The 288,358-nt window shown below is 45.2% G+C and overlaps 10 protein-coding genes and 1 pseudogene across 37 annotated transcripts; 7 read left to right on the forward strand and 4 right to left on the reverse strand.

Moving 5' to 3' along the window:
• The first annotated feature begins 3,886 nt into the window (after positions 1–3,886).
• On the forward strand, positions 3,887–37,740 carry LOC123999312 (leucine-rich repeat-containing protein 4B-like). 2 transcript variants are annotated; one of them, XM_046304933.1, is made up of 4 exons: positions 3,887–3,995; positions 13,868–14,024; positions 30,322–30,823; positions 32,951–37,740. In XM_046304933.1, the coding sequence occupies exons 3-4, from the start codon at positions 30,578–30,580 to the stop codon at positions 34,898–34,900; spliced, it is 2,196 nt and encodes a 731-aa protein (XP_046160889.1). In that variant the 5' UTR covers positions 3,887–3,995; positions 13,868–14,024; positions 30,322–30,577; the 3' UTR covers positions 34,901–37,740. The 2 variants fall into 2 exon arrangements, with proteins under 2 accessions (XP_046160889.1, XP_046160890.1); XM_046304934.1 differs by lacking the exons at positions 3,887–3,995; positions 13,868–14,024 and adding an exon at positions 25,652–25,709.
• On the reverse strand, positions 11,261–11,962 carry LOC123998996 (proline-rich protein 2-like). The gene has a single exon (XM_046304300.1). It carries the CDS (start codon positions 11,960–11,962, stop codon positions 11,261–11,263), a length of 702 nt encoding a protein of 233 aa, XP_046160256.1.
• Positions 37,741–67,225: 29,485 nt separating the features above from the next.
• Positions 67,226–114,306, reverse strand: LOC123998958 (myosin-binding protein C, fast-type-like). Of its 22 annotated transcripts, none has more exons than XM_046304222.1 (34): positions 114,160–114,196; positions 96,713–96,733; positions 96,207–96,242; positions 96,059–96,064; positions 93,656–93,673; positions 89,587–89,607; positions 88,066–88,080; positions 87,301–87,375; positions 86,998–87,146; positions 86,740–86,857; positions 86,452–86,500; positions 84,090–84,113; positions 83,583–83,639; positions 83,329–83,501; positions 82,971–83,103; positions 82,558–82,682; positions 81,343–81,448; positions 81,036–81,196; positions 80,732–80,897; positions 80,309–80,415; positions 80,147–80,176; positions 79,886–80,025; positions 79,534–79,693; positions 79,153–79,257; positions 78,759–78,947; positions 78,504–78,638; positions 78,170–78,337; positions 77,828–77,916; positions 77,358–77,553; positions 74,390–74,529; positions 74,012–74,171; positions 71,369–71,505; positions 68,399–68,586; positions 67,226–67,727 (listed from the first exon to the last, which is right to left on the reverse strand). In XM_046304222.1, exons 1-34 carry the CDS (start codon positions 114,179–114,181, stop codon positions 67,670–67,672), a joined length of 3,477 nt encoding a protein of 1,158 aa, XP_046160178.1. In that variant the 5' UTR covers positions 114,182–114,196; the 3' UTR covers positions 67,226–67,669. The 22 variants fall into 22 exon arrangements, with proteins under 22 accessions (XP_046160178.1, XP_046160177.1, XP_046160180.1 ...); XM_046304221.1 differs by having other exon boundaries at positions 93,656–93,676; XM_046304224.1 differs by lacking the exon at positions 93,656–93,673 and having other exon boundaries at positions 114,160–114,298.
• Positions 114,307–119,026: 4,720 nt separating this feature from the next.
• On the forward strand, positions 119,027–129,018 carry LOC123998960 (ER membrane protein complex subunit 10-like). 3 transcript variants are annotated; one of them, XM_046304246.1, is made up of 8 exons: positions 119,027–119,163; positions 122,016–122,082; positions 122,204–122,316; positions 122,414–122,524; positions 122,633–122,817; positions 122,965–123,055; positions 127,295–127,430; positions 127,742–129,018. In XM_046304246.1, exons 1-7 carry the CDS (start codon positions 119,068–119,070, stop codon positions 127,385–127,387), a joined length of 756 nt encoding a protein of 251 aa, XP_046160202.1. In that variant the 5' UTR covers positions 119,027–119,067; the 3' UTR covers positions 127,388–127,430; positions 127,742–129,018. The 3 variants fall into 3 exon arrangements, with proteins under 3 accessions (XP_046160202.1, XP_046160203.1, XP_046160201.1); XM_046304247.1 differs by lacking the exon at positions 127,742–129,018 and adding an exon at positions 126,548–126,648 and having other exon boundaries at positions 127,295–127,582; XM_046304245.1 differs by lacking the exon at positions 127,742–129,018 and having other exon boundaries at positions 127,295–127,582.
• Positions 129,019–136,727: 7,709 nt separating this feature from the next.
• Positions 136,728–151,455, forward strand: LOC123998657 (tripartite motif-containing protein 16-like). Its single transcript, XM_046303733.1, has 5 exons — positions 136,728–136,862; positions 149,672–149,698; positions 149,866–149,928; positions 150,220–150,359; positions 150,512–151,455. The coding sequence occupies exons 1-5, from the start codon at positions 136,802–136,804 to the stop codon at positions 150,917–150,919; spliced, it is 699 nt and encodes a 232-aa protein (XP_046159689.1). The 5' UTR covers positions 136,728–136,801; the 3' UTR covers positions 150,920–151,455.
• A 3,707-nt stretch (positions 151,456–155,162) lies between these two features.
• On the reverse strand, positions 155,163–161,572 carry LOC123998982. 3 transcript variants are annotated; one of them, XM_046304288.1, is made up of 8 exons: positions 161,087–161,570; positions 158,590–158,954; positions 157,643–157,880; positions 157,044–157,458; positions 156,682–156,946; positions 156,513–156,596; positions 156,266–156,438; positions 155,163–156,180 (listed from the first exon to the last, which is right to left on the reverse strand). In XM_046304288.1, the coding sequence occupies exons 4-8, from the start codon at positions 157,431–157,433 to the stop codon at positions 156,043–156,045; spliced, it is 1,050 nt and encodes a 349-aa protein (XP_046160244.1). In that variant the 5' UTR covers positions 157,434–157,458; positions 157,643–157,880; positions 158,590–158,954; positions 161,087–161,570; the 3' UTR covers positions 155,163–156,042. The 3 variants fall into 3 exon arrangements, with proteins under 3 accessions (XP_046160244.1, XP_046160242.1, XP_046160243.1); XM_046304286.1 differs by lacking the exons at positions 157,643–157,880; positions 158,590–158,954 and having other exon boundaries at positions 161,087–161,572; XM_046304287.1 differs by lacking the exon at positions 158,590–158,954 and having other exon boundaries at positions 157,044–157,880; positions 161,087–161,568.
• On the forward strand, positions 161,435–170,570 carry LOC123998979 (TBC1 domain family member 17-like). The gene is made up of 17 exons (XM_046304285.1): positions 161,435–161,779; positions 162,922–163,017; positions 164,777–164,854; positions 164,937–165,054; positions 165,180–165,363; positions 165,632–165,743; positions 165,827–165,997; positions 166,712–166,837; positions 166,963–167,066; positions 167,187–167,281; positions 167,381–167,497; positions 167,638–167,738; positions 167,850–167,949; positions 168,174–168,271; positions 168,401–168,517; positions 168,616–168,702; positions 168,808–170,570. The coding sequence occupies exons 1-17, from the start codon at positions 161,750–161,752 to the stop codon at positions 169,000–169,002; spliced, it is 1,929 nt and encodes a 642-aa protein (XP_046160241.1). The 5' UTR covers positions 161,435–161,749; the 3' UTR covers positions 169,003–170,570.
• Positions 170,571–173,764: 3,194 nt separating this feature from the next.
• On the forward strand, positions 173,765–175,413 carry LOC123998998 (G1/S-specific cyclin-D2-like). The gene is made up of 5 exons (XM_046304302.1): positions 173,765–173,800; positions 173,831–174,010; positions 174,120–174,335; positions 174,528–174,848; positions 175,109–175,413. Exons 1-5 carry the CDS (start codon positions 173,765–173,767, stop codon positions 175,256–175,258), a joined length of 903 nt encoding a protein of 300 aa, XP_046160258.1. The 3' UTR covers positions 175,259–175,413.
• A 636-nt stretch (positions 175,414–176,049) lies between these two features.
• LOC124000079 (nucleobindin-2-like) lies at positions 176,050–187,796 on the forward strand. 2 transcript variants are annotated; one of them, XM_046306194.1, is made up of 13 exons: positions 176,050–176,243; positions 177,021–177,153; positions 177,514–177,630; positions 178,721–178,853; positions 178,935–179,038; positions 184,595–184,780; positions 184,898–184,988; positions 185,068–185,126; positions 185,288–185,380; positions 185,595–185,684; positions 185,764–185,937; positions 186,102–186,216; positions 186,334–187,796. In XM_046306194.1, exons 1-13 carry the CDS (start codon positions 176,230–176,232, stop codon positions 186,420–186,422), a joined length of 1,398 nt encoding a protein of 465 aa, XP_046162150.1. In that variant the 5' UTR covers positions 176,050–176,229; the 3' UTR covers positions 186,423–187,796. The 2 variants fall into 2 exon arrangements, with proteins under 2 accessions (XP_046162150.1, XP_046162151.1); XM_046306195.1 differs by lacking the exon at positions 176,050–176,243 and adding an exon at positions 176,251–176,527.
• A 4,769-nt stretch (positions 187,797–192,565) lies between these two features.
• Positions 192,566–262,536, forward strand: LOC124000197 (annotated as a pseudogene).
• A 220-nt stretch (positions 262,537–262,756) lies between these two features.
• On the reverse strand, positions 262,757–264,793 carry LOC124000487 (neurotrophin-4-like). Its single transcript, XM_046306870.1, has one exon. The coding sequence runs from the start codon at positions 264,774–264,776 to the stop codon at positions 264,000–264,002; it is 777 nt and encodes a 258-aa protein (XP_046162826.1). The 5' UTR covers positions 264,777–264,793; the 3' UTR covers positions 262,757–263,999.
• Positions 264,794–288,358: the final 23,565 nt, after the last annotated feature.

Consider the following 288,358-nt stretch of genomic DNA (forward strand, 5'->3'; position numbering starts at 1 on the left):
CGTTCCCTAATAAAAGCACATGTGCATCTCTACCTTCCCCCTCTCACACACACACTCTCTCTATCCATCTCTCTCTCTCACACACACTCGTTCTCTCTCTCCCAATCTCTCTATCCCCTCCTTTCTCTCACACATACATACACCCAAACACTATTTATCTCTCTATCCCCCTCAGTTTCTCTCTCTCTCATACACACACTCATATGCTCTCTCTATATATATATCCTATATATCCCTTTCACTCTATCTCCCTCTCCCCCTCCCTCTCCCACCTTCTCTTCCCCCTCTCTCTCTCTCTCTCCTCTCTCCCTCTCTCTCTCTCCCCCCTCTCTCTATCTCTACCTACTCAACTTCAAACCCTGAGTATAACCTGTAGAGTAACAACTAAAAACACACAGATGCACATTTATCTTCATCAGCTTTCTGGCAGGATTATATGTATTTCACTGGAGGCTGCTGAGGGGAGGACGGCTCATAATAATGGCTGGAATGGAGTCAATGAAGTGGTATCAACCACATGGAAACCATGCGTTGGATACCATTCCATTGACTCCATTCCAGCCATTACTATAAGCCTTCCTCCCCTTAGCAGCCTCCACCGTTCACAACAGCACACGCTTTTCGATCTAAATCAAAGTAAATTGTATTTGTCACATGCGCACAATACAACAGGTGTAGTAGACCTTACAGTGAAATGCTTACTTACAAGCCCTTAACCAACAATGCAGTTTTAAGAAAATACAAAAAGAAAGTGAGAGATAAGAATAACAAATGATTAAAGAGCAGCAGTAAATAACAATAACAGGGCTATATACAGGGGGTACTGGTACAGAGTCAATGTGTGGGTTCACTGGTATCAAGGTAATTGAGGTAATATGTTGTACATGTAGGTAGAGTTATTAAAGTGACTATGCATAGATATAACAGACAGTAGCAGCAGCATTCCAGTGGGGAGGGCAATGCAAATAGTCTGGGTAGCCATTTGATTAGATGTTCAGGAGTCTCATGGCTTGGGGGTAGAAGCTATTTAGGAGCCTCTTGGACCTAGACTTGGCGCTCCGGTACCGCTTGCGATGCGGTAGCAGAGAGAACAGTCTATAACTAGGGTGGCTGGAGTCATTGACAATTTTTATGGTCTTCCTCTGACACCGCCTGGTATAGAGGTCTTGGATGGCAGGAAGCTTGACCCCGGTGATGTACTAGGAGGTACGCACTACCCACTGTAGTGCCTTGCGGTCGAAGGCGAAGCAGTTGCCATACCAGGCAGTGATGCAACCCATCAGGATGCTCTCGATGGTGCAGGTGTAAAACCTTTTGAGGATCGGAGGACCCATGCCAAATCTTTTCAGTCTCCTGAGGGGGATAGGTTTTGTCGTGCCCTCTTCACGGCTGTCTTGGTGTGCTTGGACCATGTTAGTTTGTTGGTGATGTGGACGCCAAGGAACTTGAAGCTCTCGTCCTGCTCCACTACAACCCCGTTGATGAGAATGGGGGACTGCTCAGTTCTCCTTTTCCTGTAGTCCACAATCATCTCCTTTGTCTTGATCATGTTGATGGAGAGGTTGTTGTCCTTGCACCACACAGTCAGGTCTCTGACCTCCTCCCTATAGACTGTTTCATCGTTGTCTGTGATTAGGCCTACCACTGTTGTGTCATCAGCAAACTTAATGATGGTGTTGTGCCTGGCCGTGCAGTCATGAGTGAACAGGGAGTACAGGAGGGGACTGAGCACGGACCCCTGAGGGGCCCCCGTGTTGAGGATCAGCGTGGCGGATGTGTTGTTACCTACCCTTACCACCTGCGGGTGGCCCATCAGGAAGTCCAAGATCCAGTTTCAGAGGTGTTTAGTTCCAGGGACCTTAGCTTAGTGAAGAGCTTTGAGGGCACTATGATGTTGAACGCTGAGCTGTAATCAATGAATAGGTGTTCCTTTTGTCCAAAGGGCAGTGTGGAAAACAATAGTGATTGCACAGTCCTCAGGAACAGCTGATGCTCTTATGCATGTTTCAGTGTTACTTGCCTGGAAGCAAGCATAGAAGTTATTTGGCTTGTCTGGTAGGCTCTGTCACTGGGCAGCTCTTGGTTGTGCTTCCCTTAGAACCGGTCTCCATTAAACCCAGTGAAGCAGTGAGAATATGTGTCTAGCATGATCTGCTATTTGTGACATGTGACAAATGTGTGCTCACCTTCACACACCTGCACCCTAAAGCTTGGGTAATATGGCCACCTTTTCAAATACTCAATTTGTTGCGTCTTGGAGTGTGTGACATTCATTTGCGCAACAACCTTGGCATTAATTTAATTATGGTGATTGATATTGTTGCCCCAACTTTGAGAAACTAAACTATTTAGTACAATAACAACGTGTTTAGGACGCTGCTGGTGTATGAATATATATAGCAAAAGTCATTGCGTCCTCGTTACATCGCAATGAGAGGAGTGGGATGTGCACCACCCAAGCGCAATTACGGACAATAGTAAACACCTACGCGTTGGATACAGGGAATGTCAAGGTGCATCTACACAAGAGAGGTGCAGTACTTAATTGTATAAGACATCTATCTATATATATATATATATATATATAGATAGATAGATAGATAGATAGATAGATAGATAGATAGATAGATAGATAGATAGATAGATATATCTATAGATAGATAGATAGATATATCTATAGATAGATAGATAGATATATCTATAGATAGATAGATAGATATATCTATAGATAGATAGATAGATATATCTATAGATAGATAGATAGATATATCTATAGATAGATAGATAGATATATCTATAGATAGATAGATAGATATATCTATAGATAGATAGATAGATATATCTATAGATAGATAGATAGATATATCTATAGATAGATAGATAGATATATCTATAGATAGATAGATAGATATATCTATAGATAGATAGATAGATATATCTATAGATAGATAGATAGATAGATAGATAGATAGATAGATAGATAGATAGATAGATAGATAGATAGATAGATATATCTATAGATAGATAGATATATCTATAGATAGATAGATAGATAGATAGATAGATAGATAGATAGATAGATATATAATAATAATAACAAATAATATATGCCATTTAGCAGACGCTTTTATCCAAAGCGACTTACAGTCATGTGTGCATACATTCTACGTATGGGTGGTCCCGGGGATCGAACCCACTACCCTGGCGTTACAAGCGCCATGCTCTACCAACTGAGCTACAGAACCCACCATATATCTATAGATATAGATAGATAGATAGATATATCTATAGATATAGATAGATAGATAGATAGATATCTATGGATATAGATATATATATAGATATATATCTATATATATCTATCTATAGATATATATAGATATATAATAAGAAAGACTAGCCTACATATTTAATAAAGTTATTTAAGTTAATAATCGTCCTGCCTGTCCTGACTCCGAGACCAGGGAAAATGATCCTATTCAACCAGTCTGGTCTCAATCAATGGGAGAAGGTTCATTTTCTGTTGTCGTTTGTTGTAAATTCTCATCCCTTCCAGCCGTGCGCGCGTGTTTATTAGTGGCCTACGCATGCCTGGAGAAACGGACATGTTTCTATTAGATGTCTATATTTATCCTCAACGATTCGTATTTACACGAAATAGTTTACTAGGCCTATGTTTCGTCATGATTTTTCCATCACCCACTTTTGGTGGTTGTATTTTTCCATCTGGCCATGTAAGATGAACGGGCTCTGCTTTCTTAGGTCGGGAAAACACGGCACTGTGGTACAAGCGCCGAAAAAGGGTGAATCAATTTGAGAGAGAGAGAGAGAGAGAGAGAGAGAGAGAGAGAGAGAGAGAGAGAGAGAGAGAGAGAGAGGGCGGGCGGGCGGGCGGGCGAGTTGGAGAGCGAGAGAAAGGACGAGAGGGAGAGGGGAGAGAAGACGTTGACTATATCCTACGCATCTGCAGTTTAAGGAATATATTAAAAGGAAAGGTAAGATTCATTAAATGGTATCAGAGTATAAGGGACGTTGTTCGTGTATCGCATGTTAAACAAATCCCGTGGTTTGACTTTGGATTCTTAGCTTCCATAAGGCGGCGTTGGGGTATGACCAGCCTATTCTTTATCTGCTGAATAGTTGTCGCTGTTCCAATATATTTCATTTGCGGTTGTCGTTAACGAAATGAATGCGGTGGTGTCTATGTGTGGGTTTGTGCGCTCGTTCATTTGAGCGTGCACAGTAAACTGATAAATGTTAAGGCTATTGCTTTAATAAGGACCGCGTTTCAGAGTTGATAGGACGGAATATCAACAATGTTTCTGGAAAGAAACAAGCGGATAGCCTACATTCTCGTCCTGAAATGTGAGGGGTTTCGGCTCCTTTAACCATGAATGGTGGCGAGACGATACATTTAATTTTGTGAGAGTGCGTACGAATGAAACAGGAAAGTCAAGTGATTCGTGTACTTCATACTTAATTCATAAGAAAACATATGCGCGTCTCGTTAAATTGCCTGTTTCTGACATTGGTGTCGTGTCTTTGGCAAATGGCATTGATAACAATTGATAAATGCACAGGACAGTAGCCTAATTAAAATAAAATTGCCTATAATTAAAATAATTGTATTGTTATGGCTCGTATTTCACAGTTCTGCTGAGTAGCCGAATGCGTGGCTTATTAAATATGTCCTATTCAATAGGCAAATAGTTCTGAGAAAAAGTTATTAGGCTATACCCACTGGGTACAGACGTCTATTCCACGTTGGTTCAACGTAATTTCACTGAAGTAACGTGGAAGCAACGTTGAGTCAACCAGTGTGTGCACAGTGGGTACTATTAAGCCACATTATTTGCGGTCATCTGTTTCGTTTGGTTATTTTCTCTTGACAATGATTAGTGTCCCCAAATAGTGTGAATAATGCGGAGGCACCGTGCGCGGCACATGACTGAGGCATGCAGGTTAAGACACTATAACTGTGGCCCACAGAGGAGCCCCTCTAATTGAGAACAAGGAGCAGATAGATTAGGGTTGATGAATGAAGATCTACCGCCTCTATCTGCAACACAACGATACGGTTACGAGCGGATTGAAATGCTGATGTGCAGCAGTGTGTTTTGGGTGGGCAGTCTGGCAGAATGAGATTGCTGCCTGGCACAGCAGTCAGTGGGCACAGTTTGATTTCGTGAGTTTATGATAGGGGCTAAGTTATTAATGGGGCGTTAGGGGGCAAAGTGGAGCACTGGGCAGGATTACATTGGGGGTGAAGTGTGTTGTGCGATAGGTGGTTAGGCTAGAATGGGGAGAGGAGAGTGCTTTAAAAGAGGCCCTTCAAGCACTGGTCCTGGGCCAGTTCTGCCTCAGCTGGTGGTGGATGGCTGAAGTTGGATTTCAGCCCCAAGCTAATGTTGGAGCAGTGCTGAGGCATTTCTGTTTGAGATATGACTGGGGGAAAGCTGCCATTCTGAGAATGAAAAGTTATTTCATTGTGGAGTTGGACTTAAGGGTTAAATAGATGAAATAGAGAGCAACGGACAGAACAAGTTAATAAACCAATAAATACACAACTTTAGAGAGAATATTTTCCCCAAGAAACCACAAGTAGTGAGCAAAACGAACATTTAAAAAAACAAATCTACATGTGTCTGACTTTACACTCATCTCTGGTCCACTCAATCGACCAAACCTCATCCACTGCTGGTCTTAAACATAGACCCAGTCCCATAAACCAGTTTCACTGCTCTTACATCTGTGGAGATAGTGGAAATTGTTTTCATTAAACATTGGCACCATGTCAGATGTGATGCTTGCTAGTACCTAGTGTATCACTGCTTCACTCTTAATTGCTCAGTGAATGACTGTGATGTATGCCATTATAACTACAAGCCTCGGTGCTTATTCTTAACCATTTGGCTTGTAACTACAGATGTAAACATTTAAGATGACGTTAAGTTTTTAATGTTTCTCTTATAGCAGATGTTTAAAGTGCTCAGATCAAACAGGGCCTGTTAGTACATGTGAGGTGGAGCTGTGTGGGTAATCGAAGTGCACATCCCTCTCCTCTCCACTCATAGGACCAGTACAAGTCACAGAGTGGCCCTGGGAGGAGGAGAAGAATGTCACTTTAAATATCACATTAGAGACAAGTCCTTTTAGCCAAGGGCAGGGTTTTAAAAAGATCAAGGCATCTCGTAGCTGTAAAGACAAGGATAAATCTAGCTCTTCAAACACACACAAGTGGTTCTTTCCCTTCCTTCATTCATTCCTTCCCTCCCTCCCATCCCCCTACCAAAGATATTCCCTAAAAATGTCCCTGAGATGAATTGAAATGAATTCAAACCAGACTGGGTCAAAAGGTGACCGATAGCAAGTGGTGGACAGTCAGAGGAAAACAAGAACATTATTTATTAAGCATTGTCCTCTATGGATTTGAAGGGTTTAGACATAATTTCCTCGGGCTTCACACTCCAAGTAAATCCAGAAGCCTGCTACACTGAATTAGTAAAGGCCTTGGAACTGTTAGGGATCTGTCATGTAGCTGTGGCCCAGGCTGCCCCATAATCCTTTTCAGTCTTGACAGTGCACAGCCATTGTCACCTCTTTACCTAATATGCGTGTTATTAAAATTAAACAATGTCATGATTCACAAGGAAAGGTTAACTCAGATTACATAATAGCGTGCAAGTGGAATATTTTATTCAAGACATAGTTGACCTGCTGTAGGACATCCCATGAATTTGAACTCTTACCCCATTCACCCAAACTGAGTTGTTGTTGTTAAGGAGCACTGCTCAGAATTGACATAATTTTGTTTGTCCCAGTCAGCTAGCTTTTAATATAGATCTCACTAGATTTTAATATAGATCTAACTAGATTTTAATATAGAGATCGCTAGATTTTTATATAGAGCTCACTAGATTTTAATATAGAGCTCACTAGATTTTAATGTAGAGCTCACTAGATTTTAATGTAGAGCTCGCTAGATTTTAATATAGATCTCACTAGATTTTAATGTAGAGCTCGCTAGATTTTAATATAGATCTCACTAGATTTTAATGTAGATCTCACTAGATTTTAATGTAGAGCTCGCTAGATTTTAATATAGATCTCACTAGATTTTAATGTAGATCTCACTAGATTTTAATGTAGATCTCACTAGATTTTAATAAGATCTCACTAGATTTTAATATAGAGCTCACTAGATTTTAATATAGAGCTCACTAGATTTTAATGTAGAGCTCGCTAGATTTTAATGTAGAGCTCGCTAAATTTTAATATGGAGCTTGCTAGATTTTGATATAGAGCTTGCTAAGATTTTTATTTAGGGATCAGGTAGATTTCAATATAGATTTGAATATAGAGCTTGCTAGATTTGAATACAGAGTTCACAAGATTTTGATGTAGAGCTCACTAGATTCCAATATAGAGCTCAATAGATTTTAATATAGAACTCACTAGACTTTAATACTAGAGCCATTTCACTAGATTTTGATATAGAACTCGCAATATTTTAATATAGAGCTCACAAGCTTTTAATATAGAGCTCACTAGATTTCAATGTAGAGCACTAGATTTTAATATAGAGCTTGCTAGATTTTAATATAGAGGTCGCTAGATTTTAATATAGAGTTCGCTAGATTTTAATATAGAGGTCACTAGATTTTAATATAGAGCTCACTAGATTTTATTATAGGGCTCAAATAGATTTTACAGTAGAGGTCACTATATTTTAATATACAGATTGCTAGATTTTAATAGGGCTCAGCTAGATTTTAATATATAGTTTGCTAGATTTTAATACAGACTTCAGAAGATTTCATTATAGTGCTCACTAGATTTTGATGTAGAGCTCACTAGACTTCAATATAGAGCTCACTAGACATTAATATAGAGCTCACAAAATTTGTATATAGAGCTCACTAGATTTTAATATTGAACTTGATATATTTTGATATCAAGCTCACTAGATTTTAATATAGAGCTCGGAAGATTTTAACATAGATTTCAGTAGATTTTAATAATATAATAATAATAATATAATATATGCCATTTAGCAGACGCTTTTATCCAAAGCGACTTACAGTCATGTGTGCATACATTCTACGTATGGGTGGTCCCGGGGATCGAACCCACTACCCTGGCGTTACAAGCGCCATGCTCTACCAACTGAGCTACAGAGCTCACTAAATTTGAATATAGAGCTCGCTAGATATTAATATAGAGCTCACTAGATTTTAATATACAGATTGCTAGATTTTAACATGACACTCATCTAGATTTAAAATACATTTAAATATAGAGCTTGCTAGATTGTAATACAGAGCTCACTAGATTTTATTATAGAGCTCACTAGATTTTAATAATAAACTCACTAGACTTTAATTTAGAGCTCACAAGATTTTAATATAGATCTCAGTAGGTTTGAATATAGAGCTCACTCGATTTAAATATGGAGCTCGCTAGATTTTAATATAGAGCTTGCTAGATTTTAATATAGAGTTTACTAGATTTTAATTAAAATCTCACTCGATTTTGATACATAGCTCACTAGATTTTAAAATAGATCTCACTAGATTTTTATATAGATCTCACTAGATTTTAGTATAGAGATCGCTAGATTTTAATATAGAGCTCAGCTAGATTTTACTGCAGAGCTCACTAGATTTTAATATACAGATTGCTAGATTTTAATATAGAGCTCAGCTAGATTTTACTGCAGAGCTCACTAGATTTTAATATACAGATTGCTAGATTTTAATATAGAGCTCAGCTAGATTTTACTGCAGAGCTCACTAGATTTTAAAATAGAGATCGCTAGATTTTAATATAGGGCTCAGCTAGATTTGAATATAGAGCTTGCTAGATTTGAATATAGAGCTTGCTAGATTTTAAAATAGAGATCGCTAGATTTTAATATAGATTTGAAAAAAGAGCTCGCTATATTTTAATATAGAGTTTACTAGATTTTAAAATAGAGATCGCTAGATTTTAATATAGGGCTCAGCTAGATTTTAATATTAAGCTCACTAGATTTTAATATAGATCTCACTAGATTTTAATATAGATCTCACTAGATTTTAATATAGAGATCGCTAGATTTGAATATAGAGATCGCTAGATTTTAATATAGGGCTCAGCTAGATTTTACTATAGAGCTCACTAGATTTTAATATACAGATTGCTATATTTAATATAGGGCTCAGCTAGATTTGAATATAGATTTGAATATAGAGCTCACTTGATTTAAATATGAAACTCGCTAGATTTGAATATGGAGCTCGCTAGATTTTAATATGGAGCTCGCTAGATTTTAATATAGAGCTCAACTAGATTTTAATATTGAACTCGCTAGACTTGAATATTGAACTCGATATATTTTGATATAGAGCTCACTAGATTTTGATATAGAGCTCACTAGATTTTAATATAGAGCTCACTAGATTGTAATATAGATCTCAGTAGATATTAATACAGTGCTCACTAACTTTGAATGTAGCGCTCGCTAGATTTTAAAATAGAGCTCACTAGATTTTAATATACAGATTGCTAGATTTTAATATAGATTTGAATATAGAGCTTGCTAGATTTTAATAGAGTTCACAAGATTTTATTATAGAGCTCACTAGATATGTATATAGAGCTCGCTAGATTTGAATATAGTGCTCTCTAGATTTTAATATATAGCTTGGTAGATTTTAATATACAGCTTGGTAGATTTTAATATACAGCTCGCTAGATTTGAATATAGTGCTCTCTAGATTTTAATATATAGCTTGGTAGATTTTAATATACAGCTTGGTAGATTTTAATATACAGCTCGCTAGATTTTAATGTAGAGCTCAATCGATTTTAATATAGAGATCACTCGATTTTAATATAGATCTCACTAGATTTTGATATGGAGCAAACTAGATTTTAATATATAGCTCGCTAGATTTTAGTTATACAGTAAAGAATAAAGGAACATCACTGTGTTAGCAAGCCCACAGATTCCACACAAGCCCCTGGTTGGCTGTTTGCCCCTATGAAGAGAAGAGCGGACGGGTCAACTATGCCCAGTTGGCAGACTAATTTGAACTGCCAAAACCAAGCTGAGAGTCATAACTTTGTTGTTGTCACAAATTAAGTGTGGGATGGGTGATCTCAGTCATATGAGAAATCAGGCCAGCCTGCACTTTCATTTCAGAGTCATATCACTGCATAACTGATGAGGCAGATGAAAACAAGCAAACAGGAACAGGGGAGATTACACCTGCACACCTTGCCAAGAGCAAAGCTGTCTGGGACTGGGAGATAATGCCTTAACCTCTCAGGGCTCTTGTCACCTGAATCAAGTGCTTTCAGACTTGAGCATTGTCAATCTGCACAGTTCTATTCACCATTTTGGAATGTTATGTTAGAGAGACAATACCACATTAAGATGTGTGTATTTTACTGTATACATTTGGTTGTGTGTATGTGTGTGGGTGGATGTGGTTGTGTGTGTGTGAGAGAGAGGGGGATATAGATGAGACTGGCACTATTCTCAATAGGGCAAGAAGTTGGCTGATCTCTATGTAGGCTGGGATTGTCATTGATTGATAGCAGCCCAACTTGCTGGTGTCGACAGGATGGAGGTTGAAGTTGACTGCTAGCATGCTGGAGAGACTTGCTGATCAGCTATGATAGGCTGAATTTGTGGGAACAACCTAGGGCTGTCCCTGAATAATGCAGTGTGATGAACCGCACGGCATTACAGCCTCTGTTATCATGTCACACATATCAGCGTTTGTCCACACATGTGCCTATACATTGTCCTAACCACAGGAGGGAAGAACAAAGATCTAGGTTTCCTTTTGCATGATCTGGCTTCACTTCAACCTTAATAACCAGAGTCTGGATATTGCATGAGCACTGACTGACCCATTCTCAGCAGAGCTGCTAAGCCGTCTGCCACTGATGACAGAGCAGATATAATTAGCTGTGATTGGTTTGATTGAGTGTCCAGCCTATGCCTGGGTGTCGGCCCTTCTGGGGCCATGATGACTGGCATTAATAATTGAATAATAGTTGGGGAGAATGACAATGGTTAATGATATCAAATGAATACCATAATCCATTGAGTTGACATCATTAGAAATAGTGGAATTTCCCCTGGGGGGGATGTGCTCATGTCTATGTCCCTTACAGCAGGGGAGTCTGGGTAGAGACTGGGAGCCATAGATGGGTTACCTTCTTGTGTTAATGAAAGGTACTGTGGGAGTGACAGTGGACGGCTCTACTAGACCGCTGGGTAGGGACCACTGGGTAGGGACCACTGGGTAGGGACCGCTGGGTAGGGACCGCTGGGTAGGGACCGCTGGGTAGGGACCGCTGGGTAGGGACCACTGGGTAGGGACCGCTGGGTTGGGACTGCTGGGTAGGGACCGCTAGATTGGGACCGCTGGGTAGGGACCGCTAGATTGGGACCGCTGGATAGGGACCGCCGGGTAGGGACCGCTGGGTAGGGACCACTGGGTAGGGACCGCTGGGTAGGGACCGCTGGGTAGGGACCGCTGGGTAGGGAACGCTGGGTAGGGACAGCTGGGTAGGGAACGTTGGGTAGGGACCGCTGGGTAGGGACAGCTGGGTAGGGAACGCTGGGTAGGGACCGCTGGGTAGGGACCGCTGGGTCGGGACCGCTGGGTCGGGACCGCTGGGTAGGGACCGCTGGGTAGGGACCGCTGGGTTGGGACCGCTGGGTCGGGACCGCTGGGTAGGGACCGCTGGGTAGGGACCGCTGGGTAGGGACCGCTGGGTAGGGGCCGCCGGGTAGGGGCCGCCTGGTAGGAACCGCCGGGTAGGGACCGCCGGGTAGGGACAGCTGGGTAGGGAACGCTGGGTAGGGACCGCTGGGTAGGGACCGCTGGGTTGAGACCGCTGGGTCGGGACTGCTGGGTCGGGACTGCTGGGTAGGGATTGCTGGGTAGGAATTGGGGGCCATAGATGGTTTTCCTTCATGTGCTCCATGGGAGTGAGAGTGGTCGGCTATACTATAAGGTTCGACCATGTGTTAGTAAAGCCGGTCGCATAATGGAACGCGATCATGCTGCTGCTCACTCATGTGTCACATGGGTGACTGGAAGCGGGAGGGTTACGGTTGGATCGTGTTATTAAAAATTGGTTGGGTAATGAAAGCGGTCAGTTTTATATGGTTTGGTCGTATATTGGCTAAGCCGGTTGGGTGATGGTAGTGAGGTGGGGGACTTTGGTTAGATCACGTGTTAGTAAATGTGGTGGGTGATGAAAGCGGTCAAGCTTTCAGTGACCTCTCTTCTTTGGAGCCATGGCAGCTTGGCTGCATCAAGGCACAATATCTTGAGGGAGTTTTTTTTCGGGTCAGTGGCAACATAAGAGCTCAATACAGCCATGCAAAGTCAGACAAACTGAGGCTAGGGGCTTTTCCTCTGTCTGCTTGACTGGCTGTGTGTGATCAGAGAGCACTACAGTTAGCGCCTGCATGCCTGTGAGGATGATGTTTATTACAGTGTAATGGTGATTCTGATAATGGTAGTAATGCAGCAACTAGACATTGCAATGATCTTGACATGATTATGATGACCACAAAGCATCATGGAGTGGCAGGTAGCCTAACGGTTAACAGCATTGGGCCAGTAACCGAAAGGTTGCTGGTTCGAATCCCTGAGCCAACTAGTTGAAAAATCTGTTGATGTGCTCTTGAGCAAGGCACTTAACCCTAATTGCTCTGGATAAGAGAATCTGCTAAATGACTAAAATGTGTGGTATTTTACCAAGTGGTATTTTTGGTTGACTGTTTGGTAAGGTCACTGTTTGGTGAGGTCACTCCAACAATGCTCAACATGCTGAGTGGGAACATGACTGAGAAGGATACATAGGCAGAGGGCTACACATCCAGGCTGGTGATGTCACAGGGAGAATGTGACAGTGGGGGAGAGCAGCCCCCAGTGTCTCCTAGTAGAGCTCTCTGAAGGCCAGAGAGGAGCAGGCAGGCTGGTGATGTCACAGGGAGAATGTGACAGTGGGGGAGAGCAGCCCCCAGTGTCTCCTAGTAGAGCTCTCTGAAGGCCAGAGAGGAGCAGGCAGGCTGGTGATGTCACAGGGAGAATGTGACAGTGGGGGAGAGCAGCCCCCAGTGTCTCCTAGTAGAGCTCTCTGAAGGCCAGAGAGGAGCAGGCAGGCTGGTGATGTCACAGGGAGAATGTGACAGTGGGGAGAGCAGCCCCCAGTGTCTCCTAGTAGAGCTCTCTGAAGGCCAGAGAGGAGCAGGCAGGCTGGTGATGTCACAGGGAGAATGTGACAGTGGGGGAGAGCAGCCCCAGTGTCTCCTAGTAGAGCTCTCTGAAGGCCAGAGAGGAGCAGGCAGGCTGGTGATGTCACAGGGAGAATGTGACAGTGGGGAGAGCAGCCCCCAGTGTCTCCTAGTAGAGCTCTCTGAAGGCCAGAGAGGAGCAGGCAGGCTGGTGATGTCACAGGGAGAATGTGACAGTGGGGGAGAGCAGCCCCCAGTGTCTCCTAGTAGAGCTCTCTGAAGGCCAGAGAGGAGCAGGCAGGCTGGTGATGTCACAGGGAGAATGTGACAGTGGGGGAGAGCAGCCCCCAGTGTCTCCTAGTAGAGCTCTCTGAAGTCCAGAGAGGAGCAGGCAGGCTGCAGTTAGTGACGTCATACATGATTACTGCGATAAATCACTGATTCTGCCCTATGGTTAGGAAGGATGATTATTCTGAGTGCCATGGTGAACAACACGCATGCCTTTATTATTTTATCTCTTCTTAGAGGTCTGCTGGATGGGGTTATATGGAGACTGTTGACTCAGTTGTACTCATTTATTTATATATTTTGCTACTCTTGCATTTTTCTCTCTCCTAGTTTTTTACTGGGTGCAGCAGGACCAGTGAGTGAGAGCCCCAGCCCCCAGGCCAGGCCCCAGTCCTCAGTGTGGAGTGATGGAGCTGCCCCGTGTTGGGAACTGCAGAGCCAGGCGACGGACACCCCTGCTGCTGATGTGACGGAGACACGCAAGATGGTGAGTGAGCAGGTTACTATGGTAACCCGAGTCTGCGCGAGTGCTTCTATTTCGCACAGCGTGGGAGAGAGGGGTGGGGAGAGATCGTGGAGAGGGGAATGGTGTAGAAACCAGCGGAGGAGAGAGGAGAGGTGTGGAAAGAGCAGTCGGACTGAAAGGGGTGAGGAGAGAGAGACACCAGCATTATAAGAAGAGAGGATTGAAAGATCAGAGGAAAAGAAGAGGGATGATAGAGGGAGTGGATGGAGTAAAACTAAGTGAGAGGTGAATGATGGGGTGAGACCAATAAGGCATGATAGAACAGTAAAGCAGAAGGAAGGGATGACAGGGACGTGTCCTGTGATAAAGAGGTGCCCTGCTGTCAGGTATTACAAGCTTGTTTCTTTCCTGTTTACTCCTCCATATTCTCAGCCAATACCTTTTTCACTCCATATAAAGTATGTTTTCCATGTTTCTCTCTCTCACCGTCCCTCAATTCATCCATCTATCCCTCCATCTCTCTCTCTCTCTCTCTGTATCTGTCTCTAACTCTCGTAATGATTTGGTTGGCACGGCACTCTGCTGTGATAAAGACTGACATGGTGTCAGTCTTGGTGACTGGTCTCCATGGAGACGTCCATCAGTCAGTCTGTGTCAGTGTTTCCTAGGCGAATCCTTATCGTGTTTGTCAGTGAGGGTGTTTATCTGTCTGTGTATTAGTCAGTGTGTCAGTCATAGAGCATGCTGGGGCAAGGTCTGGATGGATGGAAGAGTGTTACTTATCACACAAAACATATACACACACACACAAATACACACACACACTATGCTTATTCGCCAAAAATGCACACAATCTCACACAGCACTGTAGGATCTTAACGCACACACACATGAAATGTGTTATGACACATACACAAACATTCACATGCCCCACACTCCCAAACACACACACTATGCCGTCACACATAAGGACATACATTTAAAAATGCACATATAGCACTGTAGACACACAGAATGTTACACACACAGAATCTGACACACACAGAACAAGTGAGGATAAATGCACAAACACATTCTATGCATTCTGTAAAACACATCATATTTTAACCCCACAAAACCAATCCTACACGCATGCTCGCGTGCTTTTCCCCTGCAGTGGAAAAGGCAACTTGAAAAACAAGGTTTGACAGAAAAAATGCTGAAGCAAGTTCTCACAAAAATAGCTTGGAGCAACAAGCAGTGCTGAGCTCTGCTGTGTGCGGAGGGGCTTTGAACAGAGCCGGTGAAAGGGTGCCGTTTACATGGCTCTGTAAATGGCTGAGAGACATTGTGATTAACGGCTGACTCCGGCTTCCCCCTCAGTGCACAGGAATTGAGTGTATCAACATGCTTAACACCCTTAAATATGGATTAATTGTTCACAAAATCGGCATCTCGCAACTAAGGCTCCGGAACAGAGGGGACAGTAATCATTTGAAGAGGAACGTTGGTTCACCTACAGAGCCTTCAGAAAGTATTCATAGCTCTTGATTTATTCCACATGTTGTTGTGTTACAGCCTGAATTCTAAATGAATTAAATAGATTTATTTCTCATCCATCTACACACAATACCCCATAATGACAAAATGAAAACATGTTTTTAGAAATGTAAGCAAATTTATTGAAAATGAAATACCGAAATATCTCATTTCAAACATTCACATCCCTTTGCTATGACACTCCAAATTGAGTTCAATGTCCTTTGATCATCCTTGATATGTCACGAAAAGTTGGAGTCCACCTGTTGCCAATTCAATTGATTGGACATGATTTATGAAGAAACACACCTCTCTAAGGTCCCATAGTTGACAGTGCATGTCAGAGCAGAATATATACCATAAAGTCCAAGAAACTGTCTATACATCTCCAAGATTGTGATGAGGCACATATCTGGGGAAGGGTATACCACAGAGTGTTGAAAGTTTCCAAGAGCACAGTGGTCTCCATCATTAGGCGGGTAGGGGGGACTTCTTATAGCTGGCCGTCTGACCAAACTGAGCAACCCGACCAGAAGGACCTCTCTGACAAAACTACAGAGTTCCTTGGCTGAGATGGCAGAACCTGCCAGAAGGACAACAGTCTTTACAGCATTTCACCAATCTGGGCTTTATGGGAGAGTGTCCAGACGGAAGCCACTTCTGAGAGAAAGGCACATGACAGCATGCCTGGATTTGCAAAAAGGCACGTGAAACACTGATAGCATAAGGCAAAAGATTGTGTGGTATAATAAGAGAAAAACGTAACTCTTCGGCCTGAATGCAAAGCGCTATGTCTGGAGAAAGCCAGGCACTGCTCATATAACACCATTCCTACCTTGAAGCATGGTGGTGGCAGCATCATGCTATGGGAATGCTTTTCATCACCAGGGAGACTGGTAAGGAAAGAGGGGGAAATGAATGGAGCCAAATACAGGCCAATCCTTAACACCATGAAGTCCAAGGAACTGTCCATACTTCTCCAAAATAGAATTGTGATGAGGTATGTACAGTGCCCTGCGAAAGTATTCAGCCCCCTTGAACTTTGCGACCTTTTGCCACATTTCAGGCTTCAAACATAAAGATATAAAACTGTATTTTTTTGTGAAGAATCAAATTGCCAAATTTTTCAGAAAAATAAGGTGTATGAATACTTTTTGAAAGCATCTAGTGAATGTTTGTCACGATCGCCGTATGAGTGAGACCAAGGCGCAGCGTAGTATGCGTACATTCTCTTTTAATGAATGAAATACTTAACAAAAAACAATAAAACCAACGAACGAAACGTGAACCTATACAACTTAGTGCAGACAGGCAACTCAACATAGTCAAGATCCCACAACACAAATGAGGAAAATGGCTACCTAAATATGATCCCCAATCAGAGACAACGTTAAACAGCTGTCTCTGATTGGGAAACATATCAGGCCAACAAAGACATACAAAAACCCCTAGACATACAAAAAGTAGAGTACCCACCCTAGTCACACCCTGACCGAACCAAAATATATAGAAAAACAGAGATATCTAAGGTCAGGGCGTGACAATGTTAGAGTTAAGATGTTAACATTGAAAGGTCTTTCATCCCGGCATGCAATGATGAGTCGTATGAAGCTTGCAGTGAGGGATTTGAACATGTGGGGAAGGTAATGTAATGTGTGCTAATGGGAGTGCTTTAGAAGGGTGATGAACACACTGACTTTTAATCTGCTCCTCATGGCCCTCTCTCTGAAGGAGAGGAGGGCTCTCTCTCTCTCTCTCTCTCTCTCTCTCTCTCTCTCTCTCTCTCTCTCTCTCTCTCTCTCTCTCTCTCTTTCTCTTTTCTCTCTTTTCTCTTTTTCTCTTTCTCTCTCTCTCTCTCTCTCTCTTTCTTTGTCCTGTATGAGCAATTCTGAATAGATCAGGCCTTCACTTTGCATCCTGAATTCAAATGAAGCCCACAGACTGTGTGTGCATTGAGAGAGACTGCTTGATGTGTCTACGTATAGAGTGAATGTGTGTGTGTAGAGTCCAGTGAATGTGTAGTGCTAAGTCTCAACAAATAAAGTCTTGCTTTACAATTTATCCCAGCTATTTTTAAGGTGTTAAGGTTTGTCTCATCATTTATAAATGGAGAACTCTGCAATATTTATTCAATGACTTATGATACATTATGTTGTATCATCATTTGCATAAATATGGATTACCAACCATCAAAAACGGATGTTGCCTCTGACATACAAAAATGTTCTTTATAGAAACCTGTGTGTGTAAAAAATGCGGGATGATGGTTGAAATCAATATGCAGCACAATAGTAGTGTTTTCAGCTGAATCTGGTAGCTGACCTCCTGTGCCTTTCGCCCAGGTAGGGTATTGACTGCCACCATTGATTTACATTTACATTACATTTAAGTCATTTAGCAGACGCTCTTATCCAGAGCGACTTACAAATTGGCTACAACACAGTTACTGTTAGCAGGTGGTACTGCAACACAGTTACTGTTAGCAGGTGGTACTACAACACAGTTACTTACTGTTAGCAGGTGGTACTAAAACACATTTACTGTTAGCAGGTGGTGCTACAACACAGTTATTTACTGTTAGCAGGTGGTACTACAACAGTTACTTACTGTTAGCAGGTGGTACTAAAACACAGTTACTTACTGTTAGCAGGTGGTGCTACAACACAGTTACTTACTGTTAGCAGGTGGTACTACAACACAGTTACTGTTAGCAGGTGGTGCTACAACACAGTTACTGTTAGCAGGTGGTGCTACAACACAGTTAATGTTAGCAGGTGGTGCTACAACACAGTTACTTACTGTTAGCAGGTGGTACTACAACATAGTTACTGTTAGCAGGTGGTACTACAACACAGTTACTGTTAGCAGGTGGTGCTACAACACAGTTACTATTAGCAGGTGGTGCTACAACACAGTTACTGTTATCAGGTGGTACTGCAACACAGTTACTGTTAGCAGGTGGTACTACAACACAGTTACTTACTGTTAGCAGGTGGTACTACAACATAGTTACTGTTAGCAGGTGGTACTACAACACAGTTACTGTTAGCAGGTGGTGCTACAACACAGTTACTATTAGCAGGTGGTGCTACAACACAGTTACTGTTATCAGGTGGTACTGCAACACAGTTACTGTTAGCAGGTGGTACTACAACACAGTTACTTACTGTTAGCAGGTGGTACTAAAACACATTTACTGTTAGCAGGTGGTGGTACTACAACAGTTACTTACTGTTAGCAGGTGGTACTAAAACACAGTTACTTACTGTTAGCAGGTGGTGCTACAACACAGTTACTTACTGTTAGCAGGTGGTACTACAACACAGTTACTGTTAGCAGGTGGTACTACAACACAGGTACTGTTAGCAGGTGGTGCTACAACATAGTTACTGTTAGCAGGTGGTACTACAACACAGTTACTTACTGTTAGCAGGTGGTGCTACAACACAGTTACTTACTGTTAGCAGGTGGTACTAAAACACAGTTACTGTTAGCAGGTGGTACTAAAACACAGTTACTTACTGTTAGCAGGTGGTACTAAAACACAGTTACTGTTAGCAGGTGGTACTAAAACACAGTTACTGTTAACAGGTGGTGCTACAATACAGTTACTTACTGTTAGCAGGTGGTACTAAAACACAGTTACTGTTAGCAGGTGGTGCTACAACACAGTTACTTACTGTTAGCAGGTGGTACTACAACAGTTGCTTACTGTTAACAGGTGGTACTATAACACAGTTACTTACTGTTAGCAAGGTGGTACTACAACACAGTTACTATTAGCAGGTGGTACTACAACACAGTTACTGTTAATAGGTGGTACTACAACACAGTTACTGTTAGCAGGTGGTACTACAACACAGTTACTGTTAGCAGGTGGTGCTACAACACAGTTACTGTTAGCAGGTGGTACTACAACACAGTTACTGTTAGCAGGTGGTACAACAACACAGTTACTGTTAATAGGTGGTACTACAACACAGTTTCTTACTGTTAGCAGGTGGTGGTACAACACATTTACTGTTAACAGGTGGTAGTACAACACAGTTACTGTTAGCAGGTGGTACTACAACACAGTTACTGTTAGCAGGTGGTACTACAACACAGTTACTGTTAACAGGTGGTACTACAACACAGTTATTTACTATTAGCAGGTGGTACAACAACACAGTTACTGTTAGCAGGTGGTACTGCAACACAGTTACTGTTAGCAGGTGGTACTACAACACAGTTTCTTACTGTTAGCAGGTGGTGGTACAACACATTTACTGTTAACAGGTGGTAGTACAACACAGTTACTGTTAGCAGGTGGTACTACAACACAGTTACTGTTAGCAGGTGGTACTACAACACAGTTACTGTTAACAGGTGGTAGTACAACACAGATGTACTTGTACTAACATCCCCACTCGAACCCTGTGCACAATATTTCAATAACCTGGGGGCTTCCTCCCCTGAGATCCACATAAATCAGGTATTACTGAGCCAACTCAAAGCAGGAAGTTAGCACACTGTTATTCACGCTGCTTATAGCACACCCTGAATTGTGTGTGTGTGTGTGTGTGTGTGTGTGTGTGTGTGTGTGTGTGTGTGTGTGTGTGTGTGTGTGTGTGTGTGTGTGTGTGTGTGTGTGTGTGTGTGTGTGTGTGTGTGTGTGTGTGTGTGTGCGTGTGTGCGTGCATGTGTGCGTGTGTGGGCATGTGATGTCAGCTGTCATTTAACAACAAGGGTGGAGGTGTATCAGGGTAGGGGTGGAGGTGTATCAGGGTAGGGGTGGAGGTGTATCAGGGTAGGGAGGAGGTGTATCAGGGTAGGGGTGGAGGTGTATCAGGGTAGGGAGGAGGTGTATCAGGGTAGGGGTGGAGATGTATCGGGGTAGGGAGGAGGTGTATTGGGGTAGGGGTGGAGGTCTATCGGGGTAGGGGTGGAGGTGTATCAGGGTAGGGAGGAGGTGTATCAGGGTAGGGAGGAGGTGTATCAGGGTAGGGGTGGAGGTGTATCAGGGTAGGGAGGAGGTGTATCAGGGTAGGGGTGGAGATGTATCGGGGTAGGGAGGAGGTGTATCGGGGTAGGGGTGGAGGTCTATCGGGGTAGGGAGGAGGTGTATCAGGGTAGGGGGGAGGTGTATCAGGGTAGGGGTGGAGGTGTATCAGGGTAGGGGTGGAGGTGTATCAGGGTAGGGGTGGAGGTGTATCAGGGTAGGGAGGAGGTGTATCAGGGTAGGGGTGGAGGTGTATCAGGGTATCAGTCACACAGACTGTGTGTGTGTGTGTGTGTTTTCCGTTGGTTTCCCTCCACTAGTCTGTGCTTGACTGTGTTCCTCCTGCAGATTAAAACCATATTTTTGTTTTCCATTAAATCGGGGACTGTGCCATGATGCAGTATTCTCCTTTTAATTTATGTAAAAGCTCCTGGTCTTTGGTCCAGAGTAAATTTCACTTGGCTGTTATTCAAATGCTTTAAACATTTACAAGTGGCTCTGAATGTGAGAGTAAAATGAAGTAGGATGAGTACATCAACCCACCATTTTAGGCTAGATTGTGTGTAGACTATTGGATTACACAGAAGTTTAATATGTAGAATAACGTGAACCAAGCACCTCTATGGCTGAGAACTACTGTAGAGACAAAACAAGAAGACTGCTGCTGATATCTGCCAACAAATCAGTAGCTTAAAGTTACCACATTTGAAATGTTCTCTACATAGTTGTTTCAAATAAATACTGTATAAAGGGATTTGTTTTTCTTTGGTGGCATGGTTTTATTTTGGGGTTGGCTTCTGAGTATTATCCTGCATGAGCTGCTTTTCCACTAGAAGGGATAAACAGAGAGAGATTGTAGGCTGGGGACTCTTGTAGTGCAGAAAGTTAAAAAACAGCCAATGTTAACCAGCAGACACACGAGGTAATCATATTAGTGCTGATTTATCATATCTCATCTCTGCTGTGAGATATTCAGTGTAGATCACATGATAACAGAGAGCGGGCTCACTGTGGAAGTTAGGTGGGAGGGCGGGGAAATGATAGACCTCACTGCAGTAACTTTCAACAGTTTCATGACACTCGAGCTCTTGAAAATGAGTTTGTAAACATTGTCAATGAACTTATTGTTGGTAACAGGAGAGGTCAAGAAGAAGAGGTCAAGAATAATATCTGGCATCCTCTTGGGTGTTATGTTCTAACCCTGGCCAAGGACTCAATCTATATCGCGGACAGCGTTACAGCGTGATTGAAATGTAAATGCAATGTTCCCGCGTTAACGGAGACTGCATTCATGGTAAACGCTGCATGTGTCAGCTCAATCAAAATGGCCTTAACATTTCTATCGTGCAATCTGTAACGCTTCAGTGATCGGGACTGAACGGAGGCCTAGGTGTCAGTCTGATCAGATAGGTCAGGGGTCTCCTCTCTACATACAGATCGTAGAATAGATAGGAGCTCTGTCTGTCTACTGGGTGCCTGGGCTCTGTCTACTGAGCTGACATCGTGGTGTCTGCACACTCATTATTGATGGCTGGCTCCCAATTACAAACTGTTAGGATGGCAGAGAACCACTGGAGATGTCTGTCTGTCTGCCTGCCTGTCTGCCTGCCTGCCTGCCTGCCTGCCTGCCTGCCTGCCTGTCTGCCTGCCTGCCTGCCTGCCTGCCTGCCTGCCTGCCTGCCTGCCTGCCTGCCTGCCTGCCTGCCTGCCTGCCTGCCTGCAGGAAGATGACACAACCCACAGGGTCTTTAGTTCTCTCTCACTGCATTAGTATCTTTATTTCTTTCTGAATATGTGATTATGGGTGTGCCTGTGTATACCTTCAAAAAATGTTGCTTTTTAATGAGTGGCAGAAGGGAGGGACATGTGGAAAGGGTGGGATACAGCTGAAGAGGGAGAAAGGGGCAGAGTGTGGTGAATAGGTAACCATGGCTACTCTCTTGGCTAAGATTTGAGAGAATTGAGAGAAAGTGAGAAAACAGGGGAACGATTGAAGCGACAGTGATCTCCTGCGAGGCAGACAGAGAACCGAGATCAAAGGGTTAATATGTGTCAGTGTAGCAGGTTAATCTTTCATCTAACTGAGAGGTCAATGCAGTATTTCCACAGCCACTGGACACAGCAGCAACACATGAGGAGAGAAAAATAGGAGGGGAGGAGAGAGAGAGCGAGAGAGAGAGAGAGAGCAGAAATAGAGTGACCTAGAGAGAGATGGAGACAGGCAGAGGCCACTAAAATGTTGATGGTGACAGCGATTCGACGACAGTGAAGCAGACGCCAACTCCAACTACTTCCAGTTCCTCGATGGACTCCACTCCACTCCCCACTAACCAACCAAACTATCTCAGCCTGCATCTCTCTCTCAGCCTCACATCTCATCCCATCTCCCTTGGCTCCCTTTGATTTGGATCAGCTGTCGTCTCCCCAAAATAACTGCCGTACTTACACATCAGTACTAATGGTGGCTAAAATGAAACATAGAGGTGGCTGTCATTTCAAGGGTAATGCCTTCAGTCTGTTGTTATGTTACATATGCTGGGATGCACATAATAGCCACGATAGAGAAGAGAAACACCGGGGATGTCACGCCCTGGTCGAAGTATTTTGTGTTTATCTTTATGTATTGGGTCAGGCCAGGGTGTGGCATGGGGTGTTTGTATTGTGGTGTGTTTTGTCTTGGGGTTTTGGTGTGTCTATATAGGGATTGTAGCTAGTGCGGTGATCTAGCAAAGTCTATGGCTGTCTGGAGTGGTTCTCAATCAGAGGCAGGTATTTATCGTTGTCTCTGATTGGGAACTATATTTAGGCAGCCATATTCTTTGAGTTTGTTGTGGGTGATTGTCCTTAGTGTCTTTGTTCTTGTCGCTGTGTTAGTTGACAAGTATAGGCTGTTTCGGTTTTCGTTACGTTTATTGTTTTGTAGTGTTTGTGTTATTTCGTGTTTATGTTTGTTTGATTAAACATGGATCACAATCTACACGCTGCGTTTTGGTCTGACTCTCCTTCACCACACCTAGAAAACCGTTACAGAATCACCCACCACAAACGGCCCAAGCAGCGTGTCAACAGGCAGGAGCCACAGGAGAGGCAGCAGCAGCAGGAGCAGCAGCAGCTGCAGTAGGAGAGGCTGCACCACCTGGAGAAATGGACATGGGAGGACGAACTGGACGGTAAAGGACCCTGGGCTCAGCCTGGAGAATATCGCCGCCCCAAGGAAGAACTGGAGGCGACGAAAGCTGAGAGGCGCGGTTATGAGGAGGCAGCACGGCGTAGCGGATGGAAGCCCGAGAGCCAGCCCCAAAAATGTATTGGGGGTGGCACACAGGGAGTAGGGCTACGCTAGGTAGGAGACCTACGCTAACTTCCTGTGGTTACCGGGGGGCTAGAGAGACCGGGCAGGCACCATGTTATGCAGTGGTGCGCACGGTTTCCCCAGTGCGGGTGCATAGCCCGGTGCGGTATATTCCAGCCCTGCGTATCGGCCGGGCTAGATTGAGCGTCGAGACAAATGCCATGAAGCCGGCTCTACGCATCTGGTCCCAAGTGCGCCTCATTGGGCCGGCTTACATGGCACCAGCCTTGCGCTCGGTGTCTCCGGTTCGCCTGCATAGCCCAGTGCGGGCTATTCCACCTCGCCGCACTGGCAGGGCGACCGAGAGTATTCAACCAGGTAAGGTTGGGCAGGCTCGGTGCTCAAGAGCTCCAATGCGCCTGCACGGTCCGGTCTATACAGTACCACCTCCACACCCCAGCCCTCCGGTAGCAGCTCCCCGCACCAGGCTTCCTGTGCGTGTCCTCGGTTCAGTACCACCAGTGCCAGCACCACGCATCAGGCCTACAGTGCGCCTCGCCTCTCCAGCGCTGTCGGAGTCTCCCGCCTGTTCAGTTCAGCCAGAGCCTTCCTCCTCTACAGCGCTGCTGGAGTCTCCCGCCTGTTCAGCGCAGCCAGAGCTGTCGGTCTGCATGGAGCAGCCAGAGCTGCCAGTCTACATGGAGCAGCCAGAGCTGTCAGTCTGCAGAGAGCAGCCAGAGCTGCCAGTCTACATGGAGCAGCCAGAGCTGTCAGTCTGCATGGAGCAGCCAGAGCTGTCAGTCTGCATGAGAGGTCAGTCTGCATGAAGCAGCCAGAGCTGCCAGTCTGCAAGGAGCTGCCAGTCTGCAAGGAGCTGCCAGTCTGCAAGGAGCTGCCAGTCTGCAAGGAGCTGTCAGTCTGCAAGGAGCTGCCAGTCTGCACGGAGCCGCCAGAGCTACCAGTCTGCAAAGAGCTGCCAGTCTGCAAGGAGCTGTCAGCCTACATGGAGCAGCCAGAGCCGCCAGTCAGCGTGGGGCAGTCAGAGCCGCCAGTCAGCATGGAGCAGCCAGATCTTTCAGTCTGCCAGGATCCGCCAGTCAGCCAGACTCTTCCAGATCTCTCTGCCAGTCAACCAGACTCTTCCAGATCTCTCTGCCAGTCAACCAGACTCTTCCAGATCTGCCAGTCAACCAGACTCTTCCAGATCTGCCAGTCAACCAGACTCTTCCAGATCTGCCAGTCAACCAGAATCTTCCAGATCTGCCAGTCAACCAGAATCTTCCAGATCTGCCAGTCAACCAGACTCTTCCAGATCTGCCAGAACTGCCAGTCGGCCAGGATCCGCCAGTCGGCCAGGATCCGCCAGTCAGCCAGGATCCGCCAGATCCGCCAGTCAGCCAGGATCTGGCAGATCTATCTACCTGCCTGAGCTTCCTCTCACTCCAGAGTTTCCTCTCAGTCCAGAGCTTCCTCTCAGTCCCGAGCTTCCTCTCACTCCCGAGCTTCCTCTCACTCCCGAGCTTCCTCTCACTCCCGAGCTTCCTCTCACTCCAGAGCTTCCTCTCACTCCAGAGCTTCCTCTCAGTCCTGAGCTTCCTCTCAGTCCTGAGCTTCCTCTCAGTCCTGAGCTTCCTCTCACTCCTGAGCTTCCTCTCACTCCCGAGCTTTCTCTCACTCCCGAGCTTTCTCTCACTCCCGAGCTTCCCCTCAGTCCCAGCTGCCCTACAGTCCCGATCTGCTCCTCAGTCCAGTGGGGTTCTGGGTGAGGACTACAAGGCCATGGTCGGCGGCGAGGGTGGACTATCCAGGGACGCGAGTAGAGGGGACTAAGACATTGACTGAGTGGGGTCCACGTCCCGCGCCGGAGCCGCCACCACGCACAGACGCCCACCCGGATCCTCCCTATTGTTTTGAGGTGCGTTCGGGAGTCTGCACCTTAGGGGGGGGGGGGTTCTGTCACGCCCTGGTCGAAGTATTTTGTGTTTATCTTTATGTATTGGGTCAGGCCAGGGTGTGGCATGGGGTTTTTGTATTGTGGTGTGTTTTGTCTTGGGGTTTTGGTGTGTATATATAGGGATTGTAGCTAGTGGGGTGATCTAGCAATCTAGTCTATGGCTGTCTGGAGTGGTTCTCAATCAGAGGCAGGTGTTTATCGTTGTCTCTGATTAGGAACCATATTTAGGCAGCCATATTCTTTGAGTTTGTTGTGGGTGATTGTCCTTAGTGTCTTTGTTCCTGTCGCTGTGTTAGTTGACAAGTATAGGCTGTTTCGGTTTTCGTTACGTTTATTGTTTTGTAGTGTTTGTGTTATTTCCTGTTTACGTTTGTTTGATTAAACATGGATCACAATCTACACGCTGCGTTTTGGTCCGACTCTCCTTCACCACACCTAGAAAACCGTTACAGGGGATTCGTTTTTCAGAACATTAAATGCAAATTTAAATGATTCTTTCCCCCTGTGAGATTGGCACTGAAAGACAAAATTTAAATGAAACTGTCATGGGGATGATGTATATGATGATGTCACAGCATATAATGTGGAGTTATGCTTCAAAGAGATTTGCCTCAAAGTTTCACGCAAACGCAGGGAGGTACCAAAACTGAGGTAGCCTGGGTATATATCAGTCTGTTTGCGCTAACATCCCACTCCTTGCCATTCCACTCCAAAAATGCTTTTGGCATGACAAGGAGTGTCGTTTTATCTGTATTTAACATTGTGAGAAGCTTGCCGTATAAGGGTCCAGTGTTATGTGCATAGTGACTAATGGTTCTGGTCTAGAGCTGTGACTGTCCCAGTACCCTACTGGTTCTGGTCTAGAACTGTGACTGTCCCGGTGTCCTACTGGTTCTGGTCTAGAACTGTGACTGTCCCAGTACCCTACTGGTTCTGGTCTAGAACTGTGACTGTCCCAGTACCCTACTGGTTCTGGTCTAGAGCTGTGACTGTCCCAGTACCCTACTGGTTCTGGTCTAGAACTGTGACTGTCCCGGTATCCTACTGGTTCTGGTCTAGAGCTGTGATGGTCCCAGTACCCTACTGGTTCTGGTCTAGAGCTGTGACTGTCCCAGTATCCTACTGGTTCTGGTCTAGAGCTGTGACTGTCCCAGTACCCTACTGGTTCTGGTCTAGAACTGTGACTGTCCCGGTATCCTACTGGTTCTGGTCTAGAACTGTCCCAGTACCCTACTGGTTCTGGTCTAGAACTGTGACTGTCCCAGTACCCTACTGGTTCTGGTCTAGAGCTGTGACTGTCCCAGTACCCTACTGGTTCTGGTCTAGAACTGTGACTGTCCCGGTATCCTACTGGTTCTGGAGTAGAGCTGTGATGGTCCCAGTACCCTACTGGTTCTGGTCTAGAGCTGTGACTGTCCCAGTATCCTACTGGTTCTGGTCTAGAGCTGTGACTGTCCCAGTACCTTACTGGTTCTGGTCTAGAGCTGTGACTGTCCCAGTAATAATAATAATAATAATAATAATAATAATAATAATATATGCCATTTAGCAGACGCTTTTATCCAAAGCGACTTACAGTCATGTGTGCATACATTCTACGTATGGGTGGTCCAGGGGATCGAACCCACTACCCTGGCGTTACAAGCGCCATGCTCTACCAACTGAGCTACAGAAGGACCGAGCTGCGACTGTCCCATTATCCTACTGGTTCTGGTCTAGAGTTGTGACTGTCCCAGTACCCTACTGGTTCTGGTCTAGAGCTGTGTGTGACGGTCCCAGTACCCTACTGGTTCTGGTCTAGAGCTGTGATGGTCCCAGTATCCTACTGGTTCTGGTCGAGAACTGTGACTGTCCCGGTATCCTACTGGTTCTGGTCTAGAACTGTGACTGTCCCAGTACCCTACTGGTTCTGGTCTAGAGCTGTGTGTGACGGTCCCAGTACCCTACTGGTGCTGGTCTAGAGCTGTGACTGTCCCGGTATCCTACTGGTTCTGGTCTAGAACTGTGACTGTCCCAGTACCCTACTGGTTCTGGTCTAGAGCTGTAACTGTCCCAGTACCCTACTGGTTCTGGTCTAGAGCTGTGACTGACGGGTCCAGTACACAGTATCTGGTTCTAGAGCTGTGACGGTCCCAGCAGCAACAGGTCAGGACCGGACCTTCTGTATTGTCTTTCCCCTCCATCTCTCCATTACTCTCTCTGTTTTATATGCATCTCTGTGTTGTTGTTCCCCTCCCTCCATCTCTGTCTACTTTATATTCATCTCTCTATTGAGTCTTTTCCCTCCCTCCCTCCCTCCCTCCCTCCCTCCCTCCCTCCCTCCCTCCCTCCCTCCCTCCCTCCCTCCCTCCCTCCCTCCCTCCCTCCCTCCCTCCCTCCCTCCCTCCCTCCCTCTCCTCCTCTCCCTCTCTCTCTCTCTCTCTCTCTCTCTCTCTCTCTCTCTCTCTCTCTCTCTCTCTCTCTCTCTCTCTCTCTCTCTCTCTATCTATCTATCTATCTCCCCCTCTCTCTGAGGTTATTCATATTAATGCCTCTCTCTCTCTCTCTCTATTTTTCCCTCCTACTTTTTAGTCTTTATTTTTTCTTACTCCATCTTTTCCTCTCTCTACGACCATTCTCTTTTTCATTTCCTCAACTATTTCTCTCTCTCCTCTGCTTCTGTCCCTCTATAGCATCCCTCTCACTCCCTCTACTCCATCCATCTATCTTTATCTCCCTCTCTTTCTCCCTCTATCCCCAATCTCTTTCTCTCTCTCTCTCGCTCTTGCTCTCTCTTGTCTTCTCTCCCTCTCTCTCCAATATCTTGTTCTTTCTCTACCCCTCTCTCTCATCTCTCTCTCTGTTTCACTATCTCTATCTCCCACTTTGCCCAACCTCTTGTTCTTTCTTTCTCTCTCTCCCTCTCTCTTCTCTCTCTTTCGCTCTGTCACTCCCCCCCTCCTTCGCTCTCCCATTGCCTCTCTGCAACTGTTCAGTTTTCATCTATTACTGTAGTGTTGATAATTCCCTTCTCTTCCTTCAGCTGTACAGTCATCTATCAGATTAATAATCCCTCTCTCTCCCTTCAGCTGTACAGTCATCTATCAGATTAATAATTCCCCTCTCTCCCTTTCTCTCTCAATCTCTCCTCTTGTTTTTTTCCCTGAGCAAAGTGTGAATGCCAAGTGTGTGAAATGTATTTGAGTGTCAGAGTCCCATCATTACAGCCATCATCATTAATAATAGTGGACTGTATGCCCTTATTTAAGGTTATTTAGGTCTAAATGACCTGCAGAGGGAGGGCAATTCTCCTTCGCTGGCTCCAGGAGCCTGGGTAGAGTTAACCATCTATCAGTGTTAAGGAAGACTGCACCCTTCACTACCATTCTGTGGCCCCTAGAGCATGTAATACAGAGCCAGTATGGAAATAGAATTAGTACTGTCAATCCAATACCCGTGCAATGCTAATAGAGAGAGGATTTGGGTTGAAGTCACAACTCAGTGTTTGGACACTGGGATTTAAAGACATGCTCTGGAACTTTGGCGACTACTAAGTATTTTTTAAATCTCCCGCTTTGGGCTTGATGTGTCAATGTATAGTTCATATATGCATAATATATGAGCAGAATTACTGTCTTACCTCAATTAGCGACGAAATCCCTAGTGAAATCCCTAGTTTGAAGGCTGTACTGCGCCATTTCCCTACATTTTCCCCCTTGTGGGCCAGCCCCCTAGCAATTCGAGTTCTTAAAAAAAAAAATGTTTTAACTAGGCAAGTCAGTTAAGAACAAATTCTTATTTTCAATGACGGCCTAGGAACAGTGGGTTAACTGCCTGTTCAGGGGAAGAACGACAGATTTGTACCTTGTCAGCTCGGGGGTTTGAACTTGCAACCTTCCGGTTACTAGCCCAATGCTCTAACCACTAGGCTACCCTGCCGCCCCTAACCAATGAGCTTCAGCCCCTCGCCATTTGAGTGACAGCTAGCAAGAGGCGCACACACAGAGAGAGAGAGAGAGCGCAATGACATGGTGCACATATCTACTCAAACAGTATGTGACGTAGTACGCAATTTTCGGGGACCACTTTTGGATCGTGAGCTTTACTTTCAGAACTACTGGCTAAAAAGTATACAAAAGTACCAGAGAATCTCTTTAAAAAATATTATTGGTATTGTACTGTCGTCCTGAGAACTGTTGTCTTGAACGCGTGAGTGCATATACTGTAGAACCAATTCATGAATAACATAGTCATTAGTGTTAGGATTGCAATATTACTTTTCATTCCAAGGGCAGACAGTACCCTAAAAAGCATGATCCAGAGTTGCAATATTGTAAATATGTCTATTGTATGATGACATTGCTGTTCACTACAGTGATTTGCTGTAAAACTTGACCTTCACTAATGAGCAATGACACGCACCTTTTAAGGCTTCTCAAGTTATGCACAGGATCCACAGTCCTTTCAGAATAACTCATACCTGGATATTGACTTTTCCATCAGTTCTGCTCCGTGTAAATGTTTCTAAACAATTGGAGGAGCATAATATACTGTACTATTTCTAATGTCTGTGTTCTCTCTCTCTCTCTCACAGTAACTCGTGGATTCTTCTCAAAGGCCCCACTCAAATCCCTAGACGCCAGAAAAAAAGGAGTAACATCTGTTTATGCACATATTTCTGTTAAACCCCCCTGGAAAAAACAGAGATAGACGGAAGATAAAACACCTTTAAAAATGAAACATTAAAAGGAACAAATTGCCACTGGAGAAACTAAGTCAACCTGGTTGAGGAATCCATCATCTTGGGATAAACATCTTCGGAGAAAGGGCAGGGTCATGTCCCAGTTGCCATGCGCATCACCACGGTGACCTGCCTTCCCTGCCCCTCTCCCCTCCTCCTCCTATTGGTCCAGCTGCTACTGCGGCTCCTCCTCTCTGGGCCAGAATTTGTAGAGGCCGCCTCCCCCTGCCCCACCCATTGCAGCTGCTCCAATCAGGCCAGTCGAGTCATCTGTACAAGACAGAGTCTGGATGGGGTGCCTGAGAGCATATCAGTCAACACACGATACCTCAACCTGCAGGAGAATTCAATAGAGGTAAATATGGACTGTGCTGAGCATTATCCGCTATGTTCATTTCTTTTGTTTGACTGTGTGTGTGTGTGTCTGTGTGTTTGTGTGCGTGCATGCCCATGCATGAGTGTGTGCGTGTGCGTGTACTGTATGTTGGTAAGCATTATGTAAATGCCTGTTTTTATATACTTGTTTCAATGTAATTACCTGTCATTCACTTATAATTACCATGGAATAATGCCTGTGTTCTACAAGTGTTCCCCAACCGTTTTGCAATTGAAATGGAGGTCATGTTAATATGTAAATCAAACAGTAACACAGCAAACAGCAAAGAAACAGGAACACATGTGTTAGCAGATTGTATGTCAGAACCCCAAGGTCGTTGTTGTGGTTTTACAGCTGCACTGGGACACTCCATTTAACCCCAGCTTTCCAATGTGAACGTCCTCAGCATGTCAGCCGTGTAATAGAAGACATATTCCCGCTGTTTTCAGTTTATGTATTTAGGAACTTTGCGCTCAGAAATGTGCTGCACTCTAGAAATGTCTAGACAACTTCACAGACACGAGGTTGCTGAATACGCTAATGTGCTGCACTCTAGAAATGTCTAGACAACTTCACAGACACGAGGTTGCTGAATACGCTAAATCCATTTGTGAATTTGGATACAGAGTGTTTTAGGCTAATGCTCATTTAGTTTTGGCAAAGTTTGTGGCAAATCAGTAAAGTGACCGCAGAGAGAGGAAGTGGACAGCCATTCTATCCCACTCAGAAAGTGGACAGCCATTCTATCCCACTCAGAAAGTGGACAGCCATTCTATCCCACTCAGAAAGTGGACAGCCATTCTATCCCACTCAGAAAGTGGACAGCCATTCTATCCCACTCAGAAAGTGGACAGCCATTCTATCCCACTCAGAAAGTGGACAGCCATTCTATCCCACTCAGAAAGTGGACAGCCATTCTATCCCACTCAGAAAGTGGACAGCCATTCTATCCCACTCAGAAAGTGGACAGCCATTCTATCCCACTCAGAAAGTGGACAGCCATTCTATCCCACTCAGAAAGTGGACAGCCATTCTATCCCACTCAGAAAGTGGACAGCCATTCTATCCCACTCAGAAAGTGGACAGCCATTCTATCCCACTCAGAAAGTGGACAGCCATTCTATCCCACTCAGAAAGACATATGATTGAACTGTACATGATGGCTACAGAAGGAAAAGGGAACATCAACTCTCATGGTTTGGTCTTACGAGTTACAGAGATGCAGCTTGTTCAAATATGAAATAAAGAAATAATAACACTATTCATTCCACTTCCCTCTTAGCCAACGGATTCTGATTGGATTTGTTGTATCCCAAAGCCCCACTTGAAATGATTAAAAATCTAAAAATATTGTAACACCTGGAGGCATCCTAGATTCTCTGGTTTATTTTTTCTCTTCTCTCCCCCAAGTACCCTGAGAGTAAAGCTTTGACAGCTCCCACTCCCCTCTTAAACACCCCCACCCTCCCTATCACCCTCCCCCCTCCTGCTCCACATAAGGAGGATGCAGTGGCCTGGCTCCAGGAGCTTCTCACTGCCTCCCTCACTGAGAGCATTGCCCACACATATCTCACACAGCCATAGATGACTTGCCAAGTTAAATAAAGGTTAAATAATTTTTTAAAAATAGATTTAAAGGGATTTAGTCCTGCTCACTAGCTGTGTGTCTGATGCCTGGCCAAATGAGCTCTGTTTGGACAGCCCAGATCCAGGGGCCCACCCAGTCCAAGTGCACCAGAAAACATCTTCTCTATGAGAAAAACAACCATGTCTGTTGTCTGTTCATTTACCAAAACGGATACACCACAATTAATCATTTCAGCCTCTGTGTTCATAATTTTTTTGAAGTGTTGTGAATTTTATTTTGGCTCATAACAGTGATTTTTGAAGTTTTTGTTTTCTCTCGCTGTAAGATTTGAGTTGATGTTCATGTTTATAAAACATTATGGTAATGTTCTGATAGTGTCCCTGCATTCACACCTGTGCTATTGCTTTCACACTCTACCCAGCTGTCACAGCCACTGGAGCTGCACCCTGTTTACACAGTCTAGTCAGTCTTCATGTTGTGAGATATTAACATTCTCCCTCTGCCTCTCTCCCCACCAGGTTATCAAGTCAGACACCTTCAAGCACTTGAGGCACCTTGAGATCCTGCAGCTGTCTAAGAACAAAATCAGTCAGATTGAGGTGGGAGCATTCAATGGCCTGCCCAACCTCAATACGCTGGAGCTGTTTGACAACCGCCTCACCCTGGTCCCCTCACAGGCCTTCGAGTACCTCAGCAAGCTGCGGGAGCTGTGGTTACGGAACAACCCCATCGAGACGCTGCCGGGCTACGCCTTCCACCGCGTGCCCTCGCTGCGCCGGCTGGACCTGGGAGAGCTCAAGAAGCTGGACTACATCTCAGACGCCGCCTTCGTGGGCCTGGTCAACCTGCGCTACCTGAACCTGGGCATGTGTGGTCTGAAGGACATCCCCAACCTGACGGCCCTGGTGCGTCTGGAGGAGCTGGAGCTGTCTGGGAACCGTCTGGAGATCATCCGGCCTGGCTCCTTCCAGGGCCTGGTGTCGCTCCGTAAGCTGTGGCTCATGCACTCGCAAGTGAAGGTCATCGAGCGCAACGCCTTCGACGACCTGAAGAACCTGGAGGAGCTCAACCTTTCCCACAACTCCCTGCACTCGCTGCCCCATGACCTCTTCACCCCACTGCACCAGCTGGAGCGGGTGCACCTCAACCACAACCCCTGGGTGTGCAACTGTGACGTGCTGTGGCTCAGCTGGTGGCTGAAGGAGACGGTGCCCAGTAACACTACGTGCTGCGCCCGCTGCCACGCTCCCCCTGGCCTGAAGGGCAGGTACATCGGGGAGCTGGACCAGAGTCACTTCACCTGCTACGCTCCCGTCATCGTGGAGCCGCCCACCGACCTCAACGTTACCGAGGGCATGGCTGCAGAGCTGAAGTGTCGCACGGGCACCACCATGACCTCGGTCAACTGGCTCACGCCTAACGGCACCCTGATGACCCACGGCTCCTACCGGGTCCGGATCTCCGTGCTGCACGATGGTACGCTCAACTTTACCAACGTCACGCTGAGGGACACGGGTCAGTACACCTGCATGGTGACCAACTCGGCTGGCAACACCACGGCAACCGCCGTGCTTAATGTCACTGCCGCCGATGTTGGCGTCAGCTACTTCACTACTGTCACCGTGGAGACGGTGGAGCCCAACGAGGGCCCGACAGTCTACGCGGGCGTCATGAACAGCCACAACGAGTCATACGTCATTACCCCGTCTGGCCACCAGTGGAGGGGGGGGCTCCCTACCACCGCCTCCTCCCTGTCAGCCTGGTCCTTGTCCTCATCCCGGGCCACCCGGCCCACCTTTACTGTGCCCATCACTGCCGAGACGGGCTATTCTGGCCTTGATGACGTGATGAAGACCACCAAGATCATCATTGGCTGCTTTGTGGCCATTACCTTCATGGCAGCCGTGATGCTGGTGGTCTTCTACAAGCTGAGGAAGCAGCACCAGCTGCACAAGCACCACGGCCCCGCCCGCGCCATCGAGATCATCAATGTGGAGGACGAGATTGGCGCCGGTGCTGGTGGACGTGGGAGCGGCATCTCAGGTGGCGGCACCGTCTCTCGGGATGGAGGCGGAGGGGGAGGAGTAGGAGGAGGGCAGAGCCTGAGGATGCATCACCCGGAGATGGTCAACCTACCCAACCTGGCCAGACAGGAGCACCTCAACCACTACTACAAGGCCCACCACTTCAACAACAACATGATGGGCCTGGGCATGGGCCTCAACAACAACAACAACCCCTCCCTCTCCCCCTGTTCCCAGAGCACCCCCAACTCCTGCGCACAGGGACCCACCTCCACCAGCGGTGGCACCCCCACGGGTGGCTTGCTGCCCTCCCCTGTGCCCCTGCCCCAGCTGGGCATCCACAGCTCTCTGAAGGGGCTCATGGGGAAAGGCCAGAACCCTCAGATCGAGCCTCTGCTCTTCAAGAGTGGCTCCAAGGAGAATGTGCAAGAGACTCAGATCTGAGAGAAAGAGAGAGAGAGAGATGAAGAGACAGAAAACAGGGAGATGGAGGGGAGAGAGAGGAGTCTGATTGTACTATCCCCATGGCCATATTTGGATAGAAAGTGTAGGCAGGTAGAATATGAAATATTACATAGACATTGCTTTGTATGGTTAGTGCATAGAGAGAGAGAGAGAGAGAGAGAGAGAGGAGATATTGTTCTCACACCTCTACTGTGTCTGCTCAACACCCGTCCAAGCATTAACATCTTCTGAGACACTCCAAGACAAATACAGACACATACAGCCCGACACAAGGACAGGAACATTCTATCAGCTAACACATACACAGTGCATTATGAGATTGACAACTATCTGCCAAACTTGCGCATGTCTGTGCCAAAGTAAAAGCCCTCGCAATCTATATATCCATCCGCAGCATTCCCAGACTGAATCAGGTGACCAGGTTCAATACTCAGACACAATAAGAATCACCACGGTTATAACTAAATACAGATCACCTCGTATATTACCAGATACAATCCAAGTCACCATGTATATATAGAGATAAGATCTTCGTCACTATGTTGAAGTAGGCGGATAAGTGTTTGGGACTGTGTCAGAGCAGTACAGGGCTGCCCAGACGCACTCTGTGGAACAGGACAGAAAGTAAACCATTGAGCAGAACACAGTTTAGTGTCGGACAACAAGCAATGTGTAGGAAGAGGAAACAACATCAACAACGGTTGTGTTTTACTTAGTGGCTCAATCTCACTTTCTCCCCTCTTTCACACCTGACTGGCTACTCTCTTTAAAGGAGAGGAAGGTATATGGAGTGAATCGTCGTAAAAAAATAATGTAATAGCAAAAAGGACTACGAAAGATACAAATAAACTGTGAAAGTACATATTATATATAAATATATTTTCATTCGAAGAAATAAATTATGAAGAATCTTTACCAAGTTTCTGACTAAATAGCCACAGCTTCTGAAGAATATATGAACTGCTGTCATAGCGGTCATCACTATGAAAACTTTGTTTGGCTAGAATCAAGATAGCCGACATTCTGTGCTGAGAAGGACATATTGTAGTGGAGGCTGTGGATGAGCAAGAGCTAAAATTGGAAACGGGCACAGTGTTTGATTGAATTTATTTTGGCTTCAATTTTTGTAGCATCACAAAGCGTTCCCTCTCATGCAACATAAACAGGGTCATTGGAGAAGGGGGATCTTTACTCTCCATTTAATGAGAACATATGAAATATGATTACAAAACTTCACCCTTTGATACAAACCATACGGATATTGTAATGATGATAATGATGATAATTATAATAATTCAGTAAATGCTTATCAACCGTATACTATAGATAGCTCTTAAAAGCAGATATAGGATTAGCATGCTCTGATTCAAGTGGTAATATCTAAAATTGCAATGTGATCGGTTTGAACTTCATGCATTCAGTATATCTGTATGCAATATATCATGATATTGAGAACAAATTATTATTATAATTATCATCATTATTACTATTATTATTACTATTGATTATTGTTGTTATTATTATCATACACTGAGTGCACAAAACATTAGGAACACCTTCCTAATATTGTGTTGAACCCAATTTTGCCCTCAGAACAGCCTCAATTGGTTGGGGAATGGACTGCAAGGTGTTAAAAGCGTTCCACAGGGATGCTGGCCCATGTTGACTCCAATGCATCCCACAGTTGTCAAGTTGGCTGGATATCCTTTGGGTGGTGGACCATTCTTGATACACACAGGGAACTGTTGAGCTTGAAAAACCCGGCAGTGTTGCAGCTATTGACACACTCCAACCTGTGCGCCTGGCACCTACTACCATACCCCGTTCAAATTCACCCTCTGAATGGCACACATACTCAATCCATGCCTCAATTGTCTCGATGCTTAAAAACCTGTCTTTAACCTGTCTCCTCCTCTTCATCTACACTGATTGAAGTGGATTTAACAGGTGACATCAATAAGGGATCATAGTCTTCACATGGTCAGTCTATGTCATGGAAAGAGCAGGTGTTCCTAATGTTTTGTACAGTCAGTGTATAGGTGGCAGAGCAGTCTAGTACATCCTTATGAAAGTTATGTTTATAATTGATTCAGTGGGGAATGATTTGATTACACATGGAACGATGACGATCCTTTCAACCACCATATTGACTCCAACAACAGGGGATGGACTGTGTTCCACCAAACACCAACCTGCAGAAACAGGAAATACATGGTCCTCAAAATGGCTGCTCCCACGTGGCATCCTCACAGCCCATGCCTCCTCAGAAACTCCTCTGTTTTGTACAACAACACCAGTCTCAGCCGATCAGGACCCCTCGTTTTATTCTGTTGTGTAAAAGACAGGACATGAACCTTTGACGAAGACTGCTCGTTTGCAGAGGATTATATCAGAACTCAGTGTTCTCCTGTGTGAATGGAATTCATGGCAGCAGGGAACTAAAGGAGGACACCATTTTGAAGCATTTGAAAGGTAAGAGAAACCTATTCAATGAAAGAGACAGAAAGCCTAGATGAATCATGTGGTGATGGGTGATTTTTGTTTTTTAAGGAAAAGGACAAATAAATGAAAAATATAGAAACGTATAGATCTCTTTAAAAAAAGCTATTATAAGTGTTTTTTCATTTTGTTTTTTTTAATCTAGTTTGATTATTTCCTTTTTATCTTTTTTTAAATTCAAGTGTTATCTCAATTGTAATATTGTTATTGTTATTATAATTTGCTAATTACACTGGTTATAATTCTGAAATATGTTCTGTCAGCAGAAGTCACATTGAAAAATTAAAATATCTGGCACACAAAATGGCAGTTGAACTCTGTGAAACTTGGTGGCATTATTTTTTTTGTGTTTTAATTGAAACATCACTGTTTGTGTGTATCCCTTTGGCTAATACAGCTGTGCTTGAGATGAGACACACAGAATGTGAAATAGCCGGCGAGGGGTCTTTTCCTGCACAAGGAGGACAGGATAGATCCTGCTTTGATTTACAAGCTTGCTCACGCTCTCTCTCACTCTGTGATTTTCAGAATGTCATAGCTATCAGTGCTCCGAGTGTGATTTCGCTAAGTCAACACCCTGTTTCCATGACTACCTACCCTCAGAATAATGCGCCAAACAGCGTCACAGCTTGCACCTCATATGGTGCCCGATGCCCCCTGTCAATCATGTTCCTTGAAGACAACATATCCCTCTACAAGCCGGCCAGTGTTCTTCCAACAGTAGCACATCACCTTTCACAGTGTGCCCATATCCTAACACAATGTCCCTACAGGTTCCTGCCACCAGGTTTCCCTGGCAACTGTTGCAGCTGCGACAGTCCTCATCATAGCATCTTGATTTGGGTTTCTGATGCAAATAGGAGGGAGCAGACAGTATAGAAGGCTATTAACATATCCATGGTCCTCACAATAGATATTTATATTTTTTCACGGCGCTTACGCAAGTGATTTACACATTCATGTTGCTCATGGAAATAATGAACATATTCCATTGGCTTATTCCAGTGACTTACATCCTCTATCTATATCATCTACACACACTTTTGATTTACTAATGCAGTGATTTACATCGTCTATATCACTTCTACAAGTCAGTTGCATATTCCTACACCAGTGCTGAACGTATTCATGTACCTTGCACTTGTGATTAACACTCATAGCCCATGCACCAGTTATTAACATATTTATTTTCCCAACACCAGGGATGTTTAATCCCCTCACTAGTTATTTACATATTCGTGTGTGTGTGTGTGTGTGTGTGCGTGTGTGCGTGTGTGTGTTCAGTGGTTCTGACAACAACTATTCCCCCAGTAGTCTGGATGTGACTCCCTGCCTGTCTTGTCACCTCAGAAAGCATTATGAAGCCTTATGAAGCTCGTATGAAGTGTCACAGAGAAGAGCCAAGCTAGAAAGGCTTAGTGGCAGAACAAGTTAGGCCAGTGCCCCACAGTCCCAGTAACATCACTGCAGTGACTGAGTCACACAGCACTGAACACACACTTAACACTAATGGAAACGCTGTGTTTACTGTGCAGGAAGAGACCCGCTCGCTCAACCATTCAGGGAATAAGTCAAGTATGTATGTGTGTGTGCGCGTTCAGTTACAGTACCTACAGTAGTATTTTCAATTACTATGGCAACTTGATACTGTTTCCATTATTTAGAATGCAGCTATATCAGTGTGTGTGTACATGTGTATGTAATGTGTGGGTTGTATAAGGAGGATGCAGAGTGAGAGAGAGAGGGAGGGAGGGGGCCAGTCAGACCTCCATTTTAAATCCCCAGTTTAAAGCAGTTCTCTGTCTGTTTCCCTCTGCTCCAGGCTGGTTTATGATCCTCTCACTGACACTTTTAGTAAAAACAGGATATCTAGTTAAGCAGGGTTTTCCCCCCCTCTCCCCTCTGCCTATTGGGATAAGCCCAAGAGATCAAAGGTCTGCTCTATCACGGCCAGTCTCTTCAGCATTCCACTGGCCTCTGCCTCTCTCAACTCGTAGTCAATCTGAGGTTACGAGCTTGTGGTCAAGTCGCGTGTCACACTGCCTTAGTTATCCTCACTGTTAAACCAGCCAATCAAGGCTATAGTGTTTCCTAATTGGACAGGGGCCGATGGCCTCGGTTATCTTGACATGTTTGGCTGTTCTAGCTCAGGTCCTGGTCTAATGAGACAATATTAATCAGGCTTTTGATATATTTAGGATGTGATCTTAATTATCTTAATTGGTAGAACCTGCTGTGTTCTGATCAGAGCAGCTTTTTTTATTTCACCTTTATTTAACCAGGTAGGCCAGTTGAGAACAAGTTCTCACTGACAACTGTGACCTGGCCAAGATAAAGCAAAACAGTGCGACACAAAGAGCTAAAGAGTTGGGTGGGGATCTTTGTGTTTTTAGAAAGTCATGTTTCAGGGGCCTTATTTGAGCTTGAGGTGAGTGTAGCCGATGTGAAATGGCTAGCTAGTTAGCGGTGGTGCGCGCTAGTGGCGTTTCAATTGGTGACGTCACTTACTGTTACATGAGCATAGCCTTGTTCAGGTGAGACAACACCTTTAGGGAACCAGCCAGGTCCACCATTGGAGCTGGTCCCATATGTGGGTGGTGAACAGATGTAAGCCATAGAATTAGTAAGTTGTTATCTTCCCTCGTAGAGTTTCATTTAATTCTGTCACCCAACCATTTAAAACTAGTTGTGAAACGACAGTGGAGCCGCTACATTATTGATACTCATAGTGTCAATGATGCATACGCTCCAGCGCCAAATGCAAATGCTCCTCCCAGTTGTCAAGGCCAGAAGTGTCAAACCGCTGTAATTTATAAGCATTATTATTGCTATCATATTTTTTAACGGCCGTCAGATGGCCTATGAATACAGACCCAGAGAAACCGTGCGGCTTCTATTGTCACACATCATGATGATGATGATGAGGATGATGGCGACTGAGACGGTGGATCTGTGTGTCTGTAGTCTCTAGTCTCCTAGTTTAACTTTACGTCATTGTCAGACTAGTCATCAGTGGGTGATTTTATTACTATGACGCCAGTCGGCCTTTAGATGGGTTTTAAGCACGTCTACTTCTACGAGGATGGTGTTTAGATGCTCTCTTGGTTATTCTGCTTGTGCGTGTGGTGCTGGCTCAGTATTTCCTGTCCATATTCTCCCTGTGAGGTTTTGTGGAGGTTGAGATCAGATGCTCATGGACGTCAGTCTGCGCCATCCGTGTGATTTGTACAAGAGCCTGCAGCCACTTATTAAACAGGCCTCCCTGTTGCCTACACACATACGTAGGAGCGCACATACATACGTGTGCACACATACACACGCACAAGCACAAATAGGCATGAGCGCACACACATTTGCGGATTGACTGACATTGACTGACTAATTGATTGTGAATGATTGATTGAATGGGGCTTTCTTAATGATGTGTGTCTTTGTGCGGTGAGCTTAACACAAACCCCTCGCCAGCTCCCAGCAGGGCTGCGGTTCAGAGGCTGGGGCTTTGTGTTCTGTGAAGGTGTCCTTAATTTGAGAACAGAGAGACATTAACATATGGCTTATTTCATTGTTTCCGTGGCAACCGTGTCCTCTGTCACAAGATGTCCGTTTTGGTTGACTTGGGTGGCTGACATGAGTGTTAGCGTGCCGTGACGCCGGGGAGATTAGCGGTGTCTCATCGTGGATGACTTCATCTTCTGTCGATGCCTGTCCTGTGCTAGAGGTCAGGCAACCTCAGGTGGAGAGGTTCATAAGAGGGGAAGTTTTATTTTTACCAACCAAATCTACTATTATTTAGATTTCACTTGTTTTTGAGAAACTTACCCCAACTAGTGATTCACTTCCTCATCCCTGTAAGGGTGCTCTGAAAAAACATGAACAAATTCTCCTAAAACACCCATATACGTTCTTTTAGGAATGGCAAAGCTCTCAGTATATAACATCTAAAGACCTGCATCACTATTTTGAGAGCTTATCCGTTTCCGCAAACTGGACCCTTCTATAACATGCCATTTACATCAAAAATAGAGATTTGCTTGCAAAAAAGCTAAATTCTCCTTTAACATGGAGCAGCCATCACTGTTACTCCACTGAAAAGCCTCTAATTGTGGGGTCCAGCATAATGGATCTTGTCATCAGGCTAGGTCTTCCTGAGCACACCGTAGCTGTGGTATTCAGCTGGGACACTGTGCTTCATGTCTTTGAACACCCTGTTCTGAGAAGGAACATTATGGAACACTTCATTCTGAAGGTTCTAGAACATTAAGATCCTTGTTTTTGGAAGTTCTAGATTAGAGAAATTGACTCCTAATCCAAAGTGTTCCAGACTTGATAATTGATAATTGACTTGATAATAAACCGCTTATGACAGATGTTGTAGAACACTCTGACGTCCCCTACATTGCTCGTGAACCTTCCATGTTTATCAGGGATGTGTTGTGGAGTTGTTGGAATCATATCGGAATGTCCTGAACCATCGGCGACTATTAAAGGATGTGCTGAGCCAGCAGCTGTGCTCCTCTCCTCTCAGAGGACAAGCTCGCAGTCAAGTCTCCCAACAGCAACACACATTCACCCCCTCTGCTACTCTGCTCTCTTCTCCTCCACAGCAACACAGCCTACAGATTTACAGTTTATGGGCGCCTTGGCTCGCCATCATATTCACACTCTACTATGTCTGATGTTTGTTTGAAGCTGGGCGGCCGCCATAGCGCACATTCGAAAGCTTTGAAGTGCAAATGGCGGTCTGCTCTGCTGCACCCTATGGAGGGCCAGTGTAGAATAACCGCGGTGTGAGAGGAATACGCAGCCAGGGGATCATGTGTTGATAGTTGTTTCCTTGTGTGGGGATAGAGCGTCGCCAGCAACCCAGTGTGATGTAGGGTCAAGTTCAATCCAGACGCCAACACTGGTGGCCAGAACCTCCCTAGACAGCCAGGCAGCAGAGTAGAGCTGGAGGAGGAGTCAGGGCTCTGAGGGCTGACCTGACTAAGTTGCTTAAAAGCGTTTGCTAAATGGCACAGAATTGTTCTATTATATTACCTCCAGAATCAATGCAATGAGCCAACTTGAAAGGGAGAAGCAGAGTTGCAGTAAACATTCATCAATATGAAATCAAGTTTAATGGGGCAACCCTCAGTTCAAACAAAGCACCTCCCCGCCATTGTTTCGGTAAAAGGCTGAGGGATTGGGCAATGTAACCACTCTCAAATTCATAGGCAATGTAACCACTCTCAAATTCATAGGCAATGTAACCACTCTCAAATTCATAGGCAATGTAACCACTCTCAAATTCATAGGCAATGTAACCACTCTCAAATTCATAGGCAATGTAACCACTCTCAAATTCATAGGCAATGTAACCACTCTCAAATTCATAGGCAATGTAACCACTCTCAAATTCATAGGCAATGTAACCACTCTCAAATTCATAGGCAATGTAACCACTCTCAAATTCATAGGCAATGTAACCACTCTCAAGTTCATAGACAGAGCTATGGATGCAAGTACTGACCATCCATGATATCAACACTCTAGCTCTATGTTTTAAGGCTATACAGTGTTTGTTTACATTTACTTTGTTTACAAACATTGGAGTAAAACAAGCTAATAGTTTGGAGTTGAACTAAGCCCAAGAGGCATTTAGATTCTTCAAGAATCAATGTGTATATTGAATGAATACATCTATTGATGCTCATGGACACATCATCAGTGATGCAACCTGAGGTCATTTGGTGTTTGGGGCCTTTCAACATGAATTTATAAGGCCCTTTAACTGGAGATATTATATTTGTCTTTTAACTTTTACATTTTTTAAAACCTTATTGTCTCCCCCTGTCAGTTTTGGAGGTGTGCTGCTGTCCTCATTGGTGCTGATGTATTTATTCAGGCGGGTCTCCTTCAACCTCCGTCTCTGACACCCCCCCTTTGATACTTTATTTTTTACCTCACTCCACACCATCAGCCACCAGCTGGCAGAGTGTGGCTTCTAATGCGCTCAAACCCTGGTGTTACTTAACACGTTTCCCTCGTGTTTACCATACATTTACCTCACAGGAGGTTGGTGGCATCTTAAATGGGGAGGACTGGCTCATGGTAATGGCTGGAGAGGAATCAGGGAATTGGTATCAAATACATCAAACATGTGGTTTCCATGTGTTTGATGACATTCCATTTGCTCCGTTCCAGCCATTATTATGAGTCGTCCTCCCCTCAGCAGCCTCCTGTGCTTTATCTCATATATCCAACATGGTCACCCACAGTGTATACCTCACTCACCACAGAACAACCCTTTCCCCTCAGGCAGACAACTCCCTCTCATAGAGAGACAGAGAGACAGAGAAGCAGGAGGAATGAGCGATGAGGTTGACTGTCAGAGGACACTGAGACTTCCTGTCACTCCTTATCCTGTCTGGGTACTGGCCTGGGTATGCTACACTGTATCTGTGTGTATATACACTGTATTTGTGTATATCTGTGTGTGTACGAGTGTGTGTGCCTGTCTATATGTGCTTGTGCACAGTTGTGTGTTTATGAATGTGTGCGGTGTGCTTGGGTATAAATAAGAGCATGTGTGTGCAACGTGTGTAAGAGCATGTAATGTGTGCATCTCTGTGTGTGTGTGAAGAAGAGAGAGGGACATGAGGGGGAACGCTGCGGTGCTTATATGTCAACCAGTGCTGGAGGGGCCGATGACTCCAATCCTCACCCACAGGAAGTGAAGGAGCATGGCTGACTTACCCCCTTTCTCCTTGTCTCCCTTTTCTCACCCTGTCCCTCAGAAATGTAGATAAAGCATCAGTCCCTACCTGTCCCTGCCTCGCTCTGAAAACGCACACGCACGCACGCACGCACGCACGCACGCACGCACACACACACACACACACACACACACACACACACACACACACACACACACACACACACACACACACACACACACACACACACACACACACACACACACACACGCGTTACTTCAACCCTAACCCTCTCTCAGGAAAAAAGGGAAAATGAACACTACAACAAGCCAACACTTGAGATATTTCCTTCCCTCTGTTTAATTAAACATAGACTCCATCTGCTCTTTTGGTTCGCTTCTTCTTTTCTTCTGCAATATTGACTATGGTTGTTCTCGTGATTCTTTCTTATGACTCTGTTCTAGCCTGTTCTAACCATGAGTGTCTGTATTAACACTGGAAACATGGGGTCATTTGGAGGGGTCAGTTGTTCTGCTTAAAGGTTCCGTGCCTAATCTTTTTCAGATCATTCAACCTCTGTTCATGTGCCACACAGACATGTATGGAATAAAAATTATGTTGTTTTTTCACATAATCCCCATTGAGATGCTGGTCGTTATTTTGAGTGACAAGTGAAGTTTGAATGTCTCAGAGAGAGTACAGTCGAAGTCAGAAGTTTACATACACTTAGGTTGGAGTCATTAAAACTCGTTTTTCAACCACTGCACAAATGTCTTGTTAACAAACTATAGTTTTGGCAAGTAGGTTATGACATCTACTTTGTGCATGACACAAGTCATTTGTCCAACAATTGTTGACAGAGATTTTTAAACTTATAATTCACTGTATCACAATTCCAGTGGGTCAAAAGTTTACATACACTAAGTTGACTGTGCCTTTAAACAGCTTGGAAAATTCCAGAAAATTATCTCATGGCTTTAGAAGCTTCTGATAGGCTAAATGACATTATTTGAGTCAATTGGAGGTGTACTTGTGGATGTATTTCAAGGCCTACCTTCAAACTCAGTGCCTCTTTGCTTGACATCATGGGAAAATATAAAATAAATCAGCCAAGACCTCAGAAGAAAATGTAGACCTCTGCAAGTCTGGTTCGTCCTTAGTACGCAAGTATAAACACCATGGGACCACGCAGCCGTCATACCGCTCAGGAAGGAGAAGCGTTCTGTCTCCTAGAGATGAACGTACTTTGCTGCGAAAAGTGCAACTCAATCCCAGAACAACAGCAAAGGACCTTGTGAAGATGCTGGTACAGGTACACAAGTATCTATAGCCACAGTAAAACGAGTTCTATATCGACATAACCTGAAAGGCTGCTCAGCCAGGAAGAAGCCACTGCTCCAAAACCGCCATAAAAAAGCCAGACTACGGTTTTCAACTGCACATGGGGACCAAGATAGTACTTTTTGGAGAAATGTCCTCTGGTCTAATGAAGCACAAATAGAACTGTTTGGCCATAATGACCATCATTATGTTTGGAGGAAAAAGGGGGATGTTTGTAAGCCGAAGAACACCATCCAAACCCTGAAGCACGGGGGTGGCAGTATCATGTTGTGGGGGGTGCTTTGCTGCAGGAGGGACTGGTGCACATCACAAAATAAATGGCATCATGAGGTAAGAAAATGATGTGGATATATTGAAGCAACATCTCAAGACATCAGTCAGGAAGTTAAAGCTTGGTCGCAAATGGGTCTTCCGAATGAACAATGACCCCAAGCATACTTCCAAAGTTGTGGCAAAATGGCTCAAGGACAACAAAGTCAAGGTATTGGAGTGGCCATCACAAAGCCCTGATCTCAGTCCCATAGAAAATTTGTGGGCAGATCTGAAAAAGTGTGTGCGAGCAAGGAAGCCTACAAACCTGACTCAGTTACACCAGCTCTGTCAGGAGGAATGGACCAAAATTCACCCAACTTATTATGGAAAGCTTGTGGAAGGCTACCCAAAACGTTTGACCCAAGTTAAGCAATTTAAAGGCAATGCTACCAAATACTAATTGAGTGTATGTAAACTTGACCCACTGGGAATGTGATGAAAGAAATAAAAGCTGAAATACTATTATTATTATTATTCTGACATTTCACGTTCTTAAAATAAAGTGTTGATCCTAACTGACCTAAGACAGGGAATTTTTACTCTGATTAAATGTCAGGAATTGTAAAAAACTGAGTTTAAATGTACTTGGCTAAAGTGTATGTAAACTTGCGACTTCAGCTGTATCTGTATCTGATTGAGTGTGTATAATCTCAGTGTATACAAATTAGAAATGTAAGATTTAAATATGTGTGGGTTTTTTGTTTGAACTATGTAATTCTTCAATGTATATGTCAAATATTTGTTCTCCTTTTGAGTGCATCTGTTTTTAGTGTGTACCATAGTGTGTGTGTACCATAGTGTGTACCATAGTGTGTGCGTGTACCATAGTGTGTGTGTACCATAGTGCGTATGCGTATGTACCATAGTGTGTGTGTGTGTGTTTAAAAGGCAAGGCGTTATGTCAGTGTGTTAAAGCTGATTTGACACTACAGTATGGCTGTGGACTGGCTGGCTGCGGGGTGTGTATTTTGACCCTGACCATGTCTGCTGACCACTGTCTGTCTGTCTGTCTGTCTGTCTGTCTGTCTGTCTGTCTGTCTGTCTGTCTGTCTGTCTGTCTGTCTGTCTGTCTGTCTGTCTGTCTGTCTGTCTGTCTGTCTGTCTGTCTGTCTGTCTGTCTGTCTGTCTGTCTGTCTGTCTGTCTGTCTGTCTGTCTGTCTGTCTGTCTGTCTGTCTGTCTGTCTGTCTGTCTGTCTGTCTGTCTGTCTGTCTGTCTGTCTGTCTGTCTGTCTGTCTGTCTGTGTGTCTGTCTGTGAGTCTGTGAGTCTGTGAGTCTGTGAGTGTCACAGTTTTCAGCCTGCGGTATACACTGCTCTCGTGCTGGCTGGACTGAAGGTTAGCCAAAGGGTCAACTTCTGAATGCTATGGACTCACAGAGTAATAATACTTGGCTAACCCAAGGGTGCATGTTTGTGTGAGAAGAAATTTAGCTAAAAACCAGTGGCCTGCTTTGCATACCGTATGTGCTGTGCATATCCATATGTGTGTATTTAAACATATAATTTTACATTTGTTTGCGGGTTGCTTCTTGTGCATGCGTCTTCAGTATGCCCTTGTGAGTCTGCATGTATTCCTTGTATCTATCTCTGGATCTGTAGATGTGCAGTAATCCAGGTAAGTAAAAAAACATCAACAAGCAGTTTAATCATGGGAGTCTTGTGTGTGAACATGCCCTTCAAATTACTGATGCTATACATCACTCCCATAGCATACATCTTACCTACTGTATGGTGCAGTACACGGTCACACTGAATAGATTATGCAAAACAATCCTAACAATGATCATTTTCAGCTCTCTGATGGTGGGATCTGCATGACTCAAGGGTACAGCAGCGGCTACTTATTTAAGATTAAAAACAGACTGTGTGAAATCCAGGCTCTTCGTATGTAATAGAACTGAACATTGCAGTAAATGTAACTCATTCCAACCATTAGCTCCTTATTCATTTTGCGGTGAGAATCATTTCTGTCGGGTTTGAAGGAGTTTTAACCGAGTTGACCGCAAAGGAAAATAGAAACTGATGGAAGGATGAGGAGAGAGGAGGAAAGGACACAGAGGAGATGGATAGTGGTCTGAGAGGGAGGAGGGGACAGAGAGAAGCAAACAAGTTTCCTTTTTTGGGGGGCTTTTTAAAAGGTCAATTCTTGCAGTTGGCTGGAATCTAAGCGTTTTCTCTTCCTCTTATTGAGGTCTGTCATATCACCCATTTCTCACCATCCCTCTCCTTCCCATCGTTTCTGTTTGGTTTCTGGTCTGCTGGTCATGGTTAGGGTTAGCCATGTTGAATGTGACGCAGGTACCATGGTGTTTTAGTCTGGAGGTCATGACCAGCGTTAATGTGAAGGTCAGTATCAGAGGAAGGTGCCTTCTTTATTTCAGTCCCCTGTGATGGACTGTCCATGTCACCCCCTCCTCCCTCCCTGCTCGCTCTGCGGTGATACAGTTGTAAAGTGTAACCTTGGAGACAGGAGGTAATCATCCATCCCATAACTACCCTTTCAATGTCCCCCTCTTTCTCACCTCTCCTCCTCTCCTCCCTTCCTCCGGGGTGGCACGGACAGTTGTTTAGCTATTTTATCACGTTTACAGTATTTTTGCTAAATTATTCTCTCTCGCTTTCCTCCCTCTCTTTTCACTTTCCTCCGTTTGTCCTGTGGAAGGACATTTGTTTTCCTGTGGGGGAAGAGGGTAATCGACGTCGAGAGAGGACTTATTGATTAGAAAGCATGGAGCAGGAGAGAGTGAGAGGAGACAGAGAAAGTGAGTGAGAGAGAGAGGGAGAGAGAGGTGACAAGATGACACACCAAGCACATGACACATACAATGTACAAGCACAATATCTGATGACTGGACATAGAGGACAGTATATAAACACACACACCCACCCACACACACACTCCTAGAAAAAAAGGGGCAATCTAGAACTTAAAAGGGCTCTTCGGCTGTCCCCATATGAGAACCCTTTGAATATTTTTTTGTTTGTTCCAGGTAGTACACTTTTGGGTTCCATGTAGAACCCTTTTCACAAAAAGGGTTCTATGTGGAACGGAAACTAGTTCTCCTATGTTGACAGCCGAATAACCCTTTTGGAACCCTTTTTCTAAGAGAGTACAAACACATTCATATATTCAGATCTCAACAAGCTGCATGTTTTCTACCCACATGCAGCTCCGACAGGTTCATATATTATAAATATCATTGTGACAGAACGTATACCAGTAAATGTAGAAAAGAGAACACATGACATGCAATATCTATAGGAGTTTATCAAGGGACCAAATTTCACGCACAGCTATGCATGAAGAGACGTCTTTTATGTGAAGGCAGACATATGTTCACAGTTTGCACTCCACGCCACACAGCCAGAGTCAACATAACACAACACTACCAGCCAACGCGTGTGTGACTGTGACTGTGTGGTAAAGAGCCCTTGAAAGTAGATGGCAGGAAGAGTTGTACGGACTGTTGACTTTCATCACAGTATGACAGAACACACGGCTTCAGCACAGACCCCAGTGACACTGACAGCTACTCATCCACACGTCTGTTTCCATGGCTCCCCAAATCCTGAAGCCGTGTGACAGGCAGGGCTCTGACTGAGGAGACCACGGAGGAGTGTTGCAGACAGAGGATTTGACACTGTTGTTATCTGTGTGATAGGATAATTATCTCTCATATTCAGCATTCCAGACTAGAACAGAGAACAACTGGTAAACATCCGAACACACACACCCGGCTATGAACACATTAATATCTACACTAGACAGGCAATCGACAAACGGCTTGTCGCACGCCCTGTAGAATTATGGGTACCGGCGCACACAGATTTCCTATACATTAGTGATGATTGACATGGATGAGACAACTTATTGGCTAGATCAACGTAGATACAGCACAAACAAACACACAAATGGTGAATTGACAGTGAGTGGATTGCTGCACACAGTGTAATTTACTGTGGTGATTGACATGCAGATACAGTATACAGTGTGGCTGGGCTGCATTATATACTGTATGTACTGAGGGTAGGCAATCTCTCTATACACAGCAGATCAAACGGTTCAATGTCAACTGGTTGAAAGTGTGGCACCAGTGAGTGACTTGGGGCTGTGGAGCCATGGTGAGGTGGAGATGGAGAGGTGAACCTCTAATCAATACCTTCAATCCATTGATTAGCTGCAGAGTAATGACAGGCAGCAGACCCTGGGACCACCCATACGTAGAATGTATGCACACATGACTGTAAGTCGCTTTGGATAAAAGCGTCTGCTAAATGGCATATATTATTATTATTATTATTACAATGTGGTCCTGGAAGACTGTGTGTGTGTGTCCATATGTCCACACATGTGTGCCTGAGTGTGAGAGAACAGCAGGTAGGCTAACTAACTACAGGACGTAAAGCCACTAGTGGAGCCTGCAGCGGTGGACACCTGTGTGAAGCATCCTGAGAGACTGGCTCTTATTTACTTCACTCCACTACCTGGTGTATTGAGTCAGCCTCAGCCCTCTTAGACAGGCTCTGCTGCAGCTGGCTGCCTGTATACCTGCCTTCCTGGCTGTGTGCCTGTAAACCTGTCTGGCTGGCTGCCTGTAAACCTGCCTGCCTGTATTCCTGCCTGCCTGTAAACCTGGCTGTCTGTATACCTGCCTGCCTGCATACATGCCTGCCTGGCTCCCTACCTGTATACCTGCCTGCCTGCTTGGCTGGTTGCCTGTATACCTGCCTGGATGGATGGCTGTATACCTGCCTGCCTGGCTCTCTGCTCCCGCAAGCCCAGGGGCCTCTGCTGCTACTGGTGTGTGATATGCTATGCTTGCCCTGCTAGCATTAACACATTAGCATCACTGTTTATACACCCCCTGAGGTCACACACACACACACCTGTTTACTCCTGGACTGGTGGTGTAATGAGATGGCCTTATGTATAGTGGGATGGGACAGTTTCACCATCAGACTGATAATGACTCCTAGGGATGTTGATGGACTCTGTCTATATTTGTATTAACCAAGGAATCAATGTCACTTCTCCACGTTGCCCTGGATACAGAAGTCTGCTAAATGACCCAATAATGATAACAATGACAGCACTATTTAAAGATTGGCTTTTAAAACCACAGGTAGAGGGACACAGTCAAATGAAGAGAGTAATGAGGATACAAAGAGGTGGAAAGAAGGAATGAGAGAGAGGGAGAGAGAGAGAGAGAGAGAGAGAGAGAGAGAGAGAGAGAGAGAGAGAGGAGAGGGAGAGGGAGAGGGAGAGAGAGAGAGAGAGAGAGAGAGAGAAGGGGGGAATACACAATCAATGATCAGTGAAGTAGCATTAGCATTGTTCACACATCCCCAGCCTCGTCTCCCCTCCCCCTTCCTCTTGCGGCCTCTCTTCTTGCTTGCTGCAGTGTTACCATGGTGACCGAGAAATGTGGGAATACCTCTGTCCTACAGAGAGAAGGAGAGGTAGAGAGACAGTGAGAGAGAGAAAGAAGTGAAAGCAGGGAGAGGTATAGTGAGACAGAGAAAAGAGAGAGAGAGTGAGGGAAGAAGATGCAAAGAGCATGGGGAACGAAAGCAGACGTGCTGACTGACTGAGTAGACATTAAAGGCCTTGTTCTGTACTTAGAGGAGCCGTTAAAGCATGGAACATCATGATTGTACACCCTCACATCACACACACACCTCTGCTGTGAGGCCACTGTTACTATGACAACCTGTGGCCTAAAATAGTCCACTCTAACCCCCTTTGCTTCCATAGCGTGCCTTGTTTTTGTTATTCTCTTCCTTGTTACCTGAAACTCCCACCCCACCTCCGCCCTTTCCCCTACGCCCACACCCTCAACCCGGTGAAGTGACTGTTGTATTCATAGGGGCTCAGTCTGTCTGAGGGTCTGATGTACCCCTCTCTCTTTCCCCCTTGTTGCCATCCTATCCTCTACCCGTCTCTCACCTTCCTGCCATCTCCCTGCAAAGATTCAGTTCAAATTCATTTTATTGGCAGCTTGTGTTTCCATGGAAACATCTTGAAACCATGGCAACTATTTGAATTGAGCCAAACGCTCTTTCAAAACTGCTGCATTCATCCCCCTCTCTCTACCTCCTTTTCTCCCATCCTCCCTCCCCCTCTCTCTCGCTCCCTCCATATCGGCACTGTGTTGCTATTTCATCCAGTCAACTAGTGTGTGTGTGTGTGTGTGTTTGTGTAAGCATGTGCAAGAAATCGGCAAGTGACAGTTGTGTGTTGGTGAGCATGTGCAAATGTCTCCAGAGTGTTAGAGTGAGCATGTAAGCCGGTTTGCATAAGTGTGAGAGTATATGCCTTCTGCTGTCTACCTGCCATGTGAGCTAAGCATGATTATGTTTGTGTTCCCAATCCTCCCCTCCTTTCTCCCTGCACCTTGACTCTTCTCAAGTGTTACGCAAGAACATACTGACCTGTCTGTCTGTCTGTCTGTCTGTCTGTCTGTCTGTCTGTCTGTCTGTCTGTCTGTCTGTCTGTCTGTCTGTCTGTCTGTCTGTCTGTCTGTCTGTCTGTCTGTCTGTCTGTCTGTCTAACTCCTCCCCCTGGGTTCCTGCCTCTCACCCTGGCTTATAGCATGCAGTCTCTCTCTTTATCACGTGAACCGTGAACAGTGCTGCTGCTGCACTTCCTATGTGAAGCTGAGCAACGTGGATCCATCCAGACCTGCCTGCCTGAGCAGCCCTCTCCTGGCTACAGGTGGGATTGGCACAGAGCACACAACGGACCAACACCATGAACCAATGACCAGAGACAAAGAGCGAGAGGGAAAGAGAAAAAAGCCAAATCATACCCATAGTCCATGGTAAACCATATGTGTTGGAGACCGGATGGTTTATGTCAGAGCCAAGTGATGCGCACTTACTATATCCAGATAGCACATAAAGTATACAGGCGTTTTAGGCCAAATGGCTCTCACCACAGGGTTCACCCAGTCAAACATATTTAGTACCTCATTTACTGGGCTTAATAGATGGGAGGTGGGATAGTGTAGCACTGGGAATGGATGGCCAGGGCCAGGATACAGCCAGCACATCATGGTTACATATGGCTAATTGCTTCGAGGAGGCTCTTCAACAGTAATACTTTGGAGTTTCTAAAACCATGCAATCCTGAGTAAGTCTCTGCATAGCTTGATCCCATGACTACCGCTGCAGAGTTAGCGTCTAGCAACCATCAAAGAGATCATTTTTTTCAGTTTGGTTGATGTAAGAGGAGTTTCTTTCATATTAGGGCTTTGATTGTGACGGTGAAACTAGCAATGTAAAAAGATGTCTCCTACAGAAGAAGAACACAGATACAGACAATGCTCTCAGTGACTTGACTTCAAAAGCCCCAAAAAAAGACCAGCTGTCAAAAGTGTGAAATCTAATCTGGCCTACTTCAGATTCGTTGGATATAATGGATATCTTACTGCTGTTAAGACGCTTTCGCAGGCTGTGATTTTATCTCCTGGATCTGATTGTAAGACCCTGATTATACACACATGGGGAACCTAATAACACTACTAATGACATCACTCTCTTTACTCACAGTCTAAAATGTACAGATAAAAAACGTGTAATAATTTGAGAGGAAGAGAAGTGGGGAGAAAGAGAGAAGGGGAGAGAGAAATAGAGGGGGAATATCCCTGTGCTTCCCCCCAACCTTTTCATTTTCAATCGTTTGTTCTTTTCTCTCCCGCTCTGTCTTAAAATAAAAGCATTTCCATTCCCCCACAGCCAGTAAAGTGTAATTAGCGTAATTGTTTTAATGAAAAGGCCTCCGGGCGTTTTCCTTCTGCCAGTCTGTGATAGCAGATGAGTTCACTCACCTAAAACGCAAGTGTCCCCAAGAAAAAGCACCAATCAGAAACAGAATAAAAAGCACATCAGTTTTTACTCTTCATCAAATAACATGAATAGAAATGTAGTGAGAATATGAATCATTAGTAAAGTACCCCAGTAATACTACATATAACATAACACAGTAATAAACATACTGCAGATGAAAGCACTTTATTCACAAGTCAATTCCCCAAAGACCTGCTCAGGATTTATACGGTGAGAGAGAGAAAAAAATAATTACCAAGCCTTGAAATGAATAAAAGGTATATTCAGTTATCTGGGTCTTTGAAGATGGGCAGAGAGTAAGCAAATGGAATTGAGCACACAGTGGTTTTCTAGTGCTGTGGGGCCCATGAGAACAAGCCCTATCTCCCAAAGTGCAGAGATTAGTAGGTGGTTCAACCAGCTCCCTGGACTCTGGGGAAGGGAGTGAGTGGGTTGGGCCGCAGTAATGAGAGAGATGATTGATACAGGCTGAAGCACAACCACGGCCATGAAAAGACTGAGTTTTACATTCAAGGATCTGGAAGTCAGGCAGGGACTTTATGAGGAGCCGTTTTGAGATAGAGAAGAACGGGGGATGATATCATGAGGAAACTCACGCTCACAGAGACACACACAGATGCACAACAAATACACACAGACAGACGGGGACACACACACGCAGTGGCTTCATGCCCATAGGGGGCACAAAGGCATGTGCCCCCTCAGATTTGTCCTGTTTTAAACATTTTCAGGTTGAAAGGGCTCTATTCAGTCAGATCCGCTTTAGCCGACATCCACAGTGGTTGTTTTAGTAGTGTCTGAGGTGGAACTGCGTTAGAACTGTCAAATCCACAAGCGGCTCCTGGAATTATACCTAAAGTGGACATTGCCAGTGGCCGCACAGAGAAATCCCATGCAGCATTGTTTACAAGTTTGAACACTGAAATGTGAGATGTAATTTACACCTTGATTACGATTATTTTGTAGAATTTTTTTCAACTTTCTCATTCAGAACTTCTAATGCTAGTGGGGCGGGTGTGGCTCACTGGCGTAATGCAGTTCCTCTGGACCCCTGCAAGGTCACTGATTTGACGGCTCCAACGTAGTTACGACACCGCCAAACATCCTCTATGTGGGTGTCTGCTATCACTGGTTAACGCTAAATTAATTACTAAATGTAAGTCCACATTTTATCATCATTTCAAGCATAGTGATGGCTGCATCATGTTATACAGTGGGGCAAACAAGTATTTAGTCAGCCACCAATTGTGCAAGTTCTCCAACTTAAAAAGACGAGAGGCCTGTAATTTTCATCATAGGTACACTTCAACTATGACAGACAAAATGAGAAAAAAATCCAGAAAATCACATTGTAGGATTTTTAATTAATTAATTTGCAAAGAAAAAGTTGTGGAAAGGTGTCTTTTATACTGATAACAAGTTCAAACAGGTGCCATTAATACAGGTAACGAGTGGAGGACAAGGAGCCTCTTAAAGAAGAAGTTACAGGTCTGTGAGAGACAGAAATCTTGCTTGTTTGTAGGTGACCAATAACCTAAAATACATTTGCAAACATTTCTAAAAACATGTTTTCACTTTGTCATTATGATGTGTACATTGTGGGAGAAAAAAAAAAGATTTAATCAATTTTGAATTCAGGCTGAAACACAACACAATGTGGAATATATCAGGGGGTATGAATGCATTCTGAAGGCACTGTACCAGTGTGGCAACTCCTAAGGCATGAAAGCATCATTAATTAAAATGACAATTGAATAGGTAAAGAGGTATGTTTAGATAACCTATGCAGAAAAATATTCCTATACCTAAATATACCTATTTTTCTTACATAGAATTAGGCATAATGATTATGGCTCTAGATTGCTGTCAGTTGTTTGAAAAATGCTACATTCTCCAACTTGTCCAAGTATAAACACAAAGTTGTCCTTTCCTTTCCAGTCACACAATTGAATGTAGGAGAAAATAACACAGTAGGTCTGGTGGAAGAAAAGAGAAAGAAAGAGCATACGTTTTCTGTTTTTTATTGTTGTAGTATCATCTTTCACATGTATTATTATTACATGTACTAGAATAGCCACACAGTCAGATAGGATGCTGGAGATCATTTTGATGGATAACACAAGAGGGCAACTGTAGGTGTGCAGAGTTTCAGACTGATAACTTCAGGAATGGGTGAGCTACATGGCATTTAGCATGAAGTCACCCAGGTGTCCCACACAAGTTGCCCAAATGTACCCAAGTGGCTGAATTGGTGAAATGACCTATAACTATATAGCGGGCAGATTTGCACCGGGGCCTGCCAGTCGGAGTCGCTATCACTGTGAAAGAAAACATTAAAAAAATATTTGTATTGTATGAGCCTTTTATCATCACATAAAATAAACAGATATGTATTGATTGTATAGAGCAGAGGGAACAGTCACTAAGGTGTCCCATTCAACTCCGGCCATTGTTATGTATATATATATATCCATAGATACATACACACACACACACACACACCCAAACAAACCAACACACACACACAAAAACAAACTACACATTTCATTGCAAAAAATATATATATATATTTATTTTTTATATATATAATATATATATATATGTTTATATTTCATAAAACGGCATTAGCACTTACCCGTCCAGAAGTACGTCCTGTCCTTGCAGAAACAGCTCCTCAGTTCATTTGAATGATAACACTCCAAGATTCCTCAAACAAAAAAATCTGTCCTTCTGCCCCTGAACAGGCAGTTAACCCACTGTTCCTAGGCCGTCATTGAAAATAAGAATTTGTTCTTAACTGACTTGCCTTAGATGGTCATCTACATTCTCCAAACGTCAAAGTTGCACCAAACATCACATTTCAAAGTGTTTTTGTCGCTCCTGCTTCTCTATGTTCCATTTCCCCAAACATCTCATTTTGAAGTTAAGTTTAGACACTCATTCCTGAACTGTTAAGGTAAGGGTTAAGATTTGGGAAAGGTTAAAACGTCAAATAAAAAGCCAGTGTCCACGACTGGGATCGAACACGCAACCTTCTGACCCAAGATTACTTACATTTACATTTAAGTCATTTAGCAGACGCTCTTATCCAGAGCGACTTACAAATTGGTGCATTCACCTTATGACATACAGTGGAACAGCCACTTTACAATAGTGCATCTAAATATTTTAAGGGGGGGGGGGGTGAGAAGGATTACTTTATCCTATCCTAAGTATTCCTTAAAGAGGTGGGGTTTCAGGTGTCTCCGGAAGGTGGTGATTGACTCCGCTGTCCTGGCGTCGTGAGGGAGTTTGTTCCACCATTGGGGAGCCAGAGCAGCGAACAGTTTTGACTGGGCTGAGCGGGAACTGTACTTCCTCAGTGGTAGGGAGGCGAGCAGGCCAGAGGTGGATGAACGCAGTGCCCTTATTTGGGTGTAGGGCCTGATCAGAGCCTGGAGGTACTGAGGTGCCGTTCCCCTCACAGCTCCGTAGGCAAGCACCATGGTCTTGTAGCGGATGCGAGCTTCAACTGGAAGCCAGTGGAGAGAGCGGAGGAGCGGGGTGACGTTACTTGATGGTAATAGCGCTCACTGTTACCGCTAGTGGCCCGGCTTTGACGGCATTTCCCGATGTCCTCAGGACACGGATAGACCTACAACCTGGCTGTTTATTTTTCAGTCTTGCATCTTGTTTTGAGCTATTGGTTATGAATGTATGCTTGTGTGCTCGTGTGAATGCACATGTACTGTACCAGTCAAACGTTTGGAATCACCTACTCATTCAAGGGATTTTCTTTATTTGTACTATTTTCTACATTGTAGAATAATAGTTAAGACATCAACACTATGAAATAATACATATGGAATCATGTAGTAACCAAAAAAGTGTTAAATAAATCAAAATAGATTTTATATTTGAGATTCTTCAAAGTTGCCTTGATGACAGCTTTGCACACTCTTGGCATTCTCTCAACCAGCTTCCTGAGGTAGTCACCTGTAATGGATTTCAATTAACAGGTGTGCCTTGTTAAAAGTTCATTTGTGGAATTTCTTTCCTTCTTAATGCGTTTGAGCCAATCAGTTGTGTTGTGACAAGGTAGGGGTGGTATACAGAAGATAGCCCTATTTGGTAAAAGACCAAGTCCATATTATGGCAAGAACAGCTTAAATAAGCAAAGAGAAATGACAGTCCATCATTACTTTAAGACATGAAGGTCGGTCAGTCTGGAAAATGTAAAGAACTTGGAAAGTTTCTTCAAATGCAGTCGCACCATCAAACGCTGTGATGAAACTGGCTCTCATGAGGACCGCCACAGGAAAGGAAGACCCAGTGTTACCTCTGCTGCAGAGGATAAGTTTATTAAAGTTAATCACCATCCTCAGAAATTATAGCCCAAATAAATGCTTCACACAGTTCAAGTAACAGACACATCTCAACATCAACTGTTCAGAGGAGACTGTGTGAATCAGGCCTTCATGGTTGAATTGCTGCAAAGAAACCACTACTAAAGGACACCAATAATAAGAAGAGACTTGCTTGGGCCAAGAAACACAAGCAATTGACATTAGACTGGTGGAAATCTGTCCTTTCATCTGATGAGTCCAAATTTGAGATTTGTGGCTCCAACTGCCGTGTCTGTGAGATGCAGAGTAGGTGAACAGATGATCTTCGCATGTGTGGTTCCCACCATGAGGCATGGAAGAGGAGGTGTGATGGTGTGGGGGTGCTTTGCTGGTGACACTGTCTGTGATTTATTTAGAATTCAAGGCAAACTTAACCAGCATGGCTACCATAGCATTCTGCAGCGATATGCCATCCCATCTGGTTTGCGCTCAGTGGGACTATCATTTGTTTTTCAACAGGACAATGACCTAACACACCTCCAGGCTACTTGGCCAAGAAGGAGAGTGATGGAGTGCTGCATCAGATGACCTGGACTCCACAATCACCCGACCTCAACCCAATTGAGATAGTTTGGGATGAGTTGGGCCGCAGAGCAAAGAAAAAGGCGCCAACAAGTGCTCAGCATATGGGGTAACTCCTTGAAGACGGTTGGAAAAGCATTACAGGTGAAGCTGGTTGAGAGAATGCCAAGAGTGTGTAAAGCTGTCATCAAGGCAAAGGGTGGCTACCTTGAAGAATCTCAGATATAAAATATATTTTGATTTATTTGAACACTTTTGGTTAATAAATGATTCCCTGTGTGTTATTTCATAGTGTTGATGTCTTCACTATTATTCTACAATGTAGAAAATAGTAAAAATAAAGAAAACCCCTTGAATGAGTAGGTGTGTCCAAACTTTTGACCGGTACTGTATGTGCACGTGTGTGTGTGTGTGTGTGTGTGTGTGTTTTAGCAACTGAACATGGATTGTGTTAGAGTATCTATGCTGTAATTGGTAAGAGAGAGTGGACTATGTATAGGTGGATGAGCTGTACTGTATGATGTTCCTGTGTTTCCTCCTCTGTGACTCATTTGGTTCTTATACTGTAATTACACGGTGGAGACTCGCTCCCTCCCCTGCTTCTTCTCCCCCTCCCCTCTCCCTCTCTCTCTCTTTCCCCCTCCAACTCTGTGATTGCATGTATAATTAGTGGCATAATTATAGTTCTCTCCATCTCACTGTTTCAGGAGCTCTGTCTCTTCTGAACACCTCTCTGTTTCAACCCCCCCCCCATCTCGCTCTCTCTCTCTCCCTGGGTTAGTCTGTCTGTCACTCTCTCTGAAGATGTCTCTCTGTCTCTAGCTGTGTGAGAAGGAGCTATGCTAATATTGGGATGATGATAGAGATTCTGGTCTACTCCTGGGCTGCAGTGGCCTGGTTTCATCATTAATTATTCATTATTAATTCAGGAATCTCAAACTTTAAAAGCCTTGAGGTGTGTCACTGTGAGAAGCAAAACAAAATGCATTATTTCTCTTCAAAGCCACTTTTTTCCCCCGAACTCACAAAAAAACACAATGTGTGTGTGTGTGAGAGAGAGAGAAAGAGAGAGGGGGGATGGGGGTGTAGGTTCCCCATGTATTAAAATTATTTTATTTTTTAAATATTGAAAATATGTGAAAGCTTGCAAATGTTGTCCCAGTAGGTACAATTAGTTTGATTGCTTAGCAACAGAAAGTGACATCAGAGAGTGTGAAATGGTGAGAAAGCTCAGATGAAGCATTGGTTCCATGTTACATCTCCTTTGTTTGTAGTGTTCACAAGGAGTTGTTTACCTACACTTTTTAGATCACATTATCATAGCTGCTCTGTGCTTTAAATCAGAAACACTTAAAACGCTGATTTCATAAATAGAAACATTTAAAAAACAAAGGAGAGCTATTTAGAATCACACATGCACTTCGATGGAGCATACAGTGGAGCTAGTTCTAAAGTTAAATGTTTTTTGCTCTACTGTAAACCAAGCTACTACAAAACAACCATGTCCTACTTAACAAAGCCACAGGGTTTCCCTCTGCCTTTACAAGTTCAACTAATGACGTGTGCAAACTTCATTATTTTCACTTTTGACCAACATGAAACCAATGGCAAAAGATTTGAGTTCTTTCACTTTCAATATGGACCCTTATGTCGGCCATACCTAAGTACAGCGGTCTATATAAAGTGTAGGCCGTCAATAATGTACTGTATCTTCTTCAGAAAAAATACATTGCTATAAGGAGTCTATGGAAGCTTGGCCTGATGCTATGGTTGATGTAGTTGTAGTTAATGACCTGTCAATCTAAGGATCCTGTATGGGCTGGTCAGTGTTAGGGTCCCTCAGTGGTTGAGCCACTATACTCTCACTCCCTCTAGAGGTAACTCATGGCTACAGTCAGTCAGTCCGATGGCCAACTAAGCCCTGAAGTCTCAGTGAAAGCATATTAAACATAAGGAGGCCCAGAGACATGGATAGTCCTAGTCCTCACAACTCAGCCCACTTGATAAACTCTCTCAGTGCTCTCTCCACTTTAATCTATTGTAACTCTTGTGTTGTCAGACCGATGAATAGCGGGCTCCACCAGGGGCCTGGTTGGTTGGGGCTGCAGCGCACCGTGCAAGGCTTTCATTTAGTGTGCAAGGCGCGCGGCGGTCTTTCCCAACGGAGACGGTGCTGTGTTTGTTTTGCGGGTGTTTAAATTAGCGGTAATTCGTTTGCTCAGTAATGACGTGGGAGAGCTAATTAGGGCAGTGTTGATGGGTGCTTTAATTAGTCTCAAGTGTGTTATGCTAATGAGACCCTAATTTGTGTGTGTATGCGTGAGTGTCTATATGTGTGAGTATGAGTTTGGTTGTAAGTAAGTAGTAATTCTTAAGATATATGATGCTGGACACGCATGGTTGACTAGTGATCTCCTTTACGCAGCCTGTGTATCCAGCTAAGTGCTAAGAGGCTTTGGTCTGAGAGCCTCTTCCCTCCACTCCCCATACCTATTACCTACCCTCCACACACCTACACTACCCTCCACTCCCAATCCCCATACCTATTACCTACCCTCCACATACCTATTACCTACCCTCCACTCCCCATACCTATTACCTTCCCTCCACACACCTACACTACCCTCTACTCCCCATACCTATTACCTACCCTCCACACACCTACACTACCCTCCACTCCCAATCCCCATACCGAATACCTACCCTTCACATACCCTCCACTCCCCATGCCTATTACCTACCCTCCACATACCTATTATCTACCCTACCCCCCAATTGACATACCTACCCTCCACTCCGCATACCTATTACCTACCGCACTCCCCACACCTATTATCTACCCTACCCCCCAATTGACATACCTACCCTCTACTCCGCATACCTATTACCTACCGCACTCCCCACACCTATTATCTACCCTACCCCCCAATTGACATACCTACCCTCCACTCCGCATACCTATTACCTATCCTACCCTCCACTCCCCATACCTATTACCTACCTAACCTACCCTCCACTCACAATACCTATTACCAACTCTACCCTCCACTCCCCATACCAATTACCTACCCTACTATCCCAATACATATGACCTACCCTCTACTCCCCATACCTATTACCTACCCTCCATTCCCCATACCTATTACCCACACCCCAAACCTATCCTATCCTACCCTCTCCATACCTATTACCTACCCTATGCTACTCTCCACTCACCATACCTACCCTACCCTCCACTCCACTTACCATGCCTGTTACCTACTCTACCCTCCATTCACCATACCCATTACCTACCATACCCTTCACTCCCAATACCTATTACCTACCCTCCACTCTCCATACCTATCACTTACCCTCCACCCCACTCCACATAACTATTACCTACCCTACACTCCACTCCCCATACAATTTACCTACTCTACCCTCCACTCCCCATATCAATTACCTACCCTCCACTCCCCATACCTACCCTCCACTCCACATTCCCTCCACTCCCCATAACCTACCCTCCACTCCACATTCCCTCCACTCCCCATATCTATTACCTAACCTCCACTCCCCATACACAATACCTACCCACACCTCCACTCCACTCCCCTCCCCATAGCCTACCCTACCTGCCACTCCCACACCTGTTACCTACCCTCCACTCCCCATACCTATTACTTACCCTACCCTCCACTCCACATACCCATTACCTACTCTCCCCTCCCCATACCCATTACCTACCCCCCACTCCCCATACCCATTACATACTCTCCACTCCCCATACCTATTTCCCACCCTCCACTCCCCATACCTATTACCCACCCTCCACTCCCCATACCCATTACCTACCGCACTCCCCACACCTATTATCTACCCTACCCCCCAATTGACATACCTACCCTCCACTCCCCATACCTATTATCTACCCTACCCCCCAATTGACATACCTACCCTCCACTCCCCATACCTATTATCTACCCTACCCCCAATTGACATACCTACCCTCCACTCCCCATACCTATTACCTATCCTACCCTCCACTCCCCATACCTATTACCTACCTAACCTACCCTCCACTCACAATACCTATTACCAACTCTACCCTCCACTCCCCATACCAATTACCTACCCTACTATCCCAATACATGACCTACCCTCTACTCCCCATACCTATTACCTACCCTCCATTCCCCATTCCTATTACCCACCCCCAAATCTATCCTATCCTCTCCATACCTATTACCTACCCTATGCTACTCTCCACTCACCATACCCATTACCTACTCTCCACTCCCATACCCATTACCTACCCTCCACTCCCATACCCATTACCTACCCTCCACTCCACTCCACTTACCATGCCTGTTACCTACTCTACCCTCCACTCACCATGCCCATTACCTACTCTACCCTCCACTCACCATACCCATTACCTACCATACCCTTCACTCCCAATACCTATTACCTACCCTCCACTCTCCATACCTATCACTTACCCTCCACCCCACTCCCCATAACTATTACCTACCCTACACTCCACTCCCCATACCATTTACCTACTCTACCCTCCACTCCCCATATCAATTACCTACCCTCCACTCCCCATACCTACCCTCCACTCCACATTCCCTCCACTCCCCATAACCTACCCTCCACTCCACATTCCCTCCACTCCCCATATCTATTACCTAACCTCCACTCCCCATACCTATTACCCACCCTCCACTCCCCATACCCATTACCTCCCCATACCCATTACCTACCCTCTGCATACCCATTACCTACCCTCTGCATACCCATTACCTACCCTACCCTCCACTCCACTCCCCATACCTATTACCTCCCCTCACCTACCCTCCACATACCCATTACCTACCCTCCACATACCCATTACCTATTACCTCCCCATACCCTCCATTCCCCATACCCATTACCTACCCTACCCTCCACTCCACTCCCATACCCATTACCTACCCTCCACTCCCCATACTCATTAACTACCCTACCCTTACATTCCCCATACCTATTACATACCCTCCACTCCCCATACCCATTACCTACCCTCCACTCCCCATACCCATTACCTACCCTCCACTCCCCATACCTATTGCATACCCTCCACTCCCCATACCCATTACCTACTCTCCACTCCCCATACCCATTACCTACTCTCCACTCCCATACCCATTACCTACTCTCCACTCCCCATACCCATTACCTACCCTCCACTCCCATACGCATTACCTACTCTCCACTCCCCATACCCATTACCTACTCTCCACTCCCCATACCCATTACCTACTCTCCACTCCCCATACCCATTACCTACTCTCCACTCCCCATACCCATTACCTACTCTCCACTCCCCATACCCATTACCTACCCTCCACTCCCAATACCCATTACCTACTCCCCACTCCCCATACCCATTACCTACTCTCCACTCCCCATACCCATTACCTACTCTCCACTCCCATACCCATTACCTACCCTCCACTCCCATACCCATTACCTACTCTCCACTCCCCACACCCATTACCTACTCTCCACTCCCATACCCATTACCTACCCTCCACCCCCATACCCATTACCTACCCTCCACCCCCATACCCATTACCTACCCTCCACCCCATACCCATTACCTACCCTCCACTCCCCATACACATGACCTACCCACACCTCCACTCCACATACCTATTACCTCCTCTCCCCATAACCTACCCTACCTGCCACTCCCACACCTATTACCTACCCACCACTCCCCATACAGGGGACAGGGTGCACCTCAGCCACACTCAAGGTACTAAACGATATCATAACCGCCATCGATAAAAGACAGTACTGTGCAGCCGTCTTCATCGACCTCGCCAAGGCTTTCGACTCTGTCAATCACCATATTCTTATCGGCAGACTCAACAGCCTCGGTTTTTCGGATGACTGCCTTGCCTGGTTCACCAATTACTTTGCAGACAGAGTTCAGTGTGTCAAATTGGAGGGCATGCTGTCCGGTCCTCTGGCAGTCTCTATGGGGGTGCCACAGGGTTCAATTATCGGGCCGACTCTTTTCTCTGTATATATCAATGATGTTGCTCTTGCTGCGGGCGATTCCCTGATCCACCTCTACGCAGACGACACCATTCTATATACTTTCGGCCCGTCATTGGACACTGTGCTATCTAACCTCCAAACGAGCTTCAATGCCATACAGCACTCCTTCCGTGGCCTCCAACTGCTCTTAAACGCGAGTAAAACCAAATGCATGCTTTTCAACCGATCGCTGCCTGCACCCGCATGCCCGACTAGCATCACCACCCTGGATGGTTCAGACCTTGAATATGTGGACATCTATAAGTACCTAGGTGTCTGGCTAGACTGCAAACTCTCCTTCCAGACCCACATCAAACATCTCCAATCGAAAATCAAATCAAGAGTCGGCTTTCTATTCCGCAACAAAGCCTCCTTCACTCACGCTGCCAAGCTTACCCTAGTAAAACTATCCTACCGATCCTCGACTTCGGCGATGTCATCTACAAAATGGCTTCCAACACTCTACTCAGCAAACTGGATGCAGTCTATCACAGTGCCATCCGTTTTGTCACTAAAGCACCTTATACCACCCACCACTGCGACTTGTATGCTCTAGTCGGCTGGCCCTCACTACATATTCGTCGCCAGACCCACTGGCTCCAGGTCATCTACAAGTCCATGCTAGGTAAAGCTCCGCCTTATCTCAGTTCACTGGTCACGATGGCAACACCCATCCGTAGCACGCGCTCCAGCAGGTGTATCTCACTGATCATCCCTAAAGCCAACACATCATTTGGCCGCCTTTCGTTCCAGTACTCTGCTGCCTGTGACTGGAACGAATTGCAAAAATCGCTGAAGTTGGAGACTTTTATCTCCCTTACCAACTTCAAACATCAGCTATCCGAGCAGCTAACCGATCGCTGCAGCTGTACATAGTCTATAGGAAAATAGCCCACCCATTTTCACCTACCTCATTCCCATACTGTTTATACTGTTTTTATTTATTTATTTTTCTGCTCTTTTGCACACCAATATCTCTACCTGTACATGACCATCTGATCATTTATCACTCCAGTGTTAATCTGCAAAATTGTATTATTCGCCTACCTCCTCATGCCTTTTGCACACATTGTATATAGACTGCCCATTTTTTCTACTGTGTTATTGACTTGTTAATTGTTTATTCCATGTGTAACTCTGTGTTGTCTGTTCACACTGATATGCTTTATCTTGGCCAGGTCGCAGTTGTAAATGAGAACTTGTTCTCAACTAGCCTACCTGGTTAAATAAAGGTGAAAAAAAAAATAATAATTAAAAAAAAAAAATACCTACCCTCCACTCCCACTCCCAATACCTATTACTTACCCTACCCTCCACTCCACTCCCCATTCCCATTACCTACCCTCCACTCCCAATTCCTATCCTACCCACCACTCCCCATACCTATAACCTACCCCCCACACCTATTACCTACCCTCCAATCCCACCCCCCATACCCATTACCTACTCTCCACTCCCCATACCTATTACCTACCCTCCACTCTACTCCCCATACCCACTACCTACCCTCCACATGCCGATTACCTACCATCCACATTCCAATTACCTACCCTCCACAGGCCAATTACCTACCCTCCACAGGCCAATTACCTACCCTCTACATGCCCATTACATTCCCTCCACATACCCAATACCTACCCTCCACTCCCCATACCTATTACCTAGCCTCCCCTCCCCATACCCATTACCTCCTCTCCACTCCCCATACCCATTACCTACTCTACTCTCCACTCCACATACCCATTACCTCCTCTCCACTCCCCATACCCATTACCTACTCTCCACTCCACATACCCATTACCTACTCTCCACTCCACATACCCATTACCTACCCTCCACTCCACATACCCATTACCTACCCTCCACTCCACATACCCATTACCTACTCTCCACTCCACATACCCATTACCTACTCTCCACTCCCCATACCCATTACCTACTCTACTCTTCACTCCACATACCCATTACCTACTCTACTCTCCACTCCACATACCTATTACCTACTCTCCACTCCACATACCTATTACCTACTCTCCACTCCCCATACCCATTACCTACTCTCCACTCCACTCCACTCCACATACCCATTACCTACTCTCCACTCCCCATACCCATTACCTACTCTCCACTCCACTCCACATACCCATTACCTACTCTCCACTCCACTCCCCATACCCATTACCTACTCTCCACTCCACTCCCCATACCCATTACCTACCCTCCACTCCCCATACCCATTACCCACCCTCCACTCCCCATACCTATTACCCACCCTCCACTCCCCATACCTATTACTTCCCCTTCCCATTCCCTACCCTTACACTCCCCATACCTATTACCTACCCTACACTCCCCATACCTAATGCAACCAATATGATGGAAGGTAGGTGCACACACACACACACACACACACACACACACACACACACACACACACACACACACACACACACACACACACACACACACACACACACACACACACACACACACACACACACACACACACACACACACACACACACACACACACACACACACACACACTTTCACTAGCAGAATTACAATCATAAATTCCACCAGCCGTGATAAACCCGCTCGGGACCTTACACACAACACTGACAATGCTTTGGTAAATGACTGTTTTATGTGTGTTGCACTGACAGGTTCATGTCACAGATAAGAAGAATCCATCTCTGAGCTGTAATGTTCCGCTATTATTAAGGTACTCTATTACTACTCTCAATTAGCTTGTCTCAATGCAGTGGTCTGTTATTATCATAATTCATTCAGTTATTACCGATATGGTATTTGACATGCCACTGGTGATGATGTGAGAACGAGAGGGATAGAGAGAGGAAGAAAGAGAGAGAGAGGGATAGAGAGAGGAAGAGAGAGAGAGAGAGAGAGAGAGAGAGAGAGGGATAGAGAGAGGAAGAAAGAAAAAGAGGGAGATAGAGAGAGCATATTTAGAAAACATCACCAGTTTTTTATTCTAATCATATTTATTCACGTCTATCCTGTTATACATAATCCATTATGATTCCTGCAGAACTGTATCCTCTGGTGTTTCTATCGGTCACTGTAACTCATTTCTTCTCCTCGTCTCCTTCTTTCTTCTCCTTTAAGACTGGGGAGGGCAGAGAGAGAAACTCACCATGAAAGAGAGGCTAGAGGGGGAATTTATCCTACTTTAATCTCCAAAGTGTTGGTCCCATTTCTGTTATTACTCTTAAATGTTGTGCACAAATTTGTTTACATCCCTGTTAGTGAGCATTTCTGTAACAGGCCCTTTTGTGGGGAAACACCTGGCTCCCAAGTGGGTGGGCCTATGCCCTTCCAGTCCCACCCATGGCTGTGCCCTGCCCAATCATGTGATATCCATAGATTAGGGCCTTATGAATTTATTTAAATTGACTGATTTCCTTCTATGAAGTGTAACTTTGTAAATGGTTGTGTTTATATTTTTGTTCAGTATAATATGATGATTTGTATTCTGTACAACTGCCTGAATCATACACTCACAATCTCTACATGTAATCTTGTTAGGGAAAATGACACACTATCAGAGTGTTCCCAACAAGCGATAATCATAAGTCATAGATTGTGAATCCATGACCAGCTTTGTAATAATGGGTTTAACGGATGATAACTGATGATTAGTTAGACAACTATTGACTGCCAATAAAAGTCTGTCTCATGCTGAGTATGATAGGAGTTGTAGTGTGTGTGTGTGTGTGTGTGTGTGTTTGTGCATGTCTATGTGTGAATGCATGACACTGTGTGTGTGTGTGCCAGTACCTCGGACTTCCAGCCTGCACTCCACCTCGTCCTCCCCCCAGGTCGTTGATGGCCTTACAGGAGTACTTGCCCCCGTCAAACTGGCCGGGCTTCCTGATGTTCAGGGTCAACACCCCCTGGTTGTTCTGCATCAAGAATTTAGGATCCTCCCCAATGATCATCTTGTTCTTCATCCACACTATCTTAGCCTGAGGAGAGGACGGGAGAGGGGGGGTTAAGAGAGGAGGGGGGGGGGGGTTAAGAGAGGAGGGGGGGGGACTTTAATTTTAATTGGGGAAACATTTGGCCTTGAAATATACATCACCAACTCACTAGGCAATTTTACATTGACCCCGGTTTATTCGACAAAAGCAATATCAAAGTAACATGTGTAATGGAAAGGCAGATATAGGAGACATTTTCTGAAGTATGATAACAGTTTTATCGATTCAACAGGGGTGGATTTTAGTAATTTTTCTTTATTTGTGAAAAAAAGATGGAAATAATGTTTTTCAGGATAAATAATGATTGCCTAATAATTTAAGGTACCCGGGGCACGTGATGTCACCGAGTAACTATAAAGCTCCACTCCACATTTAATTCTATGCTTACAATATACATTTTTCCAACTACACTGAACAAAAATATAAACACAACATGTACAGTGTTGGTCCCATATTTCATGATCTGAAATAAAAGATACCATACGCACAAAAAGGTTATTCCGCTCCAATTTTGTGCACAGATTTGTTTACATCCCTGTTAGTGAGCATTTCTGCCAAGATAATCCATCCACCTGACAGGTGTGGCATATCAAGAAGCTAATTAAACAGCATGATCAATACACAGGTGCACCTTTTGCTTAGGACAATAAAAGGCCACTCTAAAATTTGAAGTTTTGTCGCAACACAATGGCCACAGATGTGTCAAGTTTTGAGGGAGTGTGCAATTGGCATGCTGACTGCAGGAGTGTCCACCAGAGCTGTTGCCAGAGAATTGAATGTTCATTTCTCTACCAAAGTTGTTTTAGACTAGCCCAGGACCTCCATATCAGCCACCCGGACAGCTGATGAAACTGTGGGTTTGCACAATCAAATTTTTCCACAACCTGTCAGAAACCGTCTCAGGGAAACTCATCTGCGTGCTCGTCGTCTTCACCAGGGTCTTGACTTGACTGCAGTTCGGCATCGTAACCGATATCAGTGGGCAAATGCTCACCTTCGATGGCCACTGGCACGCTAAAGAAGTGTGCTCTTCACGGATTATTCCCGGTTCCAACTGTACTGGCCAGATGGCAGACAGCGTGTATGGTGTCATGTTGGCGAGCGGTTTGCTGATGTCATCGTTGTGAACAGACGCTCAGCCCAGTCAAAACTGTTCGCTGCTCTGGCTCCCCAATGGTGGAACAAACTCCCTCACGACGCCAGGACAGCGGAGTCAATCACCACCTTCCGGAGACACCTGAAACCCCACCTCTTTAAGGAATACTTAGGATAGGATAAAGTAATCCTTCTCACCCCCCCTTCCCCCCTTAAAATATTTAAATGCACTATTGTAAAGTGGCTGTTCCACTGGATGTCATAAGGTGAATGCACCAATTTGTAAGTCGCTCTGGATAAGAGCGTCTGCTAAATGACTTAAATGTAAATGTAAACAGAGTGCCCAGTGGTGGCGGTTGGGGGGGAGAGTACATTGTGTGTCAGTGAGAAAGAGATACTCCAGACAGCCTAACTGACCGCTCAGAGACGTCCGCAAGGTCCTAAAGCAGTTTCCTCGTTTTGTATCACATTCCAATGATAAAACTGTGGGGGACAAAAATGCAATTTCAGAGTGTGGGGGGGACATGTCCCAAATTAAAGTTGCGCCCCTGTGGGCATGCATAAGCTACGGGCAACAAACACAACTGCATTTCATCGACGGCAATTTGAATGCACATTGATACCGTGACGAGATCCTGAGGCCCATTGCCGTGCCATTCATCTGCCGCCATCACCTCATGTTTCAGCATGATAATGCACAGCCCCATGTCGTAAGGAACTGTACACAATTCCTGGAAGTTATTCCATTGCCTGCATACTCACCAGACATGTCACACATTGAGCATATTTGGGATGCTCTGGATCGACGTGTACAACAGTGTGTTCCAGTTCCCGACAATAACCAGCAACTTCACACAGCCATTGAAGAGGATTGGGACAACATTCCACAAGCCACAATCAACAGCCGGATCAACTGTATGTGAAGGAGATGTGTTGCGCTGCATGAGGCAAATGGTGGTCACACCAGATAGTGACTGGTTTTCTGATCCACGCCCCTATTTTCTTTTTTAAAGGTATCTGTGACCAACAGATGCCTATCTGTATTCCTGTGAAATACATAGATTAGGGCCTAATGAATTCATTTCAATTTGACTGATTTCCTTATATGAACTAACTCAGTAAAATCTTGAAAATTGTTGCATGTTGAGTTTATATTTTTGTACAGTGTACAAAAATAAAGTTTCTTTGCAGTACATGGATTGTCCTGACTTCGGGATCTCGAGTGGCACTGCATCGCAGTGCTAGAGGCGTCACTACAGACCCTGGTTCAATTCCAGGCTGTATCACAACCGGCTGTGTATCACAACCGGCCTGAAACATGAAACAGATAGGTGGGAAGGGATACAGGTTGTTGCCAATTTATTAATGTAAAATGTGACTAAATGGTAATGGAAACACTTCAACCACTACATTTGTATTTTAGGTGTAACATCATTACGTCCAGCTGTTTGTATCGACACAAGATCGTTAAATGGAAACGCACCCAAGCAGGCAATTGTCGCATCTATTTTCTATGCCAACTTTCTAAATGTTGAAAAGTCATCGGACAAGTTAATGGAACCACAGCTTGTGACACAAACGCACCGTCAAACAGCTTCTTGTTCTCGCTCTCTCAACACACACTCACACTTAATTAAAGTACTGCCCCCCCCACACACACACACACCCTCACCTTAGGGTAGGCCCGGACAGCACAGCTGATGGCAGTACTGTAGCCTGCAACAACAACCCTGTCCACTAGGGGAGCTGTAAACTTGGGGGAGCTGCTCATGTCCTTCTCTTTGAAGGCTGGTTTGTTGTACTCCAGATCTGAGGGAGGGATATAGATGGGGACTGTGATAGCTGTGTTTATTAGGCTATATAATAATAATATTAATAAATGCCATTTAGCAGGTGCTTCTATCCAAAGGGACTGACAGTCATGCGTGCATACATTTTACGTATGTCTTGTCCCGGGAATCAAACCCACTATCCTGGCATTACAAGCCGCATGCTTTAGCTTTACCAACTGAGCTACAGAGGACCACATGTTGTCTATTATATCTACATACTACATTTGGTTTAGTACAGTATTGTGTAGTGTAGTGGTTCTCAAACTGAGGTTCGCAAGAAGGTTTTGTGGAGGGGAGTCGCAAGTTGGAAACAATCTTTTCACACATTTTAAATCAGCTACATAAAGTTTAGCAATCTGCTACGAACACATCTTTGCCAGTACAATAGGCTACCTGGCAATTTCATTGATTATTTTCACATTTTAGAAGGTTTGGGTGGCTAGTACTGGCTATATTTCTAAAGATATCTGTAACACTGTAACAGTCTTTTTTTACTTATGGGGTGAAGATGTGTAACATATTCTGGTGAATTTATTATAAGATTTGTGAGGAAGAAATAGACTACAGACAGACCATGGTTAGGCTGTTACGGTGACTGTATTACAGCCACGCCGGCGGTCACGAGTCATGACCGCAGTCAAATTCCATGTGACCGTTTAGTCACAGTAACTAGACTTCTCCAAGTTCTTATGCTGCTGATGGTCATTAGCAGCCTACCAAACTTGCTAACTGCCTGGTACTGAGCAGGCAGTTAGCAAATCAAAACCCTTCAAGAGAGCCCATGAGAAAAGCCCATGCATGTGTTATCACTTGTGAGTGATGCGTTATCACTTATGAATAATGCATTATCACTTGTGAGTGGTGCATTATCACTTGTGAATAGTGCATTATCACTTGTGAATGGTGCGTTATCACTTGTGAATGGTGCGTTATCACTTGTGAGTGATGTGTTATCACTTGTGAGTGATGCGTTATCACTGGTGAATGATGCGTTATCACTGGTGAATGATGCGTTATCACTTGTGAGTGGTGCATTATCACTTGTGAATGGTGCATTATCACTTGTGAATGGTGTTATCACTTGTGAATGGTGCGTTATCACTGTTATCACTTGTGAGTGATGACTGGTGAATGATGTTATCACTGGTGAATGATGCGTTATCTTGTGAATGATGCGTTATCACTTGTGAGTGACGTTATCACTGGTGAATGATGTTATCACTTGTGAATGATGTTATCACTTGTGAGTGATGCGTTATCACTGGTGAATGATGCGTTATCACTGGTGAATGATGCGTTATCACTTGTGAATGATGTTATCACTTGTGAGTGATGCGTTATCACTTGTGAGTGATGCGTTATCATGAGTGATGCGTTATCACTTGTGAGTGATGTTATCACTGGTGAATGATGCGTTATCACTGGTGAATGATGCGTTATCACTTGTGAGTGATGAATGATGCGTTATCACTGAGTGATGCGTTATCAATGATGCGTTGTGAATATCACTTGTGAATGATGCGTTATCACTTGTGAATGATGCGTTATCACTTGTGAGTGATGCGTTATCACTTGTGAATGATGCGTTATCACTTGTGAATGATGCGTTATCACTTGTGAGTGATGTGTTATCACTTGTGAGTGATGTGTTATCACTTGTGAATGATGCCCAGCTTGTGTGCAGTAAGAAAAGAAACAGAACATGCCTTTTTTTTGCAACTTTTCCATAATCGCACACCTCTTGTAGCCTAGCCCAAAGCCCTAAATGTTTTGATAAGGTTTGGTAAGGTTTGTATCACAAAAATAAAGTGGCCAAATAACTTCTTAAAATGAAGCACATTAATCCGCTTTACAACCAGTGTAGAGCCTAACTGGTATACATAGGCAGCGTGTGAGTTTCAAATTTGGGGAAGATATTTTTCACACTGTCGTGCGCGCATTGCTGCGCTTATAATGTGAAGAAATAGCCTAATAGTTTATCAACATTTTAAGAGAAACGTTCTGAACTGTTGCATCAGCCTCAATGCCTTTGTTGATGCTAGTGGTTGTATTGATTTTGAATCTATCGCATCCCACAACTGTCCCAGACTATGTTTGGAATATTTATTTCTCACACAGAAGACCAAGTTGACCAATACAATAGGTCAACTTTTGTACTATGGGGGATAGTAGATTGACATACTGTAGGCTAGTGCTTACCCTAACCATGGTTTCCATTCTCCGATACATATAGGTAGACCATATGACCCGGCTTGCTCTGAACTCCAGAGAAGTGACATGATATCCCTAGTTGATATTGGCTGCTAATAGCTATGAATGACTTTAATCTCAAAATGCTGGTGTAAAACTCAGTTTATTTCTCGATCTTGCCTTTTGAAAATGCATCACTGTTTATGGCTGTAATGACAGGCTACATTTGCACAGCGATGGTGTGTGCGTGTTTGCGTGAGTGTGCAGAGGGGTGTAGTATTGTAGTGTGTTACCTGTTTTGCCTATGATGGCAGTGTTCTTGCTGAAGGCCACCTCATCGCTCAAGCCACAGATGTTCTCACTGAACACACGGAAGGAGTACTCGTTCCCCATGACCAGGTCAGACGCTGTGCAGTTGGGCCGGCGGTTGTGCTCGTACACTGTGAACCAACCCTGACCAGAGAGAAGAGGAGAGGGAGAGAGAGAAATATGTTTACAGAGAACTAGAGAGGTTGAAAGAAAAGGGGATGATATGTGGATATATAGAGGCAGATGTTTGAGAACAGAGGACGAGGGTAGAGAGGGCAGAGAAGGAGAGGTAAGGTGGATACACAGTAAAGAAAGAGAGAGCTATAGAGAGATGAGGAAAGACAGAGGAGGGAGTTGGAGACCTGGGTCTTCTTGTCAGCCTTCTGGATGGTGTAGCCGATGATATCAGTGTTGCCTGTGTCTTTGGGGGGCTTCCACTCCAGAGCAGCATTGAAGCCCCACACATCTGTTACCATCACATTTATAGGAGGACCTGGCTTGTCTGTGAGGGGGGGGAGTACATTTTGTGTCAGTGAGAAAGAGATCTCTTTTAACAGACAGACAGCGGAAATGGAGCATGTGGAGTGTGTCTCATGTACGTCAGTACTCCAGTATGTTTGTCATTAATCCTGGTCTCTGCCGTGCTGCTGCTGCTGTGACTAAACATGTGTGGGGGCTGATCTGAGGAGGCTGGGCCCTCTCATTAGCTCACCTCCCAGCAGGGGAAAGGAGACAAAGGCTCCTAATCCCACCCTAATCCCAGTCTACACACCAATAATGCCAATGGAACCCCACTGCATAATCCACCCACCCAGCCATACAGCACCCTGACCCTCACACGGGTGCTAAAGGGAGCAGGAAGGAGGGAAAGAGGGGAGGGAAGGAGCCAAGCGGTGGTACGGTGGCAGTCAGGGCAGGAGGGAAGGATTAAGAAGAGAGGAGAGGAAGACTGGAATCAGCCTCTTTGATGATTCCCTCCGAGGATTAAATGAGGAATTATCATCACATTAAACTCTGGGGTGTCATCCTAGATTTAAGTCATTGCATCATGGTGGCTCCATATTTGACTGTAATAAGTAATAAAACATACTAGCTATAGTGACTGAAGGGTGAGTGGGGACATACATGGTGGCTCCATATTTGACTGTAATAAGTAATAAAACATACTAGCTATAGTGACTGAAGGGTGAGTGGGGACATACATGGTGGCTCCATATTTGACTGTAATAAGTAATAAAACATACTAGCTATAGTGACTGAAGGGTGAGTGGGGACATACATGGTGGCTCCATATTTGACTGTAATAAGTAATAAAACATACTAGGTAGTGACTGAAGGGTGAGTGGGGACATACATGGTGGCTCCATATTTGACTGTAATAAGTAATAAAACATACTAGGTAGTGACTGAAGGGTGAGTGGGGACATACATGGTGGCTCCATATTTGACTGTAATAAGTAATAAAACATACTAGCTATAGTGACTGAAGGGTGAGTGGGGACATACATGGTGGCTCCATATTTGACTGTAATAAGTAATAAAACATACTCGGTATAGTGACTGAAGGGTGAGTGGGGACATACATGGTGGCTCCATATTTGACTGTAATAAGTAATAAAACATACTCGGTATAGTGACTGAAGGGTGAGTGGGGACATACAGTCACAGTGGCAAGGAAAAGGAGATGAACCCTTTGGAATTACCTGGACTTCTGCTTAAACTGGTCATACAATTTGATCTGATCTTCATCTAAGTCACAACAACACACAAACAGTCTGCTTAAACTAATAACACACAAACAATTATACGTTTTCATGTCTTTATTGACACACTGTAAACATTCACAGTGCAGGGTGGGAAAAGTATGTGAACACTTGGATTTAACAACTGGTTGACCCTCCTTTGGCAGCAATAACCTCAACCAAACGTTTTCTGTAGTTGCAGATCAGACCTGCACAACGGTCAGGATGAATTTTGGACCATTCATCTTTACAAATCTATTTCAGTTCAGCAATATTTTTGGGATGCCTGGTGTGAACCCCTCTCTTGAGGTCATGCCACAGCATCTCAATTGGGTTGAGGTCAGCACTCTGACTGGGCCACTCCAGAAGGCGTATTTACTTCTGTGTTTTGGGTCGTTGTCCTGTGGCATCCCCCAACTTCTGTTTAGCTTCAATTGGCGGATAGATAGCCTTACATTCTCCTGCAAAATGTCTTGATAAACTTGGGAATTCATTTTTCCGTCGATGATAGCAAGCTGTCCAGGCCCTGAGGCAACAAAACAGCTCCAAACCATGATGCTTCCTCCACCATACTTTACAGATGGGATGAGGTTTTGATGTTGGTGTGCGGTGCCTTTTTTCTCCACACAGTGTTGTGTGTTCCTTCAAACAACTCCACTGTAGTTTCATCTGTCCCCAGAATATTTTGCCAGTACCACTGTGGAACATCCAGATGCTCTTTTGCGAACTTCAGATGTGCAGCAATGTTTTTTTTGGACAGCAGTTGCTTCTTCTGTGGTGTCCTCCCATGAACAGTGTTTTACATATCGTAGACTCGTCAACAGAGATGTTAGCATGTTCCAGAGATATCTGTAAGTCTTTAGCTGACACTCTAGGATTCTTCTTAACCTCATTGAGCATTCTGAGCTGTGCTCTTGCAGTCATCTTTGCAGGACGGCCACTCCTAGGGAGAGTATCAGCAGTGATGAACTTTCTCCATTTATAGACAATTTGTCTTACCGTGGACTGATGAACATCAAGGCTTTTAGAGATACTTTTGTAACCCTTTCCAGCTTTATACAAGTCACCAATTCTTAATCTTGGGTCTTCTGAGATCTCCTTTGTTCAAGGCATGGTTCACATCAGGCAATGTTTCTTGTGAATAGCAAACTCAAATTTTGTGAATGTTTTTTATAGGTCAGGCCAGCTCTTACCAACATCTCCAATCTCATCTCAATGATTGTATTCCAGGTTAGCTGACTCCTGACTCCAATTAGTGTTTGGACAAGTCATTAGCCTAGGGGTTCATGTACCTTTCCCAACCTACAAGGCGAATGTTTAAATTATGTACTCAATATAGACAAGAAAAATACAATACTTTGTGTGTTATTAGTTAAAGCAGACTGTGTTTGTCTATTGTTGTGACTTGGATGAAGATCAGATCTAATTGTATGACCAACTGATGCAGAAATCCAGATACATCCGAAGGGTTCAAATACTTTTTCTTGCCACTGTACATATGGCCTCCATCCCAAATGGAAACCCTATTGCCTATATAGTGCACTACTTTTCACCAGAGCCCCTATTGATGTTGGTGCCAGTGACTGACCTACGATCTGGATGTGTATGTCAGCCTTGTCCTGCATGTTGTCTATCTGGACAGACAGGGTGTACGTCCCAGAGTGGTCCCTTTCTGCCGAGCGGATGAACAGGATGGTGTCAAAGTCACTGGTGCGGATGCCCACCGACTTATTCTCCAGGGGCTCACCATCTTTCAGCCAGTTGACCACGGGGCGAGGCTTCCCCTGGGGAAACAGAGGGGTGATATGGTCAGTGAATGAAAATGACATTTACTGAATTAAAGAGTGAGATGCTGCTACAGGAGAAGTGCAGAAGGAACACCCTAAAGTGAGAAAGGTGTAGACTGGCAAGAATATCCCATTTTCTGATTGGTTTATTTTTGCATTACAGGACAATGATTGCTCCTCTTTTCACACAATGAGACCCAGATAACATGAAGTCAGCCCTGCCTCTAGCCTGGGGAAGATTACTACTGTGTGGTGCTAGGTGTTCTCAGACCTGGAAGGGGATGACCAGGTTGATCTTCTCGCCCACTTTCCTGATGAACTTGGTTCTTAGCTGGCGAGGCAGGCGGATCTTTGGGTACTCTGAGACATGGAGGGAGACAGAAAGGAATGTCAACACAGAAGTAATGGAGGTGGCTGTGTATACCGTGTGTGTCAGAGGTCTATGGAGAAGTGTGTGTGTGTGTGTGTGTGTGTGTGTGTGTGTGTGTGTGTGTGTGTGTGTGTGTGTGTGTGTGTGTGTGTGTGTGTGTGTGTGTGTGTGTGTGTGTGTGTGTGTGTGTGTGTGTGTGTGTGTGTGTGTGTGCGTGCGTCCATGCATGCGTGTGAGTCTGACCCATGATCTCTCTGATGATGACAGACTGTTTCATGGTGCAGGGGGGGCTGCGTCCAGCGATGTTCATAGCCACCACCCTGAACAAGAGCTTCTCTCCTGTTGGCAGCCCCTTCACACGGTACGTGTTCTTGTCCACTGGCTCCTTATTGGCTTCTACCCAGTTATCCTCTGAGGGATGGACCAATAGCAGAAGAGTATTCATTGTCATCCACTTGGAAATGAGATTGTTCATCTGTAGGGTTTTATAGGAATTCTATATAGGAATTCTATAGGAGCGATTAGTGAATTAGAAGGAATAATAATGTTATTGAACAATCCCCAAATCCTCCTTCACCTCCTTCTTTGCACCACTCGATTATGTACCCGTCAACGCCCCCTGCTCCAACCCTCTCTGGAGGACGCCACTTCAGGGCACAGGTGCTGTCTGTTACATCCTCCACCGTCAGACGAGTGGGCTCACTGGTAGGGGCTGACAGAGAGAGAGAGAGAATAGTTAAGAGGAGAGGAAGACCGAGGTAAGCTGTATAAGTAGAGTATCAGGAGATTGAAAGGCTTCTCTCCACTGCTCTAGTAATAAGTGTCTACCCACCTATGGGCATGAAGGGCTTTGAGTTGCCGCTGGGCTGGGAGATCCCGATCCCGTTGACAGCAAACACTCTCATCTCATAAAAAACACCCTCAATCATCTTCTTAGCCTCGTACGTGGTTGACTCAAACACCTCAAAGTTCAGCTTGGTCCACCTGGAGGAACCCTGCTTCTTCCTCTCCATCAGGTAGCCTGCGAGTGACATCATCACATAGCGACATTACATCATCACAAAGCGACATCATCACAGAGAGACATCTTCACAGAGCGACATCATCACAGAGAGACATCATTAGATCTTACCAATGTAATGAGAGAGGTTAACAGATGCCTGTTAACCCAGAGGAAAGAGAGTCTGATAGCTCAACAGATAGATGTAAAAATAGGAAAGGTGCACCTTTGATGGGCGCACCCCCGTCAAATTTGGGGGGATCCCATGTAATGGTGGCTGTGTCCTCGCCAACTCCCATACATCTGACGTTCTCTGGAGGGTTCGGCACATCTGGAGTGGACAGGGGGAACAGTCAGGACAGAGGTGTTCTTACCAGCTCAGAATGGGTTCTAACTTAATGTCACATCTATTATTGAATCTCTCTTAGTGAATTGTTTTTACATATCTGTTTACATATATATTGCATAAGAGGGGAGAACAAGACACAGAGAGAGAAAAGGGAGAGAGCAGGGAGATGTGGGGGAAAGAGGAGAGGAGTGTAGAGAGAGAGTAGACGACTGGAAAGAGAGAGGAGAGTGAGAGAAGGAGAGAGAGAGTACCACTGACCAACAATCTTGACATTGAGCTCAGCCCTGTCCTCTCCAGCTGGGTTGGTCACTATGATGGAGTACTGGCCTTCGTCTGGCCTCTCCGCCCCCTCAATGACAAAGCTGCTCAGAGTGGTCCTGGTTTCCACCCTCACTCTGCCCTCCGCCTCCGATATCACCTAGAGACAGGAACAGGGAGGGCACTTAGACAACTGGACTGACACTGTCTGGTGATTCAGCTACTGGGTGTAACTTGGATGGCCTAATGGTTGATTAATGTGAGTGACACCCTGCCTTCCTTAGAGAAGCATGCTGGGGCAGGGGTTTGATGTGTGTGTGAGGAGGATGTAACAGAAAGACTAGATCCTCACAGTGTCTCCTTTCATCCAGCACACAGTGGGGACAGGCTCTCCTGTGATCTCCACATCAAGGCGGAGCTTGTTGCCAGCCACCACAACAATGGTGTTCTTGCTGCCCGTGCCACTAGTGTCCAGGTGGATTTTGGGAGGGTCTGTGAGGAGCGGAGGAATGTCAGAGAGGGACAGGTGGTCCTGGGTGATTATCACAGTATTAAATACACTGTAATAAATAGGTAATGCCAACAGATGATAGGTGACAATAGCCACACCTACCTTGGCGTGGAACATATTCGATCTTTATTTCTGAGATTAACAGGGAAAACACATGAATCAGTATTGTTTAAAATGCAGGCTCTGCTTCATTGTACTCAGTAAAACTTAGAGGAGTCTCTCTCTCTTTCTTGCTCTCTCTCTCTCACTCACTCTCTCACTCACCAATGAAGTTGAGTTTAGCGGAGAGGGAGAGTGCGTATCCTTCAGGGACAAAGGTGTAGTTTCCTTCATCCTGCGGCTTCACATCATCAATCGTCAGCTTGTGGATCCTGGAGAACCAAAGGCAACCCAACATTACCAAGGAGACAACAGACACTTGCAGTGACCCACAATTATGCAAAGCACAGTTACCCTGGCAACATGCTTCATTATGCAATATCAAGTAAAAAGACGTAAAAAGCTCCTTCCCTGCATGACCAGTGTTGCCATGGCAAAAAACAACTGCCATAGGTGGGTCTAGCTAGTGAGAATATGTACTGTACTGACAAGATCCCATGGAGAAGGAGAATTTGAGGATGTTCAGGCCTGTCTGAAGTTACTGCAACTCAATGAGGACCCCCCCCCCCCAGTAATGTGATGCCATACCTTCCGATGTGTGACATCTTGATGCGGTTGCCGGGTTTGACCTCCACACCGTCCTTGAACCACTTGCCCACCACCTTCTCATCAGACACCTCACACTTGAACATGGCCTGTTCACACGCCTTCACCGACAGGTCAGCTATACTCTGCAGAACCTCCAGCTCCTTGGCTGAGCACCAGGGATAGAGATGAAGGGAAGGAGAGAGAAAGAGAAAACAGAAAGAGACAGCATTTCAGACTCTTCCAAAAATGAAGTTAATAAAACATTTCCTTATTTAGTGTACTGTATGATATCCGGAAGTGGTACCTTCCACTTCCAGTTCTCCTTTGGATTCTCCCCCGTTAGTGTAAACATAGTACATTCCGATGTCCTCTATGGTTGCTTCATTGATGACCAGAGTGTGTTTCTTCCCATCCTTCTTTATCCTGTACTTCCCATCCTTGGTCAGCTCAACTCCATCTTTCATCCTGAGCACGGATGAGACACACACAGACATAGAAATAGCATTTAACAGCGGAGTCACATATACACACAAATGCCACAGCTGTAACAGAGATTGATTGATTGATTTAGTTACTTAGTCATTTGATTAAAAAGGGTATGAGTCCCTCACCATTTGACGTTGGCTCCTTCCTCTGAGACCTCACACTCAAACTCCACCTTCTCTCCCACCACTACATGCACATCGTCCAGCAGCTTGGTGATGGTGACCGGGGGCTCTGTGGATAGACACAGCCGTCAACACAACTCATACACCTCATACAAACACCGTGGGGAAGTTACACACATACACAACCACACTTACAGGAAAACTCACCAACAAAGACTTGACCGCTCAACACCAAAGTAAGCAGAAGAATAAGGAGGACAAAGGGGAAGAATGATGAAGCTATAGATTTCATGGCACAGCACTGTATAATGTGCTAACACAAAGACAAAAACACCTAACATGTACCAGACCGTACCAGGATTCGATACCATGTTTCACAACAACACAATGTTCTCCATAGTCTCCGTTAATACTGCTATAGAAACAGAGAACTGAGCTGTTGTGGTACGGGGGAGACAGTACCTCAGGTCTCCGGGAAGGTGACATCAACATCACTGAGTCAATGCGTGATGCTAAGCTAACATCCGTTAGCTGCCGTCCTCTACATCCACCTCCCTCTGACCTCCTTTTGCTCAGCAACCTCAGCAGATGATAGATACAGTACCATGCTCACAACAACAGCACAACAACGTACTCCGAAGGAGGGGGGGGACAGTACTTCAGGTCTCCAGAAGGTGACTGAACTGTGTGATCGATGCTAAGCTAGCTTCCATCCGCTAAACACACGTACACCTTCTCTCACGTTAGACACATCAACACGTATGGCATTGATATAAACACTGACAGAAGCAATAGGGACGTCTAAATATACACACAACATACTGTGGTTGTCACACTGGAATGGCGTCTGTGTGGGGAAAGCTTACCCGTTGCTGTACGGTCTGATAAATGCAAAAACAGGATGAAATGAATGGGCACAGAGAGAGAGCAAAGCATGTAATGATTGAGGAGCAAATGCATCTTTGTCCCTCTACCCAAAATCAACATGACACACAGAACACGCATAAAACACGCTACAAACCGGACAACAAATATAGGACGACAACGTTGTGCAAACTTACTGTTCATAAACAGTAATACACACATACATATAAACATTGAGACATGTACTGCATACACAGTAAATGTTGACAGACCCTACACACTCAAAGACACTGAACTAAGCAGGGAACAACTCCCTCCCCTCAAACACCCTATGTAAAGATGCTGAGTGTTTACCTTTGACAAAGACTTCAGTGAAGCTCTTCTCCTCTCCCACCACACACTCATAGGCTGCATCGTCAGACAGGTTGCTCTTGTTGATGGTGAGTGTCCGTTTGTTGCCCACGCACTCAAACACATACCTGACATGACAGACAGACAGGGGCAGAGAGAGACACTGGCAGAAAACAGTGAGGACAGACAGACACTAGTGACCGAGTGTCACTCACTCAACTCATCGACAAATGAATGACTCACACGCTCATATAGTCAAATATACTGACAAGCACACACACACACACACACACACACACACACACACACACACACACACACACACACACACACACACACACACACACACACACACACACACACACACACACACACACACACACACACACACACACACACACACCAGCCAGTCTCACTTGGCAGAGGGTTTGATCTCCACTCCGTTCTTCAGCCATTTGACCTGAACGTTGGGGTCATGGAGCTCAACATGCATCTGGGTCCTCTTGCCCTTGTCCACAGAGTAACATTGCTCTAGCTTCTTCAGGAAGGCTGAGGGAGGGAAATAACCACTGTTATGTCTCCAGCCTTTACACACCAGACACAACAACCAGAATAACCCAAGCAACACTACACCAGACTACCTCCCTTTCAGAGCCCCTCAGGCATCCACTATAATAAAACATTCCCTATCCCAAACACTCTCAAGTAGAAATGCCCACAGCTTGCCTACTTCCTCCTCCAGTATCCCCCCCCCCCTTTTTTCTCTCCCCTCACCATCACTCTTCTTGGGTTCCACCTTCTTCATCTTCTTCAGTCTCTTGAGCAGGCCCCTGAGGTCTGTGATGCCATAGTCAAAGGCAATCTTCTCATAGTCACATGGCTTAGCATCCTTCAGGATCTCCCACACATCCACATCCTCTTTGGGCTCGTCCCTCGCCTTTTTTTCCCTGAAAGAGAGGGGGAGAGGAGATTGATTGCGTGTGTGAGAGTATGTGTGATTGCTCATAATGGAGTTAACTCCACCCTACCTTTTTTTGAGGAGGGCACTGAAGTCCAGGTCACCTGCATCCTCTCCTGCATCTCCCCTGGGGACAAGAAAGGGTACGAGTGGGAGAATTAGGTTTCCTACAGTGTTAGGTCAGGTTAGAGGAGTCGGTCATTTCAAACATAACATACAGTATACTGTACATACAAATATACTTGTTGTATATTAAGGTTTCACATAAGATCAATCAACAATGAATAGCTGTGCTATTTCAATGCTATAGTAGTGAATCATTGTTAGTTTACAAAAAATATGGAAGTGAACGAATGGTACTGGACATACAGTAGATGGTACTACACTGTACCCTGCTAAGACGAACACACACACACACACAAACATCCACACCCACATTCACTTTCCCTGACATCAACGATACTGTATTGATATAAAAGTTATAACAGCTCGGAATTCTCATATACTGTACACACAAATATACAGACAGTACACTGTGGTTGCACAGTATCGCACAGTGTCTGTAGCCATGTCTTACCCTTTTTTGGCGCCTTTTATGCCTCTGATAACACAAAACAGGATGGTAATGAGTGAGCATATAGAGCAGAGCATAAGGCGCATACTGACACTTTGCCCGCCTAAATTCAATGGGACATAAAAAACAGCATACTAGTGCACACACACACACACACACACACACACACACACACACACACACACACACACACACACACACACACACACACACACACACACACACACACACACACACACACACACACACACACACACACACACACACACACACACACACACACACACACACACACACACACAGTATTGACCTCTATTTGTTACTGTATGTAACGCAAACACAGATACACTGTACTTGTACAAGGCTGTACATTGACACATATATACAAGGTAAATACTGTGTAAATGTACACGCACAGGTACTGCTGATACACACCCACACAGAGCTTTTCTTACACTCACATAAAGATCCACACATATGACACCTCATGATTGCATCTCTAATGTATGTAATCCATGGGAAATATACACTAGTTCCACTTGAGGCCTTGTCAATGGACCAGACGTACAGCACCAGAAATAGCCTCACATGACAAAGAACACATGAGGGGAAGCACGGGCTATTTCACATCTGAACACACAGTGGACAGATGAAGAATTACAAAGGTGGGAATATGGAAGCACACGGAAGGGAATCGCAAATAATATATTCTGAACACACACAATGGATTCAGGTTCTGGAAGAAGCATAGGACAAGGCTGCCTTATAACAGAGAGGCGGAAAGGCCAGACACAGAATCGCTGAGGAGGTAGATGGGGGTACACACGGATGAATCGCAATGACTGGATTCTCCATACTTACTGACAGTGGGAGAGGGAATGCAAAGACCACCACATACTCTGGCAAGGTCAACACTAACCCATCCAGCAACCTTTGGGGTGTTGAAGGTTTTTTGGCATCTTGAGTCTTCACACTTTAATTCACACTTGTAACGCATCTATTTTTTCATATCTTTTCATTCTCTTTTTCTTTTCTTCATACCAAAATTCACAAAATAAACAAAAACACAATCTGTGCAATGGTCCTTTGCACATTGTGCTTCATGTTTTACCCTTGCCTTTTTGTCTTTTTGTCTGATTAGGAGAGGAAATCATATTTGAAACAGTAACTAGAGTGAACTGACTGGCGGCAGCACTATGCCAACAAACAGGGATTTTCTACAGCTTCACAGTGAGAGACAGAGCTGCTGCACACATATTGAAACAAGTCTTTGGAGACAGGGAAGAGAAGACACACGAATACAGAGATACAGAGATATACATAGTGAACAGACACAGAAATAGAAACATATGGACACATCATACAACTGAAACATAAAAACACACAAACAAACATACAGGTAAGTCACAGAGACACACCAGTAAGTCACAGAGACACCTTAGTAAGTCACAGAGACACATTAGTAAGTCACAGAGACACATTAGTAAGTCACAGAGACACACCAGTAAGTCAGAGACCACATTAGTAAGTCACAAAGACACACCAGTAAGTCACAGAGACACACTAGTAAGTCACAGAGACACCTTAGTAAGTCACAGAGACACAATTGTAAGTCACAGAGACACATTAGTAAGTCACAGAGACACAACAGTAAGTCACAGAGACACACTAGTAAGTCACAGAGACACCTTAGTAAGTCACAGAGACACAATTGTAAGTCACAGAGACACACCAGTAAGTCACAGAGACACACCAGTAAGTCACAGAGACACACCAGTAAGTCACAGAGACACATTAGTAAGTCACAGAGACACATTAGTAAGTCACAGAGAGACATTAGTAAGTCACAGAGACACATTAGTAAGTCACAGAGACACCTTAGTAAGTCACAGAGACACATTAGTAAGAGAGACATTAGTAAGTCACAGAGACACATTAGTAAGTCACAGAGACACATTAGTAAGTCACAGAGACACATTAGTAAGTCACAGAGACACATTAGTAAGTCACAGAGACACATTAGTAACTCACAGAGAAACATTAGTAAGTCACAGACACACCAGTAAGTCACAGAGACATAAATAGACATGAATGCACAGATAAAGACATAGAAAAGGCAGATGTATAGTACAATGACAGACATACAGTGAAGCCAAAACGCACACAGACAACGTGACTGACACAGATATACCAAAGACACCTACAAACACAGATATGGGAGCCAGAAAGACAGTCAGGGGAAGATATACTCACAGAGTGGGACAGATGCCCGGAGGCAAAGATAGAGAGAATAACCAACATATGTGAGGTGGGAGAGAAAGACAGATGATATGTTGAATGGAACCACCCTGACAGTCACACTCACGATCGCTTGAAGGCATCCAGGATGTTGGCGGGCTGCTCCTCTTGTACGGCTGAAACATGACAGAGGGAGGGAACGGTGAGAGGAACACTGGACTAACTGACAGACAGTTGAAAAATCAGGATGAATAATGGACTGAGTACTGACACTGAAACACATATACACTACCTGCTTTATCATTAAACATTCTGTATCAACTATTGAATTACTTACTGACAAACTCACTGACCACAGGTTAAGTGACAGATACATGACTAAATGGCTGACGATGATGGCCTGGGAGGGACTCACCTTCCACTATGACTTCAAATGTACAGCTGTCACACTTGTCTTTGGAGGTGACCTCACAACGGTAGCCACCTGCGTCTCCTTCCACTACTTTGATGATGCTCATCTCATATGTGTAGACCTGGTGGAGATGGCGAGAGAGGAAGACATACACCCTTACAATATATACATGCACACACACAAAAGAGTAACACAGATGTACAGTAGACTTTCACTTGTGCAGATTTGAGAGAATGTGAAAACAGTGACACACACACACACCTTGGAGTTCCGGTCATAGGCCTCTTTAAACTGCACGTGCTTGCCAGCCTTGCTGCCCAGGTCCAGCCACTTCCCTTTCAGCCATTTCATGTTGGGCTTCCTCAGCAGGTCAGATGAGTCCACTTTAGCCACAAAGGTGACGTTCTTCCCTGACACCCACAATTTACATCAGCAATCAGAAATTCTGACCTCTGGATAATGGTGTTTTTAGGGTTGTTATGCATGATCCGTATGTGAGTGTCAATCCAAACTTCAGAGTGCTACAGTATGTCTCAGAGAGGGGCAAGAGGGCAGGGGTCTCACCTTTGATTACTGTAGTGCTCTCTGGCCTCTCTACAAATAGTCCGGTCAGCTCGGACTGTCCCCCTGGGACAGTTTCTAAAAGTAGGGAGAGGTCACAGAGGTCAGGGGTTAGAATAAGGTCATGGATAACTGCTCATCAGACATCATAGACACAACAACATCAGTGAACAGACAAGTAGAGACAGAAAACCAAACATTAGACCAAAGCACCTAACCTTTGTTTATAAATACCATTAATTTATTCATATTTTGTCTACTAGGCAGCAAGATCAAAGGTCAGAGGTGAAGCTAGTCTTTGTTCACCCTGTGACTTGAGACTTCTTACATCCACATTTAGCAACAGCTTTTCTCAAAGACAGAGAAAAGTTCTGCGGGCATGCGTTTCCACTCCCTGAAATGTCTCCATTATTCTAATGGATGATCATGAGAAATCATGACAATGACATCAGTCTTGTATTTAACTGAGGGTCAGTATCCAAGCGTCTAGTCAACGCCAGAAGAGGGCTTCTAACAGCAGTAAGGTAAGCCCACCTGGGAATGAACAAGGAACTAAAAACACATCTGAAGACGTGTTTATCCATCCCTTTCCACTAGTCTTCTCCCACTGTGACAAAAGTAAATATAGCTCTTTAATGTTGTGATATTATCAAAGCATGACTGCTTGCTCCTGTTTCTTTGCGTGCTCCCTCCTTTTCAAAAAAAGGATTGCATTGTTTTGTGTCAGCAGATAGACAAATACCAGCTTAAGTATTTGTTTTGTCTTACCATCATCGGGCAATTCTGTATCAGGGAGAAAGAGAGAGAGAGAAACACAGCGGGGGAACACATTAGCTGCAGTATCTTTACTGTAATCTGAAGGATGAGCGTTTACTGAGCAGCTATGAAAACCTGACCTGCAGGTGCTCTCTCTCACACACACTTAACGTCTCTCTCTTCCCTCTCTGACTTGGATGAACATTTCCTTTCTTTTCAAAATGGAGGTAAAAACTAGACGGTTAATGAGTTATTTCCTCACTCGTCAAATTCAAACCAGTTGGTGACACTGTACTCATCATTACTATTATTATTATTGAGAATTTAGGGGAATTATTAGCTGTGCAAACGGAACACAATTGATTTGTTCCCTCACCTTCTGAATCTGACAAGAGCTCTATGGAAAAAGAGAGTTTATAAGCATAGAGAAGCAGGTAAAAAGCCATATTGATTGACCAATCGATTGGGTGAAAAGGTTGTCGAGAGAATGGAACAAGGGTCAAGAATCAAGTGAGGCCATGCACCTCCATAAACTCAGAGTCACACCGCATATGCCCCTCTCTCTGCTTTTATGGGCTCAGTTAATTTGATTGGAATCAAGTGACCCTTGTGCACAGATCCAGGCTCAGTTCTCTAGTGTGATTTAAATCATTTCATATCAACATCTTTTGCAATACAGTGATCAATGATAAGGGATATGGTATTGTGCAGGTACAGTATTTGAACCAACGCAACAAAACAGCAAAACGTATCATCAACTTATCCTTCTATTAAACCATTACCGTAGTAAGTGCACACATACACACAGGTCACGATATATACTCAGAGTAAATATATACAGTATATATCATTTGGTCATTTGTAATTTAGATTACGTTTTCACTCTGCATCAATTTCAAGTCAAGGTCATTTGATATTTAATACAATTCCTTCACTTGGATGCTTTGGCGAAACCATGATACTGTATCATGTAATGCCTAATCTCAACAGATCAGGGTTTTCCCCAAAACATGAATATCATATTAAGCACTAAAGATCATCTTAAGTCCATTCATAAGCAATAGAAAAATTATGATTTTATGCCATTTTGCCAATATGATCTTTATGTTTTTGGGAAACTCACCGCTGATCTCTAGTAATTAGTATCAGTCGGCGCTGATATCACAACAACTATCTGTCAGACTGATTCTCTGGGTCTAACTCCTCAACAGATGATTCCTAAAGATCTCTACATAAATGATACAGTATCCATAAACCCATCAAATAGGCCTGCAGGATCTTTTCCATTACTGACTGCCATCTACAATGGTCTGTACTGCTACAGTCAGACTATGAAGGCCTTCGCCAGAGCAATCCCAGGATTCAGTAGTCTCCGTTTGTCAGTCCACCGTGACGGACACTCAGGTCACCGACACACCGTGCCGTGACTGAGACTGACAGACATGCACGTTAACCAGGTGATTGACAGGAAGCAGGGAAGCATACGAACACACAAACACAGAGGGGGAGTTGTGTATTGTTTCCTTTCCTTACCATCTCTGCACTCACTTCCCTCTGAATGAAAAGAAACAATTGGTACATAGACATTAGTACTGCGGACATCGAAGGGTTAAACAACAACCAAATTTCCTGTCCCTGTGTACGGAGTCTGTGACTGGAGAAAAAAGTTGTGGATATATGAATATATGAAATACTAGATCATAAAAACAAGACATACAAAAACACATAGGCTTACCCATGATGACACTGGCATACATGCTGGTTTAAACAAATACACACAAACGCAGAATGCATTGATACATTTGTGCATTCATACAGTCACTGCACTACAATCCTTTTTGTTACAGTACACTTCCTTGTCTCAGGGTGCCTCACCTCTGATAAAAGAGAGTAAAAGGTTTTATGGTTAAGTATGAGGAGAATGCTAATATATACAGTATCAGTCAAAAGTTTGGACACACCTACTCATTCAAGGGCTTTTCCTTACTTTTACTATTTTCTAAATTGCAGAATAATAGCAAAGACATCAAAACTATGAAATAGCACATATGGAATAATGTAGTAAACAAAAAGGTGATATATTATATTTAAGATTCTTCAAAGGATCCACCCTTTGCCTTGATGACAGCTTTGCACACTCTTGGCATTCTCTCAACCAGCTTCATGAGATTTTCACCTGGAATGCATTTAAATTAACAGGTGTGTCATGTTAAAAGTTAATTTGTGGAATTTATTTCCTTCCTAATGTGTTTGATCAGTTGTGTTGTGACAAGGTAGAGGTGGTATACAGAATATAGCCCTATTTGGTAAAATACCAACTCCATATTATGTCAAGAACAGCTCAAATAAGCAAAGAGAAATGACAGTCCATCATTACTTTAAGACATGAAGGTAAGTCAATGCAGAACACGTCAAGAACAGTCGCAAAAACCATCAAGCGCTATGATAAAATTGGCTCTCGTGAGGACTTCCACAGGAAAGGAAGACCCATAGTTACCTCTGCTGCAGAGGAGAAGTTCATTAGAATTAAATTCACCTCAGATTACAGCCCAAATAAATGCTTCACAGAGTTCAAGTAATAGACACATCAACATCAACTGTTCAGAGGAGACTGCGTGAATCAGGCCTTCATGGTCAAATTGCTGCAAAGAAACTACTAAAGGACAACAATAATAAGAAGAGACTTGCTTGGGCCAAAAAACACGAGCAATGGTCATTAGACTGGCGGAAATCTGTCCTTTGGTCTGATGAGTCCACATTTTTGGTTCCAACTGCCATGTCTTTGTGAGACGCAGAGTAGGTGAACGGATGATCTCCGCATGTGTGGTTCCCACCATAAAGCATGGAGGAGGTGGTGTGATGGTGTGGGAGTGCTTTAATGGTGACACAGTCTGTGGTTTATTTAGAATTCAAGGCACACTTAACCAGCATGGCTACCACCGCATTCTGCAGCGATATGCCATCCCATCTTGTTTGTGCTTAGTGGGAATATAATTTGTTTTTCAACAGGACAATGACCCAAAACACACCTCCAGGTTGTGTAAGGGCTATTTTACCAAGAAGGAGAGTGATGATTGCTGCATCAGATGTCCTGGCCTCCACAATCACCCGACTTCAACCCAATTGAGATAGCTTGGGATGAGTTGGACCGCAGAGTGAAGGACTCCTTCAAGACTGTTGGAAAATCATTCCTCATGAAGCTGATTGAGAAAATGCCAAGAGTGTGCAAGCTGTCATCAAGGCAAATGGTGGCTACTTTGAAGAATCTAAAATCTATTTTGATTTGCTTAACACTTTTTTGGTTACTACATGATTCCATGTGTTATTTCATAGTTTTGATGTCTTTACTATTATTCTACAATGTAGAAAATATCTGGTTTGAGTAGATGTGTCTAAACTTTCACTGGTACTATACAGTATATGCAGAAGCCCACACTGAAATACCCACACACACCCACCCAAAAGACACTCCCGCAAATATGTATACAAGATACAAACAAACAAGTAAAAGCTAATATACAGTGCATTCGGAACCTATTCAGACCACTTCACCTTTTCCATATTTTTTTTTATACCTGAAAGCATTATTGTAAAATGGATTCAATATTTTTTTTCAATGGAAACAGGATGCACCTGAGCTCAATACCGAGTCTCATACAAAAGGTCTTAATACTTATGTAAATAAGGAATATGTTTTTTATTTTTAAGAAATTTGCAACAATTTGTAAAAACAAATTGTGTTAATGTTGCAGGATGGGCCTGTGTTAATATTACAGGTTGGGCCTGTGTTAATATTACAGGTTGGGCCTGTGTTAATATTACAGTTTGGGCCTGTGTTAATGTTACAGGATGGGCCTGTGTTAATGTTACAGGATGGGCCTGTGTTAATGTTACAGGATGGGCCTGTGTTAATGTTACAGGATGGGCCTGTGTTAATGTTACAGGATGGGCCTGTGTTAATGTTACAGGATGGGCCTGTGTTAATGTTACAGGATGGGCCTGTGTTAATGTTACAGGTTGGGCCTGTGTTAATATTACAGGCTGGGCCTGTGTTAATATTACAGGATGGGCCTGTGTTAATGTTACAGGATGGGCCTGTGTTAATGTTACAGGATGGGCCTGTGTTAATGTTACGGGATGGGCCTGTGTTAATGTTACAGGATGGGCCTGTGTTAATGTTACAGGATGGGCCTGTGTTAATGTTACAGGATGGGCCTGTGTTAATGTTACAGGATGGGCCTGTGTTAATATTACAGGCTGGGCCTGTGTTAATATTACAGGCTGGGCCTGTGTTAATGTTGCAGGCTGGGCCCTGTGTTAATGTTGCAGGCTGGGCCCTGTGTTAATGTTGCAGGCTGGGCCCTGTGTTAATGTTGCAGGCTGGGCCTGTGTTAATGTTACAGGATGGGCCTGTGTTAATGTTGCAGGCTGGGCCTGTGTTAATGTTGCAGGCTGGGCCTGTGTTAATGTTGCAGGCTGGGCCTGTGTTAATGTTGCAGGCTGGGCCTGTGTTAATGTTGCAGGCTGGGCCTGTGTTAATGTTGCAGGCTGGACTGGTGTTAATGTTGCAGGCTGGACCTGTGTTAATGTTGCAGGCTGGACCTGTGTTAATGTTGCAGGCTGGACCTGTGTTAATGTTGCAGGCTGGACCTGTGTTAATGTTGCAGGCCTGTGTTAATGCTGCAGACCAGAAAACATCTTAGCCTCAGTAGCAGGCTGGGCCTCTGTTAATATAAGATCATAAGGATTTAGGGGATACATTTAACTAACATGAGTTGTTAAGCATGAGGCACGCATTTTAAAATGACAAACACACCACTCACTCACACACACTGTACAAGTGACATGTTAGGCCATCTATAACAGAAAATGATAACATATTAGGCAGGGGGTGAAATAACTTAGTAATGCTAGCATGATGCGCCAGACACTCATACATACAATCACACAGGTACACTTCCACATAATAGTAGGCACACACACACCACACACACACACACTAATATGACTAGTAATGCTAGCATGGTGCACATTGCACACCCACTCTGTACAAGTAACACATCCAGACAGAAAAGCTTATCCTTTGGAGCAGGCTGGGTCACTTACGGTCCCCAAACCCCCCCTAAAAACTCTGTCGGGGTCTCAACCCCCATTGATTTTGTTAGCCAACCAAATCTCGCTCAGGGCCCCCAACAGGCTAAAGCCGGTCCTGCACACAAGCACACACATCACATACACATTTTACAAGTGACACAATAGGCCAGAAAAGCTCTTGCCATCTGTAACACCATCTGCTAATGAAAATGATAAGATATTAGGCAGGGCATTAATTGAGAATGAGTAGAATTAGAAAAACTGTTTTGTCCATTTGTAAAGCTAGCATGATGCACCTTATCCACACATACAGGTACACTTCCACATAACAGTATGCACACACATACAAGTAACACATTCAGCTAGAGATGCACTTACCCTCTGCAGCAGGCTGGTTTTGGAGGATGAACTGAATAAGTAGTATTGCACCTTGTAAGCATTCACACACACACACACGTACACACACACATTCCGTACAAGTGACATGTTAGGCCAGAAAAGCTCTTACCCTCTATAGCAGACCGGTCTTCTGCCAAGAAAATTAAGGGCTTTTAGAAGAGAATCTTATTACTTAGTAAATATGGCATGATTTACACACACACACCTGTTCATACAGAATGCAATCTTCATACATTGCATACACTCACGTAAGTATCACATTCAGCCAGAAAAGCTCTTACCCGTTATAAATAAGAGGGTTTAAGGAACTGGACTTAAATGTTGAGTAGAGCTGCCTTACATGATGTAATATGAACTCACCCATACACATCCACAAACACATAGTGTACACAGACGCAACTAACACATTTAGCCAGAAAAGCTCTGGATAAGAGCGTCTGCTAAATGACGTAAATGTCAATGACTTAAATGTAATGTAAATGTAAGCTCTTACCCTCCGTAACAGGTTCGACCACTGTCAATACAATGACAGAATTTCAGTGATATGAACTAGACTGTACCAAATTATCTGAGTCTTTACCAAAGCTAGCATCAATGCAGTATGTATACAGATGTAGGTCCTTAATTTGACCACTCTTTTGTTGATCAGAATTTCCCTGCAAAGCAGGAAATGCAAACTTTTCGTGCACTCAAGGTTTAAAAAAGCCTCCAAAGTTTATAATTTCCACTTTAAAACGTCAGACTTGATTTCCCTTAGCGTGAAGTGTATCCCTAAAAAAATATCCATGAATTATAATCAACATAATAATTCACATTTCCAGTTACTGCAGGATTATTTTCCTGCTGTAGCAATCTGGCTCAAATTAAAATCTTACATGTACACTCTCACACACACATAAATTACTCGTATACCCACAAGCAAATGCCTCCACCATCTCTCTGATGAACCGTAGATAACACACTGACTTCAACTTAATGCTGTGTGTGTTATACATTGAAGAACCATATTAAGCCAGAACAGCTCTTACCCTCTACAGCAGGTTCGCCTTCTGTCAGTAAAGATAAACAGGGCTATCAGGGAGGACGACTGGACTTCATTGTTGAATAGAGCTGACATGATGCATGGAGTACACATACAGCACTCTCACAATATATGCAAACTTACCGTGTACACACACACACAACAACCCATGTGCTCGTGCTGCATACACTAATTTAAGTAATTCATTCAGCCACAAAAAAGTTTCCCCTCTATAGCAGGCTGGGCCTCTGTTAATACACACAATGGATTTCAGTAGGAGGTACTGGACTTAAGTCCATATTGGAGCTAGCATTATGTACAGACAGTCACACGCACATACACGCCCACACACACAGACATACAAAAACAGATACAAACATACAACACGGACAAAAACCTATACCTGCACACATCCACATGCAATACATCCACAAATGACACAACAGAATAGCTCCAACCCTCTTCAGCAGGCTGGGCCTCTGCCACTAAAACGAGAGGATTTCAGTGTGGAGTAAGTGTGTAATAAAGGTGGTATACTGCAGTAGCAGACACTCACACAAACTCACACACTGAGTACAAGGAAATACACATCCGAAACGTTTCCTGAACAATCCTCCACGTATGTATGTATGTATGTATGTATGTATGTATGTATGTATGTATGTATGTATGTATGTATGTATGTATGTATGTATGTATGTATGTATGTATGTATGTATGTATGTATGTATGTATGTATGTATGTATGTATGTATGTATGTATACACTGTAACAAAAAGATGTTGATTCAACGTACAATTGTTTTTTGTTGTGAGTTTGTTGAGCAAACGGGTTGTTTTACAAATGTACGTTGATCCAACAGATTTGTTTTTTTTTACAGCGTACACACACACACAAAATAAAAAATAATAAACACACACACTCACACAGACCACACCACACACACGCACACCCAGATACATACACGCACCCAGAAACACACTCCAGTGCTTGCCAAAATAACCCACATAACAAACATCACCTCAACCTTAACATAGCTCTTACCAACTGATTGGCGACCTGTTATCTCAGGTAACAAAGAAAACAGAATAAGAAGAATAATGACTAATATATAATTTAGATGAATATAGTCTGCTTTGTCAGGCATAAACCAGTAGGATATTGTGATAGGCGTGGATATAAACATGAAGCCTAAGTTAGTTAAGTGTATAGGTGTTCTATCTGATCAACACTGTCATGGTGCGTGGTGAGAATCATGCATGGCCACTGTCTCATCCCCACAGAAAGCTACTTCTGTGATTGGTCTTAGAAGCCTTACCATGATCCTCCGCTGGCGTTGCTGAGTGAGGGAAAACAGTTAACCGACATTACATTGGAATGATGAGGGGATGGTTATGCCCTACTGACTAACAAACACACACAGGTTAACACACACACACACACACACACCACACACACAAACACACACAAACATGCCCTGTTCTCACCCACCCTTATCTGTAAAAAAGAAAATGTCAAAAAAGAAAAAAAGAAAGAAAAGAGAAATTGAATCAGACATTGATTGTAGTATAGGCCTAACCATTCATCGAAGTATTTCATCTATAAGTATTTGTCATTCATTTGTTATGAGTGGACTCACCAGCAGGTGCTGCTGCAGCCTTATCTGTCTTGGCTGCTACAATTAAAGACAAACATATACAATAATGAATAACTAAAGTGACATATGTTTTCATCGGTAGTATGTAAAGAGGGCAAATGTTAGATTCCAACCATACCATCTCGAAAACATCATGGACCATTAAACTTACAATATAGTTGATATAATATAAAATAATCACCACTGTGAATTACCAATATTTGACTTCACACTGTGCAAACATGCATACATACAAACATTCACAAATGATTTGAATGCACATGTATTATGTAGAAGTCTAGATATGCATAATCCACGCATGCACACAGCACTGTAGTGTAAATTCAGAATGTTTATACATTAATGCATTCCCATGTACATTGTACATACAATATTATACCATAACGAAGACACATAACACATAAGTTCATACGATAAACAAATACATATTCTAATGTAACCACAGAGGAGTTGCACATTCACTCAACCTTGCTTTGTGCAGTTCTTACCAATTTCTTCAGACTTTGCCTCTGGCAAAGAAAGAGTATTGGAATTGGAGTCAATGTAAGTAGTAAGTACACTGTATATAGAAAAAAAGGTTGGCGTTCATTGGGATGACTCATGTACTGGAGGCAGCTCTGCCATGTAGTCACTTGCTGGCACAACCACAAAATCATAAAATAATTAACCCTAGCCTTAACCACACTGCTAACCTTACACCTAACCCTAACCTTAAATTTATTTTTTACAATATATAGCTAATTTTGACTTTGTAGCTGGCCCATCTAGTGGATATCACTCAATTATGCCTCCAGGACAAGATTCATCCCAATAAACATCAACAAGCTATAGAAACAGTGGCTACTGTGTGTATATTCTTAATAGAGATGGGAAGTTTTAAAGAGAAGATCACTTTTATTTTTTATTTCACCAGGTAGGCTATTTGAGAACAAGTTCTCATTTACAACTGCGACCTGGCCAAGATAAATCAAAACAGTGCGACACAAACAACAACACAGAGTTGCACATGGAATAAACAAACACAGTCAATAATACAATAGAAAAAGTCTATATACAGTGTGTGGAAATGAGGTAGGATAAGGGAGGCAAGGCAATATATAGGCCATAGTGGCGAAATAATTATAATATAGCAATTAAACACTGGAGTGATAAATGTGCAGAAGATGAGTGTGCAAGTAGAGACACTGGGGTAGAAAGGAGCAAAGAAATATATAATAATAACAGTATGGGGATGCGGTAGTTGGATGGGCTATTTACAGATGGGCTATGTACAGGTGCAGTGATCTGTGAGCTGCTCTGACAGCTGCTGCTTAAAGTTAGTGAGGGAGATATGAGTCTCCAGCTTCAGTGATTTTTGCAATTCGTTCCAGTCATTGGCAGCAGAGAAATGGAAGGAAAGCCGGCCAAAGGAGGAATTGGCTTTGGGGGTGACCAGTGAAATATACTTGCTGGAGCACGTGCTATGGGTGGGTGCTACTATGGTGACCAGTGAGCTGAGATAAGGCAGGGCTATACCTAGTAAAGACTTATAGATGAACTGGAGCCAGTGGGTTTGGCGATAAATATGAAGCGAGGGCCAGCCAACGAGAGCATACAGGTCGCAGTGGTGGGTAGTATATGGGGCTTCTGTGACAAAACGGATGGCACTGTGATAGACTGCATCCAATTTGCTGAGTAGACTGTTGGAGGCTATTAGGGTTTTGATAGGGTTTATCAAAAGCATCTTAGTCTTGAGGCTGCGTTCTTTGATATTTTTCAGTAACTGACTATCCTACCGATCCTTGACTTTGGCGATGTCATTTACAATGACTGTAGAGATTAAGTCTTAGTTACTGAAAAACAAACTGAACCACACAGTAATGGTAATGATCTCTGGCTCAAACTCTGGCCGGACACACGGATCTGCCATCCAAAGCTATAATTTGTACAGACAGTGTCCTTGTTCAGAGCACCTGTTAAAGTGATAACATAAATAGTCTCAGTGCCTTGGGGTTTGTAGTGAGCTAAATCCATTAAACTACCCAACCACAGAATGTAGAACATGAACCAAGTCTCCCGAACCATCTCCATCTGATCAATCACAACTGACTTTTCAGAACTATTGTCCCATGTGTATACCGAACTGTGATTCTGAGATTTCAGCCTTGGCCTTGACACTCTGGTTGTGCTGAATGACCCTGGCTGTGTTCACAGTGTTGGCATACTGATCAACTGACACATCTATTTTTGAAAAGGTTTGTTTTTCAGGCAGCAATATGTTAGCGTTCTCAGCACATCTAGTTTTATTCCTGGCAACACCCACTGTCTTAGGTCTCAGGGGGTCTTTGACGCCCAGGGCATTAAAAGCCTTCTTTAGCCCAGGTTCTGAGCCTTTTTTAGCAGGCCCAGTCCATAGATGGAGGGTAAGTAAGTAACTTCTCCTTTCCCCCTTCTGATGACCAGGTGGCGAATCGCATCTCTGCATGTCTGGCAGACATATCAGTGTGGATGACGGATCACCACCTCAGGCTGAACCTCGGCAAGACGGAGCTGCTCTTCCTCCCGGGGAAGGACTGCCCGTTCCATGATCTCGCCATCACGGTTGACAACTCCATTGTGTCCTCCTCCCAGAGCGCTAAGAACCTTGGCGTGATCCTGGACAACACCCTGTCGTTCTCAACCAACATCAAGGCGGTGGCCCGTTCCTGTAGGTTCATGCTCTACAACATCCGCAGAGTACGACCCTGCCTCACACAGGAAGCGGCGCAGGTCCTAATCCAGGCACTTGTCATCTCCCGTCTGGATTACTGCAACTCGCTGTTGGCTGGGCTCCCTGCCTGTGCCATTAAACCCCTTCAACTCATCCAGAACGCCGCAGCCCGTCTGGTGTTCAACCTTCCCAAGTTCTCTCACGTCACCCCGCTCCTCCGTTCTCTCCACTGGCTTCCAGTTGAAGCTCGCATCCGCTACAAGACCATGGTGCTTGCCTACGGAGCTGTGAGGGGAACGGCACCTCAGTACCTCCAGGCTCTGATCAGGCCCTACACCCAAACAAGGGCACTGCGTTCATCCACCTCTGGCCTGCTCGCCTCCCTACCACTGAGGAAGTACAGCTCGCGCTCAGCCCAGTCAAAACTGTTCGCTGCTCTGGCCCCCCAATGGTGGAACAAACTCCCTCACGACGCCAGGACAGCGGAGTCAATCACCACCTTCCGGAGACACCTGAAACCCCACCTCTTTAAGGAATACCTAGGATAGGATAAGTATCCCCCCCCCCCCTTAAGATTTAGATGCACTATTGTAAAGTGACTGTTCCACTGGATGTCATAAGGTGAATGCACCAATTTGTAAATCGCTCTGGATAAGAGCGTCTGCTAAATGACTTAAATGTAAATGCAAATGTAAGTGGGTCAGTGAAGTGCTGATGCTCCATTTCCTGCTCAGTCCACTATTGTTGACTGGGATGGGTGTTATGCACCATTGAGCACATGGCATGAGACGGTAAGCCCCGATGACAATGTCTTGTGTACAAAGCTGGCACAAAGCATTTGTTTAACGACCCATCATGACATTGTTAAAGGACACAGGATGAGTGGCTGTTGTAAAGCACGGGAGAAATATGGAACATGTAGTGACTATCACTGCATGGTATCCTCTGTGACAACAGTGTAGAAGTCAGCAATCAAAATGACAAATCCTGTCCCTATACTACAGTATGTTCCAGGATGGTGGTTACCAGTCAAATCCCCTGTTCAGATTCCCATGAAAATGTATGATAGCAGAAATTGATAGATGAGACCATCCCTAGATTCCATTGCTAAATATGATGCCTTAGGATACTATAAAAACAGGCTGGAATTTGACAAGTGATTATCTTTGGTTAGACCAACACACAACCCCTTCTTTCCTTCAGGCCTTCAGCCCAGTTTGGCCAACGCTTCTCTCTGGTTACGACCTGTCAGCACTCTCTCTATCACAGGCCAGCTCAGTGTCTGTCTGTCTGTCTGTCTATCTGCCGTATTCATACCAAAAGTTCTAAGTACAGCGTTAAGTCATAGAGCGCGCGAGAGAGAGACAGACAGAATGACAGACAGACAGAAACGATGAGAGCGAGAGAAAGAGAGCTGAGAAATGAGAGAAAGTGAGAAGGAGCGAGAGGGAGAGGTAAATGAGAAAGGCTGTCAGGGGTCAGATATGGTGAGAAGTGTTCAGTTGAGGGCTTGAGGGTCAGCTCCATCAGATTTAGTCATGGGAGAGATGGATACCATGGTGTATATTTAACAAATATCCTGTGAGATAGTTGATGAACCAGTGTTTGATTTCCTAAATTTCTCTACCCAAGCTGCCCAATCACTGTCAAGCCTTCCTCTAAATGTACACTGAACAAAAATATAAATGCAACATGTAAAGTGTTGGTCCCATGTTTCATGAGTTGGAATAAAAGATCCCAGAAATGTTCCATATGCACAAAAAGGTTATATATCTCAAATGATGTGCACAAATCAGTTTACATGTTAGTGAGCATTTCTCCTTTGCCAAGATGGCATATCAAGAAGCTGATTAAACGGCTTGGTCATTACACAGGTTGTCAGGGACGTCCTCCTCTTCGTCTGAAGAGGAGAGGCGAGAAGGATCGGAGGACCAAAATGCAGCGTGGCATGTGTTCATCATGAATTTTAATAAAGAAAACACTGAACACTGAAACACACTATACAAAAAACAATAAACGAAATAACGACCATGAAGCTAATGAGAACTGTGCTGACAAGCAATCAACATAGACAATCACCCACAAACAAACAGTGAAACCCAGGCTACCTAAGTATGATTCTAAATCAGAGACAACTAATGACACCTGCCTCTGATTGAGAACCATGCTAGGCCGAAACATAGAAATCCCAAAATCATAGAAAAACAAACAGACTGCCCACCCCAACTCACACCCTGACCATACTAAATAATGACAAAACAAAGGAAATAAAGGTCAGAACGTGACACAGGTGCACCTTGTGCTGGGGACAATAAAAAGCCCCTCTAAAATGTGCAGTTTTGTCACACAACACAATGCCACAGCTCTCATTTTGAGGGAGCGTGCAATTGGCATGCAGACTGCAGGAATGTCCACCAGAGCTGTTGCCAGATAATTTAATGTTAATGTCTCTACCATAAGCCACATCCAACGTCATTTAAGAGAATTTGGCAGTACGTCCAACCAGCCTCAAAACCACAGACAGTGGTATGGCGTCGTGGTTCCTGCCAATATCCAGCAACTACACACAGCCATTGAAGAGGATTGGGACAACATTCCACAGGACACAATCAACAGCCTGATCAACTGTATGCGAAGGAGATGTGTTGCGCCGCATGAGGCAAATGGTGGTTACACCAGATAGTGACTGGTTTTCTGATCCATGCCCCTACCTTTTCTTTAAGGTATCTGTGACCAAAATCCATATCTGTTTTCCCAGTCACGTGAAATCCATAGATTAGGGCCTAATTAATTTATTTCAATTGACTGATTTCCTTATATGAACTTCTGAAAAGTGGTGCTTCATCTTTTTGGGAAAAATCCATCATATTATATTATCATCATCATTTGAGATTAACAGATTAAATCAGGGACAAATCAAAATGACAAGTTCTTTACCATTCAATAAGAAATGGAAATGAATGGGAGGGGGGGGCATTTGGCTTTTGAACTATGCTATACAGTAAATTAAACGCACGTCTTCACTCACAGGGTTATATGGATTAAGGATATCATATTCTTTCTCAAAATATACAAAATCTTTCAACATTTGTACCAGGTAGCCTGAGTATTTCTTATATATATATATACACACACACACACTCTCTCAGCACTCTCCCCCTCGACTTCTCCCTCTCCCTCGCTCTCTCTCTCTTTTGAAGGGTAACCTCTGTGGAATGTTCTTAATCTCTCTTGACATTTCCCCCTCTTCCTTCTCTCTGTGTGGTTCTCCTCCCTCAGATACAGTAGTAGTATGCCATAGACAGTCTACTGCCATGTGTGGCCTCATTTTATACGTCACTCTCAAAGGCTTAATCTTTGAAGTGTTCGCTAATTTCATCACTGACCCAGCTCACATTAGCAAGAGTTGTCTTAAAGAGTTGAATCTGTGATACCTTGAAAAGAACATATGTTTGTTTTATACTACCATTAGAGTTATATATTTTAGCCTTGCGGTAATGCATCTACAGTATGCTTGGTGAGGATTCCTTTTCCTAAGCCAATGTTAGAGAGCTTCTGAAATACCTGCCTATAGGCTCTTTAATGTAGGAGCCGACGCTGGAGTAGAGAAGCAGGTACGGGGAGTTGAACATTTAATGAGGAACAGACATGGAACAAGACAGGAACAGCGTCAGCACGGGGGGGGGGGGGGGGGGGGGGGGACAGAGCTTGAGACAGACAGATATAAGGGAGGTAATGACACAGGTGATTGACTCCAGGTGAGACCAATAATTGCTGATGCGCATGACAGGGGAAGGCAGGTGTGCGTGATGCTGGGGAGCCTGGTGCCTTCGAGCACCAGGGAGGGGGAGAGGGAGCAGGCGTGACACTTTAACACGTCTACAACCGTGAGTTAAAGGCAACATGTGTTAATGGCGCTTGGTGACCCTCACAACACCACAGAGATATCTACAACCTATAGACGTGTGACATACGTCTGACATACAGTGCATTCAGAAAGTATTCAGACCCCTTCCCTTCTTCCAGAAATGTTTAGGTTACAGCCTTATTCTAAACCTTTTTCAATTGTTATTTTCTCCAATCAATGTACACACAATACCCAATAAAGCAAAGCAAAAACAGGTTTTAGAAATGTTTGCAAATGTATATAAAAAAATATGACATTTACATAAGAATTCAGACCCTTTACTCAGTATTTTGTTGAAGTACCTTTGGCAGCGATTAGTCTCAAGTCTTCTTGGGTATGACGCCACAAGCTTGGCACACCTGTATTTGGAGAGTTTCTCCCATTCTTCTCTGCAGATCCTCTCAAGCTCTGTCAGGTTGGATGGGGAGCATCGCTGCACAGCTATTTTAAGGTCTCTCCAGAGATGTTCGATCAGGTTGAAGTCCAGGCTCTGGCTGGGCCACTCAAGGACACTCAGAGACTTGTCCCGAAGCCACTCCTGCGTTGTCTTGGCTGCTTAGGGTCGTTGTCCTGTTGGAAGGTAAACCTTCGCCCCAGTTTGAAGCCTGAGCGCTCCGTTCATCTTTCCCTCGATCCGGACTAGTCTCTCAGTCCCCTCCGCTGAAAAACATCCTCACAGCATGCTTCACTGTATTCAAGGTGCCAGGTTTCCTCCAGACGTGAAGCTTGGCATTCAGGCCAAAGAGTTCAATCTTGGTTTCATCAGACCAATCTTGTTTCTCATGGTTTGACAATCCTTTAGGTGCCTTTTGGCAGGCTGTCGTGCCTTTTACTGAGGAGTGGATTACGTCTGGCAACTCTACCATAAAGGCCTGATTAGTGGAGTACTGCAGAGATGGTTGTCCTTCTGGAAGGTTCTCCCATCTCCACAGAGGAACTCTGGAGCTCTGTCAGAGTGACCATCGGGTTCTTAGTCACCTCCCTGACAAAGGTTCTTCTCCCTTGATTGCTCAGTTTGGCCAGGCGGCCAGCTCTAGGAAGAGTCTCGGTGGTTCCAAACTTCTTCCATTTAAGAATGATGGAGGCCACTGTGTTTTTGGGGACCTTCAATGCTGCAGAAATGTTTTGGTACCCTTCCCTAGATCTGTGCCTCGACACAATCCTGTCTCAGAGCTCTACAGACAATTCCTTCGACCTCATGACTTGGTTTTTGCTCTGACATGCACTGTCAACTGTGGGACCTTATATAGACAGGCTTTTCCAAATCATCTCCAATCAATTGAATTGACCACTGGTGGACTCCAATCAAGTTGAAGAAACATCTCAAGGATGATCAATAGAAACAGGATGCACCTGAACTCAATTTCGAGTCTCATAGCAAAGGGTCTGAACACTTATGTAAATAAGGTATCTCTTTTTTATTTGTAATACATTTGCCAACATTTCTAAAAAACAGTTTTTGCTTTGTCATTATGGGCTATTGTGTGTAGATTTATTAGGAAAACAATTAATTTAATCAATTTTAGAATAAAGCTGTAACGTAACAAAATGTGGAAAAAGTCAAAGGGTCTGAATACTTCCCGAATGCACCGTACATGTCTCATTACTCATAACATTACTCACATGTGATGCTGCACACCCCAAAAAATCATGCATATCAGTATGGGAGAGTGGGTTAAGTTGAGCCAAAGGTTTTTTTTCCATCATTTCATGGAAGAAACCACATGGAAAAAGAAGTAAGCAAGTTAGGTCCAAACAGGTGATTTTCACCAAATCAAATGAATTTATTGTTTAGAGGTTTCATGATGCTTATTTCTAAACCAAAGTAGATCATTTTAAGATTGTTCTATACATCAGTTGTGGTCTTCAATATGAGGACCTAAACCTAAACCTAAACCTAACCTGTGTGGGCTAATAAAGTCCAAATGTTCAGTGTTAGTAGTTGTATCTAGTATTGTACTTCAATTAGTAATTATATTTCTAAGTGCATAACCTACAGTATGTGATACAAATTAACATGTTTATCTAGACATCAGCATGTGCTTGTTTATCTATAAAAGTCACCATGGTATAATACGCAGGTTGGAATTTATTGTCATGAATCTTACCCTGGATGAAGTTCTGAAGTGTGGTCACTAGCTGGCACAGTCACAAAGTCATCAAAACCTAAACCTAACCACATTGCTAACCCGAATGCCTAACCCTAACCTTAAATTATGACCAAAAAGCTCATTATTTTCATTCATTTTTAGGATACAGACGATTTTGACTTTGCAGCTGGCCCATCTACTGGAAAAAGCTCAGTTCTGCATACGGGGCAAGATTCATGAAAATCAACGTCAACCTGCGTATAATGCAGGCATTTTCACATTTCATAAATATATATATAACTATAGCACCAAGCGGGCATATTCACATTAGGACTCCAAGGGGAGATTTATATTCAAAGGGTCTATTTATACCGCTGAGCGTGTGGTGGAGTATCAATGGTTTTATTGGCATTTGGCGGGCATCTATGCTGGGGGCAGAGTGTGACTGATGGAGTTTCATCGTTTTATGATGAGGATGAAGAGAGTGATGCTTTTGGCAGCATGGGGGTACACTTAAGCCTCTGCTCTCTATATCACTCCATCATTTGGCGGTTTTATTTGACAGTTCCGATGATATGAGTTGGGGCGGCAGGGTTCAAATCCCCGAGCTGACAAGGTACAAAATCTGTCGTTCTGCCCCTGAACAGGCAGTTAACCCACTGTTCCTAGACCGTCATTGAAAATAAGAATTTGTTCTTAACTGACTTGCCTAGTAAAATAAAGTAGAGGTATATATGTCATAGTGTTTTCTGGACAAAGGCAGAAGGAGGGGGAGTAGGCATGGTGGGAGAGTAATGTAAGTTTAATGAATACCATAACATGTGTGCAGGCCTATATTGCTGGCATCATAGTATTTATTTAACTTGGCGGAGGTTATGGTGGGTCCCAGCCAGGTGTATTTGTTTCCACTGTGCAGTAGTTGTGCTGTGTAATTGCTTCAGCTGTCTTTTAACACAGCATGTGTGGGCTATAGAAGTCACTGGGCTGGCAACTATAACTTCACCTGTTTAACCTGTTTCACCATGTTTTCCAACATGGCAACAGGAAGAGGTGGGAGGACATTTACTAGGGTAATACAGTACTGAGGTAAGCCTGTAAGGGAACATAGGAAGGGAAGGGAGAGAACCTGGGAGGGAACCTGGGAGGGTAGTATATCAAACTGTATTTTATTAGACAGTAATGATGATAAGAATTATAGCCTGTATGCATTCCTCAAGTGATGTCTCTCTCCGCTACCCCTCCCCCATCTGCAGGCACGCGTCTGGGGTGAAGGTCTATAGTGGAACAGTGGAGGAGAGAGGATGAGACATGGTAATAGGAGTGGTAGAGAAGTAAATGGAGAGAGAGGACAATACCAAATACTATTTGGTATTGTCGTAAATATGTATTTTAGAACGTCTTGTAAATAGAAAGCTTTCAACAAAAACCACTTTGGCACAGAGGAAAATGACACCTCTTTAGGGAAGTAGAATCTGCAGAATGGAATAAACAAGACCCCATAAATATCATCCCAAAATGTCTTCTATCTCCATTCATTACCATTCCCTCCGCATCTCTCGCCATGCCTTACCAGAGGGCGCTTAAAATAGGTCTGGCTCAAAGCGCAGAAAAACACTTTTACATTAGAGGACATTACCAAATACTACTGCCAGTGTTCCTATCCGCCACACAATGCTTACAGAGTGTTTATAAAGTCTTAGTTAATGACATATTGGGGCTTAACGGTTCACACTGATTGTGAACTCCTCTGGCTCTCTGTTGACTCTGCATCTGTCTGTAATCCATCAAGCCAGAGCTGCATACCTGGGGGGGTATGGTGACGGCCCTGGTATGAGGTAATGCTATACTCACTGCCTCGGTTTCATGAGGGCAGGGTGTGGAAGAGGAGGCTCAGGAGAAGCCAGTCTTTCCCTGCCACTCTGTCCAAGCAGCAGGGCCCAGTCCAGAAGGGGTGGAAAGGGGTGTGGGGAGGGGTGTGGGTAGAGCGGGTCAGTGGCAGTCGGTGCCATTTAAGATTAGGGAGGACGGTTCATTTTAAGGGCCTTAATTCTATTACAGTATATTGGTTGACTGTCATTCATATTCCTTTCACCAAGCTCCGTTCCGTGTAACAGCGATAGGGTTAGACTACGGCGTGATATTTGAATTTGTCCTATACCCATCATGAGGTTGCTACATCCTAGCCTACGAATTAAAGTTTAACGTAGGTGCACAGGTCAAGAGACCAATTGGTGTAATCAACGTGACAGACAGTGACACATTCAATATAGCATTGCACACTCTTGCCTGCACCTAACTGATCTAGGGTGTAATCATTAGTCCAAACAGTTTAAAAACATTGTTTTGCAACTAAAACAAGTTTTTATTGGACAAATACAGGTAGGTCCATCCCGTTTAGTTCTATTTGCTTCTGTTTAAGAAACATTTTGCAACAGAATTGGTGGAATGAATACACCCCTGGTCACACAGTTCACTTTCATAGCAGCCATACAAACAGCATCATCACATCTACACACTCTCCTCCTTTCACATTTTCCCTTCACTTGAGGACTTCAGTGCACAACACAACAGCTGTCTGTGACCAGGCGACAAAAACCTTTCCAAGTCGAACCTTCATACCATAAGGGCTACACACAGCCTGCATCATTGTCACCATATTAGCTAACGTCAACATATGCGACATGACCAAAGGTATGTGGACACCTGCTCGTCGAACATCTCATTCCAAAATCATCGGCATTAATATGGAGTTGGTCACCCCTTTGCTGCTATAACAGCCTCCACTCTTCTGGGAAGGCTTTCCACTAGATGTTTAAACATTGTTGCGGGGACTTGCTTCCATTCAGCCACAAGAGCATTAATGAGGTCGGGCACTGATGTTGGGCGATTAGGTCATGCTGAAACAGGAAAAGCCCCCCCCCCTCCAAACTGTTGCCACACAGTTGGAAGCACATAATCATCTAGAATGTCATTGCATGCTGTAGCATTAAGATTTCCCTTCACTGGATCTAAGGAGCCAAGCCCGAACCATGAAAAACAGACCATTATTTCTCCTCCAACAAACTTTATAGTTGGCACTATGCATACGGGCAGGTAGCGTTCTCCTGGCATCCACCAAACCCAGATTCATCCATTCGATTGCCAGATGGTGAAGTGTGATTCATTATTCCAGACAACGTGTTTCCACTGTTCCTTAATTTCCTTAGTTCCTTAGTTTCAACCAAATTAATTTGTTCAAAACTGTTCAACTATTGTCTTTCTCTTTGAGTCAATTACTCACATGTCATGCACTGCAGTGCTATAGCTAGCTGTAGCTTATACTTTCAGTTTTAGATTAATTCTCTGATCCATGGACAACATGTCAGTTCATGCTGCAAGAACTCTGATAGGTGGGAGGACGTCCTCCGGAAGTTGTCATAATTACTGTATAAGTCTATGGAAGGGGGTGAGATCCATGAGCCTCCTAAGCTTTGTATTGAAGTCAATGTATCCAGAGGAGGACGGAAAATAGCTGTCCTTTGGCTACACCATGGTGCTACCCTACAGAGTGCTGTTAAGACTACTGTAGACCTTCATAGAGTGATTTCATCAGTTATTTAGTTATTATTTATTTAACCGCGTGGCCGCTGCCACCCTAATCTGGTGGTCCCAGCGCGCACGACCCACGTTGAGTTCCAGGTCTCCGGTAGCCTCTGGAACTGCCGATCTGCAGCCAACAAGGCAGAGTTCATCTCAGCCTATGCCTCCCTCCAGTCCCTCGACTTCTTGGCACTGACAGAAACATGGATCACCACAGATAACACTGCTACTCCTACTGCTCTCTCTTCGTCCGCCCACGTGTTCTCGCACACCCCGAGAGCTTCTGGTCAGCGGGGTGGTGGCATCGGGATCCTCATCTCTCCCAAGTGGTCATTCTCTCTTTCTCCCCTTACCCATCTGTCTATCACCTCCTTTGAATTTCATGCTGTCACAGTTACCAGCCCTTTCAAGCTTAACATCCTTATCATTTATCGCCCTCCAGGTCCCCTCAGAGAGTTCATCAATGAGCTTGATGCCTTGATAAGCTCCTTTCCTGAGGACGGCTCACCTCTCACAGTTCTGGGCGACTTTAACCTCCCCACGTCTACCTTTGACTCATTCCTCTCTGCCTCCTTCTTTCCACTCCTCTCCTCTTTTGACCTCACCCTCTCACCTTCCCCCTACTCACAAGGCAGGCAATACGCTCGACCTCATCTTTACTAGATGCTGTTCTTCCACTAACCTCATTGCAACTCCCCTCCAAGTCTCCGACCACTACCTTGTATCCTTTTCCCTCTCGCTCTCATCCAACACTTCCCACACTGCCCCTACTCGGATGGTATCGCGCCGTCCCAACCTTCGCTCTCTCTCCCCCGCTACTCTCTCCTCTTCCATCCTATCATCTCTTCCCTCTGCTCAAACCTTCTCCAACCTATCTCCTGATTCTGCCTCCTCAACCCTCCTCTCCTCCCTTTCTGCATCCTTTGACTCTCTATGCCCCTATCTTCCAGGCCGGCTCGGTCCTCCCCTCCCGCTCCGTGGCTTGACGACTCATTGCGAGCTCACAGAACAGGGCTCCGGGCAGCCGAGCGGAAATGGAGGAAAACTCGCCTCCCTGCGGACCTGGCATCCTTTCACTCCCTCCTCTCTACATTTTCCTCCTCTGTCTCTGCTGCTAAAGCCACTTTCTACCACTCTAAATTCCAAGCATCTGCCTCTAACCCTAGGAAGCTCTTTGCCACCTTCTCCTTCCTCCTGAATCCTCCTCCCTCTCTGCAGATGACTTCGTCAACCATTTTGAAAAGAAGGTCGACGACATCCGATCCTCGTTTGCTAAGTCAAACGACACCGCTGGTTCTGCTCACACTGCCCTACCCTGTGCTCTGACCTCTTTCTCCCCTCTCTCTCCAGATGAAATCTCGCGTCTTGTGACGGCCGGCCGCCCAACAACCTGCCCGCTCGACCCTATCCCCTCCTCTCTTCTCCAGACCATTTCCGGAGACCTTCTCCCTTACCTCACCTCGCTCATCAACTTATCCCTGACCGCTGGCTACGTCCCTTCCGTCTTCAAGAGAGCGAGAGTTGCACCCCTTCTGAAAAAACCTACACTCGATCCCTCCGATGTCAACAACTACAGACCAGTATCCCTTGTTTCTTTCCTCTCCAAAACTCTTGAACGTGCCGTCCTTGGTCAGCTCTCCCACTATCTCTCTCAGAATGACCTTCTTGATCCAAATCAGTCAGGTTTCAAGACTAGTCATTCAGCTGAGACTGCTCTTCTCTGTATCACGGAGGCGCTCCGCACCGCTAAAGCTAACTCTCTCTCCTCTGCTCTCATTCTTCTAGACCTATCGGCTGCCTTCGATACTGTGAACCATCAGATCCTCCTCTCCACCCTCTCCGAGTTGGGCATCTCCGGCGCGGCCCACGCTTGGATTGCGTCCTACCTGACAGGTCGCTCCTACCAGGTGGCGTGGCGAGAATCTGTCTCCTCACCACGCGCTCTCACCACTGGTGTCCCCCAGGGCTCTGTTCTAGGCCCTCTCCTATTCTCGCTATACACCAAGTCACTTGGCTCTGTCATAACCTCACATGGTCTCTCCTATCATTGCTATGCAGACGACACACAATTAATCTTCTCCTTTCCCCCTTCTGATGACCAGGTGGCGAATCGCATCTCTGCATGTCTGGCAGACATATCAGTGTGGATGACGGATCACCACCTCAAGCTGAACTTCGGCAAGACGGAGCTGCTCTTCCTCCCGGGGAAGGACTGCCCGTTCCATGATCTCGCCATCACGGTTGACAACTCCATTGTGTCCTCCTCCCAGAGCGCTAAGAACCTTGGCGTGATCCTGGACAACACCCTGTCGTTCTCAACTAACATCAAGGCGGTGGCCCGTTCCTGTAGGTTCATGCTCTACAACATCCGCAGAGTACGACCCTGCCTCACACAGGAAGCGGTCCTAATCCAGGCACTTGTCATCTCCCGTCTGGATTACTGCAACTCACTGTTGGCTGGGCTCCCTGCCTGTGCCATTAAACCCCTACAACTCATCCAGAACGCCGCAGCCCGTCTAGTGTTCAACCTTCCCAAGTTCTCTCACGTCACCCTGCTCCTCCGCTCTCTCCACTGGCTTCCAGTTGAAGCTCGCATCCGCTACAAGACCATGGTGCTTGCCTACGGAGCTGTGAGGGGAACGGCACCTCAGTACCTCCAGGCTCTGATCAGGCCCTACACCCAAGTAAGGGCACTGCGTTCATCCACCTCTGGCCTGCTCGCTTCCCTACCACTGAGGAAGTACAGTTCCCGCTCAGCCCAGTCAAAACTGTTCGCTGCTCTGGCTCCCCAATGGTGGAACAAACTCCCTCACGACGCCAGGACAGCGGAGTCAATCACCACCTTCCGGAGACACCTGAAACCCCACCTCTTTAAGGAATACCTAGGATAGGATAAAGTAATCCTTCTCACCCCCCTTAAAATATTTAGATGCACTATTGTAAAGTGGCTGTTCCACTGGATGTCATAAGGTGAATGCACCAATTTGTAAGTCGCTCTGGATAAGAGCGTCTGCTAAATGACTTAAATGTAAATGTTATTTGGTGACGTGAATATCTTCAGTAGAGTTTTATCTAAAAAAGATCACTTTTAAATGTTTCACTATTTGTTTTATTATTTATTTTTCACTAAGTTTTATTCACTGATTAGGATGGTTCTACCCTTCTGAAGAGCCTCCACTTGAAGGAATCATGAAACCCTAAACTTTCACTAATCAAATGGCGCCACCGCAAAACACGTTGGTGGGATATCATAACACTCTATTAGGGACATTTCCCTGCACCGGTCTACTGCTCCAGACCCCCAGGGAGGGGGGTGTAAAGATGCTGATCTTTCACTGCATTACAGCGAATAATTAATTGTGTTATTTTCGCTCCCCTGATGAAGGGAAGCAGCGTCAACAAACAACTCTTCACCTGTTATCACCCCTCATATTGCCTGAGTGTAATTGATACCATGATGTATCTCACAATCATATACTGTATGTCCAAAACACAAGACATTCATGGCTAATCATTAATATCTCTGATAAAATATTCATATTTTCCACCAAGCTTTGGTATTCCCTCTCTGGTATGCTCAATCCCCTTCCTCAGGCTAAGCACACAGGCTGCAGAACTATTCTTAATGCTGTTTATCGGGAAGCGTGCTTTCTCCATGTCCCCGTGGCTTCTTGAGTACCAGACAGTCATCATGGGGGAGGGGAAGGATCCGGGGCTGAGTTGAAGTTCAAAGGGGGGGGCAAGGATTGGGGTTGGTGGAAAAGTAAGGGAGTGCAGTCTAAAGGATGGAATTAATGTGGTGACGGGAACACGATCTACATGATGTCATGATGCTTGATTGGCAACACATGGCTGAGACATAAAGAAATTGGTGTGGGATTACTCCGAGCCGGCCAGGCAGGCAGTATAAACAGGAATAACAGTGCTGAAACGAAGGGTGTGTCAGGTAAGATGACAGAGTACAGTAAAAAATTTAAAAAATTAAAACATATAGTAAATACAGTACAAGATATTGTATGTCCTTTGAATGCATTTACTGTATATAGTTAATAATCTATGGTAAGGATCCAAACAGGCCACATTAATCGGTTAGCCCAATGAAAGAGTTCAGTAGAGGTGTAAGTGAAGTAGACAGGCAATCAGGGTCAGATAGATTGAGCCTCTGAGGTGCAGAGAAGTGATGTGAAGAGGTCACACCTGACATGGCATAACCTCCTCCGACACTTCATCTCGTTCATCTTTCTCCCCTCATCTTATCGGTATGCTTTACTATGCTACTGCTCTACTCTGTTCTTCCACACTACACTCTTAGAAAAAAGAGTTTCAAAAGGGGTTTTCAGCTTTCCCCATAGGAGAACCCTTTTTGGTTCCAGGTAGAACCCTCTGTAGAAAGGCTTATACATGGAACCCAAAAGGGTTCTACAAAGGGTTCTCCTATGGGGAAAGCCCAAGAACCCTTTAAGGTTCTAGATAGCACCTTTCTTTCTAAGAATGATTCTTCTCCCTCCCTCCCTGTTTGAGTCTCTCAAATGTCATGTTGCCATGTGATTTACAGTGGTCACTGTTGAAAAGAGACCATGACATATTTTAGATCCCCTCAGATAGACAAACATTACTACATACGGGCAATACATTTCACTGACACTTATGGCAATGTTTTGTCAACAGATGCCGGAGCTGCAATGTCTAGGTCTTCACAACAATTAATTCCATGCATAAAAGACGTATTGCTGGTGTTAATGCTGTCTGAATATAGGCCAACAATGTATAAGTCCTCACACTTGAACCACTTTTCCCCCATATCAACAGTGTGGGTCTATTACAGACATGGGAAGACTTTGTGGTGTAAAAGAGCACAGATCTGTGCGAATAACCAGATATGTGCTATTTTCGATAGTGCCAAATCAATGGTTTGTAGATTATTATTATTTTTATTTTTTTTAACCTTTATTTAACCAGGCAAGTCAGTTAAGAACACATTCTTATTTTCAATGACGGCCTGGTTCTGCCCCTGAACTGCCTGTTCAGGGGCAGAACGACAGATTTGTACCTTGTCAGCTCGGGGGTTTGAACTCGCAACCTTCCGGTTACTAGTCCAACGCTCTAACCACTAGGCTACCCTGCCGCCCCAGATGTTCACTAGATCAATTATCTATCAACAACATTTTAACTAACTATCCACTCACATAGACCTAACTTAACCCTTATCATAATGCATATAATAATAAAAGTTCCAAACTAACCATTGAGACGCCTCTACCTTGCCACTGCCTGGACTCTCCACCATCACAAAAACATGCAGATTCTCACTATCTTTCCTGCCATCCACTTTTCTCTTTACCTCACTCTACCTTCATAATGAATGCAACCTGTGTTAATTCAGATGATTTCATCACTTTGTCATGCTTATCGTAACATTTCCCAACAGATATGCCAATAAACTTCATATTACTACTTTGAACGCTATGGGGGTATAAAGTGCAAAAACAACAACGTATCCCATTATCAACAACATACTATCTTACGTAGGGAACCAGCCTATGGGAGTACTAGAGAGTCTGTCTCGGTCGATGACAGGAAGAACACTGACCAATATAGATACACAGAAGTCCAAAGAGGACACTAGCTGTACAACTGTACTGAAGCTTATGATATGTAGGACCTGCTTACCTGGCTTCTTGGCTTCGGGCATAGCTGCGATAGTGTGTCTCTCTCTTCCTTCGACTGTGTCTCCCTCACTCCTTGTCTGTTAGTGTCTGCTTTTCCTCCTTCATCCCTTTTTATTCCCTCCTCCCTCTCCACTTCAGTCCCCCTCCCCAGGAAAAGGCTGTCAGATGACACCTAGAGGGGATCCAGGAGCTCTGAGGAAAGAAGGAAGGGGTAGAGGGTGAGAAGGAAAGGAAGACAACATAGAGGTGAATGGGGGTTGGATGCAGTAACGAAGAGGACGACCGGGCTGGAAACTGTTAATTGGTTAACACGGTAGGGCAGGAGCCAGCCCATAACCTAATTGATTTACACACCGATTAGCATTGATTGACAGGTTGATTGTCTGACTGTTCTCTATATCACTTTTGACTGTCTAACAAAAGACACCTTAGGCAAGTTTCCATTGACCCATGTTTATCCAACAAAATCAGTGGTGCCCCACCTGTTTAGTGAAGATATATCAGGACAGCGATCACTCACCTCGGATTAGACTAAGATTTTTTTTTCAACAAGCAGGACACACAGGATGTACTTCAGACACCCGACAAGGCCAAAATCTCCGTTACTGGCAAAAGAAAGAAATGCAGGAACAGAGGACACAGAGCAGGGTGCCTCGTAAGGATCCGTCAACGGCGAGTGGGAAATCTGCCTTTACCGTCAGTATTACTTGCCAACTCACGATCATTGGACAATAAATTAGACGAGGTACGATCACAAATATCCTATCAAGGGAACATCAAAAACTGTAACATCTTATGTTTCACCGAAACGTGGGTGAATGATGCCATGGATATTCAGCTTGCGGGATATACGCTGCACCGGCTAGAAAGAACAGCACAGTCCGGTAAGACGAGACGGGGCGGTCTGTGCATATTTCTAAAGAACAGCTGGTGCCCAAAATCTAAGGAAGTCTCTAGATTTTGCTCGCCTGAAGTAGAGTATCTCATGATAAGCTGTAGACCACACTATTTGCCAAGAGAGTTTTCATCTATATTTTTTTGTGGCTGTTTATTTACCACCACAGACGGATGCTGGCACTAAGACCGCACTCAGTCAGCTGTATAAGGAAATAAGCAAACAGGAAACCTCACACCCAGAGGCGGCGCTCCTAGTGGCCGGGGACTTTAATGCAGGGAAACTTAAATCAGTTTTACCTCATTTCTATCAGCATGTTAAATGCGCAACCAGAGGGAAAAAATTCTAGATCACCTGTACTCCACACACAGAGACGCATACAAAGCTCTCCCTTGCCCTCCATTTGGCAAATCTGACCACAATTCTATAATAATAATAATAATAATATGCCATTTAGCAGACACTTTTATCCAAAGCGACTTACAGTCATGTGTGCATACATTCTACGTATGGGTGGTCCCGGGAATCGAACCCACTACCCTGGCGTTACAAGCGCCATGCCCTACCAACTGAGCTACAGAAGAAATTCTATCCTCCTGAATCCTGTGTATAAGCAAAAATTAAAGCAGGAAGCACCAGTGACTTGGTCATAAAAAAGCGGTCAGATGAAGCAGATGCTAAACTACAGGACTGTTTTGCTAGTACAGACTGGAATATGTTCCGGGATTCTTTTGATGGCATTGAGGAGTACACCACATCAGTCACTGCCTTTATCAATAAGTGGATCGAGGACGTTATCTCCATTGTGACTGTACACACATACCCCAACCAGAAGCCATTGATGACAGGCAACATTCGCACTGAGCTAAAGGGTAGAGCCGCCGCTTTCAAGGTGTGGGACTTATAAGCTTATAAGAAATCCTGCTATGCCTTCCGACAAACCATCAAACAGGCAAAGCGGCAATACAGGACTAAGATCGAATCGTACAACACCGGCTCTGATGCTTGTCTTATGTGGCAGGGCCTGCAAACTAATACAGACTACAAAGGGAAGCACAGCCGCGAGCTGCCCAGTGACACGAGCCTACCAGATGAGCTAAATCACTTCTATGCTTGCTTCAAGGCAAGCAACACTGAGGCATGCATGACAGCTTCAGCTGTTCCGGACGACTGTGTGATCACACTCTCCGTTGCCGACGTGAGTAAGACCTTTAAACAGGTCAGCATTCACAAGGCCGTGGGGCCAGACGGATTACCAGGACGTGTGCTCCTGGCATTTGCTAACCAACTGGCATGTCTCTTCACTGACATTTTCAACATGTTCCTAACTGAGTCTGTAATACCAACATGTTTCAAGCAGACCACCATAGTCCCTGTGCCCAAGAACACTAAGGTAACCTGCCTAAATGACCACAGACCCGTAGCACTCACATCCGTAGCCATGAAGTGCTTTGAAAGGCTGGCATTGGCTCATATTATCACCATTATCTCAGAAACCCTAGACACACACCAATTTACATACCGCCCAAACAGATCCACAGATGATGCAATCTCTATTGCACTCCACACTGCCCTTTCCCGACTGGACTACAGCTCAGTGTTCAACACCATAGTGCCCTCAAAGCTCATCACTAAGCTAAGGATTCTGGGACTAAACGCCTCCCTCTGCAACTGGATCCTGGACTTCCTGACGGGCCGCCCCCAGGTGGTGAGGGTAGGTAGCAGCACATCCGCCACGCTGATTCTGAACACTGGAGTCCCTCAAGGGTATGTGCTCAGTCCCCTTCTGTACTCCCTGTTCACCCACGACTGTGTGGCCAGGCACGACTCAAACACCATCATTAAGTTTGCAGACGACACAACAGTGGTAGGCCTGATCACCGACAACGACGAGACAGCCTAAAGGGAGGAGGTCAGAGACCTGGCCGAGTGGTGCCAGAATAACAACGTACAGTGTCTTGCAAAAGTATTCATCCCTCTTAGCATTTTTTCTATTTTGTTGAATTACAACCTGTAATTTAAATGGATTTTTTATTTGGATTTCATAGAATGGACCTGAATTGCTACTATAGATCTGACCCGAGTGGACTGAATGATCCATAGTAGAGGTTGACACTTGATACTTTTAACACTAAAATTCTAATTTGGGATACAAGTTAAGGACCATACACCAACTGGTGCACCCACTCTGATCTTCCAAGGTTCTTAACTTCTCAGTAGGGGCTCATAAGATATTAATGGGTGATTCCTCACAAACTACAACAAAAGAAGGTGATTTCAGAGATTTCCACAAAATGTAATCCATAGAAGGGTCTTTTGGAAGGATTGTTGACACCAATTGTTGCTTTGTAGCAGCTACAGATTAAACATTATGGAGTCTTAAAGGAGGCCTGGGTAAGGCCAAAATGTCAAAAATATTCCAAATTCAATTAATTATTTCTCAATTATGCTTTAAGATAAAAATGTCAAATATATGTCAACAATCCTTACTCTGTGGATTAAATTACATGAAAATCTTATTTCGCTCTAGTTTCGTGATCTATCCAGATTATTATTTTTGAAGGTCATTCTACAGTTTCACATGAAGGGACATGCTGTGTACATGGTGCTGATTGTCCTAAGAATAGTATGGAGGGGTGTACAGAGGCAGTACCATTGTCTGAGAGTGGTGACAGAGAGTGATGGGCAGCCCCAGCGAGAGGGAATGCATTCAAATCAAGAATTTGAGAGAATCACATTGCAGGGGAGTTGCCATGTCTCATTTCACTCACACATTCAGACAGAAACAGGAATCCTGGGAAGGAAGGTAAAATATACAGGTTTCAAGTGAAACAGGATGGTACATGACTACACTCCTGGGCCTTTTGCTTGTATTGAATGTGTGACAATGTGAGTATCTGTGTAGCCGATTTACTATTATGCTCGCACTCACTCTCTATGTCACAGCAAATAATACATTTGAAGTCCATAACATACATAATTAGTCTCACGGATAACCCTAGGCCTATCAATTATTTAGTAAAAGACAGTGAAATTAAAACGCAAAGAATGGGAGCTCAACACATTATGTTTTGAACAAGACTAATCACGTGTTCTTCAATAAGTCACAAGAACACTTCGTTTTTTATATTCGTTTGATGTTCTGCTTTTAGCGTCTGTGCGTCCTTTGTTGTGTTTTATTGTTTTATCAAATTTCCCCGTTGGGAGATTAATAAAGTACTATCTTATTCGACTTTTTTAAACAAAATAAAACATGTATTCAAATTCAAATACACGCAAACCACATGTTTCCAAAATGCTTGCATCCTACATTGAGGAACTGTAATGTATTTGTTTTTTTTAAATGACCTGACTACATCATAGAGGAACAATTGTCCAGACAGAAGATTGAGTTTACGAGTTATTAACCTAACTTCACACAGGTTACTGTTTGGCCGTAGCCCACGCCAAATAAATGAATGACAATCTATAAAACAACCGTGACCTTCTCTTGTGAAAGCCAGACGTAAGAGAAAGAACAATGGCTAAACCTTGTCTTAACTTCCAATGCTCCATCCCCCTGCCCAACCCCCCTCCACGCCACTCCGCCAACCACCAGGAAGCCCGGCATCAGAACATTACAGGCATTCCCGTGATTGGCATATAGCAGCTTAATTGGCATGTTGGACCTCGCGAACACTGGGTACTGGTAGATTCAAAACAACCAGCTAATAGCCTAACACACACATGACACGTCTGTGTGTTTCGCTACAATACATAATTTCTGACATTTAGGCCTAAGCATTATTGAATTGTGAGGGTTGGCGTTTCACACCTGAGTCACCAAAGAGTTGGCCTTCCTTTCGTTTTTCAATCTTCTGTTTTAGACATTTCAACAGTCCTGTATGAAGTTTGCTGTCAACGCTACTCTATAGCCACCTGCAGTTTACTATAGGTCGGTGCTCGTTCTCCAGTGTATTACGTCATCGCGTAACATTGTAGTTTCATGCTTACTTTGACGCACGGTCCGACAAAATGGCTTCAGTTCCACGGTCGTTTTTGTTACTGTCAATTATTCCCATAATACTTATATTGTGTGCTGATTTTGCGTGTTGCAACACTGGCAGAAAGGTATGTAAAAACCACTTTTTTTCTTTGCCAATATCTAATTCCATTAATTTAGACAACTAGTGTGCTTGCTGTTAGCTCTTGCTAACCGTCCGACCTTAGCTAACTAGCCAAATGAGTTAATGAAGACAACACATGAATGCAAAACAGCTGTTCAATATGCATCAAATACAGCGTTACTTACTGTGCAGATAGACGTTGGTGAAAACATTATCAAACACGCAACGTTGGCTAAGTAGGCAGCAAAATTAGCGTTATAGTAACGCTAGCTAGATTGATATTGTGTTGTTTAGCTAGCCGTAGTTAGTTAGCTAACTAACGTTATCTAGGTAGGTGGTTTTGACAGCCTTGGTGGTGGTGCTCAATTTCTGTCACGCCATGGTAGTCATTTGTAATATTGCGCGGATGTGTTCAACACATACGCACTGTAAATCAAGCCAATAATAATTCGGATCAATACCACAATCTTACATCTTACATCACAATCTTACATCATCTTACATCTGAACTGCTCATTGTAATGTGTTCCCAGGGTATATATCTATATTACAGCATCCAATGGGGCCCTATCTAACGTTAGCCTACTGCACTTTTTGTTCATTCTTGCTGCAGCACTTCTATTGAAAAATGTTCTACCCACAACTTTCAAATGCCAATCAAATTAGTTCTGCAGCCCATAGTGCAGATCTGCCCTGGGAACTGCCAATGCAGTAAGTAAAACTACTAGCCAGAATAGATTCCGATCCTACGCTTGTTTACATCTGCGTTGGGGTCGGATAGTTTCGATTCTTGCTTAGGTTAATACACCACGGTGGATGAGAAAATGCGTTACACTTCAAAATGTCCCATTATCCCAACTGTTACACCGAGAAGAATGAAGGACTGCAAACCAAGTAAACTATCATATTGGTGTTGAGAACAATGCGGCTGAGGCAGCAGCTAGTTAGAGGAGAAAACAGCCCTTGCCTTAATTGTCTAAGAAAAATGAGGAGAGAGGAAACGCCAAATTAATTAGGTCTATAATCAATAGCCTCAGTGTTAAATGTAAGACAGATCCTGCTTCTGTTGCCTATTTGAGTGTTTAGTTGATAGCCTACTGATTCTGTGAGCACCAACAATTTCACAAATCCTGCTGTTTTTAATCTTTGCTATGCTGTAATAAAGGCTTTACACTTTAAAAAAAATATTAGACCAGCCTGCCTCTCTGGCATTATTTATAATTTATTTAGTGTTTGCCCTGTTCCAAATTGACCGGAAAAATATATTTATGATAATAATAACCCCTTTTCCTTGATCTCCTTCATATTGTTATTATTACTATTATTATTATGATCGTCCTTATAATAATAAGTCATGTCATTATCATGAGTAGGCATAGTATAGCAACCTCGTATAACCACCATCAAGCTTTAGGCCAAAGAGTGCATCCTGTTTAGTCTTAATACCATTACTTATTTAGGCCTATATACTTATATAGGCTACTGCATCACTCAATCATTTATCCGTTCATGTCATCACACAGCAATGGAATCAAGCATTTTAGTTTTAAAATAACAAGCAATGATTTCATTAGCGTAAACAAAAAATTGGCCTAAACCGTTTCATTTCGGAAATGCATTCACAAATTATTACAGTCTTTGCTGTAATAAAGGCTTTACAAAAAAACATTACAACAGACTAATTTATTTAGTGTTGTTTACATTGTTCGAAACGGTCAGGAAAATTATATTGTAGTCTAATGGCACCTGTTTGGCACACACAGGACTAATATGCACGCAGCGCTTGCGCCATACCATCTTTTTCTTGATGTCCAGTATTTTCCACAACTAGTGAAATTTATTCCACCCATCTGGCTTCCCCTTTACCTCCTGCGCAACCAGTAAACGTTCCCCTGCTTCAAGATTATTTGTCACGTCCTCTGCATTCATTTTGCTGTCATATGTGTTAAGGTGTACAGAGTTTGTTATAACCAATTTATTGATGTGATTATGATATGCTATAGGTCAGTCCCTATTGGTCACGTGATTGCGAAGCATACATATGTCACATAAAGAGAGCACAGGTTGAGGGAATAGGGATAGTTTTTCCTAAACAAATGAGGAATTTCGGTAACAACTTTTCAGTCAGAAATGGCTGTAATTATGTTGCCGCTTCAGCAACACAGACAGTGATATACACACTGATGTTCTGTGGTGGTCTCTGCAGCAGGAGGGAGGAAGAGACAACACTATACACACTGATGTTCTGTGGTGGTCTCTGCAGCAGGAAGGAGGAAGAGACAACACTATACACACTGATGTTCTGTGGTGGTCTCTGCAGCAGGGAGGAGAGAGAGACAACGGTGCTAGTCACACAGTCATTCGCTGTCTCTTTTTTTTTTTTTTTTGTAACACAGAGCAGCAAATCTGAGCCAGGCAGCACAATCAAATCAATTGCAGTCGGACTCCCTCTACTCATTTGTGTCTTAACTATTTCATCAAACAGTTCGCTTAAAGCATCAGACAGGCTCTGTGCATATAGTTGAAACACATAGGATGTGTCAATCGATTGGTCGAAAGAACAGACAACTCTTGGTCGACCAATATTTTATTTTAGTAGGGGGGACAACAAAGGAGCTGATTGGCTGACAGACACTACCATTAAAAAATACATTCTCGGTCTAACATTTGGGATAATTTGACAATTCCTAGTACAACACAATTCTGTGGATTGAGGTACGTTTTCCAAGCCATATCTCGCTCCAGCTCCGCAGTGTCTTAATCTAAACAGGAAGCTTGTCCAACCACAGTGTACCTGTAAGCAAGAGTCGGAATCTATTCTTTCTAGTAAAACTGCATCTATTTCCTTCTCTGCAGACTGGTGATGGGCTGGACACAGACTTCAGTGGATTCTCTGTCCCTCTTGAGCATTCCTTTGAAGTTGGTGAGTATGTATTGTCTAACTGATACGTTATTCTTCAAGGTTCCATTTCCCAAATGAAGGAGATATCAAGGTCACGATTTTGGTGATCATCATGTGTTGTTATACCATTTCTTTCTTTCAGATGATGTGTCTCGGTTCCGTATGCGTGGAGCTCTGCAGTTAAGGGGTGGGAGGGAGACTAGTGTGTCCCTCTCCCAGAGCCAGCTATCAGAGGAGGACAGGAACACTCTGAAGGTGGGAGAGGAAGGTAGAGGCAGATGTGGTTTGGAGTTTACTGTCAGCAGTCAGGATTTTGTTCTGAATCTGTATCCCTCCTGTCCCTCTGACACAGGAAGTGGCTGCTGTGGATGGTCTGTACAAAATCCGAGTGCCCAGAGTGTCTTTGACAGACAGGCAGACAGAGCGCCAGATGGATGGCTACCTGACGGCATTCATCAGAGCGGTATGTGTGTCTCACCCTCATAGCAAGCTGAAATTTAAAAAAAAAAGACAACACACCTCATTGGCATTTTCTTTTGTAAACATATCTGTTTCTTCTCTGTCTCCTCAGTGCTCTTTAGTTGAGTCCCACCTCAGCGATGTCATCACCCTCCACACGGATGTCTCAGGCTACCTCATCGGCGTTTCCATAGTGACCATTCCAGGCGCGTGTCGGGGGACAGAGGTGGAGGACGAAGTTGATCTGGAGGCCTTTAACACTACGCTGACCATCATAGCACCTACCAATGCACCCCAGTGAGTCATCAGTCCTTATTGATGTTCTGGTCACAGAAATATGGTTCTGGCTCTATCAAATCTTAATTTGATTTGATTTTCTAACTATTTTGGGTCGACTTCAACCTTTCTCTGTCTAACAATACCCTTCATCATCCTCTCCCCCAGGCCGGAGACGGCTCTGTTTATTGAGCGCATGGACATAGAACATGAAAAGAGAGGCAAGCCACAGGAGCAGAAATCCTTCTTTGCCAAATATGTAAGTGTGCATAGACATCTGTGGTTTGTGTCCTGCACTGTGGGCTCTTCAAGTCTTTTAAATTCTGCTCTGCTGTTCAGTCTTGAGCTGCTCTGTTCCATTATATATATATACACTAAGTGTACGAAACATTAGGAACACCTGCTCTTTCCATGACAGACTGACCAGGCGAATCCAGGTGAAAGCTTTGATCCCTTATTGTCACTTGTTAAATCCACTTCAATCAGTGTAGATGAAGGGGAGGAGACAGGTTAAAGAAGGATTTTTAAGCCTCGAGACAATTGAGACATGGATTGTGTATGTGTGCCGTTCAGTGGGTATATGGGCAAGACAAAATATTGAAGTGCCTTTGAACATGGTATGTAGGTGCCAGGCGCACCGGTTTGTGTCAAGAAATGCAACGCTGCTGGATTTGTCCGCTCTCAACACTTTCCCGTGTGTATCAAGAATGGTCCACCACCCAAAGGACATCAACGCTCTCAACACTTTCCCGTGTGTATCAAGAATGGTCCACCACCCAAAGGACATCAACGCTTTCAACACTTTGTAGATAGGGCTGTGGCGGTAATGACATTTCATAAGCCGGTGATTGTCAAGCAAATAACTGCCGGTCTCACGGTAATTTACCGTTAATTAACAGAAACAAATTTAGCATCTCCTGTCTTCCACGCACAGCCTACAAGCAACTGATGGAGATCTTTGGAACATCTACATTTTAAATTGTAATAAATCCATGTAATATAGCCTACACCTTCACAATAAATCCATTATTTATTTTAGACAGGTCTAAAGAAACATGACATGAAGAAAATGTGGTCTATTTCAGAACAGGGTAGCATACTCTGAGTGTTAGGCCCTGATCTGGCTATGCCATGTGGCTGTGGCCTGCACTAGTTGATTTAGCAGACAAGATTTGCTAGAATTCCGTGGCATTATTTGATATTATTTTATAATATGAAGAATACAATTGGTTGAATAAAATAGAAAGGATGTTTTGATTTGAGGGAGTGCGCACATGCGGCTATTCTGTGTTGAGAAATTAACAAAGAAACAGGTGCTCCTTAATTTAGAGATTTATGTAACTTTAGTTGTGATACAAATGTTGGGCTATATGTTTTGATTTTTAATACATTCTAAGGCTGCATGATGCGACTAATGATGTTTTGAAAAAAGTCGCAGGAAAGGCATGAGCTCTGCTTTGTTTCTTGCGTAGGTTGTACACATCAGTCTTTCATTCACAATTTGACAAGCACTTGATAATGCCTCGAATCTCCTGGTGGCATCCCCTTTGTGTGGCCATACTGCTCCTTAAAAAGTCCATGCCATTGCCACCAGTGGTCGTTGTGCCCTTGGGCTGAATATAATAATTATAATTCCCTTCTCCCGGCTGCATGATCCAAAGCACCTCTCACTCAAATGGCTCTCCGTCACGTGATCATGTCTTTCTCACAGGCTACAAGTGAAGACAGACACTTTGGGGACGCCACTGCGCACGTCCTTATCCAATTTCCCGAGGCGCATATTGAAGATATTGGAAGAACTGTCCACATTTACTTTTCGTCAGTCAACAAGATGAGAAGGCCTAACGAATAGCAAAAGCACTAGACTATGTCAATCCCCCATAGTACAAAAATGGACCTATTCTGTGCGAGAAATAAATATTGCCAAAAATAGTCTGGGACAGTTGTAGGATGGGATAGATCCCAAATGAATACCACCACTAGCATCAAAAAACATATTTTAAGCAATGAAGCTGACACAACAGATCAGAACGTTTAGTTTAAAATGTTGCTAAACTATTAGGCATTTCTTCACATTATAACCGCAGCAATGCGCCCCTGGCAGTAGGCTAAAAGTGCGGCTGTCCATTAGTGGGAAAATATCATTCTCAAAGGTGACCGCAAATGCGATTATGCATGTAATGCTTTTATTTATTTATAAGGTGTATTTTTATGGTGAAAATTGTCTTCCCCCAAACTTGACTCACATGCTGCGTATGTATGCCAGTTAGGCTCTGAACCCGTTGTAAAAGCTGATTTAATATGCATCATTTTCAGAAGTTATTTGGTCACTTTTGATATGGTTTGTATCACAACTAGGCTACATGAGGTGTGCGACTATGATTTGAAAAAGTCGCAAAAAAAGGCATGCGCTGTTTCTTTCCTTACTGCACACAAGCTGGGCATCATTCACAAGTAATAACACATCATTCACAAGTGATAGACTAATATTATCACCCATCAGACTATTCTTGATTTATTCTTGATTTATCACATAACTCAATTTCACACACATTATTTAGTATTTGATTTAGAATGTACCATTATCCACATGTCGGAACGGGTAGGGGGAAGAAATACATGTCATCTATGCACTTAAATAGCGAATAGAGGACTATTTTCACATGGTTCATTTTCTTACCAGCCAGGTCAGCCAATCTCCTGTTGTAAAGAGAAGCAATGTGCTTAATATTATGAAAGTTGAGAAATAAATATAGTAGGCCTAGCCCATAGAAAGCTGACAGGATCCTCCTCTGTTTAAGAGGCCATCACACGCATGGGCTCTCATTACGTGTTTTGATATTTGATTACATTTGCATTGATGTCAAAGTGATTAGAGGGACAGTAGAGAGCTGAGTACCAGGCAGTTAGCATGTTTTGTAGGCTACTAATGATCAGCAGCAGTATAAGAGCTTGGAGAAGCCTAATTACATGACTAAACGGTCACGTGGAATTTGACTGTAATCATGACTCGGGATCGCCGGTGTGGCAGTAATACGGTCACTGTAACTGCCCTACTTGTAGAGTCCATGTCCCAATGCATTGAGGCTGTTCTGGGGTCAAAGAGGGGGGTGCAACTGAATATTAGGAAGGTGTTCCTAAGTTTGTTATGCTCAGTGTATATGTGCATGTTAGGTGTCTTTGTTTTGTCTAACCCTAGCCAATCCGGATATGTCCTGTCCTGAGGGGTATGCTACGATTTGAAGCTACTCAGGGTTTTCTAAAGCTAGCTAACTTCAGTTAGCTTCACATTCCAGCTCAGGCTTTATCCGTACTACAACGGTTGATATTGGTTGTCCGCCTGCCGCTAACTCTACGTATTTTAACACACAAAGTCGTCTTCCTCAAATGAAGGGGATGGTGACGCAACCTTTGCGAGAGGGAGGGAATCTGATTGCGTTGGTCCTCGACTCGCAGCTCAGACACTTCATTCAGGATAAATGGAGTTAGCCCTGAGTTAACCCGAATGGGAGCAGGGTAGTATCCCGAGTTTAACTCCGTTGACCAACGTTACCTCACTAACTGCTCAAACCGCATTCACAGTATAGGGCTCTGTGCTGTGTTGTTTTATGTGCTGTGCTTCCATTGCTGTGTTTGATTTAATCAGTGCTGTTGTCTGAGTTTGTGTTGCTGATTGTGACTGTGTCATTTGTTGACTCAGTGCTGTGCTGTGCCGTTTGTTGACTTAGTGCTATGCTGTGCTGTGTTCCAGTGGTATTTGATTCTGGGAGGTGCAATCTTCCTCATGGCCAGCAGTTCGGCACAACCCTCAGCAGGGGGAGCCGACGAGCAGCAGAGCTGATTCCCACTCAAGTACTGTTCTCACTTTGGCTCATTCAGCAACTCACTCTGGGCTGTCAGCCTATGTCTGTGCCGCGCTCCGTGTCTCTTCTGCTTCTTGCAAGCTTATGTATATATGTGTTATACTGTTCACTGATTTGATTAACGCTAACATTTTTCACTAATCATTTTTCCTGTTTGTCTCTCCCTTCCTGTCCTTGTCATTCAAGGTCAATGCTAATGATCCAGTGCTAATGATCTGTTTTTTTTTGTCACTGCAGACCTTTAATTAATCCAGGTGTGTCCCATTGATTAGTAATAAGCTGAAGCACTCTGGTAGAATAGGATTGGACAACATACACACCTTAATTGCTAAAGTGGATTAGATTATCACAGTTTAAGTAGCCAAAGTCACCACAGTCATTTTATGCCTCCCTCTATTACACACTTGTCATTGGCATTGACCCTGAGTTGTCTCACTTCACTGTTCACCTCACTCTCTCAGCCACTCTTTGTCCTTCTCTCGTTTGCTGAGTGAGGTGGACATTGAACGGGATGAAACTGTGGGACTGTTGTGCAGGAGAAGCATCACTAATCACAGCTTGTAGTCTTACCCTGAGTTAGATTAACATCTTGTATCATTTGATAATAACATGAACTTCTGCCTCCCTCTCTCCAGTGGATGTACATTGTTCCCCTCGTTCTCTTCCTGATGATGTCAGGAGCTCAGGATCAGTCCGGGGGTGGAGCAGCTAATGGAGGAGGCCGATGATCGCCATGCCAACATGATTTATGTGGAGCAGTTTCTTCTACTGGTAAATAATTATGTAGAGAAATGCACACCATTCAACACACTGTTACACATAAACTAATATGGACAGATGAGCTAACCTTGAGAACGTATGTCATGAACTTCATTTTTAATATTGAATTGATGGGAAAAAATAAAATATTTATTACTACCTGATAACTGTGTCTGTCTGACTATGGTATTGATAGTCAGTATGATGCCGCTGGATACATATTCAAGAGTGGGGTGGGTGGGGGACGCTGAGTAAAGAGGGAAATGGGAGTTGTTTTCAGTCTTCTCTACTCCACTAGATGTCCTCTTTCTCTGCCCATCCAGAACGATGCCTTATTGAAGATTCGTTCAACGTTAACGCAATTCAATGGAGGATGACAAAGGGAAATGATTGCTTTTGTGAACATGTCACCATGGATAATCTTTGCAGCATTTAGTTTGTGGTAATTCTTAAAAGTACTTTGTGTAATAGCTGTAGACAGTGTAATAAGGTGTATTTATTATGTGTTTAGCTATTGCAGTGTCAGAGAACTGTCATTCAGATCTCATACCCTGTCCTGCCATTAATCTCTATTTTATTGCACGGCTTGACTGGCACGCATATTCAAGCGGGCACATAAAACCACATCAAAGCAGTCATGCTTCACAGTCCAATAATACAGTGTTGCCAGGACACTATTGAGTCACTGGTTAAGTCCAACCCCTCTCCTCAAATTTCTTCTCTTGATCTGTTACTCTGTCCCTCCTTGTGAAAATCCTTCTGCTGTCCATCTTCTATTCAATTCTCTGCCTGGCTCTCTGGTACTGCCTTCTATTTCTTGCTGAATTCTAAGCCACAGTTTCACTCTCAGTGTCTTTACCACCCTTCTCTCTGTCTCTCTACCACCCTTATCCCACTGTCTCTCTACAACCCTTCTCCCTCTGACTCTACCCTTCTCCTTCTGTCTCTACCACCCTTCCCCCTCTCAGTCTCTACCCATCTCCCAATTGGTCTCTATCCTTCTCACTCTCTGTCTGTCTCCCAATTACACTTCTCTCCCTCATATTTATAAGAATGAGTCAGGTTTGTGGGATTGTAGAATGCCAGCAGTATAGCTTTAGAGACAGAATGTTCTGGAACCCCTGTGTCAACATGGCCACCCCTCGTCAGTCAGACTCAACGTTCATTTGTCTGTTTTTAGTCTATGTACAAAGCTGTGAGGTGTAGTCCCTTATTCTCAGAGGCTCAGTGTTGAGCTTTAGTGTCCTCTGCCCCCCACATCACCAGCTACCACTTTGGTCCTACAAACACAGCATTATGTTAGGCTCTGCCTTGAAACCTTTAACCTCAACCTTATCCCTATGTTCCTCCCACCTCGCTCTGTTAACCTGAGAAAGGAAGGGATGGGGTGACGAGGACAGCTGAAGGAAAAAGGAGAGCTTGAATGGAAGAAGGGAGAGAGCGACAAAGTAGTTTGTTAGTTAAAAAATATGCCACTGTCAGGTGGGAAGGCATATGACAGTAGAAAACACTCAAGCAATGTGGGGAAAGTTATATCAGAAAAATGTCTGTCTGCTTTCTAGTGGCAGCCCACAGGTACATGGAAGTATGAAATACAAATATAACAATGTGTGAATATATCTCAAAACATATGATTTTGAATGTTATACCTGTACCTTTGAATGATACACCCGACCTATATCTACGTCATTGCAGCTCTCCAATCTCTCTCAAACTAACCACGGATGTTTTGTTCAGCCCGTCCATCAGCATTAGGTAGTTGGTCACCTTTTTCTTTCTCCACAAATAGCTCTCATCCAGCAACCTGGTCTCATAGACCAGATGTAACATAGTAAAAGTAAATTCAGGACACTCAAATTAGTATGATATGTTATGTTCGGCATGGTTACATAAGACAGAGGATTACTTAAGGCAAAAACGAAAGTCGGGCGTATACTGTGAACGTCTAGCAACCCAAAGGTTTCATGTTCGATTCTCATCAAGGACAACTTGAGCATTTTAGCTAATTAGAAACTTTGCAACTGCTTAGCATGTTAGCTAACCCTTCCCCTAACCTTAACAATTTACCCTAACTCCTAACCCTAATTTCTAGACTAGCTAACATTAGGTTAGCGTTAGCCACAACATATTGGAATTCATAACATGTCATAAGTTTAGCAAATGCTTTACATATTGTACGAATTGCAATTTGTAACATATGAATTGTAATTCATAACATATAATACGAAATGGATGTTGGACATCCACAAATGAATACATATCATAGGAACCATAACATATGATACTAACTGGAGTGTCAGGATTTACATTTACTATGTTACATCTACCCATGAGTCCAGTTTGCATCCAGAGGAGCCTATCAGCACCAGGTCTGATGAATGCCTGTCTACCAGGAAGCTGGGGGAAGATGACACTAGTGCACATGAGTTGGAATCTTCAAGAATGGAATCTTATGAGTTTGTTGCTGAGCTTTAAAAAGGGATTTAAGAAAATGCATAAACAAGTCCATACTGTAGTTTCTAAATGAAACACATTCTAGAAGAACAAATTCTTATTTACAATGATGGCCTACCAATATATAACTATATACCAACATATAAGGCTCTGCATAGCATTATGGAGTGATGTATGGTGTCAAGGACAGAGCATATATCACAGGCCACAGATAGCTAAGCAAGAGAAAACAAAATACATTTGGAAAAGTGAGGATGGCCACATGGGATAGAGGAAAGGGGATAATAGACACGTCGAAGGATAAGAAATGAACGGGTGAGAAAGAAGGTAGAGGATAGAGTGAGTGAAGGGTGAAGAGAGTAAGAGAAATCTTACAGACCAATTGGGCTGCTGGCTGCATGCCGGTGGTGCCACATAAATCTCTGGGTTCCCTGTCGCTAAGAAACCAACAATGACACCGTGCGTGGGCAAGGACCCCCGGCTTGGGATATCCTGTGATTAAGGAGTATTATGGGGTTTATGTTGCTCTGGCACAGCTAATGGGAAAATCATATTTAGTACAAACATCTTTAATATCTTTAATGCTGGTTAATGTTTACCTTGTCTGTACCCCTGCTCTGTAAGCACAATGTAGGTTACCAAGTCATATTCCTTCGAGGGCCTACTTAGTAAACTGTTTGTAACTCATGTTTACATGGTACACCATGGTGCGGTTTCCCAGACAGTGAATCTCCATTGAAAGTGCTTTTTAGTCCAGGACTTAACCTATGCCGCGAAAACCGCCTCCGTGTATTTATGAGAACACGTTATCATATATAAGTCATGAACAACAATTCTTATACATTACATTAGTACATGTAGCAAACTATGTAATCATTTTTACAAGAAGTGTATTAGCCATGGCTTAAATTCAGCATTAACAAGCTTGGTAAAGTTTACGAGAACACGTTATCATATATAAGTCATGAACAACAATTCTTATACATTACATTAGTACATGTAGCAAACTATGTAATCATTTTTACAAGAAGTGCATTAGCCATTGCTTAAATTCAGCATTAACAAGCTTGGTAAAGTTCACGTACGAGCTTCATTGCATTTGCGGATCCTGGGTTGCCAGTGTAAGCAGATTTGCTGGAAAGGTTGCGAAGTTCGTACTGACCCAAAAGCACACATAGAAAAACAGCCACCATGAGAAACGTGAGAGGAGGAAAGCACATGGCTTTTCAATCAGCTGGTAACAGGCTCCTAACAGGGCGTCAAAAAAGGGAAATGATCGCAAGGGCATATAAAGCATTACAGTCCCACATACAATTATGCTTCTAAATCTATATGGTACAGTATGCGTAGTGTGCCATTATTTTAGTCATTTCACCATACCACTATAACATTATCATAACTCGTAACAAATGGAATAAAACACTAGCTATCAGATAACTCAGTGAGTGGACATGTTCCTGTATGGAATATACCGTGGTGGTATTAGTCTGTTGCTTAGCTTTAAAATATGTAGACATATAATAATGATGCTTAGCAACCCTGGAGGTGCTAAAATATCGTAGTGAAATACACTTTAAATCCACACACTGACAGCCCTACGATGTGGGTGTTGAATGCTGATGTTTATTAGCATACCACACACTCCACATATCTGGTATTCTGGTGGGCAGCACGAAGCAGGCACTTTCACTTCATTAAAATGCCTTTTCTAATAGCTGGATGTCCCCGAACACAGTGACCCATTGAAACACTGTGTCCTATCAGGAAGTTATTTTGTTACAGAAATCCTGCTGTTTGAAATGATTTGGATAGGAGGAAGGTAAGGTGCACCTTCCCAGGCAGTATCTGAGGATGCCGACAGCATGGCTTTTGACATTACAAGCTAGAACACTTCAACACAAGCCCGCAGCCCAAGAATCATACAGTATCTGCAAGGGCAATGTAAACGTCATTCAATAGCTCCGCGTTTTGATCCACACCTCACATTCACAATATTCCATCACCTTTCTATAGGCTAGGCCTACTATATTTATTTCTCAACTTTCCTAATATTAAGCACATTGCTTATCTTTACAGCAGGAGATTAGCCTACCTGGCTGGCATAAAAATGAACCACAGTTTGGAGAGGTGTCCATGATATTGGTCCATTCTAAATCAAAACAAATTTCACACATATACACTACCGGTCAAAACGTTTAGAACACCTACTCATTCAACGTTGTTTTTTAGTTTAAAAATAACTATTTTCTACATTGTAGAATAATAGTGAAGAAATCAAAACTATGAAATAACACATGTGAAATAACACATAATCATGTAGTAACCAAAAAAGTGTTTAAAAAATCCAAATATATTTGAGATTTGAAATTATTCAATGTAGCCACCCTTTGCCTTGATGCCAGCTTTGCACACTCTTGGCATTCTCTCAACCAGCTTCATGAGGTATACACCTGGAATGCATTTCAATTCACATGTGTGCCCTGTTAAAAGTTCATTTGTGGAATTTCTTTATTTAATGCATTTGAGCCAATCAGTTGTGTTGTGACAGGGTAGGGGTGGTAAACTGTCACGTTCTTTCAAAATCGAACCCAGAAGCAGACCAGGACAAGGAGAGTAGGAAAAAGGTGAGTATTTATTTACAAGTGAATGTGAATGGGTAGATATATCCAGGTGGCGTAGCGGGCAGCGGTGGTGAGTTGATGGGAGTAAATAGGTGGATCCAATGGGGTAGCGGAATCCTCCGACGACCAGGCGGGAATGGGGTAAATGATCCGGGTGAGTAACTGAAGACAGAACAAACGGAGGTAAGTTTAAGGCAAGCAATACGTAAAAAACAACAAAACAAATTCTATCCAACTTGAGGCTGATACTATGGCACAACATACTGTTCATGGCTAACGATCCGGCAGGGAATGGATGTCAGGTCCGGGCTTATGAAGAGGAGAGATGATGATCAGGACCAGGTGTGCAGATAGCTGATGGGATACAGGTGCGGGTCATCAGAACTCCCAACTGGCTACATTGCCCGGCAACCAGACAGGGTGCGTTCCAGGACAGAACACAGGCAAAAAAACAGACTCAGAAAACGGGATTCGTGACATAAACAGAAGATAGTCCTATTTGGTAAAAGACAGAGTCCATATTATGGCAAGAACAGCTCAAATAAGCAGAGAGAAATGACAGTCCATCATTATCAAATTTATTTATATAGCCCTTCATACATCAGCTGATATCTCAAAGTGCTGTACAGAAACCCAGCCTAAAACCCCAAACAGCAAGCAATGCAGGTGTAGAAGCACGGTGGCTAGGAAAAACTCCCTAGAAAGGCCAAAACCTAGGAAGAAACCTAGAGAGGAACCAGGCTATGTGGGGTGGCCAGTCCTCTTCTGGCTGTGCCGGGTGGAGATTATAACAGAACATGGCCAAGATGTTCAAATGTTCATAAATGACCAGCATGGTCGAATAATAATAATGCAGAACAGTTGAAACTGGAGCAGCAGCACAGTCAGGTGGACAGGGGACAGCAAGGAGTCATAATGTCAGGTCGTCCTGGGGCACGGTCCTTGGGCTCAGGTCCTCCGAGAGAGAGAAAGAGAGAATTAGAGAGAGCATATGTGGGGTGGCCAGTCCTCTTCTGGCTGTGCCGGGTGGAGATTATAACAGAACATGGCCAAGATGTTCAGTCCTCATAGTAATCCGTGCCAGACTACTGCTGTTCAGAGTGGTTGCTTCAATGGCTTCCGGCAATTGCTCCTTGGAAAGCCCCAGCTGTTCCACCAAGTCGGCATCGATAAAGCTGCCATCAGCACCTGAATCGATAAAAGCGTTCATCTCTAAGCTCTGATCCTTATTCATAAGGGTCGCAGGAAAACAGGGTCTGACAGGATCTTTGAGAGGTTGAAACTGGCTCGCTAAAATTCCTCCCAAAACTAGCGAGCCGGGCAGTTTAACGGGCGCTGTGGACAAGCGGAGATGTAATGTCCCGAGCTACCACAGTAGAGACAGCTGTTGGTCTCACGTCTACGTTGGTGCTCCTCCTTAGTTAGCCCGTGTCGCCCCACTTGCATTGGTTCAGGATCTGGTGGCAAGACCCCTCCACTAATCCCGTGTGGGGAATAACGATCAATACGTTCTGGTTCACTTCCTGAACCGAATGGTAACCGAGTTGCTGATTGATTGGATGGGCCCCACTGCTTCTCCCTCCTTCTCTCTCGGACTCTATTATCTACCCGAATAGATAAAGTGACCAAGCTGTCTAGGTCACTAGGCTCTGGATAGGATATCAGCTCGTCCTTGAGTTGCTCCGACAACCCCTGGTAAAAAGCCGCTTGTAGTGACTCCTCATTCCAACCACTCTCCACAGCCAATGTCCTGAACTCGATCATAAAGTCTGCCACACTGCGAGCACCTTGGCGAAGAGTGAACAAACGTTTAGCTGCATCCTTACCTCGGACTGGATGGTCAAAAATCTTTCTCATCTCTCCCGTGAACTCCTGGTATGAAGCCATGCAGGTCTCCTGTCTCCTGTCGTTCCCGAATGGCTGAAGCCCATTCCAGAGCTCTTCCACGCAGCAGTTCAATAACAAAGGCTATCCTAGCCTTGTCAGTGGCATAAGAATGGGGCTGCAGATCAAACACTAACCCACACTGCATAAGAAACGAACGGCATCTTCCCAAATCCCCTTCATATTTATCAGGCGTCGGTACCTTGGGTTCACGGAAGGAAACCGCACCAGACACCACAGGTGAGATGGGTGGATGTCATAAGGTGAACGCACCAATTTGTAAGTCGCTCTGGATAAGAGCGTCTGCTAAATGACTTAAATGTAATGTAATGTAAATGATGAATGAATCGCCGGCAAACTGAGCTGATCCTGGATTTGTGTCAAGCGGGCAGATAAGTTCTGGATTGAACCCGCTATCTCCTGTAGCGCCGTCTTGTGTTGTCCCAATGTCTTCCCCTGCTGGGTAATGGCATGGCAAACGGAGTCCAGGTCCGCTGGGTTCATCCTTGGCCGGATCGTCTCTAGAAACCTAGAGAGGAACCAGGCTATGTGGGGTGGCCAGTCCTCTTCTGGCTGTGCCGGGTGGAGATTATAACAGAACATGGCCAAGATGTTCAAATGTTCATAAATGACCAGCATGGTCAAATAATAGTAAGGCAGAACAGTTGAAACTGGAGCAGCAGCATGGCCAGGTGGACTGGGGACAGCAAGGAGTCATCATGTCAGGTAGTCCTGGGGCATGGTCCTAGGGCTCAGGTCAGATGAAACTGGAGCAGCAGCATGGCCAGGTGGACTGGGGACAGCAAGGAGTCATCATGTCAGGTAGTCCTGGGGCATGGTCCTAGGGCTAAGGTCCTCCGAGAGAGAGAGAAAGAAAGAAGGAGAGAATTAGAGAACGCACACTTAGATTCACACAGGACACAGAATAGGACAGGAGAAGTACTCCAGATATAACAAACTGACCCTAGCCCCACGACACAAACTACTGCAGCATAAATACTGGAGGCTAAGACAGGAGGGGTCAGGAGACACTGTGGCCCCATCTGAGGACACCCCCGGACAGGGCCAAACAGGAAGGATATAACCCCACCCACTTTGCCAAAGCACAGCCCCCACACCACTAGAGTTACCAGCCACAGATTGCAGCCCAAATAAATAAGTAACAGACACATCTCAACATCAACTGTTCAGAGGAGACTGTGTGAATCAGGCCTTCATGGTCGAATTGCTGCAAAGAAACCACGACTAAAGGACACCAATAATAAGAAGAGACTTACTTGGGCCAAGAAACATGAGCAATGGACATTAGACCAGTGGAAATCTGTCCTTTGGTCTGATGAGTCCAAATTTGAGATTTGTGGCTCCAACCGCTGTGTCTTTGTGAGACGCAGAGTAGGTGAACAGATGATATCCATGTGTGGTTCCCACCATGAAGCATGGAGGAGGAGGTGTGATGGTGCTTTAATGTTGACACTGTCTGTGATTTATTTGGAATTCAAGGCACACTTAACCAGCATGGCTACCACAGTTTTCTGCAGCGATACGCCATCCCATTTGGGTCATTGACTAAGAAGGATCAGATGACCTGGCCTCCACAATCACCCGACCTCCACCCAATTGGGATGGTTTGGGTTGGACTGTAGAGTGAAGGAACAGCAGCCAACAAGTGCTCAACATATGTGGGAACTCCTTAAAGACTGTTTGAAAAGCATTCCAAGTGAAGCTGGTTGAGATAATTTTATTTTTCTAGGCAAGTAATTTAAGAACAAATTCTTATTTTCATTGATGGCCTAGGAACAGTGGGTTAACTACCTGTTCAGGGGCAGAACGACAGATTTGTACCATGTCAGCTCGGGGATATGAACTTGCAACCTTTCGGTTATTAGTTCAACGCTCTAACCACTAGGCTACCCTGCCGCCCCAGAATGCCAAGAGTGTGCAAAGCTGTCATCAAGGCAAAGGGTGGCTACTTTGAAGAGTCTAAAATCTCAAATATATTTGGATTTTTTGGGTTACTACATGATTCAATATGTGTTATTTTATAGTTTTGATGTCTTCACTATTATTATACAATGTAGAAAATAGTACAAATTAAGAATAACCCTTCGATGAGTAGGTGTGTCCAAACCTTTGACTGGTACTGTATGTAAAAGGAGGATAGTGTTTGTGACATACTGTACAGTGTGTGTTTGCTTGTGTTTTTTTGCGCTCTAGAAAGGTTCACTAGGTTTGCAGAAGTTTCAGATGACAGGACCAACCCTTCGGTAACCCCTTACATCCAACTAAACTTCACCAGACACCCCTCATCTCCCAACCTGGGCACCTCCTGCCCTGACCCGCCACCCCCCCCATTCTCCCTGAGGAAATAAAAGTGTTCATGGAGAGAGGATCAGCCACTATCTCTGCTGAAGACCATAGGGTACCATGCCATTGCCAAACTACGCTCCAAGCAGTAACGAAATCATGCCTGTGCCAAAGAAAGCAGGTAAGGGTTCATGATCTACTCTATAAGCTTGCATGTGTTAATACATTGTGTAATTGAAAAGGGACCAAAACCCTATCCTCCTCAGTTGAACAGATTTTTAAAGCAAATGTAATAATCATTCAATCAGTATTACATGAATATAACATTTTATTGGATTCCACAATAAATGATAGAAATGACCATTTTTAACATATATTTCACATTATCAGAAATTAGCATTCATATTTAATAATCACATTCTCATGAATACATGTTTTGTGTTTTGTTGTGTTATAAATTGTTTTACTTTATCAAACACCAGGCAAATAATGAATCATTTTGGATTGTTTTACTTTATTGACCTTGTATTGTTTTGTCTCAAATGATTCATTGTAGTTTGTCAGTAACTCAACTAAATAATAAATAGGAAAACATTTAATTACCATTGAGTCATTTTTATAATAGTGAATAGGGAAATTAGGATTGTTGTGGCTGATATATTTCTGAAAATCAAGTTATTCGTGTTCCTATGCCTTCCTCTCACTGAAAACTACATGTGAAAACTACAAACTTACATGTGGAGTAAGTCCAGTGTCGTATTGTGCAATGATGCCAGTGCTGTTTTTCCGGACAACCTCAGTTGCAAAAGGCCAGTGCCTCCAGGCTTTTCTGGTCCGCAGGATTAAGAAACGAGTCGTTTCTTAATTTAATTTAATAATTTAATTGAATTTAATAATAATAATAATAATAATAATAAATTTAATAATTTAATTGTTTTAAGTTAACAAAGGAACCAACAGCCATTTCACTGTGTCATACTCAAACACACATTTTAGCACTGGTGTATGGGGCATGCGGGAGTCTATATGTAGGCTATGGGGCATGCTGGAGTCTATATGTAGGCTATGGGGCATGCTGGAGTCTATATGTAGGCTATGGGGCATGGTGGAGTCTATATGTAGGCTATGGGGCATGGTGGAGTCTATATGTAGGCTATGGGGCATGGTGGAGTCTATATGTAGGCTATGGGGCATGGTGGAGTCTATATGTAGGCTATGGGGCATGGTGGAGTCTATATGTAGGCTATGGGGCATGGTGGAGTCTATATGTAGGCTATGGGGCATGGTGGAGTCTATATGTAGGCTATGGGGCATGGTGGAGTCTATATGTAGGCTATGGGGCATGGTGGAGTCTATATGTAGGCTACTGTGTGTGCTCTGATATTCACACCCTACTTCTCACAGTAGCATTTCTGTGCAGGTTCACTTTTATAAGAGTGTTGTTCAGTTACGGTTAAGCTACATGGAATCTTAAGTGTTAACTACTGTTTTGGCATATGGACTTTATTATAAGGCTAGCTAAGGAGAGAGACAGACAGACAAAAATGTACAGACAGACAGACAGACAGACAGACAGACAGACAGACAGACAGACAGACAGACAGACAGACAGACAGACAGACAGACAGACAGACAGACAGACAGACAGACAGACAGACAGACAGACAGACAGACAGACAGACAGACAGACAGACAGACAGACAGACAGACAGACAGACAGACAGACAGACAGACAGACAGACAGACAGACAGACAGACAGACAGACAGACAGACAGACAGACAGACAGACAGACAGACAGACAGTGCTCATCACTGGGTGTTTATTATTATTATTTATTATGTATGATGTTGATAACATGTTGTTTATTGACCACCAGTTAGTTACACGCTCTATCATGTTCCTTTGACAGGCCCACTTTGCCAAGTACCTCTCTCCGCCTGTCTTGCTTCCAAATCTCTCCCCCATCTCATCAATCAGCTCATCAAACTGTTTCCCCCTCTTCTGACATCACCTCTCCAGACTACAATGTTCCCACAGGATCAAATCCATTCTTCAGCAGTCAGCTCTCACACAGCCTCATTGGCCCGTTGGCCATGTCAGGTCTCACATCTCATCTCTGTCTGTCACTTTGCTCCATGAAACTAACCTCTCTGAATACTGCCAAGGATTCCGTCCACTTCTTTTTCTATATTTCTCATCCTCTTTCTCCCTCTCCAGTTTCCACTCTGTGCTTCTCCATATATCCCTCTGTCCATCCAACCCTGCTATGGACCCTTCACATGTAGCATTTTGCTACACTCGCATTAACATCATTAACATCTTCTAACCATGTGTATGTGACAAATACATTTGATTTGATTTGATGTATCCAGCCCAGTGTGGCCTCAATGTCCCATCACTCCATATCACTGCCATCCTCTGGCTCCCATGGTAATGAAGTGTGAAGTCATGGACAGTAACTCAAGTACCTGGCTGTGAGACACTACGTTTTATTCATGGCTGTTTGATTCTGTGAAAGTTGCTTCACTTCTGACTCATGAAGAATTCTATTTCTTCAGATTGCCAGATTTAAATTTAGACAGTTGCATTGCTTTTCATGACAATGTACTGCTAAACATTGATTATTACAAAGTCAATTGGAGCTAGGTCTTCATGGGTCCAGGTGGACCCGATATACCCGATTTCGGACCAGGGCCTGATATTCTAACTTGTCCCTCAGGTCCAGGTTGGGTCCTGTTTGATCGGACCCAGCCACGGCTCTGCATAGCCTCTAGCATATTTATTTCACGCTAATAAGGATAATTTATTGACTTATAGAAGGCCTAGCCAACATATACTGTAAAGACCTATTTGTTAACCAGAAGAACAACTTGGCTGACAAACAGATTTTTTTGTCACTCATAACAGTTAGGGTACGGGTTGGGTCTAGGTCGAGTTGTCCTTGGGTCCATTCTGGTCCTGGTCCAACTTTTTAGACCAGTGAAGACCTCTAATTGGAGTCCATCACATTTCATCTCATGTTGAGAACCTCCCAATGACTTTCTCCTTTTTCTTCAAGAATGCTGTCATGTATCATCCTGTTGGTTTGCACATATTTCTGTCCATGCTTTTTCCATCCATCTCCATTTCATTATCAGCATGGAACACAGCAAGTTTTTTTTAGACACTTCATAACAGAGGGCAAAGGGATGGTTCTGAGCTTTGGCCAGCTCCCTTCACCTCTCTCCGTCACATCTCGTGATCTCCCTATCAGTGGAGATCCCGCTGTTCCCGAACCCGATCCGGGCAGAGAGCTCCATCTCTTCCAGGGGGGTTGCGCAGACCACCGACGAGCACCCACATAAGCAGCTTCTTTTCTACCATGTCAGAGGGTCATCGTCCTGCCCTCTGAAAGGCATCTACAGATGTCCTCAACATGGCCGACTGGCTTTCCTCCAATTACCAGGGAGGAGTCTTCATTTCATTCTGCGATCAGCTTCTGTCCATCCGCAGCACACCTATCATATGTCCTGAATGTCGTTGTTACTGTGAATAAAAATCATACTCATCTTCAAAAACATCTCTACAAATTGACAAATGTTGGTTAAATGGACAAACTTTTCCAAGATCAGAAGAAATCTATTCAAATGTTGTTTCCAATACTGTTGGACTTCCATTCCAATCCTTCCCCTGCCAATTCAATCCTATGATTTCACAATTAGATTTATGGTTCAATGGACTCCAATGCATTTGACCCGTATGTTTGACCTGAGGTAGCAACCTCCCTTGTTTGTCATTTTCTGCCACTGTCTCTATGTGCCTGAACATTCATCCACCTGTTTCCTCTTTCTTTAAATGTCTCTATCTCTGTGTCAACTCATCAATCTCTCTGAGTATCTGTTTATCCATCTGTCAATCTGACCCCACTGAGAGCAGCAGGGTATCTGGCTGGGCTTATCCTCCACAGGGGAGCCAGAGCCCACTCATATTCCCCCCGCTAGACTAATTTGCCAATATACAAATGTTTTGCTGATTGAGTGACTATCAGTGTCTGACATAACAAGAGACAAACTGCTGATGCACAACCAAATTTCAAAATTGCACCTTGTGTATTCTGCTATTCTAACTTGCAACAGTAAGGCTTATTACATTTTGGGGGGGAGCCACCAATTGCCCATCCCCTCTTTAAAATGTATATTTAAATCTCTCTACCCTCGCAATGATTCTCCTAAATACCTTGGTGATACCCTCCATCAATGTCTTACTTTTGCCATCTACTAACTATCCTTGGTTATCCCATTAGCCGACTCTTGCTATCTTTCTCTGTGTCCCTCCCTCTCCCATCGCTCTGTCCCTATAAGGGAGGATTCCGGGAGAGTATGGGGAGGGATGACGGATTAAGTGACCTGTCATCAACCCCTTTCCTTCCTGCTGCCCACGTCCCGACTCCAGAGATCAGATGTCCTTCTCTCTTTCTGTCCTCCCTGATCATTACTTCTACTTGTTGTTCAGCAGAGTATACATTATATGCATGCCTTTCTGTCAAAGTCATTTAAATCTCTTTGGGGCAGTGTGCAGCTGTTCAGTCTTCAGGACACATACAGTGGAGTGTAAGTCACAAACATGGAAGCTTTATTGGAAAGACCAGTGGATCAGAGTTCAGCCAACCACGATGGGAAATTGTTGAAATACATCATAACCTCTAAACTGGGCATACAGTAATGTGGCAGCTTCTGTGGTACACATGCTTCAAGCAAGGAAGACAGTGAGGTTCTCAGCCTTATTCTTCCTTTGCTCATCCTCCCAGTTTCGCTTGGCCTCTGCTGATGTTGTAACAAGCTCACATTTTTCTCATCATCCTGTCGGCTCCCTCTCCGCCACTGGGCAGACACATCGCGAAAGCTGGAGAGTTAGGTTTCCCTCAGACAGGTGCCAGCATGGACTGTCCTGCGCAAAAGAGCTGGGCTAAAAGGACAGACTGGCCAATCATTCCAGGAATGTGTTGGCAGGGCCACCGTGATCAATGACCAGTAGACCACCTGTCCTCTACAAAGTAATCCATTGGTGTTAACAAAGGCCCTGGCTTCCTGCAATGGTGCAGACTGTCAGGAAGAACCATTAACATTTACATTTACATTTAAGTCATTTAGCAGACGCTCTTATCCAGAGCGACTTACAAATTGGTGCATTCACCTTATGACATCCAGTGGAACAGCCACTTTACAATAGTGCATCTACATATTTTAAGGGGGGTGAGAAGGATTACTTTATCCTATCCTAGGTATTCCTTAAAGAGGTGGGGTTTCAGGTGTCTCCGGAAGGTGGTGATTGACTCCGCTGTCCTGGCGTCGTGAGGGAGTTTGTTCCACCATTGGGGAGCCAGAGCAGCGAACAGTTTTGACTGGGCTGAGCGGGAACTGTACTTCCTCAGTGGTAGGGAGGCGAGCAGGCCAGAGGTGGATGAACGCAGTGCCCTTATTTGGGTGTAGGGCCTGATCAGAGCCTGGAGGTACTGAGGTGCCGTTCCCCTCACAGCTCCGTAGGCAAGCACCATGGTCTTGTAGCGGATGCGAGCTTCAACTGGAAGCCAGTGGAGAGAGCGGAGGAGCGGGGTGACGTGAGAGAACTTGGGAAGGTTGAACACTAGACGGGCTGCGGCGTTCTGGATGAGTTGTAGGGGTTTAATGGCACAGGCAGGGAGCCCAGCCAACAGCGAGTTGCAGTAATCCAGACGGGAGATGACAAGTGCCTGGATTAGGACCTGCGCCGCTTCCTGTGTGAGGCAGGGTCGTACTCTGCGGATGTTGTAGAGCATGAACCTACAGGAACGGGCCACCGCCTTGATGTTAGTTGAGAACGACAGGGTGTTGTCCAGGATCACGCCAAGGTTCTTAGCGCTCTGGGAGGAGGACACAATGGAGTTGTCAACCGTGATGGCGAGATCATGGAACGGGCAGTCCTTCCCGGGAGGAAGAGCAGCTCCGTCTTGCCGAAGTTCAGCTTGAGGTGGTGATCCGTCATCCACACTGATATGTCTGCCAGACATGCAGAGATGCGATTCACCACCTGGTCATCAGAAGGGGAAAGGAGAAGATTAATTGTGTGTCGTCTGCATAGCAATGATAGGAGAGACCATGTGAGGTTATGACAGAGCCAAGTGACTTGGTGTATAGCGAGAATAGGAGAGGGCCTAGAACAGAGCCCTGGGGGACACCAGTGGTGAGAGCGCATGGTGAGGAGACAGATTCTCGCCACGCCACCTGGTAGGAGCGACCTGTCAGGTAGGACGCAATCCAAGCGTGGGCCACGCCGGAGATGCCCAACTCGGAGAGGGTGGAGAGGAGGATCTGATGGTTCACAGTATCGAAGGCAGCCGATAGGTCTAGAAGGATGAGAGCAGAGGAGAGAGAGTTAGCTTTAGCGGTGCGGAGCGCCTCCGTGATACAGAGAAGAGCAGTCTCAGTTGAATGACTAGTCTTGAAACCTGACTGATTTGGATCAAGAAGGTCATTCTGAGAGAGATAGCGGGAGAGCTGACCAAGGACGGCACGTTCAAGAGTTTTGGAGAGAAAAGAAAGAAGGGATACTGGTCTGTAGTTGTTGACATCGGAGGGATCGAGTGTAGGTTTTTTCAGAAGGGGTGCAACTCTCGCTCTCTTGAAGACGGAAGGGACGTAGCCAGCGGTCAGGGATAAGTTGATGAGCGAGGTGAGGTAAGGGAGAAGGTCTCCGGAAATGGTCTGGAGAAGAGAGGAGGGGATAGGGTCAAGCGGGCAGGTTGTTGGGCGGCCGGCCGTCACAAGACGCGAGATTTCATCTGGAGAGAGAGGGAGAAAGAGGTCAGAGCACAGGGTAGGGCACTGTGAGCAGAACCAGCGGTGTCGTTTGACTTAGCAAACGAGGATCGGATGTCGTCAACCTTCTTTTCAAAATGGTTGACGAAGTCATCTGCAGAGAGGGAGGATGGGGGGAGGGGAGGAGGATTCAGGAGGGAGGAGAAGGTGGCAAAGAGCTTCCTAGGGTTAGAGGCAGATGCTTGGAATTTAGAGTGGTAGAAAGTGGCTTTAGCAGCAGAGACAGAGGAGGAAAATGTAGAGAGGAGGGAGTGAAAGGATGCCAAGTTTTCCTCCATTTCCGCTCGGCTGCTCGGAGCCCTGTTCTGTGAGCTCGCAATGAGTCGTCAAGCCACGGAGCGGGAGGGGAGGACCGAGCCGGCCTGGAAGATAGGGGACATAGAGAGTCAAAGGATGCAGAAAGGGAGGAGAGGAGGGTTGAGGAGGCAGAATCAGGAGATAGGTTGGAGAAGGTTTGAGCAGAGGGAAGAGATGATAGGATGGAAGAGGAGAGAGTAGCGGGGGAGAGAGAGCGAAGGTTGGGACGGCGCGATACCATCCGAGTAGGGGCAGTGTGGGAAGTGTTGGATGAGAGCGAGAGGGAAAAGGATACAAGGTAGTGGTCGGAGACTTGGAGGGGAGTTGCAATGAGGTTAGTGGAAAAACAGCATCTAGTAAAGATGAGGTCGAGCGTATTGCCTGCCTTTTGAGTAGGGGGGGAAGGTGAGAGGGTGAGGTCAAAAGAGGAGAGGAGTGGAAAGAAGGAGGCAGAGAGGAATGAGTCAAAGGTAGACGTGGGGAGGTTAAAGTCGCCCAGAACTGTGAGAGGTGAGCCGTCCTCAAGTCATTAAGACATATCACACACCCTCTCTGCTATCCCCTCCATCACTGAAAGCTTGCTATCTAGCGACATCCTCAAACACGTGTTTAGGGCATTTGAGAGCACTTTGGCATCGCAATGGATGTAGAAAATAAATGGAAACGCTCACTTTGTACCTAGTTCTCACGTGGGTGGGTGTGTAGGGGTACACGTGCGTATCGGTATCCTATGTGTGCACGTGTGTGTTATGTAAAGGAGAAAATACCCATATCAGTCCCTCCAGGATTTTGGAATTCTGCGATTCTGCATATTATACGAGGGGTTGCAAATTTGACCAATCACCACACTATTACTGTATAAAACAGTCAAATCACAGCAATATTACTGCATAAAACTGTTCAATGACCACACTACAAAAAGAAGGCTCGAAATTCTTACCAATCCCAACACTTTTACCACAAACAATGGTTCAATCAAGCCACTTAACAAATCCGCCTATGCCCTCAGACGGATCATCAAACAGGCAAAGTGTCAATACAGGACTTTTATGCTCGCTTCGAGGCAAGCAACACTGAAGCATGCATGAGAGCGCTGTTCCAGACGACTGTAATCACGCTCTCCGTAGCCGATGTGAGCAAGACTTTTAAACAGGTCAACATTCACAAACCTCAGGGCCAGATGGATTACCAGGACGTGTACTCAGAGCATGCGCGGACCAACTGGCAAGTGTCTTCACTGACATTTTAAACCTCTCCCTGACGGAGTCTGTAATACCTACAAGTTTCAAACAGACCACCATAGTCCCTGTACCCAAGAAAGCGAAGGTAACCTGCCTAAATGATTACCGCCACGTAGCACTCACGTTGGTAGCACTCACGCCACGTAGCACTCACATCAACACCATCATGTCTGAAACCCTAGACCCACTCCAATCCACATACCACCCCAACAGATCCACAGATGACGCAAGCTCAATCGCACTCCACACTGCCCTTTCTCACCTGGACAAATGGAACACCTATGTGAGAATGTTGTTCATTGACAACAGCTCAGCATTCAACACCATAGTGCCCACAAAGTTCATCACTAAGCTGAGGACCCTGGGACTAAACACCTCCTTCTGCAACTGGATCCTGGACTTCCTGACGGGCCGCCCCCAACAATGAGACAGTCTATAGGGAGGAGGAGACCTGGCAGTGTGGTGTCAGGACAACACCCTCTCCCTCAATGTGAGCAAGACAAAGGAGCTGATCGTGGACTATAGGAAAAGGAGGGCCGAACAGGCCCCCGTTAACATCGACGGGCTGAAGTGGAGCAGATCGAGAGTTTCAAGTTCCTGGTCATGGTCTAAACACATCAAGGCAGTTGTGAAGAGGGCATGACAACACCGTTTCCCCCTCAGGAGAATGAAAAATTTGTCATGGGATCCCAGATCCTAAAAAAAAAGTTCTACAGCTGCATCATCGAGAGCATCCTGATGGGTTGCATCACCGCCTGGTATGGCAACTGCTCGGCATCTGACCGTAAGGCGCTACAGAAGGTAGGGGGCCAAGCTTCCTGACATCCAGGAAATATATACATGGCGGTGTCAGAGGAAGGCCATAAAATTGTCAAAGACTCCAGTCACCCAAGTCATAAACTGATTTCTCTGCTACCGCACAGCAAGTGGTATCGGAGCGCCAAGTCTAGGACCAAAAAGCTTCTTAACAGCTTTTACACTTTTACACCTAAGCTATAACACTGCTGAACAATTAATCAAATGGCCACCCGGACAATTTACATTGACACCATCCCTTTGTTTTATACTGCTGCTACTCGCTGTTTATTATCTATGCACAGTCACTTTACAAATTACCTCGACCAACCTGTACCCCCCACATTGACTCGTTACCAGTACCCCCTGTATATAGCCCTGTTATTGTTATGTAAGTTTCGTGTTACTTTTTGATTCAAATTATTATATATTTTTTTAACTATAGTTTTTTTAGTAAATATTTTCTTAACTCTATTTCTTGAACTGCATTGTTGGTTAAGGGCTTGTAATTAAGCATTTCACGGTAAGGTCTACTACACCTGCAGTATTCGGCGCATGTTACAAATAAAATTTGATTTGATTTGACATGTCAACAAACCTTTACCCCAGTCGGTGCATTTTCAAACCTATGGTTGACTTCTTCTGAGCCCTGGTACAGATAACATGAATTTGTGTGTGAATGGATCCCTTGAGAGATACTGATAGATGAAAAGTAAGAGTCAACAAAACCCAGGGAACTTGAAATAAATGAAGAACAGGACTCAAGTATCTGAGAACACCCTTGAATTGTAAGCCACCACAAGGTATCACAAGAAAAGCCACATTTAGCATAACTTTGGACCACATTTGCAACAACTTCTGCTTTCCTGTTTCATTGACATTTTGCAATGAGTTATCTAAGAAAACAAACCATTTACCGCAAATCAAGCATATACCTGATGACCAAACTGTCAACCGCTGGCATGTCAAAGAGGTACAGTGCCTTGCAAGTGTATTCACCCCCCTTGGTGTTTTTCCTATTTTGTTGCATTACAACCTGTAATTTAAATGGATTTTTATTTGGATTTCACGTAATGGACATACACAAAATAGTCCAAATTGGTGAAGTGAAATGAAAAAAATAACTGGTTTGAATTTTTTTTTTTAACGGAAAAGTGGTGTTTGCATATGTATTCACCCCCTTTGCTATGGAGCCACTAAATAAGATCTAGTGCAACCAATTACCTTCAGAAGTCACATATTTAATTAAATAAAGTCCACATGTGGGCAATCTAAGTGTCACATGATCTCAGAATATATACACCTGTTCCGAAAAGCCCCAGAGTCTGCAACATCACTAAGCAAGGGACACCACCAAGCAAGTGGCACCATGAAGAACAAGGAGCTCTCCAAACAGTTCAGGGACAAAGTTGTGGAAAAGTACAGATCAGGGTTGGATTATAAAAAAATATCTGAAACTTTGAACATCCCACAGAGCACCATTAAATCCATTATTAAAAAATTGAAGGAATATGGCACCACAACAAACCTACCAAGAGAGGGCCGCCCACCAAAACTCACAGACCAGACAAGGAGGGCATTAATCAGAGAGGCAACAAAGAGACCAAAGATAACCCTCAAGGAGCTGCAAAGCTCCACAGCGGATATTGAAGTATCTGTCTATACGACCACTTTAAGCCGTACACTACACAAAGCTGGGCTTTACGGAAGAGTGTCCAGAAAAATGTCATTGCTTAAAGAAATAAATAAGCCAAAAGGCAAGTGGGAGACTCCCCAAACATATGGAAGAAGGTACGCTGGTCAGATGAGACTAAAATGTAGCTTTTTGGCCATCAAGGAAAATGCTATGTCTGGCGCAAACTCAACACCTCCCATCACCCCAAGAATACCATCCCCACAGTGAAGCATGGTGGTGGCAGCATCATGTTTTTCATCGGCAGGGACTGGGAAACTGGTCAGAATTGAAGGATGGTTCTAAATACAGGGAAATTCTTGAGGGAAACCTGTTTCAGTCTTCCAGAGACTTGAGATTGGGATGGAGATTCACCTTCCAGCAGGACAATGACCCCAAGCATACTGCTAAAGCAACACTCAAGTGGTTTAAGGGGAACCATTTAATGTCTTGGAATGGCCTAGTCAAAGCCCAGACCTCAATCCAATTGAGAATCTGTGGTATGGGCCTCCCTGGTGGCGCAGTGGTGAAGAGCGCTGTACTGCAGCGCCAGCTGTGCCAGAAGAGACTCTGGGTTCGCGCCCAGGCTCTGTCGTAACCGGCCGCGACCGGGAGGTCCGTGGGGCGACGCACAATTGGCCTCTGGGTTAGGGAGGGTTTGGCCGGTAGGGATATCCTTGTCTGATCTCGCACCAGCGACTCCTGTGGCGGGCCGGGCGCAGTGCGCGCTAACCAAGGTTGCCAGGTGCACGGTGTTTCCTCCGACACATTGGTGCGGCTGGCTTCCGGGTTGGATGCGTGCTGTATTAAGAAGCAGTGCGGCTTGGTTGGGTTGTGTAACGCATGACTTTCAACCTTCGTCTCTCCCGAGCCCGTACGGGAGTTGTAGCGATGAGACAAGATAGTAGCTACTAACAATTGGATACCACGAAATTGGGGAGAAAAAGGGGTAAAAAATTCACAAAAAAAAAAAAAAAAGAGAGAATCTGTGGTATGATTTAAAGATTGCTGTACACCAGCAGAACCCATCCAACTTGAAGGAGTTGGAGCAGTTCATTCTTGAAGAATGGGCAAAAATCCCAGTGACTAGATGTGCCAAGCTTATAGAGACATACCCAAGAGACATGCAGCTGTAATTGCTGCAAAAGGTGGCTCTACAAAGTATTGACTTGGGGGAGGGCGAATAGTTAGGCACGCTCAAGTTTTCAGTTTTTTTGTGTTATTTCTTGTTTGTTTCACAAGAAAAAATATTTTGCATCTTCAAAGTAGTATGTTATGTAAATCAAATGATACAAACCCCGTAAAAATCTATTTTTATTCCAGGTTGTAAGGCAACAAAATAGGAAAAATACAAAGGGGGGGGTATTCGCAAGCCCCTGTATATCAAGGGACTTTAATGTGAACCTTGTTGAGGCAATTAAAACAGATTAAGTCTGATAGGTGAGAATGAGAGATGAGCTGAAATGAGATGGATGACCCTGTAAAAAACAAATAATTTGAGCTAATTTCACCCATAGACGAAAGGAGACTGACGGACGGTGACAGTCTGAGTGGAAACAGCAATAGCACCCAGTTTTCTGAGAAAGTGGGATGACAAATGAATGGACAGGAGGGAGAACCAGAGATTAAACAACATCTAGAGTACTTCAGCAGCAGAGACAAACATGCTGTCAGTGGCGTGAAATAATGTCCATCACACACAACTTGTAATCTTATAACGGCCTGACCCCTGGTGTCAGTGGCTGTGATGTGTGTCCTTAGAGGATGTAGAGCCGTAACCCAAACCTGGGCTGGTTGGGTAAACTACATTAATCAGTGCTAAGAAAAAAGACTCCGAATAGCACACACTCTCCAAAGTGATATATGGCATAAAGGCAAATAGTGGGAGGGAGGGGGATGAAGGCAGAGAGTGACAGGAGCAGGGAGATAGAAGCAAGGAAAGGAGAGATGAAGAGAAGGAAGGGAGAGAAGGAATCATGGTCAGTAGCTGCAACTAGCACAACCTCTACAAACTGCACATAGCACAACCTCTACAAACTGCAACTAGCACAACCTCTGCAAATGCACAGTGAATAAATACATAACAACAATCTGACACAAGATAATGTTCTACTTGGAAAAGATAATTCATTTTTGCATTTTTTCTGTAGGAAGAAAATCCCAGGCAGCTCCTGCAGGTATGATTTCTGTAATACTGCATGTATAAGTACTGAAAAGCCTTTGTAAATCCTGACTAACAATGGCATCCCAGGAATTACATTAGACCGGTGGTGTAATTCAAACTGGATTATCTCATCAGTATACCTTTAATGGATTTCACACTTTATCTCTCTCCACATAACAGAGGTGCCGCCGGTGTACGAGCCCAATATTCATGATCCCACCACCAGGGCTGACCTCATGAAATGTAAGGCCATGTAATTGGCTCTTTATCACTTTGGGCCTCACTCTCTGTAATGCATTTGATGCCAAATCCTGCTTTCCCACAGCCTATACAATGTTGAAATGCACAATTATGACCTGGCTTACAGTATATCCGCTTCACGGCCTACACACAAGAGATTGTACATATCTTAATAATATCACAGTACTCATCTGACCTTATCTGTTCTCCGACCCCTTCTTCTCATCCATATTCATCCAACCACTCAACTCAATTCCTCTCTCTTTACCCCATCGTTTCTCTTTCTCCCCTCAGACTGGATCCCCCTCTCCCTGGATGACAAAACGGCCCAGAAGCTGCTGTGGATATCCGAGAGCAACCTCAAGGTGTCGCGTATGTCAGAGGAGGTGTGTCCATACCCCATGAGACCGGAGAGATATGAGCATTCGCCACAGGTTGGTCTGCCATCCTCAGTTACAGTGCACACATCATAGTGCCATTGTGTAACTAAAGTGTGCCCACCATTTTGGACATGCCATCAGTGCATGCCTGGCTCTAAGACATCTCTAATCTACCCTTTCTACTATCCACTCTCTACTCTGTGCAGGTGCTATGTAAGGAGGGTCTGTTGGGGCAGAGAGGGTACTGGGAGGTGGACTATGGCGGCTGGGTGGTGATTGGGGCAGTGTACGAGAGCATGGGCCGGAAGGAAGGGCCATGTGGGCTGGGGGAGAACGAAATCTCATGGGGTGCGGGCTGGGCCGGCTCCTGCTACCAAGTCTGGCACAACGGGGAGAACGTGGAGGTCGGGCTCCCTTTGTGCAACACCATGAGCATATACCTGGACCAGCCCGCTGGCATCATCAAGTTCTTCATCGTGGAAGGAGAAGGGGAGGCGGAGAAGGCGGTGCGACTGATACACAAGTTCAAAACTGACCTCAAAGAGAAGATTCTGCCTTGTTTCTGGGTTGGCAGTAAATCCTTCTGTTGGATCCGGAAGAAAGAGGGACAGTAACAAGAAGGGTGTAGGAAAGGAGAGAGGGAATAACAGGTCAGGGAATTTGTAAGAGAGGGAGGTAAAGTGAACGAGAAGATATATGTTTCTAATATTTGGAGAACAAGCACTGGTGTCAGAATGCAGAATTGAAGCAGAGAATAATCGAATAATCTGTTCACATCATGTCTATGGTTTTAAGTGTTGCTGTTATCCCTCTGTTGCATGAGGACAACATACATATGAATTACTAGGTTATATTATATTTAGAATGACAATTTGTATTATATTGACTATTACTATTTATTAGTACTGTCAGTCGTTTTTGTTACAGCACTAGTGTTAAAGTAGGGTGTGTAGTTTCAATTCATAGCTTATATCATTTTTTTCTGATTGAACCATGGTCATGTATGAATGTGATGAATAAATACAACTGTGTAACAATAGAGTTCAACTATTTACACTGAAAAAATATATATAAACAACATGCAACAATTTTACTGAGTTAAGGTTCATATAAGGGAATCATTAAATTGAAATAAACTCATTAAATCAAATCAAATCAAATTTTATTTGTCACATACACATGGTTAGCAGATGTTAATGCGAGTGTAGCGAAATGCTTGTGCTTCTAGTTCCGACAATGCAGTGATAACCAACAAGTAATCTAACTAACAATTCCAAAACTACTGTCTTATACACAGTGTAAGGGGATAAGGAATATGTACATAAGGATATATGAATGAGTGATGGTACAGAGCAGCATACAGTAGATGGTATCGAGTACAGTATATACATATGAGATGAGTGTGTAGACAAAGTAAACAAAGTGGCATAGTTAAAGTGGCTAGTGATACATGTATTACATAAGGATGCAGTCGATGATGTAGAGTACAGTATATACATATGCATATGAGATGAATAATGTAGGGTAAGTAACATTATATAAGGTAGCATTGTTTAAAGTGGCTAGTGATATATTTACATCATTTCCCATCAATTCCCATTATTAAAATGGCTGGAGTTGGGTCAGTGTCAATGACAGTGTGTTGGCAGCAGCCACTCAATGTTAGTGGTGGCTGTTTAACAGTCTGATGGCCTTGAGATAGAAGCTGTTTTTCAGTCTCTCGGTCCCAGCTTTGATGCACATGTACTGACCTCACCTTCTGGATGATAGCGGGGTGAACAGGCAGTGGTTCGGGTGGTTGATGTCCTTGATGATCTTTATGGCCTTCCTGTAACAACGGGTGGTGTAGGTGTCCTGGAGGGCAGGTAGTTTGCCCCCGGTGATGTGTTGTGCAGTCCTCACTACCCTCTGGAGAGCCTTACGGTTGAGGGCGGAGCAGTTGCCATACCAGGCGGTGATACAGCCCGCCAGGATGCTCTCGATTGTGCATCTGTAGAAGTTTGTGAGTGCTTTTGGTGACAAGCCGAATTTCTTCAGCCTCCTGAGCTTGAATAGGCGCTGCTGAGCCTTCTTCACGACGCTGTCAGTGTGAGTGGACCAATTCAGTTTGTCTGTGATGTGTATGCCGAGGAACTTAAAACTAGCTACCCTCTCCACTACTGTTCCATCGATGTGGATAGGGGGGAGTTCCCTCTGCTGTTTCCTGAAGTCCACAATCATCTCCTTAGTTTTGTTGACGTTGAGTGTGAGGTTATTTTCCTGACACCACACTCCGAGGGCCCTCACCTCCTCCCTGTAGGCCGTCTCGTCGTTGTTGGTAATCAAGCCTACCACTGTTGTGTCGTCCGCAAACTTGATGAATGAGTTGGAGGCGTGCGTGGCCACACAGTCGTGGGTGAACAGGGAGTACAGGAGAGGGCTCAGAACGCACCCTTGTGGGGCCCCCGTGTTGAGGATCAGCGGGGAGGAGATGTTGTTGCCTACCCTCACCGCCTGGGGGCGGCCCGTCAGGAAGTCCAGTACCCAGTTGCACAGGGCGGGGTCGAGGCCCAGGGTCTCGAGCTTGATGACGAGCTTGGAGGGTACCTCTGGCCTGCTCGTCTCCCTACCACTGAGGAAGTACAGTTCCCGCTCAGCCCAGTCAAAACTGTTCGCTGCTCTGGCTCCCCAATGGTGGAACAAACTCCCTCACGACGCCAGGACAGCGGAGTCAATCACCACCTTCCGGAGACACCTGAAACCCCACCTCTTTAAGGAATACTTAGGATAGGATAAAGTAATCCTTCTCACCCCCCTCCCCCCTTAAAATATTTAGATTATTGTAAAGTGGCTGTTCCACTGGATGTCATAAGGTGAATGCACCAATTTGTAAGTCTCTGGATAAGAGCGTCTGCTAAATGACTTAAATGTAAATGTAAATGTGTTGAATCACATAGATGAACAGCATTCTCACATAGGTATTCCTTTTGTCCAGGTGGGTTAGGGCAGTGTGCAGTGTGGTTGAGATTGCATCATCTGTGGACCTATTTGGGCGGTAAGCAAATTGGAGTGGGTCTAGGGTGTCAGGTAGGGTGGAGGTGATATGGTCCTTGACTAGTCTCTCAAAGCACTTCATGATGACGGAAGTGAGTGCTACGGGCGGTAGTCGTTTAGCTCAGTTACCTTAGCTTTCTTGGGAACAGGAACAATGGTGGCCCTCTTGAAGCATGTGGGAACAGCAGACTGGTATAGGGATTGATTGAATATGTCCGTAAACACACCGGCCAGCTGGTCTGCGCATGCTCTGAAGGCGCGGCTGGGGATGCCGTCTGGGCCTGCAGCCTTGCGAGGGTTAACACGTTTAAATGTCTTACTCACCTCGGCTGCAGTGAAGGAGAGACCGCATGTTTTCGTTGCAGGCCGTGTCAGGGGCACTGTATTGTCCTCAAAGCGGGCAAAAAAGTTATTTAGTCTGCCTGGGAGCAAGACATCCTGGTCCGTGACTGGGCTGGGTTCCTTCTTGTAGTCCGTGATTGACTGTAGACCCTGCCACATGCCTCTTGTGTCTGAGCCATTGAATTGAGATTCCACTTTGTCTCTGTACTGACGCTTAGCTTGTTTAATAGCCTTGCGGAGGGAATAGCTGCATTGTTTATAGGCCCTAATCTATGGATTTCACATGACTGGGAAAACAGATATGCATCTGTTGGTCACAGATACACCTGTTTTTTAAAAGGTATCAGAAAGTATCTGGTGTGACCACCATTTGCCTCATGCAGCGAGACACATCTCCTTCGCATAGAGTTGTCAGGCTGTTGATTGTGGCCTGTGGAAATTTGTCCCAATCCTCTCCAATGGCTGTGCAAAGCTGCTGGATATTGGCAGGAACTGGAACACGCTGTCATACACGATCCAGAGCATCCCAAACATACTCAATGGGTGACATGTCGGGTGAGAATACAGACCATGGAAAAACTGGGACATTTTCAGCTTCCAGGAATTGTTTACATACCCTTGTGACATGGGGCCATGCACTTTCATGCTGAAACATGGCTGTGGATGAATGGCACAATTGACCTCAGGGTCTCATCACAGTATCTCTATGCATTCAAATTGACCTAGATAAAATGCAATTGTGTTCGTTGTCCGTAGCTTATGCCTGCCCATACAATAACCCCACCATGTGGCACTCTGTTCACAACGTTGACATCAGCTCATCCACACGACGCCATACAATGTCTGCCATCTGCCCGGTATAGTTGATACCAAAATTAATCCGTGAAGAGCATACTTCTCCTGCGTGCCAGTGGCCGTTGAAGGTTAGCATTTACCTACTTTAGTCAAGACCCTGGTGAGAATGACAAGCATGCAGATGAGCTTCCCCGAGACAGTTTCTGACATAAATTATTTGGTTGTGCAAAGCCACAGTTTCATCAGTTGTCCGGGTAGCCGGTCACAGAAGATCCTGCAGGTGAAGGAGCCAGATGTGGAGGTCATGGGCTGGTGTGGTTACATGTAAGTCTGCAATTGTGAGGCCGGTTGGACGTACTATCAAATTCTCTAAAATTATGTTGGCGGCGGCTTATGGTAGGGAAATGACGATTCAATTCTCTGGCAGCAGCTCTGGTGGACATTCCTGCAGTCAGCATGCCAATTGCACACTCCCTCAACTTGAGACATCTGTGGCCATTGTGTTGTGACAAAACAAAACATTTTAGAGTTGCCTTTCACTGTCCCCAGCACAATGTGCACCTGTTAAGATACATCAATTATATTGCTGTTTAGTTAACACCTGTGGATGGATTATCTTGGTAAAGGAGAAATGATCACTAACAGGGATGTAAAGAAATGTGTACACAAAATGAGAGAAGCTTTTTGTAACATATGGAACATTTTTGGGACCTTTTATTTCAGCTCATTAACATGGGACCAACACTTTACATGTGTTTATTTCTGTTCAGGATATTACTTAATCTAATACTGCCCTCTCTAGGACAGCCATTATACTGCATCCAAATAATATTCAGTGTCAGAACCAACAGCCTGATTCACAGAAGTTGTTCCTTAATTTAAACCATACAGGTACTCAAATTAAAACATTTATCTGCTTTTGAAAAGTTGGGGATGATAGATACATCTCTGTTCGCCTCCTCCGCTTTCTCTCACTCTCACAGTCAACACATTTGAAGGACATTATTATTATAATAGTGTCAATATCAGAGATTGTACACATACTATCATTCTACCAGTCAGTCATTCATTGGCATGGTAGAAGTATAAAAAGGCATGTTTCATGGAGACATGGTGCCCTTCACTCACAATCTGAAAAGCTACAGGCTTCATGTTAAAAAGCCCCCTAGAGCCAACCATTTCTAGAAGGGTGACCCCATCCTCCACAAATCTACTTGGCAAAGTCCCACAGATTCAACACCTGTGTCAGTTAGAAACATTTCAATATGTTAGTGTCCATGTTGGTCAGTACAGTGGGTCACTATGAGCACATTTGAATTTGTGTGTAGTGAGTTGTCTTGTAGTGTTTATGGGTGTAAGGTAATGTGTTGAAAATGATATTAGTGTGTATACGAGCATATGTTATGTCAGTTAATCCTCTCTGGGTTCATTGTTGTTACTACCAAATTTGGGGTTAGTGATTAGCAAATACACTGGGGTACTTTTCCGCCTGCCAGCCAATCAATTAGCTCTCTTTCATCCACACACTCTCTCTCACTCCTTCATCCCCTCACTTTCTTTGGCTCTCTCAGTGTTTGAGGGAGAAGTCTCCCGTGTTGAGGCGAGGGCGAGGTAGTCCTCCAAACATTTCTGTTCCGTCGTTGGCTCCTGGGGCCAACAGGGCCTTCATGCTGGCAGCAATATGATCCAGGTCAGCTACACCAGCCTGCAACACAGACAGTTAGTGGGTATGTGTGTCAGAATGACAGAGAGAAAGTGAGCTGTATGTTTTTAAATGAAGGTTGACTGACCCGTTCCCCACTGTGGCCTTCTCCCTGGTGGGGTCTGTTGCCCTTGAAGCCCCACACAGGAACAGACACGGGGAGGGAGCGGGCCATGTTCATGGGGTTGGGGTGTCGGGATGAGAATGACTGCCCCATGGCCATGCTGCGGGGGGGAGGAGGACAGTCCTCACTTAACGAGCCTGGAGCAGAGAGGAGGCACATATTAAGAGCATTAGATCATCATTAACTAACATTACGACACACATACACTCACCATCAGTGCTCTCCTCCTCTCCATCGGACTCAAAGAATGGTTCACAGTCACGAGACAGCGAGTCCTCATCCATGGAAAACACTCCTGAAGTAGAGAGAGATTAATATTTACGAAGTCATTCAGACCTGAAGATTAAAAAACAAAAATAGTCCCACAGAGCTGTGTTCACCTGCAGTCTCATTCAGATTACGGCTCCTTTCGTCCATGTCCTCCTCTTCCTCACACTCTTCCTCCAAGTCCCCAATTCCAGGAATGTCTCTCCCTCGTCCAGCCTCCTCTATCATCACAGCCATCTCTCGCTCCCCCTCTCCATTCCCATGCTGCCCAGCAGCTTGGCCAATGACAGCCTCCGAGTGGTAGATTGATGGGTAGCTTTGCGAATAGAGTGTGGTATTGGGGCTGATGGTTCCCACCCCACCCTCACCTGTTAGGCCCTGTGGAAGAGAAGTTAAGAACTTTACGATCACACACAGCACTATGAATGACAGCCACATTGAATGGCACAAAATGACTGACAGTCAGTCTACTCACCGCCCTGTCAGTGGGCATGTCCACTACCAGTTTAGCTCCTCCGTCTCCTGCACTCAGACGTGTATATCTATGCGCCGTTAGCATAGATGTGGAGTGTAGCACCGCAATGTCGTCCACGTAGCGCCGCGAAGACTCAGCCAAAGCCCCCTGACCCCACACGTGATAGGAGAAATCCCACTTCCGGCCTCCGGCAGGCAAGCCACTGCCACTCTCCCTTTTCCTCTCATCTCCCTCCACTACAGATGGCCAGAACTTCTTACAGGCTGTAAGAATAGCCAGGTCGCAGCCTGACTGCTGACAATATCCCTCCGCGGCGGCAAGTAGTGCCAGCCAGCTCTCTTTGTGGTTGTCTGGGATCTCGGGGTCAGATGATTGGGTGATGGAGGCCATGATGGGTAAACAGGACTTCCAATGACTGTTGGATGTGTTTAATTTATTAGGGCTAGCTTTTATGGAATGTTTAGATGCTTTGTAACTGTTTTTATTGATCAATAGTTAAAATGGCTTAGGTTAGTGTAATCAGGCACCTGTAGGACTCAGCCAGCAGTTTGATATTAAATACTATATATTTTTGTTAACAGGTCTTGTGATAAATTTACCTTTTTTCTTACTGGATTGTAGGCTGTAGCGTTGTTGTGTTTTTGGAATCTGCTTTTGGCTAATCTGAGGAAACGTTAGGATCCTTTTTCTATTGCTGGTTTGGTTTAAGCTAAGAATAAAACTATCCTTAGTTGTTATAAAGCAGGTTTCAGAGGCACAAGGTGATTGTTTAATATTATTAATGTCAGTGTGCCTGAGAGAACTAGGGGAGATAAACGAAAATGTTGCTGGTGTTACCTGGAAAAAAACAAAATGGAGAAATAAAGCTTGAGTTGCCCCCTCCAATTATTTTTGCATTGTTAAGTCATTATAGCAATATTAGCTGATGTCACTAGCTAGGCACTATTTAGATTATCACTAAACCAGAATTCAGATAATAATATCATAAAATTAGGCATGATATAACTTCATGAAATTAGATTACAAAATATATGCTTGAGTTGTGTAAAATTCACAAGATCCAAATACTGTACATACATTTCAATTCCATATAACTTTTCTGACGTCAAACTGCCTTGTTTCAGTCTGAGTTCATGGTCAATATCTCAGTGGCAGTTTGAGGATGTTCCAAAATAGACCTATGCTAACCGTGGGAAGACGTTGTCCACCTGTCGTTACGTCTCGCGAACTGTCGCAATTCAGCGTCGTCGTCCCCCCTTCTCCCTAACACAATCTCGTTCATTCGTTAGCATACGAACTGGCTCTGCCAAAACCTTGTGGGGTGACTGCCTGCTCTAGATTTACCCAGCTCGTTTCTAAATGTCATCCCTGTGATTATTACTACCAGGAAAGCACTGCGGATTGTTTGTTTGCTAACATGCTAGCCAACTGGTCTCCTGTGCACTCTCCTCCCAACATGAACACATTTCACCTCCATTTCATGCCTTTGCAGAGACACTAGCACACACAGACACAAATAAACAGCAATAACAAGAAGTCAGCTTACACATTCAGTTCCTTATTTCGTCTGTTGCAAGCGTTTTTCTAGTTCTAATTGTTTCTTTATCCCTCTGTCTGATTCTTCATCTCTCAAGAATAGTCTCCCCTAGGCTCCGACGTTGCTGTTTAGAGACGCTAGACGAGACGCACGTTTTACACGTGACTGTGGGCGGGCTCGTACTCGTCTTGTTTTGGACGCGCACTTGGACGAGGCTTGGGGCTGGCTGCATCTCAATAGTTTGTCATGGTTTCTTCTACTGGTATAATTGACTTCATCCTCACTGATCTGACATGATGGATAGCTTGACAGGTGGAAGCAAATGCTTTTGGTAGGCTTTTCAATCTCCATATTATTCCCACCTAAACTGTCTTCTAATTTTGCAGTGCAGATTAAGGAAAAGAGAGGAGAGAAAAACGTTACATTTTTATTTGACTAGGCAAGTCAGTTAAGAACAAATTTTTATTTACAATGACAGCCTACCCCGGCCAAACCCTAACGACACTGGGCCAATTGTGCACCGCCCTATGGGACTCCCAATCACGACCGGTTGTGATACAGCCTGGAATCGAACCAGAGTCTGTAATGACACCTCTAGCCCTAAGATGCAGTGCCTTAGACCCCCTGTGCCACTTGGGAGTACTAAAACTGGGATGCAACTTTGAGAAGACAGACAACAACAACCACTTGCCGCCTTCATCAGCCTCCCTGTCTAAATTCTCTGTCCTAACCACTTCTGTTTTTCTGTGTGATTTTTCTGTTCTTTGCTACATTGGTGGCAGCACCAGGATACTCACTGTCACTCACACATTTGTTAGAAGTGTTTCACTATTCACATTGGGATGTTCATTACCACCACTGATGCCTAATAAACTGCCATTTTCATAATTACATGAAACTGACAAATATTGCAAGAATAGAGCCCCACAGTGGAGGTGCCATAACAGTAGTAGGCCTGATTACCCACAATAAAGAGACAGCCTACAGGGAGGAGGTGAGGGCCCTGGCGGAGTGATGCCAAGAAAATAACCTCTCCCTCAACATCAACAAAACAAAGGAGTTGATCGTGAACTTCAGGAGAAGCAGAGGGAGCATGCCCGCATCCATAGGACCGCAGTGGAGAAGGTGAAAAGCTTCAAGTTACTCGATTTACACATCACTGATAATCTGAAATGGTCCACCTACACAGACAATTTGGTGAAGAAGAAGCAACAGAATCTCTTCAACTTCAGGAGGCTGAATAAATTTGGCTAGGCTCCTAGGACCCTCACAAACTTTTACAGAAGCACAATTGAAAGCATCCTGTCAGCTGTATCACTGCCTGGTATGGCAACTGCACCGCCTGCAACTGCAGGGTTCTCCACTGGGTGCTGCGGTCTGCCCAAAGCGTCACCAGTGGCGCTGCCGATGACACAGGAAGGCCAAAAAGATCATCAAGGACATCCACCACCCGAGCCATGGCCTGTTCAACCGCTATCATCCAGAAGGCGAGGTCAGTACAGGTTCATCAAAGCTGGGACTGAGAGACTGAAAAACAGCCTCTATCCCAAGGCCATCAAACTGTTAAATAGCCATCAATAGCTGGCCTCCAGCCAGTACCCTGCCCTGCACCTTAGAGGCTGCTGCCCTATGTACATAGAATCACATGTCACTTTAATAATGGAACACTGGTCACTTTCATATTTTTTACATACTGCTTTATTAATTGCATATGTATATACTGTATTCCAGCGGTTTAAAGCACTGCATCTCAGTGCTTGAGGCGTCACTACAGACGCCTGGTTCAAATCCAGGCTGTATCACAACCGGCTGTGTTTGGGAGTCCCATAGGGCGGCGCACAATTGGCCCAGCGTCGTCCGGGTTTGGCCGTGATTGTAAATAAGAATTTGTTCTTAACTGACTTGCCTAGTTAAATAAAGGTTAAAGAAAAAAAACCATCTATAAATAAATTATAGTCAATGCCACTCCGACATTGCTCGTCGTTATATTTATATATTTCTTCATTCCATTATGTTACTTTGAGATGTGTGTATTGTTCGATACTACGGCACTGTTGGAGCTAGGAACACAAGCATTTCGCTACACCCGCAATAACATCTGCTAAATATATATGTGACCAATACAATTAGATTTGAATACCCATAAAACCTAGTTGTCAAACAGAGAAATGGTTCCAATCGTTTTTCCACCATTAATTTGGTGGAAAAACGAAACACATAAGGGCTGTGTTCGTGTAGGCTTACCCTGGCGTGACGTTTTGATAATCATGTAAACCTCGGACAGGGAGATTTATCAGTATATTCGGCTCTATTTACTCTCAGATTCGAAAATGCTAATTACCACCAAGGTGGACATCATGCAAAAGCACAAGCACCTGCACATCACTAGCTGACACCCTTGTTAACAGGTATTGTGTCAAGACAGTTCACAGAATTGTCCATTTAAAAAGACACTTAGCCAATTTATTCATTACTACATTTAGATAGTTAATCCAGAGATTCTTACCTTTGCCTCATTTCAGCAGTTTTGTCCAGATCATCATGACATTTGTAGTTCTTTATAATAGCCTCATTAGCGTTTGCTTTTTGGGGGGTAAATACAGGCGAAAATATTGATAAGTCACCTTGCCCTAGAGAGATTCACACAGTTATCAAAACGTCACGCCAGGGTAATCCTAAATGAAATACGGCCTGTATTTAATTTAGGATTACCCTAGTGTGACGTTTTGATAACTGTGTTTTAAGGTGACTTATCAATGGTGGAAAAAAGATTGGAACCATTTCCCGCTTTGACCACTAGGGTTTATGGGTATTATGATTCCAACCGTGGTAATCTTGCCACGTTAAAAACAACTGGGAAAATACGTCAAATCCTGACATCGATGGTCGGAAAGTCGGAGCTCTAGAAAGAAGCCCGAGTTGGATAACTGTTCGATCGTTTTTTCCGAGTTCCCTGTTGTTTTGAACGCTCGGAAGTCGGACATTTCCGAGTTCTGAGTTCCCTGTTGTTTTGAACGCGGTATCTATTCCAATTTAGACTTGCCACCACATATGATTGGTTGATGTTCCTGACAACCTGCCTTAGGTATAACATAGACCGTGCAGTCTATGTAGGCGGAAGTCTTCTTCTGACGACATTTGTTTTGGAAAAAAGGCTAGTGGAAGAATAATGGAGCCAAAGGCTGAGACTAGTCACAAGGTAAGCGCAATATATTGAAATTGAAGTTTAGATTTCGTCTTCGTCTGGTTGATTCGGTCTGTATTAAAGGGCCGCTAACTAAATAAACTCGGTTATCACCAATTGTAGCTTGACTATCACCTTCACAACAAAGTCGTGTGATATTTGGGGAAGCTGACGTAACTACCGTAACAGTTAGCTAGCTAGCTAACGTTATAACAACAAACAAGCTAGCTTCATAATTATTTCCAGATTAAATTGATATTTGCTATCTGTGAAATATTACTCGTTCAATAAATTAGTCACGAGAAATATCATCATAGCTGTTTTATTTTCCACGGCAGACTTCAATATGTAAAGCAATAAGCACTGCTTGTTCTCTAACACCTACTAGTAGTAGTTAGACCTGTTTACAGTGAAGAAAGGGTCCAGAGGCCGATGATCCCATTCCATAGAATTAGCATTGTAAACTTCCTTGTGAATGTGATTACGGTATCTAACTAACTAAACGTTTGAGCAGTTCGTTGGTGGAGGATGGCTTATGTAATATTTCACCTGAATTGATGTCACATCTGGTAAATTATTATTGATTATACATTTCGGGTAATATTCAGGATAGATATGATGGTATATTGTATTTGTATGGAAGCTAGCTAGATCTATCCAATTGGGTTCAGTCAGTTTAAATCCAGTAGGGTATTTCGATTCTGAGCTGCAGTAGACACAAATCAAGTGTTATTTGTCACATGCGCCGAATACAATTGGTGTAGACTTTACCGTGAAACGCTTGCTTTACTAGCCCTTCCCAACAATGCCGAGTTTAAAAATAAAATGGTAACATAAGAGGAATAAAATGCACAGGAATGGAGCTATAGACAGGGAGTACCAGTACCAGACACTACCTGGGAGTAACCCCTGGCACGCACACAGGTGGAATCACTGTGTGAGTGACTCATAGTGTTCATGTGACTCTATTTTGTAGGCTACAGTAAAGTCCGCAAACTCATCCTCTTTGGGATGTCATATGATTGTCATTCCCCACCCTATTCCCACTCTATCACACTTTCTGATTCATTGCACTGGAATCCATGACATGACATTTTGCCATTAGTTTTCACAGCAAATGATATTCTATTAATAGCATATGTTGTTTTGTCACACAGCTGGTGTTTGAGAAGGAGGGGGTTTACCTTCACACCAATGCCAAGAGGAGCAACCAGGACACCACAATCCCAGGATTCATCCGTATAGTGGAACGGGTAAGTTGGGCTTCTCCCATAGACACCATATTTACAGTGAGCTCCAAAAGGGGTGGGTATAATTTGTGGAACGTTCCAAAAGGAATCTGTACAAAAACTAAGTAATTTACAAGGAGGTTGCCAACAAACAATGCATACAAAGTAGCATGATCAATTCACCTAGCTAACTATCTGCCGAATAGGCATCAGCTCACCATACTTAATGTTTGTCCCTAGACTACCAGAGTGAGGACAGACATTTTTTGTAAAACATGTGGTAAGTGGAAAAACTTCATAAAATAGCCCACTCCCTACCTATCTTTTTCTGCCACTATACAACTTTGTATGCGTTGTTTGTTGGCAACTTTGTTATTTGCAATGTTTTTGGGACCGATTCCTGTTGGAACCTTCCACAAATTATACCCACCCATCCAAAAGTATTGGGACAGTGACACATTTATTGTTGTTTTGGCTCTGTACTCCAGCTCTTTGGGTTTGAAATGATACATTGAATATGAGGTTAAGGTGCAGACTCTGTCAGCTTTAATTTGAGGGTATTTTCACCCGCTTAGGAGATACAAAAGTATTGGGACAAATTCACTTATGTGTATTAAAGTAGTCAACATTTTAGTATTTGGTCCCATATTCCTAGCATGCAATCAGTACATTCATTACAATCATACATACATTAAGCTTGTGAACCTACACACTTATTGGATGCATTTACTGTTTGTTTTGCTTGTGTTTCAGATTAGATTCAGATTTGGTGCCCAATAGAATAATGTATTTTGTCATTTTGGAGTCACTTTTAATTGTAAATAAGAATACAATATGTTTCTAAGCACCTCACATTATTGTGGATGCTACTATGATCATGGATAATCCTTAATGAGTTGTGAATAATGATGAGTGAGAAAGTTAGAGGCATACATATCATATCCCCTCAGAAATGCTAACATTTCCTGTTACTTTAATGGTGAGAGGTTAGTATGTCTTGGGGGTATGATAACTTTCTAACTCATAATTGTATAATTTCAAGTCCAGAGTGCTGGAGTAGAAAGCCAAAACAACAACAACAACATTGTCACTGTCCCAATACTTTTGGAGCTCACTGTATATGAAAATATTGCCCCCCCCCCCGAGTGGCACAGCGATCTAAGGCACTGCATCATAGTGCTAGTGGCGTCACTGCAGACTTGGGTTCGATCCCAGGCTGTGTCGCAGCCAGCCGTGACCGTGAGACCCATGAGGCGGCGCACAATTGGCCCAGCGTCGACTGGGTTAGGGGAGGGTTTGGCTGGCTGGGATGTCCTTGTCCTATCGCGCTCTAGCTACTCCTTGTGATGGGCCGGGCACATGCGAGCTGCCATCGGTCGCCAGCTGGATGGTGTTTCCTCTGACACGTTGGTGAGGCTGGCTTCTGGGTTAAGCGAGCAGTGTGTCAAGAAGCAGTGCGGCTTGGCGGGGTCATGTTTCGGAGGACGCATGGCCTCTCCCGAGTCCGTACAGGAGTTACACCGACGGGACAAGACTGTAACTACCAATTGTATATCACGCAAAAGGGGTAAAAATAAAAATGCTACTATTGGTTGATTGAAAACCAATTCTGGTCATATTCAAAGTGTACTCATCCCTGTGGTGGAAGTCTTTGTCATCAGTAACTTTGTTTTGTTTCCTTTACTCAAGGCCTATAGATCATATACAGTATGTCCTTTCTTCTTAGTGTTAGGCTATCACACATTATTCTGGACTAGACTAAGGTGTTTGTCTATGTTTACAGGGTGGGGAGCCAGCTTTGGAGTGGAGCGCACTAGAGGACGAGGGCCGCAATGCGGCTGCTGTATTCTACACTAAAAAGGTGAGCGCTTGTTTAGTACACTAGTGACACGCATCACTCTGTTTTCTTCATGTTCTTTAATAACGGCCTGTCTTCCTGTTAGGATGGAGAAGGAGGGGTGGAAGACACCAACTTTGACCCTGGCTACGAGCCAGACTGGGCAGTCATCAGCACAGTGAAGAGAGACCAAGTCAGAGAGCACCCCCCCGTCAAAGAGACGAGTACGTAAACTTTTATAACTTGCCTTCTGCGTTTGTAGTTCTCATACTGGGCTATACTCACAAGTGTGTTTGCAGCAAGTGTATAGTGCTATTCTTGATGTTGATGTCTCCCCCTCTGTTCCCAGGCCAGTGGTCGTTCTCCCTGCCTCTGTCGGAGCTGTACTCTCTGCGACGGTCCCGTTTCTCCCTGGGCCGTAACTTTCTAGTTTTTACCAGCAGGGGTGGCCACCCCCTCCCTCCTCTACACTTCCACAGGGGGGGCACCAGGGAGCTGTTGAGGGCCATGCAGCGTTACATCATCCTGGCCCCGTGAGTAGCAGCAGACAGCCAGCTCTCTCTCTCCGATCAATGCCTCAGAGGAATTCAAGGCATTTCACTGGCATTTAACTGGACTCTGAACAGTAGAGTTTAGCAGCTGTTGTACCCAACCCCCTTATTACATATATTTTGAAGTGTCTTTTTCATACTTTCTCTCTCTCCTTCTTGCTAACATTTTCTTTTATTCTGAGCTTCTATATCTTCTCTGTCGCTGTCTGTGTCTCTTACTATCTGCCTGACTGTTTTTCTGTTGTTTTAGATCACCTGTAGATGGTCGTCTCTTCCTAGCGTATCCCCATGACTCTGGGGCTCTCTCTCAGTCCTTTGATGAGCTGCACCTCTTTGACGATGGAAGCTCCGACCTCGTCTCTGTAAGTCTTGTGTTTTGTGTGCGCTATTCTCTGAGAACGTTTAATGTGTGTGTTTATAATTATATTAATCTCTTTGTTTCCAGAGGTTTATCCAGGACCCTTATGCCACCACCTTTGGGGGATTCTCCAAGGTCACCAATTTCTTCAGAGGGGCTCTACGACCACCAGATTCCCCCTTCCACCCCCGTGGCCCTCAGGACCACCATGGGCCCCCCTCAGCTGACGACGAACCGGGCTTTGAGCTCATCACCTGTGTAAGTGGGGGGGATGGGGTTGGAGATGTAAACTCATCACTAGCCCTGACATCTGTGGAGTAGATGGAGAAGAGGACCTCACTTTATAGCATCCAGATGTTGGCGTTAACATACGGATGGCGATATCGTCCAGATGTTGGCATTAACATACGGATGGCGATATCATCCAGATGTTGGCGTTAACATACGGATGGCGATATCGTCCAGATGTTGGCATTAACATACGGATGGCGATATCGTCTAGATGTTGGCGTTAACATACGGATGGCGATATCGTCCAGATGTTGGCGTTAACATACGGATGGCGATATCGTCCAGATGTTGGCGTTAACATACGGATGGCGATATCGTCTAGATGTTGGCGTTAACATACGGATGGCGATATCGTCTAGATGTTGGCGTTAACATACGGATGGCGATATTGTCTAGATGTTGGCGTTAACATACGGATGGCGATATCGTCTAGATGTTGGCGTTAACATACGGATGGCGATATCGTCTAGATGTTGGCGTTAACATACGGATGGCGATATCGTCTAGATGTTGGCGTTAACATACGGATGGCGATATCGTCTAGATGTTGGCGTTAACATACGGATGGCGATATCGTCTAGATGTTGGCATTAACATACGGATGGCGATATCGTCCACATGTTGGCATTAACATACGGATGGCGATATCAATGATGAGAGTTTTCTTTTTGGTGGCACCAGGGGGTGGAGCTTGGCCCTAAACCAGACGTAACCAGGGGACAGCCTCTCGACAAATGGGAGGAGTTCCTGGATCCAGAGGGGCGTGTGAAGGACCCACAGCAAGTCAAAGAGCTGGTCTTCAGGGGGGTAAGACCTTACAGTATAATTCCGCTCTTGTAAAGAACACCGGACACCATCTTCCATCCAAATGTGTTTTGCTGTACATTGTCTACACCATGTCATTCAAAGCATCCCTCCTTTCCCTCTCCTAGGGTATCACACCATCCCTGAGGAAGGACGTGTGGAAGTTTCTGCTGGGTTTCTATCCCTGGAATAGTACTGTGAAAGAGAGGGAGGACATTCTGAGGATGAAAACGTTAGTCTCTTATTATCTTCCTCTCTTGTTATGGCTCTCTTATCACAGACTGGGACTGTTGTCTAAACGGGAGTGAGTAAATTCATCTCCTCAACCCCTCTGTGTTTCTCTTGTCTTCAGAGATGAGTATTTCAGAATGAAGGTTCAGTGGAAGTCAGTCAGTGAAGAGCAGGAGATGAGGAACTCCCTCCTCAGAGGATACCGCAGCCTGATAGGTTGGTGTTGATGTCTGTTAAACATGATCTCACGCTTCATTGGTTGACACACATTTTATGATTTGTTATTTATCTGTTCATGTTGTTTTGATTGGACAGAAAGGGACGTGAGTCGGACGGACAGACACAACACCTTCTTCTCTGGCAACGACAACCCAGGCCTGACTCTTCTCAATGATGTGCTGATGACATACTGCATGTTCAACTTTGATCTGGGTAAGCCACTCCCCTTGTTCTTACACTTGAAAGTTCAAAGCCATTGTATCACATTTCAACTTTATTTATTATCAATATCTCACACCTGACTCTCCTCTCTCCTTGTGGTTCCTGTTGTCTCTCTCTTTCTCTCCCTGCAGGCTATGTCCAGGGGATGAGTGACCTCTTGGCTCCTCTCCTTTTTGTCACTCAGAACGAAGTGGAGTCCTTCTGGTGTCTGACAGGTTTTATGGAGATGGTGGTAAGCACCTTACTCTCTTGTTAAATACTCATATATTACCACATAAGAGTGTTAAAACAGCATTATACATTTATACACTATTTTAAAGTTCTCTCTCTCTCGGGCCCTCAGCACCAGAACTTTGAGGAGTCTCAGGAGGCCATGAAGCAACAGCTCCTTCAGCTCAGCCTGCTGATGAAGGCTCTGGACCCTGGGCTCCTTGACTACCTGGGTAAACGATGACTATCACTCAGTTACTGTGTTTCTCTCACACTTCACCATAACTCAAACGTGTTATTACTCAGTGAGGTAGACATTCATCAGGCAGTCAATTCTCCATTCAGCCAATTATATTTTACCTTAACTCAAGTTGTGTTATGTAACTACCTGGATGCGTAATCGATTGACATAGTAAATTCTTCACATTGTTATGTTATTATGTTGTCTCTCTTTCAGACTCCCAGGACAGTGGCTCTCTGTGCTTCTGTTTCCGTTGGTTACTGATCTGGTTTAAGAGAGAGTTCTCCTTCGAGGACATCCTGTCCCTTTGGGAGGTGAGTGGGTGGATACTACTCATTAGAAACACTTGCATGTAGCCTAGGCTCTACACACTATATGGAAAAAGCACCCTTTGTTTTACAATATATGTAAGTAAACACAGTGAGCGCACTGTTCTGTACTAGGTTCTTTGGACTCGTCTTCCCTGTGAAAACTTCCATCTGCTGATGGCCGCTTCCATTCTGGAATCACAGAGGGGGGAGTTCATCGGCTCTGACCACGACTTCAACACTATTTTGAAGGTTTGTTGGAAATGTGTTTGAAGTTATTTTTCTTAATGATGTTCTCTTTTTGTTTGTGTGTACAGTACTAAGGACTGTGTATGTGTATCTATGTGCAGCACATCAATGAACTGACCATGAAGCTGGATCTGCAGACAGTCCTACGAGGAGCAGAAGCTAACTACCTACAGCTGGCCTGCTGCAAAGTAGGAAATATCTTCGAGGAGGATACATTCATTTGGACATATATTGTGTATTGTCATCTAACTGATCTAACCTCCTCTCCTCTCTCCATTCCTTCTGTCTCTCAGGAGCTGCCGGTGAAGGTGCAGGAGGTCATTGGTCTGTACGTTCCCCCCAGCCCTGATGACGAGACAAGCCCAGAATCAGAGTCACATGAGACGCAGCAGCTTCTCAGCCAATCACAGGCAGCAGCTACGGAAACGAGCCAGTCAAGTAACAGCACTGCTGCTGCAGCAGCACGCCCTCGCCCTACCTACCCGTAACTCTGAAGGACGGGGTGATTGACATGAGGAGAGAAAGCCATTAACCGATATGAGGTGTTTCATATAGGAAGATATACGCTCAATGGCCAGTTTAGTTATTTTTTTCATTTATTTTATTTACACCCTTTTGCCTCCAGAACAGCTTGAATTCTTAGGGACATGGACACGTTGCTCAATTGATGTCAAGGGACCTAACATGTGCGAAGGAAAACATTTCCATGCCATTACTTTACCCTCCACCAGTCTGTACCGTTGACACCAGGCAGGATGGGTCCATGGACTCATTGCGGCTTACACCAAATCCTGACTCTGTCGTCAGCATGATGCAACAGGAATCGTGATTTGTCGGACCAGGCAATGTTTTTCCACTCCTCATTTGTCCAGTGTTGTTGATCTCGTGCCCACTGGAGCTGCTTCTTGTTTTTAACTGATAGGAGTGGAACCCGGTGTGCTCGTCTGCTGCAATAGCCCATCCGTGAAAAGGACCGACGAGTTCAGCGGTTCAAGATGCCGTTCTGCACACCACTGTTGTATTTCGCCGTTGTTTGCCTGTTAGCTTGCATGATTCTTGCCATTCTCCTTCAACCTCTCATCAATGAGCTGTTTTCACCCACAGGACTGCTGCTGACTGGATGTTTTTTGTTTGTCTCACCATTCTCTGTAAACCCTAGACACTGTCCTGTGCGAAAAGCCCAGGAGGGTGGTCGTTTCTGAGCGCCTGGCACCAATTATCATACTGCACTCAAAGTAGCTTAGGTCACTTGTTTTGCCCATTCTAACATTCAATGGAACAGTAACTGAATGCCTGTCTGCCTGCTTTATATAGCAGGCCATGACACTCACTGTCTGTAGGAGCTAACCATTTTTGTGAATGGGGTGGTGTACCTAATAAACTGGCCATTTATTGTATGTTGGATGATCTGGGGCATAGGAGAGAGTTAGATAATGTACTGATGAGGGTTGCAGACTGTTACCATCTCTGACAGATGAGGAATTAGACTGAACGGTGAGGATTTTTTTTTTTTTTCATGAATGTAACTAATCCTAAAATATTGAAACGGTCTATATATGCAGTGCTTTGTCTTTATATAAATACCGCAATATATTTTTTGTTTCCCATTTTGTGTGAATCCAAGTTATGTCCAGTCATTTATATTTATGTACCTGTCTCGTGAGAATTTATTTTTTAATTTTTTTGTTCCAAATTCTTCTTTGTGTGAAATGCTTCCATTTTTAAATGGTTTTATCCCTGTCTTTCTATCTCAGAATATTTGTCCCTTTTTAATGGTGTATCATTGTGGTCTGCATTAGTTCCACCCTGTTGTTCCTTCTATCCATGCTCTCCTCTCTATTGCTGTCCTTCTCACTCTTAAGTAAATCTAAATATAATATGAAGAATAATCTTACTGACAGAGCATTACAAGTACTATAAAATGCCTGCCTTAGAGTGTTATACATGCAGTACTATAATGTTTAAGGTTTTTAACTACCGGTATTATGTCATAACAATATTTTCATTTACCTGAAATTGCTGAATCTTACCAAATAAAGGGTACAAAAACAATCAATTACTGGTGAAATTGACTTTTTTTCTGATGTTGTTTACAAGTCATATGTTCCCACCAGACAGTGTGAACCCCCTCCCAATTCTGTTTACCCTCCACTACCCTCCCAAACTATTCATCCTAACACTCCCATGAATTTTAATGCGTGACTGGTCCATGCCCTCTCCCTCATCTCAGTTCCATATGAAGTTTTAGACATGGTAATGCTAGTACGTGTAAGAGAGAGATCGACATGCAAACAATGAAAGATTTACCGGAAACCTAAAATACAAGTATGTATTTGAAGTGGGGTAACTGTTTGATTGTATTACTATTTATTGATTGCATTTTGTATTTTAATGGTATTTTATGTGTTCTGCAGCGCTCATTTGGAAAAGAGGCCTGGATCTTAATGACTTCCTGTTGAAATAAAGGTTCATTCAAATATTGTCTTGTCAGATGGTCTGTGAGTTTTGATACTCTTGTTTACACTGTAGTTATAGTTTTATTAGTTTACAACAAAGTGTAAAACACAGCTCATTTGCCAGAAAATTGTCAAAAGCACTTAGTTGGTTGACTTAGTTCTGAGTGATAGTGTTTATCAGTTCTGTAGGATGGTTTATGCAGTGTGTTAACTGAGTGAGCAGACCCCCTTCCCCTCCCCGTCAGCAGGTGTCTGTGAGGTGAAAAGGGATCTCTGTCCTCCCCTGTCCCGGACAATGAGGTGGAAAATGAGGGGCGGAGAAACACACTCCCCTCTCAAGACTGACTGGGTCGTTCATGTCTCTCTGTCCCCCTCTCTCCCTCCTTCCCTCTCTGTCTCAGTTTGAATACAGCTGCAATGTATGAATTTAGCAGGGTACTTAAACAGGCGGGCGATCTGTCACTCTGTTTCTCTTCCCCACGCCCCTCTCTGCCCTCTCTCTCTTCTGACCTGACCTCTTCTGACTCCCACAGCCAAACTCACTCTGGCTCTCATTCAAACTCAATCTGTTTTCAGTGCTAATCCAATCACTGTTTATGGATGTCTCTCTCAACAGCCATCATTCCCTCTAATTCTACAATGGTCCCAGTGTGTTGGGGTGATAATCTCTCTTGTTGTGATTGTGTTACCGCTTGGAGGGGGTTTTATCTGGAGTGTTTGAGATCTCAGAGGAGATCAAGTCTGTGGTTTAAATCTCAAGTCCCAGATAAGTGTGCTCTTACTAAAGAAGAATGCCTTTTGCATTCTTCTTGGGGTTTTCCAGCAAATGTGCAGCCACACACACACACAGATGACTAATGATTAAGGGTGATTGAGGAATATTTCAGCAATGAAATCTCTTGACTTCGAAGAGATTCAACAAAAGGACTCAGAAATGATGCTATGACTTTCCACAGTGAATGTTAGTGAGAAACACAAAATACATTCCAGCTAAACATTTGCATAAAACAGATACTATTTTAAAAGAAAACAACTGTATTACAACATATCTATTTGAAGGTCTGATTATCGTGATTGATTTAAAGCGGTAATCAGCAGTTGAAACAATAAGTGTCTCCCCGCCCCTTTTTGGGAAAAAGCTAAGGGATGGGGCTATAGAAATGTAACAACTCTCAAATTCAAAGAAAGAGCTATGGATGCAAGGACTGACCATCCATGATATCAATATGATAGTTTTAACCATGTTTGTTTGCATTTACTTTGTTTACAACCATTGGGATAAAACAAGCTAATATTTTGGGTTCTGATGTGCAGATTTCCCCTTTAATCAAGTAAAAATACAACATAACCTTAATTTATGCTTTTGTCTTATGATATTTTAAGGCTGATTCAAGAGGTGTGTAATTGTTTCATTTTCAGTGCTTCCCAAATGTCTCTGTGAAACATAAGCCCTCATGTGTCCCTCAAACCACCTGTAGTGACTCACTGTGTCAAATAGAATCTGAATTCACTACTCGTAAGTGTGACCCCATTGTGACCGTCAGGGGAGTCCCCGAGGAGCATGCGAGAGTGTGTCTGCTGTCCAGTGAATGTGTGAAGGGTGTGTGTGTGTGTCAGAGAGAGAGAGGACCCAGCAGAAGGCCAGGGGCTGGTGTCTGACACTGATTTGTAAAGGAGACAATACGGCTCATTGACCTGCCTGCTCTACTGTCTGTTGCTCGTACCTCACCCTGTCCTCCCTAGTGGATTCACCCAGCTTTAAACAGGGATAGCAGATTGCCACAGGCTGGGGGGGGGGGGGGGGGGCTAGAGTGACGGGACACAGGTTGCTTTGACAATGAGATTCCTCAGAGAGTTCTGGGCACTAGAGAGAGAGTTTCATGCCAAAAGTTAGATATTCAGAGTACGGAAATCTTTATACATATATATTAGTTCGTAGCACAAAAATTATGTGTAGCTACAAACAGGTCAGGGCAAAAAGGTTTACAAAAGGATTTTGTAAAAATGCAACCATTCAACACTGCATAAACCCTCACGTTGCTTTTCCAATTAACTGCAATTATAATCTCTAATTTCTCTATACAGTTTATATTATTTAATGGGAAAGAATTTGTAACTTTCAGTTTGATAAGATATATTTCCATCTTTTCTCTTTCCCCTTTAATATTGTCAACAAACAACCTACTCCTCATGTTATCCATTTCCATTGTCAGAGTTTGGAGATGACCTTTTCTCTCCTCCCTTCTCTCCCTTTCTCCCCTTCTCTTTTTCACTGTTGGGGGCAAGCTGTTGCCCTGTCCCTGCGGGCCCCTCCCTCTCTTGTCTGCACCCTCTCTCCTCCCCTCCCTCTCTCTCCTTCTCTATTTTCTCACTCTCTCCACCTGTTGATGCAATTGTTGTACAGACAGCATTGTTGTCTTTTTATTATTTTATGTCAGTCACTATGTTACCACCCTCTTTCTCTTTCATTCCCTCTTCACCACACCCTTTCTGTCATTTTCTTTCTCCGAGGGGTATAAAACCCAGCCAGAGGAGGTTCGGGCTAAGATTCACACCAGCGCCACACAGGAACACACACATACAGAGGGGCGAGGAAATAAAAGGACATCCAACATAGCAGTGACAAGAAGAGGGTTCAATTGAGTTGGATTAGTTGCAGATTTTCAGCACACATATTGGTCCTACATTCTCTCTCCTTACACTGACAGAGTAACATTGACTTGTTGTATCCCACTTTCTGGACCGAGAGGAACACAAACCCACCTAGGTAGTTGTGTGTGGGCTGAGCTGAGGGATGTCTGTGTCTGTGTCTCTGTGGTGTGAGGAGGAAGTCCGAGGTCAGCAAGGTCAGGGAGCCCAGCAGGGCCAGGCCAGGGGCCAGTCACAGCTCCGGGCCCCCTGGGACCCCAGTGTGTCTGGGCAGCGGATCATCCAGAGGCTGCTACAGGTGGAGGAGAGATATCTGCCCTCCGCCCTCTACGTCGCCCTCATCCAGAGAGAGCCGGAGCGCAGAGAGGAGCTCGCCAAGTGGGCTATGGAAGTATGAACTTTCATTCTCTGGATTCCATTTTCATCTCTTTTTCCCCACATGTCTTTGGTGTACTGTGATGAGGCACTAATTGATTCTCTCCTGTTGGTCTCTCTACTAGGTATGCTGTGAGCGTGGCTGTGACGAAACAGTGTTTCCCCTGTCTGTCTCTATGTTGGACCGCTTCCTGTCTGCCTCCCTGTCTCTCCCTGTTTCCCCCTACTGCCTGGCTGCAGCCTGCATCCTCATCGCCTCCAAACTAACAGAATGTGACACAATCTCTGCTGACTCTCTTTGTGCTGCAGCTGAGTACAGCTTCCTGCCCTCCAACATACGGGTAGGTCACCATTTTGATATTGAGGAGAGACAATTTCAAAACTCTGTGTGTGACAATATGGGGGACCTTCTGAATGCAAACCATCTCTGTGTTATTATATGCATTGTATTCAGTGGGCTATATATACACTAAATGAAAAGGTTTTTACACAGAAACACATGTATATTGATGTTCTTGCCCTTTCATCATAAGGAGATGGAACGTGTCATCCTTGCGACTCTTCGATGGGACGTTGCTGCGGTAACTGCTCAGGACTTCATTCCACATTTCCTTCCTCCTGTAGGGGAGAGGAAGGATGGAAAGGCAGACACAGAGGAGTTATTCTCCACACTGCGTCGGCATAGTGACACCCTGGTTGCCATGTGTGTCTGTGACTACCGTTTCCTGGGAGCCCCTCCATCCCTGGTTGCTGCGGCAGCGCTGAACTCTGCCCTCCGGGGTTTGGGCAACAAGGGTCCAGGTCATCTGGGTCATATGAGTGCTACACTGGCAGAACTGTGTCAGACTGACCTGGTGAGTGCCTAGCAGTATCTCTAATATCTCTACAGAAAATATCTCAACATATTGGTTGTATTACAGCCAGGAGCTGCAATTCAACTCTATTCAGTAGCAATGCTGAATGAAAGACTGATTTAGAGGTGAAAATGGGACTAGAAAGAAAGGACCACAGAACTAAGTGTTTGAGTTACAGATTGGTTGTGATATGGTTAGTGTGACTGGAAGGGTACTGGTTTTAATCCTAATCTGTGTTTATCTTTCTTCTTTGATCACAGATGGTGTTGCAGTGTTACAGTGAATTGATAGAAGCTGCCCTCAAACAACGGCTCAGAGGTGGACTCCAAGACAGTGCCATGGAGAAGGATGGAGAAGTAGAGGATGAAAGAGCAGGCACTCCTACTGATATGAGAGAGATTGATTTCTAAACACTAAATTGTGTAAGGCAAAGTGCGAATCAATCAAAGTCCTGCATGTAGCTCATCAGTGAAACTGATATAAACTCTTTATGACCTCAAATGCTCTACAATTTATTATATTTTGAAATTACTTTAATTTAATATTGTTTATTTATTCATTGTGTTTCTTGTGCCATATTTATTATTTATTTTCATGACTGTGATTCTTTGTCATTATGTTGTTGATAGTATGTCCTTAATCTATTATTTATCCATTTATTTATTATGTGCAATTACATAATATTAATTTATTTCAATTCACCATTGTTTGTGTTTGTGACAAGGTAATTGATTAAATAATATACATAGCTATCTATTTTAATTAAATAAAAACATACCGTTTACCTGTTAGAATTGGATCTTTTATTTATTTTCTCTTTATATGTGATGCGTGTGATGGACAAACACCCTTATGGAAATAAGACACCCTTACAATGTAAATGAAATACAATTTCACTTATTTATGTATTGCCTTATTTAACTTCAAAACAATAACTGTACTTCGCATATGTGGGTGTTTTTCATAAGATAAGGAAGACGTAAAGGAAATGTACGTTTTTCTATATTGGAAAGAGACCAAAGATGATCTGTTATATTGACAAGACTGACCATTCTAACAACGGAAACATATGTCATCAATGATGAAAGGCAGGAGAAATCAGGTGAGACCATTTTAGCCAATGAGAGGGTAGATAAGCGTGTGACCAACAGGCAAAACTAAGTTGTTTTTCTCTAAATTGCCGGAATGCCACGTGAATCCACTTATATAAGTACATTTGTAACCGCCTAAACATTACAAAACTTCTATTCGATTTCGACACCCTCCATGCAAAAAAGGGCTTATCTCACGCGGACATATTTTGGGCGCAGTAAATCCTCTTGCTTCGCCTCTTTCCCCACTGACGAGACCACTGAACTACAGTTTATTAAGAACGGACGGGATGGGGACGCTGAGGTATAATAATTCCGCGTTCATGTGAAAGTCGGAACTATGAAACTCGAAACTAGCAAACTCGGAAATTTACTAATTTCCTAGTTCCGAATAGTAGGTGAACGCGTTATAAGAACGGACGGGACCCATACGATCGGTCACACACACAGTCGCTTCTTTTTGACGTAATTTTCGGCTGCCACGCAAAAATCTTTCTTTTTTTTCATTTCGGAAAGCATTTAGTGAAGGAAGTAACGTTAGCTGGCTAACACAACGGGCAAGAATTAGCCACCGATTAACAAGTAACGGTAAGCGAGAATCCCCCATGTCACAACGAGTGTACATAATACTACATTTGGCCTGTTGGCGTTGCCATATGTTTTCTAGAGGGTTTCGCACATTTAATATGAATGGGGGACGCAAGATGGATGTAAGCCTCTCGTCCGTAGCTAGCTAGCTAGCTTGCTGTTGTTCAGAGTGCGGTAGTGTCTTTGCTGTTGCGTGTTGTTGCGCTTTCTACTGAAAAGCTGTATATTGTCACGCGAAATCAGAGCGTAGACCTTTCATTCAGCCAGGTTTCGCGATAGCCCATAGTGCGTCACTAGCCCACAGTATCTGATGGTCAATCTGCCAGTTCCCATATAATGTCCATGCAACAGGATAAGCCTCCTGTGATGTGCCTCTGTCTGTCAGATGTCAGCCGTCAAACATAATTCAGTTGGTGTTCAGTACCAAATGACAGCTGAATAATGTCTGAATATATAATTGACATAGACAGATCATATATGTTCATACTTGCAGGAGGATGAACCTGGATCCTGGCTGGCTGCTGCTCCTATCCATGTCTCTGGAGGTTTGGTCAGTGCCCCTCGACCGCAATGCAACCCCCCAGGAAGCACAGCCTCCTCAGGAGGACAAACAGGAGGATAATGTGGTACGCCTTTGTTGTCTGTCTGTCTGTGTATCCGCGTGTGATGTGTGTGTGGTTGCCTGTCCATTGCAGGACACAGGCCTATACTATGACCGGTATCTGTATCCATGTGTGATGTGTGTGTGGTTGCCTGTCCATTGCAGGACACAGGCCTATACTATGACCGGTATCTGTATCCATGTGTGATGTGTGTGTGGTTGCCTGTCCATTGCAGGACACAGGCCTATACTATGACCGGTATCTGTATCCATGTGTGATGTGTGTGTGGTTGCCTGTCCATTGCAGGACACAGGCCTATACTATGACCGGTATCTGTATCCATGTGTGATGTTGTGTGTGTGTGTGGTTGCCTGTCCATTGCAGGACACAGGCCTATACTATGACCGGTATCTGAGAGAGGTGATTGAGGTGATTGAGGTGCTGGAGACAGATCCCCACTTCAGAGAGAAACTCCAGACTGCCAACACAGAGGACATCAAGGTCTGTCTCTCTCTCTTGTCTTATATTTTCTGACCTTAGTAGTTTTTGAAAGTATTAACTCACTATAAGTATTAACCCCTCACCTCCTTGTGTAGTACCTATGATGTTACACAAGTCATCTATAGTAGGGATTGGCACGGATTATTTGAATATCTGAATGGATGTTAGTATTCGATTACTTAATGGTCTATTTTAACAATGAAAATGCCTGGTCTAAAATTTCATAAAAGGACCTATGTGACATTGCTACATAGCCTGCAAGGATAGACTATTACATTAAACATTTTAATAGCACAACAGTTTTATGACAGTTTTTATGAGTGCGGCCCATTAAAAAAAGATGCCCCGGTAGCCTTCACACGTGGAGCTTGTTGTTATTGTTGGTCAATCAAAGCGATGTTAGTCGGAGGCTCAATTTGTAGTAAAGGAAGTGGGACATTACTAATCAATGCAAAATAGAATAAAAATTACGGAATTAAGTTTGCTAAATGAGAAGGAGTAGACTACAATGATCAACCAACAGGTAGGCTGTTGTTTCATATGAATGGAGTTGTCGTAGACAATTACGAGGAGTGCCTCAATAAGCCTTTCTACTTTAGCTAGCTAGCTGACTAACTTACCTAGCTACTGTAGCCAGCTAGCTTCTTTACAATGATTTGGTTCAGTCAAGACCGGTACTACCAGATGGTATGATAACTTGTTACTGCCATAGGTTTTCTAACTAGCACGAGTCGGTTTGTCTACTTTTTCTCTCTCCCTCTGTGCCACACACACTGGCCCCTGCTCCTCTCTCACACCTCACTTACCCTTCTGCTGAAACGCGTAGGGTACCGTTTTCTTTAAAACATGTATTTCTACAATCCAGATATCTGAAAAAAGATCATATTTGTATAGTGAAATAATTTCAAATGCCCATCCCTCATCTATAGTGTACATACAGTATGTGTAAATTATTTGTCTATACATTCTGTCTATGTTCTGTTTATTGTGGCAGCATCAAGTCACTGGGTCAAGTTCCTGGTACATGTACAGTAAATGTCCTGGCGAATAAAGGTGAATCTGTGTCTGACTGACTGTCCATCTTCTTCAGAATGGTCGTCTCAGTAAGGAGCTGGACCTTGTGGGGCACCATGTTAGAACTCGTCTGGATGAGCTGAAGAGACAGGAGGTGTCTCGCCTCAGGATGCTGCTCAAAGCCAAACTGGACAGCACCAACACACAGAGTGAGGGTTTCTAAAGGCCTGGAAGACCAAGATTATATATGTTTTCTCAGTCACTTGTTAAAACCCCTGTTTATCCCCAAGGTTTACAGATGGACCATGCCTCTCTGTTGAAGCAGTTTGAACACCTGGATCCACACAATCAGAACACCTTTGAGGCCAAAGACCTTGAGCTGCTCATCTCAACGGTAATGCAGTGAGCATAGAGTCCAGGGCCTGTATGTGCATTCATAGAACATCTAAGAGTAGGTACAGATCTAGGATCAGTTTAGCCTTTTCAAATCAAATTTTATTGGTACAAATACACATTTATTGTGTACACACAAACATATTTATCAGATGTTATTGCGGGTGTAGCGAAATGCTTCTGTTCCTAGCTCCAACAGTGCAGTAGTATCTAACAATACACAACAATACACACACATCTAAAAGTAAAAGAAGGGAATGAAGAAATATATAAATATTAGGACGAGCAATGTCGGAGTGGCATTGACTAAAATACAGTAGAATAGAATACAGTATATACATATGAGATGAGTAAAGCAGTATGTAAACATTATTAAAGTGACTAGTGTTCCATTATTAAAGTGGCCAGTGATTCTATGTATATAGGGCAGCAGCTTCTAAGGTGCAGGGTTGAATAACCGGGTGGTAGCTGGCTAGTGATGGCTATTTAACAGTCTGATGGCCTTGAGATAGAAGTCTCTCAGTCCCAGCTTTGATGCACCTGTACTGACCCCGCCTTCTGGATGATAGCAGGGTGAACAGGCAGTGGCTTGGGTGGTTGATGTCCTTTTTGGCCTTCCTGTGACATCGGGTGCTGTAGGTGTCCTGGAGTGCAGAAAGTGTGCCCCCGGTGATGCGTTGTGCAGACCGCACCACCCTCTGAAGAGCCCTGCGGTTTCAGGCGGAGAAGTTGCCATACCAGGGGGTGAAACAGCCTGACAGGATGCTCTCAATTGTCCATCTGTAAAAGTTTGAGTGTCTTAGGGGCCAAGCTGAATTTTTTCAGCTTCCTGAGGTTGAAGAGCAGTTGTTGCTCCTTCTTCACCACACTGTGTGGATGAATCATTTCAGATTGTCAGTGATGTGTACGCCGAGGAACTTGAGGGTACTATGGTATTGAAAGCATTCTTCTGTAGGTATTCCTCGTGTCCAGATGGGATAGGGCAGTGTGATGGCGATTGCATCGTCTGTGGATCTATTGGGGTGGTATGTCAATTGAAGTGGGTCTAGGGTGTCAGGTAGCGGTGATATGATCCTTAACTAGCCTCTCAAAGCACTTCATGATGACAGAAGTGAGTGCTACGGGGAAATAGTTATTTAGTTCAGTTACCTTTGCTTTCTTTGGTACAGGAATAATGGTGGACATCTTGAAGGAAGTGGGGTCAGCAGACTGGGATAGGGAGAGATGGAATATGTCTGTAAACACTCCAGACAGCTGGTCTGCACTTACTCTGAGACTCTGAGGACGCTTCTAGGGATGCCTTCTGGGCTGGTATTCTTGTGAGGGTTACCACGCTTAAATGTTTTACTCACAGAATGAGAGCCTACAGTCCTTGAAATCTAGCCGTGTTGGTGGCATTGTTATCCTCAAAGCGGACAAAAAGGTGTTTAGTTTGTCCGGGAGCAAGACGTGGCTGGTTTTCCCTTTGTAATCTGTGATTGTCTGTAGACCCTGCCACATACGTCTCATGTCTGAGCCATTGAATTGTGACTCCACTTTGTCTCTGTACTGACGTTTTGCCTGTTTGATTTCCTTACGGAGAAAATAACTACTGTTTGTATTCGACTATATTCCCAGCCACCTTGCCATGGTTAAATGCAGTGGTTTGCGCTTTCAGTTTTGTGCGACTGCTGCCATCTATCCACGGTTTCTGGTTTGGGTAGGTTTTAAGTCAGTGGGAATAACATCCTCTATACACTTCCTGTTGAATTCAGTCACCGTGTCTTTGTATACGTCAATGTTATTCTGAGGTTAGCCAGAACAAATCCCAGTCCGCTTGAACAAAACAATATTGAAGCATGGATTCCGATCTGGTCAGACCAGCTTTGACTAGACCTTAGCACGGGTACTTCCTGTTTGAGTTTCTGCCTATAGGAAGGGAGGAGCAAAATGCAGTCGTGATCTTATTTGCCGGAGGGAGGTTGGGGGAGGGCCTTGTAGGCATTTCGAAAGAATTGCAGTGGTCTAGTGTTTTATCAGAGCGAGTACGACAGTCAATGTCTTGATAGAACTTCAGTAGTGTTTTCCTCAGATTTGCTTTGTTAAAATCCCCAGCTAAAATCAAAACAAATCAAATCAAATCAAATTTATTTATATAGCCCTTCGTACGTCAGCTGATATCTCAAAGTGCTGTACAGAAACCCAGCCTAAAACCCCAAACAGCAAACAATGCAGGTGTAAAAGCACGGTGGCTAGGAAAAACTCCCTAGAAAGGCCAAAACCTAGGAAGAAACCTAGAGAGGAACCGGGCTATGTGGGGTGGCCAGTCCTCTTCTGGCTGTGCCGGGTAGAGATTATAACAGAACATGACCAAGATGTTCAAATGTTCATAAATGACCAGCATGGTCAAATAATAATAAGGCAGAACAGTTGAAACTGGAGCAGCAGCACAGTCAGGTGGACTGGGGACAGCAAGGAGCCATCATGTCAGGTAGTCCTGGGGCACGGTCCTAGGGCTCAGGTCCTCCGAGAGAGAGAAAGAAAGAGAGAATTAGAGAGAGCATATGTGGGGTGGCCAGTCCTCTTCCGGCTGTGCCGGGTGGAGATTATAACAGAACGTGGCCAAGATGTTCAAATGTTCATAAATGACCAGCATGGTTGAATAATAGTAAGGCAGAACAGTTGAAACTGGAGCAGGAGCATGGCCAGGTGGACTGGGGACAGCAAGGAGTCCTCATGTCAGGTAGTCCTGGGACATGGTCCTAGGGCCCAGGCCAGTTGAAACTGGAGCAGCAGCATGGCCAGGTGGACTGGGGACAGCAAGGAGTCATCATGTCAGGTAGTCCTGGGGCATGGTTCTAGGGCTCAGGTCCTCCGAGAGAGAGAAAGAAAGAGAGAAGGAGAGAATTAGAGAACGCACACTTAGATTTACACAGGACACCGAATAGGACAGGAGAAGTACTCCAGATAAACAAACTGACCCTAGCCCCCCGACACAAACTACTGCAGCATAAATACTGGAGGCTGAGACAGGAGGCGTCAGGGGACACTGTGGCCCCATCCGAGGACACCCCCGGACAGGGCCAAACAGGAAGGATATAACCCCACCCACTTTGCCAAAGCACAGCCCCCACACCACTAGAGGGAAATCTTCAACCACCAACTTAATAAAATAAATGTAGTCTCAGGATATGTGGTTTCCAGTTTGCATAAAGTCCAGTGTAGTTCCTTGAGGGCTGTCGTGGTATTGGCTTGAGGGGGAATATACATGGCTGTCACTGGAACCGGAGAGAATCGGGAGGTAAAACGGTCGGCATTTGAATTTGAAGTATTCTAGGTCTGGTGAACAAAAGGACTTGAGTTACTGTATGTTATCACAATCACTCCATGAGTAGTTAATCATGAAACATACACCACCGCCCTTCTTCCCTGGGAGTTCTTTATTCCTGTCTGCGCAATGTACTGAGAACCCAGCTGGCTGTATGGACGGGGACAGTATATCCCGAGAGAGCCATGATTCCGTGAATCAGAGTATGTTACAGTCCCTGATGACTCTCTGGAGGGGGATCCTTGCCCTGAGCTCATCTGCTTTATTGTCCAGAGACTGAATATTAGCAAGTAATATACTTGGAAGTGGTGGAGGGTGTGCAAGCCTCCTGAGTATTCGGGAAAGTCGTATTCCTGGTCGTTACCGCCACTCTGATTTCCAAAAGTTATTTCCGGCTATATGTAATAACACAAAAACTGCTCTGGGCTAATAATGTAAGAAATAACACCAAAAAAAACTAAATACGGCAAAGTTGCTTAAGCGCTAGAAGCAGATCTGCCAAGTTTGTCTGTCGGCGCCATCTTTTATCATAATTAATGCGATTATATTGGGTGCTAATCCTAGATCAGTATTCCTACTCCAGAATGCGTTATGAATACGGGCCCTGATTCTTATCTACTTGTATAATAACACTGGTGTTGATTTACTTCATTATCCCCTCGTCCTTGTCCTTTGCCTCCCTGCTAGGCCAATGTACTTCAGTATCCCCCCCATCCTTGTCCTCTGTCTCCCAGCTAGGCCGATGTATATCAGTTTCCCCTTGTCCTCTGTCTCCCTGCTAGGCCAATGTACAGTACCAGTCAAAAGTTTGCTCATTCAATGGTTTTTCTTTATTTTCTACATTGTAGAATAACAGTGAAAACATCAAGACTATGAAATAGCACATATGGAATCATGTAGTCACCAAAAAACTGTTAAACAAATAAAAATATTTTAGATTCTTCAAAGTAGCCACCCTTTTCCTTGATGACAGCTTTTCACACTCTTGGCATTCTCTCAACCAGCTTGATGAGGAGTGGTTTTCCAACAGTCTTGAAGGAGTTCCCACATATGCTGAGCATTTGTTGGCTGCTTTCCCTTCACTCTATGGTCCAAACTCATCCCAAACCATCTCAATTGGGTTGAGGTTGGGTGATTGTGGAGGCCAGGTCATCTGATGCAGCATTCCATCACTCCTTCTTGGTCAAATAGCCCTTACACAGCCTGGAGGTGTGTTTCGGGTCATTGTCCTGTTGAAAAACAAATGATAGTCCCACTAAGCGCAGACCAAATGGGAGGGCGTATCGCTGCAGAATGCTGTGCTAGCCATGCTGGTTAAGTGTGCCTTAAATTCTAAATAAATCACAGACTGTGTCACCAGCAATGCACCATCACACCACCACCTCCATGCTTCACAGTGGGAACCACACATGCAGAGATCTTCTGTTCACCTACTCTGGGTCTCACAAAGACATGGCGGTTGGAACCAAAAATCTACAATTTGGACTCATCAGACCAAAGGACAGATTTTCACCGGTCTAAAGTCCATTGCTCATGTTTCTTGGCCCAAGCAAGTCTCTTCTTTTTGGTGTCCTTTGGTAGTGGTTTCTTTGCAGCAATTCAACCATTTATGCCTAATTCATGCAGTCTCCTCTGAACAGTTGATGTTGAGATGTGTCTGTTACTTGAACATTTATTTGGGCAGCAATCTTGAGGTGCAGTTAATGCTAATGAATTTATCCTCTGCAGCAGAGGTAACTCTGGGTCTTCCTTTCCTGTGGCGGTCCTCATGAGAGCCGGTTTCATCATAGTACTTGATGGTTTTTCCGACTGCACTTGAAGAAACGTTCATAGTTCTTGAAATGTTCCAGATTGACTGACCTTCATGTCTTAAGGTAATGATGGACTGTTGTTTTCTCTTTGCTCAAATGCATTAAGAAAGAAAGAAATTCCACAAATGAACTTTTAACAAGGCACACCAGTTAATTGAAATGCATTCCAGGTGACTACCTCATGAAGCTGGTTGAGAGAATGCCAAGAGTGTGCAAAGCTGTCATCAAGGCAAAGGGTGGCTACTTTGAAAAATCTCATACATTTTGATTTGTTTATCACTTTGTGGTTACTACATGATTCCATATGTGTTATTTCATAGTTTGTCTTCACTATTATTGTACATTGTAGAAATAAATTAAGGAGTAGGTGTATCCAACATTTTGATTGGTACTGTACATCAGTATCTCCCTCATCCTTGTCCTCTTGTCTCCCTGCTAGGCCACTAAAGACCTAGAGAACTACGATGCAGAGAGACATGATGAGTTCAAACGCTATGAGATGCTGAAGGAGCACGAGAGACGGGAGTACCTCAAGGGTCTGGACCAGGAGAAGCGAGAGAAGGAGGAGAAGAGGATGGAGGAGCTGAAGGATAAACACCGCAAGCACCCCAAGGTCAACGCTCCGGTGAGAGAGAAAGACGGAGAGAGCGAGTAAGATGGAGGGAATGCTTTTTGTATGCGAGACCAGTAGAATGGAATCTCTCTCTTTTCTCTCTCCCTCTCTTTTCTATCTCTCCATCAGGGCAGTGTAGCTCAACTGCGTGAGGTATGGGAGGAGACTGATGGACTGGACCCAACAGAGTTTAACCCAAAGACCTTCTTCAAACTGCATGGTCAGTTAAGCTGCACTCTACTATTACATGATGATGACGTTTGTATGTGTTCAAATAATGTTTATTTTCCTCCCTGTAGATGCGAATGGAGATGGTGTTTTAGATGAGCAGGAACTAGAGGCCCTCTTTGCCAAAGAGGTAACGCACATTCCCCTCGTGTGTGTGTGTGTGTGTGTGTGTGTGTGTGTGTGTGTGTGTGTGTGTGTGTGTGTGTGTGTGTGTGTGTGTGTGTGTGTGTGTGTGTGTGTGTGTGTGTCCGTGTGGTATAGTAACAGCTCTCTCCTGCCCTCTACCCCCAGCTGGAGAAGGTCTACGACCCAAAGAATGAGGAGGATGATATGATGGAGATGGAGGAAGAGAGGCTGAGGATGAGGGAGCATGTCATGAAGAACGTTAGTATTGTTTGGATTTCTGTCCTCTGTTTTAATCCTCCATTTCTGTTTTTCCTTGTTTCTGTGTCTTTATCCCCCTCTCCTCTCTCTCTCTCTGTTCACCTCTCATCCTTTCACTCTCTGTCGGTTCGCCTCTCATCCGTTCACTCTGTCTGTTCACCTCTCATCCGTTCACTCTTGGTCTGTTATCTATTACTTTTTTCTGTTTTGACAGGTGGACATCAATCAAGATCGACTCGTCAGCCTGGAAGAGTTCCTTAAATCAACAGACAAGAAAGAGTTCAACAACCCTAAAGAATGGGATGTAAGTGAGTGATGGACGTTGGGTCGTTTTATAGTTTGTGTTTTGAGTCATGTCACACTCGTCTTCCCCATCCCTCCAGACTTTAGATGACACCAAGCCGGTGTTTACAGAGGCTGAGCTCCAGCGGTTTGAGGCGGAGCTGCGGACCAAGGAGGAGGAGCTCGGTAAGAGGGCGGAGTCTCTTCGTCAGGAGCAGGATCTGCTGAAGGAGAGGGGCAAGGCCCTGGAGGCCCAGAGACGAGAGTACCAACAGGTAGACAACCACCACTTATTCTGCACAGTGGTATGGAGGATAGCCATACTATGAACAGCCAAATACTTCAGAATAAGCCATACTGTCACTATAGCGATTATATCTTCAATGAAATATGAAACTATGAGTAGCCATATGATGAAATGTTTGTCTGGTCCTGTCAGGCAGTGCTAGAGATGTCTCAGAGGAAGGAGAAACAGGCAGTGGAGGGGCAGCCTCCTACGGGTCCTAACGGAGAACTACAGTTCCACCAAGAGATGCAGAAACTGGAAGATCAAGGTAAACGGGATTGACAAGATAAAAAGGGCAGAGATGGAGTGAGTTGGGGACATTTTAGCTTTTGTCTCTGAGGGGTTCTTTCAGTAATGGAATGTTCTCTCTGGCACTCTCATTCAGGTGCTAAAGCTCCTGTTGAACAAGAAGTCCAAGAGGCCCAGAATAACCTGCCTGCAGAACCACCACAGAACCTGCCCATACACACCTAATGCAGAATCCTGATACACATAGGGTTGCAATCGGATGGTATATTACTGGAAACTTTCTAAGTTTACCAGTAAACTACCAGAATTTTTGTAACTTTCAAGGAATATATGGAATTTTATCAGATGACATCTAGTGTCTTTTTTTGGTACTTCAGATTATCACAGGTGTTTGTGAGCATGGTTACATGTGTACCATAATTGGATTTTGTTTAAAACATTTGTATGATTTGCAAGAAGAACAATTTCCTTAATAATCCTGTTTACGTCTGAAATCAGGCTACTGATGAGACTTCAGATAAATTCAGAAAATCAGCCATCTAAAAAAATGTTCGACCACATTGGCCAAACTTTTTTGCAAAACAATTTCTAATATGCATACTTTTGTTTTTCCAAATTCACGCATAAGAGGGAGTCTTGCGCTACTGGTGCTGGGCGCAAATCAAATACACAGCTCGAATGCAGTAATTTGAAAGATTGCCTAGAAAACCAGGTGTTTTAATCGGTGTATGTTTACTTAGATTTTGACCGTACGCCGATTCAAGATAAGCAGAGTAAGGTGTTCACGTGACTATTTCCATACTTGGCCTACTGCCATAATCAGTTTAATATCAAATTATTAGTGTGCATGTAAACATACTCATGAATTATCTCTGGCCCTCTGTGTGGCCTTATCAGATATAACATCTATACAATAATTAAATGAGATGACAAAGCCGTAAAAGATCCTAAATATAAACCATCAACGTAGTGAATGTCATTGATGTTTAATATGAGGGTTTCAGAATAAAATACCCTTTGTTTATTTTACACACACTTTTTTATTTTACCATGTCAATATGTCTTTGTTGTAAATATTTGGGGATCAAACTGGTGGCAGTTGTGAAAAAATACAATAGTTTGAGAAGTTTGTGGAGTGAATTGAATTGAAAACAATGCAATTGTTGATTAGATGCTTTTCCAAAATGATTTAGGTTATTTTTCTCTTGAACCATATAGTCTATCCACTAGAAACTCATGGACATTATGGTCACAGATGTAAAAAATAATACTATATATGAATAACATTTTTTTAGTTCAAGTATAAATCACCAAAGTTACCATAGATTACCTGTTATTTACCAAAATTACAGAGGATTCCAGTAACTTTGGTAAAATAGTGGTAGCTGTGCAACCCTAAATACACACACACACGCTCTCGCAGGAACACATCTCTTTCACTGACACACATATCCAGATGGGTACAGCAGATGACATCATACAGCACAAGCGCACAACCCCAGTCAGTCAAGCACATCGTATCGTCCCCTGGCACAGTCCCGGTGTTCACCTATCTCTGTGGTTTACTTTTGATCTCAATAAATTATTCAACTCACTGGACCTAGCCTTCTTCATTTTTAAATTCTCTGTCTATAGATATTCTGCCCTTATGTTGTCTGTGTGTTGTATACCTAGCTTACCATTACTATTTTACTGTTTTCCCCCAAATGTCAAATTTCTGATTTGTGACCGCTAACCCTTTCCCAGATGAGGTGCATTGTTTGAATATTTAATTCCCAATCCCTTCTGCCTTCACATTCCTCTAGTTGACCTTTGGCCTCTCCTGCCAATAACTAATGTATCTGTTGGTCACTGGGATCTGGCATGCTTCTGTACATTGTTGTTATTCCAGCCTTGTCCCTTCTGTCATCACCCTTCTTATTTTAAATGTATTTGAAACATTCTGTTGTAGTAATGAATCCCTTCGGTGTCTGTACTGTGCTCCCTCTTTTCCTCTGCTGTTGTCCAGTGGTATGGTTCTCCGGGGAGTATGTGTGCTGATCATTGTTCTCTCCCATGGAATGGGTCCCCTGGCACACAGTGCATTCCTACCCTGCATTCCACTCACCCCCTGACCCCCGGTGACCTCAATGATGACCTCACTGCCCCTTCTTTCTGGGTGGCGATACAGCTGTTAGCTGTCAATCACACTGCTGCTGGTGATGTCACTGCTCAGGAATGTACATATCTGTGTGGTTAGCAACATCTGCACTCATTTTTCTTCAAAATGTTATTTTTTATTCTCAGTCTGGTGGTAGGTGAGACAAGTATGTGACAAAATGAAGGAGAGACGGCTGGATGTAATTTCAAATTATGAGCAACATAAGTTCTATATGTGACCATTTTGAACATCTATATGGTTGGAAAACATGCAGTACCAGAGCAACACAGCAGATGATGGTAGACACTGATCAAACTGAGTGTCCCTCACACAGATTTATGTAACTGTCTTTCCTTTTTATCTAGAAAGGAATCATCTTTCAGCTTTGATATTTACAGCACCTCGCCTCCATCTTGGAGTTTGGGGGGGTGGTTACTTCATGAGTTGGTTATGGAAGTGACCTGTGTTACCTTGTTCTTATGTGTCCATAGCCTGAGGCACATCACCCCCTCTGTTCTCATGTTAATTCTCTGGATAGAACAACTGACTGTCTCTGCCTGTGACCTTTGGAACCCCCAATGAACCCCACTGGAACCTGAAGGAATCACCAGATAATAATAGGAAATGATACCATTATGGAATGATCCTAGTATTAGATATAGTGCTGATGCTGCTGACACGTCTTCTTCACCACCATCTCCAGATCAGAGAGACTCACATTTTCAACCTCTCTCTGTCTGAGTCTGTAATAACAACATGTTTCAAGCAGACCACCAAAGTCCCTGTGCCCAAGAACACTAAGGTAACCTGCCTAAATGACTACTGACCTGTAGCACTCACGTCTGTAGCCATGAAATGCTTTAAAAGGCTGGTCATGGCTCACATCAACACCATTATCCCAGAAACCCTAGACCCACTCCAATTTGCATACCTCCCCAACAGATCCACAGATGATGCAATCACTATTGCGCTCCACACTGCCTTTTCCCACCTGGACAAAAGGAACACCTACGTGAGAATACTATTCATTGATTACAGCTCAGCGTTCAACACCATAGTGCCCTCAAAGCTCATCACTAAGCTAAGGACTCTGGGACTAAACACCTTCCTTTGCAAATGGATCCTGGACTTCCTGACGGACTGACCCCAGGTGGTGAGGGTAGGTAACAACACATCCGTCACACTGATCCTCAACACTGGGGCCCCTCAGGGGTCTGTGCTCAGTCCCCTCCTGTACTCCCTGTTCACTCTTGACTGCATGGCCAGGCACGACTCCAACACCATCATTAAGTTTGCTGATGACACAACAGTGGTAGGCCTGATCACAGACAACGATGAGACAGACTATAGGGAGGAGGTCAGAGACCTGACTGTGGTGCCAGAACAACAACCTCTCCCTCGACTTGATCAAGACAAAGGAGATGATTGTGGACTACAGGAAAAGGAGGACCGAGCACGCCCCCCATTCTCATCGACGGGGCTGTCGTGGAGCAGATTGAGAGCTTCAGGTTCCTTGGCGTTCACATCACCAACAAACTAACATGGTCAAAGCACACCAAGACAGCCGTGAAGAGTGCACGAAAAAACCTATTCCCCCTCAGGAGACTGAAAAGATTTGGCATGGTTCCTCAGATCTTCAAAAGATTTTACAGCTACACCATCGAGAGAATCCTGACGGGTTGCATCACTGCCTGGTATGACAACTGCTCGGCCTCCGACCGCAAGGCACTACAGAGGGTAGTGCGTTCAGACCAGTACATCACCGAAGCCAAGCTTCTTGCCATCCAGGACCTCTATACCAAGTGATGTCAGGAAGGCCCTAAAAATTGTCAAAGACTCCAGCCACCCTAGTCATAGACTGTTCTCTCTCTCACGACAAGTGGTACCAGGGCACCGGTACTAGGTCCAAGAGGCTTCTAAACAGCTTCTACCTCCAAGCCATAAGACTCCTGAACATCTAATCAAATGGCTACCCAGACTAATTGCATTGCCCCCCTTCTTATACGCTGCTGCTACTCTCTGTTATTATTTATGCATAGTCACTTTAATAAATCTACCTAAATGTACATATTAACTCAATTATCTCGACACTGGTGCCCCGCACATTGACTCTGTACCGGTACCCCCTTGCATATAGCCTAGCTGCTGTTATTTACTGTGGCTCTTCAATTATTTGTTATTCTTATCGTTTTATTTTTTTTAAAGTATTTTCTTAAAACTGGTTAAGGGCTTGTAAGTAAGCATTTCACTGTAAAGTCTACACATGTTGTATTTGGTGCATGTTTTTTTTGTGTATTTTTTTGTAATTAGGCCATGGTGCAGTATCCATATTTACCTGCAGAGGGAGACATTGAGTCAGTGCAGAAACAAGCACAAATGTAGAAAGATATGGACACAGAGTTCTTTCGGTCATTAGCCTCACTCTCCCATTGAGAGCTTTGTAGAAAAACACCCATACCTTTGGACTGTTTAGCAAACCAATATGCCTACAGATCAATACAGTGTAATTCTGTCCAGTTCTTCACTTTAATCCTGCAGATGGGCTGTTAGACATTGTGCTGAGCTTTCACTAATAGACCTTATTCAGATAAATGTAGTTTAAAAAGCACATACATTTTCCAATTCACAGTGTGTGGGTGAACTTCCCATCTGGTCTGGTGTCTTCTGAGAGGTAGCATCAGTTTCAGCCAGTCCTCTCCCTGCAACAGCTAGGTATAGAAGAGAGAGTTGCTGAAACCTGTTATGTCATATGTGTCCTATCCATTGTCACTATCTGGACACTGTGGAATCTCAGAGAGCAAGTCTCTGGAATAATAACAGTATTTGTGATTTGGCATGAGTTGGACGAGGGATTTAAATGTTGAAAATGGGCAGATCAAGTATCTTTTCAATAAGGCCTTTGGCCAAAGTGTTGGATTACGAATGTATTTTAAGGAAAGAAGAGAAAGGGCATCATGGGAGACAGGGACTGATAATCTGTTTGGCTCTCTATGAGGTCAGACTGCTGCCACCTCTGGTCTGACCCTGACCTTAGTCTGACCTGGAAGGAGAGAGGGAGAGAGAGGGGTGTGCGTGTGCATGTTTTATATGATAAACTATGCAATGGACACACTTTTCTGTCTGACAATTATTGTTCTTGACATCACATCTGTACTTATCTGAAGTGGGACCTGCAGACTTACTCAGACTATTGACACATTCATTCTACCAAAGGAAAGATTATTGCCTATTTGAATGCTCTCTCTGTGCATTACAATGACATCATCCTCTAAGAGAAAATTACGTCACCCCTTCCGGGACCCTTCTTACCGCCCCAACCAATTGAGCTGAAACCAATTTCAATGTTTTTCTATTGGCCCTGCCAGTTCCAGGAAACGCCTTCTCTTGCCTTCGGTTGGTTGAAGTGTAACCGATGCCCTGTTGTGATTGGTGTCAACTGCACATCTGTCTGTGCGTCCGACCATGAGAAGAATACAGAGGTGGAGATGACTAGCGGGTAATTTGGTTTTGACATTTATAGACGATTTGCATTTCTGTAGAAATACGTTCAGAATCCATGATATACACAGTTGAATTTAGAAATATCGGAAAATAACACATTATTTTATCATAAACCATATTTAGGCCTCAACATTTCACGACCAAACTCTGCACAACAAAACATTAAATGGTGAAATATGTTGAAGACAAAAATGAATATTTGTGATATACATAGTTTATTATGGGGGGTCACGGTCAAAATGCCAGTGTGAGCAATAGGTGAGTTTTGAGCTGTGAATGACGCAGTTCTCATACTAGACACCAGAGGGGGAGAATGTTTCACTGTAGCCTACAATATGAGGCTGTAGAAGTTATTAGTCCTCTGATTTCCATACATATTGGGTCTAACATTGAATGTGAGTGTAATTTTAATGTTTGTCAATGAAAAATGAAATCACGACTGTGCCCTCATGAGTGTGTGTGCGCGCGCTCCCATGCATGATCAATTAATTGTATAGCCCCACGTGCGTGAGCGGGCGCGTGAGAGCTGCGAGTTTGTTTCTTTAAGACCCAGCACCTTTTTATCTGAGAGAGGGAGGGAGGGATGGAGAGAATGAGAGAGATAAAGACGAGAGAGAACGACGGGGGTTGTCTATGGTGAGGTGTAACGTCGCTCGCGCCCAGTGCCATCGTTTACATGTGTGAGAAGGGAGAGGGGTGGGGGTTGTCTATAGTGAGGTGTAACGTCGCTCGCGCCCAGTGCCATCGTTTACATGTGTGAGAAGGGAGAGGGGAGGGGGTTGCTTGCTGGAAACTGGGTTTTCACGGCGATACGACTTTTAACCGCGAGATGCCCGGATGGGGTAAATGGGAATTATGTATTTTTTTGCATTCGACGATGACAAGGGTGAGATAAGATTATGAATACAACATTGGTATCTGACATTTAATTAATGTTGTGAGATGGAGTTGTGCATGATCTGCCAGCTGTTTTTGAGGATGGAGAGGGGGCGAGGCGGTGAGGCGGTGGGGTGTAAACGCCTAACATTGGGTGTAACGGGATGCTTCATTGCCTACAATATAATTGGGGCATTTAAGTATAGAATAATGCATAATCTTTCTATTGTGCGTATAGCCTTTATTTCGTTTGCAGAATAATTTGCATAGAGGCCATTGGAAGGAAATCGGACGGGAAGAGGCTATAGGCAACATTACATCTTCTGTTTTATTTGATTCACGTCGCTTTTCTGTTGTGACTGTGGTTTTAATTTATTAGGCCTATCATAGACCCTTCTCGCTAAATATATTTTCAGATTGTAACATACATGACAATGTGAGACAGAGGTTATTATGATACAGAGATATATTCCCTTCTACAGACTACTCCTAGTCCATAATTACAATGATGACAATTTAAATTCAAATACGTTATGAGACTGCCCCGCATAAATACATGTCTGTCTGTCTATCTCTGTACACTATTAAGGGATACATCCGGCTCGTTTATTTTTACCCATGATCCCCCTACTGAACGAGATGGCCAGGCTAAGGCTACAGCGTAACCCTCCATGACTCTCATTTCCGTGTATAACGCGCATCCATGATTAGCATTATGACTAATCGGCTGTATGGACAGATAAGAGCAGAGACCGATGGATACATAGCTTCAGACAGACGTGTGCAACGGAGTAGGTTGCCGTGGATGCTGGACAGAAGTAATGCAATAGGCTCCAACTATGTATTCTCCTGATAAGTCGTTGTGGTGGAACAGAGATAGATGTGCGTGTGTTTGATGTCCAATGAATGTGTGAAGTGTGTGTGTGAGAGAGAGATGAGAGAGAGGTTGATTAGACATGCGTGTGGAGGATTTTTTTTCTCATCAAGTCAAATGCTTTCATTGTGCAATACATAGGTTACTGAAGGTGTCTTAATTGTCTTGTCTGCTCTGGAAACAGCTGCTTCCAACTGGCTATGACAGATTTGATTTAGTCATTATCATCTGGTTTTGTGTCTGTGCTGGCCAGCCAATCATCTCACCTGGTCCACCCACATCTCAGAAAAGGGGTTCTCCACTTCCTCCTCTTCCGGCCTGGATTGTCTTTATGATGTTGGTTACTAGCAAACTGTTCTCTAAAACCTGTTGCATTATTAGTAGAGGTCGACCGATTATGATTTTTCAATACCGATACCGATTATTGGAGGACCCCAAAAAAAGCCGATACCGATTAATCGGCCAATTTTTAAAATGTATTTGTAATAATGACAATTACAACAATACTGAATGAACACTTATTTTAACTTAATATAATACATCAATAAAATCAATTAAGCCTCAAATAAATAATGAAACATGTTCAATTTGGTTTAAATAATGCAAAAACAAAGTGTTGGAGAAGAAAGTAAAAGTGCAATATGTGCCATGTTAGAAAGCTAATGTTTAAGTTCCTTGCTCAGAACATGAGAACATATGAAAGCTGGTGGTTCCTTTTAACATGAGTCTTCAATTTTCCCAGGTAAGAAGTCTTAGGTTGCAGTTATTATAGGAATTATAGGACTATTTCTCTCACACTGCTATGCTTTATCTTGGCCAGGTCGCAGTTGCAAATGAGAACCTGTTCTCAACTAGCCTACCTGGTTAAATAAAGGTGAAATAAAAAATAAAAAAATATATACCATTTGTATTTCATATACCTTTGACTATTGGATGTTCTTATAGGCACTTTAGTATTGCCAGTGTAACAGTATAGCTTCCGTCCCTCTCCTCGCTCCTCCCTGGGCTTGAACCAGGAACACAACAACAACAGCCACCCTCGAAGCAGTGTTACCCATGCAGAGCAAGGGGAACAACCATTCCAAGTCTCAGAGCGTGTGATGTTTGAAATACTATTAGCGCGCACCCCGCTAACTAGCAAGCCATTTCACATCGGTTACACCAGCCTAACCGCGGGAGTTAATAGGCTTGAAGTCATAAACAGCGCAATGCTTGACGCACAACGAAGAGCTGCTGGCAAAACGCACGAAAGTGCTGTTTGAATGAATGCTTACGAGCCTGCTGGTGTCTACCATCGCTCAGTCAGACTGCTCTATCAAATCATAGACTTAATTATAACATAATAACATACAGAAATACAGGCCACAGGTCATTAATATGGTCGAATCCGGAAACGATCATCTCAAAAACAAAACGTTCTTTCTTTCAGTGAAATACGGAACCGTTCCGTATTTTATCTAAGGAGAGGCATCCATTAGTCTAAATATTCCTGTTACATTGCACAACCTTCAATGTTATGTCATAATTATGTAAATTTCTGGCAAATTAGTTGACCCAAACTGTTGTATATACCCTGACTCTACGTGCAATGAACGTAAGAGAAGTGACACAATTTCACCTGGTTAATATTGCCTGCTAACCTGGATTTCTTTTAGCTAAATATGCAGGTTTAAAAAATATTCTGTGTATTGATTTTAAGAAAGACATTGATGTTCATGGTTAGGTACACATTGGAGCAACGATACGCACCGCATCGATTATATGCAACGCAGGACACGCTAGATAAACTAGTAATATCATTAACCATGTGTAGTTAACTAGTGATTATGATTGATTGATTGATTGATTGTTTTATAAGATAAGTTTAATGCTAGCTAGCAACTTATCTTGGCTTACTGCATTCGCATAACAAGCAGTCTCCTCGTGGAGTGCAATGAGAGGCAGGTGGTTAGAGCGTTGGACTAGTTAACTGTAAGTTTGCAAGATTGAATCCCCCGAGCTGACAAGATGAAAATCTGTCGTTCTGCCCCTGAACGAGGCAGTTAACCCACTGTTCCTAGGCCGTCATTGTAAATAAGAATGTGTTCTTAACTGACTTGCCGAGTTAAATAAAGATTAAATAAAGGTGTAAAAAAAATACAGATTTTCAATTGTTATGAATTAATCGGCCATTCCGATTAATCTGTCAACCTCTAATTATTAGATCCAAGGATGAGGCTCTTTCAACTTGTCAATTACAATTATATAAGTTGATTGAGAGCCTTGAGCGTTTAATGGAAAAACACTAATTTCTCTCTTCCTTTACCCTTTTTCTCTCTTCCTTTCCCCTGTTTCTCTCTTCTTTTCCCCTGTTTCTCTCTTCCTTTCCCCTGTTTCTCTCTTCCTTTCCCCTGTTTCTCTCTTCCTTTCCCCTGTTTCTCTCTTCCTTTCCCCTGTTTCTCTCTTCCTTTCCCCTGTTTCTCTCTTCCTTTCCCCTGTTTCTCTCTTCTTTTCCCCTGTTTCTCTCTTCCTTTCCCCTGTTTCTCTCTTCCTTTCCCCTGTTTCTCTCTTCCTTTACCCTGTTTCTCTCTTCCTTTACCCTGTTTCTCTCTTCCTTTACCCTGTTTCTCTCTTCCTTTCCAGTTTCTCTATTATTGTCCCCTGTTTCTCTCTTCCTTTACCCTGTTTCTCTCTTCCTTTACCCTGTTTCTCTCTTTCTTTCCCCTGTTTCTCTCTTCCTTTACCCTGTTTCTCTCTTCTTTTCCCCTGTTTCTCTCTTCCTTTCCCCTGTTTCTCTCTTCCTTTACCCTGTTTCTCTCTTCCTTTCCCTTGTTTCTCTCTTCCTTTCCCCTGTTTCTCTCTTTCTTTCCCCTGTTTCTCTCTTCCTTTACCCTGTTTCTCTCTTCCTTTCCCCTGTTTCTCTCTTTCTTTACCCTGTTTCTCTCTTCCTTTACCCTGTTTCTCTCTTCCTTTACCCTGTTTCTCTCTTTCTTTCCCCTGTTTCTCTCTTCCTTTACCCTGTTTCTCTCTTCTTTTCCCCTGTTTCTCTCTTCCTTTCCCCTGTTTCTCTCTTCCTTTACCCTGTTTCTCTCTTCCTTTCCCTTGTTTCTCTCTTCCTTTCCCCTGTTTCTCTCTTTCTTTCCCCTGTTTCTCTCTTCCTTTACCCTGTTTCTCTCTTCCTTTCCCCTGTTTCTCTCTTTCTTTACCCTGTTTCTCTCTTCCTTTACCCTGTTTCTCTCTTCCTTTATCCTGTTTTTCTCTTCCTTTCCACTGTTTCTCTCTTCCTTTACCCTGTTTCTCTCTTCCTTTACCCTGTTTCTCTCTTCCTTTACCCTGTTTCTATCTTCCTTTACCCTGTTTCTCTATTATTGTCCCCTGTTTCTCTCTTCCTTTACCCTGTTTCTCTATTATTGTCCCCTGTTTCTCTCTTCCTTTACCCTGTTTCTCTCTTCCTTTACCCTGTTTCTCTATTATTGTCCCCTGTTTCTCTCTTCCTTTACCCTGTTTCTCTATTATTGTCCCCTGTTTCTCTCTTCCTTTACCCTGTTTCTCTCTTCCTTTACCCTGTTTCTCTATTATTGTCCCCTGTTTCTCTCTTCCTTTACCCTGTTTCTCTATTATTGTCCCCTGTTTCTCTCTTCCTTTACCCTGTTTCTCTATTATTGTCCCCTGTTTCTCTCTTCCTTTACCCTGTTTCTCTATTATTGTCCCCTGTTTCTCTCTTCCTTTACCCTGTTTCTCTATTATTGTCCCCTGTTTCTCTCTTCCTTTACCCTGTTTCTCTATTATTGTCCCCTGTTTCTCTCTTCTTTTCCCCTGTTTACGATCATCTTGTTCTCTATTTTCCAGCTGCTTCTCTCATCTGTCTGAAGACCACCCTAGGGTGTCCAAGGCCCTCCACTACACCTGCCCTCCCTCTTGCCCCTTCCCTAAACTCTTTCACCCCCATGAACTCCTCCTATCTCGTCCTACCACTCTAGACCTTGCCTTTGGAATCCTAACTGCACCCCACCCAAAGACACACACCGTACCCCAAAGGTATCTCACAATTACATGGGCCCTGTCACTCAGCCAGACTCACCGAGACAACCAATCAGTTATTATCACCACAAGCAGAGAGCCAATCAGGTGTTTGCTAGACACAGCAGAGCTATTCCTATTGTAGCAATACATCCAAAGGAGCTAATTCGGTGAAGCCAGGAAGTAGAGATGAGGAAGTAGCAAGGTACAGAGTGACAAGCCGTTAACCAACCAAACACAGGCTTGTTAGTGATGACTGTGAACTCTTATTCATAGGGAGGTGAGGTACAGAGGAGAGAGAAGGGTAACAGAGTGCCACCATTCTGCTTGCCTGTCAACCAACCTCTCTCACATAGTAATAGGAGAAAAGGACAAGGACACAAACATAAGAGAGAGACCAAGGGCCAAAGCTCGGCAGAGATAAATAGAGAGAGACCAAGGGCCAAAGCTAGGCAGAGAGAAATAGAGAGAGACCAAAGGCCGAAGCTAGGCAGAGATAAATAGAGAGAGACAAAAGAGAATAGAGTGCCCTTCACACCTTACCTCATACAAGCACTTGAAAAAATATTCTGTGGGCTCCTTGAAGCAAATTTTCCCAGAACAATCCCACACTCTCCACCGACACCCACTAACTTTCAGCTAACACCCCACACACTCTCCGGCCTCAAGATGATGTGCGAGGTGATGCCCACCATCTCTGAGGATGGGCGTGGCGGGAGTGGGGGAGGGCCTTCCTCTCCAGGAGGGAGTGGCGGGGGAATGGGAGGCGGTATGGGGGGTGGGTACGGGGGCAGAGGGGAGCCCCGGGGAGGAGGTGACGAGGGGGGGCAGCACCGGGAATCTGGAATCTCTGATGGTGAACATGCTGACGGAGAGGGAGAGGCTGCTGGACAGCCTGAGGGAGACCCAGGACAGTCTGGGGACAGCCCAGCTTCGACTCCGAGACCTGGGCCATGAGAAGGACTCCCTCTCAAGACAGCTGTCTATCGCCCTACCACAGGTACACACGGGGAGGGGGGTGTGTGTCTGTGTGTGTGTACATTCGTGTGTCCGTGTTTGTGCGTGCACTTGCTGCATATGTGGCTGCCTGTGTGTGTGTGTTTCTGTGTGCATGAGTGTGTGTTGTATGTGTGTTTACTTACTAACTGTGAGATCTGGACAAAGAATCTATAGAGACCTCCCTGTTGCCTCGCTGCAAACACATTGTGAGTGTGAAAAAGAGTGAGTGTATACTGTGCATTCGGAAAGTATTCAGACCCCTTGACTTTTTTCACATTTATTTTACTTTACAGCCTTATTCTAAAATGTATTAAATTAAATATTTCCCTCATCAATCTACACACAATATCCCATAATGACAAAGTGAAAACAGGTTTTTAGGATAAAAAAATAAACTGAAATACCTTATTTACGTAAGTATTCAGACCCTTTGCTATGAGACTCCATCCTGTTTGTTTGGGCTCAGGTGCATCCTGTTTCCATTGATCATCCTTGAGGTGTTTCTACAACTTGATTTGAGTCCACCTGTGGTAAATTTAATTGATTGGACATGATTTGGAATGGCACACACCTGTCTATATAAGTCCCACAGTTGACAGTGGCCTCCATCATTATTAAATGGAAGAAGTTTGGAACCATCAAGACTCTTCCTAGAGCTGGCCGCCCGGCCAAACTGACCAATCGTGGGAGAAGGGCCTCATGAATCTGATGGTCACTCTTGACAGAGCTCAAGAGTTCTTCTGTGGAGAAGGGAGGACCTTCCAGAAGGACAACCATCTCTGCAGCACCACCAATCAGACCTTTATGGTAGAGTGGCCAGACGGAAGCCACTCCTCAGTAAAAGGCACATGACAGCCCGCTTGGAGTTTGCCAAAAGGCACCTAAAGGACTCTCAGACCACGAGAAACAAGATTCTCTGGTCTGATGAAACCAAGATTGAACTATTTGGCTTGAATGCCAAGTGTCACGTCTGGAGGAAACCTGGCAACATCCCTACGGTAAAGTATGGTGGTTGCAGCATCATGCTGTGGGGATGTTTTTCAGTGACATGGACTGGGAGACTAGTCAGGATTAAGGGACAGATGAACAGAGCAAATTACAGAAAACCTGCTCCAGAGCGCTCAGGACCTCAGACTGGGGAAAAGGTTCACCTTCCAACAGGACAATGACCCTAAGCACACAGCCAAGACTACGCAGGAGTGGCTTCGGGACAAGTCTCTGAATGTCCTTGAGTGGCCCAGCCAGAGCCCGGACCTGAACCTGATCGAACATCTCTGGAGAGACCTGAAAATAGCTGTGCAGCGACACTTCCCATCCAACCTGACAGAACTTGAGAGGATCTGCAGAGAAGAATGGGAGAAACTCCCCAAATACAGGTGTGCCAAGCTTGTAGCATCATACCCAAGAAGACTCAAGGCTGTAATCGCTGCCAAAGGTACTTCAACAAAGTACTGGTTAAAGGGTCTGAATACTTATGTAAATGTTATATTTCAGTTTTTTATGCTCAGACTTTAACATGGTTCTGGTTTTATGTTGCTTCTCTTATCCATACTGAGTTATCCTGCTATCTACTGGACTCACCAATGAGCTGTTCAGTTTTTTACGCTCAGACTTTAACATGGTTCTGGTTTTATGTTGCTTCTCTTATCCATACTGAGCTATCCTGCTATCTACTGGACTCACCAATGAGCTGTTCAGTTTTTACGGAGTTGTTCCATCTGTACTAAGCTGTTCCGTCTGTTCTTGTTGGTATGTGGTTGTTCCTGCTCCTACGGATCATTTCTGGTGCATACTGAGCAGGGCTGTGGCTGAATCATGACTTAGACTTCATGACAGACTGTTACATATTATTGGAGGTTCCATTCGATTGAGTAAAGACCTCTATAATACCCAGGCCAATATTAGCCCACATCCTTATGCCCGTGGAGTAATCATTCTAGTGTGACTGATGCCACTGAACATGCGAAAAGGACTCCATCTTGGATTTCAGACAGGCAGTCTCCCTGGATGCCTAAGATGAGTGATGCGGTTTATTTTGTTAGAACCCATATGTTCTCTGAACTATTGAAAGCAATAACAGATGTGATAGGACAATGTGTTTTTACTGAGAATGACTGGACATTAAAGGGCCATATTACCTCACTGAGAGGGAGATCAATATGGTGCACACATCTACGGACACACACATACACACATACACACATGATGCGAGCAGCACAGAGTGCTGTGATAGATTCAACACTAGGGCTAGCAGCACAGAGCGCTGTGATAGATTCAACAGTAGGGCTAGCAGCACAGAGCGCTGTGATAGATTCGACACTAGGGCTAGCAGCACAGAGCGCTGTGATAGATTCGACACTAGGGCTAGCAGCACAGAGTGCTGTGATAGATTCAACACTAGCAGCACAGAGCGCTGTGATAGATTCAACACTAGCAGCACAGAGCGCTGTGATAGATTCGACACTAGGGCTAGCAGCACAGAGCGCTGTGATAGATTCAACACTAGAGCTAGCAGGACAGAGCGATGTGATAGATTCAACACTAGCAGCACAGAGCGCTGTGATAGATTCAACACTAGCAGCACAGAGCGCTGTGATAGATTCAACACTAGCAGCACAGAGCGCTGTGATAGATTCAACACTAGCAGGACAGAGCGCTGTGATAGATTCAACACTAGCAGCACAGAGCGCTGTGATAGATTCAACACTAGCAGCACAGAGCGCTGTGATAGATTCAACACTAGGGCTAGCAGCACAGAGCACTGTGATAGATTCAACACTAGAGCTAGCAGCACAGAGCGCTGTGATAGATTCAACACTAGCGCTAGCAGGACAGAGCGCTGTGATAGATTCAACACTAGAGCTAGCAGCACAGAGCGCTGTGATAGATTCAACACTAGCAGCACAGAGCGCTGTGATAGATTCAACAGTAGGGCTAGCAGCACAGAGCACTGTGATAGATTCAACACTAGAGCTAGCAGCACAGAGCGCTGTGATAGATTCAACACTAGCAGCACAGAGCGCTGTGATAGATTCAACAGTAGGGCTAGCAGCACAGAGCACTGTGATAGATTCAACACTAGGGCTAGCACCACAGAGCGCTGTGATAGATTCAACACCCGAGCTAGCAGGACAGAGCGTTGTGATAGATTCAACACTAGAGCTAGCAGCACAGAGCGCTGTGATAGATTCGACACTAGGGCTAGCAGCACAGAGCGCTGTGATAGATTCAACACTAGCAGCACAGAGCGCTGTGATAGATTCAACAGTAGGGCTAGCAGCACAGAGCGTTGTGATAGATTCAACACTAGGGCTAGCAGCACAGAGTGCTGTGATAGATTCAACATTAGATTCAACAGTAGGGCTAGCAGCACAGAGCGTTGTGATAGATTCAACACTAGGGCTAGCAGGACAGAGCGATGTGATAGATTCAACACTAGGACTAGCAGCACAGAGCGATGTGATAGATTCAACACTAGGGCTAGCAGCACAGAACACTGTGATAGATTCAACACTAGAGCTAGCAGCACAGAGCATTGTGATAGATTCAACACTAGGGCTAGCAGCACAGAGCGCTGTGATAGATTCAACACTAGGACTAGCAGCACAGAGCGCTGTGATAGATTCAACACTAGGGCTAGCAGCACAGAGCGTTGTGATAGATTCAACACTAGAGCTAGCAGCACAGAGCGCTGTGATAGATTCAACACTAGGGCTAGCAGCACAGAGCGTTGTGATAGATTCAACACTAGGGCTAGCAGCACAGAGCGCTGTGATAGATTCAACACTAGGGCTAGCAGCACAGAGCGCTGTGATAGATTCAACACTAGGGCTAGCAGCACAGAGCGTTGTGATAGATTCAACATTAGGGCTAGCAGCACAGAGCATTGTGATAGATTCAACACTAGGGCTAGCAGCACAGAGTGCTGTGATAGATTCAACACTAGGGCTAGCAGCACAGAGCACTGTGATAGATTCAACACTAGAGCTAGCAGCACAGAGTGTTGTGATAGATTCAACACTAGAGCTAGCAGCACAGAGCGCTGTGATAGATTCAACATTAGGGCTTGCAGCACAGAGTGATGTGATAGATTCAACATTAGGGCTAGCAGCACAGAGCGCTGTGATAGATTCAACACTACGTCTAGCAGCACAGAGCGCTGTGATAGATTCAACATTAGGGCTAGCAGCACAGAGCGCTGTGATAGATTCAACATTAGGGCTAGCAGCACAGAGCGCTGTGATAGATTCAACACTAGGGCTAGCAGCACAGAACGCTGTGATAGATTCAACACCCGAGCTAGCAGGACAGAGCGTTGTGATAGATTCAACACTAGAGCTAGCAGCACAGAGCGCTGTGATAGATTCGACACTAGGGCTAGCAGCACAGAGCGCTGTGATAGATTCAACACTAGCAGCACAGAGCGCTGTGATAGATTCAACAGTAGGGCTAGCAGCACAGAGCGTTGTGATAGATTCAACACTAGGGCTAGCAGCACAGAGTGCTGTGATAGATTCAACATTAGCGCTAGCAGCACAGAGCGTTGTGATAGATTCAACACTAGGGCTAGCAGGACAGAGCGATGTGATAGATTCAACACTAGGACTAGCAGCACAGAGCGATGTGATAGATTCAACACTAGAGCTAGCAGCACAGAGCGCTGTGATAGATTCAACACTAGGGCTAGCAGGACAGAGCGATGTGATAGATTCAACACTAGGACTAGCAGCACAGAGCGATGTGATAGATTCAACACTAGGGCTAGCAGCACAGAACGCTGTGATAGATTCAACACTAGAGCTAGCAGCACAGAGCATTGTGATAGATTCAACACTAGAGCTAGCAGCACAGAGCGCTGTGATAGATTCAACACCAGAGCTAGCAGCACAGAGCGTTGTGATAGATTCAACACTAGAGCTAGCAGCATAGAGCGCTGTGATAGATTCAACACTAGAGCTAGCAGCACAGAGCGCTGTGATAGATTTAACACTAGGGCTAGCAGCACAGAGCGCTGTGATAGATTCAACACTAGGACTAGCAGCACAGAGCGCTGTGATAGATTCAACACTAGGGCTAGCAGCACAGAGCGTTGTGATAGATTCAACACTAGAGCTAGCAGCACAGAGCGCTGTGATAGATTCAACACTAGGGCTAGCAGCACAGAGCGTTGTGATAGATTCAACACTAGGGCTAGCAGCACAGAGCGCTGTGATAGATTCAACACTAGGACTAGCAGCACAGAGCGCTGTGATAGATTCAACACTAGGGCTAGCAGCACAGAGCGCTGTGATAGATTCAACACTAGGGCTAGCAGCACAGAGCGTTGTGATAGATTCAACATTAGGGCTAGCAGCACAGAGCATTGTGATAGATTCAACACTAGGGCTAGCAGCACAGAGTGCTGTGATAGATTCAACACTAGGGCTAGCAGCACAGAGCACTGTGATAGATTCAACACTAGAGCTAGCAGCACAGAGTGTTGTGATAGATTCAACACTAGAGCTAGCAGCACAGAGCGCTGTGATAGATTCAACATTAGGGCTAGCAGCACAGAGTGATGTGATAGATTCAACATTAGGGCTAGCAGCACAGAGCGCTGTGATAGATTCAACACTACGTCTAGCAGCACAGAGCGCTGTGATAGATTCAACATTAGGGCTAGCAGCACAGAGCGCTGTGATAGATTCAACATTAGGGCTAGCAGCACAGAGCGCTGTGATAGATTCAACATTAGGGCTAGCAGCACAGAGCGCTGTGATAGATTCAACATTAGGGCTAGCAGCACAGAGCGCTGTGATAGATTCAACACCAGCAGGGTTCATTGAGTGCGTCTGCTCAGAGTGTGCCGCCACTGCTGAGAAAGAGAGAGAGGGAGAGTGGAGAGAGAGACAGATTGATAGAGAGAGAGGGCTGCAGAGTGAGAATAAGTGCATGGTACAGAGAGCGAACTGGTGGTGTGAAACACACACACAGACTAACGAATCAGGCCAATTTGCATATTGCTGCATACTAATGATGGAGCTTCTGGCATCTATTCTTAGGTGTTCTGGGTTATCACATGGAGAGATAGAGATGGATGAAGGATTGTGAGGATGAGATCGGAGTAGGCCGAGTGAGAGGATGAGAGAGATGGAGGCTCGGTACAGTCGAGACACCTTGAGGTAGTTTATGATCACATTGTGTCTTGGCTGTGTAGGGGGAGTGAGACAAGGACACTAGAAAGAGAGAACTCTAGAGAGAAAGCAAATAATTGTGGGATATTGGTGCCAAAAGCTGTCTTTTCAGCTAGAGTCAATCCCAGAAATCCAAATTCCTATGGGTCTGCTGTGTACCATCTGTACATCACCCCTAACTTTCCCCCTGTCTTCTTTTTCCTTTTTCCCCTATCTTCTTTTTCCTTTTTCTCCTGTCTTCTTTTTCCTTTTTCCCCTGTCTTCTTTTCCCCCTGTCTTATTTTTTCTTTTCCCCCTGTCTTCTTTTTTCTTTTTCCCCTGTCTTCTTTTTCTCGTTTCCCTCTGTCTTCTTTTTCCTTTTTCCCCTGTCTTCTTTTTCCTTTTTCCCCTGTCTTCTTTTTCCTTTTTCCCCTGTCTTCTTTTTCCTTTTTCCCCTTTCTTCTTTTTCCTTTTTCCCCTGTCTTCTTTTTCCTTTTTCCCCTGTCTTCTTTTTCCTTTTTCCCCTGTCCTCTTTTCCCCCTGTCGTCTTTTTCCCCTGTCCTCTTTTCCCCCTGTCTTCTTTTTCCTTTTTCCCTTGTCTTCTTTTTCCTTTTTCCCCTGTCCTCCTTTCCCGCTGTCGTCTTTTTCCCCTGTCCTCTTTTCCCCCTGTCTTCTTTTTCCTTTTTCCCCTGTCGTCTTTTTCTCGTTTTCCCCTGTCTTCTTTTTCCTTTTTCCCCTGTATTATTTTTCCCCTGTCTTCTTTTTCTCGTTTTCCCCTGTCTTCTTTTTCTCGTTTTCCCCTGTCTTCTTTTTCTCGTTTTCCCCTGTCTTCTTTTTCCGTTTTCCCCTGTCTTCTTTTTCTGTTTTCCCCTGTCTTCTTTTTCTCGTTTTTTCCCCTGTCTTCTTTTTCTCGTTTTTCCCGTCGTCTTTTTCCCCTGTCGTCTTTTTCTCGTTTTCCCCTGACTTATTTTTCTCTTTTTCCCCTGTCTTCTTTTTCATTTTTCCCCTGTCTTCTTTTTCCCCTGTCTTCTTTTTCCTTTTTCCCCTGTCTTCTTTTTCCCCTGTCTTCTTTTTCTCGTTTTTCCCCTGTCTTCTTTTTCTCGTTCTCCCCTGTCTTCTTTTTCTCGTTTTCCCCTGTCTTCCTTTTCTCGTTTTCCCCTGTCTTCTTTTTCTCGTTTTCCCCTGTCTTCTTTTTCCTTTTTCCCCTGTCTTCTTTTTCCTTTTTCCCCTGTCTTCTTTTTCCTTTTTCCCCTGTCTTCTTTTTCTCTTTTTCCCCTGTCTTCTTTTTCTCTTTTTCCCCTGTCTTCTTTTTCCCTGTCTTCCTTTTGTCGTTTTCCCCTCTCTTCTTTTTCTCGTTTTCCCCTGTCTTGTTTTTCAGTTTCCCCCTGTCTTGTTTTTTCTCGTTTTCCCCTGTCTTCCTTTTCTCGTTTTCCCCTGTCGTCTTTTTCTCGTTTTCCCCTGACTTCTTTTTCTCTTTTTCCCCTGTCTTCTTTTTCATTTTTCCCCTGTCTTCTTTTTCCCCTGTCTTCTTTTTCCTTTTTCCCCTGTCTTCTTTTTCCCCTGTCTTCTTTTTCTCGTTTTTCCCCTGTCTTCTTTTTCTCATTTTCCCCTGTCTTCTTTTTCTCGTTTTCCCCTGTCTTCTTTTTCTCGTTTTCCCCTGTCTTCCTTTTATTATTTTCCTCTGTTTGTTTTTCTCGTTTTCCCCTGTCTTCCTTTTCTCGTCTCCCCCTGTCTTCCTTTTCTCATTTTCCCCTGTCTTCTTTTTCTCATTTTCCCCTGTATTCTTTTTCTCGTTTTCCCCTGTCTTCTTTTTCCCCTGTCTTCTTTTTTCTCGTTTTCCCCTGTCTTCTTTTTCCTTTTTCCCCTGTCTTCTTTTTCTCTTTTTCCCCTGTCTTCTTTTTCTCGTTTTCCCCTGTCTTCTTTTTCCGCTGTCTTCTTTTTCTCTTTTTCCCCTGTCTTCCTTTTGTCGTTTTCCCCTCTCTTCTTTTCTCGTTTTCCCCAGTCTTCCTTTTCTCGTTTTCCCCTGTCTTGTTTTTCAGTTTCCCCCTGTCTTGTTTTTCAGTTTCCCCCTGTCTTGTTTTTTCTCGTTTTCCCTGTCTTCCTTTTCACGTTTTCCCCTGTCTTCTTTTTCCCCAATCTTCCTTTTTCGTTTTCCCCTGTCTTCTTTTTCTCGTTTTCCCCTGTCTTGTTTTTTTCTCGTTTTCTCCTGTCTTCTTTTTCTCGTTTTCCCCTGTCTTCCTTTTCTCGTTTTCCCCTGTCTTCTTTTTCTCTTTTCCCCTGTCTCTTTTTTCTCGTTTTCCCCTGTCTTCCTTTTCTCGTTTTCCCCTGTCTTCCTCTTCTTGTTTTCCCCTGTCTTCTTTTTCCTTTTACCCCTGTCTTCCTTTTCTCGTTTTCCCCTGTCTTCTTTTTCTCTTTTTCCCCTGTCTTCTTTTTCCTTTTCCCCCTGTCTTCTTTTTCTCTTTTTCCCCTGTCTTCTTTTTCTCTTTTTCCCCTGTCTTCTTTTTCCCCTGTCTTCCTTTTGTCGTTTTCCCCTCTCTTCTTTTTCTCGTTTTCCCCTGTCTTGTTTTTCAGTTTCCCCCTGTCTTGTTTTTTCTCGTTTTCCCCTGTCTTCCTTTTCTCGTTTTCCCCTGTCGTCTTTTCTCGTTTTCCCCTGACTTCTTTTTCTCTTTTTCCCCTGTCTTCTTTTTCATTTTTCCCCTGTCTTCTTTTTCCCCTGTCTTCTTTTTCCTTTTTCCCCTGTCTTCTTTTTCCCCTGTCTTCTTTTTCTCGTTTTTCCCCTGTCTTCTTTTTCTCATTTTCCCCTGTCTTCTTTTTCTCGTTTTCCCCTGTCTTCTTTTTTCGTTTTCCCCTGTCTTCCTTTTATTATTTTCCTCTGTTTGTTTTTCGTTTTCCCCTGTCTTCCTTTTCTCGTCTCCCCCTGTCTTCCTTTTCTCATTTTCCCCTGTCTTCTTTTTCTCATTTTCCCCTGTATTCTTTTTCTCGTTTTCCCCTGTCTTCTTTTTCCCCTGTCTTCTTTTTTCTCGTTTTCCCCTGTCTTCTTTTTCCTTTTTCCCCTGTCTTCTTTTTCTCTTTTTCCCCTGTCTTCTTTTTCTCGTTTTCCCCTGTCTTCTTTTTCCGCTGTCTTCTTTTTCTCTTTTTCCCCTGTCTTCCTTTTGTCGTTTTCCCCTCTCTTCTTTTTCTCGTTTTCCCCAGTCTTCCTTTTCTCGTTTTCCCCTGTCTTGTTTTTCAGTTTCCCCCTGTCTTGTTTTTCAGTTTCCCCCTGTCTTGTTTTTTCTCGTTTTCCCCTGTCTTCCTTTTCACGTTTTCCCCTGTCTTCTTTTTCCCCAATCTTCCTTTTCTCGTTTTCCCCTGTCTTCTTTTTCTCGTTTTCCCCTGTCTTGTTTTTTCTCGTTTTCTCCTGTCTTCTTTTTTCTCGTTTTCCCCTGTCTTCCTTTTCTCGTTTTCCCCTGTCTTCTTTTTCTCTTTTTCCCCTGTCTCTTTTTTTCTCGTTTTCCCCTGTCTTCCTTTTCTCGTTTTCCCCTGTCTTCCTCTTCTTGTTTTCCCCTGTCTTCTTTTTCCTTTTACCCCTCCCTGTCTTCTTTTTCCTTTTACCCCTGTCTTCCTTTTCTCGTTTTCCCCTGTCTTCTTTTTCTCTTTTTCCCCTGTCTTCTTTTTCCTTTTCCCCCTGTCTTCTTTTTCTCGTTTTCCCCTGTCTTCTTTTTCCTTTTTCCCCTGTCTTCTTTTTCCCCTGTCTTCTTTTTCTCGTTTTCCACTCTCTTCTTTTTCTCGTTTTCCCCGTCTTCTTTTTCCTTTTCCCCCTGTCTTCTTTTTCTCGTTTTCCCCCGTCTTCTTTTTCCTTTTTCCCCTGTCTTCTTTTTCCCCTGTCTTGTTTTTTCTTGTTTTCCCCTGTCTTGTTTTTCTCGTTTTCCCCTGTCTTCCTTTTCTTGTTTCCCCGTCTTCCTTTTATTGTTTTCCTCTGTCTTGTTTTTCTCGTTTTCCCCTGGCTTCCTTTTCTCGTTTCCCCCTGTCTTCCTTTTCTCGTTTTCCCCTGTCTTCCTTTTCTCGTTTTCCCCTGTCTTGTTTTTCCGTTTCCCCCTGTCTTGTTTTTTCTCGTTTTCTCCTGTGTTCTTTTTCTCGTTTCCCCTGTCTTTTTTTTTTCCCCTGTCTTCTTTTTTCTCTTTTTTTTCGTTTTCCCCTGTCTTCCTTTTCTCATTTTCCCCTGTTTTCTTTTTTCTCGTTTTCCCCTGTCTTCTTTTTTCTCGTTTTCCCCTGTCTTCCTTTTCTCATTTTCCCCTGTATTCCTTTTCTCGTTTCCCCCTGTCTTCCTTTTCTCGTTTCCCCCTGTCTTCCTTTTCTCGTTTTCCCCCTGTCTTCTTTTTTCTCGTTTTCGCCTGTCTTCCTTTTCTCGTTTTCCCCTGTCTTCTTTTTTCTCGTTTTCCCCCGTCTTCTTTTTTCTCGTTTTCCCCTGTCTTCCTTTTCTCGTTTTCCCCTGTCTTCTTTTTCTCGTTTTCCCCTGTCTTTCTTTTCTCGTTTTCCCCTGTCTTCTTTTTTCTCGTTTCCCCCTGTCTTCTTTTTTCTCGTTTTCCCCTGTCTTCCTTTTCTCGTTTTCCCCTGTCTTCCTTTTCTCGTTTTCCCCTGTCTTCCTTTTCTCGTTTTCCCCTGTATTCCTTTTCTCGTTTTCCCCTGTATTCCTTTTCTCGTTTTCCCCTGTCTTTCTTTTCTCGTTTTCCCCTGTCTTCTTTTTTCTCGTTTTCCCCTGTCTTCCTTTTCTCGTTTTCCCCTGTCTTCTTTTTCTCGTTTCCCCCTGTCTTCTTTTTTCTCGTTTTCCCCTGTCTTCCTTTTCTCGTTTTCCCCTGTCTTCTTTTTCTCGTTTCCCCCTGTCTTCTTTTTTCTCGTTTTCCCCTGTCTTCCTTTTCTCGTTTTCCCCTGTCTTTTTTTTTTCTCGTTTTCCCCTGTATTCCTTTTCTCGTTTTCCCCTGTCTTTCTTTTCTCGTTTTCCCCTGTCTTCTTTTTCTCATTTTCCCCTGTCTTCCTTTTCTCGTTTTCCCCTGTCTTCTTTTTCTCTTTTTCCCCTGTCTCTTTTTTCTCGTTTTCCCCTGTCTTCCTTTTCTCGTTTTCCCCTGTCTTCCTCTTCTTGTTTTCCCCTGTCTTCTTTTTCCTTTTACCCCTGTCTTCTTTTTTCTCGTTTTCCCCTGTCTTCCTTTTCTCGTTTTCCACTCTCTTCTTTTTCTCGTTTTCCCCGTCTTCTTTTTCCTTTTCCCCCTGTCTTCTTTTTTCTCGTTTTCCCCCGTCTTCTTTTTTCTCGTTTTCCCCTGTCTTCCTTTTCTCGTTTTCCCCTGTCTTCTTTTTTCTCGTTTTCCCCTGTCTTCTTTTTCTCTTTTTCCCCTGTCTCTTTTTTTCTCTTTTTCCCCTGTCTTCCTTTTCTCGTTTTCCCCTGTCTTCCTCTTCTTGTTTTCCCCTGTCTTCTTTTTCCTTTGACCCCTGTCTTCCTTTTCTCGTTTTCCCCTGTCTTCTTTTTCTCGTTTTCCCCTGTCTTCTTTTTCCTTTTTCCCCTGTCTTCTTTTTCCCCTGTCTTCTTTTTCTCGTTTTCCACTCTCTTCTTTTTCTCGTTTTCCCCGTCTTCTTTTTCCTTTTCCCCCTGTCTTCTTTTTCTCGTTTTCCCCTGTCTTCTTTTTCCTTTTTCCCCTGTCTTCTTTTTCCCCTGTCTTGTTTTTTCTTGTTTTCCCCTGTCTTGTTTTTCTCGTTTTCCCCTGTCTTCCTTTTCTTGTTTCCCCGTCTTCCTTTTATTGTTTTCCTCTGTCTTGTTTTTCTCGTTTTCCCCTGGCTTCCTTTTCTCGTTTCCCCCTGTCTTCCTTTTCTCGTTTTCCCCTGTCTTCCTTTTCTCGTTTTCCCCTGTCTTGTTTTTCCGTTTCCCCCTGTCTTGTTTTTTCTCGTTTTCTCCTGTGTTCTTTTTTCTCGTTTTCCCCTGTCTTGTTTTTTCTCGTTTCCCCCTGTCTTCTTTTTCCCCTGTCTCTTTTTTTCTCGTTTTCCCCTGTCTTCCTTTTCTCATTTTCCCCTGTTTTCTTTTTTCTCGTTTTCCCCTGTCTTCTTTTTTCTCGTTTTCCCCTGTCTTCCTTTTCTCATTTTCCCCTGTATTCCTTTTCTCGTTTCCCCCTGTCTTCCTTTTCTCGTTTCCCCCTGTCTTCCTTTTCTCGTTTTCCCCCTGTCTTCTTTTTTCTCGTTTTCGCCTGTCTTCCTTTTCTCGTTTTCCCCTGTCTTCTTTTTTCTCGTTTTCCCCCGTCTTCTTTTTTCTCGTTTTCCCCTGTCTTCCTTTTCTCGTTTTCCCCTGTCTTCTTTTTTCTCGTTTTCCCCTGTCTTTCTTTTCTCGTTTTCCCCTGTCTTCTTTTTTCTCGTTTCCCCCTGTCTTCTTTTTTCTCGTTTTCCCCTGTCTTCCTTTTCTCGTTTTCCCCTGTCTTCCTTTTCTCGTTTTCCCCTGTCTTCCTTTTCTCGTTTTCCCCTGTATTCCTTTTCTCGTTTTCCCCTGTATTCCTTTTCTCGTTTTCCCCTGTCTTTCTTTTCTCGTTTTCCCCTGTCTTCTTTTTTCTCGTTTTCCCCTGTCTTCCTTTTCTCGTTTTCCCCTGTCTTCTTTTTTCTCGTTTCCCCCTGTCTTCTTTTTTCTCGTTTTCCCCTGTCTTCCTTTTCTCGTTTTCCCCTGTCTTCTTTTTTCTCGTTTCCCCCTGTCTTCTTTTTTCTCGTTTTCCCCTGTCTTCCTTTTCTCGTTTTCCCCTGTCTTCTTTTTCTCGTTTTCCCCTGTATTCCTTTTCTCGTTTTCCCCTGTCTTTCTTTTCTCGTTTTCCCCTGTCTTCTTTTTTCTCATTTTCCCCTGTCTTCCTTTTCTCGTTTTCCCCTGTCTTCTTTTTCTCTTTTTCCCCTGTCTCTTTTTTTCTCGTTTTCCCCTGTCTTCCTTTTCTCGTTTTCCCCTGTCTTCCTCTTCTTGTTTTCCCCTGTCTTCTTTTTCCTTTTACCCCTGTCTTCTTTTTTCTCGTTTTCCCCTGTCTTCCTTTTCTCGTTTTCCACTCTCTTCTTTTTCTCGTTTTCCCCGTCTTCTTTTTCCTTTTCCCCCTGTCTTCTTTTTCTTGTTTTCCCCTGTCTTCTTTTTCCTTTTTCCTCTGTCTTCTTTTTCCCCTGTCTTGTTTTTTCTTGTTTTCCCCTGTCTTGTTTTTTCTTGTTTTCCCCTGTCTTGTTTTTCTAGTTTTCCCCTGTCTTCCTTTTCTCGTTTCCCCGTCTTCCTTTTATTGTTTTCCTCTGTCTTGTTTTTCTCGTTTCCCCCTGTCTTCCTTTTCTCGTTTCCCCCTGTCTTCCTTTTCTCGTTTTCCCCTGTCTTCCTTTTCTCGTTTTCCCCTGTCTTGTTTCTCCGTTTCCCCCTGTCTTGTTTTTTCTCGTTTTCCCCTGTGTTCTTTTTTCTCGTTTTCCCCTGTCTTGTTTTTTCTCGTTTCCCCCTGTCTTCTTTTTCCCCTGTCTCTTTTTTTCTCGTTTTCCCCTGTCTTCCTTTTCTCATTTTCCCCTGTTTTCTTTTTTCTCGTTTTCCCCTGTCTTCTTTTTTCTCGTTTTCCCCTGTCTTCCTTTTCTCATTTTCCCCTGTTTTCTTTTTTCTCGTTTTCCCCTGTCTTCTTTTTTCTCGTTTTCCCCTGTCTTCCTTTTCTCATTTTCCCCTGTCTTCCTTTTCTCGTTTCCCCCTGTCTTCCTTTTCTCGTTTTCCCCTGTCTTCTTTTTTCTCGTTTTCCCCTGTCTTCCTTTTCTCGTTTTCCCCTGTCTTCTTTTTTCTCGTTTTCCCCCTGTCTTCTTTTTTCTCGTTTTCCCCTGTCTTCCTTTTCTCGTTTTCCCCTGTCTTCTTTTTTCTCATTTTCCCCTGTCTTTCTTTTCTTGTTTTCCCCTGTCTTCTTTTTTTCTCGTTTCCCCCTGTCTTCTTTTTTCTCGTTTTCCCCTGTCTTCCTTTTCTCGTTTTCCCCTGTCTTCCTTTTCTCGTTTTCCCCTGTCTTCTTTTTTCTCGTTTTCCCCTGTATTCCTTTTCTCGTTTTCCCCTGTCTTTCTTTTCTCGTTTTCCCCTGTCTTGTTTTTCCGTTTCCCCCTGTCTTGTTTTTTCTCGTTTTCCCCTGTCTTCCTTTTCTCGTGTTCCCCTGTCCTCTTTTTTATCGTTTCCCCCTGTCTTGTTTTTTCTCGTTTTCCCCTCTCTTCCTTTTCTCGTTTTCCCCTGTCTTCCTTTTCTCGTTTTCCCCTGTCTTCTTTTTTCTCGTTTTCCCCTGTCTTCCTTTTCTCGTTTTCCCCTGTCTTCCTTTTCTCGTTTTCCCCTGTCTTCCTTTTCTCGTTTCCCCCTGTCTTCGTTTTCTCTTTTCTCCTCTATCAGTAGTTACCACTGATGTGCACACTGACAGCCCAGTCCCTAATCTTCCTACCAGTCCACTGAACACAATAATCAACAGTGTTATGTTATAATGCTCCAGGGCATGTAGAATTACACCATATACTGGAAGAGATGGACTGAGCACCAATGCCTCCCAGTGGCTTGTGGAAACGCCCATGATTCAGTCTTCACATGCTCCAGGACACGGGCGGTTGCATGCCTTTCCTTACTGTGATAGTGAATGTGTGTCACGGCTTGGTCACGCACGGGTAAAGTCCATCTGAGCCAAGATGGCCGTCAGGACAGAGGATGGTACAGTGTCATATGTGGCCATATGTCAGCCTCGCCTACACAAATCAAAATCAAATCAAATGTATTTATATAGCCCTTCGTACATCAGCTGATATCTCAAAGTGCTGTACAGAAACCCAGCCTAAAACCCCAAACAGCAAGCAATGCAGGTGTAGAAGCACGGTGGCTAGGAAAAACTCCCTAGAAAGGCCAAAACCTAGGAAGAAACCTAGAGAGGAACCAGGCTATGTGGGGTGGCCAGTCCTCTTCTGGCTGTGCCGGGTGGAGATTATAACAGAACATGGCCAAGATGTTCAAATGTTCATAAATGACCAGCATGGTCGAATAATAACAAGGCAGAACAGTTGAAACTGGAGCAGCAGCACAGTCAGGTTGACTGGGGACAGCAAGGAGTCATCATGTCAGGTAGTCCTGGGGCACGGTCCTTGGGCTCAGGTCCTCAGAGAGAGAGAAAGAAAGAGAGAATTAGAGAGAGCATATGTGGGGTGGCCAGTCCTCTTCTGGCTGTGCCGGGTGGAGATTATAACAGAACATGGCCAAGATGTTCAAATGTTCATAAATGACCAGCATGGTCAAATAATAGTAAGGCAGAACAGTTGAAACTGGAGCAGCAGCATGGCCAGGTGGACTGGGGACAGCAAGGAGTCATCATGTCAGGTAGTCCTGGGGCATGGTCCTAGGGCTCAGGTCCTCCAAGAGAGAGAAAGAAAGAAGGAGAGAATTAGAGAACGCACACTTAGATTCACACAGGACACCGAATAGGACAGGAGAAGTACTCCAGATATAACAAACTGACCCTAGCCCCCCGACACAAACTACTGCAGCATAAATACTGGAGGCTGAGACAGGAGGGGTCAGGAGACACTGTGGCCCCAACCGAGGACACCCCCGGACATGGCCAAACAGGAAGGATATAACCCCACCCACTTTGCCAAAGCACAGCCCCCACACCACTAGAGGGATATCTTCAACCACCAACTTACCATCCTGAGACAAGGCTGAGTATAGCCCACAAAGATCTCCGCCACGGCACAACCCAAGGGGGGGTGCCAACCCAGACAGGATGACCACAACAGTGAATCAACCCACTCAGGTGACGCACCCCCTGCGTGACGTGGCTGGCCCCGCCATGGCCATGAGGAATGGCCATGAGGTGTTCACTGGAGTGTTATGAGGCACCCAGGTCAGGAACATAGACATTATCTGCTCCCAGATATACGTAGTTGGAAACTCAACGTCATACTATAGACACAGTGGTGTCACACATACACACACATTGGAGGCTGTTGGGAGGAGCTATAGGAGGATGGGCTCATTGTAATGGCTGGATTGGAAGGCTTGGAATGGGGTCAAACGTGTTTTCCATATCTTTGTGTGTTATCCCCTTCTATTCATCCCATTCTAGCCATTACAATGAGCCTGTCCTCCTATAGCTCCTCCCACCAGCCTCCACTGTGTGTGTATGTGTGACACCAGTGTGTCACAGGTCTGTAATTTAAATCTTTATTTTTTTCTCGTTTAAATGTTTTTGTGCTTAATTTTTGAACTGTTTGTAATTGTGCTGTATGTATGTGTGCTATTATGCTGTATATGCTTATGGCTACACACAGTGTATTGTGAGTAACGTCGCCCCCTTGTGTCTCTGCAGGAGTTTGCAGTGCTGACCAAAGAGCTGAATGTCTGCCGGGAGCAGCTGCTGGAGAGAGAGGAGGAGATAGCAGAACTCAAGGCAGAGAGGAACAACACACGGGTTAGTCTGACAGCTCGGTGCAACCAATATGTCAATACCTCTCATAAATAAAAGTAGTGATGAAGTCAATCTCTCCTCCACTTTCAGCCAGGAGAGATTGACATGCATATTATTCATATTAGCTCTCTGTGTACATCCAAGGGTCAGCCGTGCTGCCCTGTTCTGAGCCTATTGCAATTTTCCTAAGTCCTTTTTTGTGGCACCTGACCACACGACTGAACAATAGTCAAGGTGAGACAAAACTAGGGCCTGTATGACCTGCCTTGTTGATAGTGTTGTTAAGAAGGTCGAAACTAGGGCCTGTAGGACCTGCCTTGTTGATAGTGTTGTTAAGAAGGTAGAAACTAGGGACTGTAGGTCCTGCCCTGTTGATAGTGTTGTTAAGAAGGTAGAAACTAGGGCCTGTAGGTCCTGCCTTGTTGATAGTGTTGTTAAGAAGGTAGAAACTAGGGTCTGTAGGACCTGCCTTGTTTATAGTGTTGTTAAGAAGGCAGAAACTTGGGCCTGTAGGTCCTGCCTTGTTGATAGTGTTGTGAAGAAGGTAGAAACTAGGCCTTTTAGGTCCTGCCTTGTTGATAGTGTTGTTAAGAAGGTAGAAACTAGGGCCTGTAGGTCCTGCCTTGTTGATAGTGTTGTTAAGAAGGCAGAAACTTGGGCCTGTAGGTCCTGCCTTGTTGATAGTGTTGTTAAGAAGGTAGAACTAGGGCCTGTAGGACCTGCCTTGTTGATAGTGTTGTTAAGAAGGTATAAACTAGGGCCTGTAGGTCCTGCCTTGTTGATAGTGTTGTTAAGAAGGCAGAAACTAGGGCCTGTAGGACCTGCCTTGTTGATAGTGTTGTTAAGAAGGTAGAAACTAGGGCCTGTAGGTCCTGCCTTGTTGATAGTGTTGTTAAGAAGGCAGAGCATCGCTTTATTATAGACCGACTTCTTCCCATCTTAGCTACTACTGCATCAATTTGTTTTGACCATGACAGTTTACAATCTAGGGTTACTCCAAACAGTTTGGTCATCTCAACTTGCTCAATTTCCATATTATTTATTACAAGATTTAGTTTAGGTTCAGCTCTTTGTTGAGTGTTGCAGTCATTTCAGTTGCTGTAGTAGCTGACGTGTTGAGTGTTGAGTCATCCGCATACATAGACACTCTGGCTTTACTCAAAGTCAGTGGCATGTCGTTAGTCAAAATAGAAAACCCTGGGGAATTCCTGATTCTAACTGGATTATATTTGAGAGGCTTCCATTAAAGAACAGCCTCTGTGTTCTGTTAGACAAGTAACTTGTTATCCACATTATAGCAGGGGGTGTAAAGCCATAACACATATGTTTTTTCAGCAGCAGACTATGATCGATAATGTCAAAAGCTGCACTGAAGTCTAACAAGACAGCCCCCACAATATTTTTATCATCAATTTCTCTCAGCCAGTCATCAGTCATTTGTGTAAGTGTTGTGCTTGTTGAGTGTCCTTCCCTATAAGCATGCTGAAATTCTGTTGTCATGTAGATCAAATCCTTATTCCAAGTGGCCCCTGCTCTCTGTGTGTCCAGCTGCTGCTGGAGCATCTGGAGTGCCTTGTGTCTCGTCATGAGCGCAGTCTGAGGATGACAGTGGTGAAGAGGCAGGCCCAGTCTCCTGCCGGGGTCTCCAGCGAGGTGGAGGTCCTCAAGGCCCTCAAGTCCCTGTTCGAACACCACAAAGCCCTGGACGAGAAGGTGTGTGTGTGTGTGTGTGTGTGTGTGTGTGTGTGTGTGTGTGTGTGTGTGTGTGTGTGTGTGTGTGTGTGTGTGTGTGTGTGTGTGTGTGTGTGTGTGTGTGTGTGTGTGTGTGTGTGTGTGTGTGTGTGTGTGTGTGTGTGGTAAAGGGCTGGACAAGAAGGTCAGTCTGGGTGCTAAATGGAGGAGTGAGTGGGCTGGCTCCACAGGATTTATTCTTAACCTTCTGTACTAACATCCACCTCTCTCTCTCCCCTTCACTCCCACTCTCTTTCTCCCTTCCCACTATCTCGTCTTTCTCTCCCCCTCTGTCTGTCTGGGACCTCCTTAGGTGCGAGAGAGGTTACGTGTGGCTCTGGAGCGAGTGACTGTTTTAGAGGAAGAGCTGGAGTCCTCCTCAAATGAGGTGAGTTATCCTCCTCTGCTCGTTCTCCTTTTCCTCTGTCTGCAGATAAAGCATCTTTTCTAAACCTTTCTGTTCTCCATCTCAACCTAGTGCCATTCTCTACGAGACCAAATCAAAAGACGCCAACAAGGCTTAGAAAATGGGAAAGAGGTGAGGGGATTTATGTTGTATTGGCTGAAGTAAATGTTGAAGTATTAGTGTCTCATGTGCTGCATAGTTTGCTTGGAGTTTAAGGAGTCACATCACATTTCCATCTTTACATGATGTTGTCTTTTCCTTGTCGTTTTCCTCTCCTTCTTCCTCTCACAGCGGCTGCCCAATGGACCCTCCTCCATCCTGGAGGATGGAGAGATTGACAGAGAGAGACAGAGAGAAACAGAGATAGAGCGACAGAGAGCAGAGCTGGCCCAGCTGAAAGAAAGACTGGCCCTCATGTGCAGACAGGTGACTGACAAATAGAGAGAACTAACAGTTTGAGTCATACATACACCAGACATGCATGTGTTATAAGGAATATGACTTTCATAGATGTGATACTGACCCAAATGGTGGCTTCTTGTGTGTAACTATTATGTCACCCTCCAGGTTGGGGAGATCGAGGAACAGTTGACTGCAGCTAGGAGGGAGGTGACCAAGTCAGAGGAAGCCAATCAGAAACTGCAGAGGGATGTGAAGGAGGTGAGCTCTACTTCCCAATTGGTTGAAAATATGCGCGTGTGTCAGCATCTCATTGCGCTAGAGAGAAATGTGTGTCTGTTTTCCCTACTCTATTAGAGAAATGTAACAGTTTCCTGTGGCAACAGAGCCATTTTCCTACTTGGCAGCAATAACTGCTACTGTACTGTACTGTATGTGTGAGACTTGCCCTGTTGCCATGGCGACAGTATCACTAGTAAACAGGCAAGCACGTGGATAGAAGCTGGTGCTGTCACTCACACAGCTGATTGGTGGCTTGGGACTGGGAGGAATTTTGGGGCAAGTGGTCCCAGAGCCACCCAGTCACCACACCCCCTACCTCCTCCTCCCTCCTCCTCTCCCTCCTATTCCTCCTCCTCCTTCTTCCCTCCTCCTTCTTCCTTCCTCCTCCTTCTTCCCACCTCCTCCTTCTTCCCTCCTCCTTCTTCCCTCCTCCTTTTTCCCTCTTCCTTCTTCCCTCCTCCTCCTTTTTCCCTCCTCCTTCTTCCCTCCTCCTCCTTCTTCCATCCTCCTCCTTTTTCCCTCCTCCTTTTCCCCTCCTCCTCCTTTTTCCCTCCTCCTTCTTCCCTCCTCTTTCTTCCCTCCTCCTCCTTTTTCCCTCCTCCTTCTTCCCTCCTCCTCCCCCTCCTCCAGGACTTGTGCAATAACATCTGTCACTTGGCAGAGACGTGTTTCCTCTGTCAACAACTTCCTTCTACTAACCATTATCATACTTCAGCTACAGTTCTAGTGGTTTAGCCAGTAGCGCCAAGTCTCTTTGATCATATCCGACTTTTATGTTTTTCTCCCTCTTTCTATTTCTCTCTTTTCCTCTGTCTGTCCCTCCCCCTTTCTCCTCTCTCAGGCTCTTTGTCAGAGAGAGGACATGGAGGAGAGAATAACTACTTTAGAACGCAGGTAAATACAACTGTCTATCCACCCCCCCTGAATACACCAGGGAATGTCTTTTGCCATAGGCAATTGTGTCTGTTGTGTTCAGTTGTACGACATTGCCTTCAAGATGTGTCTGCTGTATGTCATTGTGCTGTGTGCCTGCAGGTACCTAAGTGCCCAGAGGGAGGCGACGTCTCTCCACGACATTAAAGACAGGCTGGAGAATGACCTGGCCAGTAAAGACTCCCTCTACAGGCAGGTGGGTGAAGCGACCTGCTTTCTCCTGGTTGTTTCTGTTAGTGGAGAGGTTTGGTAGTTTAGCAATGATAAAAGCTCTGCATTTTGCGTTCAGGGTTAAGAATGATTTTTGTTACTGACTGTGAGGGTCAATTCCTTCTCCTTCTCTTCCTCATCATCTTACCTCTCCCTCTTCCTCCTCCTCGTCCTCCTCCACTCCTGCAGAGTGAGGAGAAGAACAGGCAGCTCCAGGAGCGTCTAGACGATGCCAAGCAGAAGCTGCAGCAGACCCTGCAGAGGGCCGAGACGCTGCCTGAGATAGAGGCCCAGCTCGCCCAGAGAGTGGCTGCACTCAACAAGGTACACCACCTCCACTACCTGTGTGTGTGCGTGTGTGTGTGTGTGTGTGTGTGTGTGTGTGTGTGTGTGTGTGTGTGTGTGTGTGTGTGTGTGTGTGTGTGTGTGTGTGTGTGTGTGTGTGTGTGTGTGTGTGTGTGTGCATTTGTGTGTAAAATTGACAGAACGCTCAAATCAAATGAAAATCTGAAATAAATAAATAGCTGCTACGAGCCCTGCATGATAATGAATGCTGCTTCATCACACTATTCATCACACTATTCATATTGTTCACATTGTAGTTCAGCCTCAGGTACAGAACATGTCAAGAGCTGTATGATAATTCATTGCTTGTATCATAAAACTGTAATTTATAACAAACATGATTGTCAAGGAGATGTAAATATCTCAATCATCAGCATAACCCTAAAGAACCAATTATGTAGTACTTGTTGAGGCAAGATGCCTGAAATGTCACTCCAAATCATATTCATGTACACTGACATTAGTGGAGGCTCCTCAGAGGAGGAAGGGGAGCACCATCCTCCTCAGTGAATTTCATAAAAAAATAAAAAATTGTAAAACATTTAAGTTATCCTTTTCAGATAAAACTATACTAAATATAATCACGTCACCAAATAATTTATTAAAACCCACTATTTTGCAATAACATCACTCTGTAATGTAGAACCATGGTGTATCTGGGGGACAACTAGCTTCTATTCTCCTCTGGGTACAATACAATACCCCCAAAATGGTTCTCACCCCCTTCCATAGACTTACACAGTAATTATGACAACTTCTGGAGGACGTCCTCCAACCTATCAGAGCTCTTGCAGCATGAACTGACATGTTGTCCACCCAATCAAAGGATCAGAGAATGAATCTAGTACTGAAAGTATAAGCTACAGCTAGCTAGCACTGCAGTGCATACATGTGGTGAGTAATTTATTTTGGGTAACAGAAAAATACTGCATGATAGCTGACTCAAAGAGAGAGAAAGACAATAGTTGAACAGTTTTGAACAAATTAATTTATTCCACTTTCAGTTTCACTTACTTAGCTAGCAAATGCAGCTAGCTAGTTTAGCCTACTCAAACACCCTGCTCAAACAGAGGGATGCTATGTTAGCTAGCTGGCTATGACTATCCAACATAACACTGGAACTCTTCCAAGTCAAGGTAAACTTTTACTAATTTATTGCCATCGGGGCCCGCCAGTGTAATGTTACTTCATGATTGTGTTAGTTGTATTAGCTATGTTGACTATGATGTTACTTTAGCTAATATGGTGACAACATGTAGGCTATGAGTAGTGGTTATGATATGGTTTGGCTTGGAAAGTTTTTTTCACCTGGTCACATAGGGGGGGACAAGGTGAGAGGAGGAGAGCGCATGGATGCAAGAAGGAATACAAAGTGGCTGCTATGAAAGTGAACTGTGTTTACGCGTGCTCAGAAGTGTATTCATTCAGCCGATTCTGTTGGGAAATGTTTCTTAAACGGAAGCAAATTTAACATACCTGAATTTTTTCAATAGAAACTCTTGTTTGCACCTGTTGGACTAATGATTACACCCTATATCAGCTAGATGCAGGCAAGAGTGTGGAAGGCGGTATTGAATGTGTCACTGTCTGTCCATGTGTCACTGTCTGCCACCTCAACATTTTCTCTCGACCTGTGTGCACCTACGTTGTAAACTTTCATTCATAGGCTAAGTTGTAGCAACCTCATGAGGTTATAGGTCAAATTTGATTATCCTGTAGTAGCCTAAACCTATCGTTGTTACATTGAACTGGGTGAATGGAATATGAATGACAGTCATCCAATATGCTGTAATAGAAATAAGGCCATGCTCATGAAAAACTCAATCTTAAACAGCACTGACCGCCACTGTCTGACATCTGCAAACAGATCAGAAGTGAATGTGTATGCTAGAAAACATCCTACTGTGTTTGACTATGATCTGCACAGACAGGAGATCACTCAAATCAAACGTTTTACCCAACCCAAGGTTGGGTAACCCAGTCATAATTATGTTCTATCAACATTCTGACATGCTGCCTGTTTTGACTCCCCACCCTCCTCCTCTTGCATCACAGGCTGAGGAGCGTCATGGTAACTTTGAGGAGCGACTGCGACAGATGGAGGCGCAACTAGAGGAGAAGAATCAGGAGTTACAGAGGGTGAGTCATGCTCGCTCTCCCTTTTCCTTTTCTCCCTTCCACCCCCTCTTTCATACCATTCCTTTATCACTTTTTACTCTACAATGGCATACTAATGTTCTAAACCCTCTATTTGTCAGTCTGTATTCAGATCCCAATCTCCTTCTCTCTCACTCAGTCAAGCAGAAAGGTTGCTGTTAACTATCCGCCCACCCTCTGTCCTTACAATTTTCTATTTTACTCTCTCCCTGCCTCAGGGCAAGGGAGGCACACAGAGTTTCCCAACTGGAGAAGCCTTGTCCAAGATGGCAACAGGATCAACAGTAGAAACAATAACAGACATGAAAATACCTCACTATTTAGCTCCCTAATCTCTCTCTTTTCTCTTTCTCTTTCTCTTTCTCTTTCTCTTTCTCTTTCTCTTTCTCTTTCTCTCTCTCTCTCTCTCTCTCTCTCTCTCTCTCTCTCTCTCTCTCTCTCTCTCTCTCTCTCTCTCTCTCCCTCTCCCTCTCCCTCTCTCTTTCCCTCCCTCTCTCTCTCTCTCTCTCTCCCTCTCTTTCTCTCTCTCTCTCTCACCCTCACCCTCTCTCTCTCTCTTTCTCTTTCTCTCTCTCTCACCCTCACCCTCACCCTCTCCCTCTCCTCTCTCTCTCCCTCTCCCTCTCTCTTTCTCTTTCTCTTTCTCTCTCTCCCTCACCCTCACCCTCTCCCTCTCTCTCTCTCTCTCTCTCTCTCTCTCTCTCTCTCTCTCTCTCTCTCTCTCTCTCTCTCTCACCCTCACCCTCACCCTCTCTCTCTCTCTCTCTCCCTCACCCTCACCCTCTCTCTCTCTCTCTCTCTCTCTCTCTCTCTCTCTCTCTCTCTCTCTCTCTCTCTCCCTCACCCTCTCCCTCTCTCTCCCTCACCCTCACCCTCACCCTCTCTCTCTCTCTCTCTCTCCTCACCCTCACCCTCTCCCTCTCCCTCTCCCTCTCCCTCTCTCTCTCTCCCTCACCCTCACCCTCACCCTCTCTCTCTCTCTCCCTCTCCTTTCCCTAGGCGAGGCAGAGGGAGAGGATGAATGATGAACACAACAAGCGTCTGTCTGACACGGTGGACAAGCTGCTGTCTGAGTCTAACGAAAGGCTTCAGCTCCATCTCAAGGAGAGGATGGCTGCTCTGGAGGACAAGGTACTACTTACCAGCCCACTCACACCCTCTCACACCTCTTCACACTTAGCATAGTTCCCACTCAAAACAGTCAACACTTCAACTAAAACCCATACCCCTTCATTTCACACACACCTGAGTTCCCACTCAAAACAGTCAACACAATCGTCTTCATCCAGTTTCTATTCAAGACTGTTGTCACTTCAATATTAAACCCACTCTGGCTCTAAACAGCTACTCTGGAATACAGTTCGGACCTCATGGCATTGATAATGTGTAATTACAGATATGTTGTTGTTATGCAGTAGACCTAATAAAGTTTTCTTTTAATGGTGATCCTTTCAGAATGCTCTCTCTGAGGAACTTTCTAACATGAAGAAGATCCAGGACGACCTTCTAGCAAACAAGGTATATCAAGATAATAATAATATATAATATATGCCATTTAGCAGACGCTTTTATCCAAAGCGACTTACAGTCATGTGTGCATACATTCTACGTATGGGTGGTCCCGGGGATCGAACCCACTGGCGTTACAAGCGCCATGCTCTACCAACTGAGCTACAGAAGGAGATAATTACATTTTCACATACTATAATTAAATATTTCAATTGTATTAACTTATTCTCTCTTTCTTTCCCTGTTTCAGGACCAGCTGATAGCCGAGCTGGAGAGGATTCAGCTGGAGTTGGACCAGCTCAGACTGAGACCCGGCGGGTCCTGCTATTCCAGGTCCCTTCCTCAACTCCTCACATCAACCTCCACACCTCCAACACACCTCATACAGCTGCTGCCTATGAATGTGGCTGGCAGTATTGTAACCAAGTAGTATAAGTGGTTTGCAGTGTTATGTGCTTCCTATAACCTCTCTCTCCTACTCTCAGTATAGGTTCAGGTGTGGCCTGTACATATGGAGCAGAGAGGCTGGATGAATGTACATTCCAATTATCTCTCCCACTCACTGTCTATATCAGTCTATTTTTCTCTTCTCCCTCTCTCTCTGTTTCTCTCTCTGTTTCTCTCTCTGTTTCTCTCTCTGTTTCTCTCTCTGTTTCTCTCTCTGTTTCTCTCTGTTTCTCTCTCTGTTCTCTCTCTCTCTCTCTCTCTCTCTCTCTCTCTCTCTCTCTCTCCCTCTCCATCTCCCTCTCTCCCTCCCTCTCCCTCTCCCTCTCTCCCTCCCTACCTCTCTCAGGTCTCTCCCAGGCAGTGCTCTGGAGCTGAGGTACTCCCATGGGGGAGGCTCCCTCCCCACGGGCTCCACCGCTCACCTGGATCACTACGGTAACTCCAACACAGTGGCCGTGGTCAGGCGGACTCATCGCGGGCGCTGGAGCACAGCCCGGGAGGACACCAGCAAGGTCAGAGGTTACATGATCACATGATCACCTTTGACGTGTCTAATATTGATAATGATATAGGCACATTGATATAGTTGACATGGTCATAAGCATGCTTGCATGTGTGTTTGTGCGTATGTGTATGTGTGCAGTACGGGGACTGGGACAGTGGGTCAGCGCTGCTGAGGACTGGGTTTGAGGGGGGTGTGGACCACGGTTGCTCTGACGATGAGGACGACAGAGAGACACTGTTTGGCTCGGAGCTGCTGTCTCCCAGCGGGCAGACTGATGTCCAGACACTGGCCATCATGCTGCAGGAACAACTAGAGGCAATCAACAAGGAGATCAAGTAAGGGAGGTGGAGGAAGGGATGCAGGTAGAGAGGTGCTGTGATTGTGTACAAGGAGTTTAGGTCAAATGCAGGTGGAGAAGATTCATCTGAGGTTTCTTTTCATTTTCTCATTCAAGACCAACATTCATTGGTCTTCCGTCTGACATGCTCCTAAATCTCCCGTCTTTCCCTCTTCTCCCCTTTTCACTCTGTTTACCCTCTCTCTCTCCGACCTGTTTGTCTGTCTATCTCTCTCCCCCTTTCTTCCCCCCCCATTCTCTCTGTCAGGCTGATCCAGGAAGAGAAGGAGAGTACAGAGTTGCGGGCGGAGGAGATCGAGAGCAGGGTTAGCAGTGTGGCTCTGGACGGTTCCCCCATCCCACCCTCCTCCCTGGGGAGGGACAGTATGGGACGCGGCTTCATCCCTCAATCCCTCACCTCCTCCACCCTGGCCTCCCCTTCTCCCCCCAGTTCTGGGGTCTCCACCCCTCGCCTGTCCCACTCCCCTCACCGCGAGACAGATAGACAGGTACAGCTGCTCTGTCTGTGTGTAGGTGTGTTGGGAATGTGTGAGTCTTTGTGTGTGTCAGTGGAGGCTGCTAAGAGGAGGACGGCTCATAATAATGTCTGGAACAGAGTGACTGAAATGGCATTAAACAAACACATTTTTGAGAACATATTTACAGGATTTCACTTTTTAATGTGTTTAGTATTGCTTACTAGGTGTTGTCTAATAAATGCTGTAACTACTCCCTCTTTAAATCAGGGTTTATTGGAAAAAGCTGTTGAAAAGAGGACAATGTATTATCATTTCTTTGTACTCCCTGACGAAGGCCATGCAGCCGAACCGCGCCAGAGTTTTAAAACTTTGTTTCCATTGAACATGCCATACAAATAAAGGCATTTTAATGAATTATATGAAGAGTGTCTTGGTCCTCCTTTCTTTTTGATGACCCATTTACACGTTTTACCAAAGAGCACCTTCTGTCTACCAAAATCTACTATTGTGTACCTGTACCATTCCTCCTTTTTCTACATGGAAACCATGCTTGGAAGTATTTGATATCATTCCACTCATTCCACTCCAGCCATTACCTCAAGCTCATCCTCCCCAATTAATCACCAACCTCCTGTGGTGTGTGTACATGCATGTGTGTACATGCGTGCGTACAGTATACATACTGTATAAGGCCCCTAAATGTGTTCCAACTTTACCCTCCAGAACAACAAAGAGGATGATCGGTCCCTTGCCCTTCTTGACCCCACCCCTCCACCCACCCCCCGAGCGCTGCGACTAGACAGGATGACCCTCACCCACCCAGGGGCCATGATGGACGACCCCAGGGAATTCCGCAGGTATGACAGCCAATCATCATCGAGGAAACCCTGTAGTGCTCACATGATTCGGTCCTTCCCTGTTTCTCTTATTCCATCTGTCTCTTCTGTCTCTTAGTCTGTCAGCAGATGGCAGCAGTTCCAACAGCAGTCAGGACTCTCTCCACAAAGCCAGTAAAAAGAAAAGCATCAAGTCTTCCATCGGCCGCCTTTTTGGGAAGAAGGAAAAGGGAAGGATGGGCCCGTCTGGGCGAGAGTCTGCCTCTCTGGGTGAGAGAGAATTGAAATTATACTCGAAAAGCGACATAGTCCATGACTTTAAATGTGTTTCAACTGCAACAGGTCAAAGTCCATGACTTTAAATGTGTTTCAACTGCAACAGGTCATAGTCCATGACTTTAAATGTGTTTCAACTGCAACAGGTCAAAGTCCATGACTTTAAATGTGTTTCAACTGCAACAGGTCATAGTCCATGACTTTAAATGTGTTTCAACTGCAACAGGTCATAGTCCATGACTTTAAATGTGTTTCAACTGCAACAGGTCATAGTCCATGACTTTAAATGTGTTTCAACTGCAACAGGTCATAGTCCATGACTTTAAATGTGTTTCAACTGCAACAGGTCATAGTCCATGACTTTAAATGTGTTTCAACTGCAACAGGTCATAGTCCATGACTTTAAATGTGTTTCAACTGCAACAGGTCATAGTCCATGACTTTAAATGTGTTTCAACTGCAACAGGTCATAGTCCATGACTTTAAATGTGTTTCAACTGCAACAGGTCATAGTCCATGACTTTAAATGTGTTTCAACTGCAACAGGTCATAGTCCATGACTTTAAATGTGTTTCAACTGCAACAGGTCATAGTCCATGACTTTAAATGTGTTTCAACTGCAACAGGTCATAGTCCATGACTTTAAATGTGTTTCAACTGCAACAGGTCATAGTCCATGACTTTAAATGTGTTTCAACTGCAACAGGTCATAGTCCATGACTTTAAATGTGTTTCAACTGCAACAGGTCATAGTCCATGACTTTAAATGTGTTTCAACTGCAACAGGTCATAGTCCATGACTTTAAATGTGTTTCAACTGCAACAGGTCAAAGTCCACCTGGTGTTGACACCGATATTTGTAGTCTTTGTAACCCATGACCCCTGTGTCTCTCAGCCTCTACGCCTTCTGAGGACCTGGGTACTGGGGATTCTATGGGACTGACCAAGGGAAGCATGACAGGAACTGTTGACAACCGCCGCAGCAAAAGGAAGTGGGTCTCAGGGAATATCACCCTCCGATTCATTTCTCTCCTGAAGTCATTTCTCTTTCCACTCTCTGTTCCACTGCTTTTCTTCCACTCTTTCAGAAAGCACTTTTCGTTTTATGCTTAGTCAACCTCTGTTTCCCCCGGTCTCTCTCTCCCAGACATGAGCTGCTGGAGGAGGCGTGTCGTCAGGGTCTTCCCTTTGCATCCTGGGATGGACCCACTGTGGTCTCCTGGCTAGAGGTAATCATAGATGTTTGATAGATAGATGGGAAACCTTTATAGCCATATAAACCCTCACGATCACTACATTCTAGCCAATCTGTTTCTTGCTCACCTCTTTCCCTCTCCACTCCAGCTGTGGGTGGGAATGCCAGCATGGTACGTGGCAGCCTGTCGTGCCAACGTGAAGAGTGGCGCCATCATGGCCAACCTGTCCGACACAGAGATCCAGAGGGAGATTGGCATCAGTAACCCCCTGCACCGCCTCAAACTGAGACTGGCCATCCAGGAGATGGTGTCCCTTACCAGCCCATCTGCCCCGGCCAGCAATCGCTCTGTTAGTAGTCTCACTAGTACACACTCACAGAACACAAACCATGTAGACACAATTATAGGGGTACACATTAAACTATATTGATATACACACATATATGTACAGGTAACTGCCAAAATTAAGGAAATGTCAACATAAAGTGTCTTAATAGGGTGTTGGGCCACCATGAGCCACCAGAACAGCTTCAATGCAACTTGACACAGTCTACAAGTGTCTGGAACTCTATTGGAGAGATGTGACACCATTCTTCTATGAGAAATTCCATTATTTGGTGTTTTGTTGATGGTGGTAGAAAATGCTGTTTCAGGCACCACTCCAGAATCTTCCATAAGTGTTCAATTGGGTTGAGATCTGGTGACTGAGACGGCCATGGTATATGGTTTACATTGTTTTCATGCTGATCAAACTATTCGGTGACCACTCGTGCCCGGTGGATGGGTGCATTGTCATCCTATGGGGGCATAGCAATGGTAGCCAAAATAATGGCCTGCCCAACATTTTTATACATGACCCTAAGCCTGATGGGATGGTGATTGCTTAATTAACTCAGGAACCACACCTGTGTGGTAGCACCTGCTTTCAATATACTTTGTGTCCCTCATTTACTGAAGTAGTTCCATTATTTTGGCAGTTACCTGTATATGCACATTTACATTATGTGTAGAGATTAACATAAAAATGTTACATGCATTCACAGCAGACTCATCAACACACAAACATTTGAGTTTTGTTTTCTTTCTCTCCTGTCTTGTGACCACAGTCGACCAGTAACGTGTGGATGACCCATGCTGAGATGGAGTCGTTAAACGCAGCCACCAAACCGGTAAGTATGTCCTGTTATGTTAATGTCTCAACATTCTCTAGACATTTAACACTGACGTTCATCTAACATTGACGTATGTCAAAGGAGGTTGGTGGCACCTTAATTGAGGAGGACGGGCTCATAGTAATGGCTGGAAAGCAATGAGTGGAATGGGATCAAACACATCATGTTTCCATGTGATTGATACCATTCCATTCACTCCATTCCAGACATTATTATGAGACGTCCTCCCCTCAGCAGCCTCCTGTGATCTACAGTGCAATCGGAAAGTATTCAGACCCCTTCACTTTTTCCACATTTTGTTAAATTACAGCCTTATTCTAAAATGGATTAAATTATTATTTTTCCTCATCAATCTACACACAATACCCCATAATGGCAATCGAAAACAAGCCATTAGAAATGTTTGTAAATGTATTAAAAATAAAAAACTGAAATACCTTATTTACATAAATAGTATTCAGACCCTTTGCTATGACACTTGAAATTGAGCTCAGGTGCATCCTGTTTCCATTGATCATCCTTGAGATGTTTCTACAACTTGATAGGAGTCCACCTGTGGTAAATTTAAATTAATTGGACATGTAAATGATTTGGAAAGGCACACTTGTCTATATAAGGTCCCACATTTGACAGTGCATGTCAGAGCAAAAACCAAGCCATGAGGTCGAAGGAATTGTCTGTAGAGCTCAGAGACAGGATTGTGTCGAGGCACAGATCTGGGGAAGGGTACCAAAACATTTCTGCAGCATTGAAGGTCCCCAAGACCACAGTGGCCTCCATCATTATTAAATGGAAGAAGTTTGGAACTACCAAGACTCTTCCTAGAGTTGGCTGCCTGACCAAACTGAGCAATGGTCACTCTGACAGAGCTCCAGAGTTCCTCTGTGGAGATGGGAGAATCTTCCAGAAGGGCAGCCATCTCTGCAGCACTCCACCAATCAGGCCTTTATGGTAGAGTGGCCAGACGGAAGCCACTCCTCAGTAAAATGCACATGACAGCCTGCTTGGTGTTTGCCAAAAGGCACCTAAAGGACTTTCAGACCAGGAGAAACAAGATTATCTGGTCTGATGAAACCAAGATTGAACTCTTTGGCCTGAATGCCAAGCATCACGTCTAGAAGAAACCTGGCACCATCCCTACTGTGAAGCATGGTGGTGGCAGCATCATGCTGTGGGGATGTTTTTCAGCAGCAGGGACTGGGAGACTAGTCAGGATCGAGGGAAAGATGAACAGAGCAAAGTACAGAGATCCTTGATGAAGACCTGCACCAGAGCGCTCAGGACATCAGACTGGGGTGAAGGTTCACCTTTCAACAGGATAACAACCCTAAGCACACAGCCTAGACAATGCAGGAGTGGCTTCGAGACAAGTCTCTGAATGTCTTTGAGTGGCCCAGCCAGAGAAGAATGTGAGAAACTCCCCAAATACAGGTGTGCCAAGCTTGTTGCGTCATACCCATGAAGACTTGAGGCTGTAATCGCTGCCAAAAGTGTCTGAATACTTATGTAAATGTCATATTTCAGTTTTTTATTTGTAATACATTTGCAAACATTTCTAAAAACCTGTTTTGATTTGTCATTATGGGGTACTGTGTGTAGATTGATGAGGGAAAAAACATTTTAATACATTTTAGAATAACTCTGTAACATAACAAAATGTGGAAAAGGTCAAGGGGTCTGACTACTTTCCGAATGCACTGTAAATATATATTGCTCTACAGTTATAACTTATACTGCTCAGTTAGGAGTTAAACTCTTTCTCTCTCTCTCTCTCTCTCTCTCTCTCTCTCTCTCTCTCTCTCTCTCTCTCTCTCTCTTTCTGAGTTTGTGGGACTACTAGGTCTTGGTGTTGAGCATCTTCTTCTCTCCCTCTAGTTTCTGTTTCAGTGTAAACTGCTTCACACTAATGACCCGTTCACTAAACTGCTTCACACTAATGACCCGTTCACTAACACACTGTTCCTCCCTTTGTCTTCTCCTTCCTGTTTACTGTCTTCTCCCCTCCTCCCTCTGCTTTTCCTCCATCCGTCTGTCTTGCCTGCTCCCCCTATCCTGCTCTGCCTCTGTTCTCTCGCTCTTTCTGCCCATGTCTCTCTCTCTCCTGTCCATCTGCTGCATCTAAGGAGCTGAAAGAGATTAGCTGGGATCAGGTAAGGAATGGAAGCACTGTATTAAATGGCATCAACATATAACATACTAATTACACTATTGTATGTGGCCATTGAAAAACAAATGATTAATAAAGAAAAGTACTATAAGTAATAATCGAACTACAACTGAAACAAATGAGACACTAGTGAAGGAGTCATCTTCTGCATCTCAGATCCTGGCCTATGGGGATATGAACCATGAGTGGGTGGGTAATGACTGGCTGCCCAGCCTGGGTCTGCCCCAGTACCGCTCCTACTTCATGGAGTCCCTGGTGGACGCCCGCATGCTGGACCACCTGACCAAGAAGGAGCTGAGGGGACAGCTCAAAATGGTGGACAGCTTCCATAGGTACGTATGGCCTGCTCTCGTCTATCTGTCTCTCGCTCTTTCTGTTGATGTTGTTAACCTCGGCACCTGGGTGGGTAGGCGTTTTTCTGCCTCGAGGGGGTGGTGAAAAGCAAATAGACAGAATTCCAGTTTCTGCAAATGAACAATGAATTCTTCTTCTGCAACTGTTTCCCACTCCCACTTCACTCACAGCCTTTCCTTTTCTCTCCGTCATTCTTTCTCTCCCTCTGTTGACACTCTAGCTCTCTCTCTGGTGTGTGAGTGTGTGTGTTCGTGGCATGGGAAACATGCAGGTGTTAAAGGGTATGTTGAAAGATTTCCTGCTGTTGTGACACTCTCACTCTGCAGGTGTGTCTCCAGGCCTTCTCGGGGTCAAAGACACCGGAGTGCTCTAATACTTTCTCTGAGTACAGGTGAGAGTCAGTCGCCATGCCCTCTATTAACCACCTGACCTTTTGACCTCTCTTGACCTTTCTCAGGGTTAGTTTGCATTATGGCATAATGTGTCTGAAGCGCTTGAACTATGACCGCAAAGAGCTAGAGAGGAGGAGAGAAGACAGCCAGCACCAGAACAAAGGTGTGTTCCTCCTCTCTGACATTAAATCCTTTGTTCCAATTTAGTGCTTCTCATCCATCCATCCAACCAATCCTCCATTCAGTAACAATCAAAGCCTCGATTGATGGTTAGTAGAAGGTGTTTCACTGCTTGGCTTGAGCAAAAGTCTGCTCCCACATTGGCCCTGTCAGTGTAAGATCCAGTCACCCTGTGGTTTTCTTTGAGTGAGAATCAGGTGTTCTGATATTTTCTGACAGATGTCTTCGTCCCACTACTCCTCTGCGTAGATGTGATGGTGTGGTCCAACGAGCGTGTGATGTGCTGGGTGCAGAACATCGGGCTGAAGGAGTACGCTGACAACCTGACAGAGAGCGGGGTCCATGGGGCCCTCCTGGCTCTGGACGACACCTTCGACTACACAGACTTGGCCCTGCTGCTGCAGATACCCAATCAGAACACACAGGTACACCCATCTAACCAATCAGAACACACAGGCATGCACAAGCCTCACCCCACCCACTAATCAGAAGTGATTAAATGCCTTCCCCTGCTCAGATGTTGCATGCAACAACCGATGGTTGTCTGCCACGTCATTGACTGTGTCTTCGGGACCAGATTGCTATAACATATGATGTGGGTAGCAGATACTTCCAGATAAAAGTTTATTGGTCACGCACACAGATTTGCAGATGTTATCACAGGTGCAGCGAAATGCTTTTCACACTTCAAATACCTATCCAGGCATTGTAATATATGTCATGCGTCAGCAACGCCTGGACAGAGAAACGCACCCATGAACTGGATTCTTACTGCACCTGTATCTCAGTAACAGTGTCCCCAGGCTAACTGCTGGCTGGTAGATGACAGTTGTATCTCAGTAACAGTGTCCCCAGGCTAACTGCTGGCTGGTAGATGACAGTTGTATCTCAGTAACAGTGTCCCCAGGCTAACTGCTGGCTGGTCGATGACAGTTGTATCTCAGTAACAGCGTCCCCAGGCTAACTGCTGGCTGGTGGATGACAGTTGTATCTCAGTAACAGCGTCCCCAGGCTAACTGCTGGCTGGTGGATGACAGTTGTATCTCAGTAACAGCGTCCCCAGGCTAACTGCTGGCTGGTAGATGACAGTTGTATCTCAGTAACAGCGTCCCCAGGCTAACAGCTGGCTGCTAGATGACAGTTGTATCTCTGTAACAGCGTCCCCAGGCTAACAGCTGGCTGGTAGATGACAGTTGTATCTCTGTAACAGCGTCCCCAGGCTAACAGCTGGCTGGTAGATGACAGTTGTATCTCAGTAACAGCGTCCCCAGTGGCTGGTGGATGACAGTTGTATCTCAGTAACAGCGTCCCCAGGCTAACTGCTGGCTGGTGGATGACAGTTGTATCTCTGTAACAGCGTCCCCAATGGCTGGTGGATGACAGTTGTATCTCAGTAACAGCGTCCCCAGGCTAACTGCTGGCTGGTGGATGACAGTTGTATCTCTGTAACAGCAACCCTAGGCTGACTGCTGGCTGGTAGATGACAGTTGTATCTCAGTAACAGCGTCCCCAGGCTAACAGCTGGCTGGTGGATGACAGTTGTATCTCAGTAACAGCGTCCCCAGGCTAACAGCTGGCTGGTAGATGACAGTTGTATCTCAGTAACAGCGTCCCCAGGCTAACTGCTGGCTGGTGGATGACAGTTGTATCTCAGTAACATCGTCCTCAGTGGCTGGTAGATGACAGTTGTATCTCAGTAACAGCGTCCCCAGGCTAACTTCTGGCTGGTAGATGACAGTTGTATCTCAGTAACAGCGTCCCCAGGCTAACTGCTGGCTGGTGGATGACAGTTGTATCTCTGTAACAGCGTCCCCAGTGGCTGGTGGATGACAGTTGTATCTCAGTAACAGCGTCCCCAGTGGCTGGTGGATGACGGCGGTGATACAGCCCGCCAGGATGCTCTCGATTGTGCATCTGTAGAAGTTTGTGAGTGCTTTTGGTGACAAGCCGAATTTCTTTAGCCTCCTGAGGTTGAAGAGGCGCTGCTGCGCCTTCTTCACGACGCTGTCAGTGTGAGTGGACCAATTCAGTTTGTCTGTGATGTGTATGCCGAGGAACTTAAAACTAGCTACCCTCTCCACTACTGTTCCATCGATGTGGATAGGGGGGTGTTCCCTCTGCTGTTTCCTGAAGTCCACAATCATCTCCTTAGTTTTGTTGACGTTGAGTGTGAGGTTATTTTCCTGACACCACACTCCGAGGGCCCTCACCTCCTCCCTGTAGGCCGTCTCGTCGTTGTTGGTAATCAAGCCTACCACTGTTGTGTCGTCCGCAAACTTGATGATTGAGTTGGAGGCGTGCGTGGCCACGCAGTCGTGGGTGAACAGGGAGTACAGGAGAGGGCTCAGAACGCACCCTTGTGGGGCCCCCGCGTTGCGGATCAGCGGGGAGGAGATGTTGTTGCCTACCCTCACCACCTGGGGGCGGCCCGTCAGGAAGTCCAGTACCCAGTTGCACAGGGCGGGGTCGAGACCCAGGGTCTCGAGCTTGATGACGAGCTTGGAGGGTACTATGGTGTTGAATGCCGAGCTGTAGACGATGAACAGCATTCTCACATAGGTATTCCTCTTGTCCAGGTGGGTTAAGGCAGTGTGCAGTGTGGTTGAGATTGCATTGTCTGTGGACCTATTTGGGCGGTAAGCAAATTGGAGTGGGTCTAGGGTGTCAGGTAGGGTGGAGGTGATATGGTCCTTGACTCGTCTCTCAAAGCACTTCATGATGACGGAAGTGAGTGCTACGGGGCGGTAGTCGTTTAGCTCAGTTACCTTAGCTTTCTTGGGAACAGGAACAATGGTGGCCCTCTTGAAGCATGTGGGAACAGCAGACTGGTATAGGGATTGATTGAATATGTCCGTAAACACACCGGCCAGCTGGTCTGCGCATGCTCTGAGGGCGCGGCTGGGGATGCCGTCTGGGCCTGCAGCCTTGCGAGGGTTAACACGTTTAAATGTCTTACTCACCTCGGCTGCAGTGAAGGAGAGACCGCATGTTTCCGTTGCAGGCCGTGTCAGTGGCACTGTATTGTCCTCAAAGCGGGCAAAAAAGTTATTTAGTCTGCCTGGGAGCAAGACATCCTGGTCCGTGACTGGGCTGGATTTCATCTTGTAGTCCGTGATTGACTGTAGACCCTGCCACATGCCTCTTGTGTCTGAGCCATTGAATTGAGATTCCACTTTGTCTCTGTACTGACGCTTAGCTTGTTTAATAGCCTTACGGAGGGAATAGCTGCACTGTTTGTATTCAGTCATGTTGCCAGACACCTTGCCCTGATTAAAAGCAGTGGTTCGCGCTTTCAGTTTCACGCGAATGCTGCCATCAATCCACGGTTTCTGGTTAGGGAATGTTTTTATCGTTGCTATGGGAACGACATCTTCGACGCACGTTCTAATGAACTCGCACACCGAATCAGCGTATTCGTCAATATTCCCATCTGACGCAATACGAAACATGCTGGCTGGTAGATGACAGTTGTATCTCAGTAACAGCGTCCCCAGGCTAACAGCTGGCTGGTAGATGACAGATCTATCTCAGTAAAATCGTCCCCAGTGGCTGGTAGATGACAGTTGTATCTCAGTAACAGCGTCCCTAGTGGCTGGTAGATGACAGTTGTATCTCAGTAACATCGTCCTCAGTGGCTGGTAGATGACAGTTGTATCTCAGTAACATCGTCCCCAGTGGCTGGTAGATGACAGTTGTATCTCAGTAACATCGTCCTCAGTGGCTGGTAGATGACAATTGTATCTCAGTAGCATCGTCCCCAGTGGCTGGTAGATGACAGTTGTATCTCAGTAACATCGTCCCCAGTGGCTGGTAGATGACAGCTGTATCTCAGTAACATCGTCCCCAGTGGCTGGTGAATGACAGCTGTATCTCAGTAACATCGTCCCCAGTGGCTGGTAGATGACAGTTGTATCTCAGTAACATCGTCCCCAGTGGCTGGTAGATGACAGTTGTATCTCAGTAACAGCGTCCCCAGTGGCTGGTAGATGACAGTTGTATCTCAGTAACATCGTCCCCAGTGGCTGGTAGATGACAGCTGTATCTCAGTAACATCGTCCCCAGTGGCTGGTAGATGACAGCTGTATCTCAGTAACATCGTCCCCAGTGGCTGGTAGATGACAGTTGTATCTCTGTAACAGCGTCCCCAGGCTAACAGCTGGCTGGTGGATGACAGTTGTATCTCAGTAACAGTGTCCCCAGGCTAACAGCTGGCTGGTGGATGACAGTTGTTTCTCAGTAACAGCGTCCCCAGGCTAACAGCTGGCTGGTAGATGACAGTTGTATCTCAGTAACATCGTCCCCAGTGGCTGGTAGATGACAGTTGTATCTCAGTAACAGCGTCCCCAGTGGCTGGTAGATGACAGTTGTATCTCAGTAACATCGTCCTCAGTGGCTGGTAGATGACAATTGTATCTCAGTAGCATCGTCCCCAGTGGCTGGTAGATGACAGTTGTATCTCAGTAACATCGTCCCCAGTGGCTCGTAGATGACAGCTGTATCTCAGTAACATCGTCCCCAGTGGCTGGTGGATGACAGTTGTATCTCAGTAACAGCGTCCCCAGTGGCTGGTAGATGACAGTTGTATCTCAGTAACATCGTCCCCAGTGGCTGGTAGATGACAGCTGTATCTCAGTAACATCGTCCTCAGTGGCTGGTAGATGACAGTTGTATCTCAGTAACATCGTCCCCAGTGGCTGGTAGATGACAGTTGTATCTCAGTAACAGCGTCCTCAGTGGCTGGTAGATGACAGCTGTATATCAGTAACATCGTCCCCAGTGGCTGGTCGATGACAGCTGTATCTCAGTAACAGCGTCCCCAGTGGCTGGTGGATGACAGCTGTATCTCAGTGACATCGTCCCCAGTGGCTGGTGGATGACAGTTGTATCTCAGTAATATAGCGTCCCCAGTGGCTGGGGGATGACAGCTGTATCTCAGTAATAGCGTCCCCAGTGGCTGATAGATGACAGCTGTATCTCAGTAACATCGTCCCCAATGGCTGGTAGATGACAGTTGTATCTCAGTAACAGCGTCCTCAGTGGCTGGTAGATGACAGTTGTATCTCAGTAACATCGTCCCCAGTGGCTGGTAGATGACAGTTGTATCTCAGTAACAGCGTCCTCAGTGGCTGGTAGATGACAGTTGTATCTCAGTAACAGCGTCCTCAGTGGCTGGTAGATGACAGCTGTATCTCAGTAACATCGTCCCCAGTGGCTGGTAGATGACCGTTGTATCTCAGTAACATCGTCGCCAGTGGCTGGTAGATGACAGTTTTATCTCAGTAACATCGTCCCCAGTGGCTGGTAGATGACAGTTGTATCTCAGTAACAGCGTCCCCAGTGGCTGGTGGATGACAGTTGTATCTCAGTAACAGCGTCCCCAGGCTAACTGCTGGCTGGTCGATGACAGCTGTATTTCAGTAACAGCGTCCCCAGTGGCTGGTGGATGACAGCTGTATCTCAGTAACAGCGTCCGCAGTGGCTGGTGGATGACAGTTGTATCTCAGTAACATCGTCCCCAGTGGCTGGTGGATGACAGCTGTATCTCAGTAACAGCGTCCCCAGGCTAACTGCTGGCTGGTAGATGAGAGCTGTATCTCAGGAACATCGTCCCCAGGCTAACTGCTGGCTGGTAGATGACAGCTGTATCTCAGTAACAGCGTCCCCAGGCTAACTGCTGGCTGGTGGATGACAGTTGTATCTCAGTAACAGCGTCCCCAGGCTAACTGCTGGCTGGTGGATGACAGTTGTATCTCAGTAACATCGTCCCCAGTGGCTGGTAGATGACAGGTGTATCTCAGTAACATCGTCCCCAGGCTAACTGCTGGCTGGTGGATGACAGTTGTATCTCAGTAACATCGTCCCCAGTGGCTGGTAGATGACAGGTGTATCTCAGTAACATCGTCCCCAGGCTAACTGCTGGCTAGTAGATGACAGCTGTATCTCAGTAACATCGTCCCCATGCTAACTGCTGGCTGGTGGATGACAGCTGTATCTCAGTAACATCGTCCCCATGCTAACTGCTGGCTGGTGGATGACAGCTGTATCTCAGTAACAGTGTCCCCAGGCTAACTGCTGGCTGGTGGATGACAGCTGTATCTCAGTAAAAGTGTCCCCAGTGGCTGGTGGATGACGGCTGTATCTCAGTAACATCGTCCCCAGTGGCTGGTGGATGACAGCTGTATCTCAGTAACATCGTCCCCAGTGGCTGGTGGATGACAGCTGTATCTCAGTAACATCGTCCCCAGTGGCTGATGGATGACAGCTGTATCTCAGTAACATCGTCCCCAGTGGCTGGTGGATGACAGCTGTATCTCAGTAACAGCGTCCCCAGTGGCTGGTGGATGACAGCTGTATCTCAGTAACAGCGTCCCCAGTGGCTGGTGGATGACAGCTGTATCTCAGTAACAGCGTCCCCAGTGGCTGGTGGATGACAGCTGTATCTCAGTAACAGCGTCCCCAGTGGCTGGTGGATGACAGCTGTATCTCAGTAACAGTGTCCCCAGGCTAACAGCTGGCTGGTAGATGACAGTTGTATCTCAGTAACAGCGTCCCCAGTGGCTGGTGGATGACAGTTGTATCTCAGTAACAGCGTCCCCAGTGGCTGGTCGATGACAGCTGTATCTCAGTAACAGCGTCCCCAGTGGCTGGTGGATGACAGCTGTATCTCAGTGACATCGTCCCCAGTGGCTGGTGGATGACAGTTGTATCTCAGTAATATAGCGTCCCCAGTGGCTGGGGGATGACAGCTGTATCTCAGTAATAGCGTCCCCAGTGGCTGATAGATGACAGCTGTATCTCAGTAACATCGTCCCCAATGGCTGGTAGATGACAGTTGTATCTCAGTAACAGCTTCCTCAGTGGCTGGTAGATGACAGTTGTATCTCAGTAACATCGTCCCCAGTGGCTGGTAGATGACAGTTGTATCTCAGTAACAGCGTCCTCAGTGGCTGGTAGATGACAGTTGTATCTCAGTAACAGCGTCCTCAGTGGCTGGTAGATGACAGCTGTATCTCAGTAACATCGTCCCCAGTGGCTGGTAGATGACAGTTGTATCTCAGTAACATCGTCGCCAGTGGCTGGTAGATGACAGTTTTATCTCAGTAACATCGTCCCCAGTGGCTGGTAGATGACAGTTGTATCTCAGTAACAGCGTCCCCAGTGGCTGGTGGATGACAGTTGTATCTCAGTAACAGCGTCCCCAGGCTAACTGCTGGCTGGTCGATGACAGCTGTATTTCAGTAACAGCGTCCCCAGTGGCTGGTGGATGACAGCTGTATCTCAGTAACAGCGTCCGCAGTGGCTGGTGGATGACAGTTGTATCTCAGTAACATCGTCCCCAGTGGCTGGTGGATGACAGCTGTATCTCAGTAACAGCGTCCCCAGGCTAACTGCTGGCTGGTAGATGAGAGCTGTATCTCAGGAACATCGTCCCCAGGCTAACTGCTGGCTGGTAGATGACAGCTGTATCTCAGTAACAGCGTCCCCAGGCTAACTGCTGGCTGGTGGATGACAGTTGTATCTCAGTAACAGCGTCCCCAGGCTAACTGCTGGCTGGTGGATGACAGTTGTATCTCAGTAACATCGTCCCCAGTGGCTGGTAGATGACAGGTGTATCTCAGTAACATCGTCCCCAGGCTAACTGCTGGCTGGTGGATGACAGTTGTATCTCAGTAACATCGTCCCCAGTGGCTGGTAGATGACAGGTGTATCTCAGTAACATCGTCCCCAGGCTAACTGCTGGCTAGTAGATGACAGCTGTATCTCAGTAACATCGTCCCCATGCTAACTGCTGGCTGGTGGATGACAGCTGTATCTCAGTAACATCGTCCCCATGCTAACTGCTGGCTGGTGGATGACAGCTGTATCTCAGTAACAGTGTCCCCAGGCTAACTGCTGGCTGGTGGATGACAGCTGTATCTCAGTAAAAGTGTCCCCAGTGGCTGGTGGATGACGGCTGTATCTCAGTAACATCGTCCCCAGTGGCTGGTGGATGACAGCTGTATCTCAGTAACATCGTCCCCAGTGGCTGATGGATGACAGCTGTATCTCAGTAACATCGTCCCCAGTGGCTGGTGGATGACAGCTGTATCTCAGTAACAGCGTCCCCAGTGGCTGGTGGATGACAGCTGTATCTCAGTAACAGCGTCCCCAGTGGCTGGTGGATGACAGCTGTATCTCAGTAACAGCGTCCCCAGTGGCTGGTGGATGACAGCTGTATCTCAGTAACAGCGTCCCCAGTGGCTGGTGGATGACAGCTGTATCTCAGTAACAGTGTCCCCAGGCTAACAGCTGGCTGGTAGATGACAGTTGTATCTCAGTAACAGCGTCCCCAGTGGCTGGTGGATGACAGTTGTATCTCAGTAACAGCGTCCACAGTGGCTGGTGGATGACAGCTGTATCTCAGTAACAGTGTCCCCAGTGGCTGGTGGATGACAGCTGTATCTCAGTAACAGCGTCCCCAGTGGCTGGTGGATGACAGTTGTATCTCAGTAACAGTGTCCCCAGGCTATCAGCTGGCTGGTAGATGACAGTTGTATCTCAGTAACGGCGTCCCCAGGCTAACAGCTGGCTGGTAGATGACAGTTGTATCTCAGTAACAGCGTCCCCAGTGGCTGGTGGATGACAGTTGTATCTCAGTAACAGCGTCCCCAGTGGCTGGTGGATGACAGCTGTATCTCAGTAACAGTGTCCCCAGTGGCTGGTGGATGACAGCTGTATCTCAGTAACAGCGTCCCCAGTGGCTGGTGGATGACAGTTGTATCTCAGTAACAGCGTCCCCAGTGGCTGGTGGATGACAGCTGTATCTCAGTAACAGCGTCCCCAGTGGCTGGTAGATGACAGTTGTATCTCAGTAACAGTGTCCCCAGGCTATCAGCTGGCTGGTAGATGACAGTTGTATCTCAGTAACGGCGTCCCCAGGCTAACAGCTGGCTGGTAGATGACAGTTGTATCTCAGTAACAGCGTCCCCAGTGGCTGGTGGATGACAGTTGTATCTCAGTAACAGCGTCCCCAGTGGCTGGTGGATGACAGCTGTATCTCAGTAACAGTGTCCCCAGTGGCTGGTGGATGACAGCTGTATCTCAGTAACAGCGTCCCCAGTGGCTGGTGGATGACAGTTGTATCTCAGTAACAGCGTCCCCAGTGGCTGGTGGATGACAGCTGTATCTCAGTAACAGCGTCCCCAGGCTAACAGCTGGCTGGTAGATGACAGTTGTATCTCAATAACAGCGTCCCCAGGCTAACAGCTGGCTGGTAGATGACAGTTGTATCTCTGTAACAGCGTCCCCATGCTAACTGCTGGCTGGTGGATGACAGTTGTATCTCAGTAACAGCGTCCCCAGGCTAACAGCTGGCTGGTGGATGACAGTTGTATCTCAGTAACAGCGTCCCCAGGCTAAGAGCTGGCTGGTGGATGACAGTTGTATCTCAGTAACAGCGTCCCCAGGCTAACAGCTGGCTGGTGGATGACAGTTGTATCTCAGTAACAGCGTCCCCAGGCTGACAGCTGGCTGGTGGATGACAGTTGTATCTCAGTAACAGCGTCCCCAGGCTGACAGCTGGCTGGTAGATGACAGTTGTATCTCAGTAACAGCGTCCCCAGGCTAACAGCTGGCTGGTGGATGACAGTTGTATCTCAGTAACAGCGTCCCCAGGCTAACAGCTGGCTGGTAGATGACAGTTGTATCTCAGTAACAGCGTCCCCAGGCTAACAGCTGGCTGGTGGATGACAGTTGTATCTCAGTAACAGCGTCCCCAGGCTAACAGCTGGCTGGTAGATGACAGTTGTATCTCAGTAACAGCGTCCCCAGGCTGACAGCTGGCTGGTGGATGACAGTTGTATCTCAGTAACAGCGTCCCCAGGCTAACAGCTGGCTGGTAGATGACAGTTGTATCTCAGTAACAGCGTCCCCAGGCTAACAGCTGGCTGGTAGATGACAGTTGTATCTCAGTAACAGCGTCCCCAGGCTGACAGCTGGCTGGTGGATGACAGTTGTATCTCAGTAACAGCGTCCCCAGGCTAACAGCTGGCTGGTAGATGACAGTTGTATCTCAGTAACAGCGTCCCCAGGCTAACAGCTGGCTGGTAGATGACAGTTGTATCTCAGTAACAGCGTCCCCAGGCTGACAGCTGGCTGGTGGATGACAGTTGTATCTCAGTAACAGCGTCCCCAGGCTGACAGCTGGCTGGTAGATGACAGTTGTATCTCAGTAACAGCGTCCCCAGGCTGACAGCTGGCTGGTAGATGACAGTTGTATCTCAGTAACAGCGTCCCCAGGCTGACAGCTGGCTGGTAGATGACAGTTGTATCTCAGTAACAGCGTCCCCAGGCTGACAGCTGGCTGGTAGATGACAGTTGTATCTCAGTAACAGGTCCCCAGGCTGACAGCTGGCTGGTAGATGACAGTTGTATCTCAGTAACAGCGTCCCCAGGCTGACAGCTGGCTGGTAGATGACAGTTGTATCTCAGTAACAGCGTCCCCAGGCTGACAGCTGGCTGGTAGATGACAGTTGTATCTCAGTAACAGCGTCCCCAGGCTGACAGCTGGCTGGTAGATGACAGTTGTATCTCAGTAACAGCGTCCCCAGGCTGACAGCTGGCTGGTAGATGACAGTTGTATCTCAGTAACAGCGTCCCCAGGCTGACAGCTGGCTGGTAGATGACAGTTGTATCTCAGTAACAGCGTCCCCAGTGGCTGGTAGATGACAGTTGTATCTCAGTAACAGCGTCCCCAGGCTGACAGCTGGCTGGTAGATGACAGTTGTATCTCAGTAACAGCGTCCCCAGGCTGACAGCTGGCTGGTAGATGACAGTTGTATCTCAGTAACAGCGTCCCCAGGCTGACAGCTGGCTGGTAGATGACAGTTGTATCTCAGTAACAGCGTCCCCAGGCTGACAGCTGGCTGGTAGATGACAGTTGTATCTCAGTAACAGCGTCCCCAGGCTGACAGCTGGCTGGTAGATGACAGTTGTATCTCAGTAACAGCGTCCCCAGGCTGACAGCTGGCTGGTAGATGACAGTTGTATCTCAGTAACAGCGTCCCCAGTGGCTGGTAGATGACAGTTGTATCTCAGTAACAGCGTCCCCAGGCTGACAGCTGGCTGGTAGATGACAGTTGTATCTCAGTAACATCATCCCCAGGCTGACAGCTGGCTGGTAGATGACAGTTGTATCTCAGTAACAGCGTCCCCATGCTAACTGCTGGCTGGTGGATGACAGTTGTATCTCAGTAACAGCGTCCCCAGGCTGACAGCTGGCTGGTGGATGACAGTTGTATCTCAGTAACAGCGTCCCCAGGCTAACAGCTGGCTGGTAGATGACAGTTGTATCTCAGTAACAGCGTCCCCAGGCTAACAGCTGGCTGGTAGATGACAGTTGTATCTCAGTAACAGCGTCCCCAGGCTGACAGCTGGCTGGTGGATGACAGTTGTATCTCAGTAACAGCGTCCCCAGGCTAACAGCTGGCTGGTAGATGACAGTTGTATCTCAGTAACAGCGTCCCCAGGCTAACAGCTGGCTGGTAGATGACAGTTGTATCTCAGTAACAGCGTCCCCAGGCTGACAGCTGGCTGGTGGATGACAGTTGTATCTCAGTAACAGCGTCCCCAGGCTAACAGCTGGCTGGTAGATGACAGTTGTATCTCAGTAACAGCGTCCCCAGGCTAACAGCTGGCTGGTAGATGACAGTTGTATCTCAGTAACAGCGTCCCCAGGCTGACAGCTGGCTGGTGGATGACAGTTGTATCTCAGTAACAGCGTCCCCAGGCTGACAGCTGGCTGGTAGATGACAGTTGTATCTCAGTAACAGCATCCCCAGGCTGACAGCTGGCTGGTAGATGACAGTTGTATCTCAGTAACAGCGTCCCCAGGCTGACAGCTGGCTGGTAGATGACAGTTGTATCTCAGTAACAGCGTCCCCAGGCTGACAGCTGGCTGGTAGATGACAGTTGTATCTCAGTAACAGCGTCCCCAGGCTGACAGCTGGCTGGTAGATGACAGTTGTATCTCAGTAACAGCGTCCCCAGGCTGACAGCTGGCTGGTAGATGACAGTTGTATCTCAGTAACAGCGTCCCCAGGCTGACAGCTGGCTGGTAGATGACAGTTGTATCTCAGTAACAGCGTCCCCAGGCTGACAGCTGGCTGGTAGATGACAGTTGTATCTCAGTAACAGCGTCCCCAGGCTGACAGCTGGCTGGTAGATGACAGTTGTATCTCAGTAACAGCGTCCCCAGGCTGACAGCTGGCTGGTAGATGACAGTTGTATCTCAGTAACAGCGTCCCCAGGCTGACAGCTGGCTGGTAGATGACAGTTGTATCTCAGTAACAGCGTCCCTGACAGCTGGCTGGTAGATGACAGTTGTATCTCAGTAACAGCGTCCCCAGGCTGACAGCTGGCTGGTGGATGACAGTTGTATCTCAGTAACATCATCCCCAGGCTGACAGCTGGCTGGTAGATGACAGTTGTATCTCAGTAACAGCGTCCCCAGGCTAACAGCTGGCTGGTGGATGACAGTTGTATCTCAGTAACAGCGTCCCCAGGCTGACAGCTGGCTGGTGGATGACAGTTGTATCTCAGTAACAGCGTCCCCAGGCTAACAGCTGGCTGGTAGATGACAGTTGTATCTCAGTAACAGCGTCCCCAGGCTAACAGCTGGCTGGTAGATGACAGTTGTATCTCAGTAACAGCGTCCCCAGGCTGACAGCTGGCTGGTGGATGACAGTTGTATCTCAGTAACAGCGTCCCCAGGCTAACAGCTGGCTGGTAGATGACAGTTGTATCTCAGTAACAGCGTCCCCAGGCTGACAGCTGGCTGGTAGATGACAGTTGTATCTCAGTAACAGCGTCCCCAGGCTGACAGCTGGCTGGTGGATGACAGTTGTATCTCAGTAACAGCGTCCCCAGGCTAACAGCTGGCTGGTGGATGACAGTTGTATCTCAGTAACAGCGTCCCCAGGCTAACAGCTGGCTGGTAGATGACAGTTGTATCTCAGTAACAGCGTCCCCAGGCTGACAGCTGGCTGGTAGATGACAGTTGTATCTCAGTAACAGGCAGCTCCCCAGGCTGACAGCTGGCTGGTAGATGACAGTTGTATCTCAGTAACAGCGTCCCCAGGCTGACAGCTGGCTGGTAGATGACAGTTGTATCTCAGTAACAGCGTCCCCAGGCTGACAGCTGGCTGGTAGATGACAGTTGTATCTCAGTAACAGCGTCCCCAGTGGCTGGTAGATGACAGTTGTATCTCAGTAACAGCGTCCCCAGGCTGACAGCTGGCTGGTAGATGACAGTTGTATCTCAGTAACAGCGTCCCCAGTGGCTGGTAGATGACAGTTGTATCTCAGTAACAGCGTCCCCAGGCTGACAGCTGGCTGGTACATGACAGTTGTATCTCAGTAACATCGTCCCCAGGCTGACAGCTGGCTGGTAGATGACAGTTGTATCTCAGTAACAGCGTCCCCAGGCTAACAGCTGGCTGGTACATGACAGTTGTATCTCAGTAACAGCGTCCCCAGGCTAACAGCTGGCTGGTGGATGACAGTTGTATCTCAGTAACATCGTCCCCAGGCTAACAGCTGGCTGGTGGATGACAGTTGTATCTCAGTAACAGCGTCCCCAGGCTAACTGCTGGCTGGTAGATGACAGTTGTATCTCAGTAACAGCGTCCCCAGGCTGACAGCTGGCTGGTGGATGACAGTTGTATCTCAGTAACAGCGTCCCCAGGCTGACAGCTGGCTGGTGGATGACAGTTGTATCTCAGTAACAGCGTCCCCAGGCTGACAGCTGGCTGGTGGATGACAGTTGTATCTCAGTAACAGCGTCCCCAGGCTGACATCTGGCTGGTGGATGACAGTTGTATCTCAGTAACAGCGTCCCCAGGCTAACAGCTGGCTGGTGGATGACAGTTGTATCTCAGTAACAGCGTCCCCAGGCTAACAGCTGGCTGGTGGATGACAGTTGTATCTCAGTAACAGCGTCCCCAGGCTAACAGCTGGCTGGTGGATGACAGTTGTATCTCAGTAACAGCGTCCCCAGGCTGACAGCTGGCTGGTAGATGACAGTTGTATCTCAGTAACAGCGTCCCCAGGCTAACAGCTGGCTGGTGGATGACAGTTGTATCTCAGTAACAGCGTCCCCAGGCTAACAGCTGGCTGGTGGGATGACAGTTGTATCTCAGTAACAGCGTCCCCAGGCTGACAGCTGGCTGGTAGATGACAGTTGTATCTCAGTAACAGCGTCCCCAGGCTAACAGCTGGCTGGTGGATGACAGTTGTATCTCAGTAACAGCGTCCCCAGGCTAACAGCTGGCTGGTAGATGACAGTTGTATCTCAGTAACATCGTCCCCAGGCTGACAGCTGGCTGGTAGATGACACAGTTGTATCTCAGTAACATCGTCCCCAGGCTGACAGCTGGCTGGTAGATGACAGTTGTATCTCAGTAACAGCGTCCCCAGGCTAACAGCTGGCTGGTGGATGACAGTTGTATCTCAGTAACAGCGTCCCCAGGCTAACAGCTGGCTGGTGGATGACAGTTGTATCTCAGTAACAGCGTCCCCAGGCTAACAGCTGGCTGGTAGATGACAGTTGTATCTCAGTAACATCGTCCCCAGGCTAACAGCTGGCTGGTGGATGACAGTTGTATCTCAGTAACAGCTGGCGATCCCCAGGCTAACAGCTGGCTGGTGGATGACAGTTGTATCTCAGTAACAGCGTCCCCAGGCTGACAGCTGGCTGGTGGATGACAGTTGTATCTCAGTAACAGCGTCCCCAGGCTAACAGCTGGCTGGTGGATGACAGTTGTATCTCAGTAACAGCGTCCCCAGGCTAACAGCTGGCTGGTGGATGACAGTTGTATCTCAGTAACAGCGTCCCCAGGCTAACAGCTGGCTGGTGGATGACAGTTGTATCTCAGTAACAGCGTCCCCAGGCTGACAGCTGGCTGGTAGATGACAGTTGTATCTCAGTAACAGCGTCCCCAGGCTAACAGCTGGCTGGTGGATGACAGTTGTATCTCAGTAACAGTCCCCAGGCTAACAGCCCAGGCTAAACAGCTGGCTGGTGGATGACAGTTGTATCTCAGTAACAGCGTCCCCAGGCTGACAGCTGGCTGGTAGATGACAGTTGTATCTCAGTAACAGCGTCCCCAGGCTAACAGCTGGCTGGTGGATGACAGTTGTATCTCAGTAACAGCGTCCCCAGGCTAACAGCTGGCTGGTAGATGACAGTTGTATCTCAGTAACATCGTCCCCAGGCTGACAGCTGGCTGGCTGGTGGATGACAGCTGGTGGATGACAGTTGTATCTCAGTAACAGCGTCCCCAGGCTAACAGCTGGCTGGTGGATGACAGTTGTATCTCAGTAACAGCGTCCCCAGGCTAACAGCTGGCTGGTGGATGACAGTTGTATCTCAGTAACAGCGTCCCCAGGCTAACAGCTGGCTGGTGGATGACAGTTGTATCTCAGTAACAGCGTCCCCAGGCTGACAGCTGGCTGGTAGATGACAGTTGTATCTCAGTAACAGCGTCCCCAGGCTAACAGCTGGCTGGTGGATGACAGTTGTATCTCAGTAACAGCGTCCCCAGGCTAACAGCTGGCTGGTGGATGACAGTTGTATCTCAGTAACAGCGTCCCCAGGCTGACAGCTGGCTGGTAGATGACAGTTGTATCTCAGTAACAGCGTCCCCAGGCTAACAGCTGGCTGGTGGATGACAGTTGTATCTCAGTAACAGCGTCCCCAGGCTAACAGCTGGCTGGTAGATGACAGTTGTATCTCAGTAACATCGTCCCCAGGCTGACAGCTGGCTGGTAGATGACAGTTGTATCTCAGTAACATCGTCCCCAGGCTGACAGCTGGCTGGTAGATGACAGTTGTATCTCAGTAACAGCGTCCCCAGGCTAACAGCTGGCCAGGCAGTAACAGCTGGCTGGTGGATGACAGTTGTATCTCAGTAACAGCGTCCCCAGGCTAACAGCTGGCTGGTAGATGACAGTTGTATCTCAGTAACAGCGTCCCCAGGCTGACAGCTGGCTGGTAGATGACAGTTGTATCTCAGTAACATCGTCCCCAGGCTAACAGCTGGCTGGTGGATGACAGTTGTATCTCAGTAACAGCGTCCCCAGGCTGACAGCTGGCTGGTGGATGACAGTTGTATCTCAGTAACAGCGTCCCCAGGCTGACAGCTGGCTGGTGGATGACAGTTGTATCTCAGTAACAGCGTCCCCAGGCTAACAGCTGGCTGGTGGATGACAGTTGTATCTCAGTAACAGCGTCCCCAGGCTAACAGCTGGCTGGTGGATGACAGTTGTATCTCAGTAACAGCGTCCCCAGGCTAACAGCTGGCTGGTGGATGACAGTTGTATCTCAGTAACAGCGTCCCCAGGCTGACAGCTGGCTGGTAGATGACAGTTGTATCTCAGTAACAGCGTCCCCAGGCTAACAGCTGGCTGGTGGATGACAGTTGTATCTCAGTAACAGCGTCCCCAGGCTAACAGCTGGCTGGTGGATGACAGTTGTATCTCAGTAACAGCGTCCCCAGGCTGACAGCTGGCTGGTAGATGACAGTTGTATCTCAGTAACAGCGTCCCCAGGCTAACAGCTGGCTGGTGGATGACAGTTGTATCTCAGTAACAGCGTCCCCAGGCTAACAGCTGGCTGGTAGATGACAGTTGTATCTCAGTAACAGCGTCCCCAGGCTGACAGCTGGCTGGTAGATGACAGTTGTATCTCAGTAACAGCGTCCCCAGGCTGACAGCTGGCTGGTAGATGACAGTTGTATCTCAGTAACAGCGTCCCCAGGCTAACAGCTGGCTGGTGGATGACAGTTGTATCTCAGTAACAGTTGTATCTCGTCCCCAGGCTAACAGCTGGCTGGTAGATGACAGTTGTATCTCAGTAACAGTTGTCCCCAGGCTGACAGCTGGCTGGTAGATGACAGTTGTATCTCAGTAACAGCGTCCCCAGGCTCCCCAGGACAGCTGGCTGGTGGATGACAGTTGTATCTCAGTAACAGCGTCCCCAGGCTGACAGCTGGCTGGTGGATGACAGTTGTATCTCAGTAACAGCGTCCCCAGCTGACAGCTGGCTGGTGGATGACAGTTCATCTCAGTAACAGCGTCCCCAGGCTGACAGCTGGCTGGTGGATGACAGTTGTATCTCAGTAACAGCGTCCCCAGGCTAACAGCTGGCTGGTGGATGACAGTTGTATCTCAGTAACAGCGTCCCCAGGCTAACAGCTGGCTGGTAGATGACAGTTGTATCTCAGTAACAGCGTCCCCAGGCTAACAGCTGGCTGGTGGATGACAGTTGTATCTCAGTAACAGCGTCCCCCCAGGCTAACAGCTGGCTGGTAGATGACAGTTGTATCTCAGTAACAGCGTCCCCAGGCTGACAGCTGGCTGGTGGATGACAGTTGTATCTCAGTAACAGCGTCCCCAGGCTGACAGCTGGCTGGTGGATGACAGTTGTATCTCAGTAACAGCGTCCCCAGGCTGACAGCTGGCTGGTGGATGACAGTTGTATCTCAGTTGTATCTCAGTAACAGCGTCCCCAGGCTAACAGCTGGCTGGTGGATGACAGTTGTATCTCAGTAACAGCGTCCCCAGGCTAACAGCTGGCTGGTGGATGACAGTTGTATCTCAGTAACAGCGTCCCCAGGCTAACAGCTGGCTGGTGGATGACAGTTGTATCTCAGTAACAGCGTCCCCAGGCTGACAGCTGGCTGGTAGATGACAGTTGTATCTCAGTAACAGCGTCCCCAGGCTAACAGCTGGCTGGTGGATGACAGTTGTATCTCAGTAACAGCGTCCCCAGGCTAACAGCTGGCTGGTGGATGACAGTTGTATCTCAGTAACAGCGTCCCCAGGCTGACAGCTGGCTGGTAGATGACAGTTGTATCTCAGTAACAGCGTCCCCAGGCTAACAGCTGGCTGGTGGATGACAGTTGTATCTCAGTAACAGCGTCCCCAGGCTAACAGCTGGCTGGTAGATGACAGTTGTATCTCAGTAACATCGTCCCCAGGCTGACAGCTGGCTGGTAGATGACAGTTGTATCTCAGTAACATCGTCCCCAGGCTGACAGCTGGCTGGTAGATGACAGTTGTATCTCAGTAACAGCGTCCCCAGGCTAACAGCTGGCTGGTGGATGACAGTTGTATCTCAGTAACAGCGTCCCCAGGCTAACAGCTGGCTGGTAGATGACAGTTGTATCTCAGTTCGTCCCCAGGCTGACAGCTGGCTGGTAGATGACAGTTGTATCTCAGTAACATCGTCCCCAGGCTAACAGCTGGCTGGTGGATGACAGTTGTATCTCAGTAACAGCGTCCCCAGGCTGACAGCTGGCTGGTGGATGACAGTTGTATCTCAGTAACAGCGTCCCCAGGCTGACAGCTGGCTGGTGGATGACAGTTGTATCTCAGTAACAGCGTCCCCAGGCTAACAGCTGGCTGGTGGATGACAGTTGTATCTCAGTAACAGCGTCCCCAGGCTAACAGCTGGCTGGTGGATGACAGTTGTATCTCAGTAACAGCGTCCCCAGGCTAACAGCTGGCTGGTGGATGACAGTTGTATCTCAGTAACAGCGTCCCCAGGCTGACAGCTGGCTGGTGGATGACAGTTGTATCTCAGTAACAGCGTCCCCAGGCTAACAGCTGGCTGGTGGATGACAGTTGTATCTCAGTAACAGCGTCCCCAGGCTAACAGCTGGCTGGTGGATGACAGTTGTATCTCAGTAACAGCGTCCCCAGGCTGACAGCTGGCTGGTAGATGGTGGTCCCCAGGCTAACAGCTGGCTGGTGGATGACAGTTGTATCTCAGTAACAGCGTCCCCAGGCTAACAGCTGGCTGGTAGATGACAGTTGTATCTCAGTAACATCGTCCCCAGGCTGACAGCTGGCTGGTAGATGACAGTTGTATCTCAGTAACATCAGTCCCCAGGCTGACAGCTGGCTGGTAGATGACAGTTGTATCTCAGTAACAGCGTCCCCAGGCTAACAGCTGGCTGGTGGATGACAGTTGTATCTCAGTAACAGCGTCCCCAGGCTAACAGCTGGCTGGTGGATGACAGTTGTATCTCAGTAACAGCGTCCCCAGGCTGACAGCTGGCTGGTAGATGACAGTTGTATCTCAGTAACATCGTCCCCAGGCTAACAGCTGGCTGGTGGATGACAGTTGTATCTCAGTAACAGCGTCCCCAGGCTGACAGCTGGCTGGTGGATGACAGTTGTATCTCAGTAACAGCGTCCCCAGGCTGACAGCTGGCTGGTGGATGACAGTTGTATCTCAGTAACAGCGTCCCCAGGCTAAACAGCTGGCTGGTGGATGACAGTTGTATCTCAGTAACAGCGTCCCCAGGCTAACAGCTGGCTGGTGGATGACAGTTGTATCTCAGTAACAGCGTCCCCAGGCTAACAGCTGGCTGGTGGATGACAGTTGTATCTCAGTAACAGCGTCCCCAGGCTGACAGCTGGCTGGTAGATGACAGTTGTATCTCAGTAACAGCGTCCCCAGGCTAACAGCTGGCTGGTAGATGACAGTTGTATCTCAGTAACAGCGTCCCCAGGCTAACAGCTGGCTGGTGGATGACAGTTGTATCTCAGTAACAGCGTCCCCAGGCTAACAGCTGGCTGGTAGATGACAGTTGTATCTCAGTAACAGCGTCCCCAGGCTGACAGCTGGCTGGTAGATGACAGTATTCAGTATCTAACAGCTGGCTGGTGGATGACAGCGTCCCCAGGCTAACAGCTGGCTGGTAGATGACAGTTGTATCTCAGTAACATCGTCCCCAGGCTGACAGCTGGCTGGTAGATGACAGTTGTATCTCAGTAACATCGTCCCCAGGCTGACAGCTGGCTGGTAGATGACAGTTGTATCTCAGTAACAGCGTCCCCAGGCTAACAGCTGGCTGGTGGATGGTATCTCAGTAACAGCGTCCCCAGGCTAACAGCTGGCTGGTAGATGACAGTTGTATCTCAGTAACAGCGTCCCCAGGCTGACAGCTGGCTGGTAGATGACAGTTGTATCTCAGTAACAGGCTAACAGCGTCCCCAGGCTAACAGCTGGCTGGTGGATGACAGTTGTATCTCAGTAACAGCGTCCCCAGGCTGACAGCTGGCTGGTGGATGACAGTTGTATCTCAGTAACAGCGTCCCCAGGCTGACAGCTGGCTGGTGGATGACAGTTGTATCTCAGTAACAGCGTCCCCAGGCTAACAGCTGGCTGGTGGATGACAGTTGTATCTCAGTAACAGCGTCCCCAGGCTAACAGCTGGCTGGTGGATGACAGTTGTATCTCAGTAACAGCGTCCCCAGGCTAACAGCTGGCTGGTGGATGACAGTTGTATCTCAGTAACAGCGTCCCCAGGCTAACAGCTGGCTGGTGGATGACAGTTGTATCTCAGTAACAGCGTCCCCAGGCTAACAGCTGGCTGGTGGATGACAGTTGTATCTCAGTAACAGCGTCCCCAGGCTAACAGCTGACAGCTGGCTGGGATGACAGTTGTATCTCAGTAACAGCGTCCCCAGGCTGACAGCTGGCTGGTAGATGACAGTTGTATCTCAGTAACAGCGTCCCCAGGCTAACAGCTGGCTGGTGGATGACAGTTGTATCTCAGTAACAGCGTCCCCAGGCTAACAGCTGGCTGGTAGATGACAGTTGTATCTCAGTAACATCGTCCCCAGGCTGACAGCTGGCTGGTAGATGACAGTTGTATCTCAGTAACATCGTCCCCAGGCTGACAGCTGGCTGGTAGATGACAGTTGTATCTCAGTAACAGCGTCCCCAGGCTAACAGCTGGCTGGTGGATGACAGTTGTATCTCAGTAACAGCGTCCCCAGGCTAACAGCTGGCTGGTAGATGACAGTTGTATCTCAGTAACATCGTCCCCAGGCTGACAGCTGGCTGGTAGATGACAGTTGTATCTCAGTAACATCGTCCCCAGGCTAACAGCTGGCTGGTGGATGACAGTTGTATCTCAGTAACAGCGTCCCCAGGCTGACAGCTGGCTGGTGGATGACAGTTGTATCTCAGTAACAGCGTCCCCAGGCTGACAGCTGGCTGGTGGATGACAGTTGTATCTCAGTAACAGTGTCCCCAGGCTAACAGCTGGCTGGTGGATGACAGTTGTATCTCAGTAACAGCGTCCCCAGGCTAACAGCTGGCTGGTAGATGACAGTTGTATCTCAGTAACAGCGTCCCCAGGCTAACAGCTGGCTGGTGGATGACAGTTGTATCTCAGTAACAGCGTCCCCAGGCTAACAGCTGGCTGGTGGATGACAGTTGAATCTCAGTAACAGCGTCCCCAGGCTAACAGCTGGCTGGTGGATGACAGTTGTATCTCAGTAACAGCGTCCCCAGGCTGACAGCTGGCTGGTAGATGACAGTTGTATCTCAGTAACAGCGTCCCCAGGCTAACAGCTGGCTGGTGGATGACAGTTGTATCTCAGTAACAGCGTCCCCAGGCTGACAGCTGGCTGGTGGATGACAGTTGTATCTCAGTAACAGCGTCCCCAGGCTGACAGCTGGCTGGTAGATGACAGTTGTATCTCAGTAACAGCGTCCCCAGGCTGACAGCTGGCTGGTAGATGACAGTTGTATCTCAGTAACAGCGTCCCCAGGCTGACAGCTGGCTGGTAGATGATGACAGTTGTATCTCAGTAACAGCGTCCCCAGGCTGACAGCTGGCTGGTAGATGACAGTTGTATTCAGTAACATCTGACAGCTGGCTGGTAGATGACAACAGTAACAGCGTCCCCAGGCTGACAGCTGGCTGGTAGATGACAGTTGTATCTCAGTAACAGCGTCCCCAGTGGCTGGTAGATGACAGTTGTATCTCAGTAACAGCGTCCCCAGGCTGACAGCTGGCTGGTAGATGACAGTTGTATCTCAGTAACAGCGTCCCCAGTGGCTGGTAGATGACAGTTGTATCTCAGTAACAGCGTCCCCAGGCTGACAGCTGGCTGGTACATGACAGTTGTATCTCAGTAACATCGTCCCCAGGCTGACAGCTGGCTGGTAGATGACAGTTGTATCTCAGTAACAGCGTCCCCAGGCTAACAGCTGGCTGGTACATGACAGTTGTATCTCAGTAACAGCGTCCCCAGGCTAACAGCTGGCTGGTGGATGACAGTTGTATCTCAGTAACATCGTCCCCAGGCTAACAGCTGGCTGGTGGATGACAGTTGTATCTCAGTAACAGCGTCCCCAGGCTAACAGCTGGCTGGTAGATGACAGTTGTATCTCAGTAACAGCGTCCCCAGGCTGACAGCTGGCTGGTGGATGACAGTTGTATCTCAGTAACAGCGTCCCCAGGCTAACAGCTGGCTGGTGGATGACAGTTGTATCTCAGTAACAGCGTCCCCAGGCTAACAGCTGGCTGGTGGATGACAGTTGTATCTCAGTAACAGCGTCCCCAGGCTGACAGCTGGCTGGTAGATGACAGTTGTATCTCAGTAACAGCGTCCCCAGGCTGACAGCTGGCTGGTAGATGACAGTTGTATCTCAGTAACATCCCCAGGCTAACAGCTGGCTGGTGGATGACAGTTGTATCTCAGTAACAGCGTCCCCAGGCTGACAGCTGGCTGGTAGATGACAGTTGTATCTCAGTAACAGCGTCCCCAGGCTGACAGCTGGCTGGTGGATGACAGTTGTATCTCAGTAACAGCGTCCCCAGGCTAACAGCTGGCTGGTAGATGACAGTTGTATCTCAGTAACAGCGTCCCCAGGCTGACAGCTGGCTGGTGGATGACAGTTGTATCTCAGTAACAGCGTCCCCAGGCTAACAGCTGGCTGGTGGATGACAGTTGTATCTCAGTAACAGCGTCCCCAGGCTAACAGCTGGCTGGTGGATGACAGTTGTATATCAGTAACAGCGTCCCCAGGCTGACAGCTGGCTGGTAGATGACAGTTGTATCTCAGTAACAGCGTCCCCAGGCTGACAGCTGGCTGGTAGATGACAGTTGTATCTCAGTAACAGCAGTCCCCAGGCTAACAGCTGGCTGGTGGATGACAGTTGTATCTCAGTAACAGCGTCCCCAGGCTGACAGCTGGCTGGTAGATGACAGTTGTATCTCAGTAACAGCGTCCCCAGGCTGACAGCTGGCTGGTGGATGACAGTTGTATCTCAGTAACAGCAGGCTGACCCCAGGCTAACAGCTGGCTGGTAGATGACAGTTGTATCTCAGTAACATCGTCCCCAGGCTGACAGCTGGCTGGTAGATGACAGTTGTATCTCAGTAACATCGTCCCCAGGCTGACAGCTGGCTGGTAGATGACAGTTGTATCTCAGTAACAGCGTCCCCAGGCTAACAGCTGGCTGGTGGATGACAGTTGTATCTCAGTAACAGCGTCCCCAGGCTAACAGCTGGCTGGTAGATGACAGTTGTATCTCAGTAACAGCGTCCCCAGGCTGACAGCTGGCTGGTAGATGACAGTTGTATCTCAGTAACATCGTCCCCAGGCTAACAGCTGGCTGGTGGATGACAGTTGTATCTCAGTAACAGCGTCCCCAGGCTAACAGCTGGCTGGTAGATGACAGTTGTATCTCAGTAACAGCGTCCCCAGGCTAACAGCTGGCTGGTAGATGACAGTTGTATCTCAGTTGTCCCCAGGCTAACAGCTGGCTGGTAGATGACAGTTGTATCTCAGTAACAGCGTCCCCAGGCTAACAGCTGGCTGGTAGATGACAGTTGTATCTCAGTAACAGCGTCCCCAGGCTAACAGCTGGCTGGTAGATGACAGTTGTATCTCAGTAACATCGTCCCCAGGCTGACAGCTGGCTGGTAGATGACAGTTGTATCTCAGTAACAGCGTCCCCGTCCCCAGGCTAACAGCTGGCTGGTGGATGACAGTTGTATCTCAGTAACAGCGTCCCCAGGCTAACAGCTGGCTGGTAGATGACAGTTGTATCTCAGTAACAGCGTCCCCAGGCTAACAGCTGGCTGGTGGATGACAGTTGTATCTCAGTAACAGCGTCCCCAGGCTAACAGCTGGCTGGTAGATGACAGTTGTATCTCAGTAACAGCGTCCCCAGGCTAACAGCTGGCTGGTGGATGACAGTTGTATCTCAGTAACATCGTCCCCAGGCTGACAGCTGGCTGGTAGATGACAGTTGTATCTCAGTAACAGCGTCCCCAGGCTGACAGCTGGCTGGTAGATGACAGTTGTATCTCAGTAACAGCGTCCCCAGGCTAACAGCTGGCTGGTAGATGACAGTTGTATCTCAGTAACAGCGTCCCCAGGCTGACAGCTGGCTGGTGGATGACAGTTGTATCTCAGTAACAGCGTCCCCAGGCTGACAGCTGGCTGGTAGATGACAGTTGTATCTCAGTAACAGCGTCCCCAGGCTAACAGCTGGCTGGTAGATGACAGTTGTATCTCAGTAACAGCGTCCCCAGGCTGACAGCTGGCTGGTGGATGACAGTTGTATCTCAGTAACAGCGTCCCCAGGCTGACAGCTGGCTGGTAGATGACAGTTGTATCTCAGTAACAGCGTCCCCAGGCTAACAGCTGGCTGGTAGATGACAGTTGTATCTCAGTAACAGCGTCCCCAGGCTGACAGCTGGCTGGTAGATGACAGTTGTATCTCAGTCGTCCCCAGGCTAACAGCTGGCTGGTGGATGACAGTTGTATCTCAGTAACAGCGTCCCCAGGCTAACAGCTGGCTGGTAGATGACAGTTGTATCTCAGTAACAGCGTCCCCAGGCTGACAGCTGGCTGGTAGATGACAGTTGTATCTCAGTAACAGCGTCCCCAGGCTGACAGCTGGCTGGTGGATGACAGTTGTATCTCAGTAACAGCGTCCCCAGGCTGACAGCTGGCTGGTAGATGACAGTTGTATCTCAGTAACAGCGTCCCCAGGCTAACAGCTGGCTGGTAGATGACAGTTGTATCTCAGTAACAGCGTCCCCAGGCTGACAGCTGGCTGGTGGATGACAGTTGTATCTCAGTAACAGCGTCCCCAGGCTGACAGCTGGCTGGTAGATGACAGTTGTATCTCAGTAACAGCGTCCCCAGGCTAACAGCTGGCTGGTAGATGACAGTTGTATCTCAGTAACAGCGTCCCCAGGCTGACAGCTGGCTGGTGGATGACAGTTGTATCTCAGTAACAGCGTCCCCAGGCTGACAGCTGGCTGGTAGATGACAGTTGTATCTCAGTAACAGCGTCCCCAGGCTAACAGCTGGCTGGTAGATGACAGTTGTATCTCAGTAACAGCGTCCCCAGGCTGACAGCTGGCTGGTAGATGACAGTTGTATCTCAGTAACATCGTCCCCAGGCTAACAGCTGGCTGGTGGATGACAGTTGTATCTCAGTAACAGCGTCCCCAGGCTAACAGCTGGCTGGTAGATGACAGTTGTATCTCAGTAACATCGTCCCCAGGCTGACAGCTGGCTGGTAGATGACAGTTGTATCTCAGTAACAGCGTCCCCAGGCTGACAGCTGGCTGGTGGATGACCAGTAACAGCGTCCCCAGGCTGACAGCTGGCTGGTAGATGACAGTTGTATCTCAGTAACAGCGTCCCCAGGCTAACAGCTGGCTGGTAGATGACAGTTGTATCTCAGTAACAGCGTCCCCAGGCTGACAGCTGGCTGGTGGATGACAGTTGTATCTCAGTAACAGCGTCCCCAGGCTGACAGCTGGCTGGTAGATGACAGTTGTATCTCAGTAACAGCGTCCCCAGGCTAACAGCTGGCTGGTAGATGACAGTTGTATCTCAGTAACAGCGTCCCCAGGCTGACAGCTGGCTGGTAGATGACAGTTGTATCTCAGTAACAGCGTCCCCAGGCTAACAGCTGGCTGGTAGATGACAGTTGTATCTCAGTAACAGCGTCCCCAGGCTGACAGCTGGCTGGTGGATGACAGTTGTATCTCAGTAACAGACGTCCCCAGGCTGACAGCTGGCTGGTAGATGACAGTTGTATCTCAGTAACAGCGTCCCCAGGCTAACAGCTGGCTGGTAGATGACAGTTGTATCTCAGTAACAGCGTCCCCAGGCTGACAGCTGGCTGGTAGATGACAGTTGTATCTCAGTAACAGCGTCCCCAGGCTAACAGCTGGCTGGTAGATGACAGTTGTATCTCAGTAACAGCGTCCCCAGGCTAACAGCTGGCTGGTAGATGACAGTTGTATCTCAGTAACATCGTCCCCAGGCTGACAGCTGGCTGGTAGATGACAGTTGTATCTCAGTAACAGCGTCCCCAGGCTAACAGCTGGCTGGTGGATGACAGTTGTATCTCAGGCATGCAGGTGAAACTGATAGTAGTGTATATCAAATGAAGTGACTAGCCTGATTCTAATCTGTACTCCCTCCTCTCTCATCTCTCCTCTAGGCCAGACAACTCCTAGAGAAGGAATACAACTCCCTCATCTCTATGGGAACAGAGAGAAGACCAGATGAGGTATTAAAGAACACAGTACGCTTAGTTCAGAGACTATGTGAAGACTGCATTTTCCACCTCATACAAGTCATTCTTTCTAACTTGACAGTTTGACAATGTTAATAGACATAACCTTTTTTAAATTCTCTGTCTCCTCTCCCCTCCCCCTCTTTTCTCTCCCCATTTCCCCCCTTCTCTCTACACCCCCTCCATTAGGATGGGACTAAGACGTTCACCCGCTCCCCTTCCTGGAGGAAGATGTTCAGGGAGAAGGACCTTAGGGGGGTGACCTCGGACTCATCGGAGAACCTGCCTGCTAACTTCCGTGCCTCCGCCATCTCCACACCCTCCGTGACCCTGAGAAAGGTTCAGAGTGACGGTGAGTGACCTCTGACCCTTCCCTTTGGCCACGCTCTCAGATCCCTATTTGTTCCGCTTCTTACACCTCCGGGGCTGTTCTTCTATTATCACTCAGACAATTTATGACCCCTTAAAACCCTGGATAACACATATTTACTATGGGCTAGTCATACTGATTTATTCATCGAGAAAAACAACTGACTTTGTCTTGAAGCGAGTTGCATGTTTACATTAGAGAAAAAGTGTAAGACCAGTGTCACATGTGAGTATGTTCAGATGTACCCCATTCATAGAAGCTTACTAACGATTGATGATAGTTTTTGCGATTGATGATAGTATTTTCTGTGTGGGGAAGTTTTGTTAAAAGCCCTGACGCTCGCTCTAAACGTTAACACGCATCCCTTGCGGTACAGTTTTGGAAACATAAGGAACTTGTCTTTCATATCAGCGAGAAATAATTTTTCTAAAAACAAAAGATGAAATTACTACACACATTTATAGGGTTCCCACACAGCCAAATTTCCAATGTTACAGCGCTTGACAGAGAAGACTGAGTAGACTACCTGTGCTAATTAGCATTCGGCGTCTCAGAACAACTGTGTGTAAAAGGAAGACAGACGCCACAAACGTGTTGTCACTGAAAGATACTGTCGGCTCAACTGTTTTAACACCAGTTAAAATAGTCTACAGTAAGTGTATATTTTGCCTTTGTGAAATTATTTTGATGTGACATGAAAGTAGAGGGCGTTGTGTTTCTAAAATCTTATCACAATTGAGAGTCGAATCACGTTTAGATGAAGTATTTTGCCTATAAACAGAACATGTAAGGTCCTAGGACTATAAGGAGTAACATTAGGCTCCTTCAGTCCATTATTGGGCTTGTTCCAACACTGATGGCATTACCTTGGATATTCATATGCAAAACCTCCAGTGGCTCGCTGCTACAGGACACAGCAGGTTCAGAGGGCAAGGTTACCACAAATTCCCCCTCCCACAACTTTATAATAGTACATCATGGAAAAGTTCAATGCTATTTAGTTGTTATTTTGATGTTTCTCTCTCCTTCTCGCTTAGTGAACTCTGGGCCTCGCGGTGAGGTAGCCTCAGTCAGGACATACTCTTGCTGAAGGACACGGAGGTGAGAAGCCCTCAACCAACACATGTAGTAGCTAGTTACGAGTTCTCTCATGGTTAGATTTGCAATAAAACCTTCAGGCATGCCAGATAGCTTGCATGTGTTCATATTGAAGTGGTTTGACTTGTTTTCAAGCTACATTGTTTGTTGTGGTGCTGTGTTGTGAGCTTTGGTTATATCATTGTTTGTGGGTGAGGTCTTTAGCGGTGGGCTTGGTTCATTGGTTGGTGGGGATTTGGTTTGAGTGAAGTCAGGAGGACAGAGGTGTGCGTGAGAGTAATCCTGTGTTTCTCCTCAGGGCCATGGTGACTGGATCACGACTGGACTGCCCTCCTCTCATTCATTCACAGGAGGGGAAAGCAGCAGAGAAGCAATGAATATATACATTTATTAAATATAAATCTATTGGTCTGACCATTCTGCAATAACAGAGATAAAGAAGAAATGACGGAGATGGAGAAACAACAAAGGGAAAAGAACATGAAGAATGTATGAAATATTGACAGGATATACAGAATACTGTACGTACATGGATAGAGGGTAGGATGAGGCAGGACGACTGTTTTATCTCTCTCTTTGTTCTGTCTCAATATGTGATTGTGCGATGTGGAGTTGTGTGCTGAGGAGGAGGAGACTGATATCCAATGTCACCCATTGTGGCTCTCTATCTGCTAGCTGTCAGGGGTTCTCCTAAGTTGGTTAGAGTGCTGCAGTAAAACCATGTCCCCATTCAGGCCGCCATCTTGGCTCCAGCCACATCAGAGCGGCAGCAAGCCGCTCCTCTACTCATGGTTTATCCATTGGCACCGTGAAAGCTGAGAGGCTCTAGTGTAATCTCTTTTGAATGGAATCTATTGTGGAGATCAAAGGCCGGCCACAGCAGCTACGATACGATAGGGTGGGGGGCCACAGCAGCGGGGATACGATGGGATGGAGGGCAACAGCAGGGCAACATCAGCGGGGATAAGATTGGATGGAGGGCAACAGCAGCGGAGATAAGATGGGATGGAGGGCAACAGCAGCGGGGATAAGATGGGATGGAGGGGCAACAGCAGCGGGGATAAGATGGGATGGAGGGGCAACAGCAGCGGAGATAAGATGGGATGGAGGGGCAACAGCAGCGGGGATAAGATGGGATGGAGGGCAACAGCAGCGGAGACAAGATGGGATGGAGGGCAACAGCAGCGGAGATAAGATGGGATGGAGGGCAACAGCAGCGGAGATAAGATGGGATGGAGGGCAACAGCAGCGGAGATAAGATGGGATGGAGGGCAACAGCAGTGGAGATAAGATGGGATGGAGGGCAACAGCAGCGGAGATAAGATGGGATGGAGGGCAACAGCAGCGGAGATAAGATGGGATGGAGGGGCAACAGCAGCGGAGATAAGATGGGATGGAGGGCAACAGCAGCGGAGATAAGATGGGATGGAGGGCAACAGCAGCGGGGATAAGATGGGATGGAGGGCAACAGCAGCGGAGATAAGATGGGATGGAGGGCAACAGCAGCGGGGATAAGATGGGATGGAGGGCAACAGCAGCGGGGATACGATGGGATGGAGGGGCAACAGCAGCGGGGATAAGATGGGATGGAGGGGCAACAGCAGCGGGGATAAGATGGGATGGAGGGGCAACAGCAGCGGAGATAAGATGGGATGGAGGGGCAACAGCAGCGGGGATACGATGGGATGGAGGGGCAACAGCAGCAGGGATACGATGGGTTGGAGGGGCAACAGCAGCAGGGATACGATGGGATGGAGGGCAACAGCAGCGGGGATACGATGGGATGGAGGGGCAACAGCAGCGGGATAAGATGGGATGGAGGGCAACAGCAGCGGGGATAAGATGGGATGGAGGGCAACAGCAGCGGGGATAAGATGGGATGGAGGGGCAACAGCAGCGGGGATAAGATGGGATGGAGGGGCAACAGCAGCGGAGATAAGATGGGATGGAGGGGCAACAGCAGCGGGGATACGATGGGATGTAGGGGCAACAGCAGCGGAGATAAGATGGGATGGAGGGCAACAGCAGCGGGGATACGATGGGATGGAGGGGCAACAGCAGCAGGGATACGATGGGATGGAGGGGCCACAGCAGCGGGGATAAGATGGGATGGAGGGGCAACAGCAGCGGGGATAAGATGGGATGGAGGGGCAACAGCAGCGGGGATAAGATGGGATGGAGGGGCAACAGCAGCGGGGATACGATGGGATGGAGGGGCAACAGCAGCAGGGATATGATGGGATGGAGGGGCAACAGCAGCGGGGATACGATGGGATGGAGGGGCAACAGCAGCAGGGATACGATGGGATGGAGGGGCCACAGCAGCGGGGATAAGATGGGATGGAGGGGCAACAGCAGCGGGGATAAGATGGGATGGAGGGGCCATACAGCTGTGATGTCATTTGTAGGTATCCACTAAAGCCAGCTAAATTAGAGTGGGGGGACATGTTGTTGAAGCCAGGTTACATACTGCAGGTCTAGTACAAAGCCCAGGGTAATGGCTTTCTAGATGTGGTGGACTTTACAGCTCTCATCATCAGCTCAGGTGCCCCTGGAAGACGAGGGGAAAGATGGAGAAGTGACGAAGGTGAGATAAAACAGTCAAAGTGACCAGAAGAAAAGAGGATGGAGACGATTAATTTACTGCACGCAGCCATTACAGAAACCAAGAGAGGAAGGATGATAAGCAGATCCAGGAAGAGAGAAAAAGAGACTAATGGAAGTCAAGAAAAACCTTTAGCTTCTGTGTTACGATGCATGTCAAACAATCAAGATGACAATGAAGTCAACTTTGGGGGGTGAAGATGATACACATATATCTGTAGAAATCTAACCTATGAGGATGAAAGCTTGGGGAACAATTTGTAAAATGTGTGTATTTTTATTTTTATGTTTTTATGATAACTATATTCATTTTCGTTATGTATGTATGTATTGAATAATTGTATGTACATGTTCATTTAATACTTAATTCTTACTAATTTAATTTGACCTAATTTGAAAAGTAAATATGAAACATTAAAAATGGTCAATAAAATATGCTACTGTATGTGTACATTTTGAAAACAAAATTGTGTTATGATTGGAAAGAAAATATGAATGACAAAGATGATAATACAAATTGAAAATAACACCTGCAAATGAAACAGTAATGAAGATGTTGGTGATAAAAAGACAAAATAAAGTGGACTCGTGGTACAACACATCCCAATGTATGTGTTCTCACTTTGTGTACCTGGGGTTGGCAGGAATGTAGACAACAGGAAAGTGTGTGAGGGGAGGAGGCAGTGGTTTGTGTATTTGTGAGAAGAATGTTCAGCATGTATATACTGTATGTGTATATGACAGAAAGAGAGACAACACACACCGATAGATCACACCATTGACACTTGCCGGGAAAGACCATTATGCATAAAAATCATGATAAAATAAGTTATAATAGTTTATCTTTTACTTATGGAATAAGAAACAGGCCTTTACAATATACATACATGTATTACAAAAATCCAGATGTATAAATATGTTGTACAGCATATATTATAGAGTGCAGAGTTCAAACTGCAAACTGAGGCGAATGGAATTCTTCAATCATCTAATGATCTAACTACAGGGAGAGATAGAGATAAAAATGCTTCTGTGGTTGTCACACCGCTGCAGGGTTTCTATTGGTCACTCAAATGTTCTGATCACATATGACTGGCTACACTGTAAATGGACTGTTGCTCTCATGACAACAGTATGGGCATCATGATGACACCCAGCATTGTGCTCACAGTATACATGGCTCAATTCTCCTCTCTATCTTACTATTAAAGCACTCAGTGATAATGTTCTCTGTGAGACTTCACAAAGGAGGACTGGGATTGGTCAGTGCACAGTATGCAGTGTTGAGCAGTATCAGGCTAAATGACTAGCTGCTGCCAGTCCCTTCCTCTCCCATTCAGAGCAGAGGCCAGACGCCAGAGGCTGGAATCATGTAACAACAACAAACCTATCATTCCACGTACCTTTCTCTATAAATATACATACTTTCATACATAAAAACATACTGATCACATATTGTACACATATATAAAGAAATATATTAATTTAAAACTCATGCTTACATACAGTATTACTCAGCAATAACATGTATGACATGAAGACAATTATGAAACAAACAGTACTTTTCTAAAATCGCTATTTTGATATGATAGTTTTCCCTAAGTTGTATTGTTGAGGTTTTATTGTTTTTGTGTAGTCACTCTCACTGAGCCCGTGATGGGTGGAGGGGTTGTCTCGCCTACACTCGTTAAAGAAAGTGCTATCTAGAACCTAAGGGTTCTTTGGCCGTCCCCATTGGAGAACCCTTTGAAGAACCCATTTTGGTTCCAGGTAGAACCCTTTCCACAGAGGGTTCTACATAGAACCTCAAAAAGGGTTCTACCTAGAACTAAAAAGTGTTATCCAATGGGGACAGCCGAAGAACCCTTTTGGAACCCTTTTTTGTAAGAGTGCAGCTATCATACGAAGAATGCACTAATGTAAGTCGCTCTGGATAAGAGGCACCCTGGCCTATAAAGTAACACCTACTGTCTCACTGACATTACATCCAATGTCCCAAGCATTATCTGTGTTAACATTTCTTCCACATTATCCTCTCCACCCTTCCTCCATCTCCTGCACCTCACTCCCTTCCTCTGTTTTTCCTGGTTACTCTGGACAGTAGGACACACACGCAGGACGAGTTGATGCGGACCCACCTCCAGCCCTGCAGACCGTTGTTGTCAACAGTGAGGGCTCGGACATATGTGTCCTTGGCCTTACACTGACTCACCCACTGTCTGATGTCCACGCCCCGGCAGCTGGCTCCGGACACACCTACGGGTCCTGTCCCTGTTCCTGCTGCCGAGGCCCCTGCCCCCCCTGCCTCCCGCTGCGGCCCACCGCCCCTCTGCTGCCCCTCCTGGAGGCAGCGAGTCTCATAGAAGTACTGCTTCAGCGCCCCCTTGACTGTCTTGATCTCTGGCACGATGTTGACTGTTTTACCCCTATCGTCGATGACCGTCGTCTTGTCCGTTACCCACACACTCTCCGACTCGCACACCGGCATCTCACCCCGCCTGGTGTGGGACAAGTGCGAGCGCTTGTGCCTGGGGGCGGGGAGAGGGGGCTCCCTGGCCCCCCTGAGAGTGTCCACCCAGCTCAGCGGCACACTCCTGTCCATCTCTCTGTCCCCATGACCCTCCATGTGTCCGTCTGCGTCCGACACTTCCTCCTCCTCCTCCTTGTCCTCTCCTTCTATGGGCAACATGCCTGACTCCAGCATGAGGAGGAGGGGCGGGTGCTCTGGAGGAGAGGAAGAGAAAAGGACCCGCGGGTGTGCATCTAAAAACAGCAGCTCTTGCTTCTCCTTTACACCTCCCAGCCCCTGACCCTGCCCTAACCCTAGTCCTAATTCCATTCCTTCCTCTGACAGATCCGGACCTTTCCCAGCCCCTGCCCCAGGCCCACCCTCCCTCCCCTCCTCTCCCCTGTTATAACTGCTCTCTGTCCTAGCCTCTGCTCTCTGCGGGGTCCTCTGACTGGAGGGATCTGGCTCAGTTTTACTCTGGTGTCCAGCATTAGTGGAAGGTTTGTAAGTTTCCACCACATACATGTTGGGAGGTCTGAGATCCTGTTCATCGGTCCTGGGGTCTAGAGAATTATGATGGTTTTCCTTCTGAGCCATGTCTCTAAAGCTGCTGTCATCACCAGCTCTGCTGCTGTCTGGTTTATAGTCCCCTAGTACATAGTTCTCCTGGGAGGGGTAGTCCTGATGACTGCTGCCATTGGTGCTCCTGAGTTTTCCTCCATCAGTGTTAGAATATTTATTTAAACCAATGCTGTTCATGTTTTCTGTATGAAAATTGCTTTTTGACAGATAACTTTGTTGTTTTCGCTTCCCTTTCAAAGTTTTCACCTCCTCTTTAATTATGGAGGGGTTATTGTAGTCTTTCTTGACACCCGTCACGCTGAGGCGTTTTGTACTGTCTGCTCTTCCAGAATCAGCAGTCACATTGTAGTCCTTGAGTGAAGCATTCCTGTGGGAGTTGTAGTCCACAGAGGCCTGAGGAGCTGGACGTGTGGAGTAAGATCCGGGGGAGCGACTGGAAGAGTCATCGATGTCCTCTGTGTGGTTGTCCAGGCTACTGCCGGGCTCCGTCATCGCAGCAACAGTACTCGTCACAGGGCTGTGAGGGAAGGGCAGGGCCGAGGCGATCACCATGGCAACCAGGGGAAGCCAGTGCATCACTCCCAACACGTATCAACTGAGGATGGAGAGACGGGTATGGGGAGAGAGAGAAAGAGGAGAGACGGGTATGGGAGGAGAGAGAAAGAGGAGAGACGGGTATGGGGAGGAGAGAGAGAGAGAGAGAGAGAGAGAGAGAGAGAGAGAGAGAGAGAGAGAGAGAGAGAGATACTGGTATGGGGAGAGAGAGAAAGAGGAGAGACGGGTATGGGGAGAGAGAGAAAGAGGAGAGATTGGTATGGGGTGAGAGAGAGAGAGGAGAGATGGGTATGGGGAGAGAGAGAAAGAGGAGAGACGGGTATGGGGAGAGAGAGAAAGAGGAGAGATGGGTATGGGGTGAGAGAGAGAGAGGAGAGATGGGTATGGGGGGGAGAGAGAGAGAGAGAGAGAGAGAGAGAGAGAGAGAGACGGGAGAGAGAGAGAGAGAGAGGAGAGACGGGTATGGGGGAGAGAGAGAGGAGAGACGGGTATATGGGGAGAGAGAGAGAGGAGAGAGAGAGGTAGGGGAGAGAGAGAGAGAGAGAGAGAGAGAGAGAGAGAGAGAGAGAGAGAGAGAGAGAGAGAGAGAGAGAGAGAGAGAGAGAGAGAGAGAGAGAGAGAGAGAGAGAGAGGAGAGACGGGTATGGGGTGAGAGAGAGAGAGGAGAGATGGGTATGGGGGAGAGAGAGAGAGAGAGAGAGAGAGAGAGAGAGAGAGAGAGAGAGAGGAGAGAGAGACGGGTATGGGGTGAGAGAGAGAGAGAGAGAGAGAGAGAGAGAGAGAGAGAGAGAGAGAGAGAGAGAGAGAGAGAGAGAGAGAGAGAGAGAGAGAGAGAGAGAGAGACGGGTAGAGAGGGGAGGAGAGACGGGAGAGAGAGAGAGAGAGGAGAGACGGGTATGGGATGAGAGAGAGAGGAGAGAGAGACGGGTATGGGGTGAGAGAGAGAGAGAGAGAGAGGAGAGACGGGTATGGGATGAGAGAGAGAGGAGAGAGAGACGGGTATGGGGTGAGAGAGAGAGGAGAGACGGGTATGGGGGGAGAGAGAGAGAGAGAGAGAGAGAGAGAGAGAGAGAGAGAGAGAGAGAGAGAGAGAGAGAGAGAGAGAGAGAGGAGAGACGGGTATGGGGAGAGGGGAGAGAGAGAGAGAGAGAGAGAGAGAGGAGAGACGGGTATGGGATGAGAGAGAGAGGAGAGAGAGACGGGTATGGGGTGAGAGAGAGAGGAGAGACGGGTATGGGGAGAGAGAGAGAGAGAGAGAGAGAGAGAGAGAGAGAGAGAGAGAGAGAGAGAGAGAGAGAGAGAGAGAGAGAGAGAGAGAGGAGAGACGGGTATGGGGTGAGAGAGAGAGGAGAGACGGGTATGGGGAGAGAGAGAGAGAGAGAGAGGAGAGAGAGACTGGTATGGGGTGAGAGAGAGAGGAGAGACGGGTATGGGGGAGAGAGAGAGAGAGAGAGAGGAGAGAGGGACGGGTATGGGGTGAGAGAGAGAGGAGAGACGGGTATGGGGTGAGAGAGAGAGAGAGGGAGGAGAGAGAGACGGGTATGGGGAGAGAGAGAGAGAGAGAGAGAGAGGAGAGAGAGACGGGTATGGGGTGAGAGAGAGAGGAGAGACAGGTATGGGGTGAGAGAGAGAGAGAGAGAGAGAGAGAGAGAGAGAGAGAGAGAGAGAGAGAGAGAGAGAGAGAGAGAGAGAGAGAGAGAGAGAGAGAGAGAGAGAGAGAGAGAGAGGAGAGAAAGACGGGTATGGGGTGAGAGAGAAAGAGGAGAGAAGAGAAATGGGGTTAAAACAGTATTCAATACAGTAAATGTGGAACTCCAATGAAAAGGTAAAACAGGCCTTTTTACTGGTGCTAACCTGTAGCTTAACTGTTAACTCTAGAAGTAGCTTTATAATCTTAGCAGAATTCATGGAAAATGGGGAAAACTGCAGAAAGCTCAGTTTATCCATGTGAGGAGACTGTGGGACAATGGACATGCAGCAGAACAGATCCCCTGCCTGCCCGGTTGGCTGCCCGATTGGCTGCCCGAATGGCTGCCCGATTGGCTGCCCGGTTGGCTGCCCGGTTGGCTGCCCGATTGGCTGCCCGATTGGCTGCCCGGTTGCCTGCCCGATTGACTGCCCGATTGGCTGCCCGGTTGGCTGCCCGGTTGCCTGCCCGATTGGCTGCCCGATTGGCTGCCCGGTTGTTGGCCTTCAAATGGAGCCTCTATAATCCTGCTATGTGTTTCGACTGTGGGTCCTTAATCTCACAGCCAAAGGAAATTAATTATAACTCAAGCAGTCATAATGAGGCCTTAGGGTTTCGAAAGGCTTTTTTCAACTTTTAAGGGCGTAAAACATCAAATGTTTTTAGTTGCAGTTGGTCCTCTGTGCACAATCTATGGTTGAGTGCGAAGTGGTCAATTCTATAAACAGATTTGGTTTGGTGCGTATCAGTTTGCAAAAACATACATGTGCATACGAGTAAATACGCAAGCTTTGATCCAATAAATGTTTTGCCTTGTGGCAGAAAATAAGGAATTTCACAGTAATAACTGAACTAATCACTTAATTGTTGTTGTGACAGATGCTGAACTTAGAAAATTTTAAAAGTGAAACTAGAAATACTTGAAGAACAGTTTTTCTTCTCAAAGGCTCCAGAAAATCCTGGCTCTTGGCCAATTCTCTGAAAGTTTACATCACAACCTCCTTTCAACACAATGATGAATGATGAGTGATACCAGATAAACCTTTAACCGCTTCCCTAGTACTTCCAGAGAAGCTAAACACCTTCTTCGCACGCTTTGAGGATAACACAGTGCCACCGACGTGGCCTGCTACCAAGGACTGTGGGCTCTCCTCCGTGGCCAACTTGAGTAAGACTTTTAAGCGTGTTAACCCTTGCAAGGCTGCCGGCCCAGACCGCATCCCAAGCCGCGTCCTCAGAGCATGTGCAGACCAGCTGGCTGGAGTGTTTACGGACATATTCATATTCAAGATGTCCACCATTGTTCCTGTACCCAAGAAAGCAAAGGTAACTAAACTAAATGACTATCGCCCCCGTAGCACTCACTTCTGTCATCATGAAGTCCTTTGAGAGACTAGTCAAGGATCATATCACCTCTACCTTACCTGACACCCTAGACCCACTTAAATTTGCTTACCGCCCCAATAGATCCACAGACGATGCAATCGCCATCGCACTGCCCTATCCCATCTGGACACGAGGAATACCTACGTAAGAATGCTTTTCATTGACTATAGCTCAGTATCCAACATCATAGTACCCTCCAAGCTCATCATTAAGCTTGGGGCCCCCAGGTTTGAAGGTAGGAAACAACACCTCCACTTCGCTGATCCTCAACACAGGGGCCCCACAAGAGTGTGTGCTCAGCCCCCCTCCTATAATCCATGTTCACACATGACTGCGTGGCCACGCACGCCTCCAACTCAATCATCAAGTTTGCAGACGACACAACATTAGTAAGACTGATTAGACAGCCTAAAGGGATGATGAGACAGCCTAAAGGGAGGAGGTGAGCACCCTGGGAGAGTGGTGCCAGGAAAATAACCTCTCACGTAATGTCAACAAAACAAAGCTGATTGTGGACTTTAGGAAACAGCAGCGGGAGCACCCCCCTATCCACATTGATCGGACCGCAGTGGAGAAGGTGGAAAGCTTCAAGTTCCTCGGCGTACACGTCACTGACAACCTGAAATGGTCCACCCAGACAGACATTGTAGTGAAGAAGGCACAACAGCGCCAAACCTTTACAGATGCATCCTGTCGGGCTGTATCACCACCTGGTACGGCAACTGCACCACACACAACCGCAGAGCTCTTCAGAGGGTGGTACGGTCTGTCCAACGCATCACCAGGGGCAAACTACCTGCCCTACAGCACCAGATGTCACAGGAAGGCCAAAAATGATAATCAAAGACAACAACCACCCGAGCCACTGCCTGTTCACCCTGCTATCATCCAGAAGGCGAGCTCAGTACAGGTGCATCAAAGCTGGGACCGAGAGACTGAAAAACATCTTCTATCTCAAGGCCATCAGACTGTTAAATACTGTAACCATCAGTAGCACCTTAGAGGCTGTTGCCCTATATACATATACATGAAATCCCTGGCCACTTTAATAAGGGAACACTGGTCACTTTAATAAGGGAACACTGGTCACTTTAATAATGCTTACATATTACATTACTCATCTCATATGTATATATTGTATTCTATTCTACTCTGCTGTATCTTAGTCTATGCCGCTCTGACATTGCTTGTCCAAATATTTATATATTCTTAATTCCATTCCTTTACTTTGGATTTGTGTGTATTGTTTGTATTGTTGTGAAATGGTTAGATATGACTTGTTAGATATTATTGCACTGTTGGAGCTAAATACACAAGCATTTCGCTACACCCGCAGTATCATCTGCTGAACACGTGTATCTGACCAATAAAATGTGATTTTAACCAATTCCCCGATCCTCTGTCCTCTCACTCACACCTGCCACCAGAGGGCAAAGCAGACCATCATATTCAACTAGATACGTTTTCAAGATAATATGGTAGTACAATAATAATCTATTGACTGAACTTCAATGTCATATTAGTATGTCAACTTTCATGTAGTTTCATGTAAAAGTGTAACATTAAGGATATTTTGAAAGGACATTCTACTCCAAAATGTAATTATGTTCTCTTCCTTTAGAACTCTTCTGAAAATCGAGGACAGTTTCCTTTTATCTCATGACCTCAATGACATCACCGACCAATTATATATGAACCCTAAAAAGAATTTAGCTAGTGTAAAGTTACTGTATCATAATTATTACATACATCTACACATGTAGGATCTTAATTTGAGCCAGTTTGCTACAGCAGGAAAATAATCCTGCAGCAACAGGAAATGTAAATTATTATGTTGATTATAATTATCCTGCAGCAACAGGACATTTTAATTAATATGTGGATTATAATTAATGGACATTTGTGTAGGGATTGATGAATTTCCCGTTACGAAAAATAAGTCTGAAATTTCAAAGTGGAAATTACAAACTTCAGCAGCCCTTTTAAACCTCAAATACAAAACATGTTTTAAAATGTCCTGCAGGGCGATCAAATTAAGATCCTACATCTATATGTCCCATTATGGCGTCTGTAAGAGCATGGGCAGCACCATTGAGGCCATCTCCATTTTGAAATAGTTCATTTTCTTATTCTACTTCTGAGTTGGTAAACAAACTGAAAAAGTGCATACTGACACCTGGAGTGTGTTGTTTGAAAAGGTATAAAGCCAAGGTTGGTGATTTACTGTCACCTGCAGTTATGGCTGATCCCCCCCCCCCCCCCCTCCTGATATCCTGGATGGAATTATGTGATCCTTCCTTAACCCATAGGAAGTCCCACCCAGTTGACTACTTCAAAATGGTAAAAGTCCTCAATGGCGCTGCCCCTGCCCCTATGGTTGGCTGCACTTCCAGGATTACAAACTAGCTAGCTAGTTACCTGGGAGGTTTCTTGGAATATCTGATGAGAATCTGAGGAAGATATGTAACTTGTTATAACTTGTCGCTCTGAACTTGTCACTCTGAACTTGGCGCCAACAATTTAGCAGCGGCTATGCGCCACTGTTAAAGGAATATAAGGGAAACACTGATCAGTACAGCAACAACACATGCCTTCCTCTGGTTCGCGTTTTGTCTGAAGAGGCCTGCTACATATGTGGCATATCATGATGGTGTCACACATCATGTAGGACTAGTCAACCATGATTATGAGGATTCCTCTGGGAGAGTATATGGCCTCCACCCAGAAAAAGACGAACCCACTTCCAAGACTGAGTCATGTGTCACTTCTATTTATCTGTTGTTGTGTGAAAAATGGGAGGAGGACATTTAGAAAGAGTTTAAAAAGGTAGAATGCTCAGAATGTCTGTGATGTGGGTTTACTGCTATCTTCAGGTGTCCCCAGAACAGACAGCAGACTGAGAAAGGGGAAGGGGGGAGACTGAGAAGGGGGGAGGGGATAGATAGGGAGGGGGGGGGTAGGAGGTTGAGAGAGTTAGACAGAGAGGGAGAAAGAAAGATACAGTGAGAGAAAGAGAAATTACAGGAAATTCACTACACCTGGCCACACCTGGGACACAATGCAGTAGTGATTAGTAAAAGAACCAGGGACATTAGATGACACATCAGCCATGCATTTATGCTTGCATGCTGTGGACCTCGTTCCCTGGTGATACAAAAATCACATCAAGGGACTCTTTACCTGTTTGCTCTTATTGGCACAGGGCCATCCATAAGTTCGTAAACACAGGTGTGCTGTGTGCTGTATGCAAATAAAGTGTCCTGAAGTGCCATTCTGGGTTCTGGTTAGTTCCAGCCCAGACAGATGGTGAGCTGCAGAAGAGCACCGTCAATTATAGATGAACATGCACTGTGCCATGTGGCAACAGACAACAGACATGTGGCAACAGACAACACAGACAGAGAGACAGAGACAGAGACAGAGACAGAGACAGAGACAGAGACAGAGAGAGGTGAACAACAGTCAATTATTCAATCAGTGGCATTATGATCCCCATGTATTTTTATACATAGGGATCATGTATATAAAAACAACCTTTTAATGCTGTGTGTGTGTTTAGTGGAAGAGCTGGTTGTAAGGTTTTCTGAGAACACACACCAGACAGGCAGGCAGACACACACGCTGGAGACCATATCAGTGTACTCTGTGGCACAGCTTTTCATCATCATGCTCCATTTGCTACAATGACACGCGCCATTTACACTCCCTGCATGGCCAGACAAGGACCTCCTCACTCCTCAGCTGTCTGGATGAGACCCAAACACAGCAAATCTCAAACAATCTCACAAATGAATAGACAACCCAAGCCCCGAAACGAACACCCTCGGTCTATAGAAAAAACATCCCAAAACCACAGATTCAAAACTATAAGAAAACACAAGACTTTCCCAACTAATTTACAAAACCTCCAAACATTATCAAAACAAACCTTCTAACCCCAAACCAAAACACTCCCCCAAGTTCCTACAGAAAACCAAACTGCCCAACAGTTCAAAAAACATACTATTTTTTTAATTATCTTCAAATAAACAGACACAAAGTAACACTGCTACAACAAAGTCACACATACAACTTACAGCTAGGCCTAAATCTCACAAATGAACCTGGTGATTCGGGATAGGTGCCTTAAGGTTGTTGGTTTGAATGATCTTTTAGATGGTTACCTGAGAAGTATATTGTGGGTCTGAAATGACAGAGAAGGAGGAGTGAGAGAAAGGATGGAGAGGAATGAGACTGGGAAGCTAGAATTAGTCTGGGAGGCTCTGTTAGGAAACAGTGAGAAGAGAGAGAATTCCATTAAGCTGGCTCCACACCTGGCAGTGGCTACTGTGCAATTATCCTGTTAACAACTAATCCATGTGTGGGTAATGGGCCGGATGTCCATTTGTCCGTCTGAGATGATTCATTATGTCAAGGCCCAGACCAGCCGGGATAATCATATCTCTTTGGAGTCAACACGTAACCTTATGGACATGTGTGTGTACTGAAATCATCCGTCCATAGACCAGATTAGTCAGTGCAATGTGTAGACTTCTTCATAGCCTAACTGTGAAAAGAGGTCAACTTCACGCCTGTGACACATGCTGTGCCTAGAGCAGAGGAAACACTACAGCAGGTTGTTTGTCTTTGTTTTTCTCTGTCTCTGTATGGCCTGAGACGGAGTAAAAGCCTTGTGCTCCTGAGTTTTGAGCACGTAACAGTGGTTAGCGGTCCTTCTGTGCAAACAGCCAATTAATTAGGATTCTATGATTGTGTCATTCCACGCTTTAGTCTAACTGGGCTCTCTCTGGCCTTGGCTCTGTGTACAGCTTTTTCAGTTCACATTTACACACACACACACACACACACACACACACACACACACACACACACACACACACACACACACACACACACACACACACACACACACACACACACACACACACACACACACACACACACACACACACACACACACACACACACACACACATACACACACACACACACACACATAATCTTAATTCGAGCCAGTTTGCTATAGCAGGAAAATAATCTACCCTGGGCTCTCTCTGGCCTTGGCTCTGTGCACAGCTTTTTTGGTTCACATTTACACACATATATACACACACACACACACACGCACCACGCATGCAAGCGCACGCACGCACGCACACACACACACACATACACACACACACACATACACACACACACACACACACACACACACACACACACACACACACACACACACACACACACACACACACACACACACACACACACACACACACACACACACACACACACACACACACACACACACACACACACGCACGCACGCACGCACGCACGCACGCACGCACTCACACACACACACACACACACACACAGAGAATCTTAATTTGAGCCAGTTTGCTATAGCAAGAAAATAATCTACCCTGGGCTCTCTCTGGCCTTGGCTCTGTGCACAGCTTTTTTGGTTCACATTTACACACATATATACACACACACACACACACGCACCACGCATGCAAGCGCACGCACGCACGCACACACACACACACACACACACACACACACACACACACACACACACACACACACACACACACACACACACACACACACGCACGCACGCACGCACGCACGCACGCACGCACGCACGCACTCACACACACACACACACACACACACAGAGAATCTTAATTTGAGCCAGTTTGCTGTAGCAGGAAAATAAACCTGTAGAAACACAAAATGTGAATTATTAGGTGGATTATAAATAATGGACATTTTTTTGTGGGGGTTGATACATTTTTTGTTAGGACACACACACCCCACACGGAAAAAAGCACACACACACACAACATAAACATGAATATGCAAGGACCTGTCAAATCTAATCAGGCACTGACCCAAAGGATAAATGCCAGTCAATCTGACCATAGGAAGAAAGGAGAGCAGCAGTGCAGTGTGAATTAAGCTGTCTACCAGAAGGGAGGCTCCGTGAAGGAAACATTCCATATGGTACCATGTTCTTACCTAATCGGCGTTGAAAAACCCACAACGTTTTCCTTCAGCATTTAACCAACTGAAGGTGGTGCACATTGTATTATTTACACGCAAAGGGCCACGTTTGCACGGCAAATTCTGCTGTTCTTTGGTTATTTTTATTTCAATTAATGATATAACCATTGATTCTTGTATATAATGTATTATTCCTCATGACTTTAATATAACTGTCTTCTTACTGCATCACAACACAAAATATAGGGTTGTAGGCCTTATTTACTTCAGTAAACAAACAATGTATTGCTGCAAAATGTATTAAACTATCATGCATGCAATAGATTGTCAGTACTTGCATTCAAAGCCCCACTATGAATACGAGAGTGGTTACATTTCCTAAACCCCATCTCTCAGCTTCCTAGCAAACCAAGGGTCTGATGTTTGGCTGAAACACATACTCAGGATTGTGGCTTTAATGCATTCTGCTACTGGTATAGTGACATAGTCATAGTAGTCTAATATTTCAGGGACATCATGTACTTAATGCCATTGATTACTTTTAACACCAGGTAAGCAACAACCTAAATCTCGAAAATTGCCACAAAGTAGACTATAGGCAAGATTTCAGTAGATTATGGATCAATTGGCCTGATGACCTGTCAATTTCTGTGATCTCGAGCATACACCTGCAGATTAGGATTATGTTATATCCGTAGCCTGTTATCATATCTGAATACTTGTGAAAGAAAAAAAAAGCAGTGAAGGAGATTTAAATGAGGCTATCCAATAAATGCGCTGTGGCAAACCCAACTGTAGATGTATTAACCGAAAGTGTCCACAGCTCGTGTTAATACATATGCAAACAAATTAACATATACATGAACAGCAGTTTGTAAAATGGACACGACAAGTAAATGTGTACCGTTTAGGTGAGATCCGGACCACGCGTCCTTCCAGTTGACACCACATTGGTTATAGACTAATGGTCCGAGAGAGTTGGCGAAGTGGTAAAACTCAATATTGGTTTAAATGGAAAAGTTACGTTTTCATATTCAATTCAAATTTACTTCCCACGTCACAAAAAAATGTTTATTCTGTCAGTTAGCCATGTCCGTTTGAATTAAACAACAATCATTTTAAAAAACGACGGGAAGAAAAAATAAATATGCAAAAACCGCTCCGTCCTAACCGCGCTTTAAACAAGACAGACAACGTGATGTTTGATAAAAAAGAAAGAAAGATCTATGCATGATTCGGTCAAGATCTCATCCTCCTGACGTTGTTCTTCATATTCCATGAAAAGAGGAACTGTAATTTATTTAAATTGAAGTCGACATACACAGTAACCTAATCGATGTCCCTATAACGACTGGCTGCGGTCCGTTTAGGCTACGTTGGGATCAACAAAGTTTGTCAAATTCTTCCCAGTTCTCAAAAACTCCGCCTGTAGTCTAAACGCGAGTAGCTTCTGGTTGCTTTTGGAGCGGAGGAGAGGGAGGACAAGACGGGGCGAGCGAGTTTTTTGAAAGGGGTAAAGGACAGAGGGGGAAAGAAAGCACAGAAGAAACAACAGGACGAGGAACATCTGTGAGAGGGATATCGAATGCCAAGTTTTCTCAATACAAAATGTATAGCCCCAAACAGCCTAACTGCTGGTTATTAGGGATAAAGAAAAACAGTATTATAGATTTAATATAATAATTTAAGAAATGATTTACCTTTACCTCAGCCTTCCTTTCCCTCGGAAATCATGAGGCTAAACTGGGTTAAGGTTCATAACTCGCCTACTGTCTAGACCTACTGTCTAGGCCTACTGTCTAGGCCTACTTGTCTAGGCCTACTGTCTAGGCCTACTGTCTAGGCCTACTGTCTAGGCCTACTGGCCTACTGTCTAATACATATAACACATCATAACACGACCCATAAGTACTGTACCTAATCACAATTTGAAGTAATTGGATGAGGTGGGACATGTTGGGTGCTGATGAATATAAGTCAGGTTAACTAGTGCATATAACACATAACCTACCTGTAAATCGTGTACCTAATCAGAATTTGAGGTGTTTGGATGACTTTGGACAGCTATCTTCTGATTGTTTGAAGATAGCTGACATATACCAGACCACATGTCTAGTATACTAGGCTACTGTGTAGGTCTTTAGGCCAACGTTTGAGGTTTGGCCGACTCGACAACAAACTGGTGAAGATGAAACCATGGCTGAGAGCTGAGACCTAGGCTACTGTGAAGACAGTGGAGTTATGACAGACAGTTCATCTAGATGGGTCTTCGCGCCAGCTGAGTATGTAGCCTATGTTCTTTTAACCTTGGAGAACAGCGCGTCCACTGAGTCTGTCCACCTTGAAGTTTGTTGTTAAAAAGGAAACCATAAATTGGTAGATGAGCAGAGGAAGGCTTTACCTTTTCCCTGTGTCTGTGTCTCTCAGACACTCTTTCTTTCTTTACCAAGGTAGTGGTTTCCATCTCACTAAAACCTTTTTTTTCCATGAATGTTTAAAAAGATGAAAGGATAAGGAAAAGAATGGAGACAAAAGAGAGGAGGCTTGTGTTACAACCCTGCCCCTGTGAGACTGCTCATGAAAGACTTTTGGGATGGGAGAGATGGGGACAGAAAGGGAGACAGAGAAAGAGGGGGAGAATGAAAAGAACTTTTCAAACTCCAACTGCTAAACGGGTCAGTTGTGTATAGTGGAACTAGCTAAAATGCAGAACTCACTCAAAGATGGGGGTACTTACCACTGTCAATACAGTCAGACCTAAAGGGATGTTGATAGATAGCACTCTGTGACTGACTGCTACTGTTTTCCCCCCAACACACACATGTGCACAGCCGCACACACTCCATCAAATACACTCAGTCTCTCTCACACATACAGGAGCAGCCCTGAAATAAGATGTGGATGTTATTACCTCTTCATATCCTCACCCTCTTTGCTGTTCTTCGCCGGTGTCTCCCTCATGGCATTCCTCCCTAAAAGTGGCAGTCATTGGCAGTCCTTGGAACCCTCCCACCATTCTCTCTCTGCTTTTTTGTCTGAACTTGTTCTGTGCACACTTAGATATTTCTGCCCGAGGTTACATCAGTGAGAGAGGGAGAGTGAGAGAGAGTTAGCAAGGTATTGACAGAGATGACAGTCAAACAAAGACAGTGAGAGTATGGTCAACACACAAATGTAGGGACAAAAGTTATTTCACTCTCTCTCTCTCTCTCTCTCTCTCTCTCTCTCTCTCTCTCTCTCTCTCTCTCTCTCTCTCTCTCTCTCTCTCTCTCTCTCTCTCTCTCTCTCTCTCTCTCTCTCTCTCTCTCTCTCAGAACCACATCAGTACACCCTTTCACCTGGAGCATTGTTCTGTCACATGAAACACATATCACATTATCCAAACATTCTCTGCTAATAGATGTAGAGACCGTGCTGCATAAATACATGCCACATTTTAAAATGCACACACAGACACATGAAATGTCATAAATAAATAAATGACTCTCGTGATCCATTGGTCTTTCATTCATCTCGTGTACATGTAGCTAATTGGCATCAATAACTAACAAACAAACATAACAATACAATCATGTTATTGCAATTTGCACCAATCTAATAACCTCAAAAAAACACAGAAACATTTTAAACTGGAAATGCACCAACATCATCTGATACACGTTCCCACACTCCTAGACTGTGTCTATCTAATTCCAAATAAACCCTAATGTTTCAGATTCAACAGTCTATCTTTCTCTTCCTCACACAAAATGTCCTCAAACATGGATTTATTACTATAGCAATGAATATCCCGTCAATTTTACCTCAGCCAAATATCAGTGTAATTGTGGCAATTATTGCAAATAGCCGAGCTGTCAGGGTGGAGGTTATACAGTCTGATTGCCCCCCACCAGAGACCAGGGGCATGAAGGCAGGCGCATCAGACTTAACTTCAATTATTGAACTCACCCTTTCCCCCAGGCTGTGTCAATCTTTCATTAACTCTCATTCCTTCTCCCCCTACTCTCTCTAACCCGCCCACTATATTGTAATGTCTCTCTGCCTCTCTCTTTCCATGTTTCTCTCCCTTCATACCATGTCTCTCTCCTCTCTCACTTTGTCCACTTTATCTCCTCACATCTCACTATTACCCCTTTCTCATTCATTCACATTCTCTCTTCAACTCTCACTCTCTTACTACATCTAAACTCTCTCTTCATGAACTTCACCATCCCCCGTTCCTCCTCTTTTTCAGACTTGGGTACGAAGAGCGGCCACATGTGTTTCCAATTTCAGGCGTAATGCTCCACTCACCGCAATCTGACCCAATTAGCCTGCGACTCCTGGAAACGCCCCAGTCACCCTCACCGGCCACGGTACTACCCTGCCTCTGTGGCACGGAGGTAAAGGGTCGGCTCACTGAGGGGATGGGGGGATACTATCTCATGATGAACGTGTGACTGGCTCTGTCTGGGTGGAGGTAGGGAGGAGAGAGGGGGGAGCATCTCACCTCGCCCCCCAGCAGTAAGTGAGCTCTGCTACACAGACATCTAACCATAATGCAGACATATCTGAGGAATAATCACTCAAGCCTGAAATTGAATTTCACAGGAAAGGGAGGGTCAGAGAGGCTGTGTGATGGGGTTCCAAAGCAGACCAGACATAGCCTACACACTAACACACTAGTGGTGGTCGGTGCCATTTAACATTAGGGAGGACGATTTCTTCTTTTTAATGAGCATGGCCTTATTTCTATTACAGAATATTGAATGTCTGTCTGTCATTCCTATTCCATTCATCCAGTTCCAGGGCGGCAGGTTAGCCTAGTGGTTAGAGTGTCGGACTAGTAACTGGAAGGTTGCAAGTTCAAATCCCTGAGCTGACAAGGTACAAATCTCTCATTCTGCCGCTGAACAGGCAGTTCAGGGGCATTGAAAATAAGAATTTGTTCTTAACTGACTTGTCTAGTTAAATAAAGGTTTTAAAAAAGTTCAGTGTGATAGATGTAGGCTACTGCATGATAATGAAATTTGTCCTATACCCATCATGAGGTTGCTACATCCTAGTCTACAAATTAAAGTTTAACGTAGGTGCACAGGTCAAGAGACAAATTGGAGTAATCAAGGTGACAGACAGTGACACATTCAATATTGCACACTTTAGCTGATCTAGGGTGTAGTCATTAGTCCAAATGGTTTTCAAAATGTTTTGCAACTAAAATAAGAGTTTCTATTGGACAAATTCAGGTAGGTCCATCCCCGTTTTGTTGCGTTTGCTTCTGTTTAAGAAACGTTTTGCAACAGAATTGGCGGAATTAATACACCCCTGATCGCACAGTTCACTTTCATAGCAACCATACAAACAGCATCATCACATCTACGTGCTCTCCTCTTCTCACATTTTCCAGTCCCTTGTGGACAAAACCTCTCCAAGTCAAACCTTCATACCATAATCACGGCACACAGCATACAAAGTTGTCACCATATTAGCTATTGTCATAGTCAACATAGCTACTATCAATCCAATCCATGTGAACAATCATGCAGTAGTGTACAGCAATCAGTTTAGCAATTACGCCGGTGGCTTACCTTGAATTGAAAGTGTTGGATAGCCTTAGCCAGCTAGCTACATTAATATAGTTCCGCTATGTGTACAATGAAATACATCAACATTTCTCTCCCTCTCTTTCTCTTTCTCCTTTATTTTTGAATAAATTAGTTTGTTGTCTTTCTCTCTCTTTGAGTCAACTACTGTTCACATTTTATGCACTGCAGTGCTATAGCTAACTGTACCTTATGTGATCTTTCTCTGATCCTTTGTTTGGATGGACAACATGTCAGTTCATGCTGCAAGAGCTCTGATAGGTTGGATGACGTCCTCCGGAAGTAGTCATAATTAGTAGTCATAAGTAGTAGTCATAAGTCTATGGAAGGGGGTGAGAAGGCTACCGCAGACCCTCAATGCAATATATTTAGTATAGTTTTATCTAAAAATGATAACTTTCTTAATGTTTCACTATTTTCATTTTTATGAAATTCACAGAGTCCTCCCCTTTCTCCTCCGAGGAGCCACCACTGAAGCACACACACACACACACACACACACACACACACACACACACACACACACACACACACACACACACACACACACACACACACACACACACACACACACACACACACACACACACACACACACACACACACACACACACACACACACACATAAACTCATAAAAACATTTATACACACACTCACTCATAAAAACATTTAACACAGCTACACGAACACACAGAAAGCCTCAAGTCTATATCCTGTATGTGATATTCACCTTTGGAAGAAAGTGTGGGAGAGCGAGAGAGCTAGGGGAATTTTAAAAAATCAGAGGAGTTGGATGTAAGGAATGTCTTAATTATGGGAACAGAGGACTAACTTCAGTTTAATCCTTAATGAGAAACAGGTTTGAATGGGAGAGAAACTAGAGCTGAGGGGAGAGGGGGCTCTGCATTACATTATCTGGCAACCCACGCTACAGATGTAGGATCTTAATTTGAGACAGTTTGCCACAGCAGGAAAATAATCCTGCAGCAACAGGACATGGGAAATATTACGTGGATTATTATTAATGTACATTTTGTAGGGGTTAATATATTTCAAAATCAAGTATGACATTTCTAAGTGGAAATTACGAACTTCAGAAGCCTTTTTAAACCTTAAATACACTACAAGTTCTTCTGCAACAGGGGGATCAAATTAATATCCTAGATCTGTATATACTGTAGTTGACAGTTGATTCTCACTCATAACGGTATCAATGCAAAATATGATGTCTCTTCATGTTTGTACCTCGATTCTATCTCTCCCTTATGCATCTCCACTTCTCCGTTATGCGTACATCTCCGACCTTTTCTCTCCATCCCCTTATCCATCTGTCTTTTCTCCCTCTCTCTTTCTATCAGAGGAACATTGTTACACATTGTAAACTTTACTCACCGAACGACACCCGGCAGAATAGGGTTTCACAGGCAGACTTTGTATGTGAACCGCTCTGGCAATTAGTAGAGGATAGACTTACAGCGTACCCACTGCACAAAGGAAGGACAGGCCCAATTCCACAAGCCTCTGTCCCTGTTCTGTTCCTCTGCCCCTTTCCATCTGCCAGTCCCACAGGACAGGGTGTGTGTGTGTGTGTGTGTGTGTGTGTGTGTGTGTGTGTGTGTGTGTGTGTGTGTGTGTGTGTGTGTGTGCGTGTATGTGCGTGTGTGTGTGTGTGTCTGCCTGTGTCTGCGTGTGTCTGCGTGTGTGTCTGTGTAGACAGTTCATGTGTGTGTGTGTTTATGTGTGTTGTAGGAGGTTTGTGTGTGTATCTTTGCATTTGGCAGAGGATTTGTGTGTCTCTGTGTCAGAAGGTGTGTCAGCCATGTGACATTGCATGTACGTGTGTATGCATACAGAGCAGAGGTCAGGGGTTTCTGTGATGTGCTTACGTACATCACCCTGTCATTATCCTTATCCCTTGTACCTTGTTACACTGTCATTGTCACGGACTTGTTATTACGTCACACAAGACAGAATGTAGCACACTGCTTTAATAACGCTAACATAGTGCTTGGTTGACGTAATGCTTGGTTGACATAGTGCTTGGTTGATGTAGTGCTTGGTTGACATAGTGCTTGGTTGACATAGTGCTTGGTTGACATAGTGCTTGGTTGACGTAGTGCTTGGTTGACATAGTGCTTGGTTGACATAGTGCTTGGTTGACATAGTGCTTGGTTGACATAGTGCTTGGATGACATAGTGCTTGGTTGACATAGTGATTGGTTGACATAGTGCTTGGTTGACGTAGTGCTTGGTTGACGTAGTGCTTGGTTGACATAGTGCTTGGTTGACGTAGTGCTTGGTTGACATAGTGCTTGGTTGACATATGGCTTGGTTGACATAGTGGTTGGATGACATAGTGCTTGGTTGACATAGTGCTTGGTTGACGTAGTGCTCGGTTGACGTAGTGCTTGGTTGACATAGTGCTCGGTTGACATAGTGCTTGGTTGATGTAGTGCTTGGTTGACATAGTGCTTGGATGACATAGTGCTTGGTTGACATAGTGCTTGGTTGACGTAGTGCTTGGTTGACATAGTGCTTGGTTGACATAGTGCTTGGATGACATAGTGCTTGGCTGACATAGTGCTTGGTTGACTTAGTGTTTGGTTGACGTAGTGCTTGATTGACATAGTGCTTGGTTGACATAGTGCTTGGATGATGTAGTGCTTGGTTGACATAGTGCTTGGTTGACGTAGTGCTCGGTTGACGTAGTGCTTGGTTGACATAGTGCTTGATTGATGTAGTGCTTGGTTGACATAGTGCTTGGATGACATAGTGCTTGGCTGACATAGTGCTTGGTTGACTTAGTGTTTGGTTGACGTAGTGCTTGGTTGACATAGTGCTTGGTTGAAATAGTGCTTGGAAGATGTAGTGCTTGGTTGACATAGTGCTTGGTTGACATAGTGCTCGGTTGACGTAGTGCTTGGTTGACATAGTGCTTGGTTGATGTAGTGCTTGGTTGACATAGTGCTTGGATGACATAGTGCTTGGATGACATAGAGCTTGGTTGACATAGTGCTTGGTTGACATAGTGCTTGGCTGACATAGTGCTTGGTTGACTTAGTGTTTGGTTGACGTAGTGCTTGGTTGACATAGTGCTTGGTTGACATAGTGCTTGGATGATGTAGTGCTTTGTTGACATAGTGCTTGGTTGACATAGTGCTTGGTTGACATAGTGCTTGGTTGACGTAGTGCTTGGTTGACATAGTGCTTGGTTGACATAGTGCTTGGATGACATAGTGCTTGGCTGACATAGTGCTTGGTTGACTTAGTGTTTGGTTGACGAAGTGCTTGGTTGACATAGTGCATGGTTGACATAGTGCTTGGATGATGTAGTGCTTGGTTGACATAGTGCTTGGTTCACGTAGTGCTCGGTTGACGTAGTGCTTGGTTGACATAGTGCTTGATTGATGTAGTGCTTGGTTGACATAGTGCTTGGATGACATAGTGCTTGGCTGACATAGTGCTTGGTTGACTTAGTGTTTGGTTGATGTAGTGCTTGGTTGACATAGTGCTTGGTTGACATAGTGCTTGGTTGACATATGGCTTGGTTGACATAGTGGTTGGATGACATAGTGCTTGGTTGACGTAGTGCTTGGTTGACATAGTGCTTGGTTGACATATGGCTTGGTTGACATAGTGGTTGGATGACATAGTGCTTGGTTGACATAGTGCTTGGTTGACGTAGTGCTCGGTTGACGTAGTGCTTGGTTGACATAGTGCTTGGTTGATGTAGTGCTTGGTTGACATAGTGCTTGGTTGACATAGTGCTTGGTTGACGTAGTGCTTGGTTGACATAGTGCTTGGTTGACATAGTGCTTGGATGACATAGTGCTTGGCTGACATAGTGCTTGGTTGACTTAGTGTTTGGTTGACATAGTGCTTGGTTGACATAGTGCTTGGTTGACATAGTGCTTGGAAGATGTAGTGCTTGGTTGACATAGTGCTTGGTTGACATAGTGCTCGGTTGACGTAGTGCTTGGTTGACATAGTGCTTGGTTGATGTAGTGCTTGGTTGACATAGTGCTTGGATGACATAGTGCTTGGATGACATAGAGCTTGGTTGACATAGTGCTTGGTTGACATAGTGCTTGGCTGACATAGTGCTTGGTTGACTTAGTGTTTGGTTGACGTAGTGCTTGGTTGACATAGTGCTTGGTTGACATAGTGCTTTGTTGACATAGTGCTTGGATGATGTAGTGCTTGGTTGACATAGTGCTTGGTTGACATAGTGCTTGGTTGACATAGTGCTTGGTTGACGTAGTGCTTGGTTGACATAGTGCTTGGTTGACATAGTGCTTGGATGACATAGTGCTTGGCTGACATAGTGCTTGGTTGACTTAGTGTTTGGTTGACGTAGTGCTTGGTTGACATAGTGCATGGTTGACATAGTGCTTGGATGATGTAGTGCTTGGTTGACATAGTGCTTGGTTGACGTAGTGCTCGGTTGACGTAGTGCTTGGTTGACATAGTGCTTGATTGATGTAGTGCTTGGTTGACATAGTGCTTGGATGACATAGTGCTTGGCTGACATAGTGCTTGGTTGACTTAGTGTTTGGTTGATGTAGTGCTTGGTTGACATAGTGCTTGGTTGACATAGTGCTTGGAAGATGTAGTGCTTGGTTGACATAGTGCTTGGTTGACATAGTGCTCGGTTGACGTAGTGCTTGGTTGACATAGTGCTTGGTTGATGTAGTGCTTGGTTGACATAGTGCTTGGATGACATAGAGCTTGGTTGACATAGTGCTTGGTTGACATAGTGCTTGGCTGACATAGTGCTTGGTTGACTTAGTGTTTGGTTGACGTAGTGCTTGGTTGACATAGTGCTTGGTTGACATAGTGCTTGGTTGACATAGTGCTTGGTTGACATAGTGCTTGGATGACATAGTGCTTGGTTGACATAGTGCTTGGTCGACATAGTGCTTGGATGACATAGTGCTTGGTTGACATAGTGCTTGGTTGACATAGTGCTTGGTCTGTTCAGTAACACTACTGACATCATGGCTATTTCACTTTAATTGCATAGTAATGACTTTGAGTGTTTTTTTAAAATAACACAATAGGAACTGTTCCTTATTCCATTTCTGTAATAAAATGCTAGTATGCAATTACATAACTGTTGCTGTATCATTAATTTCAGCGTTATTATAGATATTATTGTACATCTGATGCTCAAATGCAAACCTCACTTTTATTCATGATTGGAGTATGGGGTAACTGATCCTGATCTGTGGTTAAGGGCGACTTCTATCTTCTACGTACCTACTAGCGAAGGTAGAATCAATGTTCCCCTGCCCTTTATCGCCCCCAAGTGGAAGGGTGGAGGTACACCTGGATGCATCAGAAGTCAAGCGTTAGCCATTGATTGACATGACTAATGAGTATGAGGTAACTCTGCATCTTAATAATCTATCCTTCCTCCAAAAGTGTGCACTTGTTCACGTCCCTCCATGGATTTATAAGGAAATTACTGGTATATGGAAACTCCCTCTTGTCAAGAGTAGTGATCAAGTGCACACTTCAGGTGGAAGGAGAGAATATTGGGACGAAACCTCACTCCCACTCTCTTTCAACTGTCTCTTACTGCTAGCTCATTTCTCTCTCTAAATCTCTCTCTCACTTTGTCTCCCTCCCTCCACAGCCTGCTCTCACTCTCTATTGTAATGATTATAGTGACAATAAACATTTCTTTGTGTATTATCAGCCCAAAGTTATTTCCAAATGAGCACTTAAAAGAACCAAAACAAGGGAAAGCTAGTGGCTGTAATACAGCTGATCAGGAGCTAGTAGTCTATCACTAGACGCTGACCTTGAGGAACAACTCAACTTAGGAATTCCGAGAGGGAGTAGAAAAGGATCATAAAGAGAACTAGAAATAGAGAAAGTGAGGGAGAGAGAGTAAGGAGCAAGCGAGGGGACTCAGAGATCCAAGCTGTTTTATTAATCTGCTCATTTTCTCAGATGACGCAAGGACTGGGATTTTGCCTATTCTTTCTCTCTCTCTACCGCTCCATCCTTTCCTCCCTTCATTGTGTCTCTCCCGATGCCTTGCTCTGGTTGGATGGGAGACGACACACAGCAGGTAGGACTGACTTTACCTCCCTTCTCTTCGTTCCTTCTATCCCTTAACCTATCCTCCCTCCGATCTTTCTCATCTTCTGAGTGATGTTCTGGACATTTCTTTCATGTTCGTCTCAAATCCTCCCCCACCCATGTGGGATTTATCAGAAATGTAGTTGTACTACCATTGTCAGTGCTATTTTTTATTCACTGAATTGCTATGAATTTGGAGTCCAGGTGCTCATGTCACTTTCCCTCTGTTTCTCTCAGTCAGAATGTGCTGCACATTGACTGTCTTTATATCCTGGTACTGCTACCAGTTTGTCTGTGGTGATGTGTGTATATAGGTGTAGGTGTGTGTATATAGGTGTAGGTGTGTGTATATAGGTGTAGGTGTGTGTGTGTACATCGTTCATCTTCATTCTATTTTATGGAATGTTCTGTGCCATCATTTTTCTTTCACTGGAGTGTATTCAGTGGTAGTGGTTTGATATTAACCGTGCTATGGAACCACAGAATTAGCTGACTATATGACTATTTACATTCCAATGAAGTGCTTTCCCAGCTGTTGAGTGAGAACAAGAGAGAACCAAGACAGAGTTTGCGTTTGGAGAATTTTTTTTGAGAATATTCAAAGGATATTTTTGGCAGAAGGAGAGGATGGATAAACTGTTCTGGAAGATTGGGAAGAATAAAACTAGGTTCTGCTGGAGGAATTGCATTCCAATGACAGATCGAAAGGAAAGAGGAAAGAGAGAGTATGAGGGAGGATTTATAAATAGCAGAGCTTTAGAAGGGTGAAGAGAGCAGATGTGATAGACAGTCTGTGCTTAAAGAGTTCAAACAACAGATTAATACAGTCAGATTACAGTCCGAGAGAGAGGAATGGAGTGGCTGCCACACACACACACACACACACACACACACACACACACACACACACACACACACACACACACACACACACACACACACACACACACACACACACACACACACACACACACACACACACACACACACACACACACACACACACACACACACACACACACACACACACACACACACACACGCGCACACACACACACAGTCAATGAAAAATACACAAGCTCCCTATTGTTTTCTCTCTGTCATGGTCTATTGACTCCAGAGTTTGTCACTGAGGTTAAAGTGGAGTTTTTCTACTGATCGACGACCAAATCTGATTAACGTTGAGCCTGAGACAGAGAGTTGATACACTACATACAAATCCACTATATCCATTTTCTCTATATGGTCTGAATATGCCCTTAGCACGTGTGTGTGTGGGCATATGTGCATATGCTGTATGAGTAAACTCCTTGAACCTAGAATTACAATTTCTGAGGTGAGATTATGTGTGATGCCCGCCTGCATGCCTGTGGGCGCATGTGTGTGTGCTGCACACAGTATTCAGTGTATGTGTGTATTTGTAATTTTTTTATTGCTTGGTATTACTGCACTGTTGGAGCTAGAAACACAAGCAAACTTTATTTGTCACATGCGCCAAAAACAACAAGTGTAGACCTTACCGTGAAATGCTTACTTACAAGCCCTTAACCAACAGAGCAGTTCAAGAAGAGTTAAGAAAATATTTCCCAAATAAACAAAAGTAAAAAATACTAAAAAAGTAACACAATAACAATAACAAGGCTATATACGGGGGTACCGGTACCGAGTCAGTCGGTGGCCATTTGATTAATTGTTCAGCAGTATTATGGCTTGGGGGTAGAAGCTGTTAAGGAGCCTTTTGGTCCAAGACTTGGAGCTCCAGTACCGCTTGCCGTGCGGTAGCAGAGAAAACAGTCTATGACTTGGGTGACTGGAGTCTCTGACAATTTTATGGTCTTTCCTCTGACACCGCCAATTATGTAAGTCCTGGATTGCAGGAAGCTTGGTCCCAGTGATGTACTGGGCCGTACGCACTACCCTCTGTAGCGTCTTACAATCAGATGCCGAGCAGTTGCCATACCAGGCAGTGATGCAACCAGTCAGGATGCTCTCGATGGTGCAGCTGTAGAACTTTTTG

This window comes from Oncorhynchus gorbuscha, linkage group LG16 (genome assembly GCF_021184085.1).
Source record: "Oncorhynchus gorbuscha isolate QuinsamMale2020 ecotype Even-year linkage group LG16, OgorEven_v1.0, whole genome shotgun sequence".
NCBI lineage: Eukaryota > Metazoa > Chordata > Actinopteri > Salmoniformes > Salmonidae > Oncorhynchus > Oncorhynchus gorbuscha.

What these genes read in the sequence shown, in the direction of transcription:
- LOC123998657 (XM_046303733.1), top strand. Translation starts at nt 136,802, where the DNA reads ATGCCATTGCCAAACTACGCTCCAAGCAGTAACGAAATCATGCCTGTG. An exon ending in GCCTGTGCCAAAGAAAGCAG is followed by an intron (nt 136,863 to 149,671) that starts GTAAGGGTTCAT and finishes TTTTTTCTGTAG; the next exon opens with GAAGAAAATCCCAGGCAGCT. An exon ending in CAGGGCTGACCTCATGAAAT is followed by an intron (nt 149,929 to 150,219) that starts GTAAGGCCATGT and finishes TTCTCCCCTCAG; the next exon opens with ACTGGATCCCCCTCTCCCTG.
- LOC123998979 (XM_046304285.1), top strand. Translation starts at nt 161,750, where the DNA reads ATGGAGCCAAAGGCTGAGACTAGTCACAAG. An exon ending in CGTTACATCATCCTGGCCCC is followed by an intron (nt 165,364 to 165,631) that starts GTGAGTAGCAGC and finishes CTGTTGTTTTAG; the next exon opens with ATCACCTGTAGATGGTCGTC. An exon ending in ACTTCAACACTATTTTGAAG is followed by an intron (nt 168,518 to 168,615) that starts GTTTGTTGGAAA and finishes ATCTATGTGCAG; the next exon opens with CACATCAATGAACTGACCAT.
- LOC123998982 (XM_046304286.1), bottom strand. An exon ending in TAATCTGAATGAGACTGCAG is followed by an intron (nt 156,597 to 156,681) that starts GTGAACACAGCT and finishes TCTCTACTTCAG; the next exon opens with GAGTGTTTTCCATGGATGAG. An exon ending in AGAGGAGGAGAGCACTGATG is followed by an intron (nt 156,439 to 156,512) that starts GTGAGTGTATGT and finishes TCTCTGCTCCAG; the next exon opens with GCTCGTTAAGTGAGGACTGT.
- LOC123998960 (XM_046304246.1), top strand. Translation starts at nt 119,068, where the DNA reads ATGGCTTCAGTTCCACGGTCGTTTTTGTTACTGTCAATTATTCCCATA. An exon ending in GCACCTACCAATGCACCCCA is followed by an intron (nt 122,818 to 122,964) that starts GTGAGTCATCAG and finishes CCTCTCCCCCAG; the next exon opens with GCCGGAGACGGCTCTGTTTA. An exon ending in AATCCTTCTTTGCCAAATAT is followed by an intron (nt 123,056 to 127,294) that starts GTAAGTGTGCAT and finishes CCCTCTCTCCAG; the next exon opens with TGGATGTACATTGTTCCCCT.
- LOC123998998 (XM_046304302.1), top strand. Translation starts at nt 173,765, where the DNA reads ATGTCTGTGTCTGTGTCTCTGTGGTGTGAGGAGGAA. An exon ending in TCCTGCCCTCCAACATACGG is followed by an intron (nt 174,336 to 174,527) that starts GTAGGTCACCAT and finishes TTTCATCATAAG; the next exon opens with GAGATGGAACGTGTCATCCT. An exon ending in AACTGTGTCAGACTGACCTG is followed by an intron (nt 174,849 to 175,108) that starts GTGAGTGCCTAG and finishes CTTTGATCACAG; the next exon opens with ATGGTGTTGCAGTGTTACAG.
- LOC123999312 (XM_046304933.1), top strand. Translation starts at nt 30,578, where the DNA reads ATGCGCATCACCACGGTGACCTGCCTTCCCTGCCCCTCTCCCCTCCTC. An exon ending in TGCAGGAGAATTCAATAGAG is followed by an intron (nt 30,824 to 32,950) that starts GTAAATATGGAC and finishes TCTCCCCACCAG; the next exon opens with GTTATCAAGTCAGACACCTT.
- LOC123998996 (XM_046304300.1), bottom strand. Translation starts at nt 11,962, where the DNA reads ATGGCCCCCAATTCCTACCCAGCAATCCCTACCCAGCAGTCCCGACCC.
- LOC124000487 (XM_046306870.1), bottom strand. Translation starts at nt 264,776, where the DNA reads ATGGAATTAGGACTAGGGTTAGGGCAGGGTCAGGGGCTGGGAGGTGTA.
- LOC124000079 (XM_046306194.1), top strand. An exon ending in GGACAGCACCAACACACAGA is followed by an intron (nt 178,854 to 178,934) that starts GTGAGGGTTTCT and finishes TTTATCCCCAAG; the next exon opens with GTTTACAGATGGACCATGCC. An exon ending in GGGAGCATGTCATGAAGAAC is followed by an intron (nt 185,381 to 185,594) that starts GTTAGTATTGTT and finishes CTGTTTTGACAG; the next exon opens with GTGGACATCAATCAAGATCG.
- LOC123998958 (XM_046304221.1), bottom strand. Translation starts at nt 114,181, where the DNA reads ATGCCCGAAGCCAAGAAGCCAG. An exon ending in AGACCGGTCTGCTATAGAGG is followed by an intron (nt 89,608 to 93,655) that starts GTAAGAGCTTTT and finishes CTTTTCATTCAG; the next exon opens with AGGGAAGTGAGTGCAGAGAT. An exon ending in GTGCAGGCTGGAAGTCCGAG is followed by an intron (nt 67,728 to 68,398) that starts GTACTGGCACAC and finishes TGCCCTCCCCAG; the next exon opens with TCTTAAAGGAGAAGAAAGAA.